Source organism: Strigops habroptila, chromosome 1 (assembly GCF_004027225.2).
Source record: "Strigops habroptila isolate Jane chromosome 1, bStrHab1.2.pri, whole genome shotgun sequence".
Classification (NCBI taxonomy): Eukaryota; Metazoa; Chordata; class Aves; order Psittaciformes; family Psittacidae; genus Strigops; species Strigops habroptila.
The window spans coordinates 26,892,648-27,181,005 of record NC_044277.2 but is presented as its reverse complement, the minus strand read 5'-3'; the positions used below and the strand labels follow the sequence as shown (position 1 = coordinate 27,181,005).

Sequence of the window (288,358 nt, the reverse complement as noted above, 5' to 3'; positions counted from 1 at the left end):
TGATAGCAAATATTTAGCTACTTAATGGCAAAACAGAAACCCCTGTGCTTATTTTAAATGTGATGTAATTCTGCTTCCTGTATACAGAAAGTGTAAAAAACGTAAACTCTCTGTAATAATTGAGACCAAGTAAAACGTCAGCAGTGGTTACCTTGGGAATTGGTTCCTCAAATGCATGGAAAAAAGTATGGGCAGAAGGCATGTTTTACAAGTTACATTATCCTAGCCTACAAATAAAAATCTGAAGTTTATTAACAAATGTTACTGTGCTACCTCTTGCTATTGGCCTATCCAGTGACTGCTTGCATGGATAACTAGTGTCTTCTATTAGCAATACATCACAAAACTACTGTTATTTGTCAGCCATTATAACAAAGAAGAAACCCCAAATTTATGAGATGCCTGTTATAATTTGAAACTAATTGTCACAACTATCTCCTCTAACAATCCCTATATTCTCCTGTTTTATCGATATGAACATTTGCTAATCAAGTCAACAAAGACTGGATAATTTCATATATTCAATAACAGATACTATTAGTAATGAAATCCTGAGTATTGAAATGTTTTGATGCTTGCTAAAGACAGTTAATTGCAGTGCAAAGGCTCTGCGTAGCTATATTTCACTTCAAAACATGTGACAAATATTGTGTGTGTTTCACCATGATCCAGAAATTGTGATTTAGTTTGACAAAGCTGGAATATTTTTCTGTGGATAAAAACTTTTCTTTTGAGGGAGAAAATAACATTTAAAGGCAGCGAGTTATCTAGAATTTCCAACTCATTGACTGAAACTTTCCAGAAATAACAGAGAGGTAAGCCACTTACTATAAGTACTGCAGTAAAAGTGCAGAGACATGACAATGTAATAAGGAAATCAATTTCCCAAAACAAACTGAAACCCACAAAATGTCCAGATTGTATTCTAATCATGTCTCATTCTCATAACTGTGTTGAATTGACGTATTTCTAATATAGATTCTTACCTTACTACTAAGCCCCCAAGATTCTTGTTTTAAGAACAATTTTTAGTAGTTAAATAAAATAATAAGTATTTAACTACCTAAAGGAGGCAGTAACATTTGAATACTGTAATCTAGGCTTTGCTATCATTTACATTAGTTTGCAATGCTTAACATTTTCATTTTAAAATGATCATATAGAAAAAGCCAGTCCTAAACTAAGTATGCATGCAACACATGATTTTGGTGGGATGACAAGAACATCCAAGAAACAAAGAATATTCCATCAACACCTAAAGCAGAACTATTCTATGATTCTAAATTCAGTGGTGCCTTTGTAATGAAAATGTATACTGTCCTACCATCCACTCCTGCACTGGTAACTACCACTTCAGCAGCTTGCTCTCCCATTGACCCCCTGGACTCCCCAGTGCCTTGGAAGAGTCCATTTGGTTACGATGCAGGCAACTTCCTTAACATCCAGCCCAAAGAGACAGTACTTATTGGCTCTGCACTAGCTCCTACAATCATCAAGCCAGGGGCTGTGGAAAACTCAGCACTCTGTTAATCCATTTGTGCCATTTACAGTTCAAATCAATGAGCCAGCACTGAATTTATTTCCGTGTTTTCCCTCCACTCAGTGTACTTTCTCCTGCTTAGTCCCACCCCACAAGCAGCTCTGGGGTTTTGCTCTCAGCAGCAAGTGACACACAGCTGACGGCAACACTTTCACTGAACTTTTCTGCTCCCAGGCATTTCAGCTCCTCAGCCCACTTCTGATCCAGTCTCTGAGCTCTCAGGAGACATATTTTGGCCTCACTGGCTTTTTGTAGACCTCAGCCCTTTTTTCTGGATGTTCAAATACTCTTCATGGGAGAGTACTCCTTGGCATCTGCTGGTTCTATTCTTCTCACAACCTGTTCTTGCATGATTTAGGACTGTAATCCCATTCCAATAAACTAGAATTGACATTTACTGTTGCCGGTACTGCAGCGGCTGCAGTGCAAAACAGTTCCTGATGGGAATCACCAAGAACCTGCCAGCTAAATGTGATTACTTTTTTACCTGCAGTTTACTTGCTTTCTTGTCAGCAGTCTGAGCTTACAAAAATGGGAGAACAAGGAAAAATTTCAGACAAGAATCCACAGCAATCCCAAGAGCAGAAAACTGACAGCTCGCTTTTCTATATGTCTTTTCTCCATAATCTGGCTCTTTGCAAGGCAAATTATTTGTGAAAAAGGACTTCCTATATGAGCTTGTAAGGAGTCATTCACACCCACGACATTGTACGAGTTGTTCAACATACAAAGTATTCTGAACAATAAAGAAACCAGATTCAAACTGCTCTCCAGATTACAAGGAGCTTGGTCGTAATCACACCTTCCTGCTCAGGGTATATGACCTGGCTAGGCAGAAGAAGCATCTCCAGGTGCAAAAGAGGCTGAGAACCTCTGCTCCAAACAAACCAAACCTATCTATAGCCAGCATATCACCACTTCCCTCAGAGCAAGTCAGATGCACTTCCACAGAACTGAAGGTTTATAATCTCCTTTTTCACTATCCATGCACTTCTTTCTCTGTCTTCTGCAGCTATTTGAAGATTATCGTTGGACTTAAAAATATGTATGCACATTAAAGTATTTTTTTTTCTCAACTGAAAACTAAATTGGTCCTTTCAAGCACAACACCTGGGTGTTACCTTTGGAGGCCAGCTTTTGCTCTAGGGAGAATGGTCTAGGGGACCTGCTGAGAAATTAGAGTCGACTGCATGAATCTCAAACCCATACAATGGGACTGGGTTTCAGACAGGATCACAGAACTTATCTTCCTTTGCTTCTAGGACTTTGCTTCAATCTTTTTCAGGTCACTGGCAATAGAAAGTTGCTTACTTCTGATGGCTCTGTGGGGACTCACAAAAGGCAACATGGCCTGTTTATTCGACTTCTTATGGACTGATAACCATATGGCAAAGCCGTAATTAGCAGTAATGATTTAAGTCTAACCAGCCATACTTACGGCTGTTGTCCCTGCTCCATGGACAGAACTCACCAGGATTTCTAATCAACACATTTCATAGGCCCTATCTGCCCACACAATTTCTCTTTAATCCCACATTCCGGGACAGACAGATTTAACAGCTGTTTTTAAAAATGAAGTGAACATGTTGAAAGACCTATTTTCTAGCATGCACTATATTTAAAAATATCAGTATCAGCTGGCAAGCAACCTTTCCTTTCAAAAATACAGCTTTGCAATCTAAAACCCAGCTGGGATGAAATGCAACTTTACATAAAGACAGTGCTGCTCTGCCTGTCATACTCTCCACTGTCAAAGTACTGAGGGCTGTTCATCACCTCCAACAGACCTGCCAGAAAGAAACAGGAAAGAAAGAAGGAAAGAAAGAAGAAAAGGAAAAAAGAAAGAAATGAAGAAAGAAAAAGGAAGTTGCTCACAAGCATTAACTGATGGCAAAGAAAGTTGCTCGGGATAATCCCTGTGCTTTGAAGCGTAGGAAAGACAATCACCAAGATTTCTTACTGTTGTGGGGTTTACTGGGAGATGCACCCTGTTGAAGCCTCTGGAAGCACAGGTCCTGCAGAGGTTATGTGCGTGGCTGCGTAGGCTTCAAAACATGGACACTCCTCATGCTCTGTTGTTTGACTATTTTCAAGTGTGTTTGGGCTTTATCAGTTCTTTGGCCTTTGGGTAGGTTTGCAGCATCCAAATTCAGCTCACATGTCGCAAAAGTCCTCTTACTTGGCAAATTTTCTTTTTTTTTTTTTTTTTTTTTTTTAGCATCACAGCTTCTGGAATTCATTTAATGATTATTTTATACAATGTGTTAAACAATTCAAGGGATTAATTTAAGTTGCTCTCCATCATTTAAATTTAAATTGAAAAAGCTTGTGTCATTTTAGTCCAGAAGGAAGGTTATTCTATCTACCCCTTACCTAGTATATCTTCATTGTTTTTCCCTTTGGAGTCCTCCATTTGGAGTGTTTGATTTTGGTTGTTTTCCAGTAAAAGCTTCAATTTCCACCATGGAGAATTTGTCCTAGTTGGGTTAAGATTGGGAAATTTAACATGAAGACAGCCATTATCAGAAGCTGTTTGAACAAACACAAAATGTCCATTTAATTCAATAATCAGGTTTAAATCAAGCTCCAGCCAGTAGGAGCAAAACAGTGTTCCTTCAGCAAATGCAGCATGGAGGGGTTTGCCATTCTCTGTTTTTTCCTAAATATTTTCAGCTATGAGGTAAAGCTTTACATAAACCTTATAAAGAAAAAACCTCTGAAGGATGTGAATTTCTATCCTGCTAAGCACAGAAAGCACTGATGAGTCACTGCAAAGCTTTTCCAAACTTATCTGAACATGTCTGATGTGGATTTGGGTTGGGAATACATAGGCATAAGTGCATTCAAAGCATATCCTGGCGTTTCTGGCTGCAATCTAGTTAGAAAGATCTTAAAGCAACTTTCCTTGAGGCTGCCTGGGGTTCCATCAGGCAGAAACAAGCACATAGAATTGCAAACATTGTGAAAAAATCCCACTAAAAGCCAAGCCACTTCAAACACTCAGTTTGAAGGTTTGGGGTTTGGCTCATTTGTATTTCTAGTGAAGAATCATAATATCAGAGCATACAGCTTCCAGCCTAGTTGCAAAACTTGCCCATGAAGCAGTGGGAAAGAGGTTGGAGAGTTTTGACCCTGTTTGTCTGCACCTTTATGGTTTGCCCCGGGGAAAATGATGCTTCAGTGCCGCCTTGTCGCTTCCTCCTCCACGCAGAGGGGCCATCCCAGCAAGATACACTTCCACTGCTACCTTGTGTTTGTTCTGTGGTATTGAACTATTCTATTTTTTTAACATCCTAAACACAGGGCTGTGAGTTTGTGATTAGAGGCAGTGCTTAGGTCTGATGAGCAGCTACGGCACAGTCAGTGCTGCAGCTCACTGCAGTGCGCCTGGATGGGATTAGGCTGCTGCCCCGGAGAGACCCACTTTAAGATAGTCAGTTGGGTAAGTGCAAGCATATGTCCTCAGCCTTCCCTTCCCTTCTCTAGCTACAGCACCTTCCCGAGGGCTGCCAGCAGGCTCCTTCATTCTCTCAGGACTGAGGACACGTCTCTAAAGGCTACGAGAGGAGGGAGCGGCACATGCAGCCACCTCTTGCACTAAAATGTACGATACCATCTTGCACAATCATAATGAAATGTTACAAACTCACAGTACTAGCGATGAATGGGACAGGCAGCCAGAACAACTACCTCTTACTCTCTTCTTAGACCCAGTCAAAATTACAGAGCCATATTTTTGTTTAAGGAGTCTCCTCACAAAGTCCACTAATGTTCCATGTTCCAGAGCTGAAACTGCAACAAGCGCACACCACCTAATACAGACCCTGCTGGCTTGGGATAGTCTATGGTAGAATAGCTACACCATGGGACACTCAGCTGGGAAAGTGGAGGGAGAGGGACACGTGAATTTTAACCTGTGAGGAGTAGCATGTTGAACTCAGGTCAAAGATCTGCTTCAGCCCTCTAAGACTTTCATTTCCTAAACTCTAAGGGAATGAAGATTTTTGAGCATTTCAAACTGTGTAAGGCTTTGTCCTACTCGGCTTCTACTTCTGTATTGAGCACCAGGTACCGGGCAGGGCAACTCAAACTACCCAGATTCCCAGTACATTTCAGAAAAAAAGAACAAAAGGTCAGACATGATGTTATTCAGGCTAAATGGAACTTGCTAAAAAGGAACCAGAGAGGTGGTAGACACCCCATCCCCATCCCTGGAAACAAACATTCTAAATTTTGAACTGTTTGTATTTATGGTGTCATTATGTGTACTATAACCTGCCTTTTTAAAATGAACATGAAAAAACAACACTTTTGGCAATGTCTGCTGGGAAAATGAGTTTGAGAAAAGCTGTTGCCCCAAGCATTTTTGGGGATATAACTGCCTGCTCTGGCAGCCAATCCAAAGTCTTGATTTAATTTCTTGTATTTTGTCAAGATTATAATTAGATTTAAACTTCTGATGAAGATCTGCAAAGCTGAGGTAAGCAAGTTGTTTGTAGCTGGAACCTCAGTTTTGCTGGCTATCCCATCCCAAATCCTCCAAGGGGCTTTGCCTATACAGTGACTTGCTGCAATTTTCCTTGTGATAAAAATGAATTCCAAAAGTCTGGCATCAATTAGTGACTAAAACACCTAGGTTTTCTTTCTCATTTGCTGCTTTACAGAGTCCTTCTAACATTCAATGCAGATACAGCTTGATTTTAGATCCCAGGATGCTAAAAACTATCTTTCATCTCTTTTCCTAATCACCAGAATTTGTAACATGCCCTTCTGCCCCCAGACTCCACACATACACTGTATTCTGAAGCTGTGAATTTCTGTACAACTCATTTCCTGCAAACTCAGTCAGACTCTAGGACATGACACTTGTTTAAAAATGAAGTGGATATGTTTTATGTCAATATGTTTGCACATCAAACAAAACTGAAATGCTACCTTACCTTGGAAAATATATTTCAACTCAATTTACCAGGGAAATGTCATAGGTAAATATTACAGCACAACCTCTACACAATGTGCTTTTCTCCTTCAGTGGCATGTTTGAGACTGAGCATTCTTTTGGGAAATAGTTTTTCTGGACATGCTTGGTAATTAGAAATGACATTTATTGTCATAGAATCATAGAATACTTTGGATTGGGAGGGACCTTCAAAGGTCATCTAGTCCAACACCACTGCAATGAGCAGGGACATCTTCAACCAGATCAGGCTGCCCAGAACCACATCCAGCCTGGCCTTGAATGTCCTTCTGCTATTTAGCTATGCATTTCTCTTATGATGGGAGGAAAAACAGAATGGTCTTCCCTGTGGTACCATTAGAAAAAAAAAAATCTGTTTGCAGCATTTACCATGACTGTTAAAAAAAGTACATTTTAAGTATATCAAGTGAAAGCACCATGTAATCATATTAACAACACAAAGTGTAATTGAAGAGATTTAAAAGGCATAAATATTTTTTTTCTGCTTTCTTTCTGGTTTTGGTGTCTTTTGATGTTTGGTTACTTTGCCACCATTTTAAAATGCCCTCTCCATCAGAGACCTTTCTCCAGGCAACATTAAAGACTTCTGTCACCTAAACACAGTAATTTCTACCTCTATAAGTACCATGAGACAATGTGCTAGGATTATTTATGGAGTTCAAGGGTGAAAAATAGGAATAAAAATATCAAAATTCTTCTGACTTCTCTTTGTGTTAACCCTGTTGCTTCTAAAAGTATGAGTGAGGGATCTTGTTTCATATCATATCTTGGCAGTATTAAAGAGAGGAGGTTGAGAACGATATCTTGGGACTTACTTGTTTCTGTCAGTTTATGTCACAACATTACATATATTTTAATGAGGGGGTGTTACATTTCATGCCTGCCCATGCTAACTAGATTAAAACAAATGGATAAAGACAAGAAAGCTAGCAAACTCTAACGCATTAGACACTTTTATAGCTGAGACCACCCTATTAAATTAGAAAATATAATCTATAAAATTAGAAAAAATAAACACAGTAGGTTTATAAAAAATAAAAATAAATCATTAATCAGTTATAAAATCAAGCTGTTTTGGTTAAAGGTGGACAGAAGTGTTTATTCCTCCTTAGAGTTTTCCTGAAGAATTTCCTTCAAAGTTTCTGGTGCTGCTTGCTGGCAGAGAAGACTCATGAACTCAAACAGGCCAATAACATGCTCTAGCATGCAGTTACTATTCCTTGGGTGGATGACATGAAGAAATTTCAATACACTAGCTAGATTATTAAGGAAAAAGACACCTTCAGCTGCTGAGCAATACAGTCCTGGAGTTTACCCTTTCATTTAAGCAGTGTGTACAACTGTTGTTTGAGCAGAGTACAGTGTGATGACATGCAGTTTGTGTTATATTCTGTTACAGCCCTACAATGCTGGCAATTCTTGGCTCACAATGCTTACTTCTATCTTCCTGTAGCAGGGACCGAAGGGAAAGACAGCTGCCTGCTGCTGGCTTTTAACCCAAACAAACTAAAAAGAGTTACATAGTCACCTTTACTTCCACCACAGAAGTGGAAGAGACATCTGTTTCCTTGGGACTGTATTTATGCCCAGATAAGAACTGTCGAAGACTGTTGATAGACTACATAACAGAATGAAATGCAGAACAAAAACATGAGGAATAGGACATTGCTCCAGGTTAGCCTTTGTACTGAATTTAGAGGATAAAAGAATTAGCCCACCATTTGCTATGGGACGAACAAATTCTAATAAACAATTTTAATCTAAATAACACCTAGGCCATGATTCTTCTGGCTTGATGTAACATGTTACAAACTACAGCTGGTTCTACCATTTAAAAAAGAATATTGCTTTAAATTCAGATAAAGGATACAGAAAAATGATTTCCACTCAATCCTCTATCAGCTTTTGCTTCATTCTGAATTTCTGAATTTCATAATTTATTTTCACCTCAGCAGTAGTATTTTCTTCATAGGCAAGGCAATTCACTCTTCACCTGGGCAAATAAAGTTGCATGCCTATGTATTCACCCATGAGTTTTTTATATTCTTAAATGAGCTATTCAGTACTTTTAAAATGACCTGATTAACATAATTTATTAAAATTACTATATTATTATATCTGCTTTATAAATCTTCCACCTGTACACCATTTGTTTATGGAAAATATACAAGGGATTTTAGTATAAACAAGACCTATGACTCTTATCTTTCATTCTTCATTTTCACCTCTCTCCTCGATAATTTTGCGTCAAAGTGCTAATAACATCTTTCTGTTCTTCATCTTGAACTCAAATACCACATAATTCTCTTTCTTTTGTTTATTCTTTTAAAAAATAATATTTACATTATATAATGCCTTTTAATCTGTCAAATCATTCTTCTGTTCTACTGGTAACTTCTGTAAACTGTCAGCTGTACGTATTTCTAGAAGAGCATGAACCATCATGCGGTAATTGCCTGAAGAGAACTAGATGCACAGGTATATTACAGGTAGAGCTATAATGCTACTCAGCTCTATTAACCTTGCATTGTTAAGACTATTAGTGCTGTTGCCTGAATTTTTCCTCTAGTTAATCTCCCCAACTCTTTCGAACAAGATCCAAAGACTTTAGGTTACGCTAAGAAAAGAACCCAACTTTTTCTTCCAGGCACAGAATTTCCACCCAACACTGTCCACACCATCTGTGTGTAAAGGTCTGGTACAATTCACTGTCACAGAAAAATTTTCTACATATAAGAAAGGCATGACTGTAGTCTGAGATTTTCTATTCTTGGAAATCCAGAAAGAAGCCAGTGGACTGGAGTTCACTCCATTCCATTCAAATTCATTTGCACAGCAGGTCCTGTCAAAGCTTTTCTTGGGCTGCATCACGATCTCATAAATCCTTCTATTCTTATTTTCTAAAGAAGGACAGAAAGAGTCTTAGCATAAATAATAGTCATGGTATAGCTGAATAAGACAGAGAAGACATCCTGGTCTTAGCGACTTGTCCAGCAATAAAACTGAGCAGTATGAGGAGACAATGGTTCACATGGCCATAGTGCACTCTGCTCTTCGTTGAATATCAAGAGCCTCGATTTCTCTAGCAGTAAAAGTGAGGACAGAAAGAGTTACCATTTGTTTTGGAGTGTGAAGCAGTTATCAGGTGTTCACACTGAAGTCCAGCACTGAGTGTACGCTTTACCTCCATGTTGCTCTGCAGTACAGCAGGGTCAATAACTCATCCTCCTTCAGTGTATTTCATTGATCTTGACTGCACACACTCCATTTCGGTAGGTGCCCCACAGCTTGAGATGTAGACCTCCATAGCACTGTGTGCTGCAAGACATGGGACAGAGGTTGATGCTGTCAAGGAAAGAATATTTTATTTTTCTTCCAGAATAGCTAATGCACTCTCTCAAGGAAACCTCCAGCTGCTCTGTTCATGCTGCTTTACCCTTAGGAAGGATTCATCTGCAACTTGAATTTTAAAATTGCACAGACCCATTTAGGTTTAATTCATTGACAAAGTAAGCTTTTGGTGGGAGCATTCTCTTTGAAGTTTCCATTGATTTCTACATTTGAGTTTCCAATAACTGTGAAATCTATGTGCCATTTATGCACACTCTGTCAAGATACACATTTTGGTAAAAAAATCCAAACTATTAAATGTGTCATGTTTCATACTTGCTACATGACCTCTATGGCTCTCACAGACACATTAGTCTGTCTACATTTAATCTGAAGGAAACAAAAGTAGATCTAGCCTCTCATAAAATTTTGTAGGCATGAATTGGTGCAGGGTCTCCAAAGTCTAGTCAGGATGACATAAAAGATTCACGGTGTATGCCACCTCAGCCTGCAGAGACACAGAAATAATAGCTTTGCTAGAAAGCCAAGGCAGCTACTTACTAAGAAAAACCTTCCAATTTTATTATTTCATTCTTTTCTCACTTCTTTTATTCAACCCCCATCTTTCACTGTGTCTTGTGATTCCCAAACCTATTAACTGCTTAGATGGGATATCACTACATTTTTACTACATTTATACAACAGATTCTTCTGTAAAAGAAAGCATTTGCAGTGTTTTAGTCTTTTCTAAAAGGAATCAAAGGAACAAGATGTGCAATAACTGTCTGAGCCACCAGAAAGTATAAATGCTGCCTCCAGAAAGGACTGTTTTACCATTTACTTGGTATCTGTGATTTGAGATCCCACATAAATTAGGGAAAATCTTCTCAAGGCAATATCAAAGTCACTTAGATTTCAAATAAGAACTATGTCGCTTGCATAGGTGTTTCCTTCCTAGCAGATCACCATTAGGACATGTCTCTGCCATGTGTTATTCTGAAGGTTTGGCTTAAGAGTGGACTATCATTGTAACTGAATTGACACATGAGTATTCATAGTTCTTAAAGGACGCAAACCACACCAGCAGTCTTCCAAAACACATTTCTAAGGCTGGCTCTCAGGAGTAGAGCTCTATGGGGTGGTAGAGAGTGAGGCATAACATGGCACTCAGTCTCTACTGAGTCTGAGAGAACTGTCCAGCTTGCTGCTATTGCCTGTTTCCCTGTAACTTTCCTACATGAGCATCTGCTGGCAAGGTCATGAGCTGGCGGAGGGAGAAGCCTGTTCTCCTCCAAATGACATATAAAAAGTCCTTGGGCATTGCACTTAATGGTGGGGGGTTTCTTTTCTTTTGTTGTTTCTTTTATAATCTGGCAAAGAATAGTTAACAACTGGAAATCAGCTGTGTAGTTCAGGCATTCATGGAGCATTATGGACAGTTCAGACACTGAAAAATTCAAAGCAGAAAAGATTCATTTACTAGGACTATTTTTAAGATGGCAGAAATACATATTTATACTATCTAGAATTTAATCAGTGGTTTAATCAGTCACAAATTATTAATGGGAGTTGACCTTTGTTCTTTCCCTGGTTTTAATTTTGCATCTTTCAATTCTTTGTGAAGCAAGATGCCTTTTGCCATGTGTTTTTTCTCCATGTCATTGTTTCCCTGCTCAAAACATCTTGAAAACTTCCAGGAGAGGGACTGGATTTCTTTGGGGTGGTTTGGCCTCAGTCCTGAACCCTTCACGGTAATTCCTTTTCCTAGGTCAGATAAGTTTCTGCTCCTTTACCACTGCCATTTGCAGATGGGCTCATAATGGTACACTGGCACAAATTTCAGGTTACCTAAGGAAGCAAAACTATAAATTTTGCTGGCCAAATTATTTTACAAGGGCAGCTGAACCACCCGTGCAGAAGGGAGAAAAACCTGAAAGAAAGGGATGGAGCAGATCGCTGGGGAAGGGAGTACTGTTGTAGCTACTCTATAAGATGCCTTTCCTTGGGAATGTGAGACAGTTCTTCCACTGTTTTGATTCTGGGTGCCACAGTTGTGCTTCTTTGTTATATCTCCCTTTACTATTGCCCTTCCTAGTCTTGGCACTGAATTCATCTATTACCAAACTGATGTCCTGTTTTGTAGTAATTCAGTACAAATTTGTAGGCAGTTGTAGAACTGAATTTGACAATGATCTGTAGAATGTTTGGCAGCCCATAGTGATTGTTCTGCTGCACTATTCAGAAGCTCAGTTCCACCATTCAAATTCTTTTGAGGGGCAGTCAAAACACTTGTTTGCTGCCTCTGCCATTCTCAATATTTAAAAACATACTTCGCACATGCTTGTCCCTGCCATAGTGTTTGGGAAATTAAACAGAAATGACAGGTAACTGATTGGCATTTTAGAAAACCTCAGTTTACTTTGGAGAGTTTGTGAATCTAAAAGTTTCACAAAGCTACTTAGAATTCTGATCATCACTCTGTTTCTCTTTGAGATACAATTCATTAATAATGATAGAAATATAGAATTATAGAATGGTTTGGGTTGGAAGGGACCTTAAAGATCATCTAGTTCCAACCACAGAGCTTTATACAGAGAGCTTTCCCTCCAGGGCTGTAATGAGTAATGATGTATGAATGCCTATACCACCACTCCTGTGCTGGAGATTGTTCATTTCACTTCAATTTCTACCACTTCTACTACCTCTGTATTCCCATTTTTAAAGGAGTGAGGTACAGATCAACAGAGTAATTTAAAATACTAGCACATAGCAGTGGAAATGTAGAACTCTATAAAGAAGAAAGATAGGGATGAAAACCTCATACAGTGCAATAAAGGTAATGAACAAAATTTGTTCTTCGGTATGAAGAAAGGTTTTCAAGACCGACAAAAATGGGAGAGTAACAACTAAGTATTAATTCCATGATATCTGAAGTTCTTTGCCTTTTTAAATTATTAACTGATTATCTGTTAAGAAAAAAAAAAAAAAGAACCAAATATACTTTCTGGAAGAGCTTAACTTAGTACTCCTATTGCAAGTAAAACACAAAGAATTAAAACACTTTGCAAATTGTGACAAAGATTTTCCTGAATCTTTTACAGATGTTCATCCACACTGCCAGCTTTATGTCTATAAAGTCTAACATAAAAATGTCATGGCTTGCTTTACTGTGGTAAGAAAAGCCTTAATTCATCCAACTTCCTGAAGTCCTGTTCTAGAAAAGAGAGTTCAAGAGAGCTCCAAGGCTTCTACAGCAGTTCAGCATGGTGAGTGGAAATCACAGAACATATGCCAGTGTACTGTGTCATAGTGAACATGACAACTTGGCTTTCATTCCTATGCTTGTTCTTGTTCTGTCTGTGCTTGCCTCTACCCATTTACCTCATCCCACATTACCCGCTCATCACAGCTGAGATCTGATCATTGCTTCTTCTCTGTCAGCCAAAGCTATCCTTCGTCTCCTAAAAATAACAGGTCCATTGAACTAACTTTACTGCTGTCTGCTACCAGCCCATATCTACCCTGCCATCTGCTTTATACTAATCTAATGTAATCCTCAAAAAAAAAGAAAAAGCCCCCTCTTGCAAATTCCTGTTCTATTGCTCATGTGATTGCTAATCCAAAATCCAAGGATGTTTCTGCTGTCAGTTAAACCTTGGTACTGTTTGAAGGGGCTTCTGTTCTGACCTGACAATGCAGCTAGTCCTGGTCTCAGCATAACTGAAAATATGTGTTAGAAAGGTATTAGGTCCCTGGCAAATGGCACTTATATGATAATGTTACTTGAGTAAAGTCATGCTGGGGAGGGCAGCCTTTGCCTATGGAGAACTCTTGAAGAAGCATTAATTAACTTCAGGCTACTTGCTTGTGTGGAAAATTGAGCATTGCTCTTTCGACATGTGTGAAATGAAAGCGTAACTACATTTTATATTTAGAAGTGGTTGGGTGTGATTGGTGAGTACTTCTCTCACCACTGTGTTTTGAGGAGTTTCTGAGCTCCTTTGCAAAACCAGAAAAGCTATATCTCTTATAGCCCACTGAAATTACTTTGACCAAAAATTCTAAAGATACTTCTGCACCAAAGTCAGGACTCAGCTCCATTCATAGCAATATGATAACCAGAGTGACAAGCATGTTTTATGGCATCAAGTTTTCCTTCATCCTCCATGATACATTTTTTCTTTCTACTCCATAAAAGCTTCCACCACCTCTGCCCCGCTTCGAAAGGGCTCCAATCTTTATCACATTTTTTGTCTATATCTTATTTCTGTTTATCTTATTAAAAAAAAAAAAAGTTCAAGTGTTATCTCTATGATGCTTACACTGAGATTGACTTTTTTACTCTGGATTTCTTTCCTCATATGTCACATGAAAATGTTACATTATTTTTCTGAAATCTTCTCAGATTCCTTTTCAAAGGAATTCAGGAGGCAGTAAGAAAAGGCACAATTTCACTTCATTCCTGTTTATAAAGTCTCTGGGTCTTCTCCCAGGGATTGTGCATTTGATTGAACATTTCATCCCATGGCATCCCCAGCTTCAGTTTTGGCATAGTTCCAGAATTGCTCCGGTACCTTTAAGAGCTTGAGGAAGCTGAGGATGGCAGGCAGGCAGCAGGCGAGGGTGTTGGTCAGATAAAATCAGTGCATACCTGAATTGGAGGCCTTCTTTAAACACATGCCACAATACAGCAGCCATTCCTTTCTAAACGAAAGCTCATGTTCAACCTGGATGTATTTGTATGAGATATAAATTATTACTTTATTTTACTGTAGAATAATATATACAATATATAATATCCTTCTATTTTACTGTAATGTAGCTGAATACACATTTAAGTTTAAATTTAAAATCATGTTCTTAATTTTCTAGTCTGTCATGTATTATAGTTTAATATAACTGATGATACCCAGAATTGCAGGGGCTAGCAATCTTCTTTGAAACAAATGCAAATTACAGACTTTCTCTGGCTTGGTGGCCTGCACTTAAAATGCCACATCTAAGGTTTTTGTTTCTATTATGCTTATCTCTATCAAAATTAAATTAATAATATCTGTTAATATACATTGAAATTTAAGGGGTTTTTCTCTATTATTAGTATGGTCTTCCCTCTGTTGAAAAATATAATTTGTTCAATGATTTCAACAGAAACTGAGGTTTTTGTTGGGTAGCAAATTCATTATAAATGGCTAGTTATCCTTGGTATATTCGTAAAAATGTAACACTGAAGCAAATCCGGCTGAGTGAGAAGTGCAGGAAAGGCTCTTTAATGCAGCTTTGTGCTGTTTATGTTGAAGAGAATGAGTATAATTTCTTTCTTTATTTTTTTTATTCCAGTAGCTTACATTTCCTTCACATTTCTTAGCATGTTCAGACCTTTCAGTTTGACTGCCTTATCACTCCAGCACCAACTCCTTCCTGCCGCATCACTACACTGAACCTTGACCTGCAGAGATTAGCTCACCCTAGAGAAAGGGGTAAAGGGTAGTTCGGTGTCCCAGCCCTTTTGATCTAATCTTTTCTTCTCAGACTTTCAGGGTGATTACTAGAAAAAGTAGTCTGCTAGTAATTTGTTGATTTTTCTGTTATATACTGGTTCTTTCCTCCAACAAGAGAGTATTTAGATATATTTTCTGGAAGGTGCAACAGTATTATTGCAACTGATGATATGGTACTAGAAGATAATCAGCTGTTCTGGAAGTTAAAACATTTGTTAATCTGATGGCAAAACTATAAGGACATCACTGTACATACCGAACATATGTAGTCAAAAGACAACAGCATGACTGACGACTCAAATTGAACACAAGTAATAATGCAACAAAACTGCTAGAAAAGAATTGTGCAGATCAATAAAAGACTTTTTATTTCTTTGTCTTATACCTAATGTTGCCAACCACTCAGATACCAGTTACTCCCTTCCAACCATAATGGCACATACCTTGATGTTTGCACATAGCAAATGAAAAGATCACACTTACCACAGCAGTGGCAAATAAATCAATGTAAAGCTTTTACCCAAAACTGCACAAAACCATAATAGAGTAGGACAAAAGTAAATTAGTTATAGAATAACAGGATCTGAGACTCTTTGGATTCCAATTGTATATAAGAAAGATAAATTAGACTTTGCAGTTCTGAATGACTTTTAAATAAACATGGTGGATCCTATCTATACGCACTTACATTAAGTGTGGATATACTTGTTTTCAAGAGAAATAAAACTAAACCCTCATTGATGGAGCAAAATACATGCAGCTTTCTTGCTTTCCTGGAACATCAAATTTGAATTTTTCCAGATATTATTCACAAAAAGGGCAGGTTTACTCATTTTTTTCCATTTGCTACTAGGCTCACAAGTATGCAAAAAGTAGGTTTTATTTCTCAGTTGGAACACAAAGGTCAATAGGTTGTATGGTCATAGAGGAAATCAGCAGAACAAGGCAATGCCTACAAGATCTAACTCCATGTGTGTTGCTAACCAAGGAGCCCCTTGTTTGAACCAGGATGTCATTCCTGTGCAGCTTCCCAACCAGCAAAAGCACAAGCTCATCTGTATTGTGATGCCTATTTACCTCCTCTAGAGATCCTCAAACTGATGTATCCTCCTCCTAAACCTGACAGAATATTATTCAGTGCTGTCCTAGCCAGATACTTGCGCATGTAGTTCACTTTTGTACCCACTTCTGCTCAACCATTCTCATGTAATTATTCACCCATTTCTGTAGGTAGGAATTCTCAACAGGTTTGAAAGTGACAAAGCACCAAACACATCATTTTGGCCATTTGCCCTTTCAAAATCCAGGTTGTGAATTATGTCAGACTGACCTTGATAAAATCCATGCAGCTGTGAGTGACGGCAACAGATAATGGTGATGAATACGTCCCAGTTGCTCAGGTGACTTCTCAAATGTCATAAACAGACAACACTGTTTATCATATCTATTAACTTACATTAGATTTGATCTAACAGTTTAAATGTGAATCAACAAACCACACATTTCTAGGAGGTTTTTGGGCCTTTAAGTATTTGCCAATTAATTACAGTCTGCGTGTACCATATTGTGCTCTGAATTCAAACATCTGCTCTGCGTTCTAGATGTTCTGGAGATTGTGTATTTTTAGCTTGCAGTTTTTCACCCATCTAAGCAAAAGCAATGCCATGGCAGGACTCACATGCTTCCCAGACTCAGGCATCCAGCTTTCCGTCGTGACAAACATATATACGTCCTCAACATTTATGTGTGGGAGCCGAACCTTTCATCAGACACACACTTTAATAAAGCTCTGAACCAGCTGACTTGACAAAGCTAATTGTCAAGTTTCCTCTCCACAAATAAAACATTTAGCATTTTACCTTAGCTACAGTATTGTCCCATGAGTAGATGTGAATAGTTGTTATAGTAAGCTATTATTTCTGCAGATACTATTTGAAGTTTATCATCTTGTGCACAACACCAGAACAGAGGGTTGCATGTGCTTTGTTTTACTGAAGCTTTTAAGTTGCTCAGTGAACTGTGATCTTTAAAGAAGCTTGACTTTGATAGCTTTATGTCGTATCGGATTTTCATCAAAACCAGTGCTAAGCAAGGATCCCATTACTGTTCAAATAGCTGTGCTAATGAATGATATGCAATACAGGATGACATGGCTGTGTCCCACCATTTTTTTCTCTCTTCTTCAAAGCTCAGTCTGCATTCCTTCTCCTGAAGCCCATCTGCAACTCCCAAGCCCTTGGTTAGGGAAGGGAACTCCAAGATGATCCTCTTTCAGGGTCACACTCCTTCAGGGTCACACTCCTTCAGGATCACCCCCATCCTTAGAGGACTCAGCATCTGGCCAACATTGATATTAATTTTAACTTGTATTCATAAAATTTACTATTGTAGTTTTTTTGCAAGCTGTAAGTGCCTTAAATGCAACTGGACTTTTAATGTGCTATATTTGCTAGAAGGTAGCAGGATAAGATGGACTCTGGACCTGCCTTGGTGTCCGGCTGAGCTTGTAGTGGCCTTTCTTTCATTTGTCTATAAAGGGCTATAGAGGTTAGAAATTAGTACCTTGAAATACCAGGGGCAGGTGTGTTTGTGTGTGTGGAGGGGAGGGAGAAGGATGTAAATCCCCATAAACCACATTTGAAGTGCAGGGTTAAGAGCAAACACAAAAAGGAGGTTACCGAACCCCCTCCCCCCAAAAAAAATCAAACAACCACAACCCACCAAAAAAACCCAACAAACAACTACACACGAAAAAAAAGGTTCTTTTCGGTTTTATGTGGGTCTTTTAGAGCATAGAAGGAAACTTGGAAAAAGATCATAACATCACAGTGAGTTCTCTAACAAGCATCTGTGGCTTTGTAAAACAGGCCATTTTTCACTGATGAAAATCTGCTGTTCTGATTCATCACAATGTAAAGGGCTCCATCCTGTTTAAATAGAGCTATCACCAAAAGTACAGTCTTAAGATGGAGTTCTGTAGTGCCTAGAGGCTGGTACTGCAGGGTTCAAGCATGGCTTTCCATGCCAAAGGGAGCAGGAAACCACATGCTGGGATATGGATTTTCTAGTGCTCAGCAAAAGGGAAATCAGATCATCCAGCCACATCCAACATGTTTTCTTTGTCATTTCAGAAGAAAACTTCGCATTTTTAGCTTGGAGTTTGGTGATCTTCAGTATCACAGAGGACTTCCAATAGATAACCTCCAAGAAGCCTGTTCTCAAAACACTTCAATGAGCAAAAAATACTGAAAGTGTATTTTCAAAATACTGAGCCCAGAGAGTCCTTTCTAGAATAACCTAATAGAGTTTTTCCAACAGTCTCATCCTTGTTGTCCAATTCAGCTGCAAATTTCAATAGAGTTGCATTAGGCTAAGTTATCAGTTAACCTATGCATTCCTTGCTTTATCAGTCTTTTCACTAAATTGAATTTACTTTGGATACATTTATTAAACAAAATCATCTCTTGTGCAAACACTCCAGCCTTAGTGAGAAATGAACACACCAGTGTTAACCAGGAAAGGATTGACAATATGTGATAAAGAGTGAAAAGTTAGTCAGAACAGGGGTCTAGATTAAAACACCAGTCCAAAGACAAATGACAAATACAGCAGGACAAAAACAACTAGTTTGACAACATTACTGAGAGCACAGGTCACCTTCTAAGCTTTCTATCACTTGGCTAAGCTGTATGGCTTTTTCTCTAATGGAATATTAATCTGGTTTAGTTGTAATTAGCAAAACCAGTCATTACTTAAATAACAAACATTGAAGATAACTCAAAAAGGCTTGCATTTAGCCTTCTAATTATGGCAGTGAACTTGCACAGCTCTCCTTAATGGCAGCTTTAACTATTACTCAACAAGGCTTTAAAGAAAACATTAACAGGCAACACATGCACACCATCAGCCATGTGCGCTCTCACAGGTACAGCCTGAATGAAGGTCACTTGGAACATCGGGTTTGTTTTTTCTAACCCGTATCTCAAAGGGCGTGTAACTCTTTGGCTGCTCTACCAGCAGAGCTAGCCGAGACGAGGCTTTGCTCCCACATTTTCTGGTATGCCTCATGGTGAAAACAGGCAGCATCGCCCAGCCAAACCTGATGAGTTCTGTAAACCAAGTATCTACTCAGCTCTTTTCCTAAATTGCAAGAATCCCGCACAGGCTTTCTGCCTCTTTCTTTTTTTTTTTTTTTTTTTTTTTTTTTTTACCTAATAAGAGCATACCAAATGCTTTTAGTAATGACGAGATTTTTATGGCTTAAAATAATTATGCGTTAGTATCTGGAGCTCAGTACAAACTATTTAATAGTACCTTACTCTGGCCACAGTATGTCTACAGTGATTCATGGCAGAGTGCTGTAGACATTCATTTTAACAGCACAACTCTTACACATTACACAACCTACATTATTCTCGACAATGTCACATGAAATTAACTGCCTGGATAATTTCAATCTTACATGGAGTCTTTAAAGCCCAGTTTAAATCAGTTCTATCAATATATGGTTCCACTGGGAGACGTGGAATATTAGTCCAAGAACTGAAATCTCTAAAAAATTGTTAACCACTGCCATGCCTTATGTCCAGTAAAATTTAATTCTGTTACTTTGAACACTGATGCTCACCAATAGCCTTGAAAGATTAAAATCCAGATTGTCTGCCATGCTTCAGATATATTCCTGCAAACACACTCTTCAATATTGCAGTCCAGAAGGTATTGAACAGCACCTTATCATACTTTATGTATCTTTATGTATCTAGATACTAGACAGATATAAGCAATAGTGAAAATCTACTGTTCGTCCAGAGCTCAAATCCCACTAACATTTTTTGTTAGAAGTATTAAAAAGCTATACAAAAAGCTATAGCTCATTGCCAGGTTTCTGCTGCCTAAAAATAAAGATCAATGGCAAGAATCATAGGGAGGAAGAGAGGGAGGGAGGGAGGAAGGAAGGACTGTACAGTGAATCAGAATAGAATAATTTCTGTGTTTAGTCTTCTTATTGGCAACTAATGACAGATGACTAGGAATAAGGAAAATTGCATTTAAAATGGCCCCACATCAAGCATGAGAAACTTTGCTCAAATAAATTCACTAGCTCACAGGTGATATATTTTAGTAATGGAAAAAAGGAGATAGATAAACTCTTTTGGCACATAGACCTTTTAATCATATGAGTTGGAAAATATTTGAATCCACCACCTTGAAGCATGGCTCATGGCATGCAGCAAGTGTGTGTAGTGAAGGAGGCTTGGTTCTTGTTCCAAAGTCCACGGCTTAGGCCTATGTATACTGAAGATGTAGGAGTGTGGTAAGAGCAGAAGAACAAACAAAATTCCTGTAAAAGATTATTACCTACCCTGTTTTGGCTACACTGAACTTTGGTAAAGGGTGACAATAATAACCTTTTCCTTGGGCAGTCTTGTACTTATAAATTTATTCATCTCACTTTTCCCTCCTCCCTCTTTGGAAATGCTCCACTAAGTGTAATGAAAGCTGTTCAGCAATTTTAAGAGCGATGAGTTACTCTTCTCTGATGTGAAGACACAAAGAATTAACCCAAGATACAGCTATGAAGAGAGAAAAGCTGAAACAGAAGAAGGTAATAAGTACAAAGCATTCATACAATGCTATAAATTTGCACGATGCTATTCACACAGAGATGGCACACTGCAGCTTTACAGAGGGATCAGGAAGGGTTGGGTGGGCAGCAGTACTGTGCAGCTGGGTGCTAGCACTGGCGGAGAAACTTGTGCTGACAAACATATCAAAGTGCAAAAGGTTTTAGGAGTAGTGATCTCCAGTCTGGTGCCCTGTAGTCCATTTCAAAATCGCTCCTTGCAGCAGAAAGAAACATAGCTAGATCTGCAGAAAGGAATGCAGACATACCCTATTTTATACTTATTGTTCCTAAGAACAGTTCAAAATCTCACAAAACCTGATATCTACACTAACATTCACCTTTGAGAAAACTGAACTTAACCTAGGTTTTATCTAGGTTTGAGGAGGGATGCTGGTGACATCTGATTCTAGGTAAGTAAAACTTAGAGAGAAATTAAATCAGACACAGTTTAAAGGGGCAGATAATGACTATTTTTGTGATATATTAGATTTGGCCACATCTATGGAACCAAAAGATCTGTCATTAAATCAACATGAAGTCATGCAGTTTTAAAGCTTTACCTGAAATTATGCATGGAAACAACATTTCTCAAGGAAGTTTGTTCTTAATGCTCTTAAAATAACTTGTGGTAACACAAAGTAAACACTCAAGAATAAAAATGTTAATTCAGATTGGCATGCTAAGAATAATGCTATCATTTCCACTAGTAGCTCTGTTATTCTATTAGAAGACAACAGATTGGTTTGACTACATTAGGAAAGCATGATTTGAAGGGAGATCTCTTTCTTTTAGCTAACTGATGTAGTTGGGAGAAAAATACCAACCAAATGAACAGATATACTTTGGGCAAAACTGCAATCTTCAGTCTAGCACAGATTGAAAAGAAACCTGCACTGAGTTTAACTCAGTTACATTAATGAGGCAGACAATCAGAAAGAGAAAATGCTGACATGTCTAGAGAACAGGGGAGTTTAAGAAGAGAACAGAGAGAGAAGAAAGAGAGAAAAACAATGATCTTCAGTGGAACCTTGAAGTGCTTGTGGGCAGACACAGGATGTACCATAGAAGCAATAGTTCTCCTCTGTGATTTTGAATTCTATTAAATTAATGCTTTTTTCTTCCTAGATTCATCTACTGAAGGTGCTTTGTATCTCCCTTCAGGACCAGGAGCCATTTAGGGATGCTGTGCTTTGTCTGTGAAAAATGCAAGATTTTATGTCACAGTGTTCATAAAACATTAGTTATCTCCTACTGGAGAAAGGCCTGATCAAATTAAATTCACTGATAAATGCTCTGTTAAAAGATACTGAACTGAGCCAAACAACAAAGGCAACCTGAAACTGGGTGATCCTGGGGATTCATGTATCAATGCAAATTATTTACTGTGTTACAGCTGGAAGGCTATTTCACAATATCTCAATGATACTATATCTCAGCCTACATGATACTCACTTTTGGGTAAGTATTGGTACAGAATACATACCCAACACAGCTGGTTAAAAACTAGCCTAGATGTGGCAGCACCAGGCTGTGGTCACCAGTTATCTTACCTTTACTCATAGTGCAGTAAAACCTGTGAAGTATTGCCTAGCCTACTGCATGTTTGGGTAGAGGTTTTTTTCCCTCTTAAAGCAATGTTAATACAGAACATGATTTCCAAATGCAGCTTGTGAAAGACAATCCTAGGTCACCCTAAGGTAAAAGGATAGGAGCCAGATTTAGCTGCCGGTTCTTGACTCATAGGGAAGTCACAGCAGAAGTGTTACAGTGATAACAATTTGACTGTGCAGGGAATGATGGAGTGGCACCTTTCTCAAGAGTTCTGCAAGCTCAATTCAGGAAATCCCTACTCTTTGAGATGAAACATCATCATTTGCTGAACTACAAAGTTAGTTTTCCAATATAGTGCCGGATATCCTGTATGAAGATATCCTGTGGAAGCAGGATGAGCCTGGAAGAAAACAGACTGAACACTAAGTCTGTTTGACTTCACCTTGGAGTCACTCTTTACAAGATATTGCGGTTCAGAGGATGTTTCTAATGGGCTACATGGGAACAATCAGTACTTGACAGCACAGTATTTGGGGAATGAACTAATTAACCTGCATGTGATAGAGAATATTTCTTCCAGTATAACAGTAAGGATTTAGAAACCAATGCTACCTACAATTATCTTCACAAGGAGTTTGTTTTTAACAAGCATTTAAACCTGCACAGACACATAAAATAGGACAAATTTAGATCCAAGCTACTCACTTTCAACAATTGAATTAATCTGAAAACATAGTATTCTTGACTTCCTAAAAATAAAACCTGACATTTAACTCCCCCCTCTTTTTTTTTTTTCCCCCTAGAAGATTATTATAGACCAAACATCTCCACGCACTGGTAATTAGAACAAGGAACAAAATGCACCTTTCTTTCCCTTTTTCTTGAGAAAATACATTGCAGTAAACTGTTTTCCAACAGGTAAGACTATGTCACTATTATTCTTTACACTGCATAAATACTTGCTCTTCTATCACATATTTTAAAGTAATTTTCCAAGTGAGAACATTGGTAGCAAACGTCAGCAGGTTTCCTGTATGGAATAGCCGTCATACACAAAAGAATAAAACTGGTGAGATTTAAATAATGATTCAACTTGCTTAATGAAAGCAGATGAATTTGATATTTTATACATGTTTTGCGGGACTTTTTTTGTCTTTCCTTTGTGTAGAATTTTTTCCCACAAGTTAAAAAAATCTTGGAGTAAAGCTTTTGTCTTCTTTACAGACTTCAGTCTCTCAGGATGGTGCCAATTTGGAAGTAAAGTATAGAAAGATTTTCTTCTAAAAGCCATGGTTGCCAAGAATTTTCATAAGTGTATTAGCACTTGTTTTCTATAGGCAATGTTTTTTGGTTTTTTTTTTCTCCATGGAGAGGTAGCCGAGTAAAGTGGCTGAAAACTGCCATCTACTGCCTCCGGGAGAAATAGCTGAAGCATCATGACTGGAAGAGCAAAAGTAGTTCTGGCATGGTCCTTCTTAGGCCACTACAGGAAAGATTAGGAACTTGGGAGGAGACAACACCACTTTCTCCCCCTTTTTTGTGCTATACTACACCTACGGGTTTTTATTTGTAGCAGCAATGAGATGTTTTCCACTTGCAGCAGCACTGATCTTTTTCATTCAGCACATCTGGTACATCATGACTATGGCTTTAAAAACCACTAATGCATATAGTCAGCTCTATTGTGTATGTACATACATACCTATATATTGGCAAATATACATAGATCATTCACTATGTTACTTTTTTGGCCTTGGCATACTGGGAATAATTTCATATTAGCAGCACAGTTGAATTTCAGTTAGCTGTCAGACATTAAAATTATCAATATAAAGCTGGTTTCTACATCTTTTACTTATTCTTTTTGCTCTAAAGCTCCTTACTTCTAATGACTTTCAGACCCTGTTTCTACAGAGCAGAGAAAATCCTTAGCTCATATCCCTTGAACTTCAGAGGAGTTACCCTGGTATTGCTGTACCACTTCATTCAAAGAGTACCTCTACCTGCAGTTGTTTTTGTTGCTCTATTCCTGCTAGTGTACCAACATCCTAAATCTGGAAACCCCCCAATTTTTCCTTCCCATTCCAGGAAGAACTGGTATCTCCTAAAATAGAAGATGTATTGCATACAGATTTTGTGAAGGCTGGGTGACAGCTACTAAACCACTGCAGTTATAATAGTCTTTCCCAGCTCCTTAAAAACTGGAAGACTTTCCAATTCCTGATAAGAAGATAATTGGATGATAATAAGAGGAGGAAGCAAAAGAAGAAACATAGGAAAGGTTCCTGGGAGCAGCATTCCTGCAGAACCTAACGAAGGAACCTTAAGACTCCAGATTAGATATGAAAGTGCTGAAGCAGTGCTGAAACACACCTAAATTCATAAAATATGTGTATTTGTCTTTTGTCAGTGGTTTATTTGTAGCCACTTCAAACATACCAAAAAGATAGGGTTGACAATTAGTTGCTAACAGGAACATATTTATCATGGGACATAAAGGGTCTGAAGAGGACTGGCTCTGTGGAAAAACCTAATGAGAAATTCTGGCAGAGAATTACATGCAGAAAGAACTACATGCAGAGAATTATCAACTACTGCTTAGATCTTGCTCCAAAATTTGGTGACATTGAAAAGTAATAGATTACTTTTCTTACAGTAGCATATGTATATTCAGTTGGAAGGAGCATGGGACAGCCCACATAATAAAACTTTAAAGTCTTGAATATGTTGGGCAGGTGGTTCCAAAAAAATACATCATTATTTCACTTTACCCCACCATCTGCTATTTTAAATACTTCACACACTGCAAACTTTCTTGAAAATGTGCCAAATGCAGAAACTGAAATAATGATGTCCTCCAAATTATTTGTTGCATTTGTACATCCCAGCTGAATTCATTCAAGAGTTCACATCCTGTAAAAGATAAAGCTACTTATACTGCATATGATGTGACAAATACTTATTGTCATGGTAGAGGGACTTGAGATATCACTATCAGTCACTTTGGCTTATTTTTCCCTTGGTGGTTGAAATGAACTTGATCTACCTCATTTTGGAATATGGTGTTCAGCCATTTACTGCCTTGTACTTGAGCTTCAGTATTCACTTACTGAAGGGGCAGTAGCTTCCATCTGAGGATAGACTTACACTTTAAGTCAGCTTGTCTAGTTTAACTTATAATCACACTTTCAACTAAATAGAACAGCACATGCAACAGAGAGATCAGTCCTGTGACTGAGAGGTTTGAAGTTTAGATTATGACTACATTTAAGTTACAGAATTACAGCATTATCTGTCTGATACCAATTTCTGAAGGCGATCTTACAGTATATAAAAGGATAAAATTCAACCTGTGACTGTTTAGAAGCTGAACTGTGTTTATTCTCCTCCATCCCATTTTCTTATATATTTTAGGTACTCAACAGTTCTCCCAATAGCCTACCCTGAAAAGTATATTTAACGTGATTAAAAATTACAACAGGGGAGAAAAGGGAAAAACCCCCCTAAAACATTAACATTTCTACACACACGGTTTAATCTGAAAACAAGTTTTTTCATGGCTTGGGGAATTAAGTGAAGAATGAGCTTGACTGACAGAGGAGTTTTGTTTGCTTTGTGGCAAAAGAAAGAAAATCATTTTTAACTGACAAAAAAATCAGAAGTCACAACATGAACTATAAACATCAATGAAGAGTAAAGCCATTTTTTTTATCTTACTTATCTACAAGATGTTTCTTACAGCCATAAAATAATTCACAGGTTTTTACACATGAAGAACTTTCCCCCATTACTTGATACGCCAAATTACTTATCGTCACAATTTTTTGCATGAAAGTGCCTAGAATATTGATGGGGTACGGCTGATGCCGATGGCTGACTAAGAGAGATTTACAAGGAAGTCCCTCGAAATACATGTTTTAGAAATGCCATTCCTCGCTGTTGAGGGAAAGAATATTCAGTGTGTTTCCCACAATGCTGCAATGGGTTGTTCTGGAGTCACAGAACTCCAGGGCTGAGAACAACTGTGTCACAGCAGACAGAAAGAATAAATGCGCTGTTACACCTTGGAGAACAGTATACTTCTTGACTGTCTTTCTGCCCATTTCCAGCCCCAGCTTGTATAAGATCAAAAACAATCTACGAAAGGCCACATATTCCCTTTATTCAAAGGGGTAAATAAGAGAAAAGTTCAGTTACAAAAATATCTGGTCTACTTCTTCTCTAATATGCACCTTCAAATGTTGCCTACCAACAAGAATATGCATAACATAGTGCATGGCAGTGATAGTTTTGAAAACTTGGGACAATTATAAATAAGCATTTCTAAAAAACATCCTTTGTGGGTGAACTGAAGCAACCAGTGCCACTGTCATTCCATTCCCACGGTCAAAAGCATACTGCCCTTCGTCAGGTCTTCTCTCAAAGCCTTTACACACTGCTTGAATCCTACAGCCTTCAGAAGGATTACTGAGGTAATTAGGAGATCTATGTTCATTTGGTTTCAGGTATAGATACATGCTTCTCATGCACGTGTCTAACTTCTTCAGTCAAATGAAGAAATTAAACTGAAAAACAAAAAAGAAGGAAACACCCCAAAAAATTTCTTTGTTCTCCACATCCAGCATACAGGATCCCACTGCTTTTCAGCAGCTAACAAAACATAATAAAAAAACCCCAGACAAAAGCCCCAGTATCATTCCTTGGCATCTGTTAAAAACTAGGAAAAAATTACTACAGCTGAAAACTGTCAAAGTCAGAAATGTATCTGATGAAAGACTGGCTATTTCTACTGCCTACACCTGGTATTGAAGCAATTCTTTAGAACAGTTTGGGTGACAGTCTCCAGTCAAGCTCAAAGATACAAACATTTTATACATTCCTGCTTTCTGCCTCATACAGTATTGGGGTACACAAGTAAATTGGTCTTCTTGCATCATTCTTCCCTCTGCATCCCTCAAGAATCAGGTAAAAAACATGTAAGTGAAAGAGAACATCAATGATTGAGGAAAATAAGTATGAAATTACTGTAGAGGCAGTCTCAGAGAATGAGATGTTCTTCCAACAACTCTGATGAAAAAGGAAAAGAACTATCTTCACCATGATTCTAAAAAGCTGTTGAATAGTTTTGCACCACATGTTCCTCTTTGGTAGAAAAAACTGTCTTCCAAACTCTTCTAACACATAACACTCTACCCCCAGAGAAATCTGCTTCTGCTTTCCAAAAAATATAAGTTCTGAATTGAAATGTCACATTGAAAAGTTACTAAGAAATATTTTAAACAACCCAGCCTGAAAAGCAGTGCAGCATTTATTGAGTCCATGTTCAATATAAAATGAAATCTGTTGAAAACATATTCCACTGGTCACACAAAAAGCTCCAGCACTTCCTCTTGCTAAGGCAAACACAACCGGAAAGTTTTCAAGCATTTACGGTAGCTGAATTGTTTTTCCATTGGCTCTCATGGTCCCAAGACTGGAAAAACAATAGGACCACGTAGGGTCCACTTCATAACTCTGGCAACCAAACGGGTTGTGCAGCAACATGGTGGTATCAAGAAGTGCTGTTAATCTGAACACTGACTCTTGTTTCAGTGGCCAAAAAAAGCATCAGAAACGCAATGTTCTAAAATGTTCAACAATGGCACACTGGAAGCAGCAAAACCTCAGGTAGCCTTGTGAGCCTGCAAGGAAGAAAGGACCAAGAACAGAAGATTAAGAGAATGGCAGGGAACAAATGAACAGAAAAAAAAATTTTTGAAAGAAAAAACAAATCAACAGTAGCAATGTGATTAGCACTACCCTTTCCTATCTGTCTGAATTTAACACATCACATTTCATCCCTTTTTCATTTTATAGATGCACATACATTGTTGACTACATCCCATTGTAGGTGATGCACTACAAATCTATCCTGTTTCTAACAACCTTCAGCTCTGAGATTCTGTTTCTGGCTTTTGTGATGTGCCATAGTAACCTTGGCTACAGGGCAGCTATTGATTCGAAATACAAATACAGTTTGAGACAGTTTCAATGCACAAGAGGGTTATTGTGACTGATCTGAACAGTCCCTGCTTCAGCGGCAAATGCAGAACCCAAGTATCTAATCACCTTGTAAATGTTTTGCGCTGAAAGCTGATTTCTTCTTGTATTTGTCCGTAAACTTACAACTAAGATAAAAACCCAGAATGTATAGGCAACATACTATTCTATTAGTGTCAGGAATGCAGTACTACGAAAGTGTGCCAACAGAATGATGTGTTTTTCAAGTGTCAAAGAAAAAAGAATTGTATAAAAATCACAATATCAACAAAACAAAAAGGATTGCCATCAATGCCACCACTGCAAATATTGCCAAACATGAACAGAACTTAGCATCATCCATATCCTGCAACTTAGCTTATCCCACCTACTACCATCATAGTTGATGCTCAGGTATTTTTGTCTTTTTACTTCATTTTAACTTCATCATAATAATGGCTCTCACTACTAGTGAGACTGTGTACTGCTGATGAAAGACAGAGCTCTGAGTTAAAAGAGCTCTGAGTTAAAAATTTCTTTCAGATAAATTCTTTCTTTTGAACAAAAAATCACTTGGACACAAAGCGATTTTGCAACATGCCTGTGATTTTAAAAATATTGTTAAATACTGCCATTTAATTATGTTTCTACACTTTTTCACTATTGTGGCTTGTGGCATAGTCTGTTTATTGCCAACTTCATGTATAAATAACCTTTCCTGCAGCTGAGTGACATTATATAGTCATTTGTACTTCAGTGGAGTAGAGGCAGGATGCAAAATCATATTCAATCAAAGCATCAGCATTCTGCCTAAGTTTGAATAATAAGCAAAGATGAGGAACAGCAGTAAGTCAGGCCCATGGGAGCCTGCGTCTCGCCCTGCTTGCAATTCCTTCCAGGCATGAGCAGCTTTCCCTTGTGTGCTCCTTGCAGTTCTCTCTGCCTGGCTCCTTACAAACACAGATACAGGCTGGCTGCCTTTCCAGCCAGCCACCTGTGGTAGCAGCAATGCCAGTGGAAGTGGAGCAGCTTCCAGGAGGATTTGTGCATATGTACCCTTATGCAGTATCCTCCTCTTTAAGCAATACTCCGGTTGTGTTTCTTGGGTCAAGCAGACTTGGTCTTGTGGGGAATTAAATTTTCATTAATTTTCTGTTCATGATGTAGCACTCATGGTTTAGGCACAAATTTGCAATAAATTGTACAAATGATAGTCACTCATATAGAATATCAAAGCAATCACAATATTATATATATAAAAAAATCATACTCTTCCTCACACCTCATTTCCAATGTTCTTTTCAAAAGAAGTTTAAAGGCTGATGTGAACCCTTTCAAATGTCTGTGAATTCTTCCAAAATAAATTTTATAATTTCCTACTTGGAGATCAATTCTGAATTGAATCGTGCACACAGAGCTGACTTCAAAGCATGTTTAAATTCTTTATTACAGAACAGAAAAAGGTAAAAGTAACTATCAAATAACAAACACAAATGTTGGTTATTTGTCAGCCAAGTTACTGCTCTGTCTGTCAGGCTATACAGTCAGCTTCTGTCACCAATGCCAAAAAATACTTCTTATTGGATCCTGAGGAATATAACCCTCATTGGACAAATGCTGACAGGGCCGGTTACCTGTAAGGGGAGAGCCCACAGAAGCACTGCTCTGCTAGAAGTGTATCCTCCATAACAGAGCACAAGACTGAGGAGGTAAAGTCTTAAATTTACCCCAACACAAATGGACAGAGCTCTTTAATAGACAGATCCCCCAAAAAAGCAGCAATTCATACTTTAGAATCATAGGATGGTTTGGGTTGGAAGGCACCTTAAAGATCATCTAGTTCCAACCCCCCTGCTATGGGCAGGAACACCTCCCACTAGACCGGGTTGCTCAAAGGCCCGTCCAGCCTGGCCTTGAACACTGTCAGGGATGGGGCAGCCACAGCTTCTCTGGGCATTTAGGAATAGTGAATCTCAGTCAGGAATTTCACATCCATCAAAAGGGCTATACATATTTCTGAGTGAGTCCTGCTCTTAACAAGTAAACATTTTGAAACATTATTGCAAAAATTTTTTACTTTTTAAAAATGTAATTTCTTCTGGTGAGTGATTGTATTAGGACCTATGAATGAGAAAACAGTAAATTTATATTGTTGTGATATTTTAATAATTAAATATGACATATTGGGTAGGCCCGTGATTGTTAAAGAAGGTGCTGCTTTTTCAGTGTTGAAAAAATGGGGACATAGACTCCATGTACTTATCTGCATGACAAGGACATTATAGTATGTATGTAAAATAACTTCCACAAGAATACATGTTTAATTTGCTATGTTATTAATGACATTACTATTAATGCAAATTACACATTAAAATATTAGTGCAACATGCTAGAACTTCAATGACTTGCTTATAGATCACCTTTACTTTTTTAATGCAATGAAACATAAAACCACAGGATTAACTTACATTCCCACTTCTTCCCATTTGACTGGATCCCTTCAATGTGCTTCTTTGCCTTAGAGTGCGAAGTCGGAACTGGAAGGTGTATTTTTTTAGAAAAAAATTTGTTTGCACCAGATATGTTGGCAAGCCTTGAATGCATTACATTTAAATGCACAACACTTCCAACAGCAAAAAAAAAGAGATGTGGCACTGTGATTTCACACTAACCACATGCATCTGGCTGGACTCTAGCATCTCCCCTCCTGTAGGAGGGGAAGTTCAGACAAATTCTCAGCCTTTTTCTTCGCTCCCCACATATTTTATGGTTTAGATTCACTAAATGAATTTGGTTTGAATGTACTCCCCAGGATCATCTTTCTGCCCTTCTCACAGCAGCAAATCTTCATGCTAACTTTGTGCCAATACGTATGGTCACAGTTACTAGGCCAGTTAAGAGGAGAGGAACAGAGGAGTGGAGTTATTACTCTCAAATAAAACCACAAATCTAAGCCCCACTCGTACTGTGGAAATCCTTAGTCAGTTTGGATTTGAATAGGAGAAATGTAAACCATTTCTCCTATTGGTTTGATTCTATGATTCTGAATGAGTTAAGACATGAAAAATACCAGCAGCAAGAAACAAATTGGGATTATGCCAAATTATTTAGTTGCAGTAACGTGAGCATGCCTTAAAGCTTAGTCTGTGAATGAAGGACATTTATCATACTTACATAAATATGATGTAAAAGGTAAAAGAATTTTGATAAAATTATTTTTATCAAAACAATTTGGACATGGATCTTGATTTTCATGTACATTTGGGAACTGACAATATCCAGGTGCAGCCTGCAGTGGTTCTGCACATCTGTGCCCTCTGCTTTGAGCCAGCAATTGTAACGTTGAACTTCCAGGTACAACTACTAAACCGACTGCCTACTTTGGGGGCCTCACTCTAACGAAAGCAATGTATTTCTACTTTGAACTGCATGATCAGGCAAGCAATGACATACAGCTATCTTAGCTGAAAACTATTTTAGGAGATACGAATTAACATGGAGGACTAAATGATGATTAAAAGCAGAAAACAAGATATTCAAAAGAATTCATACATGCGAAAGTCAAGAATTTTATCATTGGCAATCACAGTTTCAAAGGTGTTTATTCTAAACTACATTAATAATGAAACCTAACAAATATTAAATATATGTACTTCACCTATCTATAGGCATCACTTCACAAAGCCAGTCACTAGCTGCACTTTGCAAAGCCAGAGCATGAGCTGCAACATCATACTGTAGACAGGAAAATCCTACAAACATATTCTCAAATGCGTCTGGGCTTCCATTCAAGTTCTGATTCAAGTAACCAGGCTGTTTCCAGAATGAGATATATATATAGTGGAGTGTGAGAACTCTCTCTGAGGACTTTGCAATTCATAGAATCATAGAATCATAGAACAGTTAGGGTTGGGAAGGACCTTAAGATCATCTAGTTCCGACCCCCCTGCCATGGGCAGGGACACGTCGCACTAAACCATGTTGCCCAAGGCTCTGTCCAACCTGGCCTTGAACAAACTTAAAAAACTTTTTAATACACTCTGCAAATACATTTATGTTTTGAACTTTATCTCAAAGTAGTACTTTGCCTTGCCTATCCCACGCTTGTCTCAGGCGCAGCTTTTAAACATTTGCTAACAGGATTTTTTAAAATATTCAAAATATCTGAAGTACTTTGTTTTTTTACAGAGCTGGATCACTGGTATGCTGCATAGCAACACATTTAGTAGATTTTATCTCACTTTTGATGGAAGAGCAAATAACACTTTTATGCAATTTAGTTTGTACACCATATTTTGAAGTACCAGACAGTAATCCTAAATAGTTTATCAATTCACTCGTTGGACTAAAGATACCATAATTATTTTATTATCATGTCTGCTTTCTCTTAACACATTTTTAATGTGTTAGTTATTAATATTATCTATTAATCTTCTTAAATGAGGATAATGTATTAAACACATGTATATGCTCATGTCCCTAAAACCACGTATTTGTGCTCATAATCCCACTGAATTGTGATAACAGACCTTTTGAATTCATATGCAAGGAAATGATTTTGAAAAGTTACTGAAAAGATATACCACAACTGTGTCCTTCATATCAATCATAATGAAAAGCATATATTCTACAAATGCATGCATCCGTAGCAGTTAGACAGATGATGTAAAATGGTTTATAATAAAGAAAACTAATAATTAATAATATTTAGAAAAGGTGATTGTGAGTCTTTGTTAATTAAATTTTGCAAACTGCTATGTCCACTAATAATCCCACAAGCTGATTTAGTAGAATTAGTCCTTTGTATTCAGTAGAGTAATACATCCCTCTTTGTATTGCAGGGACAAAAGAAAAGTGTCATCAGAGAGCTGCCTGCCTGCACACACAGACACACTCTGTAGAAATTGCCATGTTATTGGAAGCATGGAGGAATGTCACTAGGAAAACACAGGAAACCCAAGACAAGATTTGAGATAGCTAAATTCAGTTATCAGACATTTTCATTCACATTTGAGAGTGGTATTTCAAAAGCCACTGTTTTGTTACTGCCTGCTAAAAGCCCCTATGGCATTCTTTATGATTATTAGTGAAACAGAAATTAAATGGCAACTGACCCGTACAGTGTTCACTGGAGTCACATGTTTCGGAGACCTACATACGGCATCTGCATCATTGTGTGAGGAACGGCACGTACATTCCCACTTAGGATCTGCTTTGGAGTGCCAGTACAGATGAATGAAAGAAATTTGATGCCACTGATGCCACGCTAAGAATGAATGTCCTTGTTTTCTGTTTTAAAGTATATGATTGGTTTGCAAGCTTCTGTTCAATAAAAAACCAATGACGTCTCAGTAATGTCTCTGTAATACATTAATTAATACAAAAGCCTGAAAGATTCAAAATTCAATGTACATTGGCTACGTCAAATACTGAAAAAAACCATAGCCATGCACACTTTAACATGCAAAATGAACAGCAGCATCCTAATGCCAGACAACATAAACCTGCTACCAGCATTATGCAGAGTGTTGTTTCTTGGGCAGAATATTCTGAATTACTGTTTGTCAAATAATACTTCAGTGTCCCCCATAGCTTTTTATATAAAGTCAAACTGATGGCAAATCGTTGATATCAACCACTTCCTCCATTTTCAGCAGCAACCTATACCTACTAGCACTAATTTCCTACTGTTCCGGTTCAAGCAGCAAGCTGTTCTTTTGCAGCAATCTAGGAGACCAGAAAATTAAGCCTGGTGTTTGAAGATGCCCAGGAACTGAATTGTTAGTTGTAATCCTTTCTAATGTGTTTAACTGGTTCAGTATGTTTAACTTGTTGCGTGTGTCAAAGACAAGCAAAGGTTACTGCTTTTCTACATGTATTACTTATGCCTAAATATATGCTGCCACATAATGTATGTATGTCATAAGTACTAATTTCATCCGAGCTCCCCAAATTATCATTTTTGTAGAAGACATGAAAAGTAGGTTATAATCTCTGCATTTCTTAATACTCTCTAATAAAACACATTTGAAAGCATTCTGTGACAAGCATTTGAGGAACTCTTGATATCTTTTCTTCTCCTTTAGCAGAAAAATGGTATCCCACCACACATAGACCAAGCACACTGAGAAGAATTAGTCCCCAGCTATTAGTTTCTAGTTGCAACAGTAGCTCAAAACTTTGCATGGTGTTTCATATAACAAAATGTATAAAAGTCATGTTGCCTAATAAGCTCCTGTGTGGCTTGCAGAACTGGTGCCTGCACAGCTTGAGTCTCAACTCTATTTTACCAACACAATCCTTTCACAGGGCCATGTTTATCACCAATGGAGAAACGTTCACTGCTTCTCCACATACAACCTGGCAAATTCTTTTTGAAAGCACCTCCTCTGCTTCCAGCGATGTCCTTTTCTGCAAAAGAGCTCTGCATTCACCACAGAGCTCTGCACTCACCACTGCAAAACCAACTGCTGGCTAAGCCTTTCCTAAAGGTTTCCTTGCCACAATAGAAAAGGAACACATAGGAACCAAAATCAGATATATGTTAGTGATGGGCCCACCAGCAGCTTGAAAAGCAGTTGAACACCGGTCATGCATAAGGTACTTCAATTAAAACTTTGTGAAGACCCTATTTAAAGTCTCCAAAGAAGCCAAATATTGCCATTGTTCAGCAGGATTTAACATTTTTCTCTGTTAGACTAGATGAGGGAGTTGGAAGTTGGACCTCTGTACACCAGACAAGCTCCAGCAAAGACTGTCTTCCTCTGTTACCATCAAACTTTCCAAAATGAAGAGAACCTAAAATATAACAGCATCTTTAAGCAGACAAATGAGTCTGACCATTGAATTTGCATTCATGGAGGCTTGTCCAAATAATAACCCTCTGTCTGCAGTCACTTTATTATGAACAACATAATTTAAGATGATTTCAGGAGCAGAAAATTAAATCATTCACAGTGGATAGCTCTTCTAATGACAAGACACTTTTATCTCACAGGCAGCAGTGTTGTCAGTACTTGGGCATAATTAGGACTAGAAATTGGTAATTTTGCTGTAAAGCAGCTGAATGAACAATAGATACTATTTAAAATAGACTTCAGTTAAAATGTTTAACACTGATGCAGGTTGTTTACTTGAAAACTTCCACACAGCTACGTGACATTTTGCTTTGCTAAATATTAACATGCACAGAGTCTAAGGTAAGCCTTGTTTTCTAACCAGTCACTTCCCCTTTGGATTTTGGATCTGTAGTTATTCATATCCCCTTCACTGACTGGTGGTGGAAACTAATATATCTTCTGGGATTGTGGAAAGTGTAATAACTTACTGAAATCTTTAATGCAAAACACAATTCTGTCTTAACCTAATTGGATGGAAGGGGAGGGTGGGAAGCTAGCATTTTTAGTAAAGTAATTGAGTACCATTAAAAGCCCATAGGAATGTAAACAAAAGATAATAAGCAAAACATATGAAGTTATAAGAATGTCAAAGTTAAGATTAACATTTAAAAGTAAAAAACTTCAAAGCAACACTAAGACAGCATTTCCCTTTAAAATGCATGTCTCCTCTCCTCTTTCTGTTAAAGCTGAAGGAAAAAAATTTATAATCTACCATACAACTATATACTGCGTTTGGTATGAAAGTTTTAAATTTCTGTTACCAGTTGTGATTCTTTAGCGTCCCACAAGCTTTCTACTTCATTTCATTAAAATTTAATTCTCATCAGGACTCATTAGGTATAAATCACTTAATAATTTCATTTAAATCCCTTCCCTCATTATGGCTCCATTAAAGGTATCACATAGTGTCCCACGAGCTTATCTTGTAAATTGTTCATAGGCTATTTAGAAATATTCCTACATTCGACACCAGTGTATGACCTTTTTTTGCACCATAATGTCACTGCTCCTTCCACTGGAGAAGTTACTCTAGATGATACACCAATCAAGTCAAAATTTGTCTTAAAACAATCAGAAGGATAAATTGATAAAGAACATCAAAGACTGTGCTTAGGGATATGCAGGCCTTCATCCAAGCTCTATGTCAAAATTCAGCAAAATTCATGAACTACTGGAAGCTCTGGAACAGTTCATATGGTAGTGCCTGGATCAGTACTCAATCGATCTGTGTATGTCCCAAGAACCATGTTATTTTCAAGTTATCAGGGGGAATACATACACTGACTCTCTACTTGCTCCCAGAATATTAAATAAGCAGCAGATTAGAGATGTGCAACCAGTCTCCTTCAGATGGTTCCATTTTTGTTCCACCTGGAAATTTTGCCTGAGCAGAAAAACAATGAGGATTTCATTTGTTGGGAAAGGCAGATGCTCATGATTGGAGCAGATTCTCTGATGGTGCTACAAAATTACCACAAACCTTAGATGAAAAGCCATTCACAGACCTGGTTGACTCTTTGGAATCACGGAACATCTGCCACTTGTATGATTCTATGAGTCTCATCTCGGGTTTTTTTAATGTTTATCTGTAGTGGCACTTCTGGAAATACTACTAGCCATAACTTAAGTGATATGAAATGCTGCCAATTGAATATAGTATTTTTATGTTTTACTCAGTGGTTTGTATTTTGATTTGATTGATGAGGCAGACATAGCCATAACGTCATATACCTAAACTTCCAGAAAAGGCCACTAATTTGAGGTCACTCCATCCCAGACACCCTGCGGCACATTTTCCAGAGACAAGTGGAAATTAGGACACCAGTGTCACCAATGTCAATTGGGACTCAGTTGCATTACAGCCTCCTTTAGTCTAGGAACCATCCTCCATGGATCAGATTTTCAAAGATATTTAGCATTTATAGCTCTCAATACCTACAGACAACCTAGGTTTGTGAAATGGAAAAATGAGTAGCCATTTTGGAAAATTTGGGTTATATATACATTAGAGTTGTAAAGAATTTAATGGGATATTCAGTTCACTTTCACCAAAGTTGTGGTTCTCTGCCCTTCATCAAGGCATCTGAAATAGGCATCTGAAATAATTCTGAAACAGTTGTATTGTCTATGGTTTGTTTTTCTAAAGAACAGGTTAGAAAGGAATTTCTCCCCCTTCAAATTCCTACAAGTCCCTTTCAATTTGTAATTTTAAATCCTCACCTTTATATTCAGAAGCTCAATTTTAAGTGAATAAATAAAAATGTATATTCAACTCATAAAGTTCAAATTCATTCTGTTAATGTGTAATCATATTCAAATAATTGCTAAAATACAATGAACATGTTCACTGGCTTCAGAGGGATTACTTAAAATATTTATTTGTATCTTTAATATAAATAAGTGCTTTGTTTTAATTGCAAAGCAAAATTATGACACTGTGAAAGAATCCATTCAAAATACATAGTTATGCTAAAACTGTCTTTATGAAAAGGTGTGGTTTTATGCTAATTAACACCATGCTTGCCTACAAGATTTTAATTGTATGTTCCTTGGCAGTAGCTATTCATGAAAACTTGTAAAACAAAAACTTAACTTTTAGTCTGCCAGCAGGTGAATCTGATCTAAAATCTCAGCCCTGCAGCAAAATCTACCCAAAATTTTTTAGTCCAAGCACAAAGAAGTATTTTTGTAGTTAAGAATATTCTGTCAACTTGCTTTCTGAGTTATAGCTAACACTGGGAATTTCAAAATGAACCTGAGTTAAGAAGTCAATGAAGTGGCACGGAGGCCAATCTGCATTGTTATGCCCATGAAGACTCACTTCAAAATGAACAGACTAATGCCTTTGGCAGCTATAAGCAGACACTGCACAAGCCAGGCGAAGGGGGACAAATTCCCTTCTATTTAAGAATGTTTTAAAATGAAAACAAGTATAAGCTTGCTCAGATGTGATATAACCATTGTAGGAATAGAAAGACAGCTCTGAAGAACGCTTGCACAGTGTTGTGAATTAGAAGAAAATCGGTGAACAGAAGCCTGCCAAAGAATAAGAACTGAGCAGAAAAGTACTGAAGCAATATGTACTTAAGAAGATTTGTTTGCTCTGCAGAAGAGAAGGAAGAGGAAGGAAAATGTGATTTCTTTTTTTTTTTTTAATATAACAAAAATTATAATTATTTGAAAAATAATCATGGCAATTTCTTCCTGCAACTTATCTTACTGCAATTTATCTGAAATTGCAGTAGCAGAAGATGTAGAGAAGTCCAAGTTAAAGCAATTTTTACTGTAAGCAGGCCAAGCTAACTTTTTTTCCCAGTAAATTATCTTCTCAATAATTGGAGTTCTTTCCATATCTAATGATTTGTTCACATATGTACCAGAGTGAAAAGACTGTATGTACAGTACCAGCTTAAACCCTTGCTGTATTTTACTTTTGTTCATAATATCAAAGGCAAGGAACTGCAAATGTAATTTGCTCAAGATAATATAGAGACCACGTGGAGATTAGGGAATTAACCAGGCATTTAACAGTATTATTTTTAAACAACTTCTTTACCTGTCTTCTATGACTGTTTGCATAAAAGCAACACTTTGTTATAAAGTTTAAAGTCTGAGTTTGGGGAATCTGCTTTTACAGATGCAGGCAGGAATGTACTGGTTATTTGTATTGTGGACTTCTACATCCAAATTTCAAAAATGCACAGTGATTGTTAAGACCAACTCTGCCATTTTACTGAAGACTGAGATTAATTTATGAATGAGGTTCCAGCATGTCAGAGAGAGAGAGCAATCTATCGACAAAAGAGCTTATACAGCTACTAAGATTCTTATTAAAATGTAACAGAATATAATTTCTATGTGCTATCTTTCTACAGTTAGGATTTATTTTATCAGCCTTTAATAGCACACAATACCTCAATATTAAGAACAATAATTAAACAATTAGTAAAATAACCTGAGATCTAATCTAGCTCTATTGCAGTAGGTGGATTTCTTCATTATTGAGAGCTACATAGTGCAGTATTTTGGTTTTGGACATGATTTTCCAATGGTCACAACTCTTGGAAATCAAACCTGTTCCTGACAGAATAAGCTGAGGCATTTCTTCTTTTTGACACTCTCCATGTTTAAATTGAAGTTATCATCTCACTCATTTTGATTATTGGCCTATTCAAATTTGGGCATTCTTTCTGAAGTGGGAAAGAGAGAGGGTTTAGATTCCTCTAAATAGCTGAACTACATTTTTTCAAACTTTCTAAATCCACATATGCAGGGATGCAAATTACTTGGAGTTTGTTTTCTTTTCTTATTACATGCATTAATTTTAAAAAAGGGTCTAAGTACCAAACTTTTATCTGGACTGTTTTCTATGTTAGTATTTCCACCAGTTATATAACATTCATAAAGATAAGGATAAAATAGAAGTAAAATCAATAATTCTACATTTAAATAGCTCTTAAGAGTTATCAAAGCTAGAAAAATGCTTATCAGAAATTGAAAACAAATATTCAAATTGAATAAAAATATATTCCCGAATTTAAATGCCCCATTTACAATACATATTGATTTGGCTCAGAATATCCTTGCATATTTAAAGTTCCGGGCACAGCAGTTTTGTGAAAGGCTAGCATTTTAAGAAGGATACTTTTGCTCCATCTAGCGAAAAATTTGGAACACATCAGGCTTCAAGTCTGAAGCTGAACAACGTGCTTTTTGAATCTACCCAGTTCATCGAGCCACAAGAAAAAAATATTCATCATCGAGTTAAATTCTATTCATCCCCCCTTTAAAATAGCATTCTGATTTTACATTAAATCACCAGTTTAAGACTTTATTCATAACCTTTTGAGATAGAAGTCATAAATGGAAAATTGAACTGTAATGAAGATTACAAGAAAATAGAATGTAGAAGTTCTCCATCCCAGATGACTGAAGCCCATCCCATCCCTGGTTTCTCCCTCTTGAATCAAATGCTCTCTAATCCCTATTGTTCATTTAGTTTAATATCTTATTCTTTCAGTTGTTCTTGAGAACTTTTAATGATCTTTCCACCCTCGGGTACCCTATCTCCCCTTTCGAACCCTATAAAAGTTATCCTCACAATTTCCAGTAAGAGCCATCCCTTTCAATGGCCGCTTCCTAATATGGATTTTCTTAAATCGTGCTTTTTGTTGTCAGCAATACACAGCCATCATCTACATTTATTAAGCTGTGGGGAAATCAACAGAACTAAAATACTAGAAAACCATGCCCTCCAGAAAGATGTTCTTCCTCTTCTCCAGGTGATCCATTTCCTGTCTGGTCAGGAAAGGCTGGCTGATTTTCAAAATAATTTATGTGAAGAGACTTATCTTGCATTTGTGCACATTTTTATTTCTACATCATGCACTGTACATTGTCCATTTGTACATAATGTTTGTAGAATGTAAAATAACACAAATGCTGTGAGAACTGGTGCAAACACCTAAATTTCGTAAGGGAAGAAATAATAGGAGGTCTCTCTGGAATATAGAACTGCACTTCCTCACTTAATAATCATGTAAGAAGGACCCAGTGTAGTTAGGAACATCTTACTATCCAGGAGACTGGAAACCAAGTTTAAAGTGACAGCATAATAAGAAGACAGCTGAAAGTAAGAATTTAATGCTTCTAATTTTAGTCTCTTTCATTCTGCATCAGAATATTTAATAGGTTTCATACTTGCAGCTTTTCTCTCAAATCATAATCAAATATGATCTATATTACAAGTTGAGCTTTTATCCTGTTTTCTGGAATCCAGACAGGTGAGGGGGGCAGCTAGCAAAAGGAAAAAGAAAAAAAAAGTCATAATAACAAGAATGTTCTGCGTTTAGTAAATTCCTTATATCAATGTTTAAAACTGAAGGAGCTCAGAAACACCAAAGGCCATCACATCACTGAAAGTAATTATCCATATGGTCAATGTTTAAACTTATATTTTAACAATACCTCTTACTACTTTATTTGAAAAAAATTTTTTTGGATATAAGGTATTAAATGACATCTAAATGTTAATGTTTTGCAACTCTGTCCTTCAAGGAGCAACCATTTCAAAGTAAAATCTATTTTTTCAATTCTGTCTTCCTATTAGGTCTTCATTTATCTGCCATAAAAAGACAGCTTAGCAGATGTCTGGTATGACACACAGTGTAACACCAGTACACTCACCATCATGTTCCTTGCTTCAGAGTTTTTAACTGCCATGTTTATAGAGCAATAATTAAAAGATCCTTCTTTAATCTATAATCAACTTAATGTCATGTTAACAGAATGCTACGTTTTGCAGTCGTGTAACATCTTCTGGCTGGTTTTTGAAGTAGACGAAGTTGAAGGCCAAAAAGAGATCTTAATGGCCAATTGGTATATCAGCAAAAAAAGCTGTCAGAATTTGCATCTGTGTTAGAAATGGATATGATGATGAGGAAACCATTCAAGTTATGGTCCTCAGAGTGGGGGATTTGGTACAGCAAAGAAAAGTACATGTAGGGAATTAATGGACCACTTGCACTTCATATGGTGTTGTCTCTACTTTTTACATCAAAGTTTTATCATACTTCTTTTGTTTTCATAAAATTATAGAATCATAGAATCATAGAATAGTTAGGGTTGGAAAGGACCTTAAGATCATCTAGTTCCAACCCCTCTGCCATGGGCAGGGACACCTCACACTAGACCATGCCACCCAAGGCTCTGTACAACCTGGCCTTGAACACCGCCAGGGATGGAGCATTCACCACTTCTCTGGGCAGCCTGTTCCAGTGCCTCACCACCCTAACAGTAAAGAACTTCTTCCTTATATCTGACCTGAACTTCCCCTGTTTAAGTTTGAACCCGTTATCCCTTGTCCTATCACTACAGTCCCTAATGAAGAGTTCCTCTCTAGCATTCTTGTAGACCCCCTTCAGATACTGGAAGGCTGCTATGAGGTCTCCACGCAGCTTCTCTTCTCCAGGCAGAACAGCCTCAACTTTCTCAGCCTGTCTTCACATGGGAGGTGCTCAAGCCCCTCATGATGTATCAAGGGTAATACTTGAAGGAATCTAAAGATACTACCTGTTGTTTGTGAATTTTGTGAGAGTGAATAACTGATCCATGAAGAAAAGGTTGTTCATCTGCAGAAAAACTTCTCAAGAAGAGGACTAAAAATTACATAACAGAAAAAGAACTGACACTGTGCAGAGAAAGGCTTAAGGACCTTAAACACAGGATCTAAATTCTTGCTATCCTCATTGGAATTAGCCAGAACTTGAATCCTGAGCAGAAGGCTGCGAGTCCATGTGAATATCAGTGCCGAGAAGTACAAATTCACACCAAAGTAGCCCAATTTTGTAAATGAGTGTACGAATTTTGTAAAATTCCAGCTTCACTTCTGAAAGCATTCTGAAGCTTTGTTAATTCTCTCAAATCTGCTTTTCTCTAGGTTTATATCTACTGATAATGATTTTCTCCTGGCTTCTATCCACAGACTTATCACTTTAAGTCTCTGGCAAAATCCTTTCTATTACACTGGCATGTAATTCCTTGAACAATTCCTTGCTGACCTACAAAATTGCTAGATTATTTTTTGATGGCAAGGGAAGGGGAAAAAGGAAGCTCTTTGATATTTTATAGCATCAATGAGTGATATTTTTGAACCCACTATGAAAATAACACTTTTAACAAGGAACAGGAGCAAAAGATGTATTTTATGTAAAGTCAATCAAAAGCTAATCAAGTGATAGGAAAGTTAGGGGTGCATAATTGTTGAGATTACACAATTTACACAGCAAAGACAGTGTAAATTGGCTGGGGTGTGGGTTTGCACTGGGTGTATCAGCTGGGTACAACATTTTTGTTATCACAAAGGCTTAGCTATCAATAAGATCTGCATGGGAATGCATCTTTATCATACTTTAAAAATAGACAGCAAAGTAGCTGGATTGTGTCTATACAAGTATAGTCCTTCATCATTCTTAATCTTCATATATTTTATGAAAAGATATTATTTTATTTCATATATTTTATTTAATATACTTCTAGCTAATTAGAGTGCTAGTGTCCATGCGGTATCTAGTTGTGTTTGATATCCATCTTGCAGGTACTCAGCACTTCAAAAGGGCTGAATCTCAGTTTACATACTGCAATCAGAATTGTCCTGCTATTATTTCAGAAAATGAGGAATTATAACACACCGTATATTGGAAGGACTTTTAGGAATGAGTTACACCCATCAGAAATTTACAGCAGAATGATCCAGAATCTACAAAGTTTAAGGAGTTTTAGTGTAATTGCCTTTCAATGCCAGTGCAAATATAAGTAATAAAAGGTCTCTAATTCAGTCAATTAACACTATTAATTTGTTAGAAAATTGAAAGAGTTTTAATCTGAATAGTGCCGAGCTCATAATTTTTACCTAGCTGATCTAAAAATAATCCATTTTGAGGGGAGAGGGAAACAGCTGAAAGAACAGGTTATGTTTTTAAAGTGACAGGATAGGAAGTATAGACCCTGTGTTATGTCAAAAATTGCCTTTATCCAAGTAAAAAGATTCTATACACACAAATGAAGAAATCTGTTTCACCCACACATTGAAGCAGAACTATATACTGTAACAGTGAATCTGGCACATATAGTGCTAATTATCTGTGTAAGCAATTGCACAGTCAAGAGTTGAGTGAATTTTGTTTCTGGATAAGCAAAACCACAATTTAAAAACAGATCTGCCTAATTAAAGCTGTTATAAATAGACTTCTATATGAGATTCCAAGATTAAAAAAATAGCATCTTTAAGTACTTCTAATGAAAAAAAGCAGTATCTTTGAATTCACGTGGTTTAGTCAACATTCCACTGATGTAACACCACTTACTCACTCTTCCGCTAATTCTTGGTTATTTGTTCTTCAATATTAACCTCGTGGCTATGAGCTGTCAAAACTGTTTAAAAAAAAAGTAAAAAAAAAAGAGGAAGCTTAGGAAAACCTGCGGATATAGCAAAAATAGAGGTCAACCAGAAATGTTTTATTTGTTACTCCTGAATAAGTAATCAGGGTATGTGGTTTTTATTGTTAACTTTAGATTAGCTGAAAACACACAAAAAAAACCCTAGAACTTCTTTGTGTTTCTTTCCGAATTGATGTCTTTCAGCGAAGGTGAAAGAAAACTGAGGAAAGGTGGTTTACAGCAGTGTTATGATGACCTCTTGTGGTTAAATACTAAACTAATTTTGTTGCACAGTTTCTCAAAAACTTTCAGTATCAAGGGTTAAATTCTCTTCTTAAATCCGAGCAGTTTTGTGTTGTAAATTCTGCTTAACCTGAATTAACTTCTCCTCCCAAACACACTATAAGGATTTATTTAGCTCACTGCTAAAAAAAATTCTTTTAAAAATATCTCAACCTTTGCACTTCACAAACTTAACAGGTGAGAGTATCATGTTTTCTCACATGGTAATTTGTTAAAGCCAGTTCACAGCTCTATATTATTCATTAATATAAAGAACTATAATTTTAAAATAAAAATCTACCTACTAAAAATTTTTAAAGAACTCATATGGTACTAGCCACTCATTATGATAAATTAGAACAACAGATATTAAATGTGATATTGGTAGATTAGAACAGTAGATACTGAACATACATATTTTTACACAGAAATTTAATGCATTAGCTAATTATACAGATCATGTCTAAATGAATGCTATAGCTGTCTCCTTTCATCAATTTTTCTTGTAACAAAAAGCAGAGAACTGAGCATTTTCTGATGTCGAATGCAGCCTATTAAGCTGGATCATACCACCTGACACTTTACTAGACTTTAGCCTGACACTCAAGACTTTAGCCTGACTTTGCAATTTCCTGAAATTATTCAAGATTACACATATTTGATGAAATAAATTTGCTGAGTGATTACACTTCAAGTGATGGTCCTGACAGTATTTATGGATCTTGTGGTAGCACTTTCTCACTGGAGGATCACCAGTAGTGGTATTTGCACCTGCCAGACAGTATTCACACGACCCCGAACCTTACTAAATTTAGGATCTATTGCAAAGCCTTTCTGCACTGGCTCTGCTGTCTGAAGGCTTGGAAGCTCGTTGGCAGCATAACCTTGGACTGCCACCAGCGGGATATGTGCCATGTTCTGATATGCTGCAATTGCAGCTGGGGGAGGCCTCAACTCAGCTACTGCAAGACATTACTTGTTTATACAACACACACTTTAGAGATGTGGGGGTTAAAACCAAACACTCTTCTTAGTGTACACAATGATGAGTCCCTCATATCATTATCTCTCCTTGTTTGTTTTCATTGAAAAAATTAATATCAGAGGCTGTCAAGGGAAACATGCTAAAACAATGATGATGACAACACAAAAAGGCAGATTTAAGTTAAAATGTGGGTGTCTTCATGTGTCAGTAAGGAAGCACTGACAGTGGTCATGTATCCTGAAAATCTCCCTGATTTTTGAAACATCATCAACAAAATTCTTCTGACAGCTTCTTGCACGAGGAGGATCTGAGCACTGCTGACATGCAGATTTGAGATACAAAACCAAACTGTTTGTGTGTGGGAGGGAGCTGTTTTATTTTTATTGTCTAATAGGCCTAATCTGTCGTCTTCTTTAGCTGGGTTAACTCTGCAGTGCCAAGAACTGACCAAATTAAAACTGTAAGCCTGTAAAACTGAAGGAGTGAACTTCAATACTCTAGATACCCTTTGAACTCTCAACTAACTACTGCTCGCACATATGAGCATGTGATTTTTTTTAACAATGTCTAAATGCTGTCATTATTTCCCCTGTAGTCAATTACAAGCATAGCAATAACCAGCCTGGCAATTTTAACCCCGAAGGAGCAGTCAGTATTACCACCCTGGCTCAGCCTGGCCTGCCAGGTGGCTCATGACCACTTCTTGCCCACTGGAGGCTTCTGGCCAGCCAGCCAAGAAGCCAGACATGTAGTGACCTTCCTAAAGGAGGTCACAGGTGGCTGCTTGGGCAGCAAACACCCAGGCACCTCATGCCTCATTGTATGGCCTGCAAAGCCTTGCTGTGCCAGGAGCAAGGCAGTATAGACAGGAATCACCTGGTGAGTACTGAGATGTTATCAGCCTCTCAGCTCCCAGGATAAGGCAAAGGTCTCATAGTCACAGCCTTGTCCCTATGGCTGTCAACTCACAGCTCTCGCTGCAGCCACATTTCAGCACAAGGGATCAATAGAAAAGCCACACTGCATGTCTTCAGCTGACAAAATACACCAAATGTGTTCAGACACTGAAAACTGAGTCTAAGTGTTGAGATGAGGATGGCAGACAGCTGTTGTAGCTTCTGTTGCTGGTGTTGACCCTCCAACCGCGCAGCAGTCTTCAGACACCTCATTGCAACATTCCAAAGCTCCAGTCAACTACATATCTAAATATTGCCTCGTGTGTGATAAGACTTTCCCTTCCAGTAAAGCTTGCAGTTGTGTCGCATACACTAGTGAATTTAGGGAGAAAAAGAACTTTTAGTGTTGATTTCAGAAGCATAGCCACTTTGAACCATCAGCTTAAGGCATCTAAATCTGAAAGGCAGCAGACTTAACAGTTCAGTGTGAAAGTCACTGATATATTTACCAGTTTTGAATTTAAATTGAATCAAAATCAGGAAGTCTAAAAAGGGTCTAAATTTGCGTTACTGAAAACAATCTTTATTTTGTAAGAGGAAAAACAGTAGTTTTTTCCCACATCTTAGTGAATATAACCAGAGTATTTTATTGGAACTTGGACAAACTACAGTTTTAAGGTCAGTTCTGGATACTCACTTTAAAGGCTAATGAAAGTCAAACCCTCCAAGAACCTTTCATCTATGGGCATGATCTAATGTTCATTGTGATTATTAGAAGGATCTTATAAATCATATACATATTTATTGATAGAGATGAACAGCAGAAAACTTCCAGCAATAAAAAACATCGAAAAACAAAAGGTATACAGAGACACAAAAAAAACCCTCTAAATTCCTTGAATAGGCTACGTTCTACCACAGCCCACCATGTTAGTGTAAAAACATTTTTTCAATAGGTATTCCCATATAACTTCCTGCTTGCAACACATTTAAAAAAATGCAAAAATGCTATCAGGCTTTGTAATATGCTTTCTTATTATGCTGGCAGTACAGAGCATTCTTGTAAGCAGTGGTTAAATCTTATACTTCCTTTTTGGCTTCTCTTTCAACAACAGTAGGTTCATTTTCTGGTTCTCCAGGAGGGAGTTGGTTTTGCTGGCTGGCTGTTGTGTAAGCATCAAGTATACTGGAACTACACTAGGAGCAAGAAACAGGAAGAAACCAGTTGGTAAAACACAATCATAGGCTGGCAGGAAATCAGTAACGACTTGTCACTCCTTCCAAAGAGGAGGAAAACAGTTGGTGGCAGATACTCAGTACCATCAAGTATCCAGCAGAGAAATTAAATCTCCTTTTCTCCATGCCAGGATACTCGGAGTTTTACTTCAATGTGGACCATGGCTACTTGGAGGGTCTGGTCCGAGGGTTCAAAGCTGGGATCTTGACAAGTGCGGACTATGTCAATTTAGCACAGTGCGAGACACTAGAAGGTAAGTCTGCTGGTTTATTTTGTTTAGAAAGAAATACGGTTGCTTAGACCTTTGAAAAAGGGAAGGTAAAAGCCTGAATTATTGAGAGCTTATCTGAAAAAACCAGAGATAACCCTGATGTCCTTTGAAGAACTGTTCTCGTATTTAATAGCTTTCCAGAGAAATTACCCTAGGATTGCACAGACTGTGATTTGCAAGGCAATCCAGATGATGAGGTTTTCTAGTTTACTGATAAGCTTTGGAAATCTCATCCATAGAGTTCCTATGGAGACTGGTAACCTTCTCAAAGATTTTAACCACGCTATAAAACTGTTCAAGCACAGAAGTTTCATATCATTTAGCTGGATAAAATAGTTCCCAAAAATCTTACTAAAAGCTTACCATTTGGCTCCAAGTTTCTCTAGAAAAGTTATAATTTCAGTACTTCACTACTTCACGTTTTAGGGCAGCGAGGGACATCATACATTCTACTTACCAGGAAAAGAAAACCTGGTAACAAAGATAAAACTGAACTATTCTCAAGCTTTAAGAAAAAAAAAAAAAAAAAGGCTTACTTCAAGGTGACTTTGCCACAGTAATAAAGAGAACGCACACTAGTTTCCAAAACAGCCTTCTGTGGCCAAGACTGGTCACAGCCTGATGAGGACAGACTTGTACAAAGAATCATATGACAAACCTTTAGTCACTTGGCAGGAAAAAAAATGCCACAGAAAAAAACCCCCACCTTTCTACAGGAACATAAAGTTTCTTTCCCTGACTCCAAAATTAAGGCTATCATTGCACACTGAAATAATTTCTTTACCATGAAGTTTACTAGATTAATTCGAAAAAGGAACAAGGAGAAATAGTAAGTTCACTCTGTTTTAAGCATTGGTTGCTTTGTGTATGCAGTAATGGATTTTGGGAAATGAGAAGTTCAGAACCTGATGATTCCCATATACAACAGTTTCGAGGCTGTCTAAACTATTAATGTAATCAAAACATAAGCCTGGGAAGGTTGCTTGCCATTCATCTTGCAGATTAAAACAATTACATTTAAATAGATACACGTAGGTATTTAACTGTCAGCAGGATAAAGTTCCTCTCATAGTTACACATTGTCAGTACAGTCAATGGGATCTAGAGATTTCAACCAACCAAGTGCCTGTACCTACTTCAGCTGGTAAGCTGGGGAGCTGTGTCAGATCTCCATTTCATACAATGGCAGTTTAGACACATAAACACATGTGGACACTTACTCTGAGAACTGAAATCTATTGCTTATGTCAGCTAGACAAAATCAACAGTTTCTGTAGTCTATTTGTACCAGCAGTTGTGATCTATGAAATGTAAAGACTCTACAGACAGTCTTGATATTGAATTTAATTGTTTGAGTCAAAAAGTCCTGCTCAATTAGTTCACAGACTTTGGAAAAAGCTAATAGAGCTTCAAACATCTCTAAAAGATGCAAAGGACAGAATGGTGGAATTATTAGACCTTGCTCTTACTCCACTTGCTTATGCAAAGGAGCTCAATAAATTATGTCATCAAAAGCTCCATGAAGAAAAAAAACCCTGATAAAATCCTTGTTACTTCTGAATAATATGAAAATGTACAGGCTTAAATACTTTCTAAACACACAAGAAAAAAGCAAATTTTCCCTCATCCTTCCCAGAAGAATACTCGCACATGCTAAGTTAAGAATAGTTAAGAAAAACTATCTAAATTTTTAGTCATGCTGTGAGAAAGTTATTTACAACCAGGAAGTAGTTTTCAAACATTTCTGAGATATATAACTTTCTTTTTATTAAGAGCTGCAACAGATGGACAGTTCAAAACAGAGAGATAAAATACTTTTCCAAGTAAGATTTATAGCAGAAAGAACAATGACTTTTTTATTTTTGAACCTTCTGCTTTCTAATGTTCATTCAATTTTAGAATACAAATTATTTCAGCAACAGAAGCAGCAGCCTTCATCAATCCACCTACAGGCACACCTCTACTACCCACTATCACTTCCCTTTTTCTCGTTTGCTACATCCCTTTCTCCATTGTAACACTTTCTACATCTTTTAGAGAGCTACCAGATTCCCACCAGTTATCTACCAAATGTATTCTTTATAATGAAAATATGAGAAGTATCAGATTTGTGCATGAGGCTAAACACACTTACCTCTCTAACATACAGGATGCTGTAACACTGAATTTGTACCATAAGCATACAGTGCACCAAAACACAGACCCTTACCTTTAAAGTAAAACATAGAGCTTTATGCATACAATTAAAAGATTCAGCATGTGGATTTGTACTGCAGTACTGTTGTGCTGTCCAATAGTGCCTTCAGTTCATGTCTTCACATTAAAAGGTAATAAATTTACTCCATTCTGCATTCTGTCACACAGCACCACACCACAAAAACTGGCCTAAGTTAAAAATATTATAAATATGCTAAAACAAACAAGCAGAAATAAAACCAAAACCACCTCAAGTAACCCATAAATAGAATAAAAAAGATCTTTTAATTTCAAAGTGGTTTTGATATCTCTAGAGGGGAAACCTTAATGTCAGTACAGAAGAACCACAAGAAAAACCGTAGGTTAGTGCTTTACATCTGCTTGATCATCATAAAGTGTAACACTGAGACAGAAAGAAAAAAAGAAGGATGTGAATTGACTTACGATACCACCATGTCCTCTCAATTCAGGGCCGCACAGAGAGGACAAGAGGCCTTCAGCTTAACTTAGACATCCTTGTGGGCTTGTTTGAACTATTATAATTTCCATGGAGCTACCCCGTATGCTGCAATGCTGGCTTGAAACCTCTGCAACACTGCATGCTACTAGTTTGGCCCTATGTTTCAGGGGAATGGGATCCCCAAAGGAACCCTGCTGTCAGTCTTTGGAGTAGAATATGGGGGGTGTTAAATTCTTTCCTTGCTTCCTTGTGTGATGGAAAGACTACTGCTCTTTAGATGGGAGATTTGGTCACAGAAGGACAAGCAGCCCAGCTCTGCTTCTGCCAACACTGCTGAAATAAGTTCACTTAACTACCAGAGCCAGAACACACCAGCACACGGTGGCTGAAATAACAGTGTAACTAAAAACATGGTAGTGGTCTATTCAGGTGAGGAGTCAGACAACGCACCACATGCTTGATGCCAAAAGACCAGGTTCACACCTTGTTTAAGTTCTTGCAATACTCCTTCTTCCTCTTCAGCATCATGTTGAATTAGTCTGACTTTGTGCATTAATTCCCTTTAGACAAACTTTAGTTGTGTTTGGCCGCTGTTCAATTTGAGTAAAATCATGTGATTTTACTCAATGATGTGACATTATTTAAAGTCATACATTTCCCACATATAATTTTCCTGCATATAATTGTAAGACGAAATACAGATGCAGATGGATGACAATAAGACTGACAGCTGAAATACAGGAATTTTCTTTCCTAGTGACCTTGTGGACATGCCCAGAGTCTTGTGCAGGTCTCCAAGAGCCCCTGAGAAAATGAGCAGCTACCATCACTAAAAAGTTTTGGTGGACAGGAATATCTAAGGCCCACGTAACGCTCAGCCACCTTCTGCCAGGTCATCAGGTCACATTACTCTTACAGGTGTCTGACTGTGCTAAATCCTCAAGTCTTATTATAAATACCAACTGCAAAGGGCAGACTATAATTTAAGACCAGCAGAGCAGACTCTGAGCTGCACTGAACTCTGTCATGGTGTGAACTCTGATTGTGACATTCCTGACTGATATTATATGGTATCGGAGCTTCCGGATGACTGTTTTCTCAATGCCATGAGATAGAGTTTAATTTTGTTTCTTACATACAGTATGCATGCTGGTGTTTATTACATCAGTTAGAAGAAATACTTTTATAAAGCAGGCCGTGGAACTGACAGGGTCATAAATTGAATGTTCCTGGGCACAGTGTTTCCTCCACAGCTTTTGAGAGCCAGGTAAAGCTATTTAGTGTTACAGCCATTATTTTTCGTGCCTTACATTAGGGCATGGTTTCTGAAGCCACTTAGTCAACCAAAGAACTGAGGAAGGTAACACAGTCTTGTCTGTTCTCAGTCAGCAGTTTTGGTTTCTGTTCATCCCATGATGATGTTAAACACACTCTGGAATGGTCAATGCTTGGGACCTGAAAACCTCTATGTTTGAAATTCATTTACAAAGAATGATTTAAGGCAGATATTAGTGGCTAGTCTGAAAAGGAATTGAGGAAAGCTGGAATTCAGCTCTCTGCATGTACTGATGTAGTATTATTTGATCCCACCATAGGCCAAGTATTTTTAATTTCTTTGCAATAAAAGAGATAGTAATCAGTTTTCACAGCAAGTGTAGCTGTGATATAAAATATTAGTGATTTTTTAAAAACATGGTCTTACAAATTTAGGCTTGTTTTGGGGCATAATTCTGCATTTTTATTTATCTCTTAATCTTGCTTACTTTTCTTTCTTTCTTTCCTAAATTAAGTAGGTTTGCTTGTTTGTTTGTTAGGGTTTTTTTAATAGCACAAGTTCAGTCTATTGCAGGACATTCTAGAGAAATGCTAACAAATACTGAGTGCTAGCTGAGTAAGGCTGTCACATCCAAGAGTCTGTCGATGTGATTTGATATGAGTTTGATGGATGGACTATTTTGTGGATACGGAATTGGCTGGATGGTCACCAATGGGTAGTGGACAATGGCTCTGAGAGACCGGATGCCATCCAGGGGGACGTGGACAAGCTCAAGAAGTGATCCCATGTGAACCTCACAAGGTTCAACAAGGCCAAGTGCAAGGTCCTGCACCTGGGCTGGGGCAACCCCCAGTATCAACACAGGCTGAGGGATAGAGGGGTTGAGGGTACCCCTGAGGAGAAGGACTTGGGAGTACTGGTGGACCAAAACACAACTAAAGTTTGTCTAAAAGGAATTAATGCACAAAGTCAGACTAATTTAACATGATGCTGAACAGGAAGAAGGAGTATTCCAAGAACTTGAGCTGGACATAAGCTGACAATGTGCACTTGCAGCCCAGAAAGCCAACTGCATCCTGGGCTGCACCAAAAGGACCATGGCCAGTGGATAAGGGGCGGTGATTACTCTTCCCCTGCTCTGATGAGACCCCACCTGGAGTACTGCATCCAGCTCCACAGTCCTCAGTATAGGAAAGATATGGACTTCCTGGAGTTGGTCCAGAGGAAGACCATGAAAATGATCAGGGGTATGGAACACCTCTCCTATGAGGTGGCTTGAAAGAGTTGGGGTTGTTCAGCCTGAAGAGAAGGCTCCAGGAAGACCTTATTGCGGCCTTTCAATACTTAAAGAAGACTTATAAGAGAGATGTCTTATAAGAAAGTCTGTCCAATAGGAGAGGGGGTAATGGTTTTAAATTAAAAGAGAGGAGATTCAGACTAGACAGAAAGAAGACATTTTTTATGATGAGTGAAACACTGAACAAGCTGCCCAGAGAGGTTGGAAACATTTGAGGTCATGCTGGACAGGGCTCTGAGCAATCTGATCTAGTTGAAGAGGTCCCTGCTCATTGTAAGGGTGGGTGGAATAGATGACCTTAAAGGACCCTTCCAACCCAAACCAGTCAATGATTCTGTAACTAGTGAAGTGAGTTCAAGTGGCAACCAACCTGCGCAGAAAACCCTGAGGGTTCTCTATCTCAGTAAGGTAGAGTGCTAGATGTAGAAGTTTGAATTTGCAGTGTACTAGTTCTTTTGCTTTAAGTCTTGGTGTAGGTAACCTTACTGCATAGTATGAAAGAATACACATGGGGAAATAGGAAAGAGTAGCTACTATACTGATAACTGCACAACTTGCTAACTGCATATTAACTTCCTGTATTTCAGTCAGTGGGAGTGTTTGCTGCCTTTTCCCTAAATATGCAGGTTTTACGTGGAAATCTAACCATTATGAATGCCCAAGCCATATAACATTATCCCAATCTATAATTTATAGTAGTTTTAATATAGCATTTGAACATAATTATGCAATATAGCAGGGGCTTTTCTAAAAGTAAATATTACACTGCTTTGAACACTAAGAATCGTTTCAAAATCTTATTTTTGCCTCATGGTGGAAAATGGCTAGCAGAGGAAATGTGTCAAATGAATTCTTTGATATTACGAAAGTGTCTTTCAACTTTGTTGCCCAAGCAACATATTTTCCTCAGTTACCAGGGTCAGAAGCTCAGACAGAATATGTCACGATAACCCAAACTTCTGGAACAGCTTCATAGGATCTGGGAGTCGCAGCCATAAATCAAACAAAGCCAAACCAGAACTACTAAGAGAGTGTAACTCTGCCCTTTCAAGTGCTCCACTGCAGAAGCCATTTGGAGCCCAGAATCTGAGCCAGGGAATATGTGTTCTCTCTTCTTCTTCAGGCAACCTGATAATATGAGATTGTAATATTAACTGAGATTTAAATGTTTCATATGAAAATTCAAGATCTTAACAAAGTTAAAGGATGATTCCTATTGATGCATAACAGTCCACAAGAGTGCAGGAGACAAAACAACAGATGTATTATAATGGTGCAAATCAGTGAAATCAAAACATTGAGCAAACCCAACTGGGAAAGGGTTAGGGACAGAAGTAATTAATACTGTACCTGTTGCGGCTGGTAATGAAAGCTGCTGGTGAAAGTCCAGACAAAGGTGTAAGTTATTTGTGCTTTCCTCTGGCATGCAGTAACTCTTACTGGTAGAAGGCGGAACAAAAATGCATTACTTATGCATTTACTCTATATTAAACATATGCCCAAACCTTTTCAATAGAGTATAAAGACACTTAATCTGAAAGTATAATTTTAGAAATTAACATGTAAAATGTTATTTTTATTTGGTTTGTAGGCAATATAATGACAGTTTATTCTCATGATCTTCCCTGAATCTAATTCCAGATCTGAAGTTACATCTGCAGACTACAGACTATGGCAACTTCTTGGCTAACGAAACTGGCCCTCTCACTATTTCCACCATCGATGACAAACTGAAAGCAAAGCTACTTGCAGAATTTCATTACTTCAGAAACCACGCTTTTGAACCACTCGCCACATTTCTGAATTTTATCACGTAAGTAGTATTACCACATAGCTCACCACACAGACTCAAAAACCACACAGTTACCAGTTAAAACAGTGTAAATATACTGGAATTTCCATCAGGTTTCAAAAATAGCAAAATTACTTTGATACTGCAACATTTACATACTTTATTTGCCAAAATAAGTTCCGAAAAGATACATATATGAAGACCTGTTGCCTTTGCAAATACTTAAAGAACACAAGCAGATTTTTTTTCTGTATACAGTGGCAGGAGGAGTGGTAGAGATTGATAAAAATGGTTTTAATTTTCAAAGATCATTTAAGTCAGAGAACTTGCAAAACTTGAGTTTGTAGGGGTGACTTCTGCAAGATTAACAATTTCATGATGTCCAGGGCAGTAATTTAATTCCTAGGCATGTGGCAAGTTCTAGACTTTTTTAAAAGGGGAAGACAACATACCATACACCTACCATACTTTTCATACCATCTGAACATTAAAAACAGTTGCGTATTGCAAGGTACTAAGATCCAAGTACCTTTTTTAAAAATGTAAGTGCCATTTGATGCCAGATGAATAGAAAGTTCTGGTCTCAATACAGTCATAAACAAAAAAAACTTGTAATTGAATGGCTTAACTAACTTTAGGAACAGGGATCTAACAGAGTAACAACATGGATTAGTGAAATGTCAGAAGGATATTTTACCTAAATGACATTCACTCCCCTTGATCTTATCTTTTCACTATATTATAACAAGAACACTAGACTGGTCAGTCTACTTTCAAGGAGGTTTTGTATCATAACGGCAAAATAAAGTACCATTATACTTTTATCTTTTTTTTTTCCTTTTTTTTTTTGTCAAGTGTAGCTGAGCACTTTTAGGATCATATATCAACAGGATCTTAGAGACTGTCCTCAGAGAGCTGTGACCTGTAGATAGTGTTTACAATTTGCTTCTGGGAAATGAAAGTGAAAATAGGAAAATTATGGCAGCTCTTTTCTCACACTGACTGACTTGCATGTGTACACGTATAGGCACAAATTCTGTACACTGTTGTTTTTTGAATAATGGAGACACTAGTTTAAGGTATTTAATACAATTATTAAATCATTGAACTGCATTTCACCAGATCCTTGAGCACCCTCACAGATTTTGTGTGAGATCATATTAATCCCTATGTCTCTAGCTGTGTTCAGAATCAACAACACAAGCTGAAGACTGGCATCCTTGTTATAAGCATCCCTAGGGAATAGCTTTCCCATTTCCAACTCACTGACAAATCTCTCATCAGCCTCTCTGACAGTAAAACTAGTAAGAAGCTGATGGAAAACTTCTACTGAAAAGAAAACTTAGCAATAAAGAAGAAATCTGTGAGAACCTGTTCTTAGTTTCCTCGTGGGAGGATGTCTATTGCTGAGTGAGAAGAAAACCCTAAGATTGGTTCCCCTGCATGAACTCAGCAGTTTTAGTGCTGAGATTCCCCCACATTTCTCTGTCCAGATAGTCTATAGGAAACAACAAAATCCCAAACTAGAGAAGCTGCTAGCTCAGGTGAGCTAGCATTTTGATACCACTCACTGTCACTTGCTATAGCAAATCTACATTTCACAGCTGTTATGCTTATTATATTCATGTTTCAGTTTCCTGTTCTTTAAACATACCTCTTTTCCAAACCAGTCATGTGGTTTAAAACTGTGTTACTTACTTGCTGTTTAAAAACTTTTGCTTGTTTTTGATGAGACATTGATACATAGCGAATGTACAAACCTGCAAGTATTGTGCTTGTTTCTGGCTTTAGTATTTTTACTACTTTTCAGAACTCTTGGTTTGGTATTTTTTCAAAGGAAAATTCATTTTAAAGATACATTTCTTTTCCTTTTTCTTTCAAATACAGATACAGCTATATGATTGACAACGTAATTCTTTTAATAACTGGCACATTACATCAGCGGCCCATAGCTGAACTTGTTCCCAAGTGCCATCCACTGGGGAGCTTTGAGCAAATGGAAGCAGTCAGCATTGCCTCAAACCCCACTGAGCTGTTCAATGCAATTTTGGTTGATACACCATTAGGTAGGAACACGAAATTATTTCTTATTTGCTTCTTGAAACTACTCATTCTATATTCTTAATGACATCTCAGATGAAGTAACGTGTTTTCCACTGGGTACGCTATGGTTTAATAACACAGAACATGAAGTGTGGATCAAGCAGTTCTAAAGTGGTGTTCTAGATATTTTCAAGTAACATTTAATAATAGGTATTAACCTTCGGTAGCAGACACAAAGAAGTGTAATGGATATCTTTTACAGCCAAAGCAGCCACTGATTTAGAGCATCTACATTTTTATTTCAACACCTGCATTTATAACTAAAAAATAGCGGACAGTTACTAATAAATATTAAATGTTGTGGTAGAACCTAGATTCCCTCTTGGGATTTGGACAGGATTCAAACACAAAGAAAATCATTATTTTGAAGAACTAAATCTAAAAGCAAAACAGAGTAAAGGTTGGGAATGCTGCATTCTGAAACTGGGATGAAACTCTGCTCAGTGTGGTGCAGCACCCAATACGAACCAAAATTAACAAGCTGTGGGGCAGTGCTAGGAAGGGTACGGAGAATAAGATGGAACTGGATGGATTTAACATGTATGAAACCACTGTGTGCTCTTGAGTAGTGTGAGTGGTTTTGGGTTCTGCTTCCTCAGGAAGGCGTGGTGGGCTGGCCCCACAAAGTGGGGATAAAATGGGGATAAAGGAGCTTGTAGGTTAAGATCTCCTACAAAATACAACTGCAGGCAAAACAGACTTAACTTGGGTAAAATTAATCTAATTTATTGTTGATTAATACATATAGAATTAATTACCGATCCAGGCATTAGGAAACAAACAGAAAAGAAAGAAACATTTACACACTTAGGGAAAACACCTTTACTCCTTCCTTTGCCACTCCTTTGCTCCAGGCTCCTTTCCTCTGCCCCACTGTTATCACCGCAGGTTACACTCCATCCCTTTGGAGAGGCAATGAGCGGCACAAGGAGCAGGGGGAGTTTACAGTCAGTACGTGGCAGTTTCTCTCTGCCTCCTTCCTCCTCACACTTACCGTCTGTTCCACCAGGGGCTCTCCTTGACTGCAGTCCCTGTCAGGAGTATCTGCTCCAGCACAGGTCCTCCACAAGCAGCAGGGCCATGGTGCAACTCCTCCTCCTTTGACCCTGGTGTTCCCTCTGCTGTTTCTCAGTTTTTCTTTCCCGCCTCCTCTCTACGTCCTGCATTTTTTGCCCTTACGTAAATATGTTTTCCCAGAGGAACTTCCCACTAGGCTGAGGAGCTTAGATGTCCCCTGTGGTGGGCCCAGTGGGTGGAACTGTCTGGAATTGGCTGTGTCTAGCACAGGACAGACCCAGCCTCCACACAAAGGCCACCCTGCAGCCCCTAGCTGCCAGCGCCTGGGCACCAACAGCCCATACAGAGAAATCAGAGGAGGTACAGAGCAGGGCAGCTAAATGAACAAGGGGATAGCGCTGACGTGTGGACAGACTAAAAAAGCTGGACTCAATTTGGTGAGGACAAGGCTGGAAAGAGATATCAACAGTGTTTACAAAGTTCTGAGGGCAGCAGTTTGACCACAGTGAGCTATGAACTGTTGCTTACCAAATCCTTTAGAAGAACAAATCCCAGCAGAAAACTGGTTTTACAAAACACTTTTTACACATCTGGTAGAAAATTTCCAGATTTTTTCTTTTCTTTTTTTTTTTTTTTTTGCTAAACAAATTTGTAAAAGCAGAGACTAGTATCAGATCTTTAAAAAGATGGGATGAATTCACGGGCAATGTATCTACAAAGATACCATGCAGGGCACTGTCAAATCTACACCCTCTAATGTTCTTCATCCAAAACCTGGATGCTGGAACAATAGGAAGGGAGAAGACCACAAAACACAGCCAGGCTCACATGCTCTCTCTAAATACCATCTTCCATTGCCACTGTTTGAGACAACACTCTCTGCCATGCAGCAATGGTCTGCTCCAGTGGCACAGCTTAGGAGCAGTGAGGGATTGTCATGCTTTTGTCGATTATAAAGACAGTATTTTTATGCAGTCCAACTGCACAAATGGACTTCATCATCTGCCTCGCTGTTCAAAAGCTTTCTCTCTAGCTAGTTCTGCAGAGGACATAGAAGCACAAATGGTCAAGGTCAAAGCTTTTGCCCCTTACTAGTTGCAACCTGTTTCCTTTCCTCCACTACAGACATACCCAAAGAGGGAAAATGGGAAAGAGGATTTTCCTTAACAATTGCAGAATACCTGCATGATTTAAGACAAAAATTATCTTTCATGTGCCTCACTAGAAAATCTCCTGATGCCCAGACCACACACTTCAGAGAAGATTAGGGCTTTCATTAGCATTTTCCATCTGATTTGCTCTGGAGATGTGGGCTTTAGCTGCAGCATGATTGATTCCCCTCACAGCAGATTCACATTAAAAAGTGGGGAGTAGGATGATAACGGGAAAATCAAGAGGATTTTTCTTCCTGTCCGCTATATCAGTCTTGTACAACAGAAACCTCAGATCCTTACTCATACACTGCTGAATGGCAATAGACAAGAGATGCTTATTATTAGCATGTAGATTTATACTGCAATATAATAAACTCTGCTTTCAGCTGCTTTCTTTCAAGACTGCTTGTCTGAAAATGACCTGGATGAAATGAACATTGAAATAATGCGCAACAAACTGTACAAGGCAAGTTCTTGCAACATAATAATAATATCTGGGGCTTTTCAAAGTGTCTCAGAAGAGGAGATCAGTATCGTTAATCCTGTTTTATGGATGGGGAAACAGAAGCATGGTGGGATAAAGCAAGCTGTCTAAGGTCACCTGGCTGATGACAAGTCCAGGAGTCAAATCCAGCTCCTCTCATTTCTACGCCACTGTTTGGAGTGTTTTCAAATTTTAAGTCTGCATCCAATTTCTAATTTAATACCTTATTAAAGAAAATGCTGTAGATGTCAGGCTAATATCCAGATCCATTTGTTTACGAATAACTCAGTTATCGACTGAATGCCAGAGAACTGTTAGCTCCTAAGTGAACCTAGACAGGATTTTGGCTAACATTGATTTTTATTTGTAAAAGGTAAATGTGATTTGAAAAGCTCTGATTGCTTCGAGTCTAGCTTTTTTTACTTAAGGTTTTTGTATAATTTTCTTCCTTTTTAAATTATCTTTGGCATTGCTATAGAACACTGCTCTAAAGATATGCATCTAACATGTACTGTGCATTTTTCAATGTACTTTACAGATGTTGGCACACAGGTCAATACTCGTAGGATGGTCTCTTTAAAGGCTATCCATATTTCATTTTGCTATAGGTTCATCCCAGCACATTCTCTCCAAATGATTTTGTTATCTTGTTTTCACAATGGATACCCCACGCTGCAGGAAGTATTCTTACAGTGATCTGATTGGAGTAGGAGGAACGAAAAAAAAAATCTTCTGTTTGCCTTACAAATGATATTTATAAATTCCCAAGCCAGTATTTGATTCTTAAATATTCTGTTACTTCCTCTCATTCAAAACAACATCAGTTATGCCCAAGTATTTGAATTCTTTCACAGTACTACTACAATAGACACTTTTTCCATTTGATAACATGTAGATTTGATTCTCATATCCTGTATGGATGACCATACATTTACACAATAATTTATTTTTTTTTCTTCTCACTCTTCTAAGTATCAGTGGGATCATTCTGTAAACACTTCTAAATTATTAATATAGCCTTTCTCCTCTGCTTCGTCTGCCACTGATTAGTTGTATTTCAGCTCTACTATCAGATAGCCCTATGCAGAACCTAATGCATAATCCCATGCAGCAGATCCCCCTTGAGATGTCCCTATTTAAAATTCACTTAATTGCATAGTTAGTGACAGTTTCTTTTAACAAGATTGTGTGATGTTGTAGCAAATACATTTTGATAACATAAATGTTTGCTAAGACGGTATTTTGGGGGATGGAGAGGCAGGGGGTACAGCATCTCTGAGATATTTAGGGTCCTTCCTGGCAGGTGTTTTGAAATGGGTATGAAGGCCAGAACCCTTAATAGACCAGAGGGCTCTGCAGACCAGTATTACAGAAGCTTTCTTTGCTGTTTTGTCCTAATCCGGGGTTTAGGGTAGAGCAGTAGGGATTAGTTTGTGCATCCTCATAGCGCTGGCCCAACAGCTGTGGCATATTCCCAAATCTCCTCCTCCACAGTATAAATGCAGGGTTTCCTTCAGCCATCTGCTTATTATGCAGTGGAAGCTCAATGGAGCTTGAGTGTTCCTTCTTTAGAGAGCAAAGAAAACATAGTATTTGTTCTATAGCAATTTTTGAAAACATTTGAGCCTATATTGTAATAACTAGACAGCTGCATTTCAATATTTCAACTTTCAATCCAGCAAATTAATTAAGCACATACTTGAATTTAAATTCATAGGTAGAATTATCAAATTTAATTGAAATATATAAAAATTAGGTTCATGACTATGTGCTCTGCTGGTCCAGGTCTTAAGCAGAATCTAAAATATTTCTCTTCTTCTTTCATGTAGTCTTATCTTGAGGCATTTTATAAATTTTGTGAAAAACAAGGTGGTTCTACAGCAGAAATAATGAGACCTATTCTTGAGGTAAGAAAAATTCAGTCTTTGTACATGAAAGTACTCCACAATGCTTTGATTATTAGGTTACTTTGTTTTTCCTGCTTCTTCTCTTTCCATTTGCAATGTTACTGGTCAAATGTTTGATTCTCCTCTGAATAATAACTGTTTTTCTAAGATGTAATGGAGATTTTATTCTAGGATGACTTTTATCCCTTGACTAGAGATGCAGCTAGTCCATTACCAGGGAGGAGTTGGCCTCAGTTAATATTTTTCTATAATGGGTAGCAGAACAGAATAAATTGTTCACTAAGCTCAAACTGTTGCCCCTTAACATTTGTCTGTATTATGCAGAAAAACTAAAAAAACACAAAATATAAAAATGTATTATTATTACACCTCCTAGCTCAAAATTGAATTTGAGATAGCTAAGGTCTGGCATTACTATATATTTACTAATCAATAATCTTTAAGCTTCATGGCACTATTATGTTTGTTTACTCTCCTATTAATGGTTGAAGTTATAGTTGAGTAACCTTTGAAACTAGTGTCATACGGAAAAGTCCAACATTCCACGTTTTATTTTTGTCTCTAATCAGGACAGTTTTTTTTCTTCTATGACATACAAAATTCCTAACATCCTCCTCCCCAAATCATACCTGCAGGATAGTGACTGATACTTTTGTATCTGTTATTGTAACAAAAGATGCAGAAATTCCTAAAAATTCCTAAAACTGAGTTCTCAGCATTCATCTATTTTTTTTACCCTCATGGGGTTTATCACATGTGGTTTGAGAACCAGATCACCCATTTGCTCCCAGGAGTGGTTTTTTTTGTTCTGGATAAGCAAAACTTACACCCTGGAAACTGAACAAAATTCCCTGCACTCTGATGACATCGTACTAAAAGTCTGCATTATCAGGGAGAGATGATAATCCTGGGAACTCACTCCTGAAGGAAGAATGAGCCTAAATTACATTTTATGAAACCAGGGGATTGCAATTTCATTTTTTACTTAACCAGGTCATAATGTTTCCGTTTATGTTCAAAAATATTCTTAATCACGTTAAACTGACCAGAAATTAAGAATTTTGAATATTCTTTTCTGAGAAAATGAAAATCAAGAGATTGGCTGCAGAGGTAAAGACTTTTTTCCACAGTTGATTCAAGATTTTTCAGAAAGCTCATTTTTAGCTAGAAATTCTGCTGAGAGCAGATTATTTACCAACTTTGGTTTAAGAATGTTGTAAAACAGTTTGGCCTATGATAAGCTGCTTTAAAATCCTTATGTAACATGAATCAGCTATGAGGATAAACTTTTTGTAAATGATTTCTTTTTCTATAACATTTTAATAATCTGAAGACTTACATGGAGCAGATTGCTAATGGTTGTATTCACAAAAAGCCAAAGTTTAATTATTAAAAAGAATGCTCGCTATTTATTTTGTAATCTTATATGTAAGACTATCAACCTGACCCTCCCAGAATGAGGCTGAGGTATTTAGCTCCCCAATGCCTTGACCACCAGTCATAGTGCCAACCTTCCACATTAAAAGTACTGCTGATCTCTCTTGCACCATGGAAGAGTGGGGAATGTGCACCATGTTGCATGTTTAACCCTGAATGTGCAAGAAACTTCAGAACCTCGTGCTAATTCTCAAGTAGCAGACATGCTATTTCAGTTTCCCATATGGAAACTAAAGCACTTAGGAAATGGTCATCCTGTGACTCCACCTCTACCTCCAGCAATCAAATAGCCCAAGTCACCCAGTAATTGCCTCATGGCCTTACTCACTATGGAGAACTTCATGTGCCAGTAATTTGACGAATTCATATATCTGTATGGATGGGGCTGATCCTGCAAATTTTCTCAAACTGGGAGCCACCAGAAGTAAGCCCCAAACCTGCCAGCATTAGCTGCGATTGCATTTGAGCATGCTTTTTTTCCAACAAATTACAAATCTAACAACTAAATTCTACATGGCTTTAACAAGTTGAAAAAACCAAAGCATTTGTCCTTCCAAACAATTTCACTGGGGCTGATATGCCTGTTCATATTAATAAGGCAAGTGAAATTTGGCCCTGTTATTTATTAGCTAGAAATCCTTTCAAGCACACTTATTTTCTTCTCATTATTTCTCTATTGTTTACTCATTTTCCTTACTCTGAAGTCAGTGCCAGAGGTTCAGCTGAGTCCCTGTTATAGTGTGTTCCAGTACACAGGAGTAGGGTCTACGAATATGTGCTTAACTGCTGAAGTCGTAGAACTGTGTTGCAACTGCAGTCTTATTATGCAACAGAAAAGAGCACCTTTCTGCTTAAAACAGTTCAAAATTTTACAGCATAAGAAATTTTGCAAGCTGCCTAAAATGTGGATATACTGTATATGCTTCCTTTGAAGATCCTTCTGCGTAATCTCTACAATTAGCAAGGGCTCTGCTGTTCTTACAACATGAAAGTAGGTAATAAAGAAATACAACCATAGTCAATTTAGATCTCAAAAGAATAGATTTAAATCAGACAGAATTGAGATTATTTTTATTTACCATTATATTTTTAATTCATACTGTAACAATGACAACTGAAATTTTGCCTTGTACAAAAGAAAAACCTGAGATCTAGACATCAGAATGACTTTCAGCTTACTGCTGCAGGGAAAATACAGATACTACAGGCACCTAAAGCTGGGAGAAGAAATATAGCCTTTGATTCTATGTGTTAAAAATTAACTGGTATTTGAAACACTTGAAAGCTTTAACTTGGCAACTAAATGGCCCCCTCCACAGTATTAAACTATCATTTTAAATATGTGGATTCAGAAGCTTTTTTTTTTTTCTTCAGAATTTCCATTCAGCCTTTACTCTTAACAGCACTTTGAGTTAATCCAGTACTACTGATTCTTGGTACTTTCCTGTATTATTTATAAGAGTAATATTTCATAACTTCAGAAGGGTGTGTGACAAGATTTTCTGTTGTCAACATCTGGATAACTAAACCAGGAAACGAGGAAGTAACAGATATTATATTTTCAGTGAACAGGATAAAAGCTGTGCTTGCAAAACACTGTTTGATTTTCTAGTTAAAATTTAACATGTATTTGCAAATAAGGATTTACGATTTTTAAAATAAGGTATGTTTCTAATGCTCTGAAGTCCACTTTTTTTTTAAAGTTTCCATAGTTCAGCTTACTGATTCCCCCCATATCCCACCTTAATTTAGAATGAGATCTCTAATAACACCTCTTTGTTCTTTGTTTTGCATATTAAGTTTGAGGCAGACAGACGTGCCTTTATCATCACCATTAATTCATTTGGCACTGAGCTGAGTAAAGATGACCGAGAGAAGCTGTATCCAACCTGTGGGAAACTGTATCCAGAAGGCTTACACCTGTTGGCCAATGCAGATGACTACGAGCAAGTGAAGTGTGTTGCAGATTACTATGCAGTATGTAATATAATTTCAAAGCCAAAATACAAATACTTAACATCTTTTGACATCAGCAAAATTTCAGAGTATTCACATAACTTAAAAGCATATTTGAGACAGAAAAAAAAATCAACGAAGATAACAAAGATCCCATAAAGACATATATGGAATCAAAGGCCTTTGATACGAAGACATAAGATATACTATTACCTTAGTGTGATACAAAGTTCTTCTTACAGTGATGTTTAAATAAGACCAAATCACATTCTAATAAACAAAACGTTTCTTACTTCATTAACCTTCCCAAATTGAGTTTTACTTCACAGCTGCTACTTCCAAGATTTTGGAGGAAATGCGTTAGTCTTTCTAAAGTGAGCTGACCAAGTAATTCATGTCACAGATCAGTGCAAACCTGATTTACTGCTAGGGTGCTGTAAAAAATGCCTTTCTGAAAAGTTTTCTCTAAATCACTGATTGAATTATAGAAGTAGATGAAGTTGTTAATATTGATGCAACTAGTGCTGTTATTGAAGATTAATCAATATGCAACACTGAATTAACTGTGGTACTCTGACTGCCTATATTATTTAAGCTACCTCCATGTAAGTACACAAAACAAAATTATATCTGGTCGTCTGCTTTTTCCACAGAAGAAACAAAGCTGGAGATGCACATCTGTTCCTGTGTATAAGCAGAATGTTAGAAGCATATGCCACCACGTCAATGTGGTACAGAGAAAGTCTATTCATGTGATATGATACACACATGAATTTCAGAACCACTGTACTAGACTTATACTGCACTGCAACTTTATAGGAAAAACTAAAAACTACACAAATGCACAGAAAAGCAAGTTACACAGAAATATAACACGTAAGAAATGAAAGTCAAATATATCTGTGCAGAATATTCCAGGATGACATATCAGACTAATGGATTTAGATACACTATTAACACAGATAAAGCAAATCCAGCTGGCTACTGGAAATAAAATGAGCAGCCGTGTGAGGATCAGAGTCCAGGTTTTTGGCTCCATTTACAGCTCTGGCTCTGACAGATAGTATTTGTACAAGAAGTTCAGTGCTCTCTGTCCAAGAGAGTGAAAGGTCATGTGTCATTCTACAATAAGTCTCTTTTAGTGCCTTCAGTAAATTAAGTTGTAGGAAATGACAGTAAGAAATACAAGAACAAACATGATTTTTCTTTCTTTTGCTGACTATATGCTTTTAACTTTTGATTTATGTAGAACTGTAATCTGTGCATGAGTTCTTCTGTACAGGAAGATTACTTAAAACAGATTAATTGATAAAGTAATGTAAGGTATCTGTGCTGCACAGAATGCAAAAGTACCTCATTTCCATTGGGTGGTTGTTTATGCTTTTAGGAATACAAGGCTGTGTTTGAAGGTGTAGGGAGTGGCACTGGAGAAAAGACACTGGAAGATGCATTTTTTGAACATGAGGTAAGAGCTTCTAACCACAAAATACCAAAATGAAAGTTACCTGGATTAACATTTAAAACAAGAATCAGGTGCTAGGCTTTTGATTCTACTATACCACATCCTTTGGCTTTATATTCAAGAACTCAGTATTTCTATGGCTGTCAACAATTGGCTGAATCATAATAGAAGGATTTACCTTTTTAAATAAAATAAATCCCAGGACTTTCTTCTGAAGACTAGTTACAGAACTGCCGACCCAGATGGCCTATCCAAAAGCCATCTCATATAAACCGCTTAACAAAATTTCTTTTGAAGAGTCTACTGAAGCAGGTATTTCACCACTGTCTTTTACTTACCTGTGATGTCGCTGTAGTCTATTACCAAAATTAATCCACAGATGACATTTCAATTATATTTATATTCAAGACACTCCTAAATCTAGTCATGGTTGCAAAGCTACATAGAAATCCTGATCATAAAAGCTATCATAGAAAAATCACATTTGCCTTCTTTAACATTTATCATAACACTTGTTTCAACTTTTCCACAGGTAAAGCTGAATGTGCTTGCATTCAACAACCAGTTTCATTTTGGAGTATTTTATGCCTACGTAAAGTTAAAGGAACAAGAATGCAGGAATATTGTGTGGATTGCTGAATGCATTTCTCAGAGGCACAGAACCAAAATTAACAACTACATTCCAATTTTCTAAATTTGAGAATTGATAATCCTACAATGCTTGAGAACATGCATTATTTCGTAGGAAAGAAAAATCTTATTTCAAAAGTTAACTGTTATCAGATGTTTTAAATTATATTAATGATCCTCCTTCATAGTTTTTGTCAGTAGATTTGTTTCCCACTCTCCCCATTTTAATTTAACTGATCAATAAAAACTTCCTGTAAGGTCTTACATACATATTCTTTCTCTTTTGTGGAAGTAAGCTTTACATTAATGATGTTTGAAAAAGCTTTTTAATGGCTTAATTTTGAATTAACTGTTTTCTCAAAGGGCCAACTAAACCACTACTTCTATCACACACGTAGGGCCTTCTTCATGGCATACAAGATTATATGATGGACTTAAAACACAAATAAGAGAGAAACTTTAGGGTTACCCTGAGATTTCCCCTAAGGAATCTCAAGAAACAGCTTCCTGAATCTCTCTAACTGTGACAGCTCTCTGCAGCTCGATGTAAACAAGTAACTTCATTTTAATGAAAATGTTTTCACTTATTCTTTGATAGTCACGTGAGGAGCACCATTAGTCTCAAACAATGGGTATCTGATCTACTCCACAGCAATACAAATATCTCCTCCTAGCACACCAAAGACACTGTCTTCATGTATGCACTGGGAAACATTATGAAACATGAATGAAAATACCAGCCAAGTCTGTATCAGTTTTACATCAGACACAAACAACACCAGCTCTGAGCTATTTGAGGACCTGGCTAAGATTGGTAACTAAAAATACAGCAAACAGTTGAAGACAGATTGTAGCAGAACAAGATTAATTCTGCTGAAGAAAAAGGAAGGATTTTGAAAGCTGTATCAACATTCTGCCTTCCTACTCCATTCAAAAAATCTGCCCTTTTATCTTTGAAATGGGCCATACGTTGATTTTCTGCATGACTCCCTAGTTTCAGGTTGCACAACAGCAAATCTCAATCTTCAGCTGACTATGCTTCCAGTAATATGATACAGAAATAAAATCAATTTCCTGCTGAGTAGACAGAAGAATAAAATATATCTCATTTCAACACAGAATTATGGAAAACATCAGGCATCATGGTTTTAAGAACTGAGATTAAATGTATCTCTATAATATACACATGCATTCATACAGGAAAAATAGAAAAAAAGTTACCATTTTTACAGCTAAACCCACACTTCTTACATTGTAAATGTAGCCAAAGGGTTATATCCCAGAACATCCCATATTCATTTAATAGAGAATTGAGAAGATTTTTAATATTTTGCTTTATGGCGAATCACAGAGAATCTTACATTATTACTTTAAAAAATACTTTTCATAGACTTTCCTTTAGAAATAATTTATTAGGAATTTAGACAAACTGTCTTGAAAGAAATAAGTATATAAGAAAACAATACAAATCATATTTCTATGTTGAGGCTTCTTTGTTTAATAGATCTAGTAATTCAGAAGCAAAAAAAACAAACTGAACTGTAAGATTTGTGGATTGCAATTTAATTTTGTCATGTGTAGTTGCTTCCTTGCACTGCTTTTATTATCTTGCAATTCTTAATTTGTATTTCCCAGTCTAATCTGACCAACATTTTCCAGTTCACACTTATATCACAAACTATTTCACAAATTGCAATGAAGAAAGTAATAGGGCTATATTGTTTCAAATTTGCATCTTTCTGTAATTTTTAGTAATTGCATTAAAAAAATTTTGTTGTGAGCAGAATATCAAAGTTAACTGGTCTGGGACACAGAAACTGAATTCATACAATTCAGCAGAGCGCATGACTACTTTTTCTGTACGGATAAATCAAACCTCCCTACTTGCACAAAACAAATCAGCTGGCTTTCTGCCAAGAATTTGCTGAAGTGATTTGAAGGGGAAAGAATCTGCTCTCCACCCTAAATCATTCTGTGCCAGGGAAGATATGCAGCTGCTATTGCTACAGTCTGTGGATACTGTTAGCTCAGAAAGAAATGAGCAGGAGCTGCAGCGTACATGATTGTGTTGTTAGCAGAACTGGTTTTCAGACTGTGAAAAGGACAGCATCAGTGTTGATTGATGCTTTTCTGAAAACAACTTTCTAGATATTTTCTAAGTAAGGAACAGGATGTACTAGGCATCGATTATATGCAATTTAAGAATAAGCAAGAGAAACAATAGACTAAGAAACGAATTAGGACTTTAAAGTTGTAAGTCCTCAGACAACTAACTTTTTCTAGAAATACTAGAATTTATATTACTCTTTTGTTAGTAAATTAGTCTTCATGCTGGTGTGTATATATACCCACAAATATATTAAAAAAAAGATCTCTAACAATATCTTACAGTGGAAGTCCAGATCACAGATTCTCTACTATGAGCATCATTAACTTAATGTTGAATTGTAGGATAAGGGAACATGAGGCAATGAGCTACTTTTCTTGTTCTTCCTCATACCTCTCAAACAGCAGGAACTTGTGTTCACACTCTTAAATATCTAAGGCTATCCAGACAAATTTGTTCAGTGTGACCATGCTAACTATGCCCCTTTGCCTGTGTCTTCAGGGAGAGATGAATGAGATTCTGGTGGGCTCTGAGAGATGTCAGCCATTTGCTGTAGCTCAGGCTTGACTTGCTTGCTATCTGCACACAAACAGCTGAGCAGCACTGATGGACTAGGCTGCAGTTTGAAGCACTTCCCATGCCCATTCCCTCCTTCCTGCACAAATGACAATTTGTGTCCATCTTAGGAACTGAAGATTTATAGGATGAATCACTTCAGAGTGTGGGCCTAAGACTAGCTCTGGATTCACAGTCAGTTGACAACAGTAGACTCTCTTATCCTGGTTCTATCAATTCCAGCATGACCTTCAGGTAGCATGAAAAACAATCCAATACCATACTTGGCTTATTCTGCACATTTATGGATATTAAAGCTAATATAACTTAATTTTCTTTCATGCATGAAACTATATGATGCTTTGTGTTTTTACTATGCCTAAGCTACAGAATATATTTAACTCTTCAACAACTTCCCTTAAGACCAAAACAGCAAATCCAAAGTATGCGAATGGAGTGATAGCTCGTCATCATTTGGATTTGCATCAGAATTATACAGCTGTTTGTTAGCATGAAGATTAATATGAAGGTTTAAACAAGAGATAAGACAAAGTCCAATGATGTGCTAGACAACTGTATTGCTCTATCAAAGAGTGGGGAGAAATGGTGCAATATAAATCAGATTAAAAAAGAAGTGATGAAAGGCAGTAATACCTACCAGGCACTTAAGACAGTTTACGTGACACAAAAACTTATCTCAAACACACAGAAAATCATTCAGTATATTGGGATAACACCCAAATGACAAAGAGAAAATAAGAAATGCGATCAAAGAAATAGCGAGAAAAACCTCCCAAAGAACTCAGGTAAAAATTTTCGTATCACTGACAGACAGTGAGAAGCATTTGACCATTTGGAATCCATAGTTATTGGGCCTTTCAATTAAAAAAAAAAAAAAAACAAAACAAAAACAAACCTCCAACCCATATAACTCAGTTGGCAGTGTTAATGCAAACATTCCAGATGTGGAACAGTCACTGATAATCCCATCTTACTGTGCAAGCCAGAAAAATTAACACCCTATTTTCTATTAGTTTGGAGCTTCTCCAGGAGTGAAAAGAAGAAAGTCTAATTGCACTAAAAGTCTGCAACACATAACTGCAATAAATATAAGTCACAGGTGCCATTTTTATAGTGTAACTCATCTGTTAAAATGAAAATTTAAAGTTCTGAGTCTCTTGGAAGATACAGGCCTGAAGCACTAATCTTAAAAATGATGAAAAAATACAGTCTTGTAAGGAAGTGATTGTCACAGAATTTCTGTTTAAATTTTTGTTTTACTCTGTCCTTGCAATTATTGTCTGTTGTCAAATGACATACCCAGAGGTGGCTCTTTCCCACAGCATCATGGAATCTGTTGTCACCATCAGTTTAAAAAGCATGCTGAAATCTTTGCTATTTTGATACTGACATGTAGCAGTGCAGTTTAAGAGGAAAATATCATACAAAACACTACAGGTTATTCATTATTATGAAAATACTAACAAGGTGAAACTAAATATATTTTTAAAATGCAAGAAAATGGTCGATTTCCACATAAAGGACAACTCTGCTGTATATGCCCCTTTTCAGACTCAGCCCAAGTTGCTACATGTTCATCCCTGTCAGCTTCGGACAGACAGTGAAATTCTCACTGAGTTCTCTTGCGCAGGCATAGGAATACAGGGAACTCAGCAATGCATTTAAGCATTACTTAACAAAAATGTAATCTATGGAAGTTCATTATGTGTTCTAACCTGCTACTTACAAGAAGCAGGTAGAAGTTGCAAGGTCCTTGATAAGGTAACGGCCATATTTTCTTTTTTCCAATCTAGAAAAACTAAATATTTTTATCTATCTCCTTAGAATTATACTGAAAATGTATATCCTGATTTTCTCTTATGCTAATTTTCTCTTACGATTTTCTCTTATATTGTTCTCTTAAACTTCTGTTTTGTTACATGCACATGCATAGGTATATACACACACATGTGCATTGGTTACAAAATTTTATACTGAGTCACACACTGGCTAGAAATTGAGAGAGCCAACACTGGGTAAATTAGTCAGGAACGAATTAAAAAATGTTGCTTCATAACACCTTTTTTTCCAGTGAAAATGTAACCAATTAAAACATTTGAAAGATTTATAATAAAATCCATGCAAGTCAAATAAAGCGAACTCTTTTTGCATTTTCAACTAAACTGATTTAGATCATTCTCTTCATACCATACAGCACAAGAGGCAAATGAGAGCACTCAAATAATTACAGGCCTGGTGGAAGCTCATAAAAATTCTTTATACCTATAACAATACTTCAGTCAAGTTCCGCTGAGCCCTGTACCAGTGTTGTTTACAACCTTTGACTGTATTAACAAAAAAACCCCAACCCAAATGAGCTTGAGTATGGCAGAGTTTGGGGACAAAAGCTGTCCCTAATCTGGAAAAAACAAGAACAAAGACAAGGAGGCCACATATTCTCTGCCCTTCATATATAAATTTTAAAAATTCAAAAAGCTGAAATGATTCTTTTAAAAAGTTGTGTGTCCCCCCCCAACCAGAGCTTAGACAGAAACGGCTTAATGACATACATATATATTAGCAAAAGATAGGATTGAACCATCACAACTATTACATAGCCAAAGTGTTTTATCTATCATCTGTTACATGAAGAGGGAGTACTAACACTGTTACATATGTGCAGAAGCCAAAGGAGCCAAAATAAAACAGATGAAGTTTATTTATAGCAAATATTATGACTTTTTTTTGGATGCATGAAAACCACAAACAAATTCCAAATTACTCTAAACAATATGTTATAAAATCATGGCACAAAAAAAAAATACAAATTATTTAGCAAAAGCATGTAAATAAATACACACAGTAAAAGCTACTGTAGCTAATAGCTCACTAATCTGAGTTTATGGAAAAAAATTACAATGCTCCTACTGAATTCAGTGGGAGCAAAGTTAGAACCTCCGGGGTGAGTAAGTTGCTGTGTTTGTGTGAGCTGAATACACAAGATTTATGAGAAAAACCTGAATCTGTCCTTAGAGATGCCCAGGAGGGTAGACTGTGGTGCTCAGTGTCCTGCAGCAGCCAGGATGCTAAGAAGAACTATTGTGCTGGGTAGTTAACCAGCATGGTCACTGTGCCCAGCACAGGTCACAAAGCACTGAGCAGCTGACTGAAAAAGATAACATTTTTTTAGAATCCTTAGATGTGTTAGTGTTGATAGCTGATGATATCTATGTCTTTGAGCACATTTCTCTATCACTCCTTGGCAGGAGACAATAACTGAGAGGATTTGCCAACACTATTATCACTACTTCCTTTTCTGGTCTTCATGATCTGAAATTAGAGCACTTCTGCATTTAAGTTCAGGTTCAGAGGTTTGACTAATTAAACAGACCTATTCAATTCAGCATATTGGGAGCCAGCCACATGAACCCTTCTCAGTTTGCTCAATAAAAGCATGCAGAAATCAAACAGTAAAAGCCACTAAACCAATGAAAGCCACTGCTATTAAAGCCTGCTAGTAAAAGTGACTGCATAAAACCATGTCATGACTTCCATATCAAAGCCTTACTTCTGTCATGCTAATGCAAAGAGTCTGTCATTTAAAGGTGTTAGTGTTAATGTTTTTCTCTTAAAAATAGCCGCAACAGTTCACAACCTCCACCACAAAAGAGAGGCTATCAGTCTACATGTAATCATACCAGTGTAGATTTTTGTTTACTGTTTTCAGATCAGTCCTTGCTATTGAATCGTGAGAAATAAGTTATAGTTTGTAGTTTATCTTAATCTCTCAGGACTTTATCCTTACCAAAGCACAAGTAAATTTTGCATTAAAACAAACCCTTGGCAAAAGTATTAACTCAATGATCAAAATACTGGCCTTTCCAATCAGACCTCCTCGTTCTAATCATGTGTGCACTAAATGCTATTTCTTCTAAGTGTCTCTCAAAGAATCAAATGTTTCATTGCACAAGTTTTCAAGAGGTGTGGGCTAGACCTTGAACAAACATTCCATCTACCTGTCCAGTCTTATTCTTGAAGTGGGCAGCTCCACAGCTCTTGAAACTGGGGGGGGGGGAATACTAAGCCAGGTTGCAACCATTCATTCAAGACATGCAATACTGTGAGCTCTACAGCCCTGAACCGGATTTGAGACCTAGCAGGAAAACAAAATAGCAAACAGGAAATCAAAAAACTAGAAAGTTCTTTTTTATAAGTATTACTTAGGATGCAGTCTACTGTATTCCATATCCACTAGAACAACTTTATGCATGGCATATGCATTTTAGGAGTTGGATATTTAACACAAAGCCAACTAAAGGTGGGAAGAGTGGTTTGCTAATGGGCATTATTGTCTGGAATTACAGTAAGTAGTCCATATGCTGCTCTAATGATCTCAAGAATGAAAAACAAATGTCTGCTATATTCTTAAGGAAATCCATACAGGATTAATCTCAGAAGCCCCTTTATTGACAGCCAGGACTTCCAACACCAAAATAAAATCACTGTTATGGGAAGATCCATATTGTTCTTAAGTATCACCCAGTGAATGGTATCAGGCATGATTTGCCTCTACAGGAGAGTTAAACAGTACAGATCACAAGGCAAACTATTTCTAGGGTTTCTTGGCAGCAGGGCAGGCAGTGAATTGCCATTTTGTAAGAAATAACAGAAAATTAAATTTTGTAAATGGCAGCTCAGAACAATACAGAGACTCCCATTTCTGGGTGTGAAATAACACAGATATGGTTTAATATCCCGGAGAATTTTTAAGCAAACCCCCTAATGCTGAGTTTACTGTACTTAGTTGCAAGTATGACTGTAGACACTGGGAAGGGTGGGAACAGTTTAAAGTAGTGACAACAACCAAGGAAGTACAGGATCCACACATGTACAGCTATAATCAGCATTACCTTAATCATGGCTAGGTTCAATCTGAGACAGCTGCTGCTTTTGTTTAAATGTTGAGATGGATAATATGGGGAGTATACCGTCAGAGGAGGATGATAGAGGACAAAGTTGACCCAGCTCTCTGCTGCCTTAAACTACTGCAACATTTTTTCTTCTACTTAGGCTTTGTGCTCCTAGGGAATAAAAATGGTAATACAGTTCCATATGAGTAATGAGCCCCTGAAATGCTGCAGACAAAACATATTTACCAAACAATACTCACTTGTATCCTAATGAAGTGATAGCAATTAAAATGCAGAAGCTTTCAAATATGTTCTACTCTTTGATTTTACTTACAAAACAGGTGAGGTAGATAGGTATGTAGGTATGTTTTAATTTGTATTGCAATGTCTATAGGTCTTAATGAAGATAATGAGTCCCTTCACCCACTGTCAAAGTACACAGTCTAAGAGCTAAAAACTGAAAGACTGCCAGGTACATGGCCAATTCACAGGGTGCCGTAACATTAATGTGTACTGTCTGGACAGCTTAAACAACTCAAAGTGGATCCTGCACACTGAGCAAAGAGACATATATTGCTGATGAACAGCAAACACTAAGCACAGAACACAGCTATACTTCTCAGAAGCATAAGTGGGCTATCCAGTGCTGGAACAGAAGGCTGCTCCTAGGCATAGATGCCAACAACTACATTAACTTATCAATTAAATCCCTCAGTAGGGAAATCTTGGGGTCAGTCCCTGCTGCCAGAACCACTTCTTTATCTATAGCCAACAGTGAAAGAGTTGAAATAGTTTTGGCTGGCTGCTGAATAACCCAGGCTCAATGAAATGTCCTAAGTAGCATAATTTTAAGGCATGAACTTGCAAGTCTGAGACACTGGAAACAAGATGAAAGTGGGCCCTGAAACCAACAGATTTTAGGTCTCTAGAGTTCTTGCAGATGTACAGAGTGACTCTGCATGACAGGAAGTAACTTGGAATTGCACCAGTTCCTGCTCCTAAGTTTAAGCAAGACTTAGTCACTAACTTGTTCAGACTGACACAATGCTGGGCAAAAGAACAGCAGAAATCCAGTAAACCAACTGGAAAATTTTGAAATCAAATAACAGGTGAATTTAGACATTTTGAAGAGTCAGAGGCTGAACAAGGCTTGCTTGGAGCAATTTTAGAATCAAAAGCTCCAAGCATGCCAGAGTTCTATTTTCAGTGCCAAAGTCCTAATTGGTTTAAGCCCTATAAACAACACAGAGTGGAAAAATATTAACACGTTAGTGCTGGTGGATCAAAGAACAGAGTGATTTCCCAAAGCTACTTTGGCAAAAGAGACAAGAATTGAGCACACATTTCTCAAGTCCTAGCCCACCATTTCCATCAGAAGATTTCTTTTAAAGGATTTATTTCCCAAATAATCTTATCAATAATGCATAGTTCACCCCCGTAAGAGTAGGTCAAATTATCATCAAAGAATAACTACCTTGAAAAGACTCTCTATTTTCTCTTTTGTTGTGCTAAACCACCTAAACAAACTCAGTCTTTCCTTGTAGATCACATTTTCTAGATGTGTGATAAAACCTGTTGGTTCGCTCTGGACTCCTTCCAATTAGTACACATCTTCTGAAGTGCACCAATTAAAATGAGTTTTGGGCACAGCACCAGGCACATTAATGAGAATGATGATTATTAAAAAAATCTAGAAACATTTCAGTTTGTGCACTTATGAAGTACACAATATAAGCAGACAGAAAAATAAATAAAACCTTTTGGAAATTTATGTCTCCCAAGAGTTCTATCACCTACTCAAGGATGCTGGTAAACAAAGTCAGATTATTACTCAGACAGTATTTGAAGTCACAGATAGAGCAAATAACTGACATATTCTGGCAAAGTCATGCAGCCTCCAAAATGGGGATGATGATCTAATTTCACTGACAGAAAAACAGTTAGACAGTCTGTCTCTGTGAAATCAGAAAAATACAGACCAATAAAAAACCTGTCACAAACCTGAAACAGTAAAATGACATAACCTAATGGTACTCTGATACCAATTCTGAACTGTCTAACTTCATAGGAATTTTGCTTGAGAACAATATTGTATTTATCTCAAGTAATGTGTCTGAATCTGATGGGAAAAAAAAAAAGCTGTTTTACAGGAGGTATCTGCTAACATACACAAAGTTAATACTAGCTGCAATAAGGTGATTTTTACAAGGTAAGCAGTAGTGCAGACCAACTCATATTTTGTCCAAATGTGTCTGGGTGCAGTTTCTCCTTGGCTAAGAAAAATGATGCTCACCCTCAGCTCAATAGCTTCTCTACCTGTAACACAGTAATTTATGAATCCTAACATAACTAATAGCAGCATTTCAGAAAATAATCTATCAGTTCCTGGTTACAAATGGAATCCACCAACTTAAATGCAAGTTTTGACAGTTTGAAATGGTCATGTATATGTGTATATATTCATGGTACATGATATAGCTGCACTTCTGCTCTCCACAGTCAGACACGGTCTTATATTCTTAATATAAGAAAACACTCAATAGTGAAGGGATAGTACCTCAGAAAGAAGACCAGACAACAGTAGCTCGTGCTAAGACGAAAAAAAACTTGCTCTGTGGCAAAACCCCTCAACTTTTGTCAAGATAAAACTTGAGTTGCAAAGCAAAAACTGAAACATTTTTTGTCTTAAAACAATTTCAAAGAATGTTTACCTCTACTTTATATGAAATATTCAGGTATTTATGGCCTATACAAATAAATCAGTTATCATTAGAAATAATAACAAACACAACTGGGTTTTTTTTTTGCTAATGTTAGTACAACATTGCGTTTCCACTTTCTTTCATGCTGCAAGCCACATGAAATTAATTAATGATCTGCTGCCAAGCTGTGTCTTACTCCCAACCTAAAGCAATGAAAAAAAGAATTTATCATATTTCATGCCCTTATTCTCTCAGAGACCACACTGAGTAAAAGTGAACATAGACATATATGTAAAACAATGAAGGTATAAGATGATGAATTTAAACTAACCTAACCTCTCCTGCTTTTGAAAGCCTAGCAGGCTTTTGAAAGTTAGATGCTCAGGAATTATACTACATTTTCAGACAGAATTACATTAGTTACAAACTTCTGAGTCCTCTTACAAAAACACAGGAGGACAAAAAAAAAAGTCAGAATAACCTAATTTTGTACTAAAAGCAAAATTAAAAAAACCAAACCAAAGAACCCTGAACAACCACCACTTACTGCACATCTTGATATCTTCTTACAGAAATGCTCATAGAAGTTCATAAAATTATCAACATTTCATGCCATCAAGTGGATTACATACATCAGAGAAATTACAACCAGTCAGTTTACTGGCCTGGTCTAAGTCAGTTCTTTTCCTCAGTATATGAATGACTGAACTCAACAGAAAAACTCCACATACAGTGGCTTTGCCTATCCACTTTACATTCACCCTACAATCTTGTAACAGTGATCTTTAGAAGTTTCGTGGTTTTTTTAATTATAAGAGAAAAACAACAACAACAACAACAGTTGGTATTTTAGATGGCACATTTTGCATTAAACCATGCAGAAAAATAACATAGTAAACTCACACAGACATTCCACACCAGCAATATAAGAAAACAGCCCTTTCATAACTGAAATACTGACAATGCTAAAGATGCAGAGAGATTTTAATAACTGACTATCATGGCACAAAGAGTCAGCTCCACCAACTAATGATTACGAAATTAAGCTCCTTCACAAAGATCATTTGACTTGAGTCTTCTGACTGGAGCTTATCCAGTTTTGTCACTGATGTTGCCATAAAAACCCCAGCTCAGTCTTGCTATCAATTATCTATTTGCAGGTATTTATGTAAATTAAAAATGGCAGTGAAACTTTAGAATCCTTTTAAATATAAAACTTACATTATTTTTACACTAAACCTGTACATCAAGCTTTGCTTTCTAAAGGAAAATGCCTTCTCATCTCGCTTACAACATAATACAGATTGACTGAAAATGCAATTACAACATCTTAGCTGTTGTCCAAGTCTTGTGCCTGCTATTTGGCCACTGGCTGTGCAGCAGACACAGCTGCTGAAAAAAGGAAAGTAATGCCTTGGAAACAGCAAAGGCTAAGTATGCATACTTATGCCTAACATTTTAGGAAAGAAATCTGATTCAATTACTACCAAGAGGCTAATGTAATTGAACAAGAACAGATTGCCATAGCTTTGCAGAAAGCCCAAACAGTTGTTTGCTATGAGTGAACTATTTCAGAATAACTCTGGATTATGTCTGCCTTAGAAGGGGTATTAGTCATGCAGAAATATCTACGAGCCCTTCTGCTTTTCTTACTATTTCCCCTTCAAATAGTGACTGACCTTGAACCTTCAAGAATGTATAAAATCACTCATATGCAAAGCGAGTTACCATTAAAAAAATTGCATACTCGAAATGAGTTCTCACTTTATTGCTATTATGAGTCTTTTACCCCTTTTGTTTCATTAAGTTCCACTTTTTTAAACCTTCTCATTCTCTTTGCTTTTTACTTTCATAAAATAAATGAGGAAATATACTTGTATCCCAAGACAAATCAACATAACTGGACTGTAACTTCCCTGGCTGTGGCAAGACTAGCATGTTCCTTAACATAGTTAACATTACACATCTTGGATAGAGGGGAGAAAATAGAAGACTTGCGTTTGAGAAATTCAAGCTAACCCTCTCCTCCTAAATGTAGTTTTTAATTTAATTCATAATAAAAGCTGTAGCATTAGAGAACCTGGTCTTGCTAACTGATATTTTTATATTATTATACGTATTCAACACAAGTTAGAATGTTTCATCATTTTCAAATAAACTGTATTTTACTGGAAGTAAGTATCAAGAAACATCACTGGATATTACTGGAAAACAATATTTAACATTGTGTAGACTTAAATACAGTAATCAACTGTTTGAAAAAAATTACACCAGTCAATATGCCTAGTAATTTTTTGGAAAAAGGCTGAAAATGACTCATGTCTTTGGGGCTAAAACATTACTATTTTTTGTAGGTAAGAAAGACTGTTGTTAAATTTAACAAATTCCATATAAATACTGCTCCTTCTAGTTAATAATTTCTTCATGAATACGAAAGCAGTATTTGTCTTTTAATTCTAGAGAGGAAAAATAACACACCTTAAATAGAACTATGGTGGTGCATCTTGCATTGCCATATGCTGTATATTGTTTCTCCCTCAGGAATAGTTAGAATTGTTAGCAGGAATAATACTACTACTAACAATATTACTACTACTAATACTAATCATAAACAGTATTAATAATAATACATTAATCTTGCTGGTTTCTGTTATTCCAAAGAATCCATCTTCCATCACCTTTCTCCTTTCAACCATGCTTTCGTTTTTCTCCTCCCACCACCCAGGGAAAGTAAGAAAGTTAATGGGTAGTACTATTTTCTGAAAATAGGAACCATCCCTGAGGCTGTATTCATAAAGCAGACTTTTTGTGCACAAAATATCACGTCAGTCCTATAATTCATTCAGTGCTTGGTAGAGAGCCAAAGGAGACACCTACAGTTCAGGCACAAAGATGTGCAAGATAGGACTCACCCTTTAGAAACACAACAAACCTATTCGAGCTTATCTCCAACATATATCTTCCACATACCTTTGCATATAACAATCTATGGGCTTCAAAATTATGAACTAAGCCTCTTCTTCAAAGTCTTATATCAGATAGAGAAAGAGCTATGGAAAAACCTGTATTTTCTGAACTAATAGTCATGGGCTTTCACTCACAGCAGAAGCCCACTTCCCTGTACTATGCTGCAAACAGCTAAGACTACATCAGGAAATACTGACTTAGACTTCACTGAATTACTTGTGACATTGCCAATATTTTAGTGACCATGTCACAAAATGGCCTACCAAAGCAACAGATGACATCCAGGTGAATGCAGAAGACAAAAGAGAGCAAAAGAGCAGTTCTATTTCAAACGTATTTTGTCATTTCATCAGATTTGTGCTAAAAATTTTACAGGTTAAACTGAATGTGCAGAATGTGGAAGAAAAACTGCAATGAATTTTTAAATGCTTTTAAAGAGCAACAGTACACTGAATTCTACAATGAACAGGCAAGTGTTGTTCTATATTAATATTTAATTGGTTGAAACACTCCTATATAAATCATAAGAAAAAGTTTTAAAAATAACAATTCAAAAATTTGCCTAAAAGCACAAAATAAATAGCAAATTATTAGCAAATAATAAAGCAAAAAATAAATAGCAAATTGAGTGTACATAAGTATAAATTTTATATCTCATTTTAAAATACACAACATGCACAAATTGCTAGTAAAACTTTCATAGCAATTTGGGGACAATGTCTTATAGCTGCGTTAAAACAGACAATAAGAAAGTCAAATGTGGCAGAGTTAAATATTCTCTTGTCTATTCCTATTAACAGTTTAAATAAAGAACCATTAACCGAGATTACTATGTTCTACCAAAGACATGTATTGCCTTATAACTGAAATGCATTTAACTATCATTAAACATTGGAATTATACATACAGAAACAAAAGAGTACTATACTGTAAATAGTTGACAAAAAAAAGCCCAAAACAAAAACCAAACCCAAAAACCAAACCCACTTCACAAGTTGTTAAAACACATGCATGAATTTTTAAGTCTATTTCATTTGCTAATACACATACAGTACCATGGTCTAATTCTTATATCCAGTTCAGGCAAAGAAGAAAGGATTTTCAGAGACAAAAGAAGTACTAGGACTTGAGAAAAAAAGGCCTGCAGGTAAGAATCCAAGAAAGGTCAGAGACGCAGGTGGGGAGAAAGCTGAGGTTCAAGATTTTTTTTTTCCCTTAGAATAAAAAAAAGTCATGGCAAGAGTTCTGCACAGAAACACAATATGCATGTTCTATATTAAAGGAAGAGAGAGCTCTCAGGTCTTAAATAATCATGAATATTATAACAACTACTGTAATGTTAAGAGAAAAAATAGTTAAGTTTCAGAAAATATTATGAATTCTTAGTTTTTCTGATTAATGCTCAGAGAAGGATCAAGAAAAGACGATAGTAACTAGCAGCTCAAATTGATGGCTGACTCTGGCTCACTTAGGCCATGCTCTCACAAAGGACGAACACAAATTACATCCACTTGAGCATTTTCAGTTACACTACCTAAATAGGGCGATAAAGGAAAAAGGACATATGGTCTCTTACAACAATCAGAATGTTGATTCTGTTGATTCTGTGGTCTCTAGACGACTACATTTCTCAACCTTTTCAACTGAAGTAACATTTAACCTCTGGAAGAAAAACAGACTCAGAGACCATCTTATGGTTACTGTGCCAAAGTAGTCACAATGCCCTTCTTGTAAAGAGAAATAAAAATTAAAAATTTATCCCAATTTTTATTCTCCTCTTCCATTTTGCTTGTATGTATGGGAGAATATGGCTGTGCAGGAATTTCTGGTTTTGACTTGCTTTTTGAGCTTCCTTTTGATTTTTATTGACCATCAATTATCTGCAGACTATGGGCTGCATAGCATTGCTTTAGGTGGTGCTGCAATTAAATCACATCACTCAGTAAAGTATTGGAACTAATGAAGCTTGGTCTCTTAAAGATTTGTTTTTCATGGTTGATTGACTTTGGTGCCTAAGAATGCAAACTCCAACTGAAGCCTTCTCTCATGGCAGGCATTTGTAAGGGCTGGCTGGCTTATTGTTTACTCTTTCTCTCCCTGCTCCCCATTCTCTAGTGGTTAATATTGTGCAGTTTAATGTGCAGCTTTTTCTTTGGCTGTAGCCCTTCCAGGGGACATTTACAGAAGTTTTCTATTCTACTCTGACATCTATTTTCTCATAGTTTGTAAGAATTTATCAGTCTTTGTAAGACATGTTCGAAGTTGGCCACTGCACTCAAGTTATTATGGAGACACAGGGGCAATTGGTCACTGAACACACAACTCAGGAAAGACGCATCTTGCTTCCACAGGAAGTGAGGTTAAAATAACTTGCCATACTCTGTTTTTCTTTTCCAAAAGTCACTGTCCATTTATTAAGGAGAAAAAATAATACAAAAACTTGCTACTGAAAAATGAGCAAAACAAACTATTCCCCTCCCATTACTTAAATGCCTACCTCATGCCTCCTAGACAATCTATTCTCTTCCTTCCTCCAGCCCCAAACTGAGCTGTTATGCTCCCACACTCTTCTGTTGCATGTCATTTCCTCTCATACGCGAGGGCCAGAGTCCCTCATTCTCCATTACCTGTCTCTATTTTCTCAGATATCTAAACTACATCTAGCCTACCTATTATCTGCTCCCAACCTCACGCTATTTCAGCCCCACTTCCAAGCCAGGCATGCTTCGAAACAGTAACCCTGTATGAAGCAAGAGACTTCAAACAGTGGCTCAACACTTTTCTGCTACAATTTCAAGAAAGAAGTGACTTTACATTAAGACATTTCACATTATTGTCAGCATGAAGGCGGTACTCGATAAAAAGGAAACTCTACGCTTTGCCTTTCAAATACATTCCAATATGTTCACATGAATTCCGAGTTTTCTGAGTTTAGAGAAGACCTTGCAGTACCAGACCTGTAGCAAATGTTTGTGTTCATTACAACATGAGATGAGACGTACTGGTTTGCAAAGTTTTTTATTTATTTCCCTCTTTCTCCCCCAAATAAGTCTTACATCCTGTGCTGCTAAGAGATAGCTCACCAGAAACTACAACACTTTGACAAGTTGTTTTCATAGACTTCTAGGATTTGGTGCACAAACCTCCAGGCTTACATGAAAAAGTAATAATTTCATTGCTGATTCACCAGTGCTTCAATGATGAGTAACAGATCTGAAAAGAAGACAATATCAAGGTATTGTAATAACTGTATTCTCAAATACAGAGCCATTTTGGAAGATGTATGTACACAGGAAAATACATTTTTTGGAACTGTAGATTAAAATCAATGTTTTTTAATCCCTCTCATTCACTCATCCTTTAAAGTTGCAACTTTTGAATCAACGCCTTTTAGTCTAGGAAAAAGGTGTAGGAAAAAGATTCTTCTTGTAATTTCAAATTTATAGATACAGAAACTAATATTATCTAAACCCAGAGGCAAGCAATTTTACTTATTTCTACTAACTGGGGTCAGGTCTTTGAAATTTATCATTTTTTGATTTCTCCACAATGCTGCTTAAAACCCAATCATTTTAGTGCAATCGGACACCAAATTCTTGCGAGGCATCAAGTTAAATTAAGTGTGCCCAAGATGATTTCTGTTATGTATTATATATACTGCTACATAGGCAAAAAATTCATATTACAGACTAGAACCTGATTGTGTTAAATATTGCATACGTAATAGTAGAATCCATATCTTATACCTTGAATGAGAAGCAACATACGCATACCTCTGAAAGATGGGAGGAAATATGAGACAGTAAAAAACTGGAAGGTGCAGTACCCAAGTTCCTTAACCGCTGTAAAACTAGAGACTTTAAATTATATGGAGTAAAAAAATGACTAAATTAAGATTCTGTTTTAAGTATAATGGCAAAAAACCATACACCACCCTAAGAACAAACCCCTGCCCCTTACTTACCATATAAATAAGATACTGTGTAATGACAATATATATTTAAGGTACAGTTTTACAAACACAAACATACATATGTATATAAATAAAACATATGAATAGCTATACTCAGTCTGCTTTCAGAACATAATAATCATGGAATCAGAGAGAGAAATATGAGGAGACTCTGACCAAATGCTAACAGTGCAGACATCCAGTTGTTATAGGGAGTGTTTATTGTCTATTGTCCTGGAACAGGAGCCAATATTGTGCACTGAAAAGCCATTGGTTAAAATGTCTGAACACTGTTAGGGAGAAAGACCAGAAACTAAAACTTCCCAGCTGTTCTAGCAATGTTCTCTAATTGCTGAGTTGTCTGACAATACTCTCTAGCACTACTTCAGTGTGCCTTTGTGAAACGGTAGAGCTGGCACAAGGGGATAATTCTGATACCAAATCAGACAGCACTCATTGGTCATAGTCTGCCTTGAAAGGAGAGATTGGTTTGACCTTAGGAGGGCACAGAACACAGGTCTTCTCAGTCGCAAGTTCTCTAATAATGAGGATACTCTAGGCCAGGTGATCACTGCTACCACGTTTCCTTCTGGTTCTGTCCTTACTGCTACTTCTGATTACTGGATATACTCTTAACCATGCCTCTCTGATCCACCCCTCCCTGGATTTCAGAAGATACACTACCCACTGCCTCGACCCCAAACAAAACAAGTGCTAAGTCCAGCTGCAATTCTTATGCTGCAATGAAGACATCAAGTGCCCTCTGCACGTGCTTATGGACACCAAATACATCCACTGGCAGATTTGGGTGACTACATCTACAGGGTTTTGTGGCTTGTGCTCTACAAGATAGAATTCAACTTCTACCTAAATAACATTTCAGATGCCTAAATGCTTTTTTGAATATGGTCAAAAGAATCTTATCCAGAAGTTTTCTTACTCTGCATGAGTTTTGTTATAATAAATTCTCTTGTAAAAAATAACCATGAGGGAGTCTTCTCTCTACTCTTATTAGATACTGCTTCTTGGATTTTTCACAGTTGGAAGATTAAGACTGCATAAGCAACCGGCCTAACCGCTTGCATGTAAGTCTTGTATTTTAACACCCTGCTAATTTCAAACAACAGAAACCACACTGTACACAGACTAGTTCTGCATGCCTTTGCTCAGGTGAAATCAGCTTGTATTTCAGTCTATTAAAAGTAGAAAGATTTGGCTTCAGCCTCATCTTTTACTACGGCGTTACTGTTAAGGAAGTTGATTACACTTCAATTTTACTTTTCTATAGTTTTTTTAAAATACTTTGCAACATGAGGGGTTTATAGTTTCACATAAGGCTTTTGTAAGATGCTTGAGAAAATAAAAAAGAACTGCAAATAGATGGTATTGAATTTTATATGCTACTAGAGACATTAATTTACAATTTTACTGGTTCACTTCCTATTAAGTTCTAGAAGAGTTCTCCAGAAGCATAGTTTGAGCAAAACTATTGCCACTCACCTAGACCTTCCAATTAAAGGCTATCAGTGCTCACTGTCAATCCTCTATGTGCAGTAACAAAGCAAACACATTCACTGAAAAGGAAAGATACACCTCCAGCCAGTGGATGCTCTATTCTTCTATAACCTAGATTTTGCAAAAGCCTATCCTGGAATCCATGCTTATCAAATGTGCACTGTTCAACCATGCCAGAAAAGATCTGTTACTACCTAAGGATAAACCCAGTTTATCCTGCAGTCTATGTTATAGATATCTATTCTGAACCAGAGTTCTCCACAACTCTCCTTACTTTGCAAGGAAAAAAATGTCAGAAATACACTCAAGGAGACACTGTTAAAAATTTTCAAAAGGCTCATAAATGACTACAGAAGCTATTTTTATATTTATTTAAAATAAGTCTTCATGCAGATTCTTTTGTAAAGTTCCAGCTTTGGTTGATTTATGTTTTGATCAGTTTAGTGGCTTATGAGACCTGACCTGAAGTTAACAATGTACTTCAACCCTATACAGAGCAAAGCTCTGAAGCAATGAGGCAACCAAATCTGCATGAATTCCTCCCAGCCTTCAGCACTGTATGACAGAATCTGTAATCTCTACTGGCCATAGCACAATGGAAAAAAATGAAGGGGGTTATCTGCAAAATGAAGAAAAATGTGTTTGCACTTAACAAGTAGAATACAAATACAACTAAATGTTTTCATCAAGTTTTCACTGTATGGCTTTTAACCTTTACATTTTTATTTATTACCTACTGCCCTAAAAGTAGCTGGAAAAATCTCATTTTATAAGACATTAAAAAAATCCCAATCCGCAGTGACATTCACAAACTTGTGACATTCTGCATTCGTAAGTGTATCAAATGTCTTTAAGAGGGAATAATTCTTGGAATGTCACTGTTCCCTGGGGTGAGACAAATGTATGACAAAGCTTGTTTTGAAATAGGGAGGAGGCAGCCAGAGAAGCCCATAACTTGTGTATAGAGCATTGTTTCAAGTCACTACACACTTCTCATACTTCATAAGGCAAGAAAGAAGCACTTGGCAATTTTACACATATAATCTGTTAAGAAATAAAGCTCATACTTTTAATGAAGTATCAGATTACTGATATTAGTAACAAGCAAAACCTGGGAGTTGAGAAATTAACAGCTTATACAAAGAGCAGAAATTGAACTATTGCCATTTACACCTTCACCCGCCCTTTGCTGCTGGGAATATAATGCTTCATCCAGTGGAAAGTTTCTAAATACAATTTTTTCTCCATATAACAGTGTTCCAACCTAAAGGTATGGGTATTTTTTTTCTCTAGGTTTCAATTAGATTGCTTTATATCAGCAAAACAAACAAGCAGGAAGGAGAGATGCAGCTTACTAAGCAGACTCTGGGAGTGCTACCAAATGGTTGTAAAAGTAGTCCCTCAGAGTAAGGGACGATCTCAGAACAAAAACAGGACTGTAGTTTTCTTTAAATGTAAGCTTTAGCTGACATACAGAAAAGAGTGTTTCTCAAATTCTGCAGATCAGGTGGATCAATTAGGTTGCCAACTGTAAGCAGCTAGTCTTACTGCCCACAGTGGATTCTCCAAGTGTACAGTTCACGAGTTCTGTTACAATTGCTGCATGCAAATACTCAAACCAGTAGTTTTCAGGCACTTGCAATAGTGTTACGAGTTAAGAGAAGACTAGTATTGTTTTCTTTTAGAATAGGCCAAGATAATTTTTAAAGTTCAACTGTAAAGTTTCTTTCTTTTCAAAACTTTGCAGTTTTCTCGCAGATTTTCTATGAAGAATGAATTACTTGGTAAGAAGTTGGTTGGAAAGTAGTACTCTTAAGAGCTTCCCTTTTGTTTCCTGAAGGATATAGACGCCCAAATCAGACTCCTGGCCTTCATGTCGTTTTTTAAGAACAACAAAATACCAGGCTTTGCTGGAAGTTGCTTCAGGGTCTCACAATGTAAGCTTTTGTTCTTTTCAATTAACAGTGGCGCTGGACTTTGAGACAACCACTTAAAGGCCTTGTTTATGCCCAAAAGCTCACACTGCCGCTGCCTCCACAGCATTACGTTGTATGGTACGAAGCTAACGCATCGTTAGTTTTCAATGTAAGACACATTATGTACATGTTTGTACATAAAAGCACTTTTAGGTTCGTAAATCTGTACGGAATGCCTGCGCCTGTTTTAAAGTCGGCTAACGACATCCGGTCCCTCGCCCGTACCGGGGCCGGTGTTCAAGGTGTGTTGCTGGGCGGAAGGCCAGCGGCACGGCCGTGGAGCGGCCGGGCTGCACCGCGGCCCCCTGAGGCAGCCAGGCCGCGCTGCGAGGGACTGCCTCCCCCCTCCTCCATCCCCTGTCCCAACTACGGAAAAGAATAAGTTACGCAGAGACGGAGCAGAGCTCCGCCAGCAGCGAAAACCGACCGACAAGACCCCACTGCTCCAGAACGGGGCGACTGTCACGGCCGCGCGACCCGCCCTGCCCGCGTAGCCAGGGGAAAGGGGTGGAGAGGGCGCCCTCGTCTTTATCGCCTGCTCGCCACCGGGGTGTGCTGGCTCTCGGCGCCGCCGTAGAGGAGCTGTCTCGGGGGAGCCGTCACTCGCAGAGACCTTCCTTATCCTGCCCGAACATGCTCTCCCCCGCGGACGGCGCTCCGGCCGCTCCTCCCCTGCCTTCGGGGAGGTTGACTCCGCCCGCTCGGTGTTTCTCCCCGCTGCAGCGCCCAAGTTGGTTCAGCCCGGGGCAGGCGTTAGGAATCAGCCCTGTCCCCTTTGAAGAGCCTCGGCTCGGGCTTGCTTCTCCCCTCCCACCGCCGCTGCGCACTGCTTCGCTCCGGCTGGGCCCTCCCGCCCGGGTGGCGGCGGCTCCAGCTCCGGCTCCTCCACAAGTTCCTGCTCTCCGTGCCCGAGGCGCGCGCACGAGGCTGGCTCGGCCGTTGGGGGCGCGCAGCGGCGGCGGGAGCAGCGGCGGGAGCAGGAGGGGCGGCCGCGGCGGGAGGGGGGCTGTCGTGCGGGAGCTGCCGATGCCGCTGTGAGATGGCATCATTCTGCGCGGCGGCGGAGCGCGGCGCGGAGGGGTGAGGAGCCGCCGCGACGGCGGCGGGGAGGAGGAGGAGAAAAAGAAGAAAAAGGTGGGAGGAAGGAGAAGGAGACGGCAGCAGCTGTGAGGCTGCGAGCCACGGTAAGGAAACAAAACAGGCTGTGCCGCAGCCGCTTCGCTTTGCGGTCTGGCCCGGCAGAACCCGGCCGGCCTGAGGAGAAAAGCGGCTGCCGTTTATTCTCGCTCTCCTTCGCCGCCGTTCGGCCGCGGGGGAGCGGGGCTGGCGGGGTGGTCTCCGGCTGGGTGCGGGCTGCCCCTGTCACCGACGGGCGGGAGGGGGGCAATGGGCGTGGGGCTAAAATGGCGAAGGGAGCTGTGGTAAGGTCTCGGTCTGTGCTTTCCGGTACTTCAACTCGTCGCCCTCCCCGGGCCCTGCTGGAGGGGGGTGGGGGCTGTTGCTTCTCCCCTTTCGATGCCCCCGTTTGGCAGCTGGAGGATTGCTGCGCTTCCTTGCCGTATCCCACCCTTGCTCCTGTCTGGACGGGGCGGAGGGCCTGGCTCACACCTGGCTGTGGGGAGCGTGTGGAGGTATGGGGGGGGGGGGGGGGGAAGTAGAGGGGAGTGTGGCTGGTGTCCAGTGTCGGCGAATAACCTTGTTTATTCCTGTCTGGGGCCTTTCCAGTGAGGGTGGCTGAGGGCTGAGTCCTGACCTGTGTCAGCGCGGAGTGGATTGCGAGAGGTATTAGGGGTGGGAGTCGGGCAGTTCCACGGCCGGCCCTTGTTTATCTCTGGGGTGAAAGCAGAGGAGAAGGATATTGTTACGGTTCAATTCACCCTCCTTTGGTGAAGCTAGGGAGGGAGGGAGGAAGTGAAGAGCTGTTTCCCCTTCACAATGAGCTGCTGTCACCCCTCACAGTACGTGAGTGTGCCTCCCCTCAAGAGGAGAGGGGATAGCAGGGTGGAAAGTCGTTATGGCTACTGCTCCAGTTATATATGTCTGCTAGTCTCTCTGGGTCCTCTTAATGTATGCTTTGCTGAGCAGACTGTGTGAATTCAAAACCTCAGAAGACCTTTTTATGTCACTTATCTTTGTTTATGTTGTGGCAAAATGTTACAACTCTGTGTAAGTGTTTATTTACTTGGTTTTATTTGTAGTTGTCTTGTTTTTGGAACAATACCAGTTCTCATCCCAGTTTAACTAGGGTGATCTAGCTGTGCTTTCAGATCTATAAATGTTTAAACTGTACATCAAAGAGAGAAAAGGACTTAACACTATCTAATAATTTTAATGGGAGCTCTTCAATGTTTGGGTGAAACTATAAAAAGAGGTTTTCATAGTTCAGTCCTGTTTTCATATGGCACCCGTGTCATATAGAAAGTCACTGGAATATTTTGCATTAAAAATACCCAGGTTATGCAGGTTTAATAGCACTGGCTTACTAGGTGATTCTGTCACTGACTGCTGATGGCTGGGTTATGTGTATGGTCATACACATGAAAAACAATCTGGCTTTAGTAGTAATAAGAGTCTCCCCTTAAAATTCTTATTCTGGTTTAATCTCTTTGTGATACAGAAATAAGTGGATTATTGGTGGGCTGTGATATGCTTCACTAACTTGAGTGACTTTTTTTTTTTTTTAATTTTATATGGTGTCTTATCTGAGTCTGTGTTGGTCAAGGTATAAACTAAATTATTCTTATTGATTTTAATACTCATAAAGGTTAAAGAAACTTTACATAGAAAAAATTGAAGGATTTTTCATCCATTTGAGAAAAAAATTTACCATTGTAAAAATGCAATTTATCTGGACTTTTGACAGAGATGCTTTCAAATGGGGCAACTAGAAATACTTTCAGCTAATGTTGCTTCTGAAAATGTGGGATTAGGATCCTTTTGTCACCTTTTTGGTGGGTATTTTTGAGCTATATTTTGAAGGTCTGATCCTATAAATGCTTCTAGGTCGAGTAACTTACTACTATCAGTAGTCTTTTCCCAATTGTACTGTAGAATAATTCCCTTAAAGACATAATTATTGTTGAAAACATGAAGGCACTTTTACATATTTGGGACTGATTTAGTCTCTTAGCCTGGGACACCTGGTTACCAAAAGGATATGGATTATTTTTGTTGGAAAAGTAACTTACATTTGTTGCTAAACATCTGTTAACAAAGCATTGTAACTCAGCCTGGGTGTTTTGTTAAAGGGTTGGCAATAAAGTTTAAATAATCACCTGTCTACAAATGCTTAAATCATGGGAATACTGACAGAGCTCAGAGCCAACCCTTTTTCCTGAGTCTGTGGAACCTTTGGAAGGAGGAGGAATGTGTGCTAGTCCTATTGCTTTTCCTATTCCTTCTTATCTTTCCATATGAATTTGGAAATTTTGATAAGTTGGAATTTCTACCCACTTTCCTGTGTATTTTTGGTTGTGGGTTTTTTTGGTTGTGGGTTTTCTGGTTTTTTTCCTCTTAGAAGAATGTGTGTGGAGAAATAGATTTCTCCTAATTTTTTGGATACAAAGAAGAGTCTGGGGTAAAGATCTATAACAGGAAGTTGGTATTGCATGCAGTTTCTTCATGCTTCAGTATTCATATGCCATTAAAACACTAGGTTTGAAAACTAAGATTACTATAATTAAAAAAAAAAATAAAATCATGACCTAAGCCACGTTTATGGGAAATGGCTACTGTTCATGCCCTCAAACACTTATTGTTAGCCTAAAAAAAACATGCCCCCAAAACCCCAGGTTGATCGTAGAATTTAGTTGGGTGAAAGGCAGATAATGAAGTGAGAAGTCTTGGAGAGGGTATGGATGGAGTGATAGACAAAAGTGCTTGCTTCAAGCTATGATTAAGTGATTCTTGAAAGTTACTTTTAACTTTAAGACAACTTTTTTCATGAAGGCTGAAGAGAAGGAGTGAAGTTCCTGATAAAAATACCATGTCTTGTAAGCTAGGTTAGTATTGCTCTTACCTGCTTCTGCACAGTGTAACATTCATCTTAATTAAAACAAAACAAAAAAAAGGCTTTCTAGCTCTGCATCAATTGCATGCAACTCGGTAGAAAAGCTGCTCTAGTGTGCCTTCCTGTGTGAAAGTGTGTAAACTGGGGAAGGGTTCCCCAGTTTCCGTGGTGGTGTCAAATTAACCATAATCCTGTCATTCTTGCTGACTTTATGAAACTTGTAAACCGGAACTGCTGAGCTCTCCTTTGAATTCTGAGTTAAGCAATGTACAGGGATATCCAAACTGTTCTATGATTCTGTGATTCTGTATTGCTTTGGTCTGTGTATAAGTGCAGACAATAGGAGTTGGTTACATTCAGGTCCTTATTTAGAGTTTGTTTTCATTGCATCAGTAGGGCACTTTCTCTGTAGCTGTTAGCGCAGATTTATCATGGTCTCCTGAAGTCCTCTTACAGTGACATAAAAGAATCATAGATAAGGACCATTGGAAGTATCAGAGATTTTGAAGGAAAACGATATGGCTGTAGAGAGAAATCTCTTCTTCCTCATCAGCAGGAGTTGGAGTGTCCAGAAGAGCCATTCCAAAGACTTGTAGAACAGTGACGTGACATGGGTTTTCCTAAAAATTGCTACAGTACCTTTAAAAAGGGAGTTTTTGTTTTTAATTGCTTTCTTTAAGTGAAAAGTTCTAATTACTACTTCTTGGCATATGTTTTTGCTGTGTTTGAGGACCTAATAGTTTAACCAGAAGCATACTTAAGTTTAGCTCAGATTTGCAAATGTAGTGTTGGTAGTGTTGCTTTACAGAGGAACATGAGATATTCCAGGGCAGCCATCAGCAGTCAGAGTGGTTATAGTATGTCAGAATTGTTTACCTGGGAGAGCACTATGTGTTTTGGATTTATTTATTTTTTTATTTTTAATTCCTTAGCGTTTCTGGGAAAGTATGTCAGGGGAATGTTTATGCTTGTGTTATGTGTAGGTTTTAGTAACTACTACATGTGCTACGTAGTATGAAGCAATTAGTCGTTGAAGGTTTGCATGAGTGTATACTGCTGTGGTTCTGTAACAGCAGATAGATGGCAAACATGATTTTTTTTTTTAATTCCCTCTCCTCTCAGTTAGTGTTGAGATGGCATACATTTGTGATCTAATGTACAGTTTGATAATTCAGTATTGTCAAAAAAAGCACTTTCAAAATCCTATTTAAAGAGAATATGGATTTGGATTTAACTTATAATTTCTACTGACTTTGAAGAATAAACTGAAATTTACTTAGCTGGTTGTGCTACTTTATAATGGCTTTCAACTGAAATTAAGTCTTTTAACAAAAATTGGAGGAAGCATGTGTTTAACAAGGCAGATTACATTCTTGGGCGTTTGAAACTTCTTTAATAAATCACCATTTTTCTTATTGCTGCAACATGTTAGAGATGCTTATGTTCTGCTTTAAGTGACTCTAGGGTCTGAGCATACTTAAATGTAACCAGTTTAAAAGCCGAAGGCTTCTTAACATCCTCACTGTTGAGGATGTTAACTTGGAGGGATGTAACTAGTAAGGCACATACTCTTTTCTCTTGTAGTGAAATTCAGCCTCAGATGCCTAATGCAAGGAATATTTCAGTGTCTCAAATCACGTCAGAATAATTATTTCAAACATAAATATCTGTTATTGAAAATACAGTAGGACATTCTCTTGATTTGTCTGATGTGTAAATGGCACCGAGAATACAAATACATGTTAGTAACTGACCTTCTCAAGTAGTTCTGACAGCACAGAATTACTCCCATCTGCTTTTTAATACTAGGATTTTAGACTTATCTTGCTGAAAATCATGTGGAGGTGGAAGAAAACAATTTAAACAAGACTAGAAGAGGATGTCACATTTTAAAAATAAACAGCAAAATAATTGTTTCACACTTTCAAGTATCTTCACCTTGCAGCCTGAAGTGGGCAGAAGAGAGCTCTTGTCTGTGCTGTGAGTACAGACAAAAATACTTAGAGGTACTCTGCATATATTTCTAGTTTCAGGGGTTTCTAACCAAGATTTTTTGCTGCAAGCATGTAAGTGGAGCAGGAGATTAGCGAGAGTCCTGAAAAAGAAAGAAATGAAACGTTTTATCTGTTCCTCACATAGGTGGGTGAAAAATAGGAGAGAACTTTGGACTGTGTGACATTTCAAGGTAGCAAGTGATTTCTCAGTATAAATCAAATCCAAGGAGTTGAAGTTTTGGAATAGGGAAATGCAAACAGGAAAGATAAAGTTCATAATCTGTAAAATTGCACAATCTACTTGGTCATCAGAAATGAAAGAAAAAAAGAGCACATGTCCAGTTTTGAAACACAGTGCTCCGCTAGTTCTTCAGAAATTCAGTAAGTTTTTTTATTGTTGTTTGTAAGCATAAGCTAAGGCTGCTGAACATTCGTCTTAAAAACTGATCTTGTTTTTACTAACTGGTATGTTGGAATTAGCTCTCTTGCATTTTCTAGTATACACAGTGACATTAAAAGTACCTGTGTATAAACATAACAGTCAAAAAGCAATAAAAAAGAAAAACTAAATAGAAGATGAAGAGCAAGAGGATTGCCCAGCTTCCCTTTTCTCTGTCCCTCAGGCTAGAAGTGTGGAAGCTGCTCTTTCTTAAATTTCAATTCCTTTTATTCCTTCATTCTTGCCACACTTTATGTTCCACTTCCAGCTACCTTCTCGCAGTGTTATCTTTTTAAAAAATTATCACTGTCTTACTGAGGTAGCTGGAAAGATTTGGGGTTTAAATAAAAAAAAGTGTATTTTGGCTTCTGGAAGCAAGTTACAAGGACGGGAAAAAACTCAATTAGTACTGAAAATCTGGTAGAAGGCTGGTATTTGTGTGGTATTTTAAAATAAAATAAATCCTTGGCTGAATGTCTTGTGAGAGGTTGCTGACAAAGCGATGTCACGAGATGGTGAGTAAAGCTGCATTGTTAAGGGAATAGCTGTGAGGAAGAAAACTAGTTGGAGTCTTAGTTTGTAAGATGACGAAAAGACTGCTGCTAATGAACTGGCAAAATCCGTAAGTGGTGAAATATTTGAGTAGTGGAAGTGGAAACTTCAGAGACGTAACAGGGGCTATTTTAATATTTGGTGATAGGTACATTTTTGTGTTAATATAGGAGACCTAATGCATATTGGAAGGAGTAGCTAGAACTATTTGTTAAGATGGGGAGTAATTTAAGTGTTTGTTAATAAGAACCCGATATAATTATGAATTGCTTTATGAAAATGTCCCATTAGGAATGGAATAAAAAGTAAATGTTGAAATGCTTTAAGAATATAACATATACTATCTTGCATACTATTTTTGTATTAATTACATAAGCATATTTGAAAACTGCTAAATTTTACTATTTTATGGTAAGTGGTTCTGGAACTCTGTGGAGACCTCCTAGCTTTATCTCTTTTACAAACAGATTGTTGTGTTTCTTTGTATTCCATTTTTGATCAGAAAAAAAATTCCAATAAACTGATTGAGGGGAAAGCTATGGGAATAGTACTGCTCTTGTGCAAGTAAAATGAAAAATACTGTTTATTTTTAGCATAAAAAGAAGTGAAGGAAGAGAGGCTTCCAGCAGAGGCCAATAGAACCTTGAATAGAATACGAATAAATTTCAGCCTGTGCTTTTAACCCCCTGTCATACAACTAAGCAAGGAGATGTGAGAGCACACTTTGAGAAGTTGAATAGGCTAGTCTCTTAAGACCTAGTTCTTACAAGATTCAGTTGGGATAGGCTAATAGCTGATTCAAAATAAGGAATAGATTGTTATAGAGACAAGGAGAAAATCCATTGTTAAGTAATAGGTGTTTTAATAAAAAAGATTATACAGATAGCACTTCAGTGAATAAACTAACTGCATCTTTAAATACTTGCTATGAGCAAGTTAGACTGCTATTACAGCCTCTCTTGGAATTTTCTTTTTTTTTTTTTTTTTTTTCCCTCCCAAGGCCAGCTTGCTTTCAGAGTTGGTTGGTGTTCTTGTCTGTTTTGAGTAAACTTACTATGCTGGTTGCTTCAGTTTCAAATCTTGAAAGGCCATAAGAAACTAAAATTAGATTAAATAAACCTGTATTAGTTGAGACATACATTTCAGGCTTATGTTCCTGTTTCAATCCCTTCCTGTTAAAGGAGGGGAGGTAAGAAGATTTTTCAGATGTTTATTGGCATCCCCCCAGCTTAAAAGCTGCTGGTTTCAAAGATTGCTGTAGAAGATGTAGGAATAAAGAATAAAACAGACCACCTCATCATGCTACTATTTATATCCGTGGTGCATTCCTATCTTGAAGGAATGCTTTGTGCGTTTTTCATCTTTTCCACTTTTCACCTTGTCTCAAAAGGTGTACAGTATAACTGGAGAAGTTACAAAGGAGGACAGCAAGGGTGACCGATTTATGTGGAAGACTTAAAGAATGACTAAGGATTCTTAATACTCTTCAGGCAGGAAGGCCTGTGCATTGACAGTGTCATGCAAATGTACATTATGTGGGTAAAGGGTGCTGGAGATGCTTTTCGCTTGTTTGTCTTTCTTCTGTGTCTAATACCTACCTTCAAAAGTCCCTCAAAACCCAACATGAATAAGGGAATAATTTTGAAAATCGACTTCTTTCAGTGGAGAGTTGGATGACTGGTGTGCAGTTTTTGTAGTCACTCAGTTGTTCTCAAGAATTAGCTATTAATGATTTTAAGTTACATAATTTAGTCTTTAGCGTTTCACCAGAAAGGGCACTGACCCTAATCGGAGTTTCTGCATTTCTCATGAACTCAGTCTACAATGAAAATAACTAATATTTCAAACACTCTTTTACTACAATATTTGAGTATTTTTCTTGTAGCCCACTGATTTCTTTGTAGCATTGACTTAATATGCAATATATTGATGTTGTCCAGTATTGACCCTTGAAAAGTCAGGCTTTGGGCTCTGGTAGGATTTGCCTGTTGTTCATTTTCATGTTCTCAAGTTGTCATTTTTGTGTAGTTAAATTTTGGAATCAGATTATATTGGAAAACATTTAGCAGAAGCAGACAACTCTGAGAAGTGAGAATTATTTATCACCTGGGAGCCTTACTAGGGATCAGGTTGAATTCTCTAGCACTGTAGAGACTGAAGGGCTATTTTGAAAAATAAGTGACAATGCTTGGGTGAGTGCTGTCAGGTAGAAATAGGTAAGATTAGTGCAGTCTGTGACTGGAATCAGGACAGACATGTTTTAGTGTTTTAACACTGCTGAGATTGACAGCTGGAAAGAGGCTTGTATAGCACATTTAAAAAAAGCAAATATTCAGAGAAAAGAGTGAGAACGTGCAGTGAATTCTACTTATACCTCTTTGAGCTATTTTTTGAGATACAGTTACTGAGCAGAGGTAGCCCACATCAAATGTCTTACTGATGAAAAATGTGCAATGACCCTTTCTGCCATGTTGGCCTGTAATGCTGAGTAGGTTTCTCCTCCTTCGAGTTGTCACTTTCTGCTGACTTCCCAGAACAATTGGGAGACTATTTTGTGGGGCAGTATTAATTTATTTTCTATTATTAGTATTGCTTAGTCATGGTCTCTTCATATCCCCACAGAAACAAGGGGTAGGGCCTAATAGAAACAGTAGCACTCTTCATTAACGTCTTTAATGTTGGTTTATGTTCCTTCAGAATTTGTTGGTTTGTTAATTTTGTTGTGACTGCAGTAGGGATGTGCTCATGCTAGTCATGGCTGTGGTGACCAGTAAGGTGGTGGTGGCAGGCATGAATTCTTGTGAGTGGATTTTTATAAGCTATCTGGGCGCTCTTGGTATGTGCTCAGGCTGCATGCGTGTTCTGAAGCCCATACTTTTCCATATTGTTGTGTTACCTATAGAGTTAAAATTTAATATGGAAGTGCCTACATGTAACTATGATAAGATTTTCTGTTTGCAGTGTAGTTATACTAAAATCTGCCCATATTTTAAAGATGTATCTTGGTATATTACTTTATATTGCTCTTGATGCCAGTCTGATAAAAATAATTTATACCAGTTGTTAGGATTATCCAAGGCAACTCGGAGAGGCTGAGTGTGTGTAGCTAGCGTCTTACTTTATTCTGGTGGATATGAATGTTCAGCTGAATATCAAAACGAAGGTGAAAATACTTTTCCCTGATGATCTTAAGGTCCTTTCCAACCCTAACCATTCTATGATTCCTGCATGTGCTATGACTGGATACCAGGGAGAAGAGATCAGCACTTCCCTCTCCACTTCCCAGTCAGCAAAGTTGCTAATGGTGCATTTAACTCTGGCATCCAGATCATTGGTAAATATATTGAACAGAACTGGCCCTAGAATTGAGCCCTGAGGAACACTGCTGGTGATTGGTTGTCAATCAGACGTAGGCTCATTCACTACAAAACTTTTTGCCCCACCCTTCAGCCAGTTCTTCACCCGGTGCATTGTGAACCTGCTTATCCCACAGTTGGACAACTTGTCCAGAAGGATGCTGTGAGGGACAGTAATAAAAGCCTTACTGAAATCTAGAAGAACTACATTCATCACTTTCCCTGTATCCACTATGTGGATGACCTTGTCGTAGAAGGTTGTCAAAATATTTAAACAGGACTTTCCTTTTGTGAACCCGCATTATTCTTTAAATGCCTTTCATTAGTACCCGGTATGATCTTCTCCATAATTTTTCCAGGAACTAAGAGGCCTGTAGTTTCCTTGGTATTCCCTCATGCCCTTTTTGTAGATTGGAATAATGTTGGCTAGCTTCCAGTCAGCAGGGACCTCCCCAGACTCCTAAGACCTTTGGTAGCTGATTGAGAAGGGTCCTACCATAACATCCACTAGCTCCTTCAGAACTTGGGGATGAATCCCATTGGGCCCCATGGACTTGTGAACATTCAGCTGCTACAGCTGGTCTCTTAAAATTTCAGTATCCACAGATGGAAAGTCACTGTTCCTACACTCTTAGTCCTCTGACCTGGGGGACCAGGCAGCCCAAGGTCTACCAGTAACATTAAAGACTGAGGCAAAAAAAAAAAAAAGGCAGCACTGAATGTGTCTGTTTTTTCTTCATCCCTGTTAGTCAGGTGACCGTCTTCAACAAGTATGTCCAATGTTGTTTGGTTTGGTTTTTTTTTGTGTTTGTTTTTTAGACCTCCTCTTGCTATTAACATACTTGGAAAAAGCCCTTGTTATCTGACACAACACTGGCCAGTTTCAGCTCTAATTGAACTTTGGCTTTTTGTGTCAACTTGTAAACAATCCATGGCTTTGTAATCTTCCTTCAAAGCCTAACTTTGCTCCTAGAGATCATATTTTTTTTTCCCTCTTTAGTTTCATGAGGAGTTCCCTGTTCAACTAGGCTGGTCTTCTGCCCTGCTTGCTTGATGTACGACACACTGGAATTGCCTGCTCCTGTGCTTCTAAAAGGTGGTTCTTAAAGGCTGACCAGCACTTGTGGACTCTTAAGCCCTCAAAAGTAGATTCCCAGGTCACTCTGCTAAATAGTTCCCTGAATAGTATAAAGTTTGTTCTCCTGAAGTCCAGGCTATCAACTCTGCTGTCCTTTTTTCTCATTACACTGAAAATTTTAAACATTTTGTTATCACTGTGGCCAAGACAACTGCCTACAGTCACATCTCCCATAAGTCCTTATATTTGTAAATAACAAATCTAGCAACATCTTTCCTAGCTGGCTACTTGCGACAAGAAGCTATCTTTCACAAACTTCAAGCATTTCCCAGACTTGCTCATCACAGCACTATGGTATATTGATATTTGGGATGTTGAAATCTCTTATAAGTAGAAGGGCTACTCATTCATGGATTTCTCCTAATTGCCTATAGAATAACTCCTCAGTGCTTATGTGCTGGGTGGAGTATCGGTGGTAGACACTCATTATGCAATCTCCTTTGTTTTCCATCCCCCTAATCCTCACCCAGAGGCTCTCAACCACATCATCATGAATTGTAAGGGCCGTAGTCAAGCCTCTCCCTCATGCATAGTGTGATACCTCCAGTGCACCTGCCCTGTCTATCCCTCCTGAACAGCCTGTAGCTCTATCCCAGCACTTCAGTTATGGGACTCATTTCGCCATGTCTCAGTAATACCAATGATGTCATAGCTCTGGGAACTGACTGAACACTTCCAGTTCAGGGAGTGTTGACAGTGCTCTTGTATACATTGTTTAACTTTTAGGTTGCTCTGTGTGGAGTCAGAAGTTGGACTCGATGATCCTTGTGGGTCTCTTCCATCTCAGGATGTTCTGTGGTTTAAGAAGAACGACAGTTTGCTTTCCAGTTCAGCTCTATGTAGGTGCGCTGTAGGGTTAGCAACTTGGAACTTCGTAACAAAATAGATGTTGAAGTATCTCTGGGGAAGCTGTTAATTTGTAGGAAGACCTAATGCCTTTCCTTGCTGACAAGGCCTTGTAGACCCTGAGGAGGAGACTGCTCAAGCTGAAATTCTATTAATGTCAAAGCATGTCCTAAGGAAGCCACTGGTTTGTCTATACCTGTCAGTATGTGCAATGCATTCAGAGAAATGAAATACTACTGTGTCCCTTACTGTTTTGTCTGGTCTGAAGATTCACTTCAGAAAGCGTGTAGATGATAACAGAAAGAATGAGGATAATAGAAAGTATGAGGACTTTCTCATAGCTTTGTTCTCCTTTGTTTTATTGAAGTTGGATTTGCTAATTCACGTTTTTGGGTCCTTTTTCAGTCCTCTCAGCTGCAAGTAATTAATTTTTTTTGTTGTTGTTGTTTTGGGAATGCTTGTAAGCTACTCCTAGGTAAAGGACTGAGTGGTGTTGTCAGTTGAAGATGGTTTTGTTAGTACTTTTCAGTTTTGACAGGAAGATGCAAAACATTCTGTTGTCGGAAAAGGACCTGAGAGTCCTGGTGGACACCGGGTTGAACATGAGGCAGCAGTGTGCCCAGGGGGCAAAGATGGCAAATGGTATCCTGGGCTGCATTAGACGGAGAATTACCAGCAGGTTGAGGGAGGTGATCCTGCCCCTTTATTCAGCGCTGTTGTGGCCACATCTGAAGTTATGTGCCCAGTGCTGGGCTTCTCAGTATGAAAGAGATATGGACATACTGGAGAAAGTTCAGCAAAGAATGCTGGAGATGATTAAAGCCCTGGAGCACCCCCTCTGAGGAAGGGCTGAGATTTGGGGCGCTTCAGCCTGGAGAAGACTTGGGGGCACCTGATCAGTGTGTATAAATACACAAAGGGTATTTAGGCAGATTGCAGAGTCTCTGTCCTAGGACATATTGAACAGCTGTCTGGACGTTATCCTGGGCAACTGCCTTGAGGTGGCCTTGCTTGATAGGGGGGTTGGACCACGTCTCTTCTGACCTCAACCATTTTGTGATTTTGTGATTTGGGACTATACATAGTGAATGTCTCATTTGTGGGATGAGTGTTTGGTGCTAAGAGCACTTTCATTGGACCATTGACTTAACGTTTCCAGTGTTCATTATTAGCATAGAATATGTCATACAGGTACAAGTGTTTTGAACTGCATATATTACTGTCCTTTTAAGTTTCCCAGATCTGTTTGTGTAGGTAATACTTGCAAGTCTGATGGAATACAGTTGGATTTTTTTTTTTAAACATATGTATATTTTTTAAACTAACTAATATCCAAGGAATTGGAGAAACCATTAGTAAGTAGAGGTAATGATAAAGGGATCTTCACGAACTGTATCATCTCGATAAGTAGCTAACTATTCTGTTAAATAGTTTAAAGTTGCTAGTTTTTCTTTTTAATAAATGGGATCTTTTTTTTTCTTTTATTTTTTCCTGGAGCTGGAGACCTGCATTTCAGTCCATCAGTATTTGTTTGACTAAAGTCTAAAACCAGGAGTAGGTGCGACAGAAAATAATCTGTTGCTTGGCAAATGATGGACTTACTACAATCCTGTCCTAAGAGTACTGCCATCGTGTGTTTCCCTTTTGTGACGAGAAGTAAAATTGGTGCTTTTAACAATATTTTTTTAAATGATCAGTTTTACTGCCACATAGTAACACCTATATTTGGTTTTATCTTGTGCTTTTATGCATTGGCTTTTCCGTTAATGTAAAAAGGCCAATTGTTGCAAAACTGCTAAAGGTATTGGAAAAATGACCAGAGATTTCAGGAAGCTGTAAGGGGGTTGCATTATTTGAAATAAAACTTCTGAAAATTGTTTATTTTTAAAAAGATTCATCTTTCAGTTCTTCTTTACCACCTGTTTTTCTTTCTCATGCAGGCTTTCTCGCAAGTTAAATCAAGAAAGTACTGGAATTTTGCTTTTGATGTTATTTTGTGAAAACTTCTTAATCGTCCACTTTGTACACAGTCGTACGCTTTGTGTAGTTGCCATCCCATCCCTTCCTTCACCAAAATCAGACAACTTACTAGTTGAAACTTTTGTTAGTTTTGGCCGTGGAGATATAGCTTCTTTTGGCTCATAAAGATGGGAGGCTGGTAGTCCTTGAAACTTCCAGGCTTTCAGTATTTGAATTTGAGAATTTCAAGTTGTAGAACTTCTTTTAAATCTTTCTCAGCGTATGAAAATTTTTACCTCTATGGAGGCAAGAGAGTGATGGTGTAATCCCATCCTAGCAGAAGTCTCTCAGTCCTTCTGCTATGTGACTTACTGTCTTTGCTTAGTTTCATACAGTATGCGCTTGATTGTTCTCTCTGCTGCAACCTTGCCCCTCAAAAACCTGGGATTTTTGGAAACATTTATGTCAACGCTTTTCTTTGAATTCAGTAGCCTTTATTTTTATTTTCTACATGTTCCTGGTATATTTATAGACAATGAGTAGTTTTAATTCCAGACTTTTTATTTTTAGGCTGTGCTTTCATTGTCTTTATTCTCCCAGTAGTGCTCTTCATGGCCTTTTCTTGAATATGACAATCAGTACTAGTACCTTATACAATGTCGCTAATAGTGTTTGTACCACTACTGCAAACAGTTCATGTGATAAATAGGGTTATTGTTCCATGTCCCATCCCTCTCTTCCCTCCCATGGCTGCATCATGGTGAAAATTCTCCTGTCGAAGGCTGAGGAGCTGAATACTGGGTTATACTTCTCTTCTTTGGTTGTGCAGCACTATTTGTCATATGTCCAGGCCAGCCTTCAGGGACTAATAGGTGTTCAAACCTTTAGATAAGATCCTTCATCTTGTACAATGTAACTTGGCCAGCTTTTCTTCCTGAGGGCTTTGTTTACCTGAAAGACAGACAACTTTGACTGGGAGTGAATGTGACCTAGTATGTACCAGGCAGTGAAAACTTTGTTTTTTTTTTTCAATAGTGTGATAAGGGTAGCACTTGGATCTTGAATAAAAATTTCAAACATCATGATGTGAGCAGGCTCTCTCTTCTCCCAGGAGAACCAACCTGCATCAGAGCTGATCAGACAATAACCTGTTAACTTCATTTAAAAATGTCAGCAGCTGAGTTAGGCTAGTTAGTGATGAAAGTAAGTGATGACTGAAGCCTAAAATAATGTTTTTTATGTATTTCTGGAAAAGAAGTTACTAGAAATCCCAATTGATTAGTTTTCTTCTTTTGATTTGAAGAAAATGTGATGTTTCCTTCCCCCTTAGTTCTTAACCAGTTCTTAATTCCTAATCAGTTCAAAAAGGATGGGGGAGCTGTAGGTTTCGAATCTTTGGAACATGATGAGACCAGAATTGGTCAGTTCAACAAGTTTGCTTTGTCCAGAAAGCCCTTTTGAATATAAAATATGACATAACGGTTTCTTCATGCATTGTTGATAAAAAGCTATGTTTATTTAAAAAGCTTTAAATGCTTTTTTTTGTACTTCCATTTATTTTAATTTGTTGGTTGTTTTTTTTTTTCCCCAAGTAGCATTTGACATACATGTTAATGCAGTATTTTGTTTACAACATACTAAAACTTTGGAACTGTAATCATTGCTGTGTAAATGTACCTACATGTACCATATTGGCAAGAGTATAAGATAGACTTACATTACGGAAGGATGTTCATTTTACAGGGGCAAAACCAGAACACTGGGACACTGTTGACATGGGATACGGTCATGTAGTTATTGTAGAAACAGCCAACCCTGAGCCTAACTTTGTTTCATCCCCATCCTCTGTTGGGATCTCCTTGGCATTGTAATAATTTCTCCCAGGCATCATGGTTGTTTTTTAACTGCAAGAGGAAAGATGCCAAGCTGTGTGTAGTGAATTCTCACTTCCCTGTTATGAGGAGATTGGCAAACATGTGTTTGCCAAATGCAGTTAGCAGCTTAGTAGCAAGCAGAGCCAGAAACTCAGGTTAGGGCGGGTGGTGTGCCTTGCAGATAAATCAGCACCTGAAACCTGAAGTCTCAGGAGATTAGGCCATGAACTGTCTACCTGAGGACTTTGACACAGTTTATTTCTTTATTGCTATGTTTATTTTGCTTTGTGCATGCTACAAGTAGACTTAAAAACACCCATAAAACCCAGCCAACCAACCAACCAAATAAAACTCAACCAAAGCCCTAGCATTTTGGATCTATGCAGGTTGAACCATAGGAGGAAAAAAATCAGTGAAAAGAATTTGTCAGTTACCAAACTATGCCTAAGCTTGATTTTAAATGTATGATTAGAACTAGATTGCAGATCTTGGTTACTTGTGAAGAATTTGAGTTTACTTGTCACAGAACGGATTACATGTGTTGCTCCTTTGACGTCTTCCGTATCAGTGGTATCCAAAGTGGATTTTTTTGTAATATACGTATTGACACTGGCGCCCTCACTTGGTCCGTATGTGATATGGTCCTGTGTCATGTAGGTGACACAGGTGTCCTGAGGGCAGATTAGTATTGCACAGCATGCACCTTCCCTTGTTTGTTCACTTTCAGTGTATTGCAGTGTATGCAGTTTACATGTGCCCAGTGATGTGGATTTATGGATTATATTATCTAGTTTCAACTAAACTAACACTCACAAAATGTGCAAGTGGGCTTAAAAAAAATTCTGCAAAGAGAGCATGGATTGAAGTTAATAATGTGAGCACAAGTGGACAATAAGAATATTGCAGAGCTGATGCTTCTCCCACTCCTAGTATGTGCTGCTGGTCAGTTGCATTATGAGGTAAAAACAATGGCAATTAGATCTGACAAAGATGTTGGCCAAAAACATTCGGATTTATTAAGAAGGCTATTTAAAATGTGGGTGTACATCCGCTGTCATTAATGGTGAACCTCACCCTAAGAGAATATTGTACCTTGAAATATCAGCTAATGATGGTATGAAGCCATTGCAATTAGCAAGGCATTGAAGAACTAAGCATCCAGAATATGAGGACAAACCTCTACAATTTTTTCAGCAATGTTTAAGATTATGCGATACTCAGGCCAGTACTTTATAGGATTTCACTCAATTTAATGATAGATCTTTAAAAGCCTCTTTTGAGGTTTCTGAATAGCAAAAGACTTAGAAGCCATGTATGGCTGGGGAAAGAGTTGATCTTCCTGCTGCAGTAAAAATGTCTGAAATAACACATGGAAAACAATATGATGAGAAACTAAAATGCATTCCTTTGTCAGCAGATCCTGTTGGAAGATGACTGAAAAACACTGCCAAAGATTTGAATAAGCAAATATTAGAAAAAATTACACAGTGTGAGAGACGTGCTATACAACTGGATGAAAGTAGAGTTGTTTGACATGGCTCAGCTTATGGTAGTTGCTAGATTCTGTGTCCATAATGAAATACACAGAAAACTAAGTCACTAAAGAAAGATGTACTGAAGGAAACATTCTTAACAGTAAATGACTTCTTTAACAGCATTTTTTTTAAATGGAAAAACTGCAAATGTAACCACTGATGGAGTGGCTCTTTTTGCTCCTAAAGCAAAAAGGATTCTGGGGTAAGGTTGCAAGGAGGGTACCGTGCATGGAGTTCATTCACTGCATCGCGCATAGGCGAGCAACAAGGAAATTGGAGCCAGAAGTGCATGAAGTGTGCTGCAGGATGTCATCATTGTGGTTAACTGTATGAAGGCAAGACTTTTAAATAGTAGAACCTTTACAATAACTTGTAATGACGTGAGGAGTGACTAGGAATATCTTTTGTACTATGCAGAGGTTTGCTGATTGTCATGGCATAGTGCTTAGATGAGTTGTAAAACTTAAAGATTAATTACACATTTTTCTTTCACAAAAAGACAAGTGTTCTGAATTTGCTGACCTGCTCTGTGATGACAAATGGCTGTTAGCACTATGCTGACTAACAGATACTAAAAAAAAAAAATAGACACTTAACATGTTCCTTCAAGGTAAAGGTGATGTTTTAGCAAGCAAGATGACGACTGCTTTTTGCAAGAAACTCTTGCTATGGAGAGAGCATTTTGAAAATGAATGTTTGGAAATGGTTCGATCATTGTGTGGATTTGTTGCCAGAAAAGATGTGTGTCATCTATAAAAACTCCTATCTGTACACTTAAACTTGGAAACAGAATTTCTTCCCCCATTTAAAAATCTTCCAAATAAAGAATTTCAGGGCCATTTATACCCATTTGATAAGAATATAAAAATGCAACACCTTCCATTAGTTTGCATTAACAACTGACTGACAACAGGGAAGATGGAGATTTACTGGCCAAATTTCAAGAAAAACCTTTGTACTGTTAGTGGATGGGAATGAAAAATGAGCATCATGATTGATGCACTTTGATTTGGATGTATGTATCTTTGTAAATTGACTTTTCTAGCTATGATGGCATTAAACCCAACTATTGAAATAAACTGAATTTAGAACTAGACATTCAGATCACTGCAGTACAAAGTGTTAAGCCAATGTTTTAAAACATGATGAAGCATATTCAATCACATGGCTATCACAAAAAAGTATTTTTATGAGAGCAAAGAAGTTTTATGTATCATTAGGAATGAATACTATTTAAAAATACTGTTTATTTAATCTTTTTCTCATCTTTCTATTATCTATTTTTATGTTTTATAATATATAGAATGCATTCATACAGTAGTACCTATACATAATTTATAAATAAATATACAAATTTTAGGGATGTGTGTTCAAAAACTTTTTACTGATAGAGTTGCACAATGAAAAAGGTTTGGTGACAACTGCTCCCATATTATTATTGGTACCAGAAAATAAATATGTGGAAGTTCATCCATATCATGGAAAATGTATTTTAAATGTACATATTCTTTTCCCATGAAAAATAGTTGCTTGGTAGAAACAGAGGATATGTGACTTCCAGCTTTGTTTCAGGCATAGTGATTCAAGAGGATGGAGTGATGCTGTCTGCGTGCGCTTCAGGTGTTGGAGTGCCCTAACTAAGATCAGATCATACTATTTTAGTTGCTGAATAAGAAGATGGGGTGGTCCTTGTAAAGTGCTTACTGTCTCAGTAGATGAGGGAAGTGATTTGTGGGTGGACAGCACTGGTATAGAAAGCTGGTTGCAAATCCAAGGATAGAATTCAAATGTTTATTGTCTGAATCACTTGCATTATCGCTTGAGTGTATCTTTTTGAGGACAGCTTGATTTTCAAGCATGTACACCTTTCAGATGTTTTGCTCATTTGAAGCTGTTGGTGCTTAGCTCATCTGAAATCAGACCATAAGCATACCTTCTCGAGATAGGAATGTTGATATATCACAGCTGAATTTTTTTCTTGCCTTCCACAGTTGTTCTAAACTATGTAAATTTATGCATTACTGAAGTGTCTTGGCATCTTCAAAGGTAGCATGGGAAAAAATTTCCCAAGTAATTGTTTTTTTGAACTGGTGTTATGAAATAATGCATTCTGCTATACCTAAGTAACATTTGGGAACTCGCTGATTAGTTGAGCATTTTATTTAACAGTTGTAACCGGCATGCAGAGATAAGTGCTTTTTAATAAGCTACTTGTGTGCCTTTTTTTTTTTTTTTTTTTTTTTTTTTATTTCAGGCTAAAGCCTAAACCTCTGACATGGCCACATCCTCACCAAGATCTGATACAAGTAACAATCATAATGGAAGATTACAGATGCAAGTAACAGGCAAGTAATGATTTGTACCATGGCGATTTTTACAGGAAAGCATATGTATTCTAAAAAAGGAATCTTTGAAATTAGTGTAAAAATGGATTAGTATACTTAATATCTTAATAATTTGAATGTTACAGTTAAGAACATAACTATATGAATTGAAGCTAAGTAGAGGTTATACAGTGAGTTGGATGACTGGTTTTAATGATCTCTTCAAATTATTAGAAAAAAAAAGAGATTCCATACAGCAGTAGGGGCAAACATAAGGAATTTTGTGTGGGAACAAATAATTAATGGCACAAATTCTATAGAGGGAACACACATAATTGAAATTCTACAAAAAAGATGGGCGATTCACTACAAAAAGATTCACTACAATGTGAACCCCAAGCTGAAAATGAGTGCAATGTTATAGTGAAACTGTAGAAGAACTGGAGGAGATCACAAAATCTGCCAACTTTTCAAAAGATTAAGGTCTTTGATTACATATCAAGTAAACAACTGTTAAGAATAATATAGGTATGCTGTATTATCCTCAGCAGGTTGGATTATACAGATAGATGGAATGATTTAAGTTGGAAGGGACCTTTGGGGATTTCCTAGTCCACTCTTCTGCTGGAGGCAGGATGACCTTTGAAGTTGGATCAGGTTGATCAGGGTATTGTCCAGTTGAATTTTAAGTATCTCAATGACTGTAGATTACCAGCTTTCCTGGGCAGCTTGTTCTGGTGATAAACCACATCACTGTGAAAATGTTTTTCCTTCCATCCAATTGGAATTGACTATGTTGCATCTTATGACTGTTTTTTCTTTTTGCTGTGCTGGCTGTCATAGTTTAAGGCAGAATTCAGCCATCCCAGAATCTGCTGGAAGGAAGCTGCAGTGGGCTACAAGCAATTCTGGAAGCTTCTGGTTGTGCTGGGGACACTTTTTTCAATAGGTGTTGAAAAGGCCTAATAGGTTCTGCATTTTGCTACTTATGGATAAGGACTGGTTTGGGATGTGACCATCAGCGTCAGTCTTAGCTGCTCTTTCTGTGGGCTGGCAGGGCGCAACAAAGACTTGTTGTAGTCCAAAGATAAGTAAAATGCATCTAGGTGAATAAGTTTGATAGCTAATTATGTAGTTAAAAGTGAAAATGTTACCAGCAAGTAGTTAGATATTGTGTATAAATATATATACGTATAGATGTATGGGCATGTATGTCTGTATAAAAGTGTCATTTTACCATTGATGAATAACTTGAACTTTTCAGGAATCCTGAGAAATCTGGGAACCCTGAAGTAAGAATGAATGCATGACTGAGAATATATTTAAAGCTGTCTTGAACAAAAATTGGAAAAAAACATGATTAAGACACCATGTCTTAAAAAAAGCTGCATCTCAACGTACATCATGCTGGGTGGTCCAAAGATGGTCAGGTTATCTGAGGAAAAAATACACTGTTGGAGAGTCCCCAAAATGGTTATTTTATTGAATTAGATAAGAGAAGAACCTTAAAACTGATTAACCTTGTGTTAGGATCACGTAACTTGATCACATGATCAATCACCATAACTGGCAGTAACTAATAGCATAGATGGAGCCACCTGTAGATCGAATATATATAACTGTAGCAAACTGAGTTACACAAATGACCCGTAACTTCAGATCTGTGTATGCAGGCAGAAATCATCATTTTGATATCCTCTACTGTACTGCTTCTTAAGTAAGTGGTCTACTTTTCTGGCACTGGACCTTCTTTTGACTTCAGGAGTTCAAGGATTGAAGTGGGAAGAAATCTCTACAATTTTTAAGATTAGCTTTCTGAAGGTTTAGTTCTTTAACCAGGCTTTATTGCAAGATCAGAGGAATACCGGTGGCAGTACAGAGAAAGAAGTGAGAGGCAGCGGAGTGTGGGACTCTAGTATTGGTGAGCTATGCTAGTTTATGCTCAGACTAGTTTAGACTGCTGAAGAATCTAGACATGTGTTTCAAGAATTATACTTAAAAAGCACTTTTGTAAAGGCAGCAAGTAGCATATATTCATTTTGTAGACAAGGAAATGGGTACAATACGAAGTGGTGACTTGTTCAAGTTTGGACAGTTACAGCATGTTGTCAATAAGTGTTGCCAACAAGTTTTGCCATCAGTATTTTTCAGATATACTTGGCAAGGTATCTCGTCTTGATCGTTCTTTTTGAAGCCTTTTGCTAGTATTTGCCACTTACTCCTAATTTTTTTTAAAAGAAGTCCTAACCAAAAAATTATAATGGTCTGCTTTTGGGTTTGGGGACTCAAAACTTAATGACTTAAAACATAATCAGATAAAAGAGGGGAAAGTAAAAGGAAGCTTGAATACTATGACTAAATACCTATATTTTAACAAATATTGCAGTTGCTTTTTAGAAAGCAAAATATGGAGGAAATAAATGTGTAAGAAGTAGAGGTTGTTGAAGCTTAAAAATATATATCATGATTTCAGATGAAAAAATATGACACGTGGAATTATGTTTTTAGTCTTCTATGTTTACTCTTCATTATCGAGGCTGCAGTTCCCTTTTATGACACATAACACGTGACTTAGACTGGGCTTTTCAAATGTGAGAGAGTTTAGCATACACCTTTGAGTTGAAATTAAAGTCCATGGCTAATGCCCTTAGAATCTTGTCTGGTTGTGTCCCATTGACTTGTATATACATCTCTAGTATATATATCTCAGAATACTGTAATCCAGAAATACGTGACAGAACTTTTTTGTCTCCCTTTCAGACAATTTAGTTAACTTCCACTTACTTTTGAATTAGCAAATACCATACAGAAAAGTAACACTTAAGCATTAATTCTAAGTGGCTGAAAATACTCAGCTTTGCATTAGTTTGAAATTGAAAGGAAAGGGGATCACACTGAATTATGGGAGGAATGAGAGGGAAGGCATAGCCAGCAGGTAGGTACAGCTGTGTGTCCATCAGTACGGTCTTCTGAAGATTTCTGCCTGAAATAGCAGATACAAAATGTGGGCAGTTAGGCTGCAGTTAGGTTTTTTTTTTTATAGTGACTTCCTCAGCTGGGTGAGGAAGCAGGAGAGCAGATTTATGTTCAGGAGCCCTGAGGACCTCACCAGTGATTCGGAGTTAAAAAAATAGCTTCTTTGGTCATTTGCTGTTTCTTAATTGTTAAATATTTAGCTGAAACTTTTAAGTTCATCTGAAAAGCTGTTTAAATAGGGGAAATTTGAGATTTGATTTCTTACTTTTAACAAACTGATACGTTAAACCACAAGTTAAGCATGCGGGTAGTATAGGCAAGGAAATGAAGCTCTGTATACAGGCTTTGCTGTACAGGGACATACTGGAATAGGCATGAACTGTGTATGCTTCGATAACTACATATAATAATAATAAAAAAAAGGGCTGATAATCTCTCAGATGTATCATACTTTGGTATTTTTCAGTTAAGTAAGAAGAACAATGAGAAAATAAACAAAAGAACCCATGTGATTTTCAGTGTTTATCCCTAAAATAGTTGTGCTGTCCCTCTAACCCATTGTGCCAGTATGTGGTGAAGAGAATATGTCACACTTTGTTTCAGCTATCTGACAAAGTAGCTTTTGGAAATAAAAGCTAACATTTTAGCATTGATCTCTTTATGTTCAGTAGAAGTAGAAAAGGTGAGGAATAACATTGCCGTGCTGTGTTTCATTCATTGTGTAGGCAGCGCATGTTCTGTTTTTCAGTAACAATATGCTGTTACAGATAAAGCAATGTATTTTATTAGTTTCTAGTGCCAAACTGAAACGGAGAAAGAATTGGTTTGGAACAACTTTCTATACGGAATTAAGTGCAGATGGAGAAATTAAGAAAACAGCAAAATCAAGTAGTTCTTCAAATCCAAAATGGGATGAGCAGCTGACAGTGTAAGTAGATTTTTTTGGTTGTTTAATACTGTTTATTAGGCAGGCATTGCAGGAAAATATTTACTAAGCTTGGCTGCCTACATAGTTTTATTTCTGGCTGTTGATGGCTAAATGCAGACATAAGATGATATTTATCTCAAATGATTTTTTTTTTCTCAATTCTTGCAGTGTTTTGAGAATATTTTTTGTACAGTGTTCCTTGCGTACAGTTGCTATGGACCATTCAAGTTTAAGATTCATCTCTAGGGGATGATACTAATTGTAACAATGTCGTTCTCAACTTTAAAAGGAAAACAAAAAAAATCTCAGCTGGATAAGTAGTAGTTAAGAGGAAGGTCAGTTTGTCCTTTAAATTTCCTAATGAAGGGGGACACACACAGAAACAGTTTACTGCCAGGTGACCTTGCAACTTATCCCAATATTTGACTTTTTTAATCTTCTTGTGGTTTAATTTTGTTTTAACTGTGCTACAGGTGTTGATATACCTGAATATGACTCTCTGAAGAACTGGCAATCTTGCACTGTACAATTGGCAAGAGTACATTATTATACTAGCAAGCTTGTACTCCTTCAGATTTGGGTCTGGAAGCAGCATAGCTACTGTCAAGTGGCATTGTACACGGACCAGTACATTTTACAGCATCTGACCTGTCTGTGCAAAATGCAGCTTTGTTAGCAGTAGGAACTATGCCAGGTTCCTGTAACTTGACAGTGCTGGAGAGTGGGGAGTGATACAATATATCTAGCTTTGGGAACTGTTTGCTTGGGAGCACTTATTAACTGCAGACCTGGGCTGAAGCAGTTAGGGTATTCCTGTGTCACATTTCTCATTTTTTTAGATTTAGTGGAGCTTATTAACCCTTTGCAGTATTGCAAGAGAATAGTGTAGTCTTGGACCTGACAATGATTTCCAGCAGTTATTACTAGCACATGTACAGAGCTATCAGTATATTCACAGAATCCAGAGTTCCTGTTGAGGAGGCAGGTTTGATTTGGGAGAATTTGGTGAGCTGATAAAATGAGGTAATTTGGCATACACAGTATAGCCAAACAGACTCATTACATCATCAGTATTAGGATCTTACTCTTATATATACCATCAATATGTTCTCCATGTGTATGGGTTTTTTTTTTTTTTCTTTGTCAAGTTAGTAATTTAGTAAGACTACCATTAGAAGGCAGCTTATTCAAAATGCGAAAATATGTCTGCTCATGGGTTTTAGCTAAAGCGATTCACATTGTCCAGCATGTACAAATGACTATAAAGCTACCCTTGTTGTTGAAAGGGTGGGGATTTTTTTAGTATTATTTTCATCAATGTCAATATAACTTTCTGTATCCAGTACTGATGGATATGTGGCCTTTGACTTTTTGCAGTACAGCCATTCCACTCCATTTTTCACAGTCAGGAGTACTCTCGCAGTGCTAGACCCTGTGCTACAAAACTTATTTGTCAGGACCTAGCATAGGTTCCAGTTTTCCTTCTTGAGCAGGGGAGAGATCACTGCCAAAAGTTATCATAATATTACTGTGATTGAGTCTGTTATGTTTCTGCTTCCTTCCAATTTTTGCTTTAGCTTCATCATTTGATTTTTCCCCTCTGATTTCTGTGAGTATGCATTAAGATTTTATATATATTTGTGGATTCACAAATAATGTTTTACCAACACTTTCAGGGCAAGCTGACAGCTATTAAGTAGGTTCTTCCTGCTTGCAAGAAGCTGATTGTTTGCTTTTTCTTTTTTTAAAACAAATATTTAGTATTTTTCTAGTGACAGACAATTATATTTGCCACCTTTTTTCTCCACATTTAATTATGTGAGTTTTTAGTTAGAATTCTGGAATAGTGAGAAGTAACGATAATACGTCTTTTGTAAATAGAGTAAGATGTGTTTTATATAACTGAGACTTGAGCTTTAGTGTAGGTTATTCTGATGCTCCTCAAATTCCTTATGTTATAGTAATGCACTTTAAGTTTGATCTTAAATGTAAATATCTCAGTGTTTGCAGTTCTTAGTTAAAAGTATCCCCTTGCAGTACAAAACCTTGTTTCAGTTGATTAGTATCAAGAACTACAGTAAATATAAGCAAGTGAATTAAGGTCAAATACTCCTAATAACAAGAACAAATACTTTAAAACCTGTATATATTTTTTTAAAAAAATGTATTTTATATGCAGGAATGTGACTCCACAGACTACGCTGGAATTTAGAGTGTGGAGCCATCACACTTTAAAAGCAGATGCTTTATTAGGAAGAGCCACTGTAGACTTGAGACAAGCTTTGGAAATACACAATAGAAAATGTAAGTTATCATGAAGGATATTTTGAGTAGAGTTGTTATTACTAATCTATATATCATAATGGCAACCAGACTACTAACTACACATGTAATTACAACTGGCTTTCAGTTGATGTCTTGTCTCTTTTAGAGATATCTGTGCTGTCGAGAGCAGTTTAAAAGTAATGAGGTGATATAATAATTTTGAAACAAACATTAGAGTATGAGTTACTAGAAATTAAGTAAAACCGGAAGTGATGAAATACAGTGTTTTGTGGCAAACTAATAATTAATTTGCTAGAAGATCTGTTTTAGACTTGGTAAAAGAAAAGTCTAAGCTTTCGGAAAAGCCATCTATGTAATTTTTCATGTTTTCCTTCTCTGAAATCGCTAATAGGGTGAATATTTTTCCCTCATAATTTAGCTGCTTAGTGAGCAGTAGGAACCACTGATTAATGAAAGAAGCAAGAACTTCCTTTTAGTACATTAGAGATTTTTGTATTCTATGTAACTTCTAATTTTAATTGGTTTTAATACAATTAAAACCAGGTCTTTTTTTATCTAATTTGCGTTGAAATTTTTTTTCATTAGTACAAGAAGATGGTGAATCCACACTTTAAATTCCACCCCAGAGTGGTAGTAGAATTCCAGCTAAACCAGGCTCACATTTTAGATATGCATACCTGAGAGCTCTGTTTAGGGAGATGAGGGGGAAGGAAAGCTGAAAAAAGGCTTCATTTTTCTGATGCTTACAGAAAATTGCAACAGAATCCAAAAGCAAGTGGGGTTTCTTCAACAGTATTGTAAAGATTCTGCCCAAGATTCCATAGTTAGGCAGAAAAATAGCTTTTTTAGTTAGAAACCCCCCCCAAACTGTCAGAAGAAACCAGGTTCTAATAATGATAGCAAAAAAAAAAAAAAAAAAAAAAAAAAGGGTATATTTTAACTAAATCTTCTAAAAAAATAGTTAATGTTTTATTACTGTATATCTAGGGGATGTAGGATCCAACAACTTGGCAAATTCTGTCAGGGAATGGTTGACTGAGTTAGCTGTACATTGCACCAAAAGTAATGTACATGCAGTGTTTCTGCTTTGGGCAAGTCAGCAGTTTGATGCACACTGGACTATCCAGTAATTCACCGGTAGAATAACTTGGTTGATATCCCTTAGTCATTAGTTATTGATAATAGCTAATCTAAAATGCAGCACTTGAAAGGCTCTTTACTGAAGAAAATGTAAAGGGGAAGTCCTCTAAATGCAGAGACTTTGGAATTAGTGCTGTTACTTTCTCCTGCTGAACTCTACCAGTATTGAGTTGCCTCCCACACTCCTCCCAGCTTTCTTGCCAGCTCAGCTCAACTGAAGCCAACTGTTGATCTGATTTGGGGAGATAACTTGTTAAAATAGCAGAAGCTAAACCAATCATCCTTTGCAGAAAGGATGATTTATAAATATGTTAATTTAACAACTCAGTGATAGGCTAGTTTCTTCTTCTTTCAGATTTTCCAAAATGCAGACTGCTTAATAATTCTGTAGATTTGGGAGCTTTGTGCTTGCTCCAGTGATTTGAAGTACTTTGAAATCTAGTGTAATATTGCAGTGGGTGTCTGCTAGGAACTACCTTGCTGCCCAATTACATTTTTGAACCTGCTCTTTAAAGTAACAGCTTGGGGGTATCTAGCAATAGATTATGGTAGCCTTCCCTGTTTTCATGTTTATTGTTCATTTAGGATATATGTAAAGAATGAAAAAAAAATAACGAAATGCTAGTTTAATGCATAAAGTGTATGGTAAGCTTTAACTTTAGCTTGGAATGCTATCATATGGAGGGTAACATGATGGTATAACCTGAAAAATTAATCTTTTAATCTGAGACCACTAATACTAAAAGACCACAAATACTAGAAGACCTTAACCATTTTAACCTGATTAATGTGAATTCATAGCTGACTGTTTCTGGATTTGACATGTAGTTTTAAATGCTATACTAGTAATGGTTGATTTAGAGAATTACGCCGCATCCACAGTATGTTTTACTTCTGGATTATGTATGTCTCTTAACAAACGCCTGCATTGCTTATCGGTCATTTGGAACTTTAAGTGCACCATGTGCACGTTTTTTGTATATCTCAATTATCTCAAAGTTTCTTTTGGTGAAAATATTTTCTAATTTAAATTTTGGTTACTTGAAGTATCCTTTCTGTTACGGTTTAATCCTTGGAGTTGGGATCTATGAAAATGCTAGTGAGGATTTACCAAAAGTAATTTTAAAAAATGAGAAAGGACTCTGCAGTCTTTGAATTTACTTCTTCCTTAAAGTGATGTTCTTTTCAGTGGTCTCTTAGAATTCGTTTTGGAAGGTGATACGAGAAATGAACATAAGCCCTGGTTGTAGAATGAGGTTCCCTGTGACTTGTAGTATTTGGATGTGTAGTTCAGAAGTCGATTGACTTTAAACTGTCTCATGTTATGTTAGTGTGCATAATTTCAAAGGGGCTTGTGGAAACAGCAAACCTGGGAAATCATTAACAGCAAAGTAATGCAGCCATGTGGATCTTACAGAATACCTGTAGAATATACTATGTAAATGGCCAATTTATTTTTACAATAAACTGTGCCTTTACCCACAGCAGATGTAAATTTACACAGCTTCTTAGTGATTTTTGTTGATTTGAATCATCTGAATATTCCTCATGTTCAGTTGTGTACAGCTAAATACGTGTCATGTTTTTGTGTTGAAAGTCTCTTTTAATGTTGTTTAAAATTTAATCTTTTCTTTATCCCTTCTTTCCTCCTCTCCCCCTACCCATCCTAACTACATTTTTAGTGGAGAAGGTGAAAGAGCAGTTGAAACTCTCTTTGGAAAACAAGAGTGGCATGGTGCAAACAGGTGAACTGACAGTTGTGCTAGATGGTTTGGTTGTTGAACAAGAATCTCTTACAAATCTCAGTTCATCAGCAACAAGTAAGTTAAAATAATTAAATGAGATGGTAATATTTTGATTAAGATTTTAAACAGACATAATAGAATATTTCTGTTGAATTTGTTTCTTACTGTTCAGTAGAAGTTCAGCAAAATGGCGAGGCTGTACATGAAAGCAGAGATGCTTCAGCAAGAAGTACATCCAGGTTGGAATTTTTTTTGTGTGTGTTTTACACTATATGAAGTACATTAGCAAATGCATCAGTTGAAATGTTTGGGTTGCTTGTGTTTTGGTTTTTGTAGGGGTTTTTTTTCAAAGGCAATAGACTTTAACTGTCAAGACATAAATAATGTTACCACATGTTTTAGAAACATTACTTATATGATAATTACATAATTTAGCTTGAGGAGAGTTAAATTTACAACTCTGTTCTTCCTCTGCTGCTAGAGTCTGCTTGCCACTACTTAATCATTACCTCTTGCATGTGTAGCCCTCTGAACATAATTCAGCTGATTGGAAGTCTGCTAAATACTGTGGCAGTGATTAGGGGAGCAGTGGTTCAGTGTGGTTTTGTGTACTTATTCCATTTTTTTTTTTGGTTGTGTAAGAACCATTTCTGTTCATGTGTACTAACTTGTTGCAACATACCAGCTGAACGGAAGGAAGAAATAAAAACTCCTAAATTACTGCCGCCTCACCCAGTTTGTTTTTAAGGTTATGATTAGGAATTTAAGAGACTTGTATTGAGTTTAGGGAGCAGTATTCAAAACACTGAAGCAAAGGGTTTGCCCACTTCAACTTGAAGTGGCAAGAAACAGACTTTGGGGTCAATTTAGAGCTTAATTTTTGGCCTCTCTATCCTTATTGCAGCTCCAGGACTGCCTGGACAGAAGTAGGAGTAAATTGTTTGCTCACCACTAGTGAATGAAATAAATAGGTCAACATTCAGATGAACTTAATGTTACTGGCCTGCTCAGTTACTTTGCAGTGAACCCCTTTGCATTTAAATTCTTGGCATACACGACAGAGTGAAGAAACATACAGTTGCTATGCATTTGAATGACAGGAACACGTTTGTCCTTGAACACTCAACTTGAGTCTTTTTTTGAATATGTGGAAGTTTGTCTCTGTTCCCCCATGGGTGCCCAATATGAGGGAGTGAGGATAAAATAAAAAGTTGCTTCTCCTTAGTTTTCGTTAGAAAGTTTGGGACTGTTAAGCATACCAATTTGAAACAGTAGTAACGATCATTTGTTTTCCTTCAGCTATTGTTGCTGGAGGTGTGGCTTTTACTGGGTTCCTGCTCTTCGTATTTTGATTACAGTAGTTTTCCATAGAACTATGCAGCAGTTTTGATTTAAAGTTTTCAAATTAAGAGACAAAAGTTTTAAGGTAGCTTCTCTGCATGTCTTTAGGAAGCAAATCGGCTTTGTAGTCCGGAGCTGAAAGAAATAATAATACTTTAATTCTCTATAGTACTTGTTTGAAGTTGGGTAACTAGTGTGGTAGCATGGAAATGCTGCTTCTTCCTTTCTTGCTCTGCAAAGTGGGACTTGTGTCAATTTTCAGATTTTTTTTTTTGTGATCTGTTTCACTTCTCTTTAATTTTTAGCCTCCTTGAGGAGATGGGGAGTTGGCATTGAATGTCTTTTTCACAATATGTGTCTCTGGTGGGTGGCTTTAAGTATTTTGTGATAGATTTAAGTAAAAACAGTGTAATTGAACAAGAGACTTCCTATTCACAAGCCCTGACACTATATTTAATTCCATGAGACCTTATGAACACAGAGCTGTCTGTTTGTATCTGTCCTCGCAATGTCCCATCCTGCCTATGTATAGAGAAGCTCATCTTATTTTCCTTTTACTGAGGGGAAATTTTGTTACTTTCTTATGTTATCACTAGAATAATTTTTGGAGATACGACGAAAAACCCCAATTGTTCCACTTGCTTAATGAGAAAAAAGTTTTCCTGCTCATAGCTGCGCTTTGAAAGGTCCCTAAGGCAGTTTTGGAAGATGTGACGGGTGCATCGGTCTGCCCAACTCAATTCTAGTATGTCATTACAAGTAAAAGACTAAGTGGAAAAGGAAAATCTTATTTGTTTTAATTATCTGAAATCCTCAAAACTGAAATTTGCCTTTTGTTCTTTAATTGTTTTGGTGTTGCACTTGACTGTTATCTAGGCCATAAACACTGTTATAAACTGTTGTGAGTTTACTTCCATTTCTTTATTTGTTTCTTTAGTGTGATTTAGTGTATGATTTGGTTTAGTTGCATAACTGATTAACATGTTGTTTGTGGTAACCTAAAACGATCTCTTATTTTTACCAAGATCTGCTTGTGACATTTCTAATGGGGTAGACAATCAAGTACCTTCCGACTCTGTAGAACAGAATACGTTCTGCGTAGAAGCTGTTAATGGAGACAGCACACCATCTCCTACTCACGCTGCAGCTAGGCCCAAAAATACATCAGTACCAAAACCACTTGCAGCTCAGCCTGTCAACAGCACTGGTAAGAATGAGAGAATTATGAGAAAATGTTCCATAAAGCTTTTTTATCTGGTTGAAATGTATCTGAAGTTGACCCACTTTTTCTATACTTCTTTTGTTGGATTTCAAAAATACTGCAAGGGTGTTTCTGGGCTTGAATTTACAATCCTATGTGTCCACTTCTGTGAATTTTTCGGGAGTAGAACCATTCTTAAATGTTTCGTGCTTTCCCGTCAGTTCACTTCTCTGATGAAGAAAGATGTAGAGCATCCAAAACTTCCGTTTCTCTGTCTCATATGACTCAACCATATTACTGATTGTCTGGAGGAAAGATTGGATTTTTCACAATTGATTTGAGTAACTAGTTTCTTTTGCCATTAGATAAATCTGATTCTTAGTGCTGTGGGGAACCTACTGTGCTCTCAGCTCACGTGTTGCGAACTCTTTGCCTTCTGTTTTTTCAAAAGTTGTGCTGTTTCAAAACAGGTATTGCCAAATAGTAAATTTCATTTTCCTCTTAAACGCAAAAACTTTGATTGTAACTACAAGTAACATTCAGTACAGTAAAACAAATGAAAAAAAAGTATTTTTTTAAATTTTTGTTCCGCTGGCAAAACTTTTCATCTAATAATGAATGTGCTTTCTGAGCACTTTCTGCCTTCCCTCAGCTATTTTGAGAGAGATTATAGTGATAGTAGAGGAAAAAGAACCTTTAATAGAAACAAGCAAGCTGTTAATAAATAGTAGAATAGAGACTGTCAAACTTTCTGTAATAGAGTGGGAAATGTGGGTATGGTGGAAAGATAGCAGAAACAATTATGAACTTTAAAAGCTAATAATTAAATTAGGCCCTGTCTGAAGCTTTTATCTACTTGGAGAGGTTTAATTCGATTCCCTTCTCTTTTCAGTTGAAGGCCAGAGGGCATATATATTATTTAGGCATTGCTCCCTTTTTCTTCAGTAGCAGAGAGATCCATTTGAAATCTGTATTAGGATAGGGTAATTGCAAAAATAATTGATTTGTTCAAATAGTGATATTGATGAAATCATCACTGAGCTTGCACTGAGGCACTGATAGAACAGTCTTCAACTACTGTACCAGTTGGTGGGGACTTTTTTAAGGCAAGGCATAAAACAGGTCTCCAGCATTTGTTGATGGCAGGCTTCCCCCTATCCCTCACGCTGCTGGGCGTAGCAGAATTGCATTTTCACGTGATGTGGCCAGATTTGCTGTTTTAGATCTCATTGGTGAGGTAATCAGCTGATGTAATGTTTTATAGATCTGTTTTGGAGATCAGCTTACTGAAGAGCTGATGATTTGTCAGTTACTTTACTTCTAACTTTGTTACGTAATCCCATTCACTCTTTCATGTGGATGAATTGTGGTTTTTTTCTTTTTTAATGAAAGCTAAAATTTCAGTTGGCTTTGTTCCTATTTAAGTAAAATTGCTGCCGGTTAAAACAGTTTAAAGAAATGTGATCGTATTGTCTAGTTATGAGCACTTTTTTTTTTTTAATGTCATGCTTTACATTTGATTGAAATAATGCAAAGTCTTGATATGTCTTAATGTAGTTAACCTGTTCTATGTGAGCTGGAAGTAGTGATGTGTTGCTCTGGAATAGTTGTGTTCAAAAAGCAAAGCATTTACAGATCTTACAAGTCTGCTGCTGACTGTATGATTATGCTTATTCTGCATATCAAGAAAATACTTACAGCCCGGTGATAATTGCGTAAAGAAACTGACTCCCCGATTTAACTACATTGCTTGTAATTCTTTGACCTGCTTTTCTGACCATTTGGGAAAGCAAGAAATTATCGACATTATATACATATTGCAAGTAATAAGCAGAATGTAGCTATTTATTTACTTTATAAGACTCTTACAAATGAACTCTTTAAAATGCTGGAACAGTGTTTTGTAGGCACTAGTGTAGGGTTAAATTTTGCAAATCTGTATTAAGAAGGTTGTGAGTATAGAGCCTCGGTTATAGAGTGAGTATTGGCCTCAGTTCTTAGAATTGTAAGCGGATAGTACGCTGTTAGAAGATTACTTGAAGTCGGTGTTGCATGCTACATTTAGTCTCATAGACAAATAGTTCCAGCTCTGTAAGAGGTACAAAGTGATGAGTTTAAATAGAATTGTCACTGTCTGGTGTTGATTAGTCATGCAGAAAATGAAAACTGTGAATGATCTTGTGCTGCTTTTAATTAATAGGGCCTTGACTTTTAATGGGGGTCCTGGTGACTGCTGTACCTGATTTCACTTGTCTAAGTCAAGATCTTGTGCTGAGATACTGTTCTGTTAAGCTCTGGCAATGATTGGTATTGATGTATGGTTGCCTAAATGGGCTTGGAAGTATTAAAGCCTACTTAGCCCCCTTCTCCTACTAAATCCATGCCTGCTTTAAACCTTTTATGAGATTATGCTTGCTTGAGTTGGATGACATTTGTATTGTTCTTTAAAAGACATAAATCGATTTACTTTGTGATTCTGAAATTGTTTTCTTAAGTCATTGAACTACATAAGTTGTATTAGCCAAATACTGGTTTTTTACATTTTAATCCCACTTTTTGAGGTTTGTTTTTTTTTTTCCCCAAGTCACACACAGGTGTATTTTGCTGAATTGTAGGATTCTGTACCTCAACTCTGAAAAAGGAAAAGAAGAAAAAAAATCTCTAAGAACTGCCTCTTAGTTTTCCAAATTTCATAGCATTCTTTATCTCTTCTCCTTTTTCTTTCATGTCATACTGGTTGAGATTCTTTTTTAAAGTTGGTATAAGTTCAGAGTTTCACAGCAAAGCAGTACTGTTCTCTGGTCCTAAGCAGATGGATACCTTTCGCTAATCTAAAGAGTAAGATGTAATGTTGACCAAGATACACAGAAACTAAGGAATTACCTTAGCAGCGAAGTCTATAGTGTGACTTGCAGACTTTGAGTTTTAATTACAGCTTTAACTGAGATGCATTGTGACTTTTTGTCATCTTGGACAAAAATACTGCTTATGGCATGTAGGTGTGACTTAAACATGTTCCTTCAATGCCGTTTACTACAGAAGTCGGTCATTTGAAAAATAAATCTCAGCAGATTGTGATACACAAATGTTCTTATTTCCCATTTCTCAGTTAATGGCGAGTCATCCTCCCCTGCACCAGAAGCTGGTAATTCTTCTGTCTCTCAGGCTCCAGTAGATTCAGTTGACGCTCCCACATCTTCAGATTGCACGGACACTACAGCGGAACCTCAGTCAACAACAGAAGCAGCGAGCTGTTCTGAAAGCCAGGCTTCTGCATCACCCGTTGCGTCTGCTGGACTAGAACCTGCAGCTGCAATAGACTGTGCTCAACCTAATGCTAGAAACAGCGTAGCAGCAGATGCAGCAAAACCAAGGGAATCGTCCTCCACCTCGAGTGCATCTGCAGAACCTGTAAGACAGCAGCCTGGTAATGCCAGTACAGAACCTTTGCCACCAGGGTATGTGGGCTTGAATTTAATGCTATAATTGTGTTTTGTCTAAATGTGCATATGAAGAAAGAGAAATTTGATTCTGTAATGGGATTACCAAATGCAGATCTGTTTGCTGAGATGGGGTTATTTGATCTAAAATGGGGTTTGTACTGCTGCTGTAACTGACTAGTAGCTCTTGTCCCAGTAATGACTGATAACAAATTTGCTGAGATGGTATTGTGGTCCAAATAGACAAACTCTTGGGCATTCCAGACATGAAGACTTCTCATTTGATGTAGTCAAACTTACTTGGGTCATAATTTGTTACTCTTTTAGTTCTTAAACTATGAGAATGTAGTAGGGACAAAATTACAGAAAAGTGAAATTTATAGTCTAGAAGTACTTGTAAAGTGTAATGAGATCAATAATATTATAGGTAAAATTACAAATTTGAAATGTATGTGCTCAGAATAGCAAGAAACTTTTAATTCTGCTAGACTGTTAGAAACTACGACTGTGGTCCTAAACCTTAAATGAAAAATTAAAGATGTGCTTAGACATTAGATGAAAATACAGTACTTGCTCAAATACAAAATTTTTAATAGATGCTTTCATGTTTGGGTGAAAAGATGTCTTCAGTAACTAATTGGAAATACTGACATTTCTGTAATATTCTAGATATTAACTATTATAGTATTTTCTGAACACATAAATTGTTTCTTAACCCAAAGTGTATATACCTTGTGTCATTGTAGCTAATCTTTCAGAGCCTCTCTTGTACCTGCTCCCTCTGAAGGAGGTTCAGTAAGTTATTAGTGACACTTCACTTGAGTTTCTGCAGTTGGATAAACATGAAGACAAGCACCTGAAAAGATAGAAATATTGTATAGATATTGTTGGGAAAGAGTTACAAAGTTTATAATTTTCAGATGCTTTGACAGTGGAGGCTCTTTATAGGTGGGAATTCCTGTGGTCATCCACACAGTCTTTTTTAATTAATTACATGGTTTCCCACTGAAGACAGGGTCATGAGTGCCAGGCGTAGTGCTCACTATGGCCACGTGCATTGCTTTGTCATTCCGCCTTGATCAGGTTTCTCTGGGTTGTTTTTTGTGTGTGTACTTCCCCCCTTCCCCTTCATCCCATCTAGTTGAGTCTATTATGTTTAGCCCTAGTAACTCTGTAACATATTGCTGCTCCTCTCTTATCTTCTTGTAACCTTAGCATTTAGCCTCTTGAACTGCAGAAAACATTTTATAGGATTTTTGTAGGATACCCTGTAATGGTGAGAAAATCATGTTGAATCCTATGAGTGGCAGGCAAGGTATTCTGCCTACCTTTTTAGGTATATAGGAAAAACATGTATCTAATGTAAGCAAGGGCATCAGCTTTTCATCTGACATTTATCCTGGTTTCCTCTCCCATTCATAAATACTTCTATTGCATTATGACAGTTCTCAGCAGCATGAAACTTCAGTTGTTTTATAACGTTTGGCCCTCTCTCCATCTTCAGTATAAGTTTGCTTTGCAACTAAAACTGAAGAAATAATACCCAGGGATATCAGATAGAGAATTTACCAGGGCAGGAAATAGAGACACAGGAAAACCATATGATAGTACACATTTCAGGTTTACTGTGAAAGATCTTGTTTTTGTTGGATATAGGCACAGTGCTTCAAAATGTAAATACGCTCTTTCTTTGAGAGGCATGGAGTTCGAGATGCAAAGAATCCATCTCTTAAGTGCTTTTTGAATGAGCTTATCTTAGTATCCAAGCCTTGAACAGATAACTAATTGCCTTTGTTTTCAGATACCTTAAATACAATTTGAAAATGCTTGTCAATATTGATGTATGCTTATTTTATGTACCAAGTCACTTTATGGTGATACGAGTTCAATAGGAAGTAACTGATAATGTATTCTATTCTTGTCTGAGTTTTCTCTGGTGTTTTAGAATGAGTTTTGGATCATAGTATTTTCATTCAGTTCCAAGGTTCCTTTTTGGCTTAGGGGAAATAATTTTCACCTTGACTTACATGAAAGTCTTTTTCTCTTGAAGGTGGGAGCAAAGAAAGGATCCTCATGGTAGAACCTATTATGTTGATCACAACACACGAACTACAACATGGGAAAGACCACAGCCCTTACCTCCTGGGTAATGTAGACTCTTTTTATTTAAATATGATAAAGGGACTATCTTTTTGTTTGTTTGGTGTAGGAAAAATACCAGCTTTTATAAGCAGCTCATTAAAACTGTATTGTGGATCATATATGAAGAAATTCTAGCTTTCAGTTAATTTAGAATTATATTAATTGCAGCTATTATTATAGGAGAGTTGATACTCTATATGTCATTCTGATCATTTGGTCAAATACAGCTTCTAAATTATTTTGTTCTTCCTTTAAAACATAAGCACATTTGACCACCTTTACTTAGGTGGCACTAGTGCACTGGCTTCAAACCTCAAATTTCTTGCAAAGTGTTTTCTGTGAAACCTGCCGACATTGCTTGTGGTCATAGGAATTTACGACATTAAAAATGACGTGACAAAGAGCTGAGCATGCTTGAATTCTGTGTTTGCTCAATGTGTTTGTTGTCCTACCAATAAAGTCAGGGACCTCAGAAATTAAATTCATGCGTGTGACTCCAGTACTTCGTTTAAGTAATGTCTAGGAGTTCAGCATAAAGAGAAAATCAGTTATGGAATAAGCTGTTAACATTTGTGTTTCTTGAAAGCTGGGAAAGAAGAGTTGATGACCGTGGGAGAGTTTACTATGTGGACCACAACACCAGAACAACAACTTGGCAGCGACCAACAATGGAATCAGTCAGAAACTTTGAGCAATGGCAGTCTCAACGGAATCAACTGCAGGGAGCTATGCAACAATTTAACCAACGATACCTCTATTCGGTAAAATTTCTCACATAAATTTTTCACACAAAATGTAGAAATTACTTTATTCAGGTACTCCTCTGAAGTAGAGGATGCTGCAGTATTTTTACATTTAGCGGTTCTCAGCCTCTCATCTAATTAGACATTATATCTCATCACTAGCATGAGGAGAAACATGCATCACCAGTAATCTTAACTCCTGGAGCTGTTCATCAAAGTCAATTTATCTCATGCAATTAGAGAAAGATGGAATGGTTGAGATTGGAAGGGACCTCTGGAAGTCAGCTGGTCCCAACCCCCCTGCTCAAGCAAGGTCACCTGCAGCCAGTTGCCTAGTGTCCAAACAGCTTTTGAGTATCTCCAAGGATGGAGACTCCACAATCTCCCTGGGCAACCCATGCCAGCGCTCATTCACCCTCACAGTGGAAAAGGTGCTTCCTGATGTTCAGAGGGAACCTTCTGTGTTTCAGTGTGTGCCCATTGCCTCAGGTCCTGACACTGGGTGCCACAGGAAGGAGCCTGGCTTCATCTTTTTTGCGCCCTCCCTTCAGGTATTTGTACACATTGGTAACTTTTAATGCAAATCCAAGAATCACAGCTGAAACATAACAAGGCAAGAACTCCCACTAAGCAACTCTTTGTACTTGTGTACTGCTTCAATCAGTTGCTTAAACATCTAAGAAAACTCTCACCTTTCCTGATCCAAAGATGCTTTTTTTTCCTTTCAAGCTAGATTTATTCTCTCAGTGAACAATATAATTATTTTTTTTTTTTTTTTAAATTAAACCATGTTCCTTCATTTAATAGTAACAACTGTTACTGAAACCCACAGACTCATTTCTTAAGATGTCCCCTCGGACTTTAGAATCATTGAATTAAGATTTGTTTGTGAGGCAGCATATGCTTTAAGGAAGAGAAAAGATGACTGCACTGTTTGCATCGCTTTAGAATTCTGAGTAGTGTTGTCGGTTGCATACCTAGAACTAACATATTGTTGTCAGTAAAAAATTGAAATTATATTGAAGAAATGATGGGTTGTTTTCATGGGTTTTTTTTTTGTTTGTTTGTTTGTTTGTTTTTTTTTTTTGACTTTAGTGCTGCTGTATACTTCTACAATTGTGAAGGTCAAACTAGAATTAGCTTTTCTTCCTTTGGTGGCATATCAGGACTCCAGGACTCTGCCTATATAGCAGTTCATAAGTGAAATTGTAATTTATTGTTTGGGAAAAAACATTAATACTTTTCATGAGTAAGAGAATGTTTCAGTTACCTTGAATGCTCAAAACTATGTGAAGGGAGAAAAATGGATAGGATATAGCTAATTTAGTTAATTTTATTTTTACCTGGGTTAATGTACTCCTTTCGGTATAGAATCCGGTTCATTCAATGGCACTGCTTTGTGTTTTGGAGCGTTCCGTTAAATATACATTAACCAGTAGCGCACACAAATCCTTGGACCCATTAAGAAGATCGGAAATCTCTGAATTGTGCCGCCATTCAGTTCTTTGGCAGACAGCATTTTCTTTTGTGTGCTTTTCTTTTTATACTCACCACAGAGAAATCTTTGATTTACAGGGTCATTGTGACTGAATAGTTCCCAAAAGCACAAAAGGCTTACTGCATTTGCTGCTGAGATAATGGTAATTCTCTGTTCACATCTATTAGCTGGTGGCTGGAACAAAGAGGCAGCTTGATTTTGAGTGTAAATATTGCATTTTCTTCTGATCCTTACTGTATTTCTGTTTTACAGGAAGAATACTGTAGTTTTTTGTTGTGAGGTTTTTTTGGTGTTTTTTGGTTTTTTTGTTTTTTTTTTTGCGTGAGTTTGCTGTTGTAAACTCTTAGGTGGATTTGAGTTTTTTTGGATTGCAAATGCTATATAAAGCAGTATTAATAGCAAGGTGATCCTTAAGATACTCTTTAGAAAATACAGTTTGGTTCCCATATATCAAAATTCCATTCTGCATAACAACAACAGCAAAAGAAGGGAATTTTAGTGTCCAAAAAATTTTAGGGGGTGTGTGCTTTTAATTATAAATCAGAGTATGCATCCTGCAGTCTGGGGGATTTCTGCCTTTTAATTTTTACCATTTTTATTCTTGGGAGCTACTTGGGGACTTCTGCAAGGTTACAGTATATTATGAGCTTAGCATGGGTTTACGTAATAATTTCATCTGGATTTTTTAAATTTTTTTTTTTTCCTTTTACCCTTATTGTCTGTTGGTATAATTTTAACCATCCGTGTACTTTGATGATTGCAGCTGCAGTTGCTAAAAATGACCAAGTCTGAAAATAGCCAAACATCCAGGGAAGACATCATGTATTGAGGAAGCAAAAAACCCTGTGTTGGCAGTAATCACTGCTTGGAAATGTTTATTATGATAAAGTATGTTCTTCAGCAAGAACATTGTGTTTGTCTGCTTATACATGCTTCTGCAAAATTTCTGTGAACTCTACATCTTTTAAGACCACTGACTCTCAAGTTTGCTGTAGGAAGGGAAATAGAGGGTACATTGGCTTGGAAACAGTGGAGACAAATGTGCAAATCATATCTTATTATCATATAATCTGTGTTTCTTCACAAAACCAGACTAAAAATGGCATGATGTTTTTCAGTATGAATAGTCTTCAGAACTAGTGGTAATCTTAAAACACATTAAGGAAAAAAATATGAATAAAACTTGGCCTAACTGAATGTCCTCTTGTTTTTAAATAGGCTTCGATGTTGTCAGCAGAAAATGACCCACTTGGGCCTTTACCACCAGGTTGGGGTAGGTTAATTAGCTGCTGATTTCAGGAAGTGACGGTTACAGAAATTTGTAATGCAGTTGGTATATAGCATTGGTTGTTTTTCTTTTTTTCCCTAGAAAGGAGAGTGGATTCAAATGATAGGGTGTATTTTGTAAATCATAACACCAAGACAACACAATGGGAAGACCCTCGAACTCAAGGGTAGGTGTGTATGTTGACTTTGAAGATAAAAAGGTCTTGTTTAATTCTCATATGTCATGATATAGGGGAAAAAGTACTGTCTGCAATTTCTTCTGCAGTTTACAAAACGAGGACCCTCTTCCAGAGGGCTGGGAAATCAGATATACAAGAGAAGGTGTCAGATACTTTGTTGACCATAATACAAGAACAACCACCTTCAATGATCCTCGTACTGGGAAATCTTCTGTGTAAGTGAGAATTTAAATATATTTTCTTAATGTTTTAACTTGCTGTAGTTTAATAATGAAATCTTCTCATACTAGAAAACAATCTATTCTTTTAGCTGGGATTGAGCACTAAATTATGAACAAATTGTTGTCCTGTATATTTAATCTATTTTTAAGCTTTAGTTGTCAGTTTATCTATGATGCACTTTGCTGTGCTTTTCTAAGGCTCACTAATTTTTATACATTTTTCAAATACTAAGATTGTGATTGTTTAGTAAATCAGAGGGGAAGTGAGGTAAACTTGAATATTGAACTAATGTGACTAATAGTTAATTTTTTAAAGAAACAGCAAATGATTGTAATGAGGATTGGTTATAGTTACGCACCCTCTAGCAACATTATGTCTAAACAGAGTAGGTCTAAATACTTTAAAAAGACCTTACATGCAAATCTTCTTAAAAATAACATAGAAGAATTGACCCAACCTCTGGTGGCCGTCTTCATGTCTTTTATGTAGGGTAGGGTTTACTTCTGATGACATGTTGATGACCTTTCATTCAAAGAGCCTATGGAGTCTTGTATTAGAAATTCGTTCATACTTCCACAAGCAGCTGAATTTATGAAGCCTAATTTAATAATCTTTCAGTGAGGACAGTAAATTAAATATCTCTCCTTTAGCTGGCTTGTAATTTTTACAAAACAGGCAGGGGTTTGAAATCCTCTAGATCTCTACTTTCTCTCTAATTTGGTAAATTGACTAAGAGGGTGGCAGAAAGAAAGACTGGCTGGCCAAACCATGGACTGCATTTTGTTTCTGATCATATCTTACTGTAACAGTTTTTGTGTATTTTTGTAATCTACATGCTGCTGTTTAGCATTGAAAATACTGCTTGATGTCTATGTAGTTAATGTATCTCAAATATATTTCCTTTCAGAAATAAAGGGCCACAGATTGCTTATGAGCGTAGCTTTAGGTGGAAACTTGCTCATTTCCGTTACTTGTGTCAGGTACTGATTAAGTAATTCTTTACTTTTTGAAGCTATTTGAATTTATATTTGTGTGCTGCCTTTTAACGTTATTGCCTTATGATTGCAGTCCAATGCACTGCCAAGTCATGTGAAAATCAATGTATCCAGACAGACTTTGTTTGAGGATTCCTTCCAGCAAGTAAGCCTGCAAAGATCGTTATGTTTCTTTATCAAGACAAAGCATAAGAACCAAGATGGCCATAGCCAGCTCAGACTAGTGGTCCTTCAGGCCAGTAGATCTCAGTAGATCTTCCTCTGATATTAGCCAAAGGGGGATTCTTATGGAAGACTGGGAACAGAAGTACTGTGTATAACACGTTTACCAAATGATCTTTCAGCTCCCAACTGTTTATGTTTTAAATGCTGCTTCAGCTTGATGTGGTTTCTGGGTATTTTAATAATCCTCAAGGGACTTCTTTGAGCTTGTCTGTGCTCCTTTTGTGAACTTTTTTCATCTGCAGCATCCTGTGGTAGAGTTGCATAGCTTAACCACATTGCATACCCTATTAACTTAACCACATCAGATTTGCTTTTCCGATTCCTGTACATTACAAAATTCTGTTTTGTCCAAATATATGTAAAACTGGTGTCCTGCTTTGTCCTTCAGAGGTTAAATCTGTGTAATTGAAGCTTATGGTTCTTGAGCTCTTACAGTCTGTAGCCAATGTATGTTTCTTCCTTCTTTCTCTGTAACAAGGAGAATTCTTGCTGCTGTCACCACATCAAAACCTCTTGGGAGGGATTCTCTATAACTAAAAATTATATTATTAATGAAAGTATATTACACTTATTTTAGATTAAATTACTTTTTAAATGATTTGCTTAAAACCAAAATCTGCAATATATAAGATATTTTTGACATTGCCAGATTCCCTGAATTGCCTTAGGAAGAGTATAAGAACAGGGCAATCATATAGTGATACTTTCCTGATATGCTCTCCCACTTGCTAGAAGACTGCTGCTCAAGGATTTTAAGTCCAAGTTGGTATATCTGTTCATTAATTGCATGTTCCGTGAGATGATCTAATTGCTTGTCAAATCTGTGTAAACATTTGACATATATTGCATTTCTATATCAATTAAGAGAATCTAAATAAGAAGGAACGATTGTATTGATAACGTGTAATTTATAACTTGTTACAATTTGGGTTTCTTTTTATAGATTATGGCATTAAAACCCTATGATTTGAGGAGAAGACTGTATGTTATATTCAGAGGAGAAGAAGGATTGGATTATGGTGGCTTGGCAAGGTAAAAGAAAATTTATTTAAAATATATATATATTTTTTAATAGCACTCTAACCTTGATTTCTAATGTAATTCTGTTCACAAAGAAACTGCTTGCTTTTGCAGTCTGACTCTGATTACCTTTTTTAGCTTCCCTTAAGGTCTTAAGGAGGTGAAACTGGCAGCACTGTCTGTTGTTATGGGTTATAACATTACATTAGTAAAACTGTGGTCTCAGTTGTTTAGTTCTTCGACAAAGATTGATGGTTAAATGGGAGGGGTTTATGCCAGTTAATTGCTGTAGACTGAGTTATATCAGAAACTTTCTATCAGAAAGTTCCATTTTCCTGGAAGTGGGGACTGTAGAAAAATAAAACGTGTTTTGCTTATTCAGAAAAAAAGAGCCAGCACCAGATCGGGGCTGATAAGAATAGAAGGGACATGAACAAGAGGAGAGTAGTGCAGCCATAAAGTAACAGCAGATGAACAGACTATGTAGGCTGTGCAGGAGTGCAGAACAGCCAGACTACAGGTTTTTCTAGAATCTGAAGTGGAACTCGGAGGGAAAATCTGATAACAGAAAAGCGATAGCTGAAGTGTGTTTCATGTGTTGACCATATAGAAGACAACCACTGACTACTACTGCCAGTTACTTGACTGAAATGTTACTATTAGGATGAAAATTTCAGTACTACTGCAGATCCAAGGAATTAGAAGTAGTCATAGGTGATGAAATCTTTTGTTTGGTTGAGTTTGTGGGGTTTTTTTATGTAAAGGTGTTCAGTTTTCTTCTGGTTTTGTGTAGCTTACTAAATGAAGTTCAGCGAAAATGTGTAGTATTTGCAAGTAAGGAAGCTTGCCTTTGAAGGTTGAGTTTCTTTGCATTTTTGGGTGATTATTCTTCTGAATTACAGTATCTGATAGGCTTTTGGGGGGTGACAGCAGGGAGGAATCCAATTTTTGTTTTGCATGGGTTTTGTTTGATTGGTGTGCCTGTCATGGTGACCCTAGGCATAGCATGGGAACCAGGAGAGTTCAAGTTGTCTGTTCCAGAGAAACAAAGTATTCCAAAGAAGTGACATTAGAATAATATAACTAGAAAGTGTTAGTCACAGAAAGTAGCAAAATAAATAAATAACAAATATACAGTTAGTATAATTTCATAGTTTTAGGAATAAGTCTTGCCAAGATTTTTTATGTGAAACGGAGAACCAGCAAGGATCTCATTGTAACCTGAACTGAGAATTCTTAAGTGACACTGAGTAAATGTTCATGTACTGGCTTGCTAATGTAATACTGTCTTAATTCAAATATAGAAAGCTGCTGCACCTGGTTTATTGCCTGTCTCTCAGCAGGCTAAACTCAGTGTTACCTCCAGATTTTTACCTTGTGTTTAGCAGAACCAGTCTGACACTAGGTTATGTGGCTACTTCTGGCTGTTGATGTGAAAAATTTGCTTCTGCAAACTTCTTGTTGATGACCAATTTCTTTGATTCATCCCTTGTTATCTGGCTTTGATCTAATTTAAAAGCCCATTAAATTTGATGTATCTATGCAGGGTTAGTCTCATCCTCTCAGTATAAAACCTGCATAGGATGCTGTACAGCATTCTTGTGCTTATTAAAAGATACACAGAACCCTGTTAGGTTTATCATATCCTTGCTGCCTTTCTCAGTTTACTCTTTCTATTTGGCCTTTGGATTGGAAGTGTGTTGTTGCAATCATCATCCACGAGTTGATCTCAGGTAGATACAGGGATAGAAAGGATACCTTTTAAATGTGACAGCTGAAAGGCAGTCAGGGTGGAATTCAGTCCCTGTAGTTATTACAGGATAGACTTTTAGGGTTTTTTGTGGCTTTTCCCTAACCCTGGTTTTTCAGTTCCAAAGAGCCTGATACAAAAAAATCCTTGAGTATATATGACTGCTTCTGAGGTTTCTGATTATATGTAAATGCTATAAAGCAAAAAATACTCTAAAAATCAGCTATACTAATGATGAAATACCGGATTCTATTATTATTTCAGGTCAGCTGAGTTGGAAACTATGAAAATGGTGAATAACATGTCCTAGTTAAACCTCAACAAAAATATGTTTTCATATTGTCATCTCCTGGGGGCTTAACTGATACATAGTAATTTGTTAAACCACAGTAACTCTGTGTGTGTTCCACTGTCATATTGGGAAAGCAAATAAGGCGTGCTGTGGTTTGGGTTTTTGGTTTTGTTTTCTTTTACCTAGGTTGTTTATAATAAGCACTGCCCATGGAATAATTGTAGTTTTTTTGAATAGAGATTGGAGACATATCCAGTAAAGCAGACATGAGGAGGGTAAATACTGTGTAGTTGAGGCAAGGACTCTGTAGGCAAAAATGTTATTAATATACAGCTAGAACTTGTGCTGTGAGGGTGTGTTCAAGGTGACAAGCTTAACAATAATTTCTAAACTATGACAACCATGACTTTCTAACGTTACTGATTTGAATAATGATTTTTTTTTTTGTATTTAAGTAGTATATAATGCCATATATTATTCTGTGATTCTAATACAACATTGTTTATATTATTTTTCTAAGTTTGAATATATTTTGACCATTTTGCTAGTTACCTAAGGGGAATGGTGATAAGCATCTGTATTTGATGGTTTTTATGTGTATACATGTTTTTTTTCCTTAGAGAATGGTTTTTCTTGCTTTCCCATGAAGTACTGAACCCTATGTACTGCCTATTTGAATATGCTGGCAAGAGCAACTATTGCCTGCAGATAAATCCAGCATCAACAATCAATCCAGACCATCTTTCATATTTCTGTTTCATTGGGCGCTTTATTGCCATGGTAGGTTAGATTTTTAAGGTTTTATTATTTGCTGTAGCTGTACGTTTATTCCTGAACAATACTTGTTTTTACAGTTACTAAAGGTTATATTAATCTATTAGAAATGAAAGGCACATAAGGTTATTGAGCCAAAATATTCCCGGAGAGTTGAGTCTCTTACACAATCAAGTTTCCTGGGATAGTGATGAAAGTTAATATGACATTCAGTATATTTTATTTTTATCAATTGGATGTGTGTACTTCATGCAAACTGCTGTTTGGTTGAGTGTCTGAATTCTGATGCTCTGAAAAATGTGACTAGTATTTTCCAAAGAAGGCTCCTTGGTTAGACTTGGTATACCTTGTTGCATTTGAAAAAAATGAGTTAGAAATTTTTTGTGGCATACACTGAGCCTTAATTTAAACATACGTACTTGGATACAAAGGTCAGATAGTGAGAACAGAAGCTGGCAGGGAGCTGATTCTCTGCCATCAGGTGTCTCTTAAACTAAAAGCCTGTGAGACATGCTGTATGTATCATTTCTTCTGGTACCACTGAGTGTTTTCTGTAGTAGACTCCTGCTCTGTCACATATCCTTTCCTTCCATGTAGTGATACAGTCATCTTTCCACATAATCATCGTGATGTCTACAGGTAACCCTCCAAACATCCCTGAAAATGGTGAATAGGGAAAACAAAAAGAGTAAACAAAAGTGCATTTTCAGATGAAAGAGATTGTTGTTTTCTTTTATTTGGCTTTGTATATGAAATAGGAATAAATAGCAATAAAGTATAACATAAAGGGGAAAATACTTTCAGACTTTAATTAGTTTGGGGGGTTTTGCTTTTCTTACAGATTCTTCTTAAGAAACAAATTTGTTCAGTTTTGATGAGAACATCTCTGATTTTGAGGATTTTATGGCCAATCTCCCCAACATTCCTCTATTTCTGTGCTGTCATGACAGTTTATTTCATTGGGTTAACGCATGCAATAGGCTGCCAACATTTTTTCTTTCTTTTAGAACCCTCAGCAAGCTGTAATGCCATTTAGCAGAAAGACATGATAAAGCCAATTAAGTGGTAGAGCCAAACTCTCTTTCTTTTAGCCAATGATTTTTTATCTTGTACATAAGATGAAATTTGTAATTGAAATGTTAATTTCAGGAAACGTACTCCATAAAAGTAGGGATCATAGAAGATCTGTAATTTAATTAATGTACTTTAATTAAAGTATTTAATGTAATTAAAAGACAAAGTTTCTTTCCTGAAGTATTTTTGTATTTTTATTTTAAATTCTCTTAAGGGGAGGAGAGTGAGGCAGAGGCCTGTGTAATGGTGCCTGATGTGGTCAGTTGCAAGGTTTGAGTATATTGATGGTTTATAATGGATGGTATTTCCTGCAGTACTTCCTGGGATACCCTTTAGTGGCTTAAAATAGCTCAGGTAATAGTGTAAGTGGAAATAATTTTGAGGAGTTCAGATAGGCTTTTTAAGTACAGTTGTCATGTCTGTTACTCTCACAGTTCTCAAATAGTTGTGACTTGTTTTGGCTTTAAGTACTGAAATAACCACAGATGGTTTTGACCAAAACGGGGTTAAATGTGAAAATGCACATTATTCTAACAAAAAGCTGTTAAATTTGGTTGGCTAAGGCAACTTCTATGTTTTGCTGTAAGGTGACATAGACATTAAATGAGATGATTTAAGAGCTGACTTTTGCAAAAAGCAGGAAATCCTATGGGTGAATGCTGCACTTGGCATTTAGTTTTTCCATTTTGGTTATCTTGCTGTCCCATGAGAAGTATAGACCAGTTTGAAAATAAACAAATTTCAATGCCTCTGAGAGAACTCGTTTAAGCTTTCCTAAAGCAGAAGACAGTGCATGCTAGAGGAAATGGGCCATTATGTTGGGTCTTCTGCTGATAAAATTTCAGCTGTAAGGGAAGGCAAGCAATGAATGCCATATGGGGCCTATGTTTAGGATGATTTTTTTAAGAAGTATTTGAATGAAGAAAGTGTACTTGATAAGGATGAGGAAAAAAATATTTTCATATTCATAAAAATATTTAATATTTTCAAGAGCCATGCTCTGTTATCGCTCAGACACATTGAGTCAGGGTAGAGGTTCACAGTGTGTGTGTGTGCACGCTATGCTTCAGTACTAGAAATTAGCTTCCACCTTTTGTGCATGTTTGGTGAGACAAGTGTGAGCACGTGGGGTTTTTTTTTGTTGTTTGGTTGGGGTTTTTTCAGTTTAATTTTTGCAGTAGAGGGTAGAATTTCGTTTTTCAATTCTGTTACCTGTAAAGAAAATGTGATTCCCAAAGCTCTTTCTGAAGCAGTCTGTGACTGCATTTTTAAAGTCTTATACAAGCTGCAGTAACATTGTGTAAAGGATGATTTTGTAGGATGTATGTAGTACTCAAGTAGGATCAAATATGATCAAACACTTGGCATATATACCTATCCACATAATAAAGAGGAAACTTGGTAATTTCCTCTTTTCATAGACTTCATTCTTTTACGACAAGTTTATTTTTAATCAGATAATTTCTAAATTGTAATGATAACATATGCTTGGATAAATGTTAATTAATCATTCTTTTTTCCTTCCCTTTTAATGCAATGTTTTGTTCTTTTTAAATACCAAGCTGCTACTGCTACTTGGTGCTGCTTATTATTTGAAGGAGAAAGGAAAAAAAGAATTGGAGTCCAGAAAAACTTCAGTAATTCAGCAGCTCAGTAAAAGCTAAACAGACTTTTTTCTGTTCAACAGGCATTGTTTCATGGGAAATTTATTGACACTGGTTTTTCTCTGCCTTTCTACAAACGAATGCTGAGCAAAAAACTTACTATTAAGGACCTAGAATCTATTGATACTGAATTTTACAACTCCCTAATTTGGATAAGGTTTGTAGATTATCTTTTGTGTGTGTGATGTTTTGTGGATTTTTTTGTTTATATAGAATCCATTATGCCTTTTTTATTTTTTCCTCTTTCAGGGATAACAACATTGAAGAGTGTAACTTGGAAATGTACTTCTGTGTGGATATGGAGCTCTTAGGAAAAGTAACCTCACATGAACTGAAATCAGGAGGTTCAAATATCTTGGTAACTGAGGAAAACAAAGAAGAATATATTGGGTAGGAAGGTGTAGATGCTGAAAAAAAGTATTCCGTATTTCTTCTGTTGCTCTAGTCTTTTTTGACACAGTATATGATTTTTTTTTTTTCTTTTCCTAGTACTGTGTAATTCTTGGGACTGTTATTGAAATGGTATCTTGGTGCACATGATCTACTGGAACATTTTAATCTCTCCCATTGCCCTCTTCCCTCTCTCCCACTGTACTACCCCTACCCATTTGTCATCCTCCCCCATCCCTCTCAAAAAAGGAGACCATAGAAAGAGAAGATGACCTGTCTTGTTATTACATGTACAGTGAGAGAACAGGTGAAACTGAGTGAGCAAAGCTATTTTCATTGACTTCAGGTAACGAATCCGGGTGGAGGGAAGAGATGTATTTGACAGAGGATTTCTAAACTTTTCAGAACTTTGCTGTCACTGTGGAAACTGAAATTCAGAATGGTGTACAATGTGGTGTGACTTAAACTACTTCTTCTCTTTGTTCTGTTAGGCTGCTATCTCCTAATCTTATCACTGCCTTTCTTTTTCTGAGCCTGTATTTCTGATCCATCTGTTCAGTGTGATCTCAAAAGGAGAGGTACACAGATTCTTTTCTGTGATACAGTGTATGTCCAGTGCTGCACATAGTTTCCTCTTTAATTAGCATCTTTAGTCTCTCAGTGAAATAGTTTCTCTAGTATGTATATTTATTGTCTTTTTTATTCGGAAGTGGCTTGACCATTTTATGTGAGACTTCGAAAATGTTACCTCTTCCTCCAAATTTTAGCATAAATCTGAAGCTTAGAACAGAAAATGACTACTCTTTGTTGAGGCTGGAAATAGTCTTATTGCAAGCGACAATATTTCTTACTATTCTCCTGTTCTCTGCCTACATGGTGCCTTTTGCTCATGAACATTTCAGTGGAAATGTTTCTTTTCTACCATCGAAACACTGTGTTTATGAAGCAAATTTTGCCATAAAACCATAATGCCCAAGAAGCATTATTTTCATGAAAAGGCTGCTGAATTTTTATTAGTGGAAGTTTAATAATACTTTTTTTTTTTTTTTTTAATTGTTATGGTGATCTAAGTACATCTTGCTACTTTTACTGTTTTCTGAGTTTGGAGATTTGTGATACTATTAGGATGGTAGGTCCCTCACAGTCTATAGAATCATACAGTGTAAGAAAGTAGAATTGGAGAGAGCTTTTCCTTATGGGAACAAACATGCAATCGTACATGCTTGAGCTTCTTCGTGGTGAGTGCTAATTGATGTTTAATTTATGTTTGTTCTTTTCCATCCCAGGCTAATGGCTGAGTGGCGATTTTCTCGGGGAGTTAGAGAACAAACCAAAGCTTTTCTTGATGGTTTTAATGAAGTTGTTCCTCTACAGTGGCTACACTATTTTGATGAAAAGGAGCTGGAGGTGAGTTTTTCTGTTCAACATTTTTAACTTCTGCAAAGGCAATACATATGGAATGATTAATTGGATGGGTCAGATTGAATCTCTCATCTGTGGCATGCTGCATTTGATAGCTTCTGGAACATGGAGAATTTAATAGGAGCAGTGGGGGTAAATCATGGTGAAAAGCCAGTGATCTATTGAATTGGTGTTCTGTGGTGGTCAGCATTTGGTAATTTTAGGTTCCATCCTCAGTGTTAAAATGTGTTTTGTAAATTTCTCTGGAAAGATCACAATCACAGAATGGTTTGGGTTGGAAAGGACCTTAAGATCATCTAGTTCCAACCCCCCCTACCATGGGCAGGGATGCCTCATACCAGACCATGTCACCCAAGGCTCTGTCCAACCTGGCCTTGAACACCGCCAGGGATGGACCATTCACCACTTCTCTGGGCAACCTGTTGCAGTGCCTGACCACCCTCAAAAAGGTCAAAAGATCAGCCTATGAGGTCACAGGTGGATCTGTTAGTCATAGAAGACTACTCCCTCTGTGGTAGATGGGTAGAATTATCTTGTAGCAGATGTCACGGAAGTTGATTCTGGTGTACAATGATCACTTAGTTTCACATACATAGTGTAGGGTAGGTTCTGCAGTTATTACACTTAAGGACAGAAAGTTGGAGGAACCAACAAGGTTTGAAACTGAATTTTGCAGATCCTCGATATCTAACTCAAGGGCTGATAACAGGAATTGCTTGCATGCACCGTGTTTACTTAACAGTCAGCCTGACCTATGTTCACTGATGGAGTTGTGATTTGTAGGAGGGATAAAAAGCTCTGTAGGGCTTCTGTGAGACCTGCCAAGGTTTCCTCTATAGAATCAGCAGTGTTCTGAAAGCTTCTTAAGTTGAATGGGAGTGTTTCCTGAGAAAGGATGTTGATCTATCTTAATTTGTTGTTCAGTTTTCTAGGAGGCTTTGCCATTTAGTACTTTCAGCTTTCATTGCCTCTCATAATGAATATTTTGCAGATTTATAATTTGCAGTGTGTACTGCAGCAGCAGTAGCAGCAATGTAATCATCAGCTTGAAATATGAGGCAAGGTTTTAATGGGAAAGGTAATATCCTCTTTAATATAAAATTTCTTTTTATGGGAAAGGTATTACATTTTATTATTGAATTATTAGACAGAAAAGGTTTCTGGTATGCAGAGGCTTAAATACATAAGCTTTCAGAGCACTTTAAATACATAAACAGTTTTGGGGAAGTTCTGTAAACTTAGGATAACAGAAAATCTAACTGTGGAGTAAAATTAATCAGCTATTTTTTTGGGAGCAAGTATTTCCATTTTTGTTAGTCTCATACAAGATACAAAACTAATATATGTAGACATGTATATTGTCAAGTAATCATTCTCTTTTCTAGGTTATGCTCTGTGGTATGCAAGAAGTTGATTTAGCAGACTGGCAGAGGAACACTGTTTATCGTCATTATACAAGGAATAGCAAGCAGATCATATGGTTCTGGCAGGTATGTTGATCTTTAGGGTGGGAAATAGCAGATGGATACCTGCATTACATTTGGATGGCTGGGTTCTGAATAGTTTTTCTAAATCTTATCCTTCATATTGATTATACAGTGATGGAAGTTTTTTGTAATCTTAGCAGTGATCTACCTTCTGAACATGCTATGTTGTTCACCTGTACATCTGAAATGCCATATACTATTTCTGATATTGTCATATTAACTGTGCCAGTCTAGCACTGACTGATTATAATTCACAATTCAGTGAAGTCAGCTAAGAATTATTTTCAGGAAAAAAACTCCAAAAATTCTATACAGGCTCCCAGTTTCTATGGATTTCCCTAAAGAGAAATCATAGCTACTCACTTCCTGTCTTGCCGTAAGTCATCATTTTAGAGATGCAAATCATCATTTTAGACAAAGTTCCTATGAGAAAATGATGCAAATCAGTTATTTTCTAGCTTATTTATATTGTCAGAATAATGTAAGATCTGATCATATGATCTGGTTTTAAAAGGCTTTGTACCGAATGAATCTTAATCAGAAGTTCAAGTAACTTGCATGTGGTTTTAACATTTATAGAACAAAAATACTCATTTTGTTATCCAGGTTTTTCTGAGTCAAAATTCTGGATCTATCAATGCTCCCTCTCTTACTGAAATGTTCTCCACGTCCCCTCTCTTTCCTTTTCACTTTCCCAGTGAATTTCTTTACATAGTCATGCAGCTGTTATGGGTGGCGGTTTCTCTCATCGAGACTGGCACAGGCAGGGACTATTTCAGTCTTGGAATACCCAGAGCCTGTGGCTAGTGTGTTGCTGTGTTTAATCAAAACGGGAGTAGTCTTCATATAAGCATTGGCATGACTTATATTTTAGTGTAGAAGAAAATAGATAAAGATTATTCTTATTTGGTGTTCCCAGCATTCACACTGTAGCAGTAGACAGTGCATATAATCTGAAATCAATGTCTTCTCCCTCCACCCAATTTTGCTGAAAGCAAGAAAGGTAAAATGCTCTCAAGGTGGTACCTTTTTAAATGGAATTAGACTTTTTCAACAGTTTCATGGGGATTTTGTTTTTCTCCAGCTAGGTTAAAGATTTTTAGTAAGTAATTTGAATTTCTGTACCTAGTTTGTAAAAGAAACAGACAACGAGGTTCGCATGCGACTTCTGCAGTTTGTCACTGGCACTTGCCGATTACCACTGGGTGGATTTGCTGAACTTATGGGTAAGTAAAAGGTGACCTCAACTTTTATACTGTACCTGTTCCATTTGCACATGAACCATGCTGCAAGTTTGCAGATAGCAGGAACTTTGTGTACATCAGCTTGGATTTAGAAGGGCTTTTTATATTGGAAATCCCATGAATACTTTTATAAATTATTAAGAAGTTACATCATTTCTGTGAGAAGAATGTTCATAATCATGTAACATAGAGTGGCGCCTAATGAGCTCTCTCTGTTGTGTCTTATGTCACAAATATATGATGTGTGAGGCATCCCTGGCCATGGCACGGGGTTGGAACTAGATGATCTTAAGGTCCTTTCCAACCCAAACCATTCCGTGATTACACTTTTGAAAACCTTCTTTTCTAGGAAGTAATGGTCCTCAGAAATTCTGCATTGAAAAAGTTGGTAAGGAAACCTGGTTACCAAGGAGTCACACTTGGTGAGTTGATACATACAAACTTTCTGTACCTTTAGTGCTTCTCTCCTCTGGTCTTGCATTGACCAAATCAAATGAAATCTGTTTGAATCAGTTCTCTATCTCCATCTTCAGCTTCTTTGCTTTGATTGCTCTGACATTCCAGTATTGAAAGCTTTCGTAGTTGCCTTATTCTTAAATTTTGCTACTGTACTGTACACAGTTTGTCAGTATCAGATCTATCAAAAGTATGATATCATTCTGCTTGCATAGAACTGAGAGGTATTTCCATAATTCTTTATTTTAGACAATATTAAATAACTGGCAAAAGTCATGTTGGTATTAGGTATATACAGCTCTTACATACACTTATTATACAGTAAAATTGTAAAAGATAAATGTATAGTCATGAGAAAAAGTAGCATGAAAGAAATGACAGCAGACGTTCAGAACAGGGATGCTTAGCCGAGACAGCAGGTTGTTTTTGCTGCCAGGCTCCAGGCTATTACTGGCTTGTCATTCCTGTGCCAAACTGGTGCAACAGGCACCCAGATCAGTTTCCCCTGTATACTGTGTGCAAAGTGGACACACCTTCCTAGGGCAACATTGTGACAATAATATTAATCACGCTAATGACAAGAGAATTATTAATATTAATCAGATTGGTGATTAATTAATAGAATTAATAATTTTAATTAGGAATTATCTAAGTTCCTAGTAGTTTAAAAAACTACTTCAGGGAATCCCATTTTCACCATGTTCTCCGCCAGTGCTGTTGTTTCAAATGATGTTTGCAAGAGTTAAACATCTCTCTTCATAGAACGTAATTTTGAGGAACACACAGAATGAAACAGAATTTTGGTAGAGCCCTTTTAGGGCAAAGTTAGAGGGGGAAGAAAACCCCACCGTATATCTAGGCATGTGTAGGAAGAATAATTCAGCTTTTTCATGCTCTTGCTGGAATTTGGAGATGGATCACACTAGAATGGTGAACATTTCCTTTTGTGAGTATTATAGTTCTCTGTATCTTGGGCTGTCTTTAATCTTCAAAGGCTCTGGGTTTTATCTGATGTGATAAGAGTCTTTTGTTTCTTAAAGTACTCTGTTTTTATTGCTCATAGAAATGTCAAGGCAGTGAGATTGCACTGATTGCTATTCACTTCTAATGTTAGATGAGAACATTTTTAACTTCTACTGTAGCAGTCAAGCTCTGTAGTGTTCTAGCTGGCATTCAGCTAAACTTAACATTTTGGTTTTTTCTGCTCAGTTTTAATCGTTTGGATTTGCCACCATATAAAAGCTATGAACAACTAAAAGAGAAGCTGCTCTTTGCCATTGAAGAAACAGAGGGATTTGGTCAAGAGTAAGAAGTGGCTTCTAGTCAAAAAGGGAGATCTTGCATAACAAAAGGCCCAGCCAACTAAAATTGCACATTTAATTGTATATAAGCTTTTTGTTCTGTACAGTGATCTTTCTGGAACTCTAAAAGTATAATTGTTCTCCGTTCTTCCACAAAGATATGCAAAACAGTTCAGCCTTTTCTACTTTTATTTATTGCCCTTCCAAAAGACCAGAAAAACCCCTCATAAATTTTGAAAGCAGACAAGAGACTTATTTAAAATATATATAAGAAGTATAAATATATATACGAATAGGCTCTAGTTTTATAGAGCTTTAACTGTATGAAAAGTTGCAGCCATTTAAAAGGGCCTGGATTTGCTTTATCTTGGCTTTATTATTCAGAAAAATGTTTAAACTGCTCTGTGTTCTCTCTTAAGAAACATCTCCAAGTTTGTTTTATTGCATGGCTGTTCTAAAAGGTGTTAAAGGCTTAGGCCAAACGTATCCTAAATATGTAGAAAGATGCTGCTGGTATTTGAGACGACAGAATATGTTGTTCTGTCAGTTTAATTTTTTAAAATACGTAAATAGCTGATATATCCCTCTCTACTGATGTAGCCAAGGTCATGAGTAAAGCCTTTACTACTTGCACAAAAGTCATGTACAATAAGATGAATGTGATTTAATGTTGAAAGGAATTGGTGCCACTGTTCTGACTTATTGTAGGAGCTGAACAGAATATTTTAATTCATTTGAGCAGCATTGAAATTTGTTTACATATTACCTTGGGTTATTACCACGAGGATGTTAGGTAATCTTCAAAGAAAAACTAATAATAAAAGAGAAAATATTACACATTCTCTCCTTGGTCTGGTGTCTTACAGGTTTCTTTGGTTTGGTTTTTTGTTTTGCTTTTCAATCCCTGATGTCCTTTGTACAACTCTGTATAGAGTATGTTAATGTACACTGAGCTGTAAGGGTATACGAAAGATAATGTGAACTTTGCTGCTTTCTGTGTTCATCCTGTTTCAGTTATTGGATCTAGTAAACCCAAATAAACTGAAAGTTACATAAGCTCTGCACAGATAAAAATATCCTTAAGTATTAAATACTCTTATTCCTCTTAAGTTCTTACAGAAATTCAGATGTACCTGAATTAAGTATGTCTAAAACCTGTCATTCTTTTGTGTAGGTCAAGTTTGTCCTAAGTGCACAATAGTATAAAGGCATTTTAAAATTAGGTTTATTGGCATTGAGGGCTGAACTGCAAATATGTGTTTAAAACCCCCCTGAATTTAACACCTTATTCATGTGAATGATATTAAATGCTACTTTTAGCAAAGCGTGCTTCCTTATAAAGTAAAACCATGTTTAAAATTACCATTTGTATTATGCTTTAAATATTAACTGTAAATTCCATTACATTTAACTTATAAAAAATTTTGTACACACATGAAAATGATTTTTTAAATATGATTACAACCACTTCTGTAACATATCATATTGCACTGTTAAAAGTGTACATGCAGAAAAACTCATGTATCTTTCCAATACAACAACTGAATTCTGCCAAAACTTTTATTTTTCTACACACTGGATTCTCTTGAGGCTTTGTATTTGATATGCCCAGCTCGCTGCGGAGATGTTAACCTGCACATAGCTGTGGTAACACTGGTACTGCGATGGGCCCAATAGACTGCTCTCTTACGTGAACTTTCTGGAAGAGTTTAAAAAATTCTACCACTTTGAGGGTTTTTCATACTACACCAAATGTCTCCTGCAAAACCATTTTCATAAATATAGCATCAAATTAATTTGAAGTGCAAATCCATTTAAATTATGACTTATGCTGGTTAGAATGGAGGAAGCTTTAAAGAAAAACCAACCACCAAACGTCAAAGGTCGGGTAACAGAAGGGCACGTGGCTTGCCTGAAAGACCATTCAGAGGGGTGAATGTCACAGAGCTGAACTTTATGAATTTGCACTAATGACTGACTTGGTGACCCACTACCAACTGCTGAATTTTGTGAATCTGTGAGTAAGTGAGCAAAATAATAAAAAAGACAGCACATCACGAGAATGTAGTTGCTTTATTGTTTTGGTATTTTAGCTGTCTCGTAACTGCAGTAGTTTGTTTCTGTGGATAAGGGTTAGAAAGGAAGGAAGGAGAAACAAACCCAGTGGCCCTCTGTACATGGCCCTATGATCTATGACTTGGTTTCAAAGGACTGACTGAAAGCAGGGCTCTCAGGAAATAAAACCAAGCCAACAACTATTTGTATACATGTGTGTGTCTGTGTACAGTTAACTTAGACTTTCTGGGGATTTCAGTAACACTGCATTGTAACTTTCCCTGTTTGCATTCCCCTTAATTCTGCTGTGCTTCAGGGGTAAGGAGGAAGACAGCAAAGAGAGGGAAGGCAGCAAAGGCTGGGGATCAGATGAGGGAATGGGGGCAGTAATACTACCTGAAGGAGCTACTGTGCAGTTCATGGGTTCTGCTTGCTCCTTTCTTCCTGCAAGCAACTCAGCTGCTCTTCTCTCAACACTCAACAATCTTAACTCAGTAACTGGATTAGCCTTCCTCTGCGTGCAGGTACTGCTTTCTGCAGCAGAAAAGGCATGTTTTCACTGCTGACTTGGCATGAGCTTGCCCTTCATCTTCCTCCTACAGACTGCAGTATCCTTTTCTATTAAAGCAAACACTAAGTATTTATAGTCAGTTTGTTCTAGATTGTTAGACTTTCTACTGGCAGTACCATGTATAGTTGATTGCCTGCCATGTTGTCATTAGTTGGTCCTCTTTTTCTCTTTGGTAATGAGAATATATTGTTTGGAAAGACGCTAAATATTTTCTGTGCTGGAAATCTAAGTTAGGTTCATTTATTTTTCCTGGTGAAAGTCCTGCTAAAAAAGCAGCAAGAACAAGAAAGTTTTACTTCATCTCTACAAGTTGTCATCTGTGTGTCTCCAAATTGTAGTTCCCTTCTACCGTCCCAGCCCCTCCTCTCGAATATATACCCCATGTGTCAATGATGCCCTTCATTCCCATGAAAATCAACAGACAGGATAACGTGAAACAGATCTAGTTGACAGTTTAACTGAAACAAGCTGGAGACAGCAGGTTTAGGCTATACTTTCATTAACAGCTTCAATAAATCACAGTAGTAGTTGGGGTGTTTTTCCTGTGCTGCTCAAACCTGAGGCACTGAATTCCCATCGTCTTGTTTCTTGTTACATAGAATTAAGCAACTCCAAAGCTTCTTTCTGTACCTGAAAGAAATAAATATACTTGTAACAAACCAGTGCCACGTAGTTATGGACTTCTTGCAGAAATTGCTGTGCAAGCACACAGATGGTTCACCACAGCCCTGTAAATCCACAACCCTCCTGCAGTTTTTCTTCTGTAGCTCAAGATGCTCAACATGAAACATAAACCCACTTAAGCCAGTGCCTTCAGTGTACTTCACTTATTATATGTAGTAAGTTTATTTGTGTTGAATACAGATGATTAGCTCTTGATTGGCTGTTGTCCAACGGTATTATGTAGTAAGTTGTCCTGTATTGGACCGTAACCAACCAACCTGGCATTTTAAAAACTGGACACCAGCTGAAGAAGTGTGAGAAGACTGTTTCTGAGGATCCCTTTGCCTAGGGATTATGGGAAAAATGTGCATCTATGTTAAAAACAGAAGAAAATCCCAACAAACTTCTGGTCCTGAAGCAGCGCACACAGCATAAGCCAGACACTGCAGATACTCAGATGTAACCTACTTATGCCTATGTCTGCCAAATGCAGAGACAAAAATTCCTATTTCTTGGCACAGGCCAGTTTCCTTCTGATTGGACTACCAAGTCTAGTTCCCAGTGAATTCTGCACCACCTCTCTCAGTTCAGCAGCTCTGCACCCTTTTGGGAGAGAACATAGATGTCTGTACTGGGGACCAAGCAGAGCTGCAGCAGGTAACAGCAGCTTCACAACTTGGCTACTGCACAAAAATCCTTACTGACTACTCCTGCATGGTTTCTAAAGGCAAGCTTTTGTGACAGCCGGTTTCACATCTGCCTCCAGCTACTAGTAACCTGCAGTAGAATTGACTAATTTCATGCATTTCTGAGGCCATCGCTTCTTTAGGCTATTAAATTCCTATACATTTTGCAAAGCAGTGCAGGACTGGAACCTTTACTCATATTTCTACTAAAAGATGTTACTGAAGGAGCTCACTTTTGGGAGAAACAGTTTGAGCCCTACTAGAGATTCTACGGAGGGAAACCTCAGTTGTGTTTTTTCTGAAGTACAAAAAATACAAAGTATTTCTTACAGTCAAGACATTCAGAATGTCACAACACATTTTAGATGTTTTCTGTAACAGTTAAAGCATCTCACACTTCAGCTTAATGCTAAATAAATTAGAGGTCAATCAACTGTAAGAAAAATCAACTGTAAATCAGTCTTTGTTAGTCCTGATGGTAACAGGATTGTGTATGAAAGGTAATGGCAATTGCTGTGGTTTATACCGAATGCGGTATTAAGTCTATCTAATTGGTTACCCATCCTGGAAGCACTTTGTATGTATTCAGGTAGGAAGCAGATGTCTACCCAGCTGAACCAGGAGCGGTTCAAAGGGTAACTGAGCCTCATGTCCCCTAGCATGGAGATTTGCTGTCAAAGATACAATACTTCCATTTGTCTCAATTCAGAGAGCATGAATCTCTCCCTTTGGGCCTGCAATGTTAAGTTTTATGGATCTAGCAGGTTTTTGATGCATCCATGCTTTTTTCTTCCTTCTGTTCATGTGGTTTATAGCTCTTCAGTGATTTCTACCTTTCCAGTTCTAGACATATGAAAAGTGAATGTGCTCACCTAGACATAGGTTAGCTCGCGTGCCTGCCTTAAGTTCAACACCACAGTTAAGGATGGGTTAATGTTAACACAACAAAAACATCATGAAGAAGAAAGACTTAACTGTTCTTTATTAAAAACAGAGTATTCCCAACCATTGTGGTCAGAGGCTGTTACCAACAGACTAGAATTTTTTGGTGTCTAGATATGACCCTGGATTATAGGCGCTGAACTACAATCTACTCTGAGCGACCTTTATAAACCATTCCACTGCCATGATGTCACAGGGGCTGGTTACAATATATGACTCTACTACTGCAGTTCATCACTTCCTACCTGTTTGTCCTCTTCTGTGTGTGCAGGATACTCCTTTGCTTTGCTTAGCCACAGAAGAGCCATCTTTTTATTGTTTAACTTCAGGTATGTCTTCCCCAAAAAGAGCAAATTTTTGCTGTAGAAATTTGGGTCAGCTGCATAGAGTCAGGAGAAAAGCTTTACATGAGAATGAGCAGCATGCTATCAAAGTCATTGATACTTACTTTGGAAAAGATGAACAGTATTTTGGCTTTGGATCTGAAGGAAGCCACTGTAAAACTTCTGAGGTTTTGATCTCATATACACAAGTTAGTTACATGAACTAGCAGCTTGTTAGTTAATATGCTAAATGAAACTAGATTCCTCACAAGGAGCAAAGTAATGAGCTTAATGTGTAGCAGCTCTGCTTTGCAGATTCTGTGCTTTTCTGGGCTGGTAGGTGCAGCAGGCAATGCAACCAGCTTAGCAAGTACAGGCCAGGAAATTGGGGCACATTTCCCAGCTTCAGAACATACACATACCAGTGTTAGCTTAGCTTCTGCTGCACAGAAAGCAAGCTTAAATAACCTGTACCCACATTTAACTTTCTCTTAAGGAGCAATTTAAGAAGTTGCTTTTATAAAGCATGATTTGGCTATCAGTCATTATTAAAGACTAATCTTGACTACTGTGCATACTTATCGCACAGAGCTTCTCTGCTGCTGGATCTGAGGTGAGGATTCAAAACATATGGAGTTGTTCCGGAGGCAAATTTTGAGATCAAGTCCACTCTTCCAGTTCACAGCTGCATCAGTTGATACCCCAGGGAAGATGATAGATACACAATGAACTTTTCCTTTTAACTCACACTAAGTATATACAAATCTTTCATAGAATACAGTCTTCCCTTGTCTTCCTTTACCTTTCAGCTAGTCAGTTTTGCTTATGGCTTCACTCTTTGAGAAATAACAGGTCTGTATTTTCTTTTACATGGGGACAGTTTTACTGCCAATTAGTTTGGCACTCTGATCCAAATAGCTTGTGAAGTAATAACAAGTGTGCTTTCTCTGCTGTTCTACTTGGAATGCAGAAGACTTTTGAACTTTAAGAAAATTCAGAAAAAGTGACATAAAATTCCCTTTTTTCCTTGCTTCTTCCCTGTGCTTTCTAGTTGAATGCCTTGGGGAAGAGTACTTTATTACTAATGAAGATACTAATGTCACTTTAATACTTATTCTGAAAAAATCCCTCACGTTACACTCTTAAGAGACAACAGTAAGCACATAGCATGCTTTTGAGCATCTCTGATGAAACATTCCAATGTGACAGTCTAGTGTGTTGACTAGCACAACAGGCTGGTATGTTTATCAGCAGATCACACTCTATTAAGGTAATACCAAAAGCTAGAGGGTTACTGCAAGTCATTCATAAAAGATACTATCCTTTCCAGAAAAGCTGGAAGCATTACCTTCCTCTGCCATGTGGAAGTAACGAAGAGCCTGAAAAAGATAGGGTGTCATCTTTAAAATGGAGAACAAATTGAACACAGTATCAAACTAAAGCCTTATGCACACGCTGAACGTAGCTGAAGGACTTCCTGTCCATGATCTTACTTTTATTAATTCAGTAAACTACTGATGGTTCTCATTCAATGTACAATCACATTTGACATCTTCTCAACAGAACTAGTACTTGTCCAACTGTTCCCATCACTTTCTCCGTAAATGCAGTACCTCTATTTGTACCTAGCAAATTGGATTGTGCTTTTCCAGTCTTCAACTTGTCAAAATAAATTTGAATTTTATTTCTACCATGTAGCATAACTGCAGTTTCCTACAGCCAGTTATCATGTATAAATTTAACAGATGAATGAGTCAGGTCATAAATGTTGAAAATACTTCAGGGAGAACTGATTCCTACAGAGCACCAGTTAGTACCCTCTTAGATGAGGATAAATCTTTATTAAATCTACACTCATTTTTCAGTTAGTTTCCCATCCAGCACATCAGAAATCTCAGTCCGTTCCTACCTCTTCCTGATGTTACCACCCAGAGGGAAAACACTGACAGAGAACTTCAGTGTGGATGTATCTATAAAACAGACTTCAGTGAAACTGCAGAAGTCTTTACCAGCACGGCTCAACAGTTCTCAACTACAACTTTGCTGCTTCAGCCAATTTAAGCACTACAGAACTCGAAGCTGGGACTGGCATGATTCTGCACTACTGGAAATCCTGGCTGACAGTTTGTATTCTTCTGAGAGTGACTGTCAGCAAAATTTACAAGCTTGACATTCCATTAAAAAGTTTTATTTCTTTTTCAATCTGAGCTTAAATTGCTTTCTGTGTAACAGTAAGAACCTTCCACAATTACTTTCTAGTGACTCCTGCCTCCCCACCTTAACAGAGCAAACCACAGTGGGCCAGTTATTGGTTGATCTAAGCAAAGACTAACAGCTGCAGCAAACTTTCCTATTACCAGTTCAATTTTTAGGTTTCTAGTACAAGTACACTGTGTTAGACACCCTAGAAGATACACATCTGGACAGTATTTTCTAGGGTGTATGACAACAGCAATTTGCATAGCAAAGACAAAAATACTTTCAACTGAAAAAACCCCACACCATGTGTAGCCAGGGGATGAGAAATTATTTGTTTGTGGTAAGTAACAAAGCAAACTTTTGCTTTTTACATGTAACATAAAGAGAAAAATCCTCATAGTCCTATCAAATAAGTACATGGTATAACCACCAAAGAAATCATCAGCACCAGAACTAGTACGGACAGTTACCTGCAATACATCACAATGGTAAATACAAAATAAGTTACACATAGCTTGTTATTTTCTGCTGCACAAACTACATAAATAATTTCCACTATTCTGTGTGTGCTACAGCTGAAAAAAAAAACCAAACCAGAAAGGATTGTTATGTTGCTACGTTTTAAGATATCCCTCACTCTCCTCTAATATTCCCATTTTATTAATTGCAGCTGTAAAATCACAAGTCCATGCTTATTCCATAAGCAGAGGTCAGCTTTGTCAGGAAAATTAGTAAAAGTGTATCAGCAGCTTTGAGGGGGGAATATGTGAAACATTTTCTTATTGTACCTCTTGAAATGTGGAAGTTGGTGGTGAGGCAAATAGCGTTGCAGCTATTTTTCTTTGGTACCATGGCATTTCAGCAAAGGTGTAACACCTGGAGCAAAAGGAAACATTTGTATATATCCTTCACATTTTTTTTGTTGTTTGAGTAAAATTCTCATACCTTGGATGTCATAATTGTTGTTTCCATGAATCACAACAACTCCAGACACACTGCAAGTTCTAAGCAAGTTCTTACAACTGCACAACAAACCAGCAAGATGTTTGAAGTTGCTGCGTAGCTCTGCTAAAGAAGTGGTGGTGTGTCTTTTACTGGAAACTGCTATTACATTAGACAAAACTGGAGAGTTATTAACCATGAGACAGCTTTTGAGCTTGAATGATTTTAACCATTTATGTGTATTTGATACTATTCTAATAAATTTTCAAAAAGAGGGTGCAACTGAGTAATGCCATTGCCTTACCTCAACACTACCTTGTTTTTCTCAATTATTAATATGAAGCAGATCTGCAGTATGTCCCTGAAAGACTCTGATCTACAAGAATGAAAATAAATCCAAGAATCAAACTACTGTGTTCTAGGCTAGGCCCTTCTATGCTATTGTACTATCTACTGAATAACAAAGGTAATCAGTCGCCTATCTCAGAGGTGCTGAAAGGATTACACATTTGTGAAGTACTTCAAATACATAGAACATTCCAAGTGTAAACGTTAGACAATGCTATTCACTTTATTACCCTCCCACACTGAGTATAAAAATAGTATTCACTGTGTAAAATAGAGCGCTCTAGACGAGGTGAAAAATTAATAAATGCAATTACGGAAGTGTTTGGAGGAGAAGGCGGCAAGGCATGGAATAAATACACATTTGGAGTTGAAATTCTGCCATGAGATGTGCCTTACCAGAAATGCCAATAAAAAAGCTTCAGTGCAGGATAGACTACAAAGAGAAGGCAAAAAATACTCAAGAACTGGCTGATACCAAATCCCAGTTTCAAATGAAGATGCGCTGGGATTCCACGAGTATACAATACAGGAATATTTTAGTGGCAGAATTATCACTTACATGATTTCTGATCATCTTTTCTAATTTTCCCTAGGAACAGTGTCTCAGAACTGAGCTTGAGGCTCATTCAATTGGTAGCATATGCTTCTGTTTAGGAATTTGGACTACTGCAATCGTTAAGTCATGTGGGAATGAGTGGTGGATGCTGCAAAAATGAAGTGTGTTTGCAAATTACTAAAAACCACTGGAGTAGTAAACTGTAGTTCACTCTGATATTCAAAAATACTGGGTTTTAGTATATTTTTTAAGTTACAAATACATTGGCTTTATTTGTTTTCAATCTCTCAATGTTACAGTAAAGATTTCCTCTAAAAACAATTTAGCAGCTTTGGTGCCTTTCACGAAAATAATCAGAAATGCTGCCTGGAGTCTCTCACTAACACACAAAGGTACTGCTTTCAACCACATGGCTTCCACAGAATGCCCTGGTTTGTATGGAAAGTTGTATTTCTAGTACCCTCACCTGCTATGTAACAGTAATTCTTGGTAACAATTTCACTGAGCAGTAAATTCAATTTCAGAGATTTTTGTTAATGTATATACATTTATAAGCTGCCTTTACTTAAAGATAACTTTAAAAATACAGTATCAAATACAGTATGACAAAAAAATAACAGAAGTCTTTTAGGAACACATCTTGCTTCTTTTAGCTTTTCACTATACACAGATTGTATTAAGTTGCAGCCAGCACCGAAATTCAACGTAAATTCAGTGTTGAGTTGAACACAATGAGTAGTACTCACAATCTCTGATGTCTGCTATGGAAACATACTTACATCTGCAAAATGTGTTCTTAATAGTTCCATACAGTAAAACAAATAAATGGAATGAGCAATTATTTTTCATCTTTTTGAACAGCATATGCATTAACAGCCAGACCTTTTCAAGGCTTAACGTCCTATACCCATTCAAGGTTATAGGTTTTCATGTGTGCATCAACTAATTACAAGCCACTGAATTATTCCAACCATTTCTGTAATTCATCTAAGACATACTATATTGTGGCATTTTGCTTTGCCACATGCTAACTGTTGTTTGAAAATATGCCTTACCAAATGCCTATAAGATGAATTGTTGTAGCATCTTTTGGATTCAGTTCGATGGCTTTCTAGTGAGGGGGAAAAATACACAAGATGTAAAAAGTTGTTTTGCCACGTTTGGATTAAAATACATTTAAGAAGTAGGCTGTTAATTAAACCAGATTAACAGTGTGTAGAATTTCAAGGCGATACGGTATTTATTCAGTGCACAACTAAATGGGCTCATCTCCAAGAAACTGCAGACACTGACAGATTTCTAAGCACTTCTGTTTAGTAGCCGTAGGTCATTAAGAAGTCTCACTTTACATGAGACTGGCATGTTCAGATTTTGATATTATTTCTGGTGATATCTGTTGTTATTTATCTTCTCCAGGACTTGTCCTTTACTGCTACACAATCCACAGTTAAAAAGACAGCCACACATCCATTTCTCAATAGCACAGTTACATTTTATCTAGCCCTATGAGGTGCTAAAAGCACGTCAGCTATTTTAAGACTCCCTTCTCCATGGGCTTAGTTTACTGCAGGAGATAATTTGTCCTCTTCAGAGGTTGGTGGGGCATTCAGGACTGTTACAAAACCAAAGTGTCACCAAGAGATTTGAACAGTACATTTGCAAATTTTTGCCAAAAAATAGTTCACAACTGTCACGCAGTCGACATACTGGACACAGGAATGCTGTCATATGCAGAACACTGTTTACGTTACCTGGAAGTGCTCTTTGATAACAAAGGCATTTCCAATTTTAGTCTTAATTCCTTCAAAATCTCCAACATCACTGAGGCAGATTCCATACCACTGTAATTCAAAGAACAAAAATAAAACATTTAATACAGCACTATGGCTATTAATAGTAAATTAAAAAACGACAACAAAATGGAACAGCTGCCACCACCACTGACGACAACAAGCGATTTCCAGTGAAACTCCGTAGAGCTACTGTTGTGCTCAGAAACAGCATGCGAAACGTGGGGCATGTGCAACATTACTGAGGCTACATAAGAGAAGGATGAGCTAATTACATCAGCTGTAATCAACCTCATCAGTCACCTCTTTCATGGTCCTGCACATATTTAACCAGTTTCCGGTTCCTGTACAGAGGCGATTTAGCTGCAAAAGTCTGAACTCTGATCTTCCAAAACAGTTAGGGAGAATTAGAAGTCTCACTCATTCATTCTCAACTGAGAAGTTAAATTATGCTGAAGTTTGCTGTAACAGCACAACATTTGTTCCAGCTTCCACTGGCAGAAATCAAAGAACAAGACTTGAGTTATTTTGCTTGGCTCACCTTGTGCGCTGCAGAATTTGATTCATTTTTTTCAAGTGCTTTTTTTGCATACTCAAGGGCTCCATATGCCAGTTGTTTTTTCTCCTCTGCAGACGTACTGCTAAGCTGAGCTAGGTCTCGTGATGCCCGCGCCAGCCGCCATAACAACTCTGCGTCATCACTAGTTATGAACAGAAACACTAACGTATTACAGCAATCATAAGCAAGCAAGGAAAATAAGCAAGCAAAGGTCTTCAACCAGCCTTTCAATATGTACTCTTAAGTGGGTGATAAGACAACAGTGTATTATCTATCATTATGTGCTATGTACAACCCCAAGGTAACAACAACAATGGAAGCCCTCCATTATAGACTCTCTGATGATACCTTTGTTCTACCATTCTGGTCTGTGAAGCAAACATCTCTGTAGGAAAGAGCTTTGTCTTCTCAAAAGAGATTCGGACTTAAAAAAACCCGAACAGTACCACTGAAAACACCAGAAGGAAAACAAGGACTACCTGGTTCTTAGCTAGACAGTATTTTTTCCAGCATCCCACTGATTTGATATTAATGTTTACTAGGAATGTTAAAAACGTTATGAATCTTTTCCCCTATAATTGTACTTACATAATCAAATTCTTCCTAGAACAACAGTGAAAAAACATAATTAACCATGCCACTACCACATAAAGCTGTACATTTATATATATTTATATAACTATATAAAATGGTTATGGTATGTTATAGCCAAAGAAAAGGGATTTTAAGTTTTATTATCTTGTTAACATACTGTTTTGAAACACTGATTGCACTTTCAAAGCTTCTTATCTGGTGATAAAACTCAAACCAAAAATATTGAAAAGCATACATGAGTTACTGTTAAACTCAAGAGCATCAATAAAAGCCAGTCTTCTTCTATGGAGTAAGACTGGGTCACTGCTCAGAGTGCAACAGTCCTGCCTGCACTATTTAACAACACAGTAACAGAAACAGCTGATTCATTTTTCACCCAAGTCACAAAAATGCTAAGTACTGCTAATGGAATCATTACTCCTCAGAGAATAATTACTATTGTTACAGACTTAGCAGCAAGCTTACACCTTGCTTATGACATGGTGACCCTTACAGGCTAGGACCTTCATTTAACTTCCCAGGCTTTATACGTGCACCCCTGGCATGAAGGCGTGGTGGGAAAGAACTGAAAACTGAACAGTTGATTTCCTCTAGAAATGCCTTGTGTCCTCCAAAGGAATGGGCCTTGCATTTTCTGCCTTCTCCTTAAACAGCTTGTCCCAGTTTGCTTATGAATAATGTTTTGTGCAGCTAAGACATAACTACATGAGGAAGAAGCTTTTTTTGTGCAGACTCAAATCCAACATGAGACAAATGAAAACAGAAGGAACAGCTGGTCAGCAATGAAAAAGAAACAGTGACTCAAAATTTTCAATAGTGAATTCTAGGTACTTCGATCATTTAGTAAGGTGTAGGCACATTGTGAGGGTTTTTTTCCCACTATAATTTACAGGATTCTTAGAGTAACAAATCAAACAAGCAGAAAACCCTCCTTCACAGGACTGAAAACTTGAATGTTGACTCTCACCTTCTACAGCTACTAGTCCTCTCTTCATTCATTTTTCCATTAGGAGGAAAAACATCAAGAGTCCTTTTATCCTATTTACATAAGGGTGCAAGCAAGGTTTTCCAGCATACCACAATGAGAACATAAGTTGAAAAAATTGACACAGAAGAACACAGAAAAGAAGTCACACTAATGTCTCAATGCAATCAAGTACCTATTTTTATGCTGAACCAGCAACCGATACAGCTTTTCCGTTTCTCCGCTCCCATACAGGTAGTCTGCTTGCTCTACAACTTCTTCCACTTAAGAAGGAATTGAAATTGTGGAAACAGAAAAACAAATTACATGTGATTAGGATATTATAGCATAAACAAAACATTTCAGAGCAAGACAACCTAGCTAAAACATAAGGAACAAACAAAAGGACGTAGTTCCTTTTTAGGCCATCATTCCAAACAGCTTATATGGACCACTCAGTGGATAAAGAACTGGCTCGATGGCCGCACGCAAAGAGTTGTGGTAAACGGCTCGATGTCCAGTTGGAAAACAGTAATGAGTGGTGTCCCTCACGGATCGGTGTTGGGACCGGTCCTGTTCAACATCTTTGTCGGCGACATGGACAGTGGGATTGAGTGCGTCCTCAGCAAGTTTGCCGACGACACCAAGCTGTGTGGTTCAGTTGATACGCTGGAGGGAAGGGATGCCATCCAGAGGAACCTTGACACGCTTGTGAGGTGGGCCAATGCCAACCTTATGAAGTTTAACCAAGCCAAGTGTAAGGTCCTACACCTGGGTCAGGGCAATCCCAGGCACTGCTACAGGTTGGGCAGAGAAGAGATTCAGAGCAGCCCTGCAGAGAAGGACTTGGAGGTGTTGGCTGATGAGAAGCTTAACATGAGCCGGCAGTGTGCATTTGCAGCCCAGAAAGCCAACCGCATCCTGGGCTGCATCAAAAGAAGCGTGACCAGCAGGTCAAAGGAGGTGATCCTGCCCCTCTACTCTGCTCTCGTGAGACCTCACTTGGAGTACTGCGTACAGTTCTGGTGTCCTCAACATAAAAAGGACATGGAGCTGTTGGAGCAAGTCCAGAGGAGGGCCACGAGGATGATCAGGGGGCTGGAGCACCTCCCGTATGAAGACAGGCTGAGAAAGTTGGGGCTGTTCAGCTTGGACAAGAGAAGGCTGCGTGGAGACCTCATAGCAGCCTTCCAGTATCTGAAGGGGGTCTATAAGGATGCTGGGGAGGGACTCTTCCTTAGGGACTGTAGTGGTAGGACAAGGGGTAATGGCTTCAAGCTTAAACAGGGGAAGTTTAGATTAGATATAAGGAAGAAGTTCTTTACAGTGAGGGTGGTGAAGCACTGGAATGGGTTGCCCAGGGAGGTTGTGGATGCTCCATCCCTGGCAGTGTTCAAGGCCAGGCTGGACAGAGCCTTGGGCGACATGGTTTACTGCGAGGTGTCCCTGCCCATGGCAGGGGGGTTGGAACTAGATGATCTTAAGGCCCTTTCCATCCCTAACTATTCTATGATTCTACATGCACAGGAGGATTGAATAAACTACATTTTCAGTGAGAAACTAGGAAAAGAAACAGTGCTGAATACCTGCCTCTCTCATGAAACTAAAAAAACAGCTTTCAGCAACAGAACTTTGGATTGTTTTTTTCATTCTCAGTATCATTCCATGGTTTTGCTAGAACATGACTGCAGCTTGAGTGGGTCCCATTATCTTGCTCAATGAGCCAAACTGAAACATCGCTCAAAGGTTTTCTGACTTAAGTCCTCAAGATTTTCACAAACACAACTCAAAAAAATACAGTTCACCTACTGAAACCTCTACATGTTCAACAAACTAAAAGCAAAAATAATTCTGAAAATCAGAATCAGCTTTCTAGAGTGTTAATTTATGAACCAAATACCCGTTGTTCCTAGGATACTTTAAATCTTTTTCTAGAAAATACTTCAAAAGAACAGAGATGGGGGAGTACAATTTCCACAACTGCCTGAAGATAGTAATATATAAATAAATATCATAAGTATATAGTACATAAAATAGCATTCCAGAAATGGAAATATCAAACACCACACAATATAGGATTCTACAATGAGAACAGATGGAATTAGGAGGAAAAATATCCAAAAGGAAGCAGGTAGATAATTCTACTGAAGTATTTAACTGTTCAGGAGATGATCATACTCTGAGTTTACTCTTTTGCCACCAACATTAAACCATGAAAAAACTACCTTTGAAGTCAAAAGCCTTATCTAATTTCTTACAGCACTTCAGCTATGCTTATCATCTCTTTGGTATTACTCTTGGGTCTGTGATCAAACTTCTAAGTCAAAACATAACCTCTTTCTGCCCTCCCCCCGCCCTGAAAATGTGTTTATAAGCTTGCTTTCATCAGGTTATCTACTGAATATGGTAGTCATGTTTCACAGTAGCAGTTTTACTTACAGAAGGAAAAAAAACCAAACACTTGAGGCCACTAAACATAAATGCCTTCTCTTCAGCTTAAAAAGATTTGACAACATAAATCACTGATGATCAGGAGAGCGTTCTGGATAATTTTTAACCCTGCCACCCCTAAATGCTTTCCATCAACCATTTCAAAGATAAGATAAGGTAACAGTCTGCACAGACTTTGGATTTTAGTGTCCAAAATGAGCTTCATGGTACACCTTCAGTATTACATTCAGCAAACTGTTATGTTTGCCAGCTGAGTGTCCCTGAATACTACTAACTTACTTAATGACTAAATGCTCAGAACTCAAACTTCTGACACCTTTCCCACCAGAGGTTTTATGTAAATTATTAGAGTTCTATTTCTTTAAGAATGTTTTTCAGGTATTTCTTTTTTCACTCTTACTTTCACAATATCTACTACTTGTCTTGCATAGAAAGCCCACTAACACTGATTTTTTTTTTTTGGCAACGTTGCTGATTCAAGTAAGAGCACTAAAAAGGCCAGAGGCAACTAAGTAGTGTTCTTTATGTTCCTCATGGGAAATTTTCTTATTTGTGTACCAAGTAGCTATCTTAAATCTATTCACTGAACCTCTACCTGTTACAGCAAATGAAACAGTTCCTTATCCATTCAAAAGTCAAATGTCTGAACTTTTGTGTAAGCACAAACATCTAAGATGTTCCTCTCTTTAAGACACAGAAAGAAAAATAAACAGGTTAGCTGAAGTGACTGCTTTCTGACCTACACATTAAACAGGCTCATTCCCCATTCCATTAGGCTTACTCTCAAACCCCCTTAATTTACCATGTGGTAAACACCTTCTAAGTCTGCAACGATATTCCCTTTTAAGATGTTATTTTTCTTTCAATAGTGAGACTGTCTTTATTCAGATCTTGAAAAGGACATTTTATCACTTGTTCTACCTTTTGTGGTAGGTAAAGAAAGGCTTTTCTTCCCCTTTTTCAGTGCGACAAAAATACAAGACATTTCTCAATTTTGTCTGAAATGCAATCTCACTGTGGCTTGACTAGATTAAATGGGAATTGCACTGTGCTCATATGGAAAATCTGAGCTAACTAGGACTTCCAGAAATTAAGGTCCACAATCCTAACTGAGTTACATCTTTCCCAATGTTATTTAAAGCTTGGGCTACAAGTTAGGTATATACACCTTGTGCATGTGCTATATGCTAGACAGGATTAGCTACTAGATCTGCTTTCAGTGACACGTGAAAGAATTGCTTGTTAAACTGCTACAATGCTACCCTGAACCAATTCAAAAGTATCCTATGATGGAAATACACTGCATGCAGTCCTAATGGACAAAATCAAAAGCATTTCAACCCTTTTCCTCTATAATTCTGGCACTAAAAAAAAAAAAAAAGTTTGCATTAGAATAACCTACGTACTTTAAAATTTAAAAATATTACCTTTGAAGCTTGCATGAACCTCAGCAAAGCCAGAAATCAGCTTGTGAGCTCCATAAACCAGAAAGGCCCCTGTTGAAAGCACAACCCCCCTCCGAAGGCTTTTTTGAAGCACCTGCATGGGATCACAAGATATACATTAATAAACACTGTCAGCCCGACTTAAAGAAGTTTGTATGCTCTCTAGTACCATTTTATTTCAGATTTTGAATAGAGAAAAGCCTTTTAAAAATTAAAAAAAACATCGTAAGAAAAAACACATTATTATGAGGGTATTTTCTAGGTTTTTTCAACAGAGGCTCGTAATTACACTTTAAAATAGGAAGAGACTGAAAATAAACCATAAATATGTTCAAAAGCCATGTAGCTGAGACCCTCAGTGACATGGTTTAGTGATGGACTTGGCAGTCCTGAGGTGAAGGTTGAACTTGATGATCTTAAAGGTCTTTTCCAACCTCGCTGATTCCATGACCAAGTATATGCAGCAAACACAAGGTAAGAAGCGAAAGAATCACACTTGTGTTTTTCGGACGAGCGCAGGGATCCCAGTTTTGCAAAACCCACCAGCGCCTCACCGCGCCCCGCCGGTCTCCACAGCCGCCACCGACACCCGGCTGCGCGGCCGCGGGCAGGCGAGCGGAGACACAAGCCTATGAAGAAGACCCTGGAACCGGCCGCCCCCCCGCCCTGAGCAACAACGCGGCTACCTCACTGTCCCCGGCGCCGCGGCGCGCCCCCCGGCCCCGCGGGCCGCACGTCGCGCCTCCCGCCCCGCGCCGGAACAGCCTCCCCAGGCAGGAGGGCCCGCGGCGGAAGGGCCGCGCCAGCACCAGCGCCGCCATGACCCCGGCCATCGCCACACTCGCGGCGCAGGAGCCGGTCCGTCAGCCGGCGCTGCCCGGCCGAGAGGGAAACAGGGTCAGCGGCCGCGCGTTCCGCCCGCCAGCCATCGCGCGACCCCGGCGCCGCGCCCCGCCCGGCCGGACGAGGGGGGCCCGCGCATGCGCCCCTCGTCCGCGGCGCGCCCGGTTGGCGTGGGCGTGGCCGCCGCGCCTCCAGGGGTCCGCGGGTCTGGTGCTGCTGTCGGCGGCCCCGGCAGGTGAGGGGTGGTCCGGGCGCTCCGCAGCGGCTGCGCGCTGTCTGACGGGCCGGGCCGGGCCGGGCTGGGCTGGGCTGGGCTGGGCTGGGCTAGGCTGGGCTAGGCTGGGCTAGGCTAGGTGTTGTCTGCGGGCCGGGCAGAACGCTAGGCGTCCGGGGAGCGCTGGCCCGTCGCCTGGGGGGGCCTGTCGCCTTCCCGTGCCCGCCACGCCGGCCGCGCGTCTGCCCATTTGCCGCGGGATTGCTTCCGCTCTGGCCTAGGGAGAAGGACCTTCCGCTCCCTCGGGCGATGCACCCCTCCGGCGGAGAGACGAGTGGGGCAGGGCCGAGCTGGGCGGGGCAGCGGCTGTGCCGCTAGCGGCAGCTGCCCTCACCGTGCCCTCTGGTGACACACCCGCAGGTGTCCGGACCGCTTCTTGCTCCCAGACGCGGGCCGCCCTCCGCGGGGCTGGCCACGGGGTTCGGCGGAGCTCCGGCGTCAGTCGCCTGATCCGCCGTCCCTTGGCCTGCGTGCAGGTAGGGCTGCGTGCCGGAGCGCTGGAGTGCGGGAGGCCAGCGTCCGTGGCGGTGTAGCGCTGCTCCCTTTAGAGAGGAAGCTGTCAGAAGTCATCGTCTTTCCTAGAACACTCGCTGTTCTTCCTGAGCGGCTGCTAGAGTGGGTGGTTGCGTTTTTTCTGTCTTAATTGCAGTTGCACAACAAGCTGACACGCATGTTGTCATAATTTACTCTTCCACTAGGGAAAAGTTAAAATATGAAAGCTTTTCACTTTGCTTCGTTACTCATATCTTGAGGGTGCCTTAATATGCATTGCCCTGCCTCCAAAACTTACATTTGTTTTCTTGGGAGTTTTAAGTCCCTGAAAGTTCAGGTTAGAGATGTTTCACGGTGGTACAGAAGGGTTATTAGTGAAAGCAATTAGTTACAAACTTAATCCCAGATTTTTTTTTTTTTTTTTTTTTTAAGTTGAAATTTTAAACTTTACGTATTAGGAAAAAATTTCTTTACTCTGAGGGTGGTGAGGCACTGGCACAAGTTGCCCGGAGAAGTTGTGTCTGCCTCATCCCTGGCACTGTTCAAGGCCAGGTTGGACAGGGCTTTTAGCAACCTGGTCTAATAGAAGGTGTCCCTGCCCATGGCAGGGGGTTGGATGATCTTTAAGGTCCCTTCCAACCCAAACCATTCTGTGATCCTATGATATGTATAATTACAGAGGTAAGATGGTTTCAGAGAGTGCACAGAACACCAATAAACATTAGAAGAAAAAAAGTAAGCAATAAATGGGTAGAGGAGCAAGAAGAGCCAGACAGAGGTCTTTTTGTTCTTCTGTTATAGTGTTAGGAAGAATTCAATGTTTTTCCAGTAAGAATGAAGTTACTTCTTTTCAAGTGACTGATAGACCAATTTTAGTGTTGAAAGCAAAAATCCATTTCTGGTAGGTTGAATAACTAAGCCATTATTAACTGTCATCTGCCAGAATTCCAAGGTAGCAGTCCTGTACCACAGTGGTTTTACAGCCTTGTGTTATGCCCAAGGCGTTTAATGTTTCTTCAGAATTTAAGGCTAAAGGGAAGCCATAGCAGCTATTTTGTACAAACACCACCAAAGATTGTTCTTTTAGGAGGAATAAAACTGAACTTGACAGGTTAATATTATTACCTGGGATGGAGTTTAATTTTTCCTTTTTCCCCTATTCTGATTTAGAATCAGATCCTGTCATTACCATGTTTTCCTTTAGGTGATACCTTTAGGGACAAAATTAAGTAGTAAGACACATTTCCTTCCTTACTAATTTGGTTTATTTTTCAGTGAAAGTCAGAGTGCTCTTCCAACATAATACATGATCGAGTTAGTATTTGTAGGTATTAGTTCCTGTTAAACCCAACAAAGTTTCCAGATAGGATGTAGAATTATGGTGCTCCTTACTGGTTTATGATTTTAAATGTCTTTTCCAGCCTAAACAATTCTATGTTTAAGGTCTTTGGCTTATCTTTAATATTGCTTTAGATGAGATGCTGTTGCTCAGGGCTTTAAAAATGGCATTATTAAGTGTTTGAAGGGTTTCTGAGTATAGGAGTTTGGGGGCTGTGTTTCTGAGTCTGAGCATTTGTTTAAGAAATATTCTTAATTATTTGGATCACTTGCTTCCTACTTTCTTCTGTGGTTGAGAGAAGCCTGTATCCGGTAGATCCTTCCTATCCTGTAGGTGGATCAGGTGCACGTGTTCACTCAGTGCTTTATGCAAGGCATAGTTAGGAGCCAGCTGAATTAGTTCCAGTGGTGGCAACTTGCTTACAGTGCTTCTCACATCCTGGAGGGTTATTACGAAATCCTCATGGTGGGTAGTTAGCACATGTGCAATAATCTGATGGTTCTGGGAAGCAGCATGATTGCTGTGTGCCTTTGTTCAGTGCTACTGCCTGTGTGTATGCAGAGCATGTATGATGCCTCCCAGGCACAGTGAATGCAGAGTGCAAGTAGCTGCTGTGATAGTGAATTGAAGAACAGCTGACTGCAGAGCTCTTGGTTTGCCTACAGGAAGGTTTGAAATACATCTGGGCAGTAGTAAAGTGTAATTTTGTGATTGTCAGTTTCAGGTTAGTGTTACTGTTTATGCTGAGATATAAAATGATATTTTGTATGCCAGACCATTGTGGAATAATGTTTTTATGGATTTTTCTTTGGCAACCATTAGCTTTAGCAGCGTAGGAAAGCATTGGTTTCTCAGAGCATAAGCCACATTGGGAGCTTGGAAGCCAGTGATTTTGGCCTACTTACTTGAAAATGCCATCGCCTTATTGGGGGGGGGGGGGGGGGGAAGCATTATATGAATAGGGAAAAAAAAAAAAGTAATCCAATGTTTGTTCTTGAAATCTTAAAGGGCTTTTCTTGCTGGACTTTTTAAACATCTCATTTACATTGTCCTTTGTTCTCTAACAATGGCTCTGAGTTTCCCTAAATAATCTTTACAGTGCTGCTGTCTTGGACACGGAAAACTGTTGGACAGGTTGTTTATTTTGAGGAACTCTAGTTCCTCAAAGTATATGCACTTAAACCTGTTACTTTGATTGATATATGGGAATAACAATTCTTGGTTTTAGTTTGCGTTCATTCAACATTTTAATGCTACTATTGAAGCTTAGCCTTCTTCCAAGAACCCCAGAGGCGGACCTCTGAGGTAAGTTGCCATAAACTCATGTTTAAGAACTGGTATTTGTAACAGTGAAGTGTCACAACATGCCAGACTTGAAATGGACTGTAAGAAGGTTTAGTCTAAAACATGTGATCACTTGCATCTTGTTCCTGCAATGAAACGCAGCAAGTTTTAGCGAGATAGAAGTTTTTCTCTCTTCTAGATAATGTTGATTGTGTAAAGTCAGTCAGTGGCTCTACACAGAGAAATTGCAATAAAGAATACACTATTTAAAATACTATTAAAATTGCGTAGTCCATAGATTGTTTTCCATAAAGTAATTGATTTTAAAATATTCTGATAAAACACGCATGCAGGAAACACATTTTCCCCAGGCTGAATGCTCTCTGCTTAAAACCAAGTTTTGATTTTAGGACATCTGTGTTTCTTAATTTTCCTGTTCAGGGCACAATATTACCTTTTATAGTTTAGCTCACTTGGATCAAAACATGATGCAATATTCTTAAAATAGTGTTATGTGATGAGGATGCTGGGAAGAATCTTTAGCATTACAGATGTGTCTAAAGGATGAATGCACATATTCAGGAATAAAAAAGTCAACAGAAGGGTATTTAGAAATGGCTGTTTCTAAGTCATTTGGTGAGCAAGCATCCTATAAGTTTACACACATTAATAAACACATTAATAGTTTCTGGTTTGTGCGGTGGGAATTTTTAAAAATAGAATTCTGAATGTGTTCTTTGGCAAGGTAACCTAATGATAGATTTTTATGTCTATCTACAAATAGTTGCATGACTTGTTACGCCAGTGTGCTACCAGTCCAGTGGATAAGTACTTGAGCTGCCTGAGTATGATGAAGCTTGTATAAACAGATGATTCATTTCCCACAGAGAAAACAATGTCTCTCTTCTCACACGCTCATATGCCTCAGATTTCTTAAATGTTAACTCGTTATTTTTGTTTGGAGTAATCCCCAGTAAAATGAGTTCTGAGGTTATTAGGGTTTTATCAGTGTAATCTCACTTGTTCAATGAAGAGTTACATAATTACTTCATGCATACTAAGTAGTGAATGTGAGAAGGGGTAGCTTACACTCAAGGTTTGTGTGAGTCTTCAAATACAGAGTGGTTAAAGTTGAGATGTATTACTTTGAGCTGCTTCTGTTACTTAACTTGTCAGCACATCAGTTAGTGCCGCAGGACAATTGTATTAGCTGTGTTGTATTTAAAGAGAGAGAGGGAAAAAGAGGAGCCAGAATTCAGATTTACAGCTTTTAGAGCAGCCTCTAATTTTCAGATGCGATTATGAAACAGCCTTTGTAACTTTACATGAAATGTCAGCTCCTGTGAGGTTGTCCATTTCCTTGAGAATTGAAGGGTTACCTTGAGATTTTTTTTTAACGTATGTTTATATACAAGTAGCCCAAGATCAGTAGAAATTGTGTTACTACTAGCCCCATCAGTGGAAAGAAGCATCCATGTGTTGTAATTTCATTGTCAGCTTCTTGCAGCAGATGTGGTGTTTTCTGGGAGTACGTTGTCATTCTCTTGCTCTTTGCATATGCAACTGTTCTAAAGACAGGCTAGAGGGCTATGCTGAGGTTGTGAATTGAGAAGGTTAGATTGTCAGATGTTGTCTCCCAGGTTACTTTCATTTAAACCTTGTTTTGTCCATCTTTGTGCCAGCTCTTCCTTTCACCCTTCTTGTGAAAGACTGTTGTAAGAAGTGCTGTTATTGCTTGGTCTTGCAATAGAAGAGGTTCTACGGGGGACAGGCCTAGAGATCTTTACCGCAAAAAATTCTGTTTGCAGGATATGGTGTCTTAGTCCTGTCTGAAAGAGCAGAGCGTGAACAATTGCATACACTGAATGTTCAGGACAGTAAAGCTTCATATGCATTATTACAGGTTTAGACTTGGTTCAAGACTTTAATTTTTACAGTCTGTCTGAATAATTAATTTATTTCCTTGTTGCCATCTGCCCAGATTTGTGGGAAATACTTAATAATCCAAGAAGGATTGGAGCACCCTTTTTACATGGTACTGCTTGTTTCAGTCTGGCGCACAGTTTAGACAAAATGCTTTAAGTGTAGCATTATAGCTAGGTCAGCTGATCAGCAATAGACTTTATTAGAAAGTTCGGAATTGTTTTCCCTGCTCTTTCTGTGTCCATCCGGGCCATGAGGTGACTACAAAATATGGATTTTGGGTCTATTGTCAGTAGCTCACGGGAATGAGGAAATGTTCTGTGACAGCAACAGCTTACATCAGAACAGGTTTGAGACTTCTGACTGAAGGCAGTGATGCCAAACCCGGCTAGAGCAGTGCTCACTTCATTAGTCCTTTTGTCTACTTGTAGTTATGTATTTCTGCTTGTCAGATGGGGAAGCACCTATAGTTATAAACATGTCGTTGTACTACTCTGGATGGTTACCTGGGCAAGCCTGTACTCTTCTCTAGTATTGCAGCCTCAACAGGATTGCTGCAGTCTGACAGTTCCCAGATGCTCTGTTAAAAGATGATTCTGATGATAGATCTGTTCCTTCGCAGTTAGAATTCTGTGTTTACAGTTTCTGTTGAAAAGCAGACATTGGCTGGGTTATTTGGTGGACACCACTTATCCCCAGTAGAGTCATTATGATGGAATTCAAAGAACATTATGATTGGTGGAACTGCAAGGAAAGACTAGTCCTTGGCGTAGAGTTTTGCTTTGATAGTGACAGCTCAAGCAGAAGAATTTGTAATATACTTAGTTGACCTAATCATGCTCTTGAGTGGCCTAGACATTTCATAGGGTCAGGAACGAGTTATCTCCCTTGTGTCCATACATTGCTGCAGTTCAGAATTTGGATGCTGCAAGTTCTGCTGTACAATTTATAAATTAATTTTCAGTCTTCAAGGTAAGCTAATACTGTGTATAGAGCATCATTTTGTCAGCAGAAAGTTTGTTTTTTTTTTTGGAAACTGGCATTAAGGAGTCATGCACTGGTCTGTACTGGATTCTGTGGGCAAAGCCACTGACTATTAATGAGCTCTGTCTGGCAGCCAGGAAAGCAAGAGGGGAATGGAAAATACCAGTGTAAAAAAGAACCAGGGGGAAAGGGGCAGACTGCTTTTAGAGGTATGCTTTCTAAGCATAAAAGCCATTGGTTTTAAAACAATTTAAATACTTAGACTTTCACTTTTTTCCCCTCAAGGACAATGACCGAAACTTGGTAAAGTCATGGGAGCAAAAGATACTCAAAGATGGAATCATTTTTAGGTGTTTGGGGAGGTTCAGTAGGATTTCCATAAATCTGACATGCTTCCTCCTAAAAATAATGTGTGTGCATGGATGATTGAGTGGTTCTTTCACAGATGATTTATATTTACTTCATTCTCCAAAGGTCCATCTCTAAGTTGGCAAAACAGCAAAACAGATGTCCATCTCTTAAATAGCAAGATGGGAGAGGCACTATGTGAAGTGTGCCCAGGTGGAATAAAAGAAGCCTCATGAAAACTCCCTCAGACCACTCTGTTTTTTCCTCCTGTTTTCAATTCATCATTCCTCTTTTCCATGTTCCTTTCCCTTTTTGCCTCTAAAAAAAAGTTCCTTTTCACCAAATGTCATAGGAATACAGTGAAAGGAAGAGAGATGTGTTGGGTTAAGTGTATTTTTATGTTCAAGTACACTATATGTGTATGGTGCAAGTGAGCTGGCTAGATAGAAGCAGATGCCTTTCCTTTCTTGTTCTATTTAGTGTCTCATGCACTTTCAAGATAAGTTAATACTGTGTCTAGACTATGGACTTACTGTGGAAAAGGAGAACCTGAAGAAGCTTGGGAACTTCCAAGATAGGCTGCATGTGGAAAGATTTGGAAGTTTTAGTCTCTGAGTCAAGGGCAGTTGCACTGTAGAGGCTCACCTCCCAAAGAGATGTTGGAAATGATCAGTTGTGTTCCTGAAGAGTATAATTATAGAGGGTTTTTTATAGACAAAATGTCTGCTGCTCAGAACTAATTTGGCTTGCAAATGCCAATTATCCCAACATGGGATTCATAATTGGTAATGAAGTTATTTCTGTAGGTTTGTAATATCTGCTGGTCTTTTCAGTTCCAGTGGAGAATGATTGACATACTTAAGAAGAAACATAAGAAAGGTTTCAGTTGTTCTTTATTTTCAAATGAACCTCCAAAAAGAGCTCTTCCTCTTAATTCTTGATTGTTACTTGACTTCAAAGTTTTTTTATCCCTATTATAAAAAATTAGGTGGTTTTGAAGATTTGCTAAAGCAAGATCAGCTATTCCTGGTACCCACTTAAACTCCTTTTCCAGTTCTGCCATGCTCATGGCTTCAGCTTTTTGTTACAAAGGTTTGGTTGGGGAGTATGTCACATGACTTTTTTTCCTTATTCATTGACTTCTTATTAATATTTACATTACAAGATACTGGCATTTGTGTGGCATACATCATTACAGGATGTACTTTAAAGCTTGTGAAGTTTTATTGTCAGCAGTTCACTGTGAACAGTTTCCTGTTTGTGGTATCTCCCATTTTCTACTTGGTTCCTCAAGCATTCTAAGAAACCTGATCTTGTTTCTTATGTGCAGATTTTAAAATGAAGTTTTATACAAAGCCAAGAGTGCGACAGTAATACTGTAATGTTGGTACATCATAAATCTTAAAATTTGCATTTGGAGCCTCAAATTTCACTCTTGACAAGCTAACAGTTCTAGTGATCAGTCGGAGAATTAATGCATTGTGACAATCCCGTTGTTTGCTTTTTAGTCCATTTTTAAAATAACGATTTCTGTTGATGCCTTCTAGCTTAACAAATGGCGGCACAGTGTGTGACAAAGGTGGAGCTGACTATTTCCTGCACCAGTCTCTTGGATAAAGATGTTGGTTCCAAGTCAGACCCGCTGTGCGTGCTTCTTCAGAGCACCAGTGGTCAGCAGTGGTATGAGGTACAGTGTGATGCTTCTCATGAATCTGCTAAAACCACCATTTACATTGTTGGGCCTTTTAAAACACTGGAGTGTATGATTGCATTAAAATATTTTAATCATATAGCAGCACCTCTGAATACTTTTCATTAGATTATGTCTATAATAGTTACACAGGCAGCACACTAATAATTGTTTTCTAATTAATACTTACACTTGTCTGATTTTTAGCACTGTTCCCCCAGCCACGTGTGGACCAACAGAATAAGTCTTCTAAGTGGTTAGATGTTCTTTTATAAATACAGCATAAATACAGTTCTGGGGTCTCATCCTGAATTTGACAATATATCATTTTTATGTTGGTCTTCTCTATGCAGGAATAAATACCCCTTACAGGGAGCAAAGAAAAACAGTTCCTCCAATATCTCTCTGACTTACAGCAGTGGATTTTGTAACATATTTATATTTGAAAAATATAAATATATTACAAATATAAATTTGAGTTATAAATATATAAATATATTTATAGTTAATGAAAGGTTTGTAGGAAGATATGGCTTTATACTTCATAGTAAGAAGAATTTTTGAAAGTCTTTAATAGTATATTATTTGAATGCTTGTTTGGTTGGTGAAATACTGGATAAAGCGGTATCTTTCTAACTGCAGATTGATCGCACAGAGAGAGTTAAGAATTCCTTGAACCCAAAGTTCGCCAAGAAATTCCTAATTGATTACTATTTTGAGCTTGTTCAGAAACTTAAATTTGGAATATATGACATCGATAACAAAACCTTTGATCTGAGTGATGATGACTTCTTAGGAGAATTTGAATGTACACTGGGACAAGTAAGTATGCAGATGATTTCCCTTAGAATTAAGAAAATAAAAGTTGCGTATATAAGTTACGTTAAATTTACCACTATCTTCTTGTGTAGTTGGAGTATTCTTAAACTGAATAGGATTCCCTTAATTTGTTTCTTCAAGCCTCAGTTCAGTGTATGTACATTTTATTTGCAAAAGGTCTTGCGATGGTGCCCTGAAATGTTCTTTAGGATGGTGACTGTCCAGATTCCTGTCTGAAAGTAAGTGGACTGTCAATGAGCACAAAGTAGTAATTGCTATTTATTTACTGTAGTACTCAAATTCTTACTTTTAGGCTCCATAAAAAGAGAGTTGGGTATAGTAACATAAAGAATGTTCATAAGGGCTATGTTAATCTTGTAATTTTCTTTCCACTCAAGGCAAGCAGCAATGATTCTGGTTCTGCCTACTGTTGATTTCATTCCCATTTCCCAATCAAATTCTGCTATTGGTGCTATCACAATCAGGCAGCTTCTTTTTAGCTTGTTCTAATAGATCCTTTGAAGGCACTTCCTAGGAGAGGCGTCTTGGGATTTTTTCTCCCCTGCATCTAAAGTATTTTTATTTTCAGTGCATTATGGAGACAGAGGCATGGTGAAATGAAATTCAGTAACAATTTAAAATTAATCATTCATTCTTAAAGAAGGACCTGTAGAATGAGTAGACAAACTTCTGAAAAGCATTGCCAGCAGAGGATAAAGTAAAATCAACTAGAAACGCTGCAGGGGGAGTCTGATGTTTGTTTCCCTGACAAACATTGTGTTTATAAATCTGTTTGCTGAACCCCTTAATGAAACGTGGCTTGCATGTGTTTGAATGGTACATACGAAAAACTTAAGAACGGTTTGAGATTGGAACTTAAGGTATTTGTCCATTATGTGTATCATGTTACTAGAAGACATTTCATTTCATAGTGCTCCTGAAACTCTGCATGTGTTCATCTGCATACGTATTTTAAAATTTTGAAGTGTATTAAGTATTACCTATTTACTTATAGAAGATCATGAAAAGTAAATGCCATGCTGTCATCTTCATGATAAAGGAAAAATTACTAAAAAGAAAATACTCCACTATCTGATTTCATTCTTTTGAAAATCTATTAAATTGTGCTACTTGTACATTAAATTGTGCTACTAATGCTTGATACACAAATTTTGTCTTGGCAGATAGTTTCTAGCAGGACTCTAACAAAACCATTAGTACTCAAAAATGGGAGACCTGCTGGAAGAGGAAGTATTACGGTAAGACAGTATTTAGTATTTATACTTAAATGTTTTGGTGTTTGGTTTGTTTGTTTGTTTGGGTTTTTTTGAGTTAGTGGTTTGAACACAGTATGTGTAACCTACAGTGCTGTAAAAGGTATCTTAAAGCTTTTTATTTATGTTTTTTCCCCTCCACTAATTTTTTTGTCATCCAGAAGAAGAGCAGCCCACCTTCTGCATCTCTAGGTCTCATTGCATCCATAAAATAATTACGGCATCCAGTGTGCTACTGTTTGGGCAATATCTTTAATTGTCAGTATCGTCATCTAGTGAATCCCAATATCAGATCAAATTATTCCTCCCTCCCCCCACTCCATTTTTTAATGTTTCATTTGTGAGCAAGCGTGATTTATTTTAATGGACCTGTTGTGAATATGAGAAAACTATGTAGTTCCTGAATACAAATTAAGAATTTAATTTTGTTTGCCTTTGTAGATTACAGCAGAAGAAGTGAAGGACAACAGGGTGGTTGTGTTGGAAGTAGAAGCAAGGAAACTGGACAACAAGGTATTTAAGCCGTTGCTGTTTCTTAGTGAAATCAGAATCTTGTCAAAACAGGAAACATTAAAATGTTTGGGGTTTTTCGTTTTTTGTTTTTTGTTGGGTTTGGTTTTTTCTGAAATAAATCCATTAAGATTTTTCTTGTGCTAATAAATTGAAGAAAGATGGTTTCACAGTAACTTTATTAGCTGTTTTGAAATGAACTATAACGTGTTTCTAAAAAAGCCAAGTGCATTTCAGAATAGTGTGTGAACAGCATGCTTCCATTTAAATGTAAATACTTACATTTAATCATAAAGATAAGGGAGTTTGGTATACTGATTGGTTTGAATAGGTGTATAAATGATTACCTGCTAGCTCTGTGAAATAACTGGTCAAGAGTGCACTTGGAGTGTATAAATCTGTTATGTAAATGTTTTGGGGCTGGCTAAAATGACTATTTAGAAAGACTTTTAAAAACAAAATTAATACTGGAAAAAAAGTTACTTTCCCAGTTGATTTAATGATACTTTTTTGAACTGGATGAAATCCTTAGTTTTCTAACTAAGAAGTATTATGATGGATAGTATAAATATTCTTTTGCATGAGTTGTCAGGTATCTAGTATGTGAACACTACAGAACTTTTATCCTAAATTGACAGACATGCCCTGTTTTTTTCCCTCTTTCATCAGACTTGCTTTTCTTCATCTAAAGCTTTTGTTCTATGAACATTTAGTTTGCTTTTTGTTAATCTAAGTGTGCTTTAACTGGCATTTCATAGCATTCGTGCCACAGGCTGTTCTGGGATAATTACTTGTTCTTTAAATACAGGATTTTTTTGGAAAGTCAGATCCTTATCTGGAATTCCACAAGCAGACTGGAGATGGAAACTGGGTGATGGTTCACAGAACAGAGGTAGGATATTTTCAGTCAACAACTTGGAGATTAAAGGTATTTGATTTCTAGTGTGTCACAGCACTAGAGGTACAGTGCCTTACAAAAAGAAGAGAATGGCCTGATAGTTGACACACAGACTGGTTAGAAGTGACCTCAGATCTTCCACTGATTTTATGATAGAATGAGAAGTTTACCTTACTCTGTTTCTGATTTATGCCATCCTGTTTTAAAGGAAAATACTTAAAAAAAACCAAAAAAAAAAAAAACCCACCCACAAAAAGCCAAACCCTGGTGCAAAACTTTCTGCAGTCTAAAAGAAAACAAAGGTTTTGAAAAGGTACTGTGTATCACACAGGGACATTTGTCTGAGTGCTGCTCTGAGGGCATTCCTGCGGCTGTGCTGTTCTTAGGTCAGTGTCACCTAGCTGTACTGTTTAATAATGAAAATAATTACACCAAATGGTTGCATAGCAAGGGCAAGCCAAGGATAATGCTGAGTGAAGGAAAACGTGCTTGAGCAGCAGCAGCATTCTACCCTGGAGGAGGTGCAGAGGTGCCATGGCAGCAGCTGACAGGGTAGGAGCAGGTTCAAAATGTCTCGCTGTAGTGGAAGCGCAGGCCCTAGTCACAACTGAGGTACTGTGCGCATTTGAAATGGTGACTGTGTTAATTTTGAAGCATGGAGGTTGGAGAAGTATAAATCCTTTTCGTGTCAGAATTATAAAACTCGTTTCTCTTGTAAGGTGGTTCTTCTGCGTAAATTTTATCTTTTTCATGAGGATTTCAGTCATTTTCAATTTTAGTAATAAATCCCAAATTTGCTATTCCAGCCTGGAACCGGCTGGAGGATTAGTTCTTTATGTTACAAATTTTAAAACCTTTTTATGTTCCTAACCATTATTTACTGTTTTCATTTTCAAAGGAGGTATTTCTTTCCTTTCCACTCATACAGTGCTGGAAGTAAAAGTATTACTATTATTAGGTATTATTAATTAAGTATTGCTTATTATGTGTAGTTTCTTGTGCTTTGTAAGATCATTATTTGATGTTTTGGGTATATTACAGATACTTTCCAGTTGACAAATTCTGAAGGTCATTCAGTATTATTCTTAAATGCCATGTTTTTAGTGTTCAATTTGAGACCTTTTATCCTCATGTACTGTTTCTGCTTAAGTATACGATGAATTTCTTGAGGGAATATTTCCATAAGTGGCATTTCAGAATAAATAGAAGCTGGAATGAATTACAATCTCCAGAGCATTGATGTATTCAGAATTTCCAATGTAATTGTTTTCCACTTCTCTTTGGTAAGCCACGCTTTCTTATATGTTCGTGTGTATATATTACATGTGTGTGATTATTTAAAAAAAAAAAAGGCAATATTTATGTAAAGATAAATTTAATTTTTGCAGTGTAGTGGCTGAATGATATAGTAAATCACAGTGCAGTCTAGAAAAATACGCAGCTGAAAGATACAGTCTCTTTTGGACAATGATATTGCTTGTTTAGAATGTTGTATTTGTTTATATATCCTATATGCTAGGATTTGGATTGCAGGAAGTGATTGACAGCAGCATTAGTCAACTGGTTTTGCTTACAAAGGTCATGGCGTGAAGGTATGACCCATTACAATGACTACTTTTCACTCCTGGGAATAATAGTATTTTGCCTTTTTGTAAAAACAGGTTATTAAGAACAACCTGAATCCAGTTTGGAGACCCTTTAAAATCTCTCTCAATTCTCTGTGTTACAGTGACATGGATAAGTTGATCAAGGTAATGTAAAGGAAATGTGTGTATTAATTAATGCATTAAAAAATGAGAGTGTGTAATAAATGGAAGATGTGTTATTCTAGTTATTGTCTCTGTTTCAAATTGAATTGAAAGTATTAGGTTTCTCGCTCTTATTTGAAATTTACAGAGATACATGCATGTTTTAGGGGGCAAAAATGTATCTCACATTTGTGATGCATTATCTGGTAAAAGTTGGTCTTTGAAAGTCTGGGAAAACAGTTAAACACAAGTAGGTTTGAAAAGACCCAGTTCAGTTTCTTACTTGGATCATACAGTTTTAGGGTTGCATCAGCCAGTATCAGTGGTGTTAAGATACTGTATAATGAAGGATGTGTGGTAAAGGCTAGAATGCACTTTGGTCTACATTATAGATCTTACAATACCTTGTTACTGGTGCAACAGGTAACACTAATGAAATTTTTAGTATACTACCTGATACAATTAATTACGCTTAATATACCAGCTGAGAGAATAGATGTGGACCAAATGTATCTTGTGCATGCCGGATGTAGCAATTTTTTCTCCTCAGATAGAACTGAACCTTCTGTCAGAAAGTCACCAAACCTGTAAAGTGATAGTTCTATCAGGACTGGTCTTTAACTCTTTGTATCTTCAAATCTTATCTTGAATAAATTATGTTTAACTTCTGAATGTTTTTCTTCAGGAATTCCCTTTAGGGGTGGAATTGAAGCTAAGGAACCAATCAAAAGGCCATTTATAATCTATTATGAATATGTTAGAAACCTGGTATTTTAGCATTTAAGAAAAAAAAACCCAAACGAATAAACCACTGTACTTGTCATTCTTCCTCTGGGAAGGAAAAATGAGAGCATGATCTGCATGTGACAGACAGGTATTAGTCATATGACTTGAGGTAGCCTGGAATATGCTTAACAGCCCCAGGGATCTGGGTGTTACAAGCACCTGTATAGATTTAAATACATAATTATAGATCAAACTAATGAACAACTTTAGAAGCCCAGAACCTGCTTCCCATACAGTTTCTGTATTTTTTCTTTCTCATTCCTTTCTGTTTCCCTTTTTCCCAAAATAGCTGTGTTAGCTCTTTCATCTCCATATATTGTAAATATATTTCTCTTTTTCAGTAAACAACCATACTAAAACTATAGACCATTGATTAAATTATATCTATTAAGATGGAGTAATTATCAGTTCTGTCATAATTTTAATAAAGCCTGTTCCTTGGAATCTTACCTCGCAAGTGTAGGTTTATTTCTAGAGGAAATAGATTTTACTTGGAGTTGTTACAGAGTTGCAGACAGACAGTAGGATTACGTCTTAATTTATAAATCCAGGAGCTATTACTTCAAACATTAAAATGCAGAAAGAATTGTATTATAATGTTGAAGGATTAAACAATGCTTTTAACAATTTTATATGTGCACAGTTGCATACGTAATGGGCTATTTGTCATAGTAAGTAAACCCACCAACTTTTCCATAATGAGTGGCTTGGTTTGTGTATCCCCAGCAATGCACAAACCAAGTTGGTTCTTTATCTTATGGTTTTATGGCTATATTCCATCTGAGTGTGTTTGCAGTTAATGAAGTTTTTCCATGTTGAAAATGTGAGCCTTTCATCTGAAGCAAGCATGGCTAGTTCTGCTGGGTCAAATACATATGCAGTCTTATCACCTGGTTCCCTAGTGCTTTTGTATGTCCAGGAGGAGCATACATAGAACAAAATAAATACTTCTGTCTTGCTTGGATAAGCATTGAAAATTGGCTTAGATGAGTCGCATATATCAAGCAAGACAAGCTTTGATCCCTTTAAAAGGAAAAATAACTAACTATGCTAACTGTGGGCAGGTATCTTAATTATTGCCTCAGGAAATGTCTTCTGTTTTAAATTTCAGGTACTGAAGAACTTGGCTGAGTATTTGATTGGCTTAACTTATGGCATTCAAAAGAATTTACATAGCATCTGCCATGAACATTAATTAGTCTTTCGGTTCTGTGGCTGCTTGTATGAGATTTAAGTTGCTATTCACTGCATGTGCATGCATTTATTTATTAGTGCATTCAAAATGTAGGAGTAGTGCAAACTGCAAGAGGCATGAGGCATGTTCTGCACAGCATAGAACTTGCAATTTACACATCATATTTTGTACTTCAACATTACTGTTTGTATTCAGAGGGTTAATTCCTCTCAGAAGCTCAAGTGTATGTGGAAGTTGGTTGTTTTACTTTGTTATTCCTAAATGAAGTGGCCAAGTAATCAACTGAATTGTTTCTTGAACATAATGTATGATTTTTTTTCAGTCTGGAAAGATGGACGTGAAAATAGCTGTTCAGTTCAAGCCCTCTATATTCAGAAAAGGTTTTCCTGAAGTTTGTTTTGATTCCAGTCTAATGGAGAACTCCTACTTTAACTCTTGGTTTATTATTGTTATTATTTATAATTACTTTTATTAGTTTATTTTTTTCTGTTATTTGATTAGCTAGCATGTCTGCATTGCTAAATTGAAATAAAGTATCAAAAGTGGATGGAACTAGCATATGCTATTATAGATAAATACGCAGCTTTTTTGTCTGGAAAGGCAGTTTGGTCACATTCATAAATTGAACTTTTAAAAAACAGAAATTGAGGGTGCTATAAATAGATAACTGGTAGAATTATACTCAAACTGATAGGTTCTTAGCAAAAAAAAGTTTATTTCACTTGTTCTGCCTTCTTTGGTAGGTTGGGGTGTTAAAAGATGTTAAAAAAAAATTGCGTCTTGTTTCTAGATTTAGGGCTGAACATATACTTCTAAATTCTGAGTTATCTTGAAGATGAGTAAAGTAATATAAAAGTGTTAATAAAACTCTTGTGATTGCTGAATAACTAATTGACTAATTTTTTGGCTGGATACTCAGAGATAGTTAAATTTCCTTAATACTTCTGAAAAATTGAGTCTCTTAATCCATGATTACAGTAGAAAAAAACTACATTATTCTCTTACTCTTCCCAACACCCCCACACTCCCAAAACATAGTTCGATATAATTGATGTTACTTGCTCATGCAAGACCTGAAGCTGTTTAGTATTTTCGTCTCTCCTTCACTCCAGTGAAAGATCTGGTCTGAAATGGGTTATATTGTTTTTTATCATACTTCATCCATAATTTTAAGTGTAACTCTATGCAATTCTAAGAGTGCAATCTCAGAAAAACTCCATGATATAAGAGATTCAGGTTTGCCTGAAGAAGTGCTATTGCAGTGTTCATTGCTTTTGTAGGGCCATTTCTGTTACTAACACTGAATAATGCTTCTTTTTAGGTTGAGTGCTATGACTATGATAGTGATGGATCTCATGATCTCATAGGAAGTTTTCATACTACAATGTCAAAACTGAAGGAAGCATCCCGGTCCTCACCTGTAAGTCCTACATAGTCTACCTGTGTGCTTTTGATAAGTTGTTTTACTCATTTGGAGGCAAAACTTAATGTCACTTGACTTGTGATATTGAAGTTGTTAGGCTGCACCTTAACAGTGCTGCTGTAGTTGGGGCTAACTCAGCATTTGCATTATGCATCCATTTCCCTGTGTGATGGCAGGAGGTGCTTAACCTGGCTCGGTGTTGACTGCACTAATAGGTTAAGGTAATGGTTTAATTGATGAAGCCTCAACAACTGTTTTTGGGAAGCTTATACATATAGGTCTTACTTCGTATGTTACTTCCATAGCTGCTTTGTTAAAGACATGATGATTCAGGCAAAAATCAAGTTTGTTAGTAGAATTCTCAGAGGTAAAATAGTACAATTTCGTTGGTTAAAATACAGTTGTCTAAACAAACGTATTTCTAAACTTTTTGGTAAGAAAAGATTTCTGTCTTGATAACGGCATTCTTGCTAATTTTTGGCAGGCTGGGTTTAATTTTGCTTGATAGTGAAACTTCATTTTTAATACAAGCCCAAAGTATCAGTCCTAGAATGAAGAATTTTTGTTGCATAAATGATATTTATAGTGCTTTTGTTGGATTGTTTGCGTTCATGCAGGTTGAATTTGAGTGCATCAATGAAAAGAAACGACAGAAGAAAAAAAACTATAAGAACTCTGGTATTGTGAGTGTTAAGCACTGTGAGGTCAGTGATGTATTCTGGTATTCTGTTTTTAAGTGTTCAGGCATAACAGCTGTCACGTATTTTGCTTCCATGCTCAAAGTGTAAGAAACTTTAAAATGTCTAGAAGTTTCAGACACAGTAGGTAGTTAAGGACTCTGATTCATATAAGGAGACAGATTGGCAGATGAATCACATGTCTGTCCTCCTCTGTCCCCTCACTTGAAGGTGCCATTTATATGGCAAAGGTCACTTGCAAATTTGTAAGGCCAATCCTGAACCACTGCATTTCCCAACTCACCATTTTATGGCGAATTAAAATCTGGTTAGTCTGTTATAATATGTTGATTTATAAATGATAGAGCTTTTGGACCTGCTTTGTTGTCTACCTGTAATTTTATAAAAGGCCTGATCCTGTTGCAATGATTGCCCACTTTGCAGTGGGTGGGTGAAATCTGTAGAGTAAAAGTATTGTAGAGCAAAAATATATATCTGTAGAAATCTGTAGAGTAAAAGTAGTGTAGAGTAGAAGTATATATCTGTAGATATCTGTAGAGTAAAAGTAGTGCTTTGTATGAGTAAAGGTAACAAATCTCAAAAGTTACTGCAATAATATTTATTAGTTTTCTCCCATTAAAAAAAAAAAGTTAATTTCTATAATGAACTTCTATTTTTAGATCATAGTAGAGTGCACATTCCTTGATTACATCATGGGTGGGTGTCAGCTGAATTTCACAGTAAGTTAAATCATTTATATAGAGTAGCTTTTGAGTTTTAGAATGAATGGAAATATATAATTGATTGCCCGTGTGCCTGTGCTCTTCATTTTATTATTGGTTTTTTTGGTTGGTTGGTTGTTTTGTTGTTGTTGCTTGGTTTGGTGGCAGTTTTGGGGGTTTTTTTTGGTTTTGGGGGTTTTTTTGTTTGTTTTGTTGTTTTTGGGTTTGGGTTTTTTTGTGGGTTTGGGGGGTTTTTGTTTTTGGGGGGGTTTGTTTGTTTGTTTGTTTTTTGTTTTTTGTTTTGTCCTGTAGCATGGAGGGGGAAGTCATTTTGCCAGAGTCCATCTAGTCTGTTTAGAAAAAATTATTTTCATGGCACAAAGCTCTGAACCTGTAGTTATGTTTGTTAGAAACTAACTGAGCTGTGTGGATGGCGCCCAAGGATAACCAAATGCAGTACAAATAGCAGTAAGATGTCTTCACCCTGATGATATACTTCATCACAAAAGCAAAGAAGACCCATTGAGGCTGGAGAAAGTACTGTCTCCAGGCTTCTGTGGTGTCGGTGGTACTTCTGAGAGGAAAGATGTGTATGGCAAGATAATGAAATTAGTTTAATAGCTATTGAAGAGCCACTGTGAATGGTAACTGAAAGTGAACACAGTGAAAACCTGACAGATGAAAGTCATTTCAGCCCTTCTGGCAAATGCAAAGCTGGTGATGGTTTTGTGGAGGCATTAAGTGTTAATATTCTAAGAAACCTGCATCTAAGTATTGTGCCTGTTAGATTTGTAGGTGTCCTGGTAACTACTGTTTACAACCCTTCCATGATTTTCACTTTGGCTTTGTGATTAATAAGAAAGATAATTTTACCACTAACAGCAATTTAATATAAACGTTGCATTTGACAGGTGGGGATAGATTTTACAGGCTCCAATGGAGACCCTCGCTCTCCAGACTCTCTGCATTACCTTAGCCCTAATGGAGTTAATGAATACCTAACAGCCATCTGGTCTGTAGGACTGGTCATTCAGGATTATGATACGTAAGCTTTAGATTTTTATTTGAATAACTTTTAGATATGTATAGTTTTTTATGGCAGCTTCTTAAACCAGTATTGAAGGTGCCAGCAGATATATTGGAATAAAACTTCTGAGCTGAAATGTAGAGCTAAAAAAGACTTCATAATCACTGCAGAATCACATAATCACAAGGAGAAGCTTGTGTTTACAGCAGACAAACAGCAAGGCTTTTCATCTGTGATGCGAAAAGCAGTGTTGATTTAAATGAATGCTTGCATTTTTGCCGATTTGGTGTGAAACACTCGTTTTGGTCCTAGAAACAATTACATGGGGCAACTTCCATTTAATTTTGCCTCTTAATGCTTAATAAACAGCATTTTTAATAGTCAAAAGTGGCACTGATTAGCTAAATTTACTGAACTATGACAGCTTTTAAAGGAAGGCATTCACTTCATTTTCTTTAAAATTGCCTTTTTTAGAGATAAGATGTTTCCAGCCTTTGGATTTGGTGCACAAATTCCTCCTTCGTTTCAGGTAATGGAATATGTAAATGCACTAAAAGCACCTACTTCAGGAGGAGATTGTGTATACAGTCCTTGACCGTGTCTTGTATATTTACAGGTGTCACATGAGTTCCCATTAAATTTTAACCCATCAAACCCATTCTGTAATGGTAAGTCTGAGTAAGTCTAAGGTGAAGGGGTAAAAACACATGAAAAGTGAATTGTGAGGCATATTGTTCTAATTAAATAATGATTTTAGTTCTGTAGCAGGAAACAATTTTATAACTGTTTTCTTAGTTGCTACGAATAGCATTTGGTCTCTCTTTTGTAATGATTTGTGAAAGAAGTGTTTTAAATAGGGCACAGTACACGTAAACTGGGAATCATTCTCTTATATTGTCAAGCTAATTCGTTCTACTTCACTGGTGGAGTGTAGTTCTCTGGTTTGAATATGATGCTGCTGGTGCCTGTTTGACATGGCCTGTCAGAGCACACTATTAGCTACCATGAGCTAGCAGATGAAGAGAACTGTTGTGAGGCATAGAGTGTTGGCCTTTCCGTTCACATAGGGCCAAGCATGTTAAGCATGTGCATTAAGCATTGGTCAAGCTAAAGGCTTCCACTGCTCATAGAATCATTTACTTTTTTTCATTATGATTAGTTTTTCATGTCATCACTTTAAATAACTGATAAAGTGTTTCAGGAAGATTGAGTGCTCAAAAAAATATCCTAATTCTGATAGGAAAAAAGTAAATACAATCTACTTGTGTTCTCTAGGAGTCCAAGGCATCGTTGATGCATATCGGGCTTGTCTTCCTCATGTGAGGTTATATGGACCAACAAATTTTTCTCCAATTATAAATCATGTGGCAAGATTTGCTGCTGCAGCTACACAACAGCAAACAGCATCTGTAAGTTCCTTATGGTACTGTGTATATTTTTCTTACTTTTTTCTTTCCCTTCCAATTTACATATGCTGTTTTTCTCTTTTAAGCTGTACCTGTTTTGACAGCTGAACATTTACCTTGTGAATTGGTGTTTGGTACCCTTAAAAGGAGATAAAAGCTAACTGATTTCTGCAGATTGTACACAGTAATTCTCTCCTAAATTAACTAAACAAACTCTTCAGGGTTGAAATACCAATTTAAAAATATATGGGATCTTTATGGTATTTTCTATTCCAAGCTCTTGCAGTGTTAATCAGGTGTTAAAAGTCTTAATTTAAGCCTTTGCATGTAGGAGAGTGAACTTAACCTCAGCTGAGAAAATCAAATAGACCTTGTTTCACATCAGATAGCTGAGAGAGAGAATTAAATAAGATAACGAAGAAATGGAGGATATAGCTCCTGCCACCTAGGTGCCAACATAGATAATCAGTTTTCCATACTGCAAAGCTTTAGGTGCTGTATGTGCTGTGCCCTCCTCTCTATTAAAATTCTATGTGTGAGTTGTTGACCATATTAAGAAATAGGAAATCTGAAGAGCAAGTCTTGAGTATGAAATCATTTAGATAATAATCCATACAAATTCAGCAAATATGAAGCCATATATAGCCTAAATAATTAATAATAGCAGATACTGGTGCCTCAGATGTCATGTCAAATCAGAAAATTAGCCAGTTTTGCATAGAAAAGTACCCATGGAAACCAATTTGGAAAAGAGCTATGGATTTTCATATGCCAGGAGGTTTATAAGGTTTTGCCTTGATAGTCTTTCAGTAGTAACTGTCATCAATATATGTATGTATGGAAAGTAGCAAAACCTCTTGTACATCTTTTTTTTTTTTTTTTTTTTCCTCCAGAGAATGCAATATGCCTAGCAAGAGATGTACTTTTTCTTCCTGAAAGGATGTATTGAGTAAATTTTGCTGCCCTGCTATTTATTGTGTACTACAGATATTTTGGGTTGGCTTTTGGGTTGGTTTTTTTTTGGGGGGTTTTTTTCCTCCAGTATGAGGGAAGTATGAGAAGAGAGAAATAAATCCAGCATGATATTCTATCATGCTGCTGGTCATGGCCTTCTCTGGTCATGGTTGCTTTGTAGACGTTGCTGTAGTGGGGAGATAGAGTGTTGGGGAGCAAGGAGAAAAGGTTATACCTGAACACAGCAGATAAGGGAAAACCAATTATTTTAGAGGCAGATGAGTGAAGATGAAGAGCAAAGTTCTGAAGAGGAAGACTTCTGAGTGTACCTTTGGAACTTGAATTTGTGCTGCCCCAGCAATCTCCTGAAATGAACCAAGTGAGAGAGGACCAGAAGTTCAGAAAGTGTTTTGATAGTTTCTGAACTTTGTACTTCTACCTTATTCTTCATGCTTCAATCCGGAACAGAGGCTAAGATGCCAGCTTGTAGAAGCCCTGGCAGTATAGTGGAAGCAGGTCAAGTGGTACTTGAATAAGTTACCAAAGTACTGCAAGGTGGTCTCAGATACCTGGATAATTAACTTCACAAAGCAGCTAGAAAACATCATTAAAGAAATTTGAAAATGGACATGCTGTTTTTCAGCATGAAAAAGAGATGTTTTAATTTAAAAAGAGTTCCAGGACTCTTTTGTTCATCCATTGTTAGCTGACGAAGGACAAGAGTGATACCACTGTTGGTTTTTTGGGAGTTGCTGTTTAAAGATGACTTCTTCTAAAAGATTGATTCTCTTGTCCTTATAAATTTCTTCAGACTGTACAGTTGAAGCCTGACCACAACTTAGATGTTTGCTTGTAAAATTCAGGGAGTGCATTGAACATGCTTAAAGTGACAACAGTGCGTAGTCTGTATGTTCATTTTTCTAAGTGTACATGCCTACCTCTTTTCTGTTTTTGTCGTAACATGCTGTTTATTGATTTGACAGCAATACTTTATACTCCTGATCATAACGGATGGTGTGATAACAGACCTTGATCAAACTCGAACTGCCATAGTTAATGCTTCAAAATTGCCCATGTCCATTATCATTGTTGGTGTTGGAGGAGCAGACTTTGACGCTATGGAGTTTCTTGATGGTGACGATGGAGTTCTTAAGTCCTCATCAGGAGAACCGGCTGTCAGAGACATTGTCCAGTTTGTGCCATTCAGGAAATTCCAAAATGTAAGTAATCTTGGTGGTATGTTTCATGAGTATTGTAGAGGTATGCTGGGTTTGCTAGGATAGCCTGCATGTAGTCCTAAACTTTTGCAGAGTCTCTAAAATTAACTCTGAAGTCTGAGATAAGTCATTGTCAAATGCTAAAAAAAAAAAAAAGGACAAAAGACTTCAGCATCTGTAGAATTTCCACTAGGTGAGCTGATGCATGTTCAGAAAGATTCCATTCTGGTTTCAGCACTGCATTTCTGACAAGTTGCTGCAGAGGAATGACGTTTGTAAATCTCCCACAAACTTGATTAAATATGTGGCTGTGTTTTTCATTTGGGAGGAAGAACTTACTGTGGTTTTGTTCTTATGGTAAACTGGTTTTTTTTGTGGATGCCCATTTGTAAATGTGGATTAGTCTCACATTTTCGTGCAGTGTTAAAATTCAAGGCTAAATCAGGCAGGCTGTAATCAGTAGAAATTGTGTGTGGGCATTATAGTGGTGATAGTTTTGATTTTCATTAAAGCAAGCATACAAAAAAAAAGAGGCAGTGAAAGAATGGAGTCCTGATTTTTTTTTTTTTGCTGTATGTGCTGGCTCATATGTAGTCTGACTTCTAAATGTCACATTGCTGGAAAAAAGTTGATTTAAAAAAAAAAACAAACCCAAAACAATAAAGAGAACCCAGCAGGAAAAAGAACAAGCCCCAATCCCCAAAACCTAATAAATAAAAAAAAAACCCACCAACAAAACCAAGCAAAAACCCAGAAACAAAAACCCAAACAAAAAGCAAAGAAAATTTCCTCAGGATGGGGGAGATAAGATTAATATTTTAATTTCTGCCCTTATATTCTAATTTTGTTTCTTAATATTAACCCTATTAATAATACTCCTTATACCTTCTTATTTTGTCTTTGTATTTTTTACTTCTGCTTTTGATAGTTTTCTTAGTGTCGGAGCAAATCAGGCAAACTGGAAGGAGAAAGCAAAATCAATATAGAATATGCTCACTGAATAATGCACTTGGGTGTAGATTAACTAGGACCAATATTCAGTATAAAATTATCCATTCAAATGCTTTCAGTTTCTAGAAAAAGAGGTGGTTTTTTTTCCCTGTGGATACTTAGTCTTACAGTAAAAACAGCATCTCTACCAGAGCTCCTCTGGAGCAGTACAATTACTGTGGGTGAGACATGGTGCAAAAGGTTGCGGATGATTAGACCAGCCCCTGAAGTGTCATCTTAAGCAGATAGTGGAAGTGTGTTTACATGGCTGAATTTTGACATCTGCACTCTGTGAGCATTTCATATGACAAAAGGTATCTTCAGACATGACAGGCCTTTGCACACCCAGCTTCTGGTACTTCAGTGGAGTAAGGCAGCCAGCTGCTTCCTGGTAATGGGAGTGAGAGGGTGAAGATTTTAGAGAAGCTTCCGTCTGTCCCACAAGGGCACTGTGTAACGTCCTCTGTAAAATGTCAGATTTTAAATTTGCCTGGTAGAGGAGGTGCTTATTACCTGTCTTAGGATCTCTGTTAACGGTGGAAACTGAAACTGTTCTTTTTTGTAAGTCTCCAAAAGAAGCACTGGCGCAGTGTGTCCTGGCAGAAGTCCCTCAGCAGGTGGTGAACTACTTCAGCACCTACAAACTGCAACCTCCCAAGAATCCTGCTGCAAAGTGAATGGGCTGACCAGAGTTGCTGGGACTTCGTGCTGGCTTCACTTGCTGAATCTACAGCCTTTGGTTCTCGAGATACTTCTGTGTACATGTATAACACACCTCTGTGTGGTAATATCTGTTAGCTTTTGCCTGCAAATCACTCTACCAAGTGTGCTTTTTAAGGGCCAAAATTGTAATTATGTTAACATTTGATGTTGCTTTGAGAGATGGGCTTACATAAGTGCATTTTATTTTGAAAAGTAAAAGTAGGAAAAAAGAGGTTGAATATGCAGAGAGAAGGGGGAGAGCTGCTGGAAGTGGAACAGCTGCCTGTTTCATAAATATGGCCTTTTTGATAAATATTTTTGTGGGGATCAGCACCCTGAACTGCAGTTTCTCTGTGATCATAAGACCAGTCAGAAACAAAGAAGAAGGTGTATTCCCACCGAGGAGGTAACAGTTTGTATGTGCTTCAACAAATCTGGAATATTTCAGGTTTCTGTGTCTATTAAGCTACATAACAAAATTTTGTCACAGAAGTTTCATAATTAAACAAGTGCCACAGGGCATAAAGGCCCTCCTTGCATGCCTACTTTACGCTTGCCACTTTAGTGCCTTTGGCCAATGCCTGGGATTCAGGGCTGTGTGAAGTTGAGGCAAACAGGTCATTAAAGTATATGTTCTTTTCTCGTGTGCATTCTCTTAAGGTAGCACAGTTCCTGTGTTGTTTTGCCATTTTTTGTTAATTTTTACAAGTTAAAAATGCCTTAGTTTCTTGACAGTGGTAAAGCAAAATATTGTCAAAGTTTTGTGAAGTGAGTGCACTCGTAGGTCGTTTGCACCACCTTGTGATCAAAATGATGTATAGCAGTCTTTGTAATCAGATGCTTTTTGCCATTTGGAGGTCATAATATATATATATGTACAGCAAAGAAATAACCTGTAACCAGAATTTTTTACTTTCCTATGTATTTCAGTTCTGATGAAGTTAACTGATTTACAATGCCTACGCATTAAAAATATAATTTCAGTATACTGTTCTTCTCTTGTGCCTTTGTACTCAGCATTTTCTGTGTAATGATAAATGCTGCTTTTGCAGTTCCCGTAATGAGTATTGCACAGGCCGAACAGCTCAGATTTATAACAAGTATTAGCAGATGAGAGGAAAAATGCCTTTTCACTCAGTGCTTATGAATGTGCAGTGTGTATTTCATAAAGTATCTCATACTGGCTTTTAGCAAGAAGGTATTCTGAATTTGGACAGTTTTAGCAGTGCCTGTTTCATGCTGTTTTGCCACGTGAGAGTTCTCCCATGTGTGCTATTTAACACAATTATTAATGTTCTCCACGACGTTTTTCAGAACAGTGTCTACCTTTTAAGTAGAGGGGTGTGGAGATTTGGTTATTTTTCATTTTCAAATATGTTGTCTTATTCCACCTATCAGTTTCTTTACACTCAAGTGTAGTCAAGTCTGAGATGCTTTATTGGGAGACTGGGTGATACTGGAGATGTAGCGTTGCAGTGGAGTGTGATGCCGTATACAGCCTGAGTGGGCTTTGATACCTGCAAGGTGTGTCTTCTGAGTGCACTAGAGTAATCCACTTCTCCATCAGTAAAGAATCCACAGGGTACAATTAGTTCCTGAAAGGATTTAATACAGGCTGAGAAAGTTGGGGCTGTTCAGCCTGGAGAAGAGAAGGCTGCGTGGGGACCTCATAGCAGCCTTCCAGTGTCTGAAGGGGGACTATAAGGATGCTGGGGAGGGACTCTTCCTTAGGGACTGTAGTGGTAGGACAAGGAGTAATGGCTTCAAACTTTAACAGGGGAAGTTTAGATTAGATATAAGGAAGAAGTTCTTTACAGTGAGGGTGGTAAGGCACTGGAATGGGTTGCCCAAGGAAGTTGTGAATGCTCCATCCCTGGCAGTGTTCAAGACCAGGTTGGACAGAGCCTTGGGCGACATGGTTTATTGCGAGGTGTCCCTGCCCATGGTAGGGGGGTTGGAACTAGATGATCTTAAGGTCCTTTCCAACCCTAACTATTCTATGATTCTATGAATACATATTACTGTTGACCTGTCTTGTGTCATTCTGTCTGGTGAAAACCCTATAAATAGTTGCAACTTGGGTTCCTGGAGCCTTCCTGCCCCTGCACACCCCTGGAAAGGGGAAAATACTCCAACAACAGAAAAATGGGATGTCAGAGAAAAACAGATAGATGTTACTTATGTGTGGCCATGGTCTTCTGCAAACACTGACACTTCGCTTTTGTTTTGGATCTGAGGAACTCAAGAGCTGTGCATCACTTGGTAGTTTTGCAGACAGAACTGACAGGCTTTCCTGCAATCCTGCACTGTTGAGGCTGTAGCAAAGCAGCAACTCGTGGGGTGCTCTGTTGCTGCAGTGTAGTGCTTGCTGCTGCAGTCTCAGCCCTTACTTTGTAGTATATGTCAGTGTGTGATTGATGAACTTAAATATGCCAACAGTGAAAATATTTGAAGTAACCTGGTAGCATTTGTGTAGGCAGAAGGGGTTTGGATCTTTTGCAATGAGAGCGAGCTTTACTCATATGAAAATATTCAAATATCAGGGTTTATGGTTTTTTTTTCCCCCTTCCATAATGTTTTGACAACTCTCAAAAAAGATTCAAGAACCATATATTGTAATGAATTCATAGATAATTATTATTCACAGAAGGCCTCATTTGTGAAGCAGTTCTGCAGTATTTCTAATTCTGAGATTGTATCGAGGCATTTTCGGATGTGCAATAGATGAATAATTCTTTATGATGCATCTTATCATTTTCTACCTCTGTTGTGACATCCTTTATTCTTATATATCAAGTAACACACAACATACAAAGAAAGATGGTTATTCCCATGTAGCAGCTGAACCTTGACCTCACTGCTAATGCGCAGAACTTGTTTTTTGAAACAGGCTTGGGTTTTGGTCGTGTGTGGATGAGTGGAATATACAACATACAGAATTCAATCATCCAGCTTGCACTCGGGCAAAGCTCCCACTGATTCTGGTGGATCACATCTAGCCTGCAAAGCGAATGTGTAATCTTGGCACAGTGCCTTCCTTGGCTGGCTGGTCAGCTGAGGAGCTGTGAAGCCTGCACTATGATTTCTTGGCTCGGCTTCAGCATAATGGTTTTAATTTCCAAAACTGCTCATCCAGTGGGGACCAAAAGTGGATAGGGAGAGGGAGGAGACGCAAACCCATGGAAGATAAAGAGAATTAAGCTTAAAACACAGCTTCAGCCTTTTTGTTTTATATTGCATCCTTCTCTGTGATGAGTTGATGCAGGAGGTTGACGCTATGGGAGCTCCTTCTTAGGAAGCTGTATCCCTCTTGGCTGTGACACTGGTAAAGGATTTTCTTTAGTTCACGGATATGATGCAGCTCGGCCCTGGTAAGGCATGGGGTTCACGGTGCACCGTCAGTTAAGGTCTATGATGAAGGTGGACAGCTGGAGCATTGATTGAAACTATGTGCTACAGAGCCAGAAGGCATAAATCTTGCTTTTTGTAAAGTAGCCTTTCGTTTTGAAGGGGCTGGTTTAGATACCAAGATTCTTCAGAAAGTTAGCCAGTATCAAGTGCTTGCTCTTCAGAGAGCATTATTAATGCCCAACCACTTGAGAAGATCAAGCATGTAAATCAGCAGCCAAAAGTTAAAGGTCACCCCTGTGGTGGGTGGGGAATGTTTAAGCCTTTGCCATGTTTATTCACCAGAGTCAAAAGACAACTGGAGCAGTTGCTCGTGCTTTCAGAGTAATAATTCTGCAATCTGCTTCCCCCTTGTGGATTTAGTGATTTTATTTTCTGACCATGGTTTTGTTTTGTAGCCCTCTGTCCCAAAGTAAAACATCCCAATGCACAGCATCACCGCTTCCTGCACTGGACCGTGCTGGTCACAAAAGCAGGTCACTGATTACAAGTATAAGGGGAGGGGAGAGAAGGATAGAGAGAAACATGAGTAACCTCAGCAACAGTAGGGCAGTAACAAGGAAAAGCATAACTATGGGAAACCAGAAAAGGAAGTAGGAAAGAACACATACAAAAAGTAAGAGCAAACTGAGCAGCAGGAAGAGCAATAAGAAAGTGAGGATAAACAGGAGAGGGAAGAGGAGAAGCAGGAACAGGACAGAATAAGAGAGAAGGGAGAGCATAGATCAAACAAGAAAAGTGCTCCTGAAATCTGAGCTCTAATTCCTATTACACCTGAAGTTCTCTCTTCAGGCTCAAGGTTAAGAGGTAAGCATATAAGTAATTTCTCCAGTTGTGTCAGGAGACGAGGGATTGAAGAGGAGCTGCGGTAGATTTTGTATCTTGAGTAGTCTCTATGTTTATCTTCTCTGCCCAAAAGCAAAGTCACACTATCCCTCTGAATTCAGCAGGACAACAGGTGGGGTCACAGCCCAAAGCAGCATCTATTTATTTTTTTTCTCTTCAACTTTAAGGATCTCTCCTTCTCCTGCTCTGGGGGATGGAGACATACTAATGATCAGAGACTCTTTACTGGTTTCTCTGTGCATAACTGCAGGTTTGGGCTTAGCGTCTTCATTCGTCTCTTCCTTTTGTGCAGGGGGGGCAGACGGGGCCCTGGGCTCCATGGGTTTCGTCTCCTTTTGTTCAGGCTTGTTCTCTGCTTCAGCTTGAGTTTCCTAGAAACAAGAAGTTCAGTGTTTTCCAATGCTGATATTCGGGAAGTAGTTCTGTTCTATATATGCAGTAGAAAGGCACAGTGTGGATGTTGTGATTAATGATATGCAACGTTTGTAAATTTGTATTGAGGTGCTGAAAATCAGTTTCTAAACGAAAAATGCAATTTCAGAATCAGAATGTCAACATAAAACCTATGAAAAGCTTGTCAATAATGATACTATCTGCTTCTTATTAACATAGCAGGATGAAACAGAAATGTTTTGGAGCACACAGCCCTTTGTTAGGTCTTGCCTTTCTTTATGTGCTTACACTAGTACAGAAGAAAAAGTGTTATGTAAATATTGACATACTGCCCAGTGCCCCAATTCCTTGGCCAAGCCGATTCGCTGTTAATTTCACAAATACACATTAAATTGAGCAATGTTTCTGTCCGGTAATAGTGTTGCAGTCCTTTGTGTAAGCAAAGTTCTTTATTTAACTAAAAAAATAAATGAAAAACCACAGCCAGTTCAGCTGTAAAGACAGAAGAGTATTCTGCCACCTTTGGGTAAATATGTAGAACTGAGCAGGTTCTTATTAACATTTCTCAGAACAAAATATAATGTGGGAATTATTTTTCATCAACTAAACAGTTTTCTCATAAGTGCAACATGTTAGAGATTTAATCAGTTTTAGCTGTGTGGGCTACACATTAAATTCTGTTTTCAGGATTTGTGACAACCAGAGATCTGACTCAGTACTGGAAAGTTCACCATGTGCTTGAGTCAGCTGGATCAGATTACTGTGTTAGGATATTTCTGTATTTACTGTTGTTTCCATAGAATTGAATCAGATGCCCTTAGGGTCTTTGTAAAGTCTATTTTATCCTTACTTTCTTTGAGGATTTTTGTTTGCTTGCTTTTTTCCTTGCTTCTGTTTTCTCTGCTCTGCGTAGAGTCCGAGTCCAAAGAGATTTGAGTTGAGTTTTAGAATTAGTGCTTACAGAGACTAGGTACTGCAATTGTATCTCAGCTACTGGAAGTTTTTACTGTTGGTTGCATTAAGGCTGCATTTTCACCTACTCTGTTTGCTCAAGCCCTCCCAGTATCTTGCAGCACCTGGAAGAACCTACATTTTTTTCTGTGGCATTACCTGAATGTCCTGTTGTCTCTTCAGTTGCAGCAGCCTCACAAGGCCATCTCTCCCTTTGCCTCCAAGCATTGCTTTAAACAATTTTGGAGTTTCCTGTTTCTGCCCAAAGAGACTGGCCAAGCCCCGTGGTTGTTGCACTGGTGGTCCTGGGGCAGGTTTCCCCTTCTCCTTCAGCAGCACCCTGGAGACAGGAAGGAACGAGAACACACAACAGTGCTGTGAAACTGAGCAAAGCTCCTGCAGGGCTGAAGTGTCATTCATGGATGAAAATCTGGCAACTCTTTTTGATCCCAGGTGCAGTGGCAAGAGCAAAGCTGGAAAAGGTAAGGGTTTTACCCGAGGCCCTAGTAGAATTGGAGGCTACTGTTCAGATTTGGAGTTGCTTACCTATACCCTGGAGAATAAACAAGTGCAGGCTCAAATTAAGGTGTTGCAAAGCAGATGAGGGTTTTATAAGGTGAGAAGTAGTATGGAGGAAGACAAATGCCTCATATCTGAGGTGGCAGTCTCTTAGATGGCCTTCTGGATGCAAATTCAGAGAGCGTTTAGTGATCAACTGGGAGTCCAGCTGATGCTTGTGAAAGTAATAGTTTACCAAACTTAGCGTGGCCTATCTCTCATAGGTCAGGTTAGACAGTGGTATAGTATTTTTGATCTTCTTCAGTAGAAGAAAACACCCCGAAGATATAAAAAGTACTGCCAATAATGTGGCAGACTAGATTTTTACACCTTCCATATCTATACTGATTTGCAGCCATAACAAGAAGTGTGAAAGAATGAAAAGGGTAAAGATTAGATGACAGTTCCAAGGTAGATGGAGCCAGAGAAAAGCAGAGTGCTTCCCGTTTCTATTAGGTTACTATACAGTTTTCCACACAACTTTTCTATTCTTGCAAAAGCCCTGACTTAAAGCTTTTTATGGACAAGGACTATACTTGCAGTCTGCAGTACAGTAAATCCCATAATACTGTAATTTTCTCCAGCATCTTGTACTTTGTATCTCTTTTTATTGTCATAAATTTGAAAGGTACACTTCTGCAGTTTGCATGGGTTTTTTGTGAAAACACCGTACAGTGACTATCAGGCACGTGATAATAGAATAAATTTCTTGCTTGAATTGATCCTTTGAGTTTATTTCAAGGAGCCCTTTAAAGGTACAGGATGGCCAATGCAATCCTGCAGAGAGCTCTGATGTAAACCTTCCAGGGCAGAGCAACTGATAACCTGATTCCAAAACAGAACATAACTGCAATCTTTATCAAAACAGTGCACAAATCTCCTGTTGGTGCCTAGTTTTTCTAGTGACATGGCTAACCATACGAAGAGCATGGGAGGTTTGGAAAACTTGCTGGGTGCCTAGACAGCTGAGCAGAATACATGGCCTCCAGCACAGGGCAGGTACTGCATGTCTTTAAAATCAAGCAGGATATCTTGTATCTTGTATCTTGTATCTAGAGAGGGTGTGAGCTCAAATGGGAGTGCAGATATGAAGGATGGATAATTAAGCTCCTGCAGTTGAGAAAGGCTATCTGGGGGAAGCAGAATGCAGTGGCTTGGCAAGACATGATTAGGGTGGGCAAGAAAGAAGAAGGCAGTGCGGGACAGAGACAGGAATAATAAGTACTGATGGTTGTACAACTGTTTAGAAAGACGCTGGAGAAAAGTTGGGAAGGATATCCCTCAGTTTAGTGGTTTAGTGGTGATCTTGGCAATCCTGGGTAATGGTTGGACTTGATGATCTTAAAGGTCTTTTCCAACCTAGTTGATTCTATGATAAATGCAGGGGACCATCAGTCAGTGGATTTGTCCTGTCTTTCTACCTGTTGATGCTGGTTTTGAAAATTGGGCAATGAGTCCATCCTGTGTCTCGGTTCCTTGTTCCTCAGGGATGTGATGATTCTCAAGATACTGTCATTTGACAACCAGGGCTGTTGAAACATGCTGAATGCAACTATCTGCTAGCTCTTCCACTAACCAAAATGTCACTCCTGTGCTATGTTTAGTCTGCTTTGGTGGAATTTCAAATCTGGGAGCAACCTTCCAACCTTTGATAGCAGGGCCAAGGCAACAGCCAAGAGCAGTGAGTGCTGAAGTATGCTAATAACGACAAAACGTTTCAACTATCTGGACCTTTCACAAGGTAGCAAGTTACTAATTTTGTCATAATTTTATGACAAAATATAACAATATTTTGCTTTTTCAAAGCTGGGGAAATAGTGATCCTAGCAAGCTACAGCCAAAGCAAGAAGCAATTTGGGTTTGAAATCCCATTTCAAAATCCTTTTGAACAAATTCGACACCTCTCCAATCTGTGTACTTCTATGCTGTTGGGCATTACTTAAAATCCATTCCTAACTACTGCTTGAGGTTTTGGAAATGCATACAAATCTGGGTGCATTGAAGCATATCTCTCTAAAACTAACTCGAGTGTTCATTTGCATCTTTGAAAACCTGCTCCTTAACTGACATCTGTCCTTTAGTTTGTTTCTTGACTATGTAAAGAATCCTAATATACATCTGTATCTCATAGCTGTTTTGTTACCTTAAATACAAAGAAGGCAGCAGCTACAGTCAAGACTTAATTCTACTTACCATATTTCCACAAGCCTTGGAATCCCTGCCAAGGCCATGACTTCCACTATATACTGTGAGGCAAACCTGACCTCTAAATACAAATGTGTTTACATCTGTTACTCTTCGAAGTAAAGAGTGCAAATCTGTCTAGAAGCCACAACTATCCATTCTGCAGCTAAATAATGCGATTTAAAAACTATTACTAGGACATACTTTGCTTTCTTCATGAGAAGTTTTTCTGAGTCGGGATAGTGCACCAAGATTTCATTGAGTGTTTTCTTGTCCAGAATGAAAAGGTTGGCAAAACCATGAGCCACCACGTTGGCAGTCCTTCGATTTCCTCCACCTGCAGCTAATAGGCTGGAATGAAAATAAACATCAAGAGTCACATCGTTACTTGTCCTAGTGAGGAATTTCTTTGCTGGTGGTTCTCCATTAAAGTCATCCTAAAGCTCACTTATGTACCCAGTTGTTCTATCTGATGTTCTTTAAAGGCCCTTTGCAGTTGGGATGAGAAATATTTTGCCTCAGGAAGGCAAATTGTCACTGCTGGTCAAGCATATGTAGATGTTAAGGACTGTGAAAAGTCTTGCTAGATAGAGAGATTCTCCCAAGAGACACCCATTGAAAGGGCCACATTTGTTTCAGTCCTCATGTGAACTTGGCATTTCTTCAATTTTATTGTTGAAAATTATTTGCATCAGAAGTAGAGCAGCACAAATCCAATATTAATGAAAGAGTTATTTACAATGAGTGAATGATTCTCCAGGAATTTTAATTTTCTTGAGTGAATAACTTCTGTGGGACTCCAGTTTTCAGTTGTCTTACATACCACATCTCATGTTTGAGTGTTGGCAAGTTGAATTATATGGATTAGGAAGGTCTTTCAGGCTGACAGATACAAATGTGTCTGCCAGAAAAAGAAGGCTATTTTGTTTTGAAAGTAAGGCATTAGACCGGTTTAGGAAGAAGCAGTTGGCCATAGGAAGGATATCCGTATAAAAATTAGATGTTTTAGAAATAAAAATTAAATTGTTGATCTTGCGCTGAACAAATGAAATGAAGAGATTTCACTTCTCAGCTGTGGTGGTAAGTAAGAGAATTTGCATTTTGCTGATAGAACTAAAATTGCTTGATCACTGTATTCAATGAGATCTACCCTAAAATTTATCCCTGTCCAAGGTTCAGCTATAGCAGTCATTTTTCTCCTTCTTAGTAGCTGGTGCAGTGCTGTGTTTTTTAACTTTCAGCCTGGGAACAACGCTGATAACACCGATGTTGTTAGTTGTTGCTAAGTAATGTTTACTCTGACCAAGGACTTTCTCCATCTCATGTTTTGCCAGGGAGGAGGGGAAGCCGGGAGGAAGCAGAGACAGGACACCTGACCCAAACTAGCCAAAGGGATATTGCATACCATGGCACATCATGCCCAGTATATAAACTGGGGGGAGTTACCCAGAAGGCCCAGATCACTGCTCGGGTTGGGCTGGGTATCGGTCGGCGGGTGGTGAGCAATTGTATCCTCTCCCCTTGTTATTTCACTAATCATTATTATCATTGGTGGTAGCAGTAGTGGTTTTGCGCTTTTGCTCAGGGACCCGGATATACTTGGTGGGGGAACGGGGGGTGTAAGGGAATTCCTCCTTCGTAGGTTGACCCCCCCGAGGAGAAAAAAAAATAAATATGCAATTGCTAAAATATTTAATTATATACCTCCCAAAGTATAGAGGTGATGGCCACATCAGAAGCACAAGCCAAACTAGTTTCACGGTTGTCTATTGTATTACAAGTCATTACCATGAAGTACAGTGAAACAAGAACCTTAGCCCAAGCCGCCCAGCTGATAAACACTAAAACAGCAAATACTGGCTGTAAGTAAGGTACAACATGCTGAAACTCTGAGATCAAGCACAACAACTCTGAGAGCCAATAAATCAACATTGTGACGAGTAGTAACAATGAATTCCTATGACAAATACGATTAGACACACTCTGGTCAGATCTGTCGTTATCTCAACCCTTCGTGCCCCACTTTGGGCGCCACAAAGAACTGTTGTGGTTTGAGCACAGCCAGTAAATCTGAACCACGCAGCCACTCGCTCACTCCCCCCCTTTTTCCTCTCCCTGCTCCCAGAGGGATGAGGAGGAGAATCGGAAGAATGTAACTCCCACGGGTTGAGATAAGAGCAGTCCAGTAACTAAGGTATGATACAAAACCACTACTGCTACCACCAATGATAATAATGATTAGTGAAATAACAAGGGGAGAGGATACAATTGCTCACCACCCGCCAACCGATACCCAGCCCGACCAGAGCAGTGATCTGGGCCTTCTGGGTAACTCCCCCCGGTTTATATACTGGGCATGACATGCTGTGGTATGGAATACCCCTTTGGCTAGTTTGGGTCAGGTGTCCTGCCTCTGCTTCCTCCCAGCTTCCCCTCCTCCCTGGCAAAGCACGAGACTGAGAAAGTCCTTGGTCGGAGTAAACGTTACTTAGCAACAACTAACAACATCAGTGTTATCAGTATTGTTCCCAGGCTGAAAGTTAAAAAACACAGCACTGCACCAGCTACTAAGAAGGAGAAAAATGACTGCTATAGCTGAACCCAGGACAATCCCTTAAAGATTTCCCAGGGAGTTAATATTTTTAGAGAATATTTAGTAATCCCTACATTTAAAATTTATTAATAAAGGATAATCTGGAACCCATAAAGCATGCATTAATACTTACCTAATTTTAGTCAAGGATATATGAAAATTGGTTTTGATATTACGTATATTTATAGGATACATTTGTAAATATCAGATTATACTGATGATATATTTGATTTATAATGATAGTATGAGACCTCTGCAATTTTTACACATACACACAGAATGCTTTTCTGCAACCCAAGACAGCAATCAATATATGAACTCAAGCTGAAAACTCAGTCTTTTTAAACAATTCTTTACAATTCCTCAGATAGAATAAAACCATTTGCACAATAAAAAAAACAACTAAAGAAAATTACAAACATCTTTTGAGTTCTGATGAATCACTTCTGAACAAGTCATTGAGCAATCATTTTCAGGCTTTCCTTACAGAAAGCTCATTTTGTGGAGGCAGACTAGGACTGAAGAGATCAGCTTTTTCATTATGCTGATGATGTGAGGTGAATTTTACAAGTAAGGCAGTCCTTGCCTCAAACAGAATCATCTTTGACTAAGGACAGTGTTACAGGCTTCATCATTGAACCCGTTTTGGCTAGTGTGCTGATGCAAGATAGACCAAATTTTATAAAAACCCTACATTTGCCTTGCAATAATTCTTGATAACTTAAGATATATATTAACAAAGAAATTTTCATTTTTAAACTTACATATTTTACTCCAGTTGTTAGCCTGAAAAGCTCTAATATTAGCGTGAGATGATAAGTTTTGAATTTTTATGCTAGCAAATTTAATTTCGTAGAATTATAGAATGCTTTGCAAAGGACCTTAAAGATCAGCCAGTTGCAACTCCACCCCCACAGGCAGGGACACCTTCCACTAGACCAGGTTGCTCGAAGCCCCATCCAACCTGGCCTTGAGCACTTCCAGGGATGGGGCAGTCACAGCTTCTCTGGGCAATCTGTGCCAGTGCCTCACCACCCTCACAGTAAAGAATTTCTTCCTAATATCTAATCTAAATCTACCCTCTTTCAGTTTAAAGCCATTCCCCCTTGTCCTATCACAACAGGCCCTTGTAAAAAGTCCCTTTCCAGATATCTTGCGGGCCCCCGTTACATACTGGAACGTAGCAGTAACGTACGTTATGTTACTACTATAGGGCCTTCCTGGAGTCTTCTCCAGGCTGAACAAGCCCAACTATCTGCCTGTCTCCATTGGAGAGGTGCTGCAGCCCTCTGATTGATCATCTTTGAGGTATAAAATTGTCAAAGTGACAAAGTTATAAATCAGCTTATCTTTTTTTTTTTTTTAAACTAAAGATGAGACCAAATATTTAGATATCTTCCTGTAAAAAATATACATATAGTAGAGAAAAGTTTTAATTTGTCCAGAATTACCATTTTCTGATAGGAAATATTCCTAGTGAAATATCAGTGAATGGATGAATGAGGACATCTGGCTTAAAGTGTAAATTTCTCTGGGCTAATGAAGTGGTGTGTTACAGCTGGATTTCTCTCCTTCGCAATTGTCTGTGCAGACAGGCTCTCATTAAGCCAGCAATCTGTTTGCCTCTGATTCTGAGATTATTTTGCTTCCTGAAACTGATATTATCTATACAGGAAAGTAGTAATGAGGGTAAAATGTTAATTGGAAGGCAACTCCTATTACTTAATCTGTTTCTGTAATAATTTCCAAGGATGAAACTGGCAAAGGACTTGTTTGAACATTAGCCTTGCATTGGCCTTCTAGTATAATTCAGGGATTTTTTTGAAGTAAGCATGTTTTATTTTCTTCAACTCCTTTGCCCTCAGAGACTTTTTATGCATCATTTACATGCATTTTGAACAGAGTGAGATTAGATAGCAAGTGTCTTATAAATCATGTAGTTAAACCCCTTGGAATGAAGCTGACATATTTCTCTAAGCAAATCTTGAATCAGAAATCAGAAGGAAATCAGTCTGATATCAGGTGATAACCATTCTATGAATACTGAGGGGAAAACGTGGATGTGCTAAATGAAGCAATATTTCTTTCATTAAGAATATTTTTTTTCATTTGCTTCTGCTATACAGTTTTCAGACGACCTTGACAAAACTTATACAGAAAGGATCTATACAAACTCATTATTTTCTAACACTTTGCCACACGGAAGAAGACAAATCTCTACCAACAAACTCAGTGCTTCATGTCTTTGATTTTCTTTGATTTTGGAGATGTCTGCCACTTGCTCTGTCTTTTCTCCTTGAGTTTGTCCTCTACCTGACATTTAGATGCAAATTATGTGCATCTGAATGGGTATGCTATTGCAGCAGGTCAATGATGAGTAAAACAAGACTAAAAGTACGGGTTATAGCATTGCTGAGGGTTTTACTGGCCGTATTGGCAGTTATGTAAAGAGTAACATATACTGGGAAATTAATCTTTTAAAGGTTGTTGTGTAGTTCTCACATGCTCACCTGTATTAGATCAAAAGTTTGAAAATCCCTTCCTTGTTTTAAAACCAATCATTATAATTTCTCAGTTTGAAAAATAAAGCCCTTGCTCCAAATACAAGACTAATAAATAATTGAAAACTGTGTGAGTGTTACGCGTTTGGGCTGTTGTAGCCTTTTCTTTCATCCTTTCATTATTCAGCTTGTACCAAACACCAGTGCATTCTCAGCTTTTCCACATAACTTATAATGCAGCATTTTGTTTTGAGGCTTTGCTCAGGTGTTATATTGTCACACAGAGAAAGACCTTTCAAATACCCTTCCCTCAAACAGCTGATATAATTTCACTTTCCCACTCAATGAAAAAGGTCTGTATCTATGGGATATATCAGGTTTTTTCCATTTGAGCAAGTTCTGTATAGACGTCCCTGGATGAACGCATGTCCCTGGAATGTTTCCGCTACTACAAGGGGAGACACAAGTAGAGGATAAATGTAAACCTGGCACAGAGCTGATGATTACTGCTTTTCAAAAGGCAGATTGAAGATACCAGCAAGAGGATTTAACAATAACAGGAAGGCAGCTGGAAGACATCAAGGATCCAGTTTATCACATACAGCAGCACATGTATTTTATTGCTTTTCCTCAGGCCAGCCTCAGCAGGGGATGTAGTACCTAAAACCTAGCACTTGCTTGGTTAATTCGGGAACATTTCACTTAAGAGGTAATGGATTTTACGTAGCAACCACATGGAGAAAATAAAAACCATTTTTAGCTATCAAAGAAAAATTTTACCCTCCAGAAAACTCAAACCCCAAAATCTGGTATGTCAGCCTTTTTCTTCTTTTGAATGTTTTTAAACAAATACATTTGCAAATGTGGATGCCTGACTTTTGGCAACTTGATCCCTACTTCAGATCCTAAATGAACTAGTCTTATTTGCTATTTTAGATTTTTTATCTCCTTTGTTGGTAATTAATGAGAATTTTTACCATCTGCTGTGTAAGGGCAATTAGTTTCACTCTACAGGCAATAAAATGCATTTGGTCCTGCTGTATTGCAGACCTCGGACCAGGAAGATGTGTTAAATCTTTTAAATGCTGAAGGAGAAATTTGTCTGTATATCCCTGTGTACATTGCCTAAAACTCTGGTCTAAGATCTTGCCAGATTAGCCTATGATGCTTCACTTAGATTTTCCTTCACTTACCAGCATCTCCTTGTTCAGTGTCCTCTTGGTTGATCCTACCCACTTTCTAGTCTCCCCATGGTAGCTGTCATGCTCACCATGAAAATAAAGATAAGCAAAAAGTTGAACAACCATTGATTATTTGACCATTTCTAAAGAAAGCATTAAAAATAGCGACGGACCTACCTGATTTCCCCAAATACAGCTCCTGCTCTTAGTGTAACCAGGACTTTTGTACCATCAGGGCCTCCAAGGACTTGAACTTCACCCTGTTTGATGATGTACATCTCTCTGCCAATCTCTCCCTGGGCACACAAACACAGAAAGATCCCATGTTTTAGTGGGGCAGGGTTTTCTTTGTTGGAATAATCAGTCAGACTCGTTAAATATGCTTCCACTCTCTCATAAACAGTTTTACTGCTATTATGGAGAAATAAAAGTTTACACTACTTTTCCTAGCACTCATGCAGGGACTGACTTTGGCAACTCTAATTGTGATATGGGTCAATATTTGAACAGAATTAAGACCATCTAGGCCAGCTTGGAAAAAGAATAATATTCAGGATTGTAGCAGTCATTTCCATCAACTGTTCTGGTGTAAACTAAAGTACAGCAGCGGTGTATTTAATAACTGAGAAGTGCAAAAAAGCCTCTGCTTCATGGTCTAAAAGCTTCAGTTTTTACACTTCTACTCATCACTTGCCTAATATAAAAGGAAAATAAAAATTAAGATCAGATCCTGCTGTGAGGAGTGGTATGCATGAAGTGTAATTTCTACATTCTTGGATAATTCCACTTAAGTGTCAGAATACACAAATGAAGCACATGCAAAGCATCATAGATTGAGACCTGTAACCTAGGTTTATATGTATATATGTATAAACAAAATAACCTTGCTCCATTTAAAATGTTAAAACTTCATGATGTATGATTAGGTAAGCCTTATTTACATTAAATACTTTCCCATAGTACTATATTTTTATGTTTGATAGTGTAAGTAATAAAATCCGTATTGTCTTGTTCTAGGTTGAAATTTGAGAGCACATTTGTTATTATTACACAGAGAACCTTAATTACTTTTATGCTATCTAATTCACTCAGGATTAATTTTAAAGGAGACACTATTGACCTGTATCTGAACTCTTTTTTTAAAATACATACTACGATTATTGTTTGAAAGAGACAAGAATGCTCACCTTTTTGCAGACAAAGTCACCAGGTAAATACACAATGGATTTCAACCTTAGCAGCATGTCATATATCATCTGGGTATCGCACCCCTGTTAAAATAGAATTGATTGTTCTAGTAATTCAGTAGCACAAGTGACTATTAGTGCTTACACTGGGCAGTGGAACCCAACAATACATGAATGATTCAGAGATTCATAAGTGGAATACAAACTAAAAACATCATAAGGATCAGCATTAGAGGAGAAAAAAGACTGAAAAAAAAGTCATTTCACATCTTACGAAGTTCTCTTTGGGTTGAACGTCTTTTCATTTTTTACAAAGTAAGCTTCTGTACATCTAAATTCACTGTGGAAACTCAGTTAGTGCCATGTTCAGAGCTTTATGGATCTTTTATGTGAATTCTTTTTACAGATTCAGGGAAAAAAACCCCAAACAAATCGTGACAGATGTTGGTATGAATCAATGAGTTCCATGTCTTCAGCAAATGTGGCAGAAACCATGCAGCTAGGTGATGTTTATACAGTGATATCATATGATTTCTTGCAATTATGTTAACAAAGAAATTAGTGTTAATGTTACAATCTATCAACTACTTCTAAAAATGCAATGTCTCCTTGTTTTCAGTGTCAGAAATCCAATCCTAAATGCCAGATTTAAATTGTATCTCTGGAGAACTACCATGATAGTGAAGAGAAAACTCCTTTGCACAAAAAGTTACTAAGAGGTAGCATTCGTTACATCAAAGTTATGTTGCCAGAACACACAGCACTCATGATCTCTCAGGCAGAGAGATCTCTCAGGCAGACCTAGGCAACATACAGCAACGTGGACTGTATTAAAAATTAAATTTTTAATGTATTTTTTAATTACATAATTAATTTTAATTTTTAATTACTCTTGAGATTAATTATACTCTGAAATCACTTACAGTCTGACCATAACATCAGCTTTACATGTTACATGTCAATGTAACAGCACTGGGTCTCATTTACTTTTTTTTTTTAGTCTCTGCTTTGACACAAAAAAAATTCAAAGGCAGGCACTTGGCTTTGTCCTTACATGTCTCCACTAACTGGGATATTTGTTAGACCTATTTTGCCTTGCATATTAACAAATTCACAAATGCTCTTAAGGGTTGCAAGATGCAGAAAACAAGGTTTCTGTCTCAGGAATACCACATATTTCTTCATCATCCTATAAAAATACTTGCTTTGAATAAGTCGACTTTATTGACGATGGCAAAGCTCACGTCTATTGCAATGGCTAATTGCATTTTGGATGGCATCTGCTCCAGTAATTCTGATTCATCTGCAGAAGAAAAAAAAAAAAAAAGAGCAAACTCTATTAGTTAGAAAATATAAAGGAAGAATGTTCATAAAAATGAGCATCATACAGAAAAATAACTTAATGGAGCTATACGAGTTCCAATGTGGAAGATGTTAATATGCTTTTACTAAGATATTGTCTTTTAAGCTACATATCTTGTCTAATGTTATAACCAGAGTATTCTATAAATGAAAGGAATTTGTGAAGTAGTAAGCGTCATACTGCTTTGGAGATTTTACTTTTCTAAAGTAAATTGGATAGCCTCCTCTCACTTCTCACATGCAATTCAGAAAAGGAGAAATGTGAATTTCACCCTACATCTGTATCTATACCACCTCTTACACTTGGAGTTGTTGCATAACTGGAATTGGAAAGCCTTACCCAGCATTCCCTGAGAGGCCCATGTGTACTCATACCAGGTTCGCACTCGATTTTGGACCAATTTTGGAATGGAGTAAGTGTTCATATAGGAGACAGTGTTGTCCATACAGGAGCGGTAATAGTTCTGTCCTGCTGTAGCTGCTCCAATTACATCTCTCATCTGCAAATATCAGTTATGGTTACTACACATTTCAGAAAAAATAATTGTGATTTGAATAGTTGTGATTTGTCAACACATATAAAAAGAATAAAACACTTGTTTGCAAAATCACTTATGAATTACACCTTCAGCTGCATGTTTGGAATAGGTGTTTCATGTGCTTTTTCAGAAGCATTACAGATTTATTCTAATTATGTTGGAAAGTAGTTATGATTTTAAAGGAATCATTTGGGGGTTTAGTTTGTTCTTCTGTCTCATATTTCTGGACATCGATGAAAAATAAAGAAAATTCTTTTCTTAAAAATCCATAATAAAGCTACTCTGCATTTTATGTGCCATGCAAGTCAGAAGTGAAGCAAATAGGCTTAAATTTCTCTAATAACCTCAGATGGCACCACTAGAATGAAGATCCTGCCACTGTTCAAATACTTAAGAGTCTCTAGGTCAGACCTAGGTGCACTTTGATCTGAAAGGTGACCTTGAAATTTTTAGTGGAGGAACATCACTGAACATTCCAACACAAATGTAATTCAGCTTTTAGAAAGTAGATGAGTTTATGTTCATAGATATTCCTTCTTCAAAAGCATTTTAGTAGAATGGTTTCATATTGCAGTGGCCAAGGATTTGTATGCTGGTGGGATGAATTCTGTTCTTTATTACAGAAATGCAATTGCTTGGAATAGGAATATCAGCTTTTAGGCAAGTGTGCTAAACCAGGAATAACTCAGTAAATTTAAGAGCTTTTTGTAAATGGGAACTGCAGTAAAGCAGTTCATGTGTTAAGATTTAAGGTTTGAGTCTGCAAATGACTGTACTGGTTACAAAAACTAATCTGCAGAATCTTCTTGGGGAATGGTGCTTTCATCGAAAGTTATATCAATTTAGGAAAAAAAAATATAAATATGCAAGTTCTGAATTTCAATGCAATATACTTGTATTTAATAGTTTTCCAGAAGAAATGTATTATATGAACTACTTCATTTTATTTTTGGTAATTTTTGTTTGTGGATGAATTTTAAGTCCTATAGGAAAGAGTCTGTTTCATGATAGTTATCTCTTCATGCACTTCTAAACAACAAGATGCGTACAATTTTGAACTGTTTGATTGAATATTTTGAATGCTATACTCAGTTTTGGTCTCTATTTTTTTGTAATAATTCTTCCAATTATACACATGTACAAATCAAAATGTCTGGAATGATTTTTACAGGGCTCCAATAAGACACAGTCTTACATAGGGACAAAGGCATTTGTTTTTTGTAGGCAAGGTATTTTAAAACCTATGGATCTGGGACCCAAGTTTAATAGTTACAAGCCAGAAATATTTCACTTATATTCATTTGGAAATCTAACTGATTTGCTGTGTTATGGTTTGTTTTTTTTTTTTTCCCTCCTGCCAAATGAGACCAAGAGAAATAGAAAACAGTAAATTTTCTGGTTAACAATTATATTGTAATTTATGGCAAGGAGCAGAATTCTTGTTTGACAAAAATCATGGGATTTCCATTAGCAGTATTCTATTGGCAGTAGTATTGAAAGTGACTTATTCAATAATTTGTACTTGTTAATATCATACCTACAATTATAATTTTTATATCAGATTTAACAGCATAATGTGAATATTGAGGGAATGTCTCTTTGCTTGTGAGGAATTCAAAAGGAACTATGCATAGTTTCAAGAATCATCCATGTCCTGCAGAGTCTTGGCTCTAAATCAGCTTCTGCACGAAAGAGCTATAAAACTGGGAACTGATTAAACGTGTATTTGTTGGAAGAATAAGTACAGATGACAGCTAAATAGAGGGACATTCAGATGCAAGCTAGACTTTTTCCCGGAACAAAACTTCATTAAGTTGAATATATTATCACTACGTTAAAGTGATTTGAACATACTTAGTTATTGATTTTTTGATGTACCTGACCAATTAAGCTGGAGAACACAAAGACACCCAGGAAAAAATTCAGCAGTTGAAAAACTATCTCAAACAGAGTTTGTGGTTCTGGAAGGCCACCGATGGTGATTAAAGTACGAACTGCCCAGTAGTAACACCTCAGATACCTGTGAATACAGACAATATTTTTGTTACTGACTGTAGGTACTTATGTAGTTGAAGTTAAGCAGATACCTACCTGAGTTGGGCCTTCAGTGATGCTTTTCAGTCCAAAAGAACTTCAGCATTTTTTATAAAGGGATATGATTTTACAAATGATAGTTATATAAATCACATTGATCTGAATGTTCTCATTGACAGCAAAATAAGGTATATGGGAAAAGCAGTGGTTACCCACTGTTCTCCAGTAACTCTGTGCAGCTTTACAGAAGATTTCTGTCACACATTGCCAATGTGTACATTACAGTGTTAGAATGCTACCTGTGAAGATGCCATCACGCTAAAGGCAGTGTTAGAGACTTCCCATCTGTAGCGTACTAGATGCACACAGCTTCACAGCTGAAGGTCTTTTCCATGGCTTCACTTGATGACTCCAGTGTGAAGCTTTATGGTGGGCACAACAAATGCACAAGTGTTCTTCCTGTGTCCATTAATATTCCTACCCCTTTAACCACGTTAGTCTTCCTCCCACTCTGCTCCTGAGCACTCTTCATAGCCTCCTGGGTTACGTCAAACAGAAGTTACATGATTCCACAAGCTGTGTGTTAATCCAGCTTCTCCAAACCACTCAACTTATTCAGCACTGAAAGGTTGACTCCTGCATTAAGTTCTAGTGGCTGCCCTCTACTACCCCTTCTGCCACCTTAACAAACACTTCCTTGCTTTCTTCACTTTCGTAGCATGGAGCAATGGTCAGTCACTAAGATTCTGCTTCAACGTGTGGCTTATATTGACTCCTTCACAGCATTGGTCTGCTGTCTGTCATTTTGCATACCTGAAGTGTGAGCTCTTTGGACGAAGACTTTTTGTTCTGTTTGTACAGCCCTCTTTGTACAGCCTTGTGCATGACAGAGCCTGTTGCATTCAAGTGGTGCATTTCTATTTGTATGATAACACAAGTCTATTAAAACAACAAAGGACTTGGACAGAATTAATTTTTTTTCTTTAATTTTGTGAGGATAGTCATACTAACTCTCTTAAAATATATATAAGTGCCTTGTCATCTCTAAGGTTCTGTTTTAAATTTACTTCTAGAACATGGCACCACTAGTAATGCAGCATGCCCCATACTGTGCAGTGGGGATTAACTAGTTCAAATCATTGTTGTGAATGTGCTATCATTTCCTTTTTTTTCTATGCTAACAAGTAATTGGTTTAGGAATACTTTTAAAGGCCTCCTATTAATTAGAATTTGACTTCCTAAGTCTCTATACAATCAGACTTCAGCTTCACTAATGATTAGGAGTGGGAGTTCATTTTCTTTAACTGTGTGATGAGATTTTCTATTATTTCATCGACGATTATTGCTTCTGAAGCAATGAAGATTCCTCTATTTGTTGAATTTTGTTGAGTTTGAAATAAATAAAAAAACCCACTCCAAAACAAAAATACAGAAGAAATATTTTTGGAGATGTTTGTTTTTAAATAAACAGTCTTGCACGCATCTTCTCATGCCTACCCTGAATCTGAAGGCACCCAGTCTGCTTGCAGACTTCAGGTATACATTTTAACTTGGTGGTCTGCCCTAATTAAGATATGTACTCCACTCCTACTAAGAAATGGTCCATGTAACAATGCAATTGGAGGATTAGTTTTGTGCAAATAAGAGAAAAAAACTCTCATAAACTCAACCAATTTCAATTAGGGTTTTTATTGAAATTACTCAGAAGTGTTTCCAAATCTTTAATCTAAAATGTCAGGTTTTACCAAGCAATCAAAGTTTGCTTTTCATTACCAAATCACTTTTTTCTTGGTTGCAAATTAATGAAATGGAGTAACAATAATCATTTTACAATAGTTTTCTAGTTTGAGATTTTAAGTCAGAACTGTTTTCATTCTGTTTTCATTCTGTTTTCATTCAGAGTCCTTAAGTAAAAAAACTCATTCTATCTCTGCTATCATATAATTTTTCCTTGTTAGGGGTGCAAAAAGAATAACTGGATTACACCACTATGATATCTTCTTTTGAGTTAAAAAAGAATAAATCATCACCTATGCATGCTTCCAGCAAAGTATGGATAAGTGGCAGCTTTCTCTTAGACTTCTGCAGCATAAATAAATAGTAAGAAAAAGCCTCAGATCTGTTCTGGAAGAATTGCAGATTTAAGCATAAAATGATTTCTCTAGCTTGTCTAAGGAGAATTATCATATAAAGCATATTTATATCATATTAATTTCCCATAACTGAGAATGCTGTAGTGCTTGAAATGTGTAAAATTTATTAATATAAAAGTAAAAAAAATAACATTACTTCTGTGCTAGTTACTGTAGGAAACAAAAACAATTAACCAATTCCCTCATCCCCAATGGCCTTGGATGCCAAGCTTGCTAAGTCCACCATGATAGACAATATAATCTTAATTTTGGGAATGTCTACAAGGTGTACTTAATACAGTATAGTCTTTTGTAATTTTACTTCAAAAGACGCTTTCTAGTGGCAAAGTCGCATGATATTCACTACCTCTGAGACACAGGTTTTATATTTTCTCAATTTATGCATTTTATTATTTTTATTTTCATCTGAAAGAAAAGTTACACAGTTGAAATATAAAACAGCTTTTTTGTTTTGTTTTGTTTTGTTTTTGTTTTTGTTTCCCTAAGAAGGGGAGAAATGAGACTGTAAATTCTGTTTATGGAAAGGCGGAAAAAACAGCCTCCTATTTCAACGATATTAGCAGCTCTGTTTCCTACTTGCTAGCGTCTGGAAACCATCATTGCTCACCATACGTCTTACTGGCCTGCTATAAAATTGCTGTTGAAGCAAGCAACATGAGACAAGAAAGGGATTTTCCCTCTACACAACATAGCAAGTATGTTTATCCTTCAGGCAATCAAACTACTAGTATTTTCCCTAAAATCAGTCCTAGGTATGAAAACAGTCAAAGAAACCCACTGCAAGTAATATACCTTGTAATATTATGCCAGTAGAAATATCTTTTCTTTCATAAAAGTCAATTTCAGAATACACTAAACTTCTAACAAGGTTTTGGTGAATAGAGGCAAATCAAATCTTTGTGAACATGGCTATCACATTTCAAGGTGGTATTAACACATTCATTTCAGCCCAGGGAAACATTATTTCAGGGCTATCATGTTTGACTCCTCTCGGATTACTACCAGGATGGATTTAAGCAGGGTAAAGAAGTGGCTTTTATAAACTGGTGCTCTAATGAATGCCTTCTTGGTGGCTCTTTTTCTTGAGTGACTTATTCACCAGGTGGCTGTGAGTATGCGATGATCTCAGACTGAATGGTGTAAACTACCAAGCTTTTGTCTAAAAAGTATGGCTGCAAGTAGCAGGTCTGAAAGCATTTGGTCTGACATGAGTTGGGCTGTGCTTTCACAGGTTTTCTGGAGGTGCAAAACTGCCTCTGTATAGCAAGATGGCAAGTGGGACATATCAGACCTAATGCAAGTGCAATGTATAGCTGATACCCATGAGACACCTTTAAGGATATGCAAGTATTACTGTGTGTTGGGCAAGGCATACAAAAAAAATGGAGTTGTTCTAGACACGTATGGTGACTATTTTCTGGGACTTCCAGGCACCTGCTAAGCGTGTGCCCGGAGCAGGAAGGAAATGAGCTACAGAGAAACACAATCAGGACGCATATAGATGTCTTGATTAATAAATATGCCAGAGAATTTTGAAGACTACTTGTGGATGCCTTGCAACAGCAGAAGAAATACAACATGATCAAAATTGAGTAATTTGTTTTGCCTAAATTTAATGGTGACCTGGGGGTTTGCATGAGAATTTCACCTCCTTTAGTTTTGGTTTCCCTTGTACGCACTGATGAAATGGACAATTCAGAACAATGACACCATGTTCCTGCCTTGAATCACTTTCTAAAGGATTTGTTCATTTTCCTCAGGAATTAGGGAGACTGATCTCTTACTGAGATAGTTAGATTGTAAAGAAACACATATAGTTCAAAATGTTCACTTAGCTACAATTAAGAGATCTTTTCAATATCCTGCTGCTGTGGTTACATAGGCTTTACACTCTGGTGGTGTACCAGGGATACTATCCTTCTGCATTAGGAGAGACTCAGGTCTGTCTGCCTAGTTATACAAAGCTCGTGAGTGCAGTTTTAATGCTGGGAACATCTTGTGTGGCTAATTTGGATGAGTTGCAGCTGGGTAAAGTTGACTGAGTTTTGCACCTCAGGTCAAAGGCTTTGATTGAAGGCTGCCATGCAAAAGACCTCATATTTTCTTGGACTGGCACTAACATTTTAGAGTCTAGAAACAAGCTAGAAGAGAATACAGCTAGCAGAAATTTGCAAAAAGAAGCTACTTTGATAATTTTGCTTGTGGTTTGAGTGCTGTGTACAGCTGTTAGTTCTAAATTGAAGTTCATCCGTTAGTATGGCTGCTCAGGAACATACATATAATCAAATTTATAAGATAAACTGTTGTCTGTATATTCTTTTTAGCATGGAAAGGGAAAAAAAAAACAACCTAGAAGTGTTGATGTTTTTAAGAACTGGTTTTGGCCATAACTAGCAACATTTTATGGACAGAGCAGGGATTCTACATAAAACGTTCATGCCACTAAATCAGTACCAGATCATTTGCTTTCAGTGAGTGTAATCTGAGACCACTAGAATTTTGATTTATTTGTCAAACTACTTGATGTCATTATTTTAATTAGCTAAGAAGCTATGTTTGTCATCTTCTTTCTGAAGGTGTTGCCGTGCTATGTGAGACCAATGGCATATTTTGCTTCACATATTGGCAACTCAGTGCTAGGTGGAGAGAAATTACACCTGCACTGCCGTGCCACAATATATTCTGCAGTAGTGGTCACTTTTTCTGACAGATTTTTCCCATATTGTATACCTAGAAGTATCTTGCTTGATATGTTTAAAATCATATTGCATTTCCAGTGACAACTAATGTTCACACAATGCCTTTCTGTCAAAAATCCCCAAATATTTGGCGATCAGGTAATATGTCATGCCTGGTTCTCTAGGGTGATAACTATCCCATACACAAAGCATTTGCCAGTAGTGCGATACCATTATGAAATTCAGCTCAACATAGGATACTTTTTGTGGTGCCATATACATGGGACCATATATAATCCAGTATGAGATAGGCACAAGCAAAAGAATAAAGTCATGGATTCACTAAACAATGTCAAGGTGAGGTAGATTAATGGCTTATATGGACATATTCTAATATTCATTTTATTTTAGCATCTCAACTTAATGCAGAACTTGAAGTATCAGTTTATTATTATTGTTTATAAAAAATTCTACCCTAATTCCGATGTGATTTTAGTGTGACATTTGAGAAATGTTTTTGTCTTCCCTCAAGAATGAGACCACAAAATACTAAAAACCCTGACCATTGCTTCTGGGCACAACTACATTTTTTGTGATCAAGCTAGCAAATAATTCCTACCAGTTGTCTCCCTGAGTGAAATATAAAATTTTCTTGCCCATGAAAACCAGGAAGACTTTCTTGCCTGTTCTCTAGGCTGTTCTGAAGAAGCGTTAAAAACCTGAAGACTGAGTTAGCACTCTACTTTCAGACTTTCGAGGTTGCTCAGCCTTGAGTTACCTTATTTTTTAATTATGAGGCAAGTATTCCCAAGAATGACATTTAAAAAAAATAGCTATAACAGAAATTCATTCTACATTTTTCTTGTCAGATTTCTGGAAGCCTTGATCCTGCAAATAAATGCCTGTGTATTAGCTTCAGTTACGTAAGTGATCCCACCGAGCTCCATGACCCTGCTTGCACGTGTCTGACTGCAGTACTCAAGCTGTGTATTTAGTGGTGTGTGGAAATTTCAGCCATGTCATTTTTTTTTGAGAGAACCAAATTTAAAAAAAAATCAATGCTGCTTTACACAAAGTGTATTTTAGTCTCAAAGGCTATTTTCCTACCCTTCAAGATAGTGACTTCACACCAAACCCTTGAAGTCTGACAAAATTACAAGCAAGAGCAGCATGTCTCCAAGAGAAATGTGAAAAGTTGTTTAAAGGGTGATTTATGACAGCAGTAGTATATTATACATGTTTTTTCAAAGAATGGAATTAATGAACAAACTGAGTTTCTATGGCTTTAATTGTATTACGGCCTTTGAAAGAAATAAACGCTCATACATATGAACTGACTAGGTATGTGTTTATATAACTGCAAACAGAATACATTATGACTTTCCTATTTTCTCTTGCTTCCTCTCCATCATCTTAATGAATATCCCTTACTTGGCACCCAGTTTAGTGCTGTCACAAGAAGTTTGTGAAGAAGTGTGCAATATCCATTCCTTCCCACTGCAGACACTCTGCCGCATGTTTAAGCATGACCTTCTCAAAAGATCAGAGAAAGTGGGTGGATTTTTTTCAGATCAATCACCATGGTATCTAGAGGGACTAAAATGTTGCATTTTAATGACACAATGCTGGCAGAAAAAAAAATCTATGCCTCTGATTCCTTTGAGGGATTGTTCTACAATCCTTCTAACCGTTCCCATGTGCTTATACAATCAGTAAGTTTAATTTATGACCCTTGTTGCTTTCTAAGTGTTTAATTAAGTTAGAGCTTAACAGTGACTCATAAATCTATAAAAGCTGAAAGTGGTAAACTGATTATTCACTGCACCTGTCCTCCAAATATGTGTTAGTAATGAAAGCTGCTAATCAGCAGTCATGGTCCTAAAAGTTTGCTATCCAAGTACTTGTAAAGTAAGGGCATACCCTGCAAGCAAAGGCATGGGAAAAGGAAGGGGATGCAGGAAGGAGCAAAACCAACAAAACTCTCTTGCAAGTGAAAGGACTTACATGTTTCCTTCGCCATCGTACACCCATCTAGTGCTGCCAAGTCCTTCATAGTCTGAAGCCCAATAATACAAGCATGCGTTAATGTGCAAGATAAACAGCAAGTATCCTGTTGTTCGAATGACCCTGTAAAAGTCAACAGATTCCTTTAAAACAGCTTACATTTTTCCTTCCTTTTGATATGGAACTCATTGCTTTTTTGGATCAACAGTGTTCATGTTAAGCATCCACCAAGTAGTTCCCCACCTGTATTGATTCTTTGAAAAAAAATAGCTGGCGGTTACATCTCTCATGTTTGTCCAAGGTCAAATAAATATCCTTCCTAGAATATTTGATAGGGTAATTTTTAAATTATGATTCCCTGAGGGCTTAATAATCCACTTCTTCAACTGGCTACTAATATTTACAGAAATTTGAAGTTATATTAATGAGGTTAGAGGGTACAAATTAATTTATTTGCCAAACTCTATTTAAGATAGGCTCTAAACTTGTGAACCAAGACCAAGAAATGTTTGAGGTCAGAAATTAACTGCTTTACAAGAGCTGTGCTAGGAAGCCTGCAGTAGATCCACTAAATAGTATGATTTAGTAGCTACGGCAGGAGTTTTATCATTGTTAATCCAAGTTCTTATACTTATGGCAAGATCTTTGAAGAACACCAATGATGAGCTACTTAAGTACCAAGCAGCTTTCTGTTTAATACAATAATGATCTCATTGTATATCCTCTGTTCAGTGCATGGGGGTCAAAAGAAAGATTTCCCGCTTTAGCTCTTCACTTGAATGTTCATACATGCAATGTATAAATAAGCAGGAAAAGTAAAAGACTTGCTAAACACAGGGAAGCCAGTACATAATGAGTTTATCTGCTATGATTTTATGAAAATTTAATAATAAGATCTAAGTTAGGTCTATAAACTAAGTTAATGGGAGACAATATCTCTGTGGTTGCTTCCATATTATGCACTCCTTTGCTGGTTCTTCAGGTATCATTACATGCCATCTTTTGCCTCTCCATGCCACTGAGCAATCTTCCTATGTGTACTCTTTTTCTTTACAATGCTGACAAGTGAATGGTGTGCTTCCAGGACGGCGCTATTTAGGGTTGCAAGCTATTGAGAACAGCTGATGTGGTCTAGTAATATTACAACATTGACCTTGCTGGGTCTTGTGCTCAAGTTTGAATCCATGCAAGTGGATTCCTGAGGTCTGAATGAAGGTTCAGGGTGCGTTTGCTACAATATATATTATATTTCTCTAGGCACTGTTGAAACTACTGCAATGCGTAGATAAGATGTAGTAACTTTTGCTAGCTCTATTCCTACAAACTCAAACTAATGAGTTTGAGAAGAGAATTCACCCAGGCACATACACTTGCTGTGTAGTTTAATTTGACATTATCCAATTAATTGGTGCCTTATTGCTCAAATGGTGACCACACTAGGATCTCAGATCAAAACAACATTGCTACATTCAAATGAAATGCCGTAGTTTGCACTAACAGCCCGTCTTTTTATCTCACATTTATACTCTTCTTCTGTATAACTACCTCTCTTCTCCATTTGTCTTTTTTCTTTCCTTACCCTAATGGCTTCTAGTAAGCCAATTTAAAGATCTTTGCCTTATAAATGTTTTTACCAATGAACACCTCAAAAATAAAGAGTCAGTGTTTTCTGAAGTATGTTTTAAAGCACAGAATGAGGGCACAGCATGTCATATTTAATAGGTGATTTTGCAGATACAAAATATAACATTTTGGTAACACAGTATGCGGGTTTTTATTTTTCTTTTTCCTACCACATACCTTAGCAATGCACTGATGGGAAAGCCTGTAGATAATAAAGCATTAATACTGTTAACCCTATGTATGTGGAGCGTGTTGAAGTCCATGTGCTCTACCATTGTTTTTCTGAACATCTTCAGTGGGATTTAAAATTGCATTTTATTTAGCTATGAAAAGTGCTCTTTTTCACACATTTCAGGTTTCTGGTCTGTTAAGGCTAGGAGGTAAACAATTGGTTCCCTTTGTAATATTTATGTTTTCCAATTTACATTCTGCAATGGATTTAATGTTGTAAAATGTAAGTGGGCCTGTGACCAGGAACTGAAGGCACAAGAAGGAGCACACAGTTGTGGCACTCAACTAATACCATGCTACAAAACTGCCTAACAAGGAAGAACAGCTTTGCAGCTGTTCTATTTCCAGCTACTTTATACACTTTAGAGGACCAGTGAGACCTTGCTGTGTTTCTCAGCCTTTCTAAATGTTAACCTTCTCTGTTTTTACATGCAAATCAATATTAATTTCTTATTAATATTAATATCATAAATGTTAATTAATAACTTCAAAGTTAGCCTAGTTTAAAGATATACACATCCCATTCTCACTTGCCCTTTAAACGACCATTTCCCATTCCATCCTTTTATCTAGCGTGAAACTCTGTCCCTGGAAAAGTGCTTGTTCGGGTGAAAATGGGTTTGCTAATTTGTTCCTATTTCTTTGAAATCAGTATACACACAACATTATTGTTAAATACAATTCAAAACCATCTATATTAAAAATCTGTACCTCTGCAATTATTATAGGAGAGTCATTGAATTATGACTCCAAAGTAAAGGATGTAATATGGAAAATACTTGACTAATCTTTAAAGTTCTAAACACTAGAAAATGTTAACAAATATAAGCAAGATAGATGAAGGAAGCCCTATTCTTTTTCAAGAGATAAAAATTGGGGAATAGAGGGAGGCAGCGGTATAGAAACTGACAAGAGGCTTCTTCATCCTGTGGAAATTCAGCAAAGCCTTCTTTTGTACTTAAAAAAAGAAAGAAGAAAAAAACTCGAAACCACTTTCAAAGAGCCAAAAGGCTCTTGAGTAAGTGAAAGGAGAGGGCAATATAAGAATAAGCTCTATGGAGGTCAGCATCTCACAAATACGTTAACAGAACTTTCAAACTTCTGAGTTTTGTTTTGTTTTGCGGGTACATGAAAATGTGACAGAGATGATGTTTCAGACTCCCTTTCAAGTTTAACTAGCTTCTAAATCTCATAAAATATCTAATTTGTGAGGTATAAATACCAAGTTTACAATTTATGTGCAATCTCAGAAATAGAATAAGATGGTAAACAACAGATCTTTCCTTCTGCAGCAGTGGCAGCACACAAGAACAATACATGCCCCAAAAATCGGACAGGGAAAAATATCTGTCAGTTTAGGAATTGCACAAGATAAACTAGGACTGATGATGTTGACAGTCGATGGCAATAATGGTAACACAGTAGATCGGTTCATTGGGTCTTAGCAGCAACACTGACAGTTAAGGGGCCTATGAAACTTGACATAACCATGCCCACAGTCTGCTTGAGCCAGATCCAAAATTCTTTCTGCCAATGCAGAAGGTGAAAATGGACAACAGTTATAATCACTGAGATCTGTGCTGAGTTGATTCTCATTCCAAGTTTAGAAAAAGCTGTGGAGTATCAAGTTTCTGCATATGCCAGGTTCATGGTGAGAGCATATTTGAAGAAAAGTATTGACACAGGCTCGAGCTCATAAGTCTTATAAAATACAAATAAACAGCTACTGAGGATTTGGAACTGCTATTAGCAGCCTAAAGAAACTGTTTTTTAGCTCTTTCACTGAAGAAACTTCATTCTGATACTTCTGATCAGTTAAATTTTGGCAGGATCCTGATGCTTCTGAACATTTTGCCTGAACCAGGCCAGCTGGACTGATCTAGATTTCATATATGAGTGAAGCTTTACATTTATTATTTTAATGATTACAACAAAGGCAGATGTTTTAAAAAATTTTAGCTTGAACAGTTAAAGGCTTCACTGACAACTTGTGAAGTTGTCAATAGAAATTTCAAAGAATTAAATATATTCTGTGCCAAGCTTTGTATGCTACAAGAGTTTAATAAGCACATACCTGTAGATGTATGCTTTATCCAGAACAGCTTCCAAGCGATCATTAAACTCAAAGAATGTGTTATGCTGAATGGAAAACAAAGTAATCCAATCACTATTCTTTACTACATGTTTTTTTATAATAGTACTGGTATTAGTTCACATACACATTTTAAAAACAATGGATTTTTCAGTAGTTGGACTTAAACATTTAACTAAAAGATTAACTGCAAAGCAAAGATAAAAATTTAGTTAAACTTTGTTTTGGGTGCTGAGAGTCCTATTAATCTGATTATAGAAATAATCTTGCTGTGTAAATCAGACTGCTGCAAATGAATGACTTCTTCCTCAAACATATATAACTGCTTGACAACTTTATCTGAGAGAATTACACTCATAAAAATTCCTTTTTTTCTCTTTCTGAAATTCCAATAATTCTTCAGTAAGTGATCATATGTATCAACTAGATACTAGATGATGTCATGTAGTATCAATTGCTCTGTATCAAATTCTTCCTGTTAATTATTTGCCATCAATATTTGCATGAAGCTTTTTTCCTTGTTTTTGTTCTGTACATGACTGTTTGCCCAATAAGAGATACTATTTAACTTTTCATTCTTTCATATTTTGTTGGTTCTGATTTGTGCAATTTTGAAGTTTTATTGAAAACTGAAGCGAAGAGCACCCTCATTTTATTCTCAGATTTCTTGTGTCACCCCCCAGCTTTAAATGAAAGCCAGTTGTTTGTCAACATGTTGACTTTGTGAAGGGGAGTGTATCTAGTAGCAAAGCGGCCTGCTAGGTGCTGTGAAGTGCAGGTAGAGGGCTGTTGTCTAATCCCTTCTCAGTCCCTTCATTGAACAACTTCAGATGTCTTTGGATGCAATAGCAAAAGTGGGTTTATGTTTGTTAACTATGCTGTGTACAGTTTATGTTGTCCTTGAAATTCCCTCCTTTGCTTTTAAATGCCTGACATTACCAACCTAAGGGGAAAGTACATTGACATCAATCAATGATCCAAAATTAATTTTTTTGATCTTTGAAAGCGAAACAGGTAATTTAAGATTAATCTAATTAAAATAATGGAAACAAACCATTACAAAATAATGGAAACAAACAAAGCTTTAATCAGAAAACACATTTTGAAAGTAGGAAATAATAAGATAATAAGGTCTTTATCAGCTAGACTATACCTTGTATTTTTTGTTGGTTTGTTTACTGATGTTATAGGTTATCCTGAAAATATTCTCCAATTTCTAAATTTCATGCTCCTAAACATTATAAACAAATTTCTATTGGGTTGTAAAACATTTATGTGTGGTTAGCCATCAATCACGAACACAGATCTTACCTTTAGCATCCTATTTGCTCTAAATGCTGGGTTAAATCCAAAGAAGAAGTATAAAACATCAAGCGGCAATACTGATATCACATCAAGCTGTTGAAAAGCAGAGAGGTGAATTTAAACTTCACAATAATTATAATGCATTTACTTGCTGTCAAAAACCTACTTAGATTGAATCATGATTGTGTGTAATTGAACAGTCAGCATGCTAAGCCAGTAACTTCCCAAGTACCGGCAGGCAAGATCATCTCTTGGAAAACACCAACAGATTTGCTCTGCCCTGCTTTTAAGTCCCCCATGCCTGAGATTTTAATCTGTTTCATGGGAATTGTTAACAGTATCTCAGACATTTGATTACCAATACATTCTGTTATTTCAGTTATAGTTCTGACCAAACTAAAATGGTAGGCATGTGGCTGGTGAGTGGAGGTGGGAAAATCACTCCACATGCACTTCTTAGAAGTCCTACATCTTTTAAAACCAGGCTGCCTAAAGCAATGCAGGGGAGCTTGATGAATTAAACTCCTTGTTTGTAACCTGAAGAAGCCATGTGTTCCAAACAACAGATTCATGATAGGATGATAAGTTTGGTTGTTTTAAATTTTTAAATAGATATTGTCTTTTGTTATATTTGGATGCTTCTTCCCCATAACACTGAGATTTTCAACATCTCCCTGCAATCCACTAACCGAGTGATTACTCTTCTTTATCTGCCTACTTTATTCTTTCCAAGAATTCTGTGAAGAGAAAGAAAGCTGTGGCAGACTTGGCTTTGCCTTTCTAAATATCCTGTGACACCTTGCTCTGTTGCTGATATCATTTGGGAAAAAAAGAGGGATGTGGAACGGTAGGCTTCGTCTCACTGTAATCAGAAATGCTTTTACTCTGAGTGATGCCACCCATGTTCGTAGCAACTAGCCTGCAGCACTGACCTTTTATTCCAAGTAAGATGCAGTTAATACCTGAACTCTGAATAAAAACCAACCAAATCAAAATATTGAATGAGGACAAACAGCCTTTTATGGCCTCTGTCCCTTTCTCAGTCACATGACAAAGAGGAGGCAGAATTTAGTCAGAAGTGCTTCAAGATCAGTAACTGTTAATTAGTACTTAATCATATAACAAATTCCCAGATTATATCTATCTTGCATGTGGTGAGAACACTCAACCCTCATTAGTTTCTGCATAAATCAAGAGCACTAAACACACTGCAAGTGTGAACTTAAAATAAAACCACATATATCCATTTAGTTCTCTTGCTGTAAGTTTGACTCTGTACTATCCACTTGCCTGTATATATCCTGCACTTTTGAATAGCTGAACCTCAAATACAAAAGTAATGATACCATAGTCACTGAGACAAAAACAAGGCAGATACAAAAGTATTTACAGAAGACAAGAGGACAATAACTGAGATTTCAGAGATGTGGGCTCAGAATCACAGAGCTGTATGTGTACAACGGACTACCTATCCTTTGTTCGCAAATACAAAATTTAGGAAAAAAATTAACAATTTTCTTAAATCAAATTAATCTTTGCTTTTACAAAGTGCAAAAAGTGTCCAAAATTTTAGTTTCAATTTTTGTTCACTTGTGTGAGTGGTATCCTGTTCAGTACCATGACATACTTAATAAGAATTCACCAAATAGAATTTTCATCTAACTTCAAGACTTTTTATTTTGTTTAATGAATCTCTGGCATACTGTGCAATTATCTTTCAGTGTGTGAGGGGATGACAAAAAGTCATCAAAACAGAGAATTTTATTGATTCTACCTCACTGATTTATTATTATTCAAAATTAATATTTATAATTGAATTTATAATTATTCTGTTTCACAATTAAACACTTTATGACAGACTCACAGAATCACAGAATGGTTGGGGTTGGAAGGGACCTCTGGAAATCATCTAGTCCAACCACCCTTGCCAAGACATGGCCACCTAGAGCAAGTTATACAGGAGTACATTCAGGCAGGTTTTGAATGTCTCCAAAGGGAGAGACTCCACAACCTTCCTGGGCAGCCTGTTCCAGTACTCTGCCACCCTTTATGAAGATAGTAGTCTTGAGCTGTTGAGCACTGGCATACCATCAAGCCAATGCTTTCTGGTGATGTTCTTAAACCAATGGTGATTTTCAGTGAATGAAAAAAAATCCTGTGGAATTCCTACAGCCAGAACTTACATATTTGCATCTATAACCCAGGGTCTGCTTACCCGGAATTTAATAGAGCTGTGGTAGAATTTCTTCATTTCCATTTTGTCTGACTACAATGATAACGAAAAGACAAAAAGGCATAGTCAAGAACAGAATGTCAAGAATGAGCCTCTGGTACTGGACAGTAAAAATAATTCTCTTCTGACAGTGGGAATGATGACAGCTGTTGTCATCATTGATGCTCTTAAAGTATGAATGGAGAAATACCTGTACGAAGAAGTAGTAGTTTTAATTACACCAGATTTTATTAGACCTACTTGAAAAAAATCAGGTTTAGGGTTTATCTGATTTTTTCCAAGCTTGGCTGTTGGTCTAGAAAAGTATATTACATTTCTACCATAAAACTTCCCTCTCACGACATCTGTACCAGTTGTTGCTTGAGCCAAATCCTTTTAATTTCAGAGCCAAAACCTCCATTTGACTTCAGTTATTCCAAGAAAAACGCGAAGAGTGTTTCTGATGGTGCTGTACAAAATTAGCTCTTTGAAAACTAGCATTAACATGGTAGCATTATTAGCATTATAATAATCAACACTGCATTCATTAGTAATGATTAGGTATTTATTTTTAAATTGCTCTCCATGGGAACTGATGCTTATACCTTAATAAGAAAGGGTAATCACAAGCATCTAAAGAAATGTAACTATTATGCTTTCTATATTTATACCAGGGACACTTTAAAAATGGCTTTAAAATCTTAAGGATATTGACAAGCCAACTTTTCACTATTTTCAGTTTAAGCATTAAAGTAAATGCAGGAGATCAGGCAGTAGATGATCTCTTCACACACTAAAATCTATGAATTGTACAAACAGCTTCAAGGGAAATACAAGGTAAGCTTCTTACATTAGAGATTTAACCTTGTTCATAAAACCTGAGTTTTGTAGGATTTAGGCGAGATTGCCAGTTACTGAATGTCTTGGCATGGAAAAATACATTACACTGCACTGCATTTAAAATATATTCAAACTATATTTATTTGCACAGTTTTATCTGAAATTCCTCTGTAAATATATCACTAATATCTTGTATGCACAATGTGTAAAATTTTATGTGAAGCACTGAACTAAAGCTAGTTCCAAATTACATTTTAGTATATATAATTTTGAATTTTCTATCTATCTGTTGAACATAGTAATGTCCCACTGAAGTTATCAAAACTCATTTTTTTCCACATTAGGTTTTCTTCTCTAAGAAGTTAAAGAATCAAAAGTAGGAAAGAAGTTCCAGATGCCCTTTTGATATGTTAATGCTTTTTACCTTTTTTCAGATACTTAGAGTTTTATTTTGCATTTTTCAATAAAAAACACAAAAATAGTAGCTAAAAGCAAAATTGAATGTACATATTTTCCCAAAATAAAATATATCATATAAGTTATTTTCTAAGCATCCTAAGATTACAGGGATTTGCTCTGATTTTGGCACCCCTTCCCCAACTCCCCCAATCTCACAATCTGTAACAAAACATGCATATCCTGTCCAGCCCTAGCAGAATATATATGGTCTTCAACTACGATTCTTGCACTGATTCCAGTGAAGTTGCACCAGTTTACTCCTGGTGAGAAACAGCTTTATGACTGTTCTAACTGCTCTGATCTGTTACTTTCAAATATGTTTTTAACTTTTTAAGAATGTAGACAATGAATATTTCTCCTTCTTCCAAAATAGGATAATGGAAGGTCAGTGAAAAATAATGTAGGTATGAAAAAGTTATGTAGATTTGACATGGCAAGAAAAAATGTGTCAGATTAGAGGAAATTCCTATTTTTTTCTAACAAAAAACTAGTACCCATGGAAACGCCACTTCCAGTACTTACTATTGTATCTCCCCCTCTTATAAATTGCACTCGGGGCTGGAAAATGAGTAAGTCACACAGGTAGCAGATATCACAAAGGATGTCCATGGTAAACCAATATATTGTATTACTTGGGGTTTGATATGGGAACACAAAGCGAAGGGGAATAAACCAGCAATTCCAATTATAGGCGACTGTCACAAGCATAAGCCATGCTACGTAACGGTGATCTGAAAGAAAAAAACCATCTAATTTAGGCATGAAGTTAAAATCTTTTTTCAGTCTTTTAGACACATTTATTCTACTGCAGCCTCTGGGAATGCTTCTGCCCAGAGCAACCTATCATTCTCCCTTTTTTCAACAGCACAGACTGCTAAAGTAGAGCTAGGAGTCACACAAAGAATTTGCAAAAGGGAAAAAAAGGTGTTTATGAAAACATAGAATTTAATGCGTCTGAAGAAACTCAATACATTTTGCATGTTGCTGGTGGATGTTATAACTGATAAAACAGTTATTTGGCCCTAATGAATGGGACAAATTCTAGATCAATAATCAGAAGGGTTGGGGTTTAATTGTGGTTGGTTCACATACCAGCTTTGTGCATACCTGCTTTACAACTGTTGTCATTTTTCATGTCTTCTCCCTGTTTGGAGTAAATGTTCTTTAGGGCAGGATATATGCAGTCCTCTAAGTTGCAAACTGGAATGTGGATCTTATAGTGGCTCACAGGTACTATATACTAGGTGACTTCAATATGCCTTTACCTCATTCTATTGCATAACTTTTAATTTACCTGTGTATGAGTCTATGCTGTCTGGTAGCTGCAGATACTCCAAATATTTTTTCAGTGGAGGTTTTTTGAATTTACAGCATAGCATATCACAGTAGTGATCCTCCTCTGGCTTTGCTTCTGCTTTCTCTTTCTTTTCTTCTTTTTTCTCTTCTTTTGCTGGGGGTGGAGGCTTCTTCTTTGGTGCTAGCCACATAGAATGCCACAAAGGGCAACATTTTAATAATGGCTCAGTTACTACTCTCTGTTTCAACAGGATATAGATAAAATCTCTTTTAAAAACATTTGGCAGTGACTAAAGCTACAATTCATTGTAATACTGAATGCCTTGGAAAATAGATTGGAGAAAAAAATCACGACTGATATAATCATCTGCTACCAAGAACAGGACACTTCATGTAACAAAGTGCAATATTACTGCATCTCCTTGGACAATGCCCGCAACTAATGCCATAAAAGACTCACAAGAAACAAGCTAATTCATAATTCAGCATTCATTAATGCAACTGGGCATTTCTTTTTACATGACTGTTGCAAAAAATGCATGCAGTTAGGATGGGAGAAGACAAGACATTAGTGCCAGGTACAAGAAAAGATGTTTGTGCCATGAGCTATCTCTCCCCTCTCCTGAGGTCTGATACACAAGATGCAGCATGTGAAACTAGTGGGAAGCCAATGGTTTTGTATGTTTCTAGGCTTACAAAAGTCTTGTGGCACCCCTTTGAGCCAAGTTCTTCCATCTTTGGGCTGGATAATTTTCTCCACGCATTTGTCCCATTAATTCTCATGGCTTCACCTCTGAATAAGATACACAGTCTTAACAGTAAACTGGCAAACTAGATCTTTAATGGTTTAGGAAATACATTACAAAACAGGTAAATGAGCAAAGAAATAATTAAAGAAAAAAGTCATTCCTTTATCAGCTGGTGTAGATTATAATACTTCAGGCAATATTTTTTGCAGCTTATTGAAAAAAAGGTAAGTGTCTAAGATGTCAGAATATAAAATCACCACACTTAATTCTTTGTAAAATAAATTAAAAAAAAAAAAATCAAACTTCTCTGAAGAGGAAAAGCATTGTATTTGTTTTATGTTTCCTATTTTGTCAAAAGTGAATGATTAATAAATTTGAATGACTTTGCTCTGTTTGAAACGTGTACCTGTAGTCCTCAGTGTGTCTGGAAGACTGCTGGCATTGCTAAAATTTTATTTACTTTTACACAGCTGATCTAATCTAAAGAGTGACTAATATCTACTCACAAGACATATATATGTTTTCATATGTTTCAGATTCATCTCTATCAATAAACATATCTGGCAGCATTTTAAAATATAGAAAACTTCTTGACAGGGATGATTCTATGTATCGTCCAGGATATTTTCCCCCTATTTCTTCAGTGATGGGGTCCAAAGGGAGCTCATACCTATGGACCGGGCTTACTATTGACTGATATGGATAAATTGACTTCAAACAAGGGGCACAAACTGATCCATTTGAGTGGACAAATACACTATACTTACTTGAAAATTTTATCACAGTATTTTTTGTTCCCACAAAATAATTTTCATCTTTAAACTCAACAAATACACAGTTATTTCTAGAGTGACTTACAAGCTGTAGGACTGCCTTCAGGGGAGGACAGCACTGGGTCTTTCAGCTTTTCCTTATAGACTGTTGCCCTTTCCCGCATTTTTCGGACAAGCTCTTGAAGTTGGGCATCAGCATAATCATTTGTTTTGAAACCTGAAGGTGTTGGGTTCTGTGTGCTGATTAAAACAAAAGGAAAAAAGCTTAATGTGCTGGAAAGCAATGGAAGGAAACTGTGCTAATTATACTTCTGAGCAGAAGTCAGACATTAAGATTGGATCTTTACTGGCCACAGTGCTTATTCACATCACTTAATTCACAGTAAGTGGACATCTAATTCAACTGCTTTTGCTTCCTTGCTTATGCCAGTAGCAGTCTACACGATATTTCAAGCAGAGGAGGTCAGGGTACCCTGTTTCTGGTATAGTCCACTGCAACAACGACTTTCCACAGCTGCTTTTCACCAAGTTCTACTGTGGCTGTGTAAGCCCTAGAGCTTATCCTACATATTTGCTAAGACACAAGGCATATTCTTACCATCTGTGCATAAAAATATGCTTGTTATTCTATGGTAACATACTAATGATGACAGGACATAACTGAGTTAAAGACTAATGTGCAGGTGGGGGAGGAGAGACTATATTTACTCTATGTTTCCTAATACTGGGAAAATCGATTTAATCTAGATTTTGTTGTAGGTGTTCGCTAACACAAGGTAAAAGATGATCCATTTTTCTAAGTGAAAACAAAACTTGTGTTCTTGCTGAAGTTTCTTCTGTTTTAGCTAAGGGTTTACTCAGGGTCATAGTAACACTGAGCTGATATTCTGGCACTCACAGCATTTCTTCAAACTTGAGTACCAATGATTTTCAAACACCTGCAAACTCACGTTCTGCAATGAAACTAATGCTTTTAAAAGGATCTATGCATGCTGTGCTGTCAATTAGAAAATCCAAGTGAGAGTGATTTTTGATTAACTCTTTTGGGCTTATTCATACTTGAAATTTCATCCTCAATTACTTGCGACTGTCTGATTATGCAAACTGGGACTGTTTTGGAGTGCCACTCAGCTGGCAGCTGGGCCATACATTTGGTCTTCCTCTATGTGGAGACCAGGATATGGGATTTTTTCTGTATCCTAGACACAACACTTTTCAGCTAATGTCACACTCTTGTGTCAGAGCTGGCTGTAAGTGGCTGTGACTGCCACCCTTATACTGAAACCCTGCCAGCTATGTCCAATACTAGAACTACATCAGAGAACTTTTCTTTCTTTCTCGACATTTTTTCATCTCTGTCTCAAATACCGTGGGCTGTGGATGTCACAGCAAGAGAAGAGCCAGACCAAGAGTGAAACATGCCCGAAACTTCCAGATTCTTAAGAAGACCTTCCCAGAGGCGAGTAGAGGGAAAGTGGTATGACATGGAAGGGTGAGTGGGTCGGGTAGTGGTATCATGTAGGGAAAATATTAAAAACACCACAAAATGATCTTTGAATAAACACCATCTCTCTTCAAGACCTAAACCTACTTTGAAGTTCCTAACAGAAGGAGCTGTAACTAAAATAGGAGACTGTCAGAGTGGGATGTGTGTAGCTTTTGAGAAGTACAGTTTTCCAGAGGCACAACACACATCACAGTGCCCAAGGAAGTATAACTTAAGGATGTGAAAATCCATCAGCAGTAAAACCATTGGATAAAATGGAGATCAGCTGTTATAAGCAGAAGTAGCAGAAGCCTGGAATTGTGTGCTTATCATTCCTGTAATTTAAGTCTTCTGTAGTATCTATTTCTTAAAACTCCCCAGACAGAAGATTAATCAAACAGTTCTGATACACTTTGTAATCTCATCATAGTTCCTTTTGCATCACATTTTCTTTTTGCTCAGGCCATCTACAGTGTAATGAAATCCTTTCTTTTTTTTTGAGCTAACATGTCACAATTAGTTTTTCAGGTTCTATGTAAAGAATTTCAAATAATTCTTACTCTTTTCGGTTGTTGTATTTGCTCAGAGCATTGGCTATCTTATAGTAAAATACACTTATTATGATTGTCATGCCAAAGCCCCCTTCTATCTGCTTTCTAGGGATAACCTAGAAATTGCACATGATTTTCTTATTATTTCACAGCCTTTCCAACAAAAGTTAAAGTCGCCTCTATCATGAATTTTGTGTTTTATCATTGCAATGTAGCCCAAAGGAATCGTTATTATTTGGTACTGATTAGAAATTATGTGAATTCATTTAAAGTTGTTTGCCCCACAGTTGATGAGAAATTGATTTTCCTTGCCCTACTTCTCATTTGATTTGCATTATTTGCTCCTCTATTATTTTCTAGTAACTAAATGCTTACTTTAAATTTGCTTTAGTTAATACAGATGGAAGAGGCTGCATGTTGAACACTGCTGATTTGAGGATGTGTACTGTACATGTGCTTTGTGTGGAGGTGCACTTTAAATTGTTTTGGCTAGTGAAGCCCATTCAAACTTGACTAAATCAGTTTTAATAAACTGGACTCCATATCTCACATTAGGTGGTGCTACGATTTATCTCTAAGCTGACATGTTATTCTTTAATCAATTTTATCTCTGACTTTTGTGCAGTAAGTTACAATAGACCTAGGTCTATATTACTTACTACACCATATACTCCTTTACAAAGTGGAAATGTTTGTTCCCTGCTGAAGTATCTATTTCACATGGCCTAGGAAATGAAAAAGTCAGGACCACAACTCATGTACTGTGCACACAGTTTTGTTATTACTTTAAACATGTTTTGTTTAACAATAACATTATATGTAAGAATAGAAGAAAAACAACAATGTAGTTTTCTTATGTTTTCATTCTGTAGGTTTTATCTTTTTAACTTGTAAGTTTAAACTTGTTTGTTTAGTGAATAAAGTTACAGTGGTTTACTTCTCCTCATGCCGAGAGAAAAGAGTTTTAGATGCCTATAGCATAGTGGAAGAAAATAGCCCTGAGAAACAGGCCATAGAAATACTGTGCTGAGTCTGCTAATGTATGTAACATTGTCAACTATGACTTGAAAGTTTTCTGTGTTATGAGTTCAAAAAATACAGGGCTCAAGAAATTCAACTGGTTATTCCAGAATAAATCAAGTTTACCCTTTTGTACGTTGCAATTTAAGTTTAATTCTTTCTTGCTTTTTGGCCGTGAACACCAAATACCTGAGTGCAGATCCATCTTTGATCTACCAGGTGACCCCTGAGAAAATGTATTTCATAAAAGTATACTGCTGCCTGAAAAAAAAATCCATCCCACTTTTTGCTGATTTCAGTTCTAAACCTTTTTTTGCAGCACTTAAGAAACTTTCTTCTATCTTCCTGGAAATAAAATTCTTGATCTTGCAATAGAACTTCTGATGCTTTTATTGAGCACTGTCGTTATGATTTGTGATTATATTTACAACTGTGTCTTGAAAAAAACAATTTACTGTCTTGAATAAATTATGGAGAATCTCTGATTCAAATAAACAATTTTCAGAAGGATATGACAATGCATAGCTACACAAATGCATACAAAATGTGATGGTATAGCTGAGAAAAGTTTCAGTGAGATGATAGATAGTAAAATGCAGTTCTAGGCATCATGAAAAATATTGATTCAAAACCACATCTTCAGTTTGTGCTGACAATCTGAGTGTGGGTAATGCTATAGAAAAACAGAAACCTTTATTTATCTTCAGTTCCAAGTCTGAGCTCACACATCCTAAATAACTAGGAAACCTAATGTTTCTCTGTAAGAGAAAAAGATATGTTAGTCATCTGCTTAGTACAGGAATAGGGGTATTCCAAAAGCTAACTTTTGCTATTCTTATTATGCTCCCTTGACAGTCAATAGAAGGCTTCTCTGAGGCGACATTTAAAATAGTAGACTAAGATAGGTTCTTGCTCTGAATTGCCTGTTAAAGGAACCTATCCTTCTCCTTTATCTGCACAGGAAGCTGATGGCATTTTAGGAGTGAGCTTTAATATTTTCTTTCATGATATTGCTACAAAATATAATAGTGTGCTAATGACATTTGATAAGACGTTGAATTTGGAAGATTAAAATGTAGGACTGATTCCTATGCAGGAAAAACTGAATTAGTTATACTGCATAATAAAAATGAGAACAAATCTAATGCTACAATTATGTAGCAGACGTGCTTTTAGAAAGAAATGGTAAGAATTTCTTTTTTAAATGGGTAAATGGGTGGAATCATCAATTGCAGATGACAAAAGGATAAATATCCAAGTGTTCTAGTCAACAGCATACTATAATCTGGCTATGAAAAACACTGGTGCAAATGTAACCGTACAATGTGTCTGACATTGCCAGTGAAGGAAGCATTAATATTAGTATATGAGCCAATAATGACAGTTATTCTGACCAGCTATGTCACTGTATTAAGTCTCAGAATGATCAAGGCTATTTGGAACATGGCTTTATAAAGGACAGAAAAACAGCCTGATAGCCACTAGGACCATTGCCTATAAATTCAAATTTTGATGGAGAGTCATGTAGGGAAATGAGGTATTTGAGCTGAGGAACAGTATTGTAATAAGAATAAATATGAATAGAAACATCAAAAGTTAGTATGAGTTAAAAGTCTGAAGAAAATTTCTGAGCCTTTAAAGGCTGGGATTCCAGACAGCCTTCTAATATGAGCAAGGACCAGTTGAAATGATTTGATAGACTTCAAGATTATGGTAGCTAGAATCACAAAAACTGTTTTACGCAGTGATTCCCAAGAACGTAAAAGAATATATGCAGCATGGCAGGAAATCTTTTTCAGCAAACAAACTTGAAATATATAAAGGCTTAGAACTTAAATGAGTGACTTGTATAGGTTATGCACATTTGGTCCCTAAGCAAGTGTTTTTGAAACAAAATGCAGCGATCTTCCGTATCCCAGATCTCATGTTGTATTCATATAGCAAAATGGATAGAAGCAACCATGTTCAAGGAAGGCACTGTATACTGGCACTGGACTCAGTTTCTTTGACAATCCTCCTAGTTATTCAGTCACAACAGGCTGTGAGTCCTCTAATCTTCTTTACACTACTCTCTAAGGAGAAGTCTGTCTCAATGTTGAACACATGGGACTCTCACTGAGGTACCAGACGAAAATGTGAACAAGGTTTTATCTTAGTAATTTTGCAGTATGAACTATGCAAAAGAAAGTAGTATGAATGTTGAAAGTATCAATTAAGTATGAAAAATTGTATTTCTTTAATGTCACTGGTGATATAAAGTTGTTTAATTGCACTGCATATTTACTATGATGTAAAAAATAATGGTAGAATCTTTTCTGACACTAACGGTTTCAGAACAAAACTATAATATTCTCCGAAAGAACTGTATGATAATAAGTGAGGCAGCCTTACCTCACTGATTTTCTTATCTGGTGCTGTGTCGTTGGGGCTTTCTTATCTGTAAGTGATTAAATCTATCTGGGGCTTCTGCCTCTTATCAAGAATTTTTAAAGGTATTTCTTATCATACCCACATAACGTCTGTTACACTCAAATATGTTTAAATGGAAACTCCTAACTTGTTTACATAAGCATATAATAATTTATGGCTAAGGGAAAAATGTCTTAACCAGCATATGATCCAGTGCTGTACAGATTTCGAGAGCACAGCATAAACCGTTCTTCAAACTTTCTATTCAGATTTTGTTAATTCACAAAGAATAAAAAGCTAAAAGAAAAACACTATAATATTTCCCATAGATGATATAAAAAAACTCCATGCAATAAAATGTCTCAGATTTGAAACACTTAGTTTTCAATAGATGTTTTAATTTCTCATCTGTTTTCACACAGATCCTAAAAAAAAAAATCACACAAGCATCGGACTGTAGAGAACTTTAAGACATCCTGCAATCCTAGTCCTCACAGCTCAAAGCAGGATGATGTATACCTGTGCCATTCCTGACAGATTCTTGCCCAACCTATTCTTATGTACGTCTTGTGATGGCTATTCCATAATCTTCCTAAATAATTTATTCTGGTGCTTCACTAGTCTCATTGTACAAATTTTTTTCTCAAGGAAAACTCTCTTTTGATACAATTTATCCTACCCACTATGAACATTAGATAAAGTATATAGTCCCTTCTCTTTTACCTTTTTGGCCATTGTAATATTTTCGTTTTCTATTACTGGGTTGCTTTATTTTAATTTTTTTTTTTTTTTGCAAAAGAAAATAATTTGTGAAAGGGTAATAATTGTAGAATGACGAAGAATATTAGTTAATTTTATAATTTTCAGTGTGTAAAGGTGTGAGTACCTGGATAAGAATCTTTTCAGCTGATATATGTTCCAGGAAGCTTTAATTTAAGAAGAGTAAAAATAAAAGAGAAAAAATTGGTGGTATAGATTCAGCTTGCACAGCGACTGAAGTTACTCCATTATTGGATACCCTGACAGACTTTCACAATATCCTGAACTTTATGCCATGTACTATTCTTGTCTACGCTAATTATGCAAAATTAATTTGGTGCAGCTGAGTCTGTTGCAATTCTACCTTCCTTAGTGGTAAACCACTATACAGCCACCTGTATAGGAACTTACTTCATATAGACTTCCCACAAACGAATTTATTACAAAGGAATTTGGTGAGAGATAAAAAGAACCCATTCCTCTGAGATGACTTCTAATTACCACTACCTAAGACCATCCTTTCCCCTTCTGCAGACTCCTGCCACATTCTTTTCCAAATTCAGCAAAAGTAGGCATGTTCCCTGCAGAAAACAGGTCATCACACTTCTCCCATGTATCATTTATCTGGCACAGACTAAGACTATGCTGCCAGATCAATTTGACTTCCCCTCTGATCCTCATATCTCTGCCTGTCATCATTTCCTCTGTTGTGCTGCACAACAGAGAAAGTTTTCATCTTAAATAGCTAATATTTGGAAAATTAGTAAATATCTGGAGACATGGTGTTTAAATAAAAAGTGTTGGGCAAGATTAATTATAGTCATGAATACTTACATTTGTCATGAAGTATTAATCAGTTTTTCTTTAGTAAATGATAATAGCTGTTATGTCTCTTAGATCTATCACGGAAGACCCTGATGAACTTGCAAATGTTTGGTATAAATGTAATTTATACCAAATATAAATGCAATTTAAAATTAAATGTTTTATATTACACACACCAGTGTACCAGTCGCAAAGCTTATTGCTTTGTTTTTTTCTACACAATTGACTCAACAGATAATAACAGAGAAAATGTTTTTAATAAATTATAATTTCTTCCATCACAAAATAAGGTAGCTTCTTCCTCTGAAAAATGTAAGGTCAATGGGGGATTTACAGAAAATGCTTTTAATTAAAGGAATAAATCAGTGGCAAACTGTGGCAAACTATACCCTTGTTTCCTTACATATACTAAAAAAAAGAATTTCTCCCATTTATACACTCAAAAATAAATATATATTAATATTATGAATACATAATTTCAAATAATGCAAGTCAAAAAAAAAAAAAAGCATCATTTCAGTCTGTACAATGATATTCCTACCCCTTTATTTATTCTTCAAGGAAAAACTTCTGAATTTGCTCCCTTTTTAACTTCAGGATATCTACTTGATTGTTGTGTATAGTGAATGGCATTAAATAGAATAGGTAACTGCATCCTGCAGGATGAATAGAATTTAAAGGCTGAAGGAAAATACGTCTCAGCAATGATTACAGTAAGTTTAATCTGTCTTGCTACAGGCAGCACACCATCCCCTTGCTATTTAATTTCTAGGTTCTCAATTTATCCATTGCAGAAATTCAAATCCAAGCACTAAAAGTGACAAGGTCTGAAAGAAAGACCTAAGCAGCAGGAATATAAGTGCTAAGAAAAGTATTTTGATTTTTTAATACATGAATGTCTTTTCAGTCAGGCTTACAAAATGTACTGGATGCATTCCATCTGTTTACAATTTCAAGTACTACGGTGATTATATGGAAACAACTAAGGAATGGTATTAGCCTCTTTACAAAATATGCTTGTAACCTCGTTTAAACCGGGATTTTTCCAGAAGTGCCCAGCATTGGCCTTGTTTTACTTTATCTCAAGTAGATCAGAGTTTAGTGCCATGAGTGTCATCTTTTTGTGTCCCTGGTGTTCCTACAGCAATCAAGGACTTCTGGAGATTCTGCAGAGGCTTGATATTAGGTCTGTTTACCAGGGTGCTGAGATTTTGTTCTTGATAGAGCATAGTTTCCCTAATATGCATCTGCTTAGTGAACTGATGTGCTGCAACTGGTGGATAGCAAGCACTAATAAGCACGGTAATTTTCTTGGTTGAGGTAATTGAGCTAAATGAAGTGCATTACTCACTAAGAACATGCTACCAGCGGGAGTTCTCTTTATTAGCCTGGCTATGCACCACATAGCGAATTGCCGCTTGATTTTTGTTTTGTTATCTTTTTTTGCTATTAGCCAAATTAGAGAGGGAAAAAAAAAAAATCTCCTTTATGGGCCTGAGAAGAACTGGTATAGCCTATTAGGTACCAGGATGTGGCTATGAAAAAGGCAAAGTACAAACACAAAACTCAGTCGTCTTTAACCACCTGTGCTCATATGTCAGTTTGCAACACTGGAGCTCCCTTTTTTTGAAAATGCTGAAAGCTGCGTTTCTCTGCATTACAAAGCAGAATTAGAAGAATATGTTTACTGGTTGGGAATGTTAATGTATTTTGTAAAATCTAAAAAATTCATTTAAAGCATTTTATATGAACATGTTTTGCTCATAATATCAAGATTATGAAGGTGGCATATCAGATATAATTTTTGTTCCCCTATAAATATGACCCAGAATATGTAAGAAAGATCTTGAGTTGTAATCCCAAAACATCTGAAGTCCCAGTTACTCACAATATTTTTTCCTTATGTACTCTTGGATATGCTGTCTTGCAGAGTAGGGTTCATGATCTTTGGCTAGGGTTTCAGAGTACTTTCTTAGTATAAATGATACATTGTAATCACTTTGGTAATCTGGGAAGATTAAACACTTTTACAATTTCAGCCAGGCTTAAAGGCTTTGAAAAGGCACAAAGGAAAGAAGAGGTCATAGAAGCTCTTTACATCCTTCCATTTCCTCTGATCTATGCTATCAGATGCTTTGCTTACCATTCTTCCATACTCTTTTTCCTACTTCTACATACTTTTCCCTAGGACTTGCTGCAACTTCTTTGTCTCATCTCTGATGCCAGGCATCCACTACTACTTGTTCCTTCGGCATCTATCTCCTGTCTGCTCTTACATGCCAATACAGTCCTCCTCTTCATCAGCACCTTCTACACCACTTCATCAGAACCACATGACACAGGTTCTGTGTTGGTTCCCAGCCTTCAGTGTAAGGTCATACAAAGGTCTCACATTTGTCTCTCCTATGTGATCTTTGTGATCACTTAAATCATGTCTTTTTAATTTTCTTTGTTAGATTTTGGGTTCCCAACAGTGCCTCCACAAAGCATGTTGTCATTTTTCTTGTGTACAAATGGCTATATTCCTCTGTTTGCAGAGCAAGGTGGTCTGGACACCTTTCCTTTCGGTAGTGCCTGTTCCTCAGCTACAGCTGCTGCTGAGCGGCAGGCCATGGTCTGCATGGATCCTGCCCCACACCTGCAGGCTGGCATCATTCCTGGCACAGCCCAACCCTGCCTGGCTGTCCTCTGGCTGCGGCTGACCCCAGTTCCCCTTACTGGGTGTTGACTGGCTGACTGCTTTCCCGGCTTGGCCCTAGACCTGCCTTGTTACCACAGGCTTGCCTGGTGATCTGGTCTCTGGGCTGGCCTTGGCTGCTACCCCTGGGTCTGCCCTGCTCACCTCGTGTTGGGCCCAGGCTGTGGAAGCCCTTGTCCTGTCCACCACATTGCCAGTTCCCCATCCCTGGGGCAGGGGCTGGTCCTTGCAGCTCCCTGGCAATGTGCCATATTTGCCTAAGTGCTACGCAGTATCTCACCCAAAATGCTTGCACTGCATTTCAAAAAAGTGCAGGATTGTGTGTGTGCATACATGTTTTTATGAACCCTCCCCAACAGAAAGCAATATCCATATATTATAAAGGCTGCAATGATGTTTTGTGCTAGTTCCTTGTTAATAAGACTCCACTGTCTTCTATTAGACTGCAAATTAGGTCCTGGGTGTTGTCGTGTTCCCTCATTTCTTGCTGTGAAGAGACGGCTCAGTCTTAGCCCTCCCTCCCAGGTGTTATTATTTCTCAGCAAATAGTTATTCATGGAAATTACCTATCAATCTGATACATTATCATTAAAGGTGGAGAGATGGAGGGGAGAAACAATATATTGGCAGATAAGGATGACATGCGTGCAATCCTGTCTAAGCTATTAGGAAACAGACATTAAAAATTTCAGTCACTCAGCTGTAATTCAGAGCCTTGGCACATCAGCCATTCTTGTGTGTCTCCTCTTTCAGACATAGCATTCAGGTGGCTGAGACCAGTGCTGTGTTTCTCTACTATTTATTAATGTCCACTGCCATGTCCTACTGTATTTTAAAAATGAGGAAGTGCTGAGAGAGAAAGCAAGATTTTTAGTTTTTTTCTTGTGGACAAACAATTTCTATGGAAATTTCAGAAGTAAATGCAGTCTTTGTCAAAGCTGTCTTTCACTTAGCAAGAGAAAAAACAACAGATTTGTTCTTTCAGGGGAAGTTCAAAAACCTATTTTTCTATATATAGGTAATACAGGCTGTGCTGTACCATGAGTAAAGATCTACTCTAATGTAGCTGAACTGGAAGAAGGGTGCAGCTGGTGCACAATCTTGCAAACTGTCATACATACAAGTAGTCTTACTGATCTCAGAGAAGTTAATTACATTAGTATAACTGTTCATAAAGCAATATTACCCAAGATTTTAAAATTAAAGTCCTTACATGGAAACTCTTTACTTTCCCCTGAAATTCTGCATAGAGAGACACAGGTCTGATCTAAATGAAAAGCGTGCTCTTTCAAACAGAACAACTCCTTCCTCCCTCTTCTTTACTCCATGTGTATTTTAAAGAACCATAAGTCACAGAAGCAGAAGATAGGGTGAAACTTTTTCTATTAACATACTTACCACGAAAACTGAGGTGCTCTGGATGTATATGGGTTGTGAACAGATATATATCCACAAACCTTACTTTATTATGTATCTTACAGTCTATGGGCATACTGATGGTTTCTTACTGTGAAAATCAAGTGACTTGTTACTACATTTAAATTCTTGGAGGATGATTAGCATAGGAAAATAGTCTATCTAATTCAAAACATGGTACCAGGACCATGAGTACACCAACAGGCTGCCCTGAGCAGCCTCCAGAGGGAGTTCTACCCATACTGTCTGTCCATGGGCCTGACTGGACTCACTGGATGGACCCTAAACCTGTTGAGGGCCCCAGAGTTGAACTCAGTACTCCACGCAGGGTCTCATGAAAGCAGAGTAGAGGGGCAGCATCACCTCCCTTGACCTTCTGCTCATGCTCCTTTTAATGCAGCCCAGGATACGGTTGGCTTTCTGGGTTGCAAGCACACATTGCCAGCTCATAGCTAATTTTTCATCCACCAATACTCCCAAGTCTTTCTCCACAGGGGTGCTCTCTATCTGTTCATCCCCCAGCCTGTACAGATATTGGTGATTGCACATGACCTTCTTGAACCTCCTGAAGTTCATATGGACCCATTCCTCAAGTCTGTCAAGGTCCCTCTGTATTGCATCCCTTCCCTCCAGTGAATCAACTGTTCCACTCAGCTTGGTGTTGCTTGCAAACTTGCTAAGGATGCACTCAATCCCACTGTCTATGTCACCAATAAAGTGCTCCCAAGGGACACCACTTGTTAGCAAAACAAGTTAAATTCCATTTGGACATTATCTAAATGCAGATTAAACAGTGACAGGAAAAGAAAGCTCCTGGACAATGGGACTCTCAGTTGACTATCCTGTTGAGTTGTACAAACAGTCCTTGATATGGTTTTGACTAGTTAAACTATCATTTTTCCAAATAATTCCTAGGTATGAGAATGCCCAGAAATTAGCATTGAACAAAGGTAATTCACAACTGGCACTTCTTCAGGAGGCATTTTGTATTATTCTACTTGGCCTCAGTGCTAGAGAATGATTTGAGTATGTTTCATTTACTGCTATTTTTGTTGACTACATGTATCTATTTGACTCAAATTCTCCATATGTATACAATTTTACATAGCTTTTTTCCTTAAAAATCAATTGAGTAAATTTGAAAACATAAATTCAATAAGGTAGCAACCTTGATCAAGAACAGTATCTGAATAGACTCCCATGAATGTTCAGGGACAATGAATTAAATTATCTCGAAGGCAGATTTTAAAAATTATTCTCCCTCCAGTTTTGAAAGTGGTATAATAGATCTGTTTAGTTTGGTTTCATACCAATGCAATAACACCAGCACCTTCTAAGCCCTACTACAGAATTTAGTGGGTAACCATTTTGACAGTAGAATTTAACAAGTTTTACTGTATTTTTAGAAGCTGTTGCTCAAATTAGACTGACATGTATCTGGATGCACACAACAGTGAGTCAGAACAGCTTTGAGAAGACAATGTTTAACATAAATATTTTTAATTTTCTTGCAACAGACAGATTTTGTGTTCTACTAATAAGCAAAATACTCCTTTGTGTCATAAGCATATTGTAATTATGTTAACCATGGTTAGGGGATTTACCAGTGGAACTATAAACATCTAACAACGTGTTCTACAATGATAAAAAAAGGAGATGCTTTGTCTAGATTTTCGTTGTTGACCTACTGATTCACATTCAAATTACCAAGTTATTTATAAAATTTCCAGTCATTTTAGTCAGAATTATTTTTAACTGCATACATTACTTTATAGAGGGGTATGCAGTAACATTTTGCTGGATTATTCTTTGTCACTGCAGTACAAAATCTGTCTTGGTGAAAAAGAGGAAAGAGATAATCTTTTCCATAAATTAAATAACTCCATGTCAGGGAAAGTCTTTTGCTTTCTGTCATCAGGATGATCAAAATAATAGAAAGCAAAAGCAAGCAGGAGATGTTTCTATCCTGTTCTGGACTCTCACCCTGGGTGTATCCATTGTTTTCCACTCAAAGGGATCTCGACAGGTTGGGAGAACAGACTGGCAGGAATTTAATGAAGCTTAGCAAAGGCAAATGCGTTTTTCTATGCCTGGAATGGAATAACCCTCATGCAAGAGTAAAGGCTTGGAGATGACTGACTAGAAAACAGCTTTGCATGAAAGTATCTGGGGGTCCTGGTGGACAACAAATTAAACATAAATCTGCAGTGTGTTCTTGCAGTAATGAAGGCTAACTATATGCTATGCTTTAAAAAATCATAGCCAGCTGATTCAGGGGGAGTGGTTATATCCTTCAGTGTAACATTTATGAGGTTGTATCAGTATTCAGCTGTAGTCTCCCCTGTACATGAAAGGCATTAACCACATGATGCAGTTATCTATTGAAATGACTGGGGACTGGAGCATGGGATATATGAGGAGATGCTGAGAAAGCTGGGTTTGTTCAGACTGGAAATGAAAAGTGTTCCACCACCCAGTAAGTGGTTATAGGGAAAATGGATCCAGACTGTTCTTGGTGGTGCACAGAAAAAGGATGAAAGGCAACAGAAATAAGTTAGAGCAAAGGAAAATTTAAGTAGATTTAAAGTAATAATTTTCGTAATACGGATGGTCAAATGGTGGACCACATTGCCCAGAGAAACTGTGCAAACTCCATTCTTGGGGAGATACATTCACAGTTATACTGAACAAAGTTCTGGGCAACCTGATCCAGTTTAAGATTTGAGTCTATCCATCAAATGCTCTTAGCAGGATGTTGGACCTCATTCCATCTGAAGCAGCCTTCCAACCTTAGCTGTTCTATGCAGCTGTTTAATATCTTCATCATTGACATAGACAGTGGGACCAACTGCATTCTCAGGCAGTTTGCAGATGACACCAAGCGGAGTGCTGTGGTTGACACACATGAGGGACAGGATGCCATCTAGAGGGACCTTGACAAGTTTGAGCAGTGGGCCCATATGAACCTCATGAAGTTCAATAAGGCCAAGTGCAAGGTCCTGCACCTGATTTGGGGCAACCCCTGGTATCAACACAGGCCGGGGAATGAACAGATTGAGTGGTGAAACACTGGAACAGGTTGCCCAGAGAGGTGGTAGATACCCCATTCCTGGAAATATTCAAGGTCAGGTTAGACAGGGCTCTGAGCAACCTGATCTAGTTGAAGATGTCCCTGCTCACTGCAGGGGGGTTGGACTAGATGACCTTTAAACGTCCTTTCCAACCCAAATGATTTTATGATTCTATGAATCTATGCTTCTGTATAAGAATGTGGATGATTCCAAGATTATTGTTTTCTAAACTTCATATTTATTTCTGTTTTAGAAAAATGGTCAATTAAGATTTTTGAATGTCCCTTGATTTCAACCTGAAAGAACACAGCTGTTTAATTTATTTATCTCTTCTCAGAAGGAGACAGTCTTAATCCTCCAGTTGCGGAGACTCATGATGGTTTAATGGTATAGCTCAGAAAAAAAAAAAAAAAAAAAAAAAAAAAAAATGATGCAAGGGAAAAGGCCTTTAAGTCAGAATGATGTGACAAACATTCCAGCTATTCAGGGCAGTAACCTGGGACTTTCCCCTTTGATAAGGTAGAGTAATAATAACTGAGCAGCGGCATTGTTAGAATTAGTATGAAAGTGTAGTTGAGCAAATGCTTTTCCTCATTCTGCAATTTAGGATGGCCTACAAAAGAATATCAAAAGCACATACTAAATGAATACCTCACATATATGGTTGCCTTAGATTTGAAAAACAGCTCTTTAGAACCTTACAGGACAGGAGGGACTTTTAAAGAGCTGAAATATGACACACAGAAATGTTAAGTCAGGATGTCAGGGCAAAGAAGCCTCAAATTTTTAAATTGAATTTACTCACTTAGTATCCTCTTTCCCATCATTTTGCTGATGCTGTTCCTGTTGAGTTGTCTTAGCCAGTTCAGTTGAGTTTTCAGTTTTTGAAGGCTCAGGTGCTTTTGCTGGTACTGTGACTAGAAAATAGGTTTTAGTTTTTGAATAACAATTTTTAAACAATTATGGTGATATTTTTTGAGGAATCACAGGTTGGCTGCCACTATTTCTTTAGTGAACAAGTGCTATACAATACTGATTCTGGGACTTGGCCTTTGAATAATTTCCTTTAAAAATCTATTTCAGTGCCAGCTGTCCAAAACATGGTTATGAAGACTGTATCTTTTAGAATATGTAACTCATTTGTGGTTTCTAAACTAGATGCATCTGTAGCCAGCTCAACAATGGTCAATACAGAGCTCTTCTATATTTCTAAGTAACCAGAACTCATGCAGTATGATGAATTTTAGTATGTTCTTATTTAGAAAAATACATAGAGGACAGATAGATAGATCTGTACAGAAATGCCTTGTAAAATCCAGGAAGAAAAATGAAGAGTAGCTTATTTGCTTATGTATAGAAATGCTAATGACATTATTTATACTGCAGTGTTTGAATTACATCAAACCTCTTGTTGTTTCAGCTGCCATGACAGTCCTGTTTGCTCCTGAGTAAATTTTGATTGAAATATATCATTAAGGATATGAGTATGTAGAACTTTGGCTAGTCTATTTTTTCATTTTTGTTACAAGTACTTTTTAAAAACCATGTAAGTGGGAAGTTTGCAGAGTTTGAAACTAACTCTAAGCAAATGGTATAGTCTCTTGCCATTTTAATGGTCTTAAGTGATGAATTTTTATAATTAGTCCTATATCTTTATTTTAAATTTTCATGATGAAAAATAATTTGAAAGCTCTTATCAGTCTGACACTTTGGATAAAGGAGGAACAAACACAGTCTTCATAAATACTTTAAGTAATATGATTATAGAGGTAAAAGCTTGGCAGAAAAACATCATAGCAAATAAATCAGGAGCCTGTTGTGTATTTTAAATTCAACACAGCTCAAAGAAAATCAAACCTTGAGGTTTTTTGAATAGGTAGTTTAATATTAGTTTTTTGATAGTTTATCTCCACATTTAGAGTTTTTATTAATTTCAGAGGGATAAAAACAGTTACAACAGTAAACTGTTAAGCTGCTTACCTGGAAAGTGGTTACTTTAAATGACATTGGAACAAAACTAAGTGAAGGACAGTGGGTCAGTTTTGCTTACAGCAAACTGCACTCCTACCACCATTCATTCAGATTTGTGATAATAATTTCTTTCAAGTATCTATTAAGAACAACACAATGTTTCTTGAGCTGAGTTTCAGACTTCTACCAGAAGAACAATTTGATTTTAGAACCAGTGGAGCACTTCTAGATTTTTTTTCTTAATAAGGTTAAAAAAGGAAAATGCCCTTTGTGAGCCCTAGTACTCTCACAGGAATTCATTTCTTTAAGGGGATCAGAGACAAGACCTAGACAGAGGTATCTGTGGATGCCAGAAATAGTCAAGCCAGAGTTGAACAAGGAACTGAAGAGAAGGCAAAGAAATCCATGTTCCCCAATGCGCTGGTCAGCTGGGTTTTGACTTAGCAAGTTCAGGGTTTAATTTTCAAACAGCCCCTTGGAGAAACTGTTGAGTATGAAGAGACAGTGCACAGGATTTGTATTACTTATTATTACTGTGAGCTGGAGAGATTTTTGTCTCCCAGAGGTGTTCTTGAGCTATGCACATAAATATTTGAAAGATGGCTATAGATTCATGAAGATGTCAAGAAAAATAAACACACAGGAAACCTATGGATGAAGGAGAGAAGATGCTTCAGTTCTGACATTACAAAATACAAACTTTGGTGATTTTCCAAGAAATTTTTCTTTAAAAAATGTTCTGTGCAGGGGAAAATGGTTCAGGAATCAGCGGGGTAGAAGTAAAATAATCAGTAAGTAAGTCCATCTTAACTCAACCCCCAACTTCAGTGTCTAACAAAAGTATTATAAGTTTATTTTCCACGTAAAGAAAGAAAGATGGTATGCTGGGTTTGTTTTCCTAGCATTTAGCCCTGTCACTCATGTGAAAAATGAAGATCTGAAAGGAATTAAACGACTTCACATCAGCAGGAGAAGAAGCAAGCTGATTAAACAGATTCAAGTTCTCAGTAATCTTTGAAAAATACATTTTATGGGAATAATAGCTGTTGTTGACTGAGTGCCAGCGAAGAGTATAAAGGATAAGAAGACAAGGAGTAAGATTATGATTTGAAAGTCTCTTTGCATTGACAGGTTTAGTTCATTGAGCTGAAGCATATTATATCAAAATGCTGTACTTGATTTGTATTTTTTAAAACACAAAGTTTTTATAATAGTTATTTAACGCTTAATTTTCAGGTACTATGGGAAAAGTTCTGTAAAGCAGCTTAAGAGTCAGATTTAAAACAGGCCAAAGACACATTTTAGCTGTGAAATTTCACATTTAATACAAATGTCCCTCTCTCTGTATCATGGACTGCATCAAAAGGAGTGTGACCAGCAAGCAGGTCAAGGAGGTGATTCTGCCCCTCTGCTCTGTTCTTGCAAGGCACCACCTGGAGTACTGCATTCAGCTCTGGCACCCACCACATCAGAAGGACATGGACCTGTTGGAGAAAGTCCAGAGGAGGGTCTTGAAGATGATCAGAGGACTGGAGCACCTCTCCTATGAAGACAGGCTGAGAGAATTGGGCTTGTTCAACCTGGACAAGAAAGGCTCTGGGGGGACCTTAGAGCAGCCTTCCAGTTACTGAAAGGGGCCTACAAGAAATCTGGAGAGGGACTTCTTACAAGGGCTAGGGATAGAGGGAGAATAGGACAAGGGGGAATGGCTTTAACCTCGCAGAGGGTAGGTTTAGATTAGATATTAGAAAGAAATTCTTTACTGTGAGGGTGGTGAGACATTGGAACAGGTTGACCAGAGAAGTTGCGGCTGCCCCATCACTAGAAGTGTCCAAGGCCAGGTTGGACAGGTCTTTGAGCAACTTGGTCTAGTGAAAGGTGTCCGTGCTCATGGCAGAGGGGTTGGAACTAGGTGACACAAACCATTCCATCTGCCTATGATTCTCAGGGGCTTATAATTTGGTCATAGTCCATGTAGAGTTAGTGCCTTATTAGCAGGGGTTTTACAGCAACAGGATTTTCGTAACCTTAATAAATATATCTGCTTTATTTCTGTCTACAGGAGGACCAAGTGACCTGTTTTATATAGAAGCTACTGATTAAAGCTTTCCTCTGAGAAGAGGAAATCTTGACTCTGGGCCTTGTTTATTTGCAATAGTGTCAAATACTCCTGAAAATTATTTTTTCCTCTTTTTAAAGATTCAACAATGTTTTAATATAAATACATACTGAAATCAAAGTTCTTCATTCCACCTATAAGGTTAGCATTACAACTAACTTCTAGGTTAGTTCCAGGTTCCATGTTATATTCTATTTTTCCAGACTTCACAGGTCTGCACTTCTTTTCTGCACCATGGCCCAGCAACTGGGAAGGCCACAGAATTTCCTCCCACACCTCTCTAGTCTAGACTTTATGTGGGTAGCTAGGAAATCCTACTGGAATGTGAGAGATACAGGTTTGAACTCCCTTATTATGCAAGTGTGGAGGCAAAACAGCTATGCTAATATATAAAAGGTGGCAGCTATCAATAGCTTCTGCTGCTTTTCTTTTTTTAGTGAAACATTTAGTGGAAAAGTGAATATTCCTTGAGTACCTAAACAAAAAAGTACTCACTGGGAGAGAGTCTGGAGTGGACAGAATTTTCTTTTGAGCAGCCCTTCCTTTGAGGTGCTACACATTCAGGGATGCTGCTTAAAATTCTCAGTTAGTTGGTTGATTTGGGGTTTTTTTGTTATGGTGATGTTATTATTGTTATTTTTTGTTTTGGTTTTGTTTATTTCTTTTCCTTTTTTTTTATTCTGTCTGGGCTTCTCTCTTAGGATGTGGATTTGCTGACGGTGAAAAGCATCAAAATCTCACACACTTTAGAAGGGCACTTGCATTTAAGTTGCAGACAGGTATATAAAATGTTGTATATCTTCTGGGTACTTTCCAAAGCATCTAGGCTCTACAGATACTAAATTTCACTGAGGATTAACATAGTAACCTCCAAGATGGAAGGTTCTGTCTACTTTATGATCCAGAGGTGCAACTGTAGCACGTACAGAAAAAAATTACAGCTTTAGTCTAGCTTTCTCACTCAAGTCCTACCAAGAACAAAGTGATGTCAATATGAACTTTTGTAAAAGGTGCATAAATATGTTTTTGAATCTTTGAGACATTTGTTGATTTAGTATAAGTAGGAAAACCAAACCCCAGAACTTTGGAGACAGGCCAGTTGCTAGTGAGGGAAAAGAGATGGAGGTGAGGACAGGCTTCAGAAGAGCCGTACTTAACTATGGTCCTGAGAGGGTTTAGAGAAAGGGAAAGAAAAGGGATGAGTTAGAAAGAGTCATACTGAAACGATCTGCTAGGACAACAAAAGAAATTGTGATACAGAGAATGATAATGCAGACACCAGTTAGCAGGTGAAGTCTTGATGTGATCTTCTAAACAGCATAACCATAACACTATCAGTGAAGCATTTGTATAGCCAGTTTTAGGAGGTGATAAACATGCAAGGAAATTATAGCAATCAGGTTCGATATCATAGAGAACCTGTAATTAGGTGAATCACACTTTGTGATGTACATAAGAAAATTCAGGGAATAAATAACAAAAAAAAAAAAAAAAAAAAAAAATTATCCATTGTGGAAAAAACTAAGGGCTGAGAATTAATTACAGAGTGAATTAATTATGCTGAGAATTCATCACAAAGTGAGCTAGTGAGAGAGCAGGCAATGGGGGAGGTGGACATGAGGAAATGAGTAGCCAGCAAAGAAGCCAGAAGTACCAGGTGTTGCTGAATGATGTTAAGTGGCCAAGTTTTAACCAAATGGGCTCCAATTAGGCCTCCTGCTGAGTTCTAAACTGTGCTGGGAATATCATGTTGCTTTGTGAAGTGCTAGGAGAAAGGGAGAAGGTGATGACTAGTTTTGGCTATGTGAGAAGAAGGGGGGTGAAGTTAAGCTCTACTGTTTGTTGATTTGTTTTTCAAGTCTACGGAGCTGCAAGATACAACTGTGATTAGAGGCTTTGCTCTTTACTGATCTATTTTATTCTGGTTATACCAGACAAGCTAATAGATCTTGAGAAGGCTTTTCTCTCACTAGTTTGACTTTTCCATTTAAATGATCTCCCTTACCTAGTGTTGGATGAGCCTTGGCTGTGCTTTTAATAATTTTACCCAAATATGTATGTACACAGCAAAATGCTTTTTCTAGTCTTTTGTCCTTTGCTTACAGTTATTCCTATTTTCATCTTCTAGCTGCTGTCCGCATGATTTTAGGTCTGATACAAAGCTCATCAAGTTTTGCAGGAGTGCTTTCTCTAGACCTCCCTGTGAACTGCTTGAGACCTGCCTTGCTGTTCTGCCCAGAATAAGGAACTGATGGAGTTCCTTATTCAGCTTGGATGGTAAGGACTTAAGTGCAGGGTGCTGGAATTCATAAGCTTCTCCTGAGGAGAGGACCCTCTGTAAGTTTTCTGGCTTCTATAGCTGTTGCCTTTCTAACTTATTAATATCCACACGCAAAATGAGAAACTGTCTTGTGGCTGTTTGGAAATGAGACTTGAAGCACCTTCCAGGAAACTATGGATTTAAAAAACCCCAAACAAACATGAAGCCTAACAATGTTGTTATATTTTCCAGAAGTAATTGATGAGGTAGTTCTTCTATGCCACCACTCATTTAATATTTTAGAAAGAGTAAAAAAAAAAAAAAAAAAAATTAAAAAAAATTTAGTATTCCAAAATATAGATTCATTAATTACATTAATTTGTAAAATTAAATCAGGTTCTGGATGGAAGCAAAAAAATTTTGATAATGACACTTTGTTGTGGGTTAGCATCTGTGATTTAATGTTGCTAAAAAGCCATGAAACTTCAGATTTTATTTTTTCCCTTATTAGTTTATTGCTACAGTTAATTCATGTCAGATTTTGTTTACTCTTCATTTAGTGCTACAGACACTATCTAACAAGACAATTTCATTAAATGGACTTCGTTTAAAGTTTCGTTAGATGAGGAAAGGAATTGTGGTACTTGTTATGATTACACAAAGCACAAATAAGAATTATGTAAGTTTCCTTGTAGCATTTTCCTACTTGCTCCTCTCCACAGAAAGCTGGTCTTTTCTCTGCCTTTGCTTTGCTGCTCCAGTGAAATGAACCTGAATTGTTCTCCAAAGGAAAAATGAGGTGACAGGAAAACTGGACTTGGTGTTTTTCTCCAATACTGGAGGATGGAAAAGGAAAGGGCTACAGTGCCTGCTGTAAGAGAAAAGGGAACATGGCCCAGCAATTGATGTTGCTTCACCCATCCTGGGCTTTTATTTTGGTAACTGCTGCAGTAGCCATTCTGGCTGTAGTATGAGCAAAATCGGCTTGGCTGTTGGGAGGCAAGGGAAGAGGTGGGCAGAGTAGCCATGGCCAGCTGCTACTGTATTCAGCAATCAGCTGCTTAGGCAAATAATTATCTTGTATTGTGGCCCTGAGCTCTATGTTCCTGTGTCCTGGATGTCTTCTGAATGATGATGGCAAATAATTTTTAATGGCATTGCTTTTTTCAATTATTTGTTTGTTTGGTTTTTTGAAGAAGTTTTAAATGACTGTTCAACCAAAGATTTAAATGTCAGATAAAGTCTGTCTTGTCTTTGTAATATTTTGATACATATGAGAAATATATCCAAAAGATAGATACATTAAAAATATGCAGTTCTCTTTCTTCAGCTACTAAATGCCTTTATTTTAAAATAAGGTTTCTAAGACGTCAACTTACAGTAAGAAGAAATATATTTTCTTAGACTAGCTGATTAAAGTGGACAAGCTCATGAAGAGACTGTGTGCTTGAAAGTTTTCTGCCTTTTATTATTGTTGGATTGTGCTTGTATTTCTGTAACAAATCATTGGTTTTAGGTCAGTGGGAATTCAGAGTTCTTCATTTCTTCTACAAATAAAAACCAAAATTAGGCACCTGCCAGAGAATTTGGAAGAAAAACAATTTTATTTACAGCCCTATTTAGTGTTACATATATTTTGTCCAGATAAGCTTTAGTATTTATAAATAGCTTACTACTGACCTTGTTGCTTTGGTATGGGTTCTGTTTTCTTGTTGGTCTCTGCTTTCTGTGGTTCAGCTGTGTTTTTATTTTCACCCTTAAAAAAAATAAACAGCATTAGAAACTGTAGATGCTCTTTGCTGAGAATGATAAGGATGGTTTAATGTCTGCAGTGTTCTAGGAATTTGATTAACCAAGTTGACACACACTGAGCTTTGTTCCTGGATGTTCTGTTCCTGTACAAGGCTTTCCAGATAGGTTCACAAAAGGGCTTGGACGCCGAAATAAGAAACTGATGTCTTCACATCTGCTGTGCAAACCCAGTTACTTAGGCTGGAGTTCTGCCACTGTGTGTTCCCAGAGCCTCCTTCATGTTGTCAAGGCTGATGTGTTCAGTGCTGCCACTTACAAGCTGGTCTGCATCTCTGAATCAGTCATTCTTTTGCCTAAACCTTCTGCTGGGCTACTAGGCCTGGTATGTTTTGAGCTACCTTACCACAACGACAGATCTTGATCTTTACAAAATACAGAGAGAGAATCAATTTTCACTGCAAAAAAATAACTCTCTCCCACATTGGCTTAGATCCGTGAACCAACTCCTCATGTACCTTGGTTCATCTCGGCTTTGACAGAGTTGTCCTTGGAGAAGGGAGTGAGAAGCGTATGAGGAGTTTTAGGTGTTCACAGTACTATGAAACAGTACACTGCTAATCAAGACTATGAGCCTTTTTTATCCCAGATAGAATGAATTTGCTTGGTGTTTATCATGTTGATTAGTAGAAAAAAAACGTTAGAGAGTATAAGCATATGGAAAAATATTTGACTTCAGGAGATTTCAGGTCTTCTTTTCCCCTCTCCCTCTCCAAATTCAGTGACCTTCTCTTTGGGTTTCGGAGATTAATTTGGGGGTTGCCTTTTTCTATGAAATTATTTGTTTTTTCCTGTCTGCTTTTGTGTACCATTTACATTTCTTATTTTCTCTTTAGATGGTATCTTCTTGCAGGCAGGAAACATCTTAGTCCTTGACCCATTCATCTGCCTCCATCTTAACAGTATATAATAGGGGAGGCTGCTGCTGATATGATTTTAGTGTTGTGCTAATCTGTGGAATTATTCTGGTGAAAGAAGGAGTCCATGTCTCCAGGGAAATCTAAATACATGTGTCTGGTTGGTTATTTTTTTTTCATTTGGTTGGGGTTTTTTTGTTTGTTTTTTTGTGTTTTGTTTTGTGTTTTTTTTTTTTTTTTTTTTTTTTTTTTTTTTGGGTTTTTTTTTTATTTTCCTGCCTAGAACAGTTTTCCAAGTAAGGTATCAGGCTGCACAGAAATCAACTGTTGAGATTCAGGATTTTTATTCTTTCAAGACAATGCCTTATTGGCATCAGAAAACTGATGTGCAGAACTTTAAAAGAAGCACAAACAATGCTTTATCTGCAGATCTGCAGTATAAGAAGTTTGTTGAACATAGATATTTTGCCGTTTTGTGTGGATAGCGCTATGCACACATCTGTCTATAAAGCAATTGTTTTTTGCGTGTTTATAATAACGTGTCAGATTTGAGTTGTAGTTGGGCTGGATTAAACTGTGCCTCTTCCTGGGTTTATACAAGCCTATAAGCTTCAGAAAAACATCAGTTCCAGGAAAGGATTCAGACTTACGAATATTTATGGTTTTATCACTTTAAGTAAAACTGTAAAATTTATGACATTATTGTACACGTAGATCAAGGCTTCCAGAATTTAAGTCAGAGTCTTTCTATATGCTAGACTCTTGTGGATGTGTGAAAAGGCACTGCTTAGTTAATCTTAACTTTATAATGGTGGAGTTTCAATTGTTTCTTTAAACATGAATTCAGATTAATAGCTTAGACTGATACTAAAGAACTCATTAACTGGTTAATGTTTCTAGTTAACTGGTGAAACACAAAATTGTTGCCAGTTTGCCTTGTAAAGTTTTGATTATGTCAAGCTGGAACAAAACAAAACACTGTCTAGAACGTTATTGGAAAAAGATAAAAATTCAGAAGTAGCATAGTCTCATTATAAAATATTCCATTAATTAAAATGAAAAGAATGAGTTAATTTTTACAGTAAAGAACAACTAAATAAAAAATATAGGCTGTAGACTAATATGAATTACTGTATTTTTCAAACAAGAGTTATATTTGCAAAATAAAGCCAAATAAAATACTACTTAGAAAAGCTACTAAACTACTTTGCCTTTCCAACAGTTATTGGGAAGCAGGCTGATATATACCTGTATGCCTTTGCAATATTCAGAAGGGATATATACTGACATTTCCTGCCAGCAGGGAACAAAATGAAGAGGAATACATCAACACATCAAAAGCAGCCATATCAGTATTTCTAATTTGCCATTTGCAATGTTGATCAAGGCCTCTCATAAGCTTGTGCTGTTTCAGGTTAGCCCTATTTGTAAAGCAACTTGCAAAAGGAGGAAATCTTTGTTTTCTTCGTAAAGAAAAGGTAGGAGGGAGGAAAGGAATAAAGGAATTTATTTGATTTTACTAAATAAAGATTGATTCTGTGTGCAGTAAGCATGTTTGAAAATCTGTGGCATTTGCTTACATAAATACCCTGGCATTATAATAACGCCATATACATAAATAATCTTTGGCATTAATACTTTCTAAACAAAGGTAATGTTATGGAGTCTATACTAAATAATAAAAAACTATACCTGGCCTGTAGATACCTTGGGTGGTGGAGGGACACCTTCGTTCTTGCAATCTGCTTCCTCAGGTGATAATTTTGCTCTAGAAAATACTGCTTTCAGATTTTTAAACATCTTGTCTGTTCAGCTCTCCTGAAGCTTCTATAACTCTTTTGCCATGAACAGGTATATAGCACTTGTTTTCTTGCCATCAAGCCAATTAGACACTTAATCAGGTTTAGGTCTGATTAATGCCTTAAAGAATTTCCTTGCACAGTCTGTTTCAGTGATGGCTTTTTCTCATCATTAGTACTTTTGTTTTATGTTGTAGACTAAGTTATTTCTAATCTTGACAGTTACACTCAACTTGTTATGCACAAATTCAGAGGAGAGTGAACATGTTCTTGTTAGACTAAATCAGTGTCTAATCTTTTACGTATTGGATATTAAGCATTTAATTTATATTTAGAAATTAAGTTTTAAGTCCTAAAGACACCTGTAGTTTAACCAGGAAAGGAAAAAGATTAATTGAGCAATAATCACCAGCAACTCAGTAAATTACATAAGATCTCAAGAGGTTTAATTTCCTTGCAGTCCTGAATTCTTTAATTTTCTATTTTTTTTTTTTTTTTTTTATTTTCTGAGTGTGTGACACTAAAGGCTCTGTTGGGGTTTATGTTAGCAAGTTTATAGCTGATTTTATTCCACTCTTCTTATTTTAAAATGTGGAAATAATTTCATCTTTCATTTCCCAATGTATTTACAGAAAATAGTATTTTATTTATAAAATATAAAAATATATTTTTTATTATTTATAAATAATTATAAATTTTATTATTTATTAAATAATACTATTATTTAAAACTAACTGAGTTTATCTACAATTTTGGTGAAATTCAGTTTTGTCTGAATGTCCTACAACTGAGGAAGATATAGAAATTTTTATACTGTTTATAACTAGCACATAATTTTGATAGTCTATAGGCTTTGGCTCATCCTATATAAATCTCTATGAAATCAAACATGGTTTAGTTTACAGGTAAAACTCAATTTCAAATACCTCTAGGATCACATTGATTCAACTCCTCTTAAGAAGGATCTTTACAACTTTATTGTCTCTTCTTCTCCTTAATTCCACTTTATTTTTTACAGGTCTAAGTTTTCACTTTTAGGAATGAATTTGGGCTAACAACTTATAATTGGATTGTTCTGGTCATCAAGGCATCAAGAAATGCAGAAACCTATTCATTTGAATTGTTTCCATAAGTACATATTTAGCAATTAGATTGAAGTATTGAAGATGTCCCAATGGCTGCCTCCTCGGGGCTTCTATTGTCTGGCAAGATGGTTTCTAATATTTTATTCTACCACAGTAGTAACTGTAAGAATGAATCAATAATTTGCATTAGTTAATGCAGGAAAAAGGCTTGCAAACTGACATTTAAGAGGCAGACCTTACAGTAGTTGGCCAGACTTCAGTCTTGCAACTGGGAATCACATGCACGATTTCATAGCTGTTAGATGCAGCAAAAGCATGGAACCCTCCTTTTTTATTAAGGTCTGTGTTCTGGTTTACTTTAAAAGCAATGCAGTTCTTGCTAATGCTTCAGTCTGTGTTTAAGCTTAGTGTTTGAATAATTAAATTATTTTCATTTATAAAATATTTGCAGGTCTGGAAAATAGGTAGCTTCTTTTCTTTTGGGTGTGAAATTCTGCCTCTGTGCTCTTTTTACATTCTGGCTCATTACAGAAGAATCTCAAAAGATATCCTAGAAAACAAGTTAGTTATTCTTTTACTATGTGAAATTTTAGTGGATTAAATTGGTTAATGCAGGAAACTTTTATCGATTGCCGCATACAAACTATATCTGCAGACAACATTTTTGAAAACAGCAGATTTCTCATTATAAAAAAAAAGAAATTCTTTATTATTAAATTCTTTATTATCTTTATGATTTTTTAGAATAGGTAATTTTGTTTCTTGTTTCTTAAAAATGGTAAAGTTTTTTATGAAGCATAATACAATGCAAACATGTAGCATTTATTAAGGGAAAACATGTATCTCCTATGAATTCCTGCAAAACTATGCATGTTCATCTTTTTAAAAATGTCAAACAACAACATGGTTTAATTTATTTTATTATAGTATTTATGTTGGTATTAATTTATAATTAAAAGACATGAAAAAGGAATGTAGCGGACATTAAAAAGAAAATGCCTTTGGGAATCTGATAAATAGCTATTGACATCCCCAGTTAATGAATGTTATATTGGTTTAGTCTGTGACTAATTAAATCAATGTTTGAAATCCCTTCATATGATGGGATTTTGTAAATAATAAGCAGACTACAACAAATCTAATATTTTGATACCACTGGAGGTATAAGTTCACCTCCTGACCTTGGTAAGATGATTCATCTGCTTCAATATTTCGTTTATCTTCTGCCTACCATGGCTAGTTAGCTATTTTTATCAGGCTCTGAGCATGCTAGAAGCACTTCAGCTAATTGACTATCATGATGCCCTGTTAAGTAAGAAGATTAAGAGTGCAGCAGCAAAGCAGATAGCCTGTGTCCAGTTAGCTTCTTAGCTATGCTGTTTTGACCACTGCTTACTATATGCTGTATTTATGGTAAACCCTACAGGGTACGGGGATTTCAAGCCTGTCTTGTATATTATGTAGGTAGAGGGAGAGTAATTTATTAACAATGCACCCCCTTTTCCATTCTTTTTTTCCTTCAAGGAAATGTTGCTCCTTCATTTAAAAACCTGGCATATGCATCAGCTTTCCAGATTTCTGACAACATTTTTCCTTGAGGGATTTTTATTTTTCAATTCAAAAGTAAATTTGAGATAGGGCACTCACAGACTGGGTCTTATATTCTAAACTTGCACAAGAGATTATTCTCAATGAAACATAGCAGGTGTCTTAGAAACTGAGGTAATTTAAATTCCATATGTGGCACTTGATTTACAATCAGTGCTAAAACAATTGGCAGGACTCTTTTCTATCACCCCATTTGAAGCTGTATTAAAGAGTGCAGCATTTCTTAAATCATAAGAATACACAAAAGGAAGCATGACTTCTTTTTCTGAATAATTAGGATGGTTGCTAATGAGAAGAGATTCCTTTCTTCAAGACTGTTCTTGGAGGTGTTTGTTGTTGTTGTTGGGTTTTTTTCTTTTTTCTTCCTCCCTGTATTTAATAGGCATAGAGTGAATTCCAAGGACTGCTTTGCATTCCTCATCAGGCAGTGTCAGTTGCTCCATTTGTTTGAATCTACAGGTCAATAGATATCATCTCAAGTTTTTATTTTTGTATTAAATCAGGTGTAGCATGTTAAAAAAATCAAAGCCCCAGCTTCACTTCTATTCAGATCTTCCCATGACAGAAAATGTGATGTGCAGGTGTTTTTCACAGGTATCTTCCTTCAGTTTCTCTACACGATTCAAGGATCTTGACAACTAAGAGTAGTATGTCTTTCTTTAGAGCTCAGTAATAGTAGATAGAAGATGAATCTAGCACTTACCATATTTTTTCCTCTGAACACTGTAAGATTTGGCAATTTTATCATTTTTTGTGGATTAATGAAAATCATAGCACTAATTTATCTGTTGTCTTTAATTCTGAGAGCTTTGTTAAAAAGCTTTTTTTTTTTTTTCTTTCCTTCTTCACCACCCCCCCCCCCCCCACCCCTGCCCCTGAAAAAAATGGTTCTGGAGCTCAGAGTTTTCATATCTGCTAATTGTCAAACTTTTTTAAACTCAGGTGATACAAACCTTTTTAAACTCAGGTGATACTATCATTTAACTAACTATGCCTTAGTAAAGAAAATTAATTTGTACTTTTATTGGAAATGTGTCTCCTTTAGTTCATTATCACAGTCATGGCCAGAAGAAACTGTAGCATTCACTGAGGTGTCTTCAGAAATAACAAAGTTTACTGGAAAGCAGACTCTTTGCTGTTTCAGTTAGTTATATACTTATAATACTACTTCAGATAGTTATATACTGATTTTGTTCTAATTCATAAGGCTATTCTTCTGTTGCAGTTTATACACTGGCACAAATGTACCACAATCAGCCTCTGCATCCCAAGTGAGGCTTGATAGGTATTGTGATCTGGAGTAATTGGAAATACACTGGAAAAAATATGGAAATTGTTTTGACCTTCAAGGAATGCAGACTCTATTTTTCCCTTTCAAATTCAGTTTTATATAACAAATGAACAGGATTTGTTCAGCTTACAAGAAAAAAAAGATGAAACACTTCTGTGGCTATAGGCTGGAAAAGACAGGGTGCTGATACTTCCTATTCCTTTTCACATTCCTCTACATGAAATTACATAGTTTAGGTAGGAGCCATATCCTAAAGACTTATTTTCTGGAGCCTTCACCAGATCCTGGCTAGCTCTGAGTGTGATACTATCATCATGCCATAATGTGATGAGTGGTTTGGAGGAGGTGACAAAATTGACTGTCAGCCTGCCAAAACCATGACGGCTGATACCACCTCTTGCTAGTGACCTCTTTTGATAAAAGTAACATGTGAATCAAAGGAATAGGGCATAAGATAGAAGAAAAATATAAGACCACTTATGTTTAATTATGCTATTGGTCTGCAGGCATAAAAAAAGGTGAGGAGACATTCATGTCTACTGGTAAGGTACACTTCTCTTAGCATGTCTGGCTTTTTGCTGCTTTTTTTTTTTTCTTAGAACAGAAATGGCACCAGATGTATAAGTGTCCTTATGGGCAGAATTTCCTTAGTAGCAATGTGTTACTGCTTAAAATGTGACTCATCACACGAGAAAGCTTTATCAACTAGGGTAGTGCTACAAAGTCTCTCTCTCTCTGTCTCTCACTTAAAAGATATTCCAAAATGAGTCTCTGGACTGAGGGATAAAAGGGAACAGTCCTTCAGAAAGTGGTCATGAGACCTACCTGAAAGAGCTGCAGCCATGGGCTAGGTCACTGAAAGGATTAGGCCTCCTGCAGCCCCTCCTGTAAGACCACGTGTCTCAAACTGGCCACTTAGGGTCTCCTCACTACTTTAGTTGGTAGCAGTACTGGTTTGGAATGTGGAAGAGGTCATTCTCAGAAGCAAACAATTTAAAAAGCAGTGCTCTCATGCCAAATGTAGTCATTTAGTAATCTTATACTACTGATGTCATAGTCCCCTTTCTCTTCTCATTTTTTACACATCTCCATGGAGAAGAATAGATTACAGTAGAAGGGAATAGATTCTTTGCCACATCCTTTAGATGGGAAATTACTTGTATGTGGTCTCCTGGATATTTTCCAAGGGAAGCCTTCTGTGTGTGAGCCACTTCTAGGGAGACTGGAGTTGTTCAAAATATAAAGTACAAGTGCTAGTTTCTCATAAAATGTGAGATGAGCTCAAACATCATCTGTAATGTTACATTTTTGTGAGTACGTACTGCAGCTGTTCACAGTAGGGAAGTTGACAAGGGCTCCTCTGCTGAATATCTTCAGTCGGAAACCCCAGGAAGAAGATAGTGGGGGCAGACAACCTTTCCCTTCGAAAAGGCTGACTCATTGATTAGAACCCATATTTCAGTGTGGAGCTGAATGGGCTGGCAGTGTACTAGATTTAAAAACTTAAGAAAAAGAAGCAAATGTGGTAACTTCAGTGATGTAGTCACATTATCTTTTTCCTGAGACTACTTAATTTTTCAATTATTTTTTTTATAAAAGCTTGATATGCTTTCTTGAAGCGGGGCTGGGGAGGTGAACACATGGCTTAATTTGGGTGAAGGAGGACTCAGAAGTGAAAGGCAGGCACCTGTAGAGGAGAGCAGAAATTAGTTTGAAGGACAAACATCTGTGGCTATGGCTTTCTATGCTCTCTTGTAAACAAATGATCATTGTAGAGAGGGGAGGAAAAGAGGGTGATGCATTTAGGGTGTTTCATGACAGTAATATTAACACTTGTATAATGTTAACACTTCTATCTGAGGGAAATGGAAATAGAAATTTGGTTTAAATTGCATCTCTTCTGGAAAGCTGAAATTCACTGTGTTATCAAAAGAGTGAGTTCTCTCAGAAGTGTGTAATGTATTCCTCCAAACCCTTCATGTTTTCTACGTACCCTCAGAGCATCCTCTTCCCACTGCAGTGATATTAAGCCTTATGTTTTTGCTAACATAAATATTTAAAGCATGCCACCAACACAAGCTATCTAATCTAGTCAACAACATAACAACAGAGAACTGAGCATTGCACAAACAGTGGCTCAGGGGAGGAAAAAAGCTCTCTTAAAAACTGCTCTCTTTAAATATGGAGTAAATTTTCTATAGTTGATAAAGCACTGATTTGGGACTTGCCCCAGTTTCAACTAGTCCATCAAACTTTTACGGTTTTCCTTTGTGTATTTTTCTCTACTTAAAGGTAGAGTCGTAACTACTGTTTGAGGAGGTTTTCTCTGCTACACGTAGAATCATAGAATCACAGAATAGTTAGGAATGGAAAGGACCTTAAGATCATCTAGTTCCAACCTCCCTGCCTCGGGCAGGGACACCTCGCACTAAACCATGTCGCCCAAGGCTCTGTCCAATCTGGCCTTGAACACCGCCAGGGATGGAGCATTCACAACTTCCTTGGGCAACCCATTCCAGTGCCTCACCACCCTCACTGTAATGAACTTCTTCCTTATATCTAATCTAAAATTCCCCTATTTAAGTTTGAACCTTTTACTCCTTGTCTTACCACTACAGTCCCTAATGAAGAGTCCCTCCCCAGCATCCTTGTAGGGCCCCTTCAGATACTGGAAGGCTGCTATGAGGTCTCCACGCAGCCTTCTCTTCTCCAGGCTGAACAGCCCCAACTCTCTCAGCCTGTCTTCATACGGGAAGTGCTCCAGCCCCCTTATCATCCTCGTGGCCCTCCTCTGGACTCGCTCAAACAGTTCCATGTCCTTTTTATGTTGAGGACACCAGAACTGTACACGGTACTCCAGCTGAGGTCTCACAAGAGCGGAGTAGAGGGGCAGGATCACCTCCTTTGACCTGCTGGTCACGCTTCTTTTGATGCAGCCCAGGATACGGCTGGTTTTCTGGGCTGCTAGTGCACACCGAAGCCAGCTAGTGTTGTTTCTCATCAACCAACACCCCCAAGTCCTTCTCCGCAGGGCTGCTCTGATTGTCTTCTCCGTCCAACTTGTAGCTGTTGGGCTATTAGCTGAGTAATGTGACATAGATTGAGACCATTCTATTAGTTTTCTATTTTGGCATCTTTTTGTGCTTTTGCTGTTGTGATGGATGCCAAACTGGTTCTTTGGATTGGAAAACCTCCGATGGAAGGGACAGGAATTATTATTATTTTTAAGGCATTGCTAATGACTACTTCTAAGGCAAATTAACAACCCAGTTCACTCTGATGAGATAGTGCATTAGAAAAAATAGATGTTTGGCAAGTATTCACTTTTCATGTAAGTTGCTTGGTTCAAAAAAGTAGTGCCTTACATGACTAACTTCTTCAGAGTGCTATATTAGCTTCTGCTTTTCTCATCTTCTTTTAAAAGAGAGCACTGAGAATATTTTAATGCAACTATCTAGTGGGTTGCATCCTAAGCTCAAATATGGGACTTGGCTTCAGTTCTGCTCTCTGACAGAGAAGGGATTCATATTCATATCTCCCACTCTTCTGCAGTACTAGGTTGACCTTTTATAAAGATGAAAGAACTATTCTCAACATCTGTTGAATCCATATAGCTGTGTTGGTTATAGCTCAAAGATTAACTGAAACACAGAAAGAGATGGAGATCAAAAGCAAATGTTAGCCCTGCACTTTCATCATTGCGGAAGGGCAGAGCACGGTGGTAGCTTCTACTATAAAGACAGGAAATTTTATACAAATAGTTTCAATTGAGCTTACTGGATAAAATACATGAAACACTAGAGGTGGAAATAAAAAAAAAAAAAAAAAAAGCTTCAAATAAGCCTGGCCTATATAATACTTATTACCTGTTTGGCCTGCACTTCAAGAAGGTCTGGTGTTAATGACTGGCAACTCATTTGATTCAGTAACAAAAGGTAGAAGAATAATGACACTGTGAGCAAGTCAGATGCCACTTTTTGTTTCTCCTGGACCTCTCATTTGCAAATAGAATATTGATTATACTTCTGGTGACATGTGAGCAGCTCTAAGAGAAGCTGTAAAGGCTAGTATTTCACCATTAAGAGTCATTCCCACTAAGCAATGAGATAGGTTTGAAAATAAAAGCATTCAATGGCAAAGTAAGTAAGTCCTTTGTTGATTTGGCTGACCTACTACATTCACTTTATATTTGCAGGAATGGGTTTACTTATGTTCAGGTGATGCTGTGAAGAATTCATACTCCCTTTTTACTTAGATTTTTCAGGGCAAAGTGAACGAGAAGCTGTTCTACCATTTGCAAATTTTAAATTGATAGATTATTACTTGCAGATGCTCTGCTAATTAATAATACTTCTTCTAATTCTGACTTTTCTATCTTATGGATAGGAAAACCCTACAGAATCCAATGTAGCCCTGCTAACCCTAAGAATATGATTAAATTTAACTGATTTCATTTTAGTTGATTATCTCTCTAACCTCAATATTCCAACCTTTCCACAAAAGCATCTTTCTTCACTTTTAAGGTTACCTCAACACAGCTGTCACAATATTTAAGAAGGGTAACTTAATCTTCTCTCACTCCATGTACTGAAATTACCTTACACCATTTGAAATACCAGTCTGTCTCCTGTGTCCCCACATAACATTGGAGGGATTCTTTTATATATACATGTCCTGGTTTTGGCTGGGATAGAGATGATTTTCTTCCTAGTAGTGGGTGCAGTGCTGTGTTTTGGCTTTAGTATGAGAACAGTGCTGATAACACACAAATGTTTTAGTTGCTGCTAAGTAACGCTTACTCTGATCAAGGACTTTTCAGTCTCTCAAGCTCTGCCAATGAGGAGGGGCACAAGAAGACGGGAGGAAGCAGAGACAGGACACCTGACCCAAACTAGCCAAAGGGGTATTCCATACCACAGCACGTCATGCCCAGTATATAAACCGGGGGGAGTTACCTGGAAGGTCCAGATCGCTGATCGTTGGGCTGGGTATCGGTGAGCGAGTGGTGAGCAATTGTATTGTGCATCACTGTTGTTTGTTTGTTGTTGGTTTTTTGTTTTGGTTGTTTTTTCTTTTAGTTTTATATCTCTCTCTTTGTTATTTCCCTTTTCATTGTTATCATTGTTAGTAGTGTTATATTGTACTTTATTTTAATTATTACACTGTTCTTTTCTCAACCCATGGTTTTACTTTTTTTTCCCTGATTCTCCTCCCAGTCCCACTGGGCTGGGGGGAGTGAATCAGCAGCTGCATGGTACTTAGTTGCCAGCCAGGGTTAAACCACAACAACACAATAGTTGTGCAAGACAGTTACTTACACTAGTGATTCTTCTACTTGCTATTGTGTTCTTTGATTCTGGGTCTGCTGAGATGTGTGCATATGGCTAATTTTAAAAAAGGTAAATTCCTTCACTGAACTTGTGAGGGGAAAAAACATGAATTTGATGAAATTATTTTTCTCTTTGAAGTTCACTCTGTCACTAAGTCTTTGGAAGACTGTGTTTTAACAGTCAGAAGTTATGTTCGAATATTCTTAGACTTTGAAGTACTCTGTGCTGGACATAAACCTAGGTAAAGCCATTCCAAAAGTGATATGTTTGGTGGTTAGATGCAATAAAATATTTGCTTTTTAAGGTCGCTAGTGCTGGAGGGCTACTATTTCAGGGTGAAAAAAAATGCCCAGAACACCTGAAGAGTTTAAAGGAATGGTTAAAATAGGTTGGGGTTTTTTTTCCCTCCTGTATTAGACTTTGTTAATGTACATGATATCGTCCCAGGTTTAAGTGTGTTCTTGGAACAATGAAAGTTTTAGCAGTGTAGGAGAAGAGATTTATTTAGTATTTAAAAGCTCAATCAGTGCTGTAAAAGCTGGAAAGAAGCCATTTCCTTTGTGTTACAGAGTTAGGTTGGTTATGGCTCTCACTGCTACAAAACTGCCATTACTTATTCAGCTAAAATACGACTTTTTTTCTTTCCCCGGTCATTGATCAAAAGCGCTACTAAGTTTGTGATTAAGCAATTTATGAAGAGCAGTAAATTTTATCAGGGAAAGCAGAAGATTTATGTCTCTTTAAAATTATAGTTTTTCCAGAGTTATAAAGCGGCAGACCAGTAGCCAGTTTTCTTTCAGATGAAATTTTTGGGAGAGTTCTTAGTTACAATTTTCCTCTTTATGCATACATGGCACAAACATGTATGTATATGTTTGGTCTTTAGCAAAGACCACCTATTTTTAAGGTCACCTGACTGATGGAGGTGGGCTAGAAGTAAAGCACTGTGACCTCCTGGATAACCCATTCTTCTGTTTCCTTCTATGTGCATGTGTATGAGCATGGAGAATGGCATTTACTCATACCTCCAGTTACCTGGTCTTTTGCATCCTCAACCTCTGTGTATCCTGGGAAACATTTTCCTTCGGTTGTTTAGCAAATATTCCCCCAATTTTCACCCCCAGTCTAATGTCAACCCAAAAAACCCATGAATCTTGCTATCAGTCATGTAGCCATTAATTTTTTGTTGTATGAACATACAAAATTCTTTTCTTCCTCATTCCTATTCTGCAAAATCTCTCTTCAATCTTCAGATTTCCCTGTTCAGCTACTCCACAACCACTAAACATTATATTCTTCCTTAGGTGCTTTATCTTGATTCCTACCCTGCCATAACCAGAGAATCCTGAGATCCAGTGTCACTTTGTTGTGAGACCACTAGACTTCTGTTTCTTCTTTCTTTCTTTCTTCACTAGACTTCTCTTAAGTGCTGTGACCTGATTACAGATTTTATAGCAGGTCTCTTTTTATCTGCTACCTGACTTTAATTTGTTTTCTATTAAGCTCCTATAATCTCTTTCCTATTGCTCTGCCAAATCTGTCATACAGAAAGCAGCCCATATAAGCTGATGATGCCTTTTGGGATCCTCAATTGGTGTTCTATGAGCAAGAGCAGTGACAACTTCTAATGGTCAGTGAAGCCTCTTGCACCACTAATTTACAAAGTAGACAGGGCTCTTTAGCTAAGTTTTTAGAGAACTTTGTTTATAACAAGGAATGGAAGACGATGGTTCAACAGGTATGATTTTTTTCTGCTTATTGACCAAAAGTAGTTAGTAGGTCATGAGCTGATGTTTACCAGTACACACATTGAACAGTTCTGAAGGTAACGCTAAAACTTCAGTTAAAAAATCAGGGTTTGTAGCACCCTTTTCATACCAGTAAATCAGAACTGCTCTACTCTTTGGTGAGAGCTAAGTGCTAAATCTACATTGCTTACCTCTCTTGAAGTCAATAGCCACTAAATGACTATTACAGTATAAAGCATACCTAAATACCTTTTGTGAATATAGTACTGAATGCTTAGGGATCAGGTCTGGTGAATTTACAACCAAATGCTATAGATATAGAGCTTCCTGCCTCAGTCTTTACTCTCCTGCTGGTCAGTACTTAAAACTGTTTATGGATTAATTTATTCCAGTAGATAACGTTGTGCTAGAAGAGGCCTCTTGTGTCATCAGGTCTTGCCTTCCCTATTACCTCTCATCCCAAGGTTGTTCTGGAAAGGTGTGTAGCCTGTAGTTAAATTACTGATTTGTCCTGCCACTTACCACAAATAACTAAACTCTGCTTTTAGCACTACTCCTGCTTTAGTAGTGCCCTCAGGCGCAAGCGATGAAGAAACTGTCAGATAATTGCACCACTGTCAGCTGGACAAAAGTGTAATCTTTTCTAATACATTCTCAGTTGTATTGGTTTTGAAAGACCAAAAAAGATAAAACCTGTAACAAATATTTTCTATGAGTGCACAGATGATCTTGGACTCACAGGAGGAGCAGCCTTTTTGGTAAGACAATGTCATGTTTTTACAGTTCCTTTTAACATAAACTGAAAATTATATCTTGTTATTTCTAAATGAAATAAGTAGTTCATACTGAACACACAAATATTTTAATATAGACGTTTGTTTATTTTCTTGGGGTAGGAGCAAACAGATTTTCCTGTATTGCTCTGTAGCACAATAAGATGAGTTATATATGTTCGATAGGATGAACTATACAGAAGAGTTTATGCATTCCCACTGGATTCAGTAGCTTAACTACATGCAAAGCTAAAGATGGTTTTGAGGTGCTTACTGCGTACAGAAGCACCCAAGAAACCAGATGTCACTGATTGATAGAAAAATACAATAACTTTATCCACCTACTATGCTTTAGCTTTTGATAAATGACAGGCTTCAAATCACCAGATACTTTCTTGCCAACTCTTTATGTTGTAGTAATTGTTTCTTAATCCTGCCATGTATTTTATTTGCTCTCTTTTTTTTAAGCTGTTTTACTCTTTGTCACACACCTGATGAATAAATTTGCAAACAGCAATTTGGAAAAGGATTCTTTTGGCAAGAAGCACTGTGTTTAAAAGCTCTGACTTCATATGGTCATGTAACATGCTTAACTTCATTTCTTTGCCATGTTTTAAAGCAGTAGCACTGGCAAGCTGAGAGCAGAGACTGAGATTCATTCTTACTATATGGAGGGGGAGCAATAGATCTCCTGAAAGGATATTAGGTTTATTTGTGCCTTTCTTCTCACAACATTGTGAAAGGAATCACAACAACTGAATTCTTGAGTTGAGGAATTCAGATGAGTGCCTGTAGACAAAGTTACTTGACCTGGTCTCTTAGATGTCTTGTAGCAAAGCCACAAGAATGTAAATATCAAGAGTTCTGCTTTTGCAGATGGGCAAATTTTGTTCACTGCTGCATGATAACTGTATAATAAGTCATATCACACAGAAGGTCTGATACTGCAGTAACACCCAGGGATGAGAGTGTGCTTCTATATTTCCTTCCCATCTCAGAAGTTGCTCACCTTTTCTGTGTTCTGGACTGCGTCACCAAGTCCTGCTGTTTGTTAGCATAATTTGTAGCTTGGAATTTTCCTGCACCATCTTTATGTGCCTTTTCCCATCTGTATAGTGGAAGACCATGGCTGCAGTTTAATATTTTGTTTACCCCTACAAAGGTAATTTAAAGAATAATATGGAGGGGTGGTAGGCCTGAGGCTTTTTGTTGGTTTTTTCTGCACTCTCATTTGGGAAAAGATGGACTAACAACGTAGATAGGAAAAGTGCTATAATGCTTGCTGACTTTGGATGCTAGATTAATCTAACGAATTGATATGTTCCAGGTAAGAGACATAGTTATTGAAAATATGGGGGTAATTGATAACAATGATAATACAAATGGGGGGCAAATGTTGGCTCATTGTCTATCAGAAATGTTGAAACTGAATTTTGCTTCTTCAAGGAAGAGGATCTACTCCATGTTGTCATGGCAGGGCTGTGAGAGCTAGGATAACAGCACATTAGATGGTTGAGTTTGCTGTTCCTGCATTGTGGACAGATAGAAAGGGAGATGATTTCCCCTCACGCCTATTAGTAGCTGACATATATATTTATTATTTCCTCAGAAGTTTTCTGCAGAAATAAGGAAGGCTTAGTGTTGGAAGAATAGTTGGCAGTGCCATTTCATCTTAGATAACTAAGCATTTTGTTTAGTTATCTCTCAATTGGCTGTCTTAGACTTCCAAAATGTAGTTGTCTGTGACTTGAACTGAAAAATTTTCCTATTGAAACTAAATTTTCCTATTGAACTAGACTAATTTTTTAGTTAAAACGAAAAACTAAAAAACTAAAAACTAAAAAAACTAAAAATAGTTTAAACTATTCCTAAACTATTTTTCCTATTGAACTAAAAAACATCCATACATGTTATGTCACTTATCTTCTCATTTGACCACTGTTCAAAAAACACCATGTCTGTTAACAGATCCATACTTCCTAACATCAATGCTCAACATGAAGCTCAAAAATATGAAATCCATGCAATGCTAAAATACAGAGTTCAGTTTATGATCCAATATATAGGAGCATAAACATATAAAGGATGTTATGCTTTTACAGGATGTGCAAATATTTATTCAACTTCAGAAATTCACTCCATTACTCTGAATAGACAAATTAAACATGGTCTCTGCTAAGAAGAGTTAATGGTATAAATGACAGACACAAAGGCAGCAAGATATTTTCATAAAATCAAGAAATATGTGGAAAAATTAATGAAGTGTTCTTACTTGAAATAAGATTTTAACAGAGACTCAGTTGAAGAGAATAGGTTATGTTCCATGCGTGGACTGAACATGGCGTGAATGATTAAAAGGGGAATAGAAGTAGCAATTAAATAAGCTAATGAAAGTGAGACTGCTATGACTGGAAGAGCCAAGACGCTGTTTGGATGTTTAGTACAAAAAAAAAATCCAAGATGAGAGAGCAATTTCCACAGAATTTTGAAGGCAAATATATTGAGGTATTTGTATATTGTGGATGGAGAATTTTCTATAGAGCACATGATGATTATACATGGCTGCACGTCAGGTCTAACAGGTAAACGTGACATTCATGAGGAATTCAGATACTCCGAACTCTACTGGCAGAAGAAGGGGGCAGAACACCTTCCCACTTGCTTACATTGGAGTCTTAATTCTGGAATATGTCTTAAGTTTAAAGTCCCCCCATTCCTGCTGTGTTTTAGAGATATAGTGAGTGGGTTCTCTTACTGATGTGGGGTTTGTTTAATTGTTCAATATATCTTCCTCAGAATAAAAACAAATTAAGGAAATAAAACACTTCTCTCTTTCTCTGTGGAATCTGCTTAATTCTATGAAACCATAAACTTTGGAATCACGTCCTTGTATAGAGTGATCTCTGTTCTCTGTAGTTTCCTTTCAGACTCTGTTTACTGATAAAAAGTATGCCTATGTGTTTATGTTTTTAATGTTTTGCAATAATCCCATAGGATTTGTGAATCATGGACTGTACTGAGTCTGTGACAAGAATCTGTATTCTTGCAATCCCCTGGGATAAGAATTTTTACAGGATTTCTTCATGTAGGTTTGTTTATTCAAAAGAAAATATTTTAAATTACTTGAAAGAGATTTTGAGGAAAAAATCATTAAACAAGATACATAGTTTTCTAGAGAAACTGACAATAAGCAGAGGGGAAAAGAATGCTGCATTTTTGAAAGCAAGCTAGTGGAGCAGTTACTGAGCCATAAACAAAACGAGGCTCAAGTATATTGGATTCTTAAACAATGCATATTTCAAAAATACAAAATTCAATTTCCAACCACACAATCAATCACTCAAATTATACTTATTATGAAGGAAAGAAAGCCCTTGTCTTCAAATCCATGCAAGGTGAAAGATTTCAAAGAATAAATCCCAGCAGATTGGTGTTTCTGCAGCATTTATTTCATATTTTCACCATTTACTGGTTTAGAACATTTTCAATACTCCTCAGTTTATAGAGTTCACAAGAGGTTAATGGGAGTTCTTATTAGAAGAACCCATTTAAGAATGGATGAATTCTTACCCACTGTCCTGAGACAGAATAGGAGTTCAAATAAAAGTGGCACATCATTAAGTCTGTCCTTGTCAAGCCCATTTTATTTATTGTTAAGGTCACTGCCACATAAATAAGCTCTTACATGACATTGCATTGCATATACCATATATATCGAGTACTGTATTTGCAATTGTTTACATCTCCCAACTATGCAAAGTGATAAAATGCTGAATTTCTTGTCTTTTTGATTGAACTTGGATGGTGATATGTCTCTAGAGTTTCACGCTACACTTTTTTAGAATGGGAAACAATGAAAAATTATGAATTTGGAACAAGGATCTTGTAGAACTCTTTCTTATAACTATGCCACCATTTTGAAGGGAAAAAGCTTAGTGGTCTTCCATCTGCGGCTTACCTCTAAGGGGCATGTGGACTTCCTAGTGTATATGGGCAGCACAAACCTGTAAGAGCTTGTAATGGCACAAAGTCATAATTAAGCTATAATGAGACAGTGTATGAGGGAAAACATGCTATGAAGAAATGTCTTTTCAGTGTCTTGCCTTGCAGCAGTTTCAGTGCTAAGAAAAACTGCCTTGCAAGTAGGGATAAGTAGAAATTCTTCATTGCTGTGACTTCCCCCAAATCCATGGTATGGCTGTGTTAAAGTGGAAGAGGCAACCCAGTTGAGGGTGGATGGCAAGAGGCTGTGCCTTGTCTCGTCAGCCCCATTGCTGCTGCCCTGCACTCTCAAGTCTGAGGGGAGTGGGGGGCTGCTACTCAGAGGTCCTGTGCAGTTCTGCACAGTTATGGATGTGTTGCATGGCAGGAGGCAGCACTGAAGGACACACAACATGCCTGAGGTTTGTGAGAGCTTTGAGCCATGTCAATTGCTTTTTGTGGCTGCTGCTCACATCAGCTTCAAGAACAGGCGTTTCAACACAGGGAGAGTGAGAGCTTCAGCTCTAACTGGGCAAAAACCTCTGGGGCAGCAATTTAAGAGACAGAGGTCTTCTAGAGCAGCAGCATGGCAGGTTGGAAGTTATTCTGAAAGCACAGCAGGAATGAATAACTCCCCTTGAGACCTCAAGGCAGGGAATTGAAATCAAGCTAGTGGGGAATTTTCCAGAGTAAAGGCTTTTTTCCATCAGAAAGTGTTGTTTCAACAAAGCTGAACTTTTCCTGGAAGAGCAAATACAGAATCTGACAGGAAACACTCTTTAAGTAAGAGGAGATTTTTTTTCATCAGGAAAAAAGCAGAAGAGAGACTGATGTTTTATTTTTATAAAGGTTGCTTCTGGTTATGTGGATTAAGTTTGTGTCTTGATTTGTTACATGTATAAAAATAGTAAGGGCTACACAAGGAAAACTGTTGAACGTAGAGTCATTCAGTTCTATCGACAATCACTCATCTCATTTCTCTGTCAGTAAGACAGAACTATGTTATACAGAAACCTAGATCTTTACACCCCCAAACACTTCTTGCATCTTAACCACTCAGCTACTGGTTATTGCAAGGTAACTGAAGACTTTTCACATTTTTCTAAAAGTAGTTCCTGCTACAATAAAAAAAAAAAAAAAAAATTAAAAATCTTATTAAAATTTATATGTAAGACTTCCACAATACAGTTAAACTGTTTTGTATAAGTACTGGAACCCGATCTCAAAGACTCAATGTCAGAGAATAATTCAGTATTTTTCAAATGGGTTAATCTCCTTGAGTTATGATGCAAAATTTTAAGAAAAGTACCCTCAACCATAGAACTGAATTGATTAAGAAAGTGATGGTAGCAATTCCCGTGGGAAGTGTGTGCCAGTTGACCACCAGACATGATCATGGACAAAGCAGATGGTACTTTATGTAAGAGTAGCTGTTCTTCAGTACTCCTTTCTCCAGAGTTTTAAAAATTCTTCTCATGTACTGATCTATTTTCTGATGCTGAACAGTAATATTTTTTTTCTGAAGGCATCACTCACTGTGAAATTAAGTAATAATAGTCCTACATGCACTCATTTATAGGTAACATCTCTAATCTTTTCATCTGTGAGCCTCACTAATTTCTTGGAAAGTTGTTCTTTACTCTGCTTATAAATGGTTTTGTGTTTGCCAACATAAGCATAAAAGAGTCCAAGTCTGGGAGAAAAAAAATAAAAAAATTGAGTATCTGTACCTTTCAGGATATGTCCAAAGACAGTAAATTAATGAATTGCTGAAAGCTTCTTCCAGAGCTCTGCAGCCTCCAAATTTACAATAAATCCCAAGGCATTCTCAGGTCAAATAAATAATACTGCAAACATAGCATTTCCATTGTTCTGCTTAAATTTAAGGTCAAAGTTACATGGAGCATTGCAATAAGCTTTTAGAACATCATACATAGTCTTCACAGAACCAGAGTTGAAAGTGCTTCCAGGAGACAATAAACAATTTTTTATTGGGATTTACAGGGTGTACTTGTTCAAGATTTCTGTGATTTCGTAATTCTTTAAACTACCCAATACAAATGTGACTCAAAGTATAACAGAACAGCATTGATTACAATAACAAAGTGATATTGCTTTTAGCCTGACTTTCTAATAAAATCAGGCTTACACAGTTGTTACCTGTCTTTTGTTCACCTTGATTTTTTTTTTATGTTGTGCAGTTTAGCAACACCTGACAAAAACTTATAGGTATCACAAAGTTAGATAGAGATCTGAATATGTGTTCCTGCTGATGTTGCAGGAAGGTGTTAGCCCTGAGCTGATCCAAGAGATATCAGTCAGCCAAGAAATCTATGAATACTTATCAATTTGTCCATAGCTCTGAATCAACCTACTTCGTGGTGGCTTGTGTTTGGTCAAAGTGGTGGGGCAGGATGAAGGACAAGTCTGGGATCTAGAGGAGGAAAGAGAAATAAATCTACTGTTCTTGAGAGAAGTGCTGGGGGGACACACTCAGTGATCACTGAGTTTTGCAATTTCTACTTAGGAACTAACTTGAAAGGCAAGTGATGGCCACATTTTTTTTAATTATTTATAAAAACAAATATAGAAATATTTCTATTCAGTAATATTTTTTAGGAGTTTCAGCCAGTGCCTTATATCTTTTTGTAATAATTTGAACTATGGAGTAAATGTTATGTCTTCAAAGATCAAAATCATACTATTCCCACTTACAAAATTACATAAACATTTTGAAAAGAGAAAATGAAGCCCTGGAAGGCTAATAAGTGTATCTAATAGAAGGTATATTCCACTACTTGTATGATTTTAGTTTATTTAGAATGATCCTCTCCAGTCGTTTTGCAGTTCTGCTTTGATAAACTACTGTAATACCTGTTATACCCCTGGAGAATTTCTGCTGAGTGTTCAAAATGATATGTGTCAGAGACTGCAAGCCTGGAAAAAAACAGATTTTATTCAGTGCTAATTTCGTTTCCCTTGAAGTAGAGTAGATAACAGGAATCTGAAAGAAATTACTGACATTGGAGTAAAGGATGCACAAAACAGTCTATGTAACTCAAATGATTATAATGAGAAAACTTCTTGGTGTTATTTCTTCAGTGCTAAAAGATTTTTATTTTTTTTTTAAAGAGATGAAATCAAATAGCTTAAGATTCAAACTAACCTACTTTAAAATTCTCATGATTTTCTGTGGATTAAATAGCGTTTGGAGCCTGATACTCGTCCTCAGTTCAAATTTAAATGAAAACAATCTTCTTAGAAGATGGTGGAATTGTTCCAGTGTAAAATTGGCTCCATTGTAAGGATAATCAGGCCAGTTAGTGGGAATACAGAAAAGGTGATGGCAGTTTTACTCATGGGAAGTACATATAGTTACTTTAGTCTCTGCAGGATATCTCTCTTACCGCACTTCAGAGAGTACAGTAAATAGAGTAAATACGTCAGTCACATTCTGAAAATTACACTTGCCTGAGGCAATTATTAGCAGATTGAGTTGTAGTGTTCAAAACATTTAAAGGTGAGATATGCAGCTCTGCATACTGAGAACCAAAGGATGGCAGATGGGCATATGAAATTTCTCACTCAGTGAGAAAAAGAATACAAGATCAGGGAAAATTTAGTCTGGCTCAGATTGGAGACGGCTTCTTCTTGGTCTCCCCAGTAACTTTGTATTTGAAAGATGGTCATTACCATTTTTTAATATGAGATGAGCAGGAGTCATACATTTCAGTATCAAGCATTTCAGACGTATTTCTTGATTTTCCTTGCACAGTGTGAGTAGTGCAATTGCTCTGCTTCCTTGCCTGAAAAAATCTGTGTATTTCCAATTTGTCACCATTTAAAACTCACTTGTCACTACAGTAGTATTTGATATCATTACATTTTGGCCCAGTGCAGGAATAGGCTTGGGTAAGTAGAAACAGTAATAATGCTTTCATCCTTAAAACCGAATGTTGCCAGTTCCTACCCTAGTAGCATGTGGCCCAGCTGCAGACACACCAGTAAGCCAGGGTCCAGTGCAATGTAGAAATAATCAAAATGTCTGTGGAGGAACTAGACTAAGTCACTGAAAGCAGTAAAATTCAGCAGGTTTTGAATTTTCGGCTGGGTAAACTGGACTGTAGGGAACACAGATGTATAGATAGAAACTTCAACCTCAAATGTTCCACTGGATGTGCAGCCATAAGGGACACTAGTCCACCTGGTGTTGCAAAGCTCCATCTTATCTGGCTTCTACTATGTCTTTGTCCTTGGCAGCATTATGTTAGTTGCCTAGTCAGAAACATACCCATAGTTACACCTGTGATATTTGCATATAATTTCCCAGAAATTATGTTTAGCTGTAACGAGAAAATGTACACAGATATTCTTACGGTGTAATTTTTAGGGAACTAATATGAAATGTCAAATTGCAAAATTTTACCAAAAATTTTTTAACAAAGAAGAAACAAATTAGCTGCCTCTTAAAAATGTCATTAAGTGATATAAACAACACATTACACATGCAGAAACACCTTGTTTACTAACATTTTCAGATGTAAAAAGTAATACTGGGCTAAAACGAACTTTGAATAATCTGTCCAAATGCATGCACGAAATGTTGCCTGATCTGGTGACATAAATTTGAACAGACTTAATACGTTTATCTTTTACCCTGAACAACAGAGAGAAAGCAGATTGTTTTCACTCTTTCAAAGTGTCAGATTACTCTGTACAGGGATGTGTATGAAGCTCGGGCACCACTATATACACACTGCTTTAGAAATCTATTTAAGCCCAGTGATTTGCAATCAATGAGACTCTCCTTACGAGAGAGGGCAATACTGTCAGTGTAGCTATGCCACTCTTCTCTATGCCTAAAATAATTGGTGATCTTACCATTGATTTGTAGGTGCTAGAACAACTTACTCCTCCTAAAGTTATACTCTTTTTGTTCACCAGGCACCATGCCTGCAGAATCCTTCGGTGCTGGTTGTGTACATGTTTTTGTTCTCCTTTGTCCTGTGTGTGTGTTTTAGGGAGAAATTCACGTATTTTTATGTCAGTACAGTCTAAATTATCCTCTCTTTTTTTGTATAGATTAGTGATGGCCTTCAAAAAGATGAAAAAAAATCATAAAAAACTGACATCCTAAAGTGTGTGTGGATTGCAAAAGTCCACTCCAGGTCTGATTAAAGTTTGAGGCATATTTGCATAAAACCATGGCAACAGATCCAAGAATTGCATTATGAAATGTAATAAACCCAGACTTAGAAGTATGCAAATTCATGTGCCTGGCTATTTTTTGGAGGTGCTATAAGAGATCATTCAGGGTATGGAACTCAATAGGATAGTAGCAGCCATGGAAAACATAAACCATAAAATTCTGTACTAGGGGTTTTTTTTTTTGTTTGTTCATTTGTTTGTTTGTTTGTTTTTTTTTATATGAAGAGTAGGTACTCAAGAAAAACTTAGTCTGCACTGCATGCTCTATTTTCCTTCTTTGAAGTGTCAGAGAAAAACCATGGAAAAAATAAGTGCTAGGATGGATACAAATGCAGCACAGAAATGCAAAGTTATTAAATTAGGTTTTGAGATGATACAAAATATTTCATCATGGGTAGAGATTTGAATTTGGATTACTTTGCTCTTGCATATACTTTAAATGAAGCAGAACTGTTAGGAAGCAACTTCAAGTTTGTCTTTATGAGCATCAGAACTTGTACCAATGAATAAATGTGAATAATTGGAACTGAAGCCTAGGGCCTTCTTCTGCTGAATTCACTCGCAGAAACTGAAACTTGCTTTACTGATGTGGGTCTTGGACTTGCTCTGTGCAGTAGACATCCCCTAGCATACCTATGTAGTTGAAACACAACTGCTTCAGCAAAAGTAGCATGTACTGAAGCTGGAGCTGTAGAGTGATGAAGGGACTTCTTGAGGTTATGTCATCCAACCCCTGCTCAAATCAATGACGGCCTGGGGCACTTGCTCATGACCTTGTCCGGTCAAGTTCTGAGTACCTTCAATGGTGAAGAGTACTCAGCTAGGTAAGCTGTTCCCATGGCTGATTGCCTTCATTGTGATGTTTTTTCCTAATACCTGTGTCTGTCTCCCATCATCTTATTTCTGTGCACCACCAAAAACTGATTCCATTGTCTTTCTGCCCCATTAAGCAGCGTCTCCAGCTAGATCACCATTAGACTTCTCCTGAAAACTGAACAAAGATGGCTCTCAGCTTCACTCTGAATGCCATGACCTTCAGCCCACTGTCCCTCTGGGTAGCCTTTCCTGGACTTGTTTCAGTGTGACATCTGTGTATCTCTCCTCAAGTTACTGTTATACACAAAGGGCAAGGGATGGTTTTGTTTTTTTCTGGTTTATGCCTTCAACATCCTTTCACTGAGTAAGGAGCAGGAGAGAAATTAAGAGTATGGTACCCGAAGCATCCCTTCCAGTTTGTTTCTGCGGCTTAGTGCAAGGGTTTCGCAGCAAAAGAAATTGTACAAGTGACACAGGGTTTTTTAATAATTTCAAACCAAACTGTTTTAGAACTGAGTTGTAATAATGTATCTGAATGACCTAGGACAAATGAGGTTGCTAAGAAGCCGTATGTTTTTTATTTAGGGAGTTCAGAGACAGGAATGAATTTAGATCCAGCTGTGTAAAAGTATGGAAACACTTATCCAGAACACTTACATAATCATAGTCTGCTCTACTCCTTCATTTGCAGAGATAGATCAAGTATAGTGGTTAAACCTCTCAGTTTAACCTGAGTTCACAAACACTAAAATGCCAAATTCAATGTTTTGAATGACATCAGAACACAACAAAGTTAAACTTCTACTGTAAGTGAAACTTCTGTAATTAATGCCCTAAAAATTTACCCTAAATCTCCACATGCAGATGCTGTGCAATTTTTCAGTGTCTTCTATCTAGAGGCAAATATAGCCCTATTGTGAGTACTGAACTTTACCTCCTACGACATTCCAAAAGCCAAGAACCACATGGTGAAGACTATCAGGCATTTCTTCATACAGTTTTGGCAAAGACAGTTTAGTTGTCTCAATCTGCTGAAACCTCAGGAATAAACTTCAGCTTCCTTTGTCTTCCCCCCCTTACCACATGCGAAGTGCTTCAGAAAGCATGAACTCAGTATGGAAAGTTCCTGTTTCATTGAAGTGGTTTTTTTTATCAGAGAATAAAGGCCCACATTTTACAAATTAGGCTTATAGACAGCTATTGTATTACACCAATATAGACTAACAACCGCCATTTTGTGGGCTGCATGAAACCTTTGCAGTGATTGAAATGAATATTAAGCCCTTTCTCCCTATGCTGGTTACAAAAGGTCAATGTGTGTATTAACAAAATTCTCCTGGAAATCCAGAAATGTAAAAAGCAGAGCCTGCATGCAGGGAGATATGTAATCAAATACAGAATATAAATTAAACAAAGGACCCTTCTTGTTTCATAAGTTGTCCTATTCTTGCATTTTTAAATCCATCCTTTTCTTCTCTCCCCTCTGGCAGTCTCATGTCTCTTCAAATTGTTAATGTTAGAGGATATAAGAAAGTTATAATTAATGGGTAATTAAAATCAGGTTTTAAAATTCTGAACTGCTGAAACAGAAGGATAATTCTGTCTATTGTGGGACTGAGCAGTTAAAATTAATATCTCTGAATTTTAAATCAGCTTGATGGTACAGCTAAGTAGATATTGGTAAATGTTTCAGAAGTTCTGGATACAAAAGATACTGAAGTACTGCGACGCACGTCTTCAAAAACTTCGCCTGGAGGCTGGATCCAACAGTGAAAATCTCAACCCTGAGTTAAGTCAGGACCTAACCTGAGATTCACAAGTACATGCCAAGTGCCAGGTGCCTAAATAGGCCAACAGATTGTTGCCACTCAGTAGGGGCTTGCTGAAATTCTGCCTTCCCTGAGTTTAGGTACTAAGCATATGCATTTGGGAAGGACTGGCTGGATCATCCCTGTCTCCTCTAATACAAACCAAAGTGATATTATTCAGGACATGTAACAGATTTGTGGTTACCAAACAAAGCAGTCAGCTTAAGGTCTATACACTCCTTGGTACTATCCTAGACCCACCTACTGTGTTACAGGGGAGCACAAGCACAAACCAGGTAAAGGGCAGTAGTGGTGTCTTCCTCCATTTTGCTGAGTAAAAGCTTTTCCTCTGAACCATTATGCAGTTGGGAACACAAGATTCAAGGGATAGTAAAAGAAGACAAGCATGAGGGAGTATGCTTTTACATTGATTAGGGTACATAGTAGGGAAAGGGCTGGTGCCACTCCCCAGTCCTTGCTTCTAAGTATATTTCATGCATTTTAAAGCAAGCACTTACTGAACAAAGTCCCCATATACTCATGAGAACAGTTTGGCAAACATATCTTTCTGTTTCTGGGAGAGCTCCCTAGCCCTACTTGCCTGGTAGTTAGGATACTCTTATGGAAAATTATGAACTTAATTTCTCTCTGATATCTGGAAAGCCCAGGTGCCCTGCTCCCTAGAGGAAAGTTCTGGGCTAGAATATAAGGCTGGAAACACCCCAGCAATGTATTTAATGGGAACGGCTGAAACTGCTATGCTTTGTATGAACTTCTGCACTGGTGGAGTGTTCTTAGCATTTCTACAGGGCTGGGATGCTTTGCTTGTCAACCCCAAGCAGGCCTGCATGTAAAACTGACACAATTGCCAGCACAGATAGGAAACCAAGAGTTCTGAATATAAGCATCAGCAAAACTGAAGGTATGTAGATGTTTCTTGAAGTATGAAGTTAGCATCTTGCATTTCTCACTTACGTGCTTCCATACCAGCTAATTTTATTTTTTCTTAAATTGCAAACAAAGCAGGTGCTTTCTTTCACTCTGAGAAATGTGGAGAATAGTGTGAAGAATACTGTTCTCCAGTTGTGAAAGGGTGTTGTGGAAATAAATGCTGCAAACTGAGGTGGAATGCTACCAGGTTTGAGGTGGTATGTTGGCACTGGCCAGACACGTATCTGCTCACTCCCTCTTCCTTTGTCTCAATAAGGGTAACTACAATGATAGAAACATTACCAGATCAAAAATGCTCCCAGAATCCTTTTCTTTTAAAGAAAGAATATTTAAGTGTTGTTGGGGCTCATTCCAGCTGTCCTGGGTTCAGGTGCAGCAGTCATTTTTTCTCCTTCTTAGTAGCTGGTGCAGTGCTATGTTTTTGACTTTCAGCCTCGAAACAATGCTAATAACACCAATGTTTTAGTTGTTGCTAAGTAATGTTTACTCCGACCAAGGACTTTCTCAGTCTCATACTCTGCCAGGGAGGAGGGGAAGCCGGGAGGAAGCAGAGATAGGACACCTGGCCCAAACTGGCCAAAGGGGTATTCCATACCACAGGACGTCATGCTCAGTATATAAACTGGGGGGAGTTACCCGGAAGGCCCAGATCACTGCTCAGGTTGGGCTGGGTATCGGTTGATGGGTGGTGAGCAATTGTATCCTCTCCCCTTGTTATTTCCCTTATCGTTATTATTATTAGTGGTAGTAGTAGTAGTTTTGTATTATACCTTGGTTACTGGACTGTTCTTATCTCAACCTGTGGGAATTACGTTCTTTTGATTCTCCTCCCCATCCCTCCGGGAGGGGGGGGAGGAAAAAGGAGGGGGAGTGAGCAAGCAGCTGCGTGGTTCCGAGTTACCGGCTGGGCTTAAACCACAACACCAGCTATAACACACAACCAAATGCCATTCCTCTTCTCTTAATGCAATAATGGTGTAAGAAAAGATAACCAAGAGAGAAAGAAGTGTATATAAGAAAAGATAACCAAGAGCATTTGGTTCTTCAGAGAGTTTCTAAAACCAGACTGGAAATTGAGCTAGCTCCCCAGATGTCATTGTGCTGTATTCACTTTCTCTTACCTCCATTCTGACAACTCCGGTTTATTTCAGCAAGACCCAGAAACTGACGCCAGCTGTGTGGGCGAAACAGTGTCATACTCTGACCATATAAGTAAAAGAATTGCAAATTAAAGGCAAGAGAGAAGAACTTCATGAACAACACAATGAATCATGTATGTTACAAGCTAAATTTCCAGGCACAGTGGTTTGCAGTCATTTTTATCACATGCTGCATTCTGGATTTGTACTTATTTTACAAAGTCAACCACCCCTGTACTTTTTTGTTTATTTGTGTTTTTGCTAAGATACTAATCAGTGTTTCCCTCACATGAGGAGATATTGAAAGGAATAAGCTAATTTCTGAGCTTTATTTATTCATTTATAAGAATATTTATATGGGCAGATCTTCTTGGTGATGACAAAGAAACTTATTCAATCCCTATGAAGCATTGTAAGACTTCTTCCATCTGCAGAAGTCTGTCAAAACAGAGTGGCTTTGATTGTTCAGGTTGTTGACTGTCAGCTCACACACTCCTGACAACTATTCTTAGCATTCTTCTTTCTCTCCCCACATTAATATCCCATGCATATTATTGATTTTTACTTGTCCTGTCCTGTCTTAGACTATGCGTTCTTCCCAATGAGAAACGTGACACTCGTATTTGTTCACAGTGCAGATTTATATTGTTTGCATATTTAAATGTTCTACTATCACTTATGAAGATCACAAAGAGATTTTCTCCCTTCCCCTCTTTTCTCTCATTCTGGTTAATGTTTCAACACCTGCCTCTCACTGTCTAGCAATCAATATAATGCCTCCTTTTTCTTCTCATGAAATAGAGTAGAAAAGTGGTCTGTTAGTGCTAGACAAGGTGGAGAAGATTTTGTATAACTTGAAATGTAAACTAAATGGCGTTTAAAGTGTACTACATTGCAATGTCCCTTCAGCCATGCATCATGCTATTTCAGTTTACAGTAGCTCACACTGTTTGGATGAGACAAAAGGAGCTGCAATGATGAAAATGAATGGATCTGCCTTGCCTTCAGTGAAAATAGATGACAGTCAGATTACAGTCTTCCTCATCAGCATGGCTAATTAGTTTTTATACTCACTGAATACGATAGTTTATTCAAAATAAAGATATAGAGGAACAGAGTTAACCCTTCTTAGGGTTTGTTTACACAGGAACATTCAGAAATATTGAAGAAAACTGATGGAGATCATTAAGTCAATGCCAATGTTCTAAGGATTATTCTGCAGTTAATTAAAACCATTTTACACTTCAATCTTTTTAATGAAGGAGTTTTTATAAGGATTTAATGTATGCTAAAGATGAGAATCAAGTTTATACCCTTAGTGTTTTTGCCTAACTTTTTGAATATTGAACATGCAGACTGTAAAACATAAGTAAGCAAGTACCAATAGTGGAATATCTAGTGCAAAGCTTTATTTTTATAATTAGGGAAAACACTTCCTGAGATATTATCTGATGTTCAGTTAAGTAGAAAATTCTTGTGAGCCTGTCTTCAGTGGGATCATAAAGGAATACAAATGAATCTGCCCTTAAGCTCCAACTTGCAAGAAGTAGGATTCTGGTCATAGCATTTATCTATAGTAGCATGTTTTAATTAATAGACATTTTCAAGTATTTAAGAATGGTCATATGGAACCATACCAAAAAGCAGTTTAGCACAATCTCCTGCCACTGAGAATGGTCAAACAGGGATACCTAGGAAAAGTTGTATGAGGAGTGAAAGCAGAAATAACAAGTATATTGCATTTTCCCTGATGATCTCTCAAATTCCAGATATTTTTAGATCAAGCCAAGTGTCCTTCCTATGCAGTTACTGACCCTCAGTGGATTTTCTTTCGTAACACTCTCCAGTGTTTCACTGAAAATGTTTACCTTGTGTAAATGTTTCAAAGGATGCTGTCCTTCATTTAGATTCTACAGCTAAACACAAACAGTAGAAGAGGTATATTTTCCAGCAAAATTTGGAGTACACAGTTCTTTGGATTTACTGAAATCCACAAAAATCAGGAACCAAGAAACATTTTTGTTGTTTGTAGCATATTGGAGTATCTGGAAAGACTTGGTAACATTGTTCAGGGAGTCTTGACATTAGTGGTACACCAAATTCCAAACGAGATATTTTTAAAAGGTGTAATAGTTTTAAATTTATGATTTTTACTTTCAATCAGTTTAAGACAGAAACTTTCTACCATATGGCAGAGAAAGAATATGAAACCATATGCACCCAGCACTGGGACTATGTTCCTGAGAACAAGCAGTTTGCTATTTTTATACTGGCCAGCAGGTGTCAATACCCCAAAGTGAAGAAGCTGCCCAGCAGCCAGATACAGTTACAAAAAGTGAGGCTGGAACAGGAAGTAGATGTAATTTCTACTGTCTCACTTTGTCTCACTTTGAAATCTGACTTTGTGAAGTTTTTCTATGCTTGATCACCACCAGGAAGGAAGCCATCTTCTGAGGGGAAAGAGGGATGTGAAATTAAGCAACCCTTCCATCCCCAAAGGAGGTACCTCTTAGTTTCTTTTCTTACTGATCTTAGTAATAGTATTTTTATTCCCCATCTCCACAACTCCAAAGCTCTGTGCTCTCTGACTTTAGCCTTTAAGCCTCTGTGCTCCCTAGCCAGCCTGGACACATCTACTCAAACACTAGAAAAGTGGCTAAGTGGACTTTAATAAAAACTATTTAAGTGTTTTTGCACCTTCTCTATTTTTCTCCTAAAGGTGCTATTCTATTACATGTTAATGGATATTTTTCTATTTATGTTCATAACACTTGTTAGCTGTTGAAGTGAAAAAATCTTCAGTGGAATTTGTTTTCAACACAAATTTCAACATTTATATGATCTTGGATAAGTAATGTCTTTTTGAACCCATTTTAGACTTCCATGGAATAGAATCTTGTAACATTTTGTGTAGTTACATGACCTATCTTCCCTAGATTAGGCTTTGGAACTTTTTCAATTAAGAGTAAAAATATCTTTCTTTTCATATTAATATAGATTAAGCATTTTGAATACAGACTAGGTAGGAAAGATATGTGACTTCTTGACATATTTCAGCCTTTCATTCCTGATTTCCATAGAGGTAGTGCCTACAGGATGTATTGTAGTGTTTTAAACACTGCATAACTTTAATAATGAAATAGCGGTAATGATTGCATTCTTTCACAGATTTTTCTTTACTTTTACATAACTGCTCAAGGTAGGATATTTTACTTTGGAGCAGGTTTTCTTGATCTCTGTTAATAATCAAAGACTTGTTAAAAGCCAACATAATATAGTAAAATGTAAAATTGATCACACTATTCTCATAGCATTGGTCTCTAGTCACAACTATTCTGGATGAAAATTAATATTCTGAGTGTCGTGGTTTAAATTGAAATTGAAATTCTGGCCTTAACTACCTACCAGCTGCTATTTTATAGTGAGCTGGTAAGAGCTAGGAATTTACATACTCCATTTTTAATCTAATCAAATGTTGTCAGTCAGCATCACATGTTAGATACTATTTCCATCAGAAGGAACTTGAAAAACAACAACCTGAAAGATTAAGAACCTCTGCCTCTTGAAGATAATAATCTTAGTGAATTTTAACAGATTGCTTTAGCAGATGGAGATGTGATATTCACTGCAGTAAATTACATTAACATGTTCTCAGACAGAGATGTCACATTTGCCACAGTGATTTACATTAACATGATTTGAGACAGATTTCATTCCCCCAAAAGAATTAGAAATAATGTTTTATCAATTCACTTTGCCTTGTCATTTCTTCAGATAATTGTCAGTCTGGAGTGGGACATGTTTTTTACCCATGGATGCCATGGTGAAGAGGACAGAAATACAGTTTTGCTGTGACCATCTATAAACAGCATGTACCAAGACATAAAGAAAATAAATCCCAATTATTGGTACAGATTAGTGGTACATAAATTACTTTTGATTCAGTGTAATAGATTAATTTTACTCCTGGACATGATATCTTCATTTCTGCATGTCATTATAGCTTTCTACCACTGCCTCTAGGAGATCTTGTCTTTCCATCACTTTACCAAGTCGATGGAAAGCACTCTGGAAATAAATTTAATTGTCTCTTCTGTGTGTTAACATCTTCAGCCAGAGAACTGTGTGGGTGCAACTTTGCTGTTGTCAGGTATTGTGCAGGGAATCTGGGAAACATGTTTATGATGGCATCTGCTATACTGCTTTAAAGAAAGTATGCCTGCATCTCTGTGGACTAACTTGTGGTCCCAAGAAGTCCTTAATCTAGTCATAAAATCAGAACAGAACATACAGAATGTGTAAGCAACAAACAAGCCTAATTAATAAATCTGTGCTGGGAGAAAATGAAGCACCCATCTGAAGGTTTATAAATGCTTTCAAGTTCTTCTCCTCCTATTACTGGATTTCTGAGTAACGCAAGCAAGATACTCCAAAATTCCTGCTGTGGAGCTTCAAAGGGATTTTTATAGTCAGAGGGTTAGAGGACAGCCTTGGAGACAATGATTCAGTAACATTTCAGGAGAGTAAACTTGAGGCTGTGGTGAGACCATTTCAAGTGATTGTGTCTGTGATTTGACTCAAAATGGTTCTAAGCAATGACTAGAAATGTTTGGGAGACGTTTTTTTGGACTGCGAAGCCTTAAAATCTTAACTATAAACAGGCTTGGAGCAAGTAAAGATACATTTCCTCAACAATCCTATATCAAACTAAAACCTATATACAACACTTTTAGAAAAAGTGTCTTTTAGAATAGCTGTTGCTGTACATTAAGGGATGCTGAATTATATATTAGGATGGTTGGAAAGGTACAGTGTTTTAATGCAGAACTCCATGAAAGTCCTAATACCTCTCAAAATACTGCCAACAGGCTGTGCGAGGTGGCACACAATGAGGTTTGTCTGGGATTTTTTTGTCCTTAAGCATTCATGCTTGAACTCTTACATTTGGAGATTACAATGCTACACAGTTGTAAATCAAAATATGGCAGGATTAAAATTGCTTTTTAATTATTCAGTGTGTGTAATTTTGTCATGGTTCAGGTTTATAGCATCTGTAAAGGAGACTAGTCGGCAGCTCCCCTACCTCAGTTATAAGGAGAAGTGTTGAATCAAATGGCATTGCAAGCAGAAGCCTCCTTCCAAATTATATGAATTCCACCTAGGAGAAGTGACTGCTGATTCTGCCTTATCCACAGAGCTCATTTTGATACTAGGCAGGGCACTAAAATAAGTGTTATCATTTTGATCCCCAAATGTCTCATGCTTTGTCTCCTGGGGGCCTGACTGAAAGACTTGGGTTCCAGTTTGCCAAAATTTGTAACCTTCTGATGACTGTGGACTGAGTGGGCAAGTGCTCAGTGATGCAGCTGAGAGGTGAGTCAAGTATTTAGTATCTCGAACCAGACACGCAGATTTGGAGAGATTTGGCTGGGATATCTCATTGTTTCCTCTATTCTTAAAACTGGGATTACCCTCATTCATCTTTAGTCAGGGACAGTTTCATAGAAAAAGTATCACTTGTCAAATACCGGTTAGAAGGAAGAGCATCATGGGATGGCTAGAAGAATTTCATCATCTTCTTTAGAGCCAAGTTTTAAGGTTAGTTAAATAAAAATTGCTAGGAAAAAAATTTCAGTTACAGCAAAATAAGACATGGTATATATGTTCATTTAGTTAGTAATCTCCTTTCTGGAATGAATGAGACAGATGTCCTGGGGACCAAGGGGTCTTGCCACCACACTAGAGAAGCCTATCAAGATCTTATGAGCAATATTAATTCTGTCATTTCCTTATTTTAGGTATTTTAATGTACTTTTTTATTCTTAATTTTTCTTCTGAAGGGGGGTAGGGTGCTATTTACAAGCAGTTTAATGGACTATTTGCAACAAATGGAGTAGCAATGGCTGTTTGCCTGCTTAATTTCACATGAATTTAGCACGATCAGGATATGTTCGCTGTTCAATAGTGCAATTCTGGATTTCGGCATCATCCACACAGATTTAGATCACTTGATTCTGGCATTTGATGTAATCATCCTTTAGGAATATAGCTGAGCTGCAACACCAATATCATATTTTAAATGAAAGACAGATCTTTGGATTTGGATACACGTCCCTTTAATGCATTCTGTTGCCTTTTTTTTTTTAGAATATGAAAGTAGGTTATACTTTTCTTACACACAAAGCCAAAGTCCTTCTAGGTATTTTAGTTGTATAGTCTACTTCTACTGACTGGTCTTTTTCAATCAGGGTTTCATTGGCTGCTCATAAAGTTTGAGTGTTGCTCACTGCTGTGCTTTCTCAGTCTCAGTCCCAGTTTTCCTAGAGCCTTCTCAGATCTTGCAAGAGTTTAGAGCAGTCTGGCTCCTACCACCGTGTGAAAAGCTCCTACCACAGTGTGAAAAGCTCCTACACATGACAGTGTGATAGCTGAAGCCAGGTAAGGAGTTGCCTCCACTGGAAATTTATACTGATTTAAGATTGGTGCAGTAAGTAAGCCAATCCACTCTGCTACCCCAATTCCTCTTCCCCTATTATAAGCTTAAAATTATGTGGAAGATATATGCAATGACATGTGCCCATATCCTATTCAGTAAAGCATTTTATAACTGAAAGATTGTACCAGAAAAATATTATGTAGAGAGAGGGGGTCAAAGCTTGTCTGAGAAGAATTGATTTGTGTACTAACATCTCACCAGAAATGGCTGCAAAGGGCATACCATCTGAGGGAAACTTCTAAAACACCCTTTCTGTGTGCTCCTTTACCCCCATTTTGAGTGGGAAACAAAGTGCAATATTTTTTTCCTCAAAAAACATGTTTTACTTTTAAACAAAGAAGAGATCTTCACTCCTCTAGGTCACAAAAAGTCCTGTTTTCCAGAACTAATAGCACTTTCCAAAGATCTTGTACAGACTGCAGAGGTCACTGCAATGGTATCCTGCCAAATAATTATACCAAAAAATATAAAATGTGTTATTGCAAAACTTTAAAGAAAAAAGCAGAAAAGAGGGTTGAGAGTGAGTGAAAGAAGTGTTATATGAAGAGAAGCATGTTAATGATTGTCTTAAAGGATTCCATTATAGTACACATTTTTTTTCATGTAAACAAACATGAGGTAGTACAATGAATCTGGACAGTAATGTTGTTACATTAGAGCCAGTAAAAGACAAATAGAGATAAATGGTCCTTGCCTATCTGTTTTTGCTTTGATAAAAATCAGCTGCAAGAAGCTGTAAGACCGTGTTAGTCATATGACTATATGCTTAAAAAAAGCTTCACAGAAATCAGCAGGGTTTCACAGAACAAGAATCCATCTGCATGTATCAGCTTGGAGGACTGGGCTTTGAACAATTCGTATACATAGTAGAAATTAAAGCTTTAATAGTGTAAGATATCTTTAGTAAAACTATCATGTCTAACACATATTTATCTGGAAGCTATTTCAGAGCAATGGCCATACCTTGGAGGGAAATGCTGTACACAATCCTGTGATGTGGCTCATGGTCAAAGACAATTGAAGAGTTAAATTGAGCACAGTGGGATGGACACAGTACAGGGCTGCTTTCAAAATACTTTCACGGAATTGTTGCTCTAGGACCAGCGATGGCTGGGAACTGCTGTTCTGCACATTTCATTTGATTTAAAACTAAACTTCTCAAGAGGACTCAAAGTCCAGCCAGTGAAAAATCTTGGACACTTTCGAAAATGTTGCTCTATGTTCCTGAATATAGTGTGATAAATACACTAGTTAGAATTGCAAAACATATTTCTCATTTTGGATATATTAAACAGATTCATTTTCATTACACTGGGAAAATAACCTCAATCTTTTATTTTTCACACTTTGTGGAAACAGAAGGGTTGGGCTGAGTTTATTTTTATAAATATTCTGCACTTGCAGGTGAAGTTTGACAGAATGTCACAACTGTACTTTCCATGTAATTTCTAGCAATTGCCAGTCTACACCCTCTCCTGACTTAACAGCCTGGAGACATTACAATTTCACATTCTGACTCAGTTGCACTCAGATTTCAGTCTTTTTTTTTTTTTTAATCCTTCCTTGAAAACTTTCCTGTTGTGACTGGCAAACAGTATTTTTTATTTATTTTATAAAAATTAAATTCTAGATGCCTGCTCTGAGCTCTTCTTTCCTGACACAAATCAGTCCCCAGTGCTGTCATCACTGATGATATTCCTTATCTTATATATAAACACAAGTTTATATCCAATCTATTAAGTAAACTATTAAATGAGAGACCTGTACAGATTTTCATGAGTGTCTTTTTAATTCAGTGCTCCCAGCTCCACTGTGTAGATCTTCTGCAGTGTGGGAACAGTGCAGTTATTTGAAATATCCTTTAGTGTCCTATGGCCTGGGTACCCTGCCTGGGAGACAGGCGAAAAAGCAGATAAAGAGTCCAAGTTAGAGTACACCAGTAGGGCGGATGCAAGTAAATAATGATTGTGTTGAGCAAAGGTATTTATTTTTCTGCTATTGCTATGGTTATTAACAAAACTCTTGCTGGTTTAAGATTGGGAGCCAGCTGGGCCTATAGTTAAGAATAATTGTTGCTGTTCTGTGCAATGCCTTATGAATTCTTGTTGGGCCTATAATTAATTCAAAGTGCACTGGGAATATTACATGGCCATGCAGGTTGCTTGATCCTCCTCAACATCTATGCAATTTCTTGGCCCTTAATGCTCAGATCTAGACTGACCTAGAAGTGTGGTAAAAATAAGGTAAAAAGGTATTTTCTGAGTACAGTGGGGTTAGACTTCTCAGTTCTCCTCTTTGTTTTCTTTTGCTCTGCTGAAAAAAATAATAATTGATATGGGGCAACTACAGGGACATGCCACCTTCCTATCTAGAACAGGAAAGAGGGAAATCTTAGTTCAGATCTGAGATACCCTTATAGTCCTCTTGTCAGTTCCAGGTTCTGGTTCATGGTTTATTCTGTGTCTTAAAATTACTGAGTGACATTACCACTGCTATTAACTTTGAGAACAGAGTCATGATATTAAAGACAGTAGGGTCTTGTTTTTCCCCACTGTCTGCCTCTCACAGTGATGAAAATGTGGGATTGCTCTGTGGTGCTGTAAAACTTAACGCAGAAACCAGTGGGCTCCAGACACTTGAGTTTCAGCTCCAAGATTTACATGAATTTTTGTCACCTGAGATGTTATGCTGATGAAACTGGTTGATTGGAAGAAATATCCGAACTAAAATCTTCAGACCTGTAAGAAGTGTTAGAGACAGCAGAGTTGAGACGCCTGTAGACTAACAGTAGTATGCATAGAATCAGCTGAAGAAAGGAAGAAATTTAGTTTATTAATGCATTTAGTGTTTGTTTTCACAAGACCTTAATTCACTGATAGGCCTTTCGAAAGTACAGCTTCAAATATGCAGCATTTGAGGCAATGTTACTGGTAGTCTTACAGTGGTACTGGGGATAAGTTGAATTACTAGATAAGCTGAATTCTACCCTTGGATGCACTTCCTCTGACAAGACCATCACCATGAGAATCACCTCTTAGAGCTTAGGCATTTAAAACCTAGACATCTAAATCTTAGATTACTATATCAGGCTCTTTCTGTTACAAATAGAAATAAAGAAACAAGGGTCTTTACAGGCCAGTCCATCTCCTAAAACAGGTCAGATGACTTACTTTAAATGCATAACAGTCTAGGTCTATGAATTAAGCTGACATGACTCTTACTCTCAGTTTCATTTAATATACAAAACTTTATCTCCCTCAAAAGTAAATCTGCACGGAAAGTCATTGAACCTTCTCTTTTGTACTCTGAATGTCTTCACAAGTTGAAAACTGTTAATTGTCCTCTACTCCAAAACTTTATTCTGTTTTAAAAGATAGAAAGTTATACTCTGAGGGATTGTTCTTTGTCTAAGGAGAGTTCTGAGGTTTCAGGAAACTGTTCTAAACTGTACATGTTTTGCATACCATTTCTGAGTTCAGAGGAAAATGGGATGAGAAATCTGAAGATGGATGAGAAAAGACAGTTCTTATGATTCAAGGCACACTTGCACATTGCAAGATACTTCTGAAGATCTTGAAAGAACAAGATGTCCTTCTTTAGCACCCTAATAATCCTCCTAGGAGATAGTGCCATGAGGTTAGTGTTTATGAGGAATTTACTTTGTGGTGGGTTTCTCCAGAGCTTTCAGTCAAACAGGAGTGACTGTGAATGCTGGAGAGCTCACCTTATCTCTGCTGCTGATTCAGCATGTGGTCTCTAGTGTATCATTAAAATGATTGCCTTTCTCCATTGTAAGAGAAAAATGTGCTCTACAGCAGAATAGAAGAGGAAGTTTCTGGGCTCTGGTACCCACGTGATAAGATACCAACATGAAGGGTAGCAGGACTCGTAATAGCCATTAATGAACCTCAAATGCTTTGGAGGCTATGTAATAAATAAAGCCTGGCCTTCTGCGTATTCATCTTCAAAAAGCATTTTGTGTATAGAATTTGTTAAATATAACAGATCATGAAGGTATTTCTGTGTTTGTGTTACCTTACCTGATGTTAGCTGCAGACTGGCTATGAACAAATCTGGATTTGCAATTACAGAGGGGTTCTGGAGCTGCCACTGGGCAAACAGGCTAGCTGCTTTGCAGATGATGTTAAATACACTAATGATAGAGCGATGGCTGATAGATGGCTGTGTTGACAAGGGACTGGACTCTGTGATGCAAGAAATTGAAACAGGAGGCCTAGATTTCTTGTCCAGAAAGGCTATACAAAAGGGAAAACAGTCTCTACAGAAATGTGGGGGGTTTATGCCTTATATCAATGGTATAAAATGCTACCATTCAAATCTTGATTAAAATCTCCCATGTGGGCATTTTATAGATGTACAAATCTGCAGGGTATAGCATAGCAGAGAACCTAAACCCTGGACCTAACTGCTGGTGTAATTCTGTTGAATATGATTAGAGTATTCTGCTGTCTTTGCCAGGTGAATGCTTTACAAGTGAATTGCCCTGGTTACTGTCTTGGTTAAGTCTCTGTAAGATGCAGCAGCACTTGCTTCTTCAGCTACAGACAGTGATAAATTTTGTTTTTTAGTAGATATAATTCAATTCTGGTATAAATGAGGGGCTATAAAAGCAATTCAGTTGAAGCTGTAACTTCTATACAGAACATGGGGTTTGGATGTGAGCCTATATCTAAGACCTTGTCATAGAGAATCTCACCAGGAGAGCTCTCTATTTCTGACAGATTTTAAATTAGACTGCTTTTTGCCTTGCTGTCTTGACTGGCTTTTGATATGTTTCTTAGAATAAGGGCTGCTCTTGCAGAGTACATCATTTATATAAAACTTGTTCTAATGTCTAAAGCTTGTAACAACATATGGAATAACAAAAAAGGCAGATCTTGCCTTCAGTCAATACATTTCCATCATTCAGTCTTCGATTTTGAAAAGACGTCTTATCACAGCATCTGAAAATTGCTGTGTGAAACCAGACTAGTGTTCTAAAGTGTTTTGTGTGTTCTGCTATTTCATACTGAAAGCCAATTGTGAATGAAACTATTTATTTGTGGAAATGTATTTGTTGCACATAAAAGAAAAAAAAAAAGACAACACTCATTGTTATTTCATTCTTCCTGATGGAAACTCATAGGCGAACAGGAATTCTCTGAGAACATAAAAACGTCCAAGCACACAAATCCATCAAATCGAGGTAATTGCACAAGGCCACGGTATATTTCTCTTTTTGGCTGGTGACAACACAAGCTGAATTTTACATGGCAGGGACTTGATAGAAGGCAGTGGATTACATTAGCCAGTAATAGTAGATGATCTACCCCACATGTTCTTTGTTGGGACTTCGCAATTTCTTTGTGCCTCCTTCAGGATTTCCAGGAAATCTGTCTATGCACAAGGTAAGAGGCAGCCAAATCCAGCGATCTTTAGTGCACAGGACATTTCTTTTATTTTAATTTTGTTGTGTTCCTGAAGGAAATTACATGTGCTTCAAAACTAGTTTTTAAATTCCATCTTGGAAGTATGGCAATGAACTTCGCATTGGATATATGATCTGAATGTAGGGAATCTAGCAAATTCCTGTTTCCTTGCATTTCCAATCTAATGCTTCCTTACTCAGTGTCAGCCTCTTACACAGACGTTTGTATCACCAAGACTCACTGTAGTTCATAAAGGAGATATAAAGCTGATAAAAGCAGTGGGTGTATGTGTGCGCCCGCATGTGTGTATGTAAAAGTGCCACCACCAGAGTTGTTCGCCAGGTTAGCAGAATGGAATAACATCACCCCTTAATTGAAGTCTGACCCTGGTTTATGCGAGTATAACTCACATAGGCTTAGCTCTAGTGTGAGTTACTAAGAGTCTCTGTAAGAATGCCATGGTTGCGTAATAACATTTCATAGACACGCAGTGCAATAAATGATAAATAGTTCCTTATGGACATTCATTACATCTGCTAGAGAATTTAATACCTCTACCTTTTTTTCCCCTAATGTTTCTATTATTTTTTCTATATTATCATTCTACACTCTGATATCAAAACCACAATAGCAAAATAGTAACAAAGAGTAGTTTCATTATCAGCTTGGAGACACTGAGGAGAATTCTGGCCATACCATAAAAAATAATAGATTATGAAATATATTTGTTTAAGGTAATGTTGGGTATGTGCTTGTCCTAGGAAGTTTCATAAAGAAAAAGAAACTTCTTCCCGAATTCCAACAGCTTAGCAAAGCTGCAAAGTATTCACAATGAATAATTTATAAGTTAAAATAACTAAAATTTTAAGATGTAAAATATGACTTCGTTGGTCTCATATAATTTTGTGTCTCGAGGGTTTTTCATTATGCTTAAGCTACTGCATTACCATATGCATAAAACCCTAATATTCATTAAAGAACTTTTTAAAGAAGAAATTTATCTTCCAACGTATCTTTCATCTATGTGAGCGCATTTGACAGTCAGTTCACTCTATTACAATGTAGTCAGATTGAAATGTACCTTTTAATCTTTTTTCATTCTTTTTAATAGCTTTTCTATTAATTAGGCTAAACTGTGAGACTTTAAATGAAGTATCTTCAGAAATCTCATGAATGAGACTTTATACCTTAACACTTTTTCTGATAAAAAAGTTTCCTTTGTGCAGTATTTTTATAACGTTGGAAAAACTTCTAATTGAATAAAACATTTTAAGTCTTTTGCCATGAACCTCTTCGATTTTGTTCTTAAAAGAAGGCTTAGACATCTTCATCCCTCTACTGGCAACTATTCCTGTGTATTATACCTTGCAGCTACATTTGAAGAACAAATCCAGGAAAAGGATCCTTAGTTGTAAATTCATCTTTCTTTCTAGTTAAGCACGTCTGTAAAAATTCACTGCCTACAGGCATTCTGTCTGCCATCATTTGTAAATGCCTTCTTGATCTCTACTGCCATGCACAGCAGAGTGGCAACAAATTTGAAAAGAGGGATTCCATTTTCGTAGCAATAAGTGTTTGTTGAGCTTTCTATCTAGTCATGGTAAGCTTTGCTCTTTTCTTTAGTTGCTGGCTCAGAGTATCATGATGAGAAGGGAACTTGTCAAACTGTCAAACTGGATCTAAATAACCCAATAAAAACTTGGAACTTGAATTACTAAGAAACCATATT

The 288,358-nt window shown here is 37.5% G+C and overlaps 5 protein-coding genes across 19 annotated transcripts; 3 read left to right on the top strand and 2 right to left on the bottom strand.

The window, feature by feature from the left end:
- The first annotated feature begins 47,823 nt into the window (after positions 1–47,823).
- ATP6V0D2 (ATPase H+ transporting V0 subunit d2) lies at positions 47,824–67,485 on the top strand. The gene is made up of 8 exons (XM_030507410.1): positions 47,824–48,030; positions 54,919–55,090; positions 56,957–57,135; positions 59,730–59,809; positions 61,657–61,734; positions 64,972–65,148; positions 66,515–66,592; positions 67,122–67,485. Exons 1-8 carry the CDS (start codon positions 47,901–47,903, stop codon positions 67,281–67,283), a joined length of 1,056 nt encoding a protein of 351 aa, XP_030363270.1. The 5' UTR covers positions 47,824–47,900; the 3' UTR covers positions 67,284–67,485.
- A 21,406-nt stretch (positions 67,486–88,891) lies between these two features.
- Positions 88,892–144,513, top strand: WWP1 (WW domain containing E3 ubiquitin protein ligase 1). 9 transcript variants are annotated; one of them, XM_030508199.1, is made up of 24 exons: positions 88,892–89,087; positions 107,860–107,950; positions 111,695–111,833; positions 114,013–114,137; positions 116,942–117,079; positions 117,180–117,243; positions 119,371–119,552; positions 122,656–123,004; positions 125,037–125,132; positions 125,715–125,889; positions 128,588–128,642; positions 128,739–128,823; positions 128,922–129,050; positions 129,965–130,037; positions 130,126–130,197; positions 131,221–131,309; positions 133,960–134,119; positions 136,875–137,008; positions 137,101–137,241; positions 138,528–138,648; positions 140,049–140,153; positions 141,280–141,376; positions 141,744–141,816; positions 143,060–144,513. In XM_030508199.1, exons 2-24 carry the CDS (start codon positions 107,881–107,883, stop codon positions 143,157–143,159), a joined length of 2,772 nt encoding a protein of 923 aa, XP_030364059.1. In that variant the 5' UTR covers positions 88,892–89,087; positions 107,860–107,880; the 3' UTR covers positions 143,160–144,513. The 9 variants fall into 9 exon arrangements, with proteins under 9 accessions (XP_030364059.1, XP_030364044.1, XP_030364079.1 ...); XM_030508184.1 differs by having other exon boundaries at positions 117,177–117,243; positions 143,060–143,993; XM_030508219.1 differs by having other exon boundaries at positions 117,177–117,243; positions 141,744–141,865; positions 141,913–143,993.
- CPNE3 (copine 3) lies at positions 141,763–186,433 on the top strand. 4 transcript variants are annotated; one of them, XM_030508287.1, is made up of 16 exons: positions 141,763–141,816; positions 169,274–169,413; positions 170,059–170,238; positions 171,420–171,494; positions 171,951–172,022; positions 172,828–172,911; positions 174,579–174,668; positions 177,968–178,066; positions 178,687–178,773; positions 179,427–179,486; positions 180,380–180,513; positions 180,970–181,024; positions 181,112–181,163; positions 181,771–181,904; positions 183,839–184,075; positions 185,629–186,433. In XM_030508287.1, the coding sequence occupies exons 2-16, from the start codon at positions 169,282–169,284 to the stop codon at positions 185,737–185,739; spliced, it is 1,602 nt and encodes a 533-aa protein (XP_030364147.1). In that variant the 5' UTR covers positions 141,763–141,816; positions 169,274–169,281; the 3' UTR covers positions 185,740–186,433. The 4 variants fall into 4 exon arrangements, with proteins under 4 accessions (XP_030364147.1, XP_030364127.1, XP_032776231.1 ...); XM_030508267.1 differs by lacking the exon at positions 141,763–141,816 and adding an exon at positions 160,973–161,317; XM_032920340.1 differs by lacking the exon at positions 141,763–141,816 and adding an exon at positions 161,722–161,832.
- Positions 145,206–161,249, bottom strand: RMDN1 (regulator of microtubule dynamics 1). Of its 4 annotated transcripts, none has more exons than XM_030508298.1 (10): positions 160,926–161,249; positions 160,222–160,333; positions 156,540–156,627; positions 154,768–154,927; positions 154,188–154,277; positions 153,492–153,547; positions 151,379–151,466; positions 149,710–149,770; positions 148,314–148,447; positions 145,206–146,407 (listed from the first exon to the last, which is right to left on the bottom strand). In XM_030508298.1, exons 1-10 carry the CDS (start codon positions 161,070–161,072, stop codon positions 146,369–146,371), a joined length of 975 nt encoding a protein of 324 aa, XP_030364158.1. In that variant the 5' UTR covers positions 161,073–161,249; the 3' UTR covers positions 145,206–146,368. The 4 variants fall into 4 exon arrangements, 3 of the variants coding, with proteins under 3 accessions (XP_030364158.1, XP_030364167.1, XP_030364176.1); XM_030508307.1 differs by having other exon boundaries at positions 149,740–149,770; XM_030508316.1 differs by lacking the exon at positions 145,206–146,407 and adding an exon at positions 148,970–149,076 and having other exon boundaries at positions 148,391–148,447; positions 149,740–149,770.
- A 3,722-nt stretch (positions 186,434–190,155) lies between the features above and the next one.
- On the bottom strand, positions 190,156–274,762 carry CNGB3 (cyclic nucleotide gated channel subunit beta 3). The gene is made up of 17 exons (XM_032920346.1): positions 274,687–274,762; positions 238,957–239,068; positions 224,002–224,156; positions 222,393–222,575; positions 221,621–221,829; positions 219,803–219,853; positions 217,594–217,680; positions 216,265–216,329; positions 212,337–212,459; positions 205,346–205,487; positions 203,269–203,428; positions 202,772–202,869; positions 201,567–201,650; positions 200,557–200,675; positions 194,309–194,455; positions 191,522–191,702; positions 190,156–190,389 (listed from the first exon to the last, which is right to left on the bottom strand). Exons 1-17 carry the CDS (start codon positions 274,760–274,762, stop codon positions 190,156–190,158), a joined length of 2,226 nt encoding a protein of 741 aa, XP_032776237.1.
- Positions 274,763–288,358: the final 13,596 nt, after the last annotated feature.

What these genes read in the sequence shown, in the direction of transcription:
- CNGB3 (XM_032920346.1), bottom strand. Translation starts at nt 274,762, where the DNA reads ATGACACTGTTTCGCCCACACAGCTGGCGTCAGTTTCTGGGTCTTGCT. An exon ending in ACAGCTCTATTAAATTCCGG is followed by an intron (nt 217,681 to 219,802) that starts GTAAGCAGACCC and finishes GCTTTTCAACAG; the next exon opens with CTTGATGTGATATCAGTATT. An exon ending in GGCCTCTCAGGGAATGCTGG is followed by an intron (nt 202,870 to 203,268) that starts GTAAGGCTTTCC and finishes TTTCTTCTGCAG; the next exon opens with ATGAATCAGAATTACTGGAG.
- CPNE3 (XM_030508287.1), top strand. Translation starts at nt 169,282, where the DNA reads ATGGCGGCACAGTGTGTGACAAAGGTGGAGCTGACTATTTCCTGCACC. An exon ending in TTGAATGTACACTGGGACAA is followed by an intron (nt 170,239 to 171,419) that starts GTAAGTATGCAG and finishes TTGTCTTGGCAG; the next exon opens with ATAGTTTCTAGCAGGACTCT. An exon ending in CTGGAAGAGGAAGTATTACG is followed by an intron (nt 171,495 to 171,950) that starts GTAAGACAGTAT and finishes TTGCCTTTGTAG; the next exon opens with ATTACAGCAGAAGAAGTGAA.
- ATP6V0D2 (XM_030507410.1), top strand. Translation starts at nt 47,901, where the DNA reads ATGCCAGGATACTCGGAGTTTTACTTCAATGTGGACCATGGCTACTTG. An exon ending in TTTGGTTGATACACCATTAG is followed by an intron (nt 57,136 to 59,729) that starts GTAGGAACACGA and finishes CTCTGCTTTCAG; the next exon opens with CTGCTTTCTTTCAAGACTGC. An exon ending in TGCGCAACAAACTGTACAAG is followed by an intron (nt 59,810 to 61,656) that starts GCAAGTTCTTGC and finishes TCTTTCATGTAG; the next exon opens with TCTTATCTTGAGGCATTTTA.
- RMDN1 (XM_030508298.1), bottom strand. Translation starts at nt 161,072, where the DNA reads ATGGCCGGGGTCATGGCGGCGCTGGTGCTGGCGCGGCCCTTCCGCCGC. An exon ending in GCGGCGCCGGGGACAGTGAG is followed by an intron (nt 160,334 to 160,925) that starts GTAGCCGCGTTG and finishes GATCCCATGCAG; the next exon opens with GTGCTTCAAAAAAGCCTTCG. An exon ending in TTATCAAAGAGCACTTCCAG is followed by an intron (nt 153,548 to 154,187) that starts GTAACGTAAACA and finishes CCCCCTCACTAG; the next exon opens with AAAGCCATCGAACTGAATCC.
- WWP1 (XM_030508192.1), top strand. Translation starts at nt 107,881, where the DNA reads ATGGCCACATCCTCACCAAGATCTGATACAAGTAACAATCATAATGGA. An exon ending in CCACAGCCCTTACCTCCTGG is followed by an intron (nt 125,133 to 125,714) that starts GTAATGTAGACT and finishes GTTTCTTGAAAG; the next exon opens with CTGGGAAAGAAGAGTTGATG. An exon ending in TGGATTTGCTGAACTTATGG is followed by an intron (nt 141,377 to 141,743) that starts GTAAGTAAAAGG and finishes CTTCTTTTCTAG; the next exon opens with GAAGTAATGGTCCTCAGAAA.